The 239647-nt window shown below is 39.9% G+C and overlaps 5 protein-coding genes and 1 long non-coding RNA gene across 17 annotated transcripts; 4 read left to right on the top strand and 2 right to left on the bottom strand.

Moving 5' to 3' along the window:
* Positions 1 to 22048: 22048 nt before the first annotated feature.
* On the bottom strand, positions 22049 to 100310 carry GOSR1 (golgi SNAP receptor complex member 1). 2 transcript variants are annotated; one of them, XM_074189143.1, is made up of 9 exons: positions 100234 to 100310; positions 93913 to 94027; positions 86769 to 86856; positions 86278 to 86385; positions 82107 to 82198; positions 65318 to 65392; positions 39359 to 39388; positions 28759 to 28841; positions 22049 to 27470 (listed from the first exon to the last, which is right to left on the bottom strand). In XM_074189143.1, exons 1-9 carry the CDS (start codon positions 100262 to 100264, stop codon positions 27346 to 27348), a joined length of 747 nt encoding a protein of 248 aa, XP_074045244.1. In that variant the 5' UTR covers positions 100265 to 100310; the 3' UTR covers positions 22049 to 27345. The 2 variants fall into 2 exon arrangements, with proteins under 2 accessions (XP_074045244.1, XP_074045243.1); XM_074189142.1 differs by having other exon boundaries at positions 22051 to 27470; positions 93907 to 94027.
* A 4889-nt stretch (positions 100311 to 105199) lies between these two features.
* CPD (carboxypeptidase D) lies at positions 105200 to 169171 on the bottom strand. Of its 5 annotated transcripts, none has more exons than XR_012468782.1 (22): positions 168402 to 169171; positions 160564 to 160811; positions 139839 to 139981; positions 137234 to 137403; positions 135008 to 135345; positions 133495 to 133686; positions 130490 to 130657; positions 126298 to 126407; positions 125838 to 125940; positions 125460 to 125602; positions 123845 to 124014; positions 122226 to 122546; positions 121362 to 121557; positions 120307 to 120442; positions 118680 to 118811; positions 116269 to 116364; positions 114811 to 114875; positions 113225 to 113356; positions 111639 to 111824; positions 110288 to 110387; positions 106067 to 109270; positions 105200 to 105495 (listed from the first exon to the last, which is right to left on the bottom strand). XR_012468782.1 is itself a non-coding variant. In XM_074189140.1 (21 exons), exons 1-21 carry the CDS (start codon positions 169154 to 169156, stop codon positions 109044 to 109046), a joined length of 4131 nt encoding a protein of 1376 aa, XP_074045241.1. In that variant the 5' UTR covers positions 169157 to 169171; the 3' UTR covers positions 105200 to 109043. The 5 variants fall into 5 exon arrangements, 2 of the variants coding, with proteins under 2 accessions (XP_074045241.1, XP_074045242.1); XR_012468783.1 differs by having other exon boundaries at positions 105200 to 106171; positions 106298 to 109270; XR_012468784.1 differs by having other exon boundaries at positions 106298 to 109270.
* On the top strand, positions 161499 to 165454 carry LOC141488777 (uncharacterized). Its single transcript, XR_012468785.1, has 3 exons — positions 161499 to 161717; positions 163085 to 163138; positions 165340 to 165454. It is a non-coding gene; the product is annotated as an uncharacterized LOC141488777 (long non-coding RNA).
* A 3471-nt stretch (positions 169172 to 172642) lies between the features above and the next one.
* TMIGD1 (transmembrane and immunoglobulin domain containing 1) lies at positions 172643 to 228865 on the top strand. 7 transcript variants are annotated; one of them, XM_074189132.1, is made up of 8 exons: positions 172643 to 172772; positions 180573 to 180699; positions 217829 to 217924; positions 218837 to 219112; positions 221598 to 221882; positions 227433 to 227536; positions 227767 to 227807; positions 228740 to 228865. In XM_074189132.1, exons 2-8 carry the CDS (start codon positions 180684 to 180686, stop codon positions 228741 to 228743), a joined length of 822 nt encoding a protein of 273 aa, XP_074045233.1. In that variant the 5' UTR covers positions 172643 to 172772; positions 180573 to 180683; the 3' UTR covers positions 228744 to 228865. The 7 variants fall into 7 exon arrangements, with proteins under 7 accessions (XP_074045233.1, XP_074045237.1, XP_074045239.1 ...); XM_074189131.1 differs by lacking the exons at positions 172643 to 172772; positions 180573 to 180699 and adding exons at positions 214954 to 215157; positions 216550 to 216787; XM_074189136.1 differs by lacking the exons at positions 172643 to 172772; positions 180573 to 180699 and adding an exon at positions 201840 to 202069.
* Positions 192973 to 193623, top strand: LOC141490152 (calmodulin-1-like). The gene has a single exon (XM_074190402.1). It carries the CDS (start codon positions 193051 to 193053, stop codon positions 193498 to 193500), a length of 450 nt encoding a protein of 149 aa, XP_074046503.1. The 5' UTR covers positions 192973 to 193050; the 3' UTR covers positions 193501 to 193623.
* On the top strand, positions 202626 to 203289 carry LOC141488775 (calmodulin-1-like). Its single transcript, XM_074189139.1, has one exon. The coding sequence runs from the start codon at positions 202703 to 202705 to the stop codon at positions 203150 to 203152; it is 450 nt and encodes a 149-aa protein (XP_074045240.1). The 5' UTR covers positions 202626 to 202702; the 3' UTR covers positions 203153 to 203289.
* Positions 228866 to 239647: the final 10782 nt, after the last annotated feature.

Raw genomic sequence — 239647 nt, 5'->3', positions numbered from 1 at the left:
ATCTGAAGGATGGTGCTGCCTTTGACAGCATAGGGAAGTTCAGAAGGGAAAATGGATGGGCAGGGGAAAAGACTATGAGTTTCATTTTGGATATGTTTGAGTCCAAGATGCCTTTTGGAGATCTAGCTTCAAATGTTCAATAAGTAACTGATTCTCTAAGATTTATGTGTGTATATATATATATATATGTATATATATATATATACACATATATATAAATATGAAAAATATAGTTCCCCTTGAAGAAAGGTATAGTTTTATTTTGCCTCTGTAATTCTGTGTCTGGATACAGTAGGTACATAATAAGTGCATGTAGGTTGATTGATGCAGGATTGAAGCTCAGAGAAGAGACAAGGGTTGGTTATCAGATGTGGAAGACATCTTCTTGCAGATGATAATTAAACCCAAAGAAGCTGATGAGATCACTAAGATTCAGGGAAAAGAGAGAGAAGAGAAGAGAGCACAAGGTTTTCCTTGATCTGTGTTATTTGTCTGTTTCCCAGGAATTTGAACTTTTCTTTAAAATTGGATGCTCAGAATGTGGGAATTGAAAGAATCTTAGAGACCATGGAATCTCAGAGGTCTTCTAGAGTAGTCAGGGGCTCTTCATCCAGGTTCCACAGACCTTTAAAAGGTTGGTAGGTGACTGTGAATTTAGATTAAAAAAAAATCTAGGTTTTTCTTAACCTCTTATTGAAATGTAGCATTTCTTTTCATTATTAATTTAAATCACATTCCTGAGATGGGGCCAGTGGCTTCACTAAACTGCCAAATGGGTCCATTATACAAGAAAAAGGACTCCTATTCTTATACCTTCATTTACAGAGAGAGACTCAAACAGGTTTGCTTCAGTTGAATAGACATAGAATCCAGGACTCCTGGCCTACATCCAGTCCACTGCTCTTTGCAGGACAACATGCTACCGTCAGTGACTGGTCAATGAATAGCAAATGAGCATTTATTAATTACCCGTGTTCTGCATGATGTCACACTAAGCTCTGTAGATAGAAAAATAGAAGTGATATGATGCCTGTCCTCAAGGAGCTTACATTCTAAAAGGAGAGATAATAAGTAGGCATAAAAGTATGTATTAAATCAACATTAAGATAGTGCATACACACTGTGGATAGACTCATCTTCCTGAGTTCCAATCTGGCCTCTTACTCTTACTATGTGAACCTGAGCAAGTCATTTACCCTATTTGTCTTAGTTTTCTCATCTGTAAAATGAGCCAGAGAAGGAAATGGCAAAAAAAAAAAACCCTCCAGTATCTTTTCCAAGAAAAGCCCAAATGGGGTCATGAAGAGTCGTGCTGAACAACTGAACAACCAGGCGGTTGGGGAGGGAGGGGATCTAGCGATTGTGTGGATTTGGGAGCACAAAGGGATACTTGAGGTGCTTCTTGAAAGAAATGAAGCCTAGAAGCTCATGGGAAAGAATTCGAATCTCTTTAGCTCACTCCCTGCACTGAGGTCCTCTGCCTCCTAAAAATGGAAATGCTTTTCCAGTTCTTCAGGGCTGCTGAAGTTCAGAAAGGTGGGTACCTGCAGAGCCATAACTGTCTGTGTGTGTGTGTGTGTGTGTGGTCAGAGAACAAACTGGATCTAAAATAGCACTGACTCAATTATTCATGCTAATAGGGGACAGGGAGATCAGACATCTTATGTTAATGCTCTATGAGAGCTCTCTATGAGAGCTCTATGAGAGAAACTAAGGCAGATGACAACCTTTCTGAGGCTACAGAGAGGCCAAGTTGCTTCAGATGGCCTCCCCAAAATGAGTTCAACTACTCTTGAATGGCAGACACAAAGTTCATTGCTGAATCAATCCTCAAAGCTTTTCCAGTTTGGAAGACCCTGATATAACTTGTAAGCCTAGGGCTACCTTCATGTCATCAGGAGGCTTCTGGCAGGGAAGTCTGATAACAGTTACAGAAAAATCTCTAATCCTCTTTTTGACTGAAAAATTCAATAATCTACAAAAGAAGAAAGTCTAGAACCCTGTGGTGATTTTCTTCAAGAAGACAAAGCTAGTATCCCATAAACTAAAATGTTATAGGGAAAGTCAGTTGAGGGAAGAGAGAAGCTTAAGAACAGTCATAAAGGGAAACAATTCCAATTAGGAAAAAAAATTGGAGGATTTATCTGAAGGGATTAATGTGGTTGAACAGGGAATTCAACCATCAATTCCGATTTATAAAATAAGTGTACAAAAGATAGAAACAAGGCCAAGTAACAGAGAATGAATGTTAAGAATTTAGCATGGTTCTTTAAAAATTATCAGGAATACTGAAACTCAGAATGAGTTGAGACTAGGGAGGTTCGAGTTAATAAAATGTTTGCTGTTTTTAATGCTATAATGAAAGGAAAGGAGACTCAAGGGAAGGGAACTTTGTGTGAGGTGCATGGGATGATGATAAAAATAGAGAAGACAAGTGGCTAAACAGTTTTTCTGTTTATATTTTCTCTGAAAACAATAACCCTTACACCAGAAAAATCAGAAAGAAAATGACTAACAGGGAATTGATATCCAAGATTAACAAGGAGATGGGAAGAGAGTACTGAGATATTTTTGATGATCAAGTCATTTGTTTTAGATGGGTGTCATCCTCAGTCTCTAACAGAACTAGCAGATGTACTTGATAAGCCACTATCAGTGATATCAGAAAGATCATGGAATATAAGAGAGCTACCCCAGATTCCAGAAAGGCAAATGTCCCAATTTTCAAAAAAGGGCAGAGAACAGAGATTGGAAACTATAGATCAATAAATTTGACTCCAATTCCTGGTAAAAGTCAGGAGCAGATTAAAGAGATGTTAGGGAAAGAACTAGAAAAAGAAAGCAGTGATAAGAAATAACCAGCATGGATTTAAGAACAAGGCATGTTAGACTAACTTCATTTCCTTTTTTGATTTACTAAGCTAGAGAGAGGAAAGCTGTGTGTATAATTTTCCTAGATCTAAGCAGTTTTTGATAGCGTTATTTTCTGCTATTCTTACATAGAAGATGGAAAGAGGAGGACTAAATGGGAATATAATTAGATTCAGAATGGGTTCACTGACTGGACTCAAAGAATAATAGTTTAATCTTAATAGTTCAATCTCACAATGACAGTAAGTCTTTCATGGAGTACCCCTGTGCTATTTAACATTTTTATCTATGATTTGGATAAGAGATGGTATGCATGGTCATTAAATTTGTAGATGATATAAAGCTGAACTGGGTAAACACAATATAGAATCAGGTTCTAGAAAAGTACTGACAATCTAGAACACTGGGCTAAATCTAATATGGTGAAATTCATTAGGGATAAACATTAAGAATTAAACTTGGGAACAAAAAAATCAGCTCTACCAGTACAACAGTGGCAATCAAAATGCTAATTCAATCATAGGCTTCCATGAATTGGGAGGTGACTACTACTAAAGTCTGCTTTCTTATACCACATTTCACCATATATAAGATTTCACCTTAATTTGGGAGCCTGAAATCAGAAAAAAAAGTATTACCTAAATTTATTGAACTCAAGTTTTATTCATCATGAAGTTCAAGGACCTTCTGCTCATAGCTTTGGACAAGTCTGGTGTGTGGACACATGCTTAGTCCATTCTGGTTCATGAACCTGAAGCACCAACGGTGTCCTCCTTTGAAATCAGTCACTTCTTTTTCATCAGCAATTCTTCTGGCCCCCTGCTGAACCATCTTTGTGGACACAGGAATTCCCAATTGCCCTTTTGCTCTTCAATCCATCTCTTCAGTTCTCTCTAACTCAGGCCATTTGGGCTTGCCTCTCATGACCTTCTTCTGCCTGGTGTTTTCAGTAGGGTTTCTTCTTCCAGTAGCCAGTCTCAGATTGTTTTCTTAGTTGGAGGAGAACCAAACTGATGTTCCGCAGCAGGATTTCCATTTACTTTTGCAAACTGGATCACTTGGAACTTGAATTCAGCATGGGATGAAAATCTTTTCTGAGCCATTTCTGGGTAGAACGTGGCAAAATGGAACCTAATATACTGGTAACAAATGTGAACAATGAGCATAAGGACAACAAAGGCAAAAAAGCAAGAAATGTAAGTCAAAAAATCTCCAACCACTGTAGAAGATGCTCCTAGTTTTTAGACCCTATTTTTTTTTAAAAGAGTGTGTCTTATACATGAGTGGAATATAGTACCTCCTGAATATTATATTCAGTGCAGGTCACCATAGTTTTAAGGACAAGGATAAAGTGAATAGTCCAGAGGAAGGTAACCAAGACCCTTGAGACTATCAGTTGAAGGAGCTGGACATGTTTAGCATGAAAATTCAGAGAGGACAAGATAGTTTTCAGGTTTTTGAAGATTTGTTCTGTTTGTCCTCAGAGAGGAGATGAGGCTCAATTTCAGGAAATACTTCCTAACAATTAGAGCTGTCCCATAGAGAAGGGGCTTCCCTTCTCTGAAGCTTGACAAGCGAAAGTTGGATGACTCCTTGTCAGATATGATACTGCATGGATTCCTTTTGTGAAATATGATGGACTAGATAGTCACAGAAGACTCTTCCATCTCTCAAATTCTGTGATTCTGAAGAATTCCAAACTCTGTCCCAGAGGCTAAGCTCATGTCAGAGGAATACAAGAACAGCTGCCATGGAAAGTCCCCAGAACTGTTTTCTCTTCAATCTTCCCAATGTCACTTGGTGGGGCATCTCTTTGTTTTCTCCTCTTATGCCCAAATTCAGGATGGGTACTCAACAGATGTTTTTGTTTAATTCCTATCCACCAGCTTGTAGAAAGTTGGGTGAATGCTCAGAACAAATCCACCATCTCCCATAACCAAGTGATTGAGAATGATGACTATTTTTAGGATCCAACCTACCTTTCTGGTCTTATTTCACCAGATCAACTCCCATAAGTTCAATTAATAGTTCTCTGCAAATGATGCTCAGATCTACTTGTCCAGCTCTAATCTCTTTGATATCATCTCACATCTCCATTCCCTTATTGAACATATCAAACTGAACAGTGCACAGAACTTAAACTCAACATGCCCAAAGCTGAATTTATCATTTCCCTCAAACTCTCCCTTCTTCCTAACTTCCCCTTTACAAATGAAAGTACCACCATCTTATCAGTCTCTCAAGCTCAAAATCTGGGTGCCATCCTCGAATCCTTATTCTTTTTATCCAATCGATTGTGAAGATCTGACAATTCTGCTTTCATGACATCCATGACATCCATCTGCCCCTTTCTCTCTTGACATTGTCACAATCCTGGTGCAGGGTTTCATCCCTTAACACAAGGATCATTGCAACTATTTGCTGATTGGTCTTCCTACCCTAAGTCTCTTACTACTCCAATTCATCCTATACTCAGCTAGCTACCCAAATAATGTTCCTAAAATCAGATCTGACCATGTCACTCCCTTATTTAAAAAATTCCATTAGTTTCCAATTGCCTCCAATGCAAATATAAAATCAGTAAAGCTTTTTAAAACTTTTCCTAACCCAGGCCCCTCAAACCTCAGTGTTCTTACATCTTACTCCTGACTGTGGCTTACTTGCTGTACCTCATACAAGATATGCCTCCTAACTCTGGACTCTTCTCCATGCCTGAAGTGTTCTGCCTTCTTGCTTCCTCCAAGTCTCAGCTATAAGTCTACTTTCTGCAATAGTTTCCTTAGTAATAGTGTCTTCCCTCTGACATTACCCTAAATTATCTTGAATATCTTTTTTGTGGTTTTTTTGCAAGGCAATGGGGTTGTGACTTAGCCAAGGTCACACAACTAGGTAATTATTAAGTGTCTGAGGCTAGGGTTTGAACTGAGGTCCTCCTGACTCCAGGGTCGGTGCTCTATCCACCAACTAGCTGCCTCAGTTATCCTAAATATCTTATTTCTACACAGTTGTTTGCATGTTGTCTCTTCCATTTGATGGTGATCCTGAGAGCAAGGTCAGTTTTGCCTTTCTTTAGATCCCTCACACTTAGCAAGTGACTGACTAAATGATAAGGAACTGGTTTTCTTGATAGATTTATCAAAGATACTTATCTCCTTTTACATTGCTTTCCTTCAATCACTCTTCATTTGTCTTTTATCAAACACCTGGTGTTTGTCCTTCACTCCTTGAAGAATACCATGACCTCAGGGAAGTGATGTCATGACAAGCACATGAATTGGATTTGAGTGAGGGGGGTTATGCTAAGTCACCAGCCTCATTTTGTCCTCTGGAATCATCTGGGTCTGGTGCCCAGATATGTATCAGGACTGCAGATGACCCTGGATGTGAGCTAATCAGAGTTAAGTGACTTGCCCATTTGGGGCATCGAGGTGGTATAGTGGATAGAACACCAGCCCTGGAGTCGGGAAGAGCTGAGTTCAAATCTAACCTCGGACACTCAATACTTACTGGGTCTGTGACCTTGAGCAAATCATTTAATCAAACACCTATTGTGTATAAGGTATGGTGCTGGAGAGAACCAGACCCCTTCTCTTAATGTTCTTATCAAAGGGATTTGACATATATAGTATTCAGTATAAGGAAAGATTTTGAACATGTGGTTTCACTGACATAAGGATTAAATGAAATCCTTCCACCTGAATAAGTGCAAGTCAGCACCTTTGCTATGACAGATAGTTTTAGAGAGTTTAAGTGACTTGGCTAAGGTCACAGAGCCAGAGTCAACAGATGACCTTGAGCCAGGATTGTTCTGATTTGACTTCAGCTCTTCAATCAATGACTGATGTTAATCCTACATAAAATCTATAAATACCAAGGGATTTTACAGGTTTGGTTGGAGAGCAACTGAAGGAAAATGAAGATTACCTGAACTATGCCTTGAAGGGAGCTAGAGAATTCAAATGAACAGGTAAAGAAAGGGAGCATTCTGAGCATCCCCTGCGCAAAGGTGTTTAGCAGAGAAAATAACGCGTACATAGGTCAGCAAAAACAAATGAAGTTAAACTGAGAAGGTGGACTGGCACTAGATCACGATGAGCCAAGCTACCCTGCCAGCTGTTTCCTGCATTTGGCTGTAGACTGTATTAATTGGGGGATCTCATAAGCACTCTGTCCTTTCTTCTTCAAAATTCTTTTTCATCAAGGCGGTCATATCCCCTCAGAGGCCTTTCCTGATCCTTTAGTGAGTTTCCCCCTTCTTTTCTTGGTGAACGTGATTTGTCTGAATCCTTTTGCGCCCATCATATTTTACCTTTTTCTACTCAGACTTATCTGGGGATATTGGATTCCTCTCAAGATACCGGAAGTTCCCTGGGCCAGGGGCTGTAATTTTCAGTCATTGTATCCCTGGCACCTAGCACTGAGTGCTGATCATTTATATTGGCAAGGACAGAGGGTCTGGATGTGCGGTTCCCTTCAGTAAGGCCAATGCCCAGTGTCGAAACTTCTGCCACTGATGTAGCCCGGGGTGGCACGACTCGCGCGGCCCGGAGATGGGATGGAACCTCAGGTCTGTTGCCTAGCCACTGGGCCAGTCTGCCTTTAACCTTGCCCTTCACAGATGGGAGGAGCTGTCATAGCGGCAGCAAGCCTGGAACCAAAGCTCCTTCCAACATCTTTTATTTAATTTCTTAATTTACTTTAAAGCAAGTTTTTTTTTTTTAAGAATAAATACAAATCCGAAGAGATATTTCTTGCCACTTTTCCTTTCCACTACTTAGGAATGTTTAGACTAAAGTTGGAAATTGGGGGGCGGCTAGGTGGCGCAGTGGATAGAGCACCGGCCCCGGAGTCCCTGGGTTCAAGTCCGGCCTCGGACACTTCATAATGACCCGGCTGTGTGGCCTTGGGCAAGTCACTGAACCCCACTGCCTGGCAAAAACTAAAAAAAAGAAAGTAGGAAACGTCGGAAGCAGCCCGCTGCCCCGGCCCGGCCTGCCCATCCCCCATCCAGCTTCCGGCAGCGCAGGCGCAGAGGCGCCCCACAGCCCCGCTACGAGGCCGGGTCCCGCGCCGGCTGACTGTCACGTGGCCAGGAGCCCGGGGCCCGGCCGGGGCCCTTCTTCCGCCCGACTCCGGCAGTTGCAAAGCCACCACGAGCGCCGTCTTGGAAGGACCGGAAGGGGGGAACTGCTTCCGTGAACAGAGGGCACGCGGGACGAGCGGATCCCGGAAGGGCTGCCGTGTGGGCCCCGCCCCCTCTGTGGGCGCGGCTTCGGGAGCCAACGTTCTTGTCAGGCAGTTCTGCCCCTGGGCCGCTGGGTGGCGCGGCTGCGCGCTGAGCCTGAGGCAGGAAGGTCTGAGTGCAAAAGCCGCGCAGAGCTGTGCCCCCCCTCCCGTCCTGTCACTCGACCCCCCGCCTTAAATGCCGGAGAAGTGGCACTCAGGAGGACCAGAGTTCAAATCCGACCTCAGACATTTAACAATGACCTAGCTGTGTGGCCTTGGGCAAGTCACTTAACCCCATTGCCTGGCAAAAAAAAAAACTAAATTAAAAAGCTAAAAAACTAAAAAAATAAAAACTGTGTTGTTGCCCTTGGCGTATTAAAGAAAGTGAGAGGGAAATTAGAGCTTAAGGAAAGGGCCTCGTGGATGGCTCATTGAACTTGGCAGAACCACTGCCAAGGCTCTCCTGGGTCTGGAGGGATCACAAGAGCCAGCCCCCCCAGCCATGGGGGGGCCCAAGTCCTGCACTGGAGATTTTGCGTTTTGGGGAGGGGTCTCCTAGGGGTGGTCTTAGACATGTTTCTAGCGCCCTGGCTGCCATGACCAAAAGAGAATGCCACCCAGATCAGACTGAAGGTCAGGCCCTCCCCGTGGCCTCAATTAGACGATGGTGGAAGAAGGAAGATTCCCTGAACAATGCAAACAAAAGATTTACAGAATTTGTCTCCAGCCACGGTTCTCTGCATCATATTCCCCCGCCAAATGATTAGGGACCCAGATTCTTCTGGGCCTTTCAGAGTCCGTTTGGAGATGAAGGGCATTGCAGCGAGAACTTCACTGAGTGACTGGCTGGCAAGCTGGCTGGCATCCTGCGGAGACTGGTCTTGGAGATAGACGGCTAGAGAAATGAAACTCAAGGGGGGGAAATCGAGCAAGCAAAAACAAAGAGATATTTTAACAGAAAAGGCTATTTAGCAGAGGTCCGATAATTAGGGAAAAAACTAGAAGATCTATAAAGAGTAAGAATTATACTTTATGATCCTAAGCCAGGGTCAGAATACCTTGGATTCCAATATAACACAGATGCGTTGATGGATGCCAAATTAAGTTGTAAACAAAAGCTCAAAAACAATTTAAACAAATGCACTGACTAAACTCAACACTTCCTCTGCCCATGTATCAGTGTGACAAGTCACTTAACTTCTTGCCTTAATATACTGGAGAAGGAAATGGCAAAGCCACTCAAAAGTGTGATCCTGGACAAGCCACTTAACCCCTCTGCCTTAATCCCCTGGAGAAGAAAATGGCAAAGTCACTCAAAACTGTGTGACCCTGGACAAGTCACTTTTATGCTTTTATGCACTGGAGAAAAAATGGCTAAGTACTTCATGCCAAGAAAACTCTGTGGCCAGTACTGGCACACTGTGGTCCATGGGGTCACCAAGAGTCGGACAGGACTGAACAAGGACTGGTGTTTAATAAGTGGGCATGTGCTTATTGCCTTCACAAAGCACTTTCTTCCAACAACCCTTCCTTGTAAGGATTTAAGTACAGGAGTACAAGTTTCAGCCCTATTTTTCAGATCAGGAGACTGGGGTTCGGAGAATTGAGGCAACTTCCATGGTCACGCAGCTAAGTAGGAGCTGAAGCTAGAAGGGAATCTGTGCTTTCCCTGAGTCATGAAGCTCCCACTCCCAAAGAGCTCATGCAGAAAAGTCACTGGTCGCAGACATCCAAGAACATTACCAGGATAAGTGAGGCTACCTATAGGAAAGTGCTGTGGCCTCTTCGAGGCAAATTGCTATACATATCCAAGACTGCATTATTATTAAATGAAGGGCAAAATAAATATGGAGTGCAGCTCTAAGCAACCTCTAGTACAAATCTTCTGGAGGAGAAAAAGAGGGAAATTTAGTTTCTTACAAAGGAACCTATTAGAGGCTAAAGCAGAAGAGCAGGAGAGTAGTCTTTGTTTAAAGTATTTAAAAGTCACCTGCATGGATGGAAGAGAAAGGAGAATGTGCTACTCTTCTCTCCAGGCAGGGGGATCAGGTTAACTAATGTCATGAGAAATGGAAAATACCCCATGAAATACTCTCAGACAGCACATTTACTAAGATCTGCTGTGTACTAGGCGGTGGAGACACAAAGAATGAACCAGTCTCTTTGCCTTCAAAGATCTTACTATCAAGAGATCCAAGAGGACTGTTGTGTGTATGTGTATGTGTGATTTTGATTGGGGAGATAAAATTTATGACACTTTACACAAATTTGATTCTCACAATCATCCTGTGAAGTAGGTGCTGTTATTATTCCCATTTTACAGATAAGGAAACTAAGGCAGAGAAAGATAAAAGTGATTTGCCCAGGGTCACATAGCCTGTGTGTGACGGAAATGGGATTTGAAGCCAAGTCTTCCTAACTCAGAGGCAAGTTCTCTATCCATTCTATGACACTGGCTCTTATGCAGAGAATTAAGACATTTGAAAGCATTTCTTTCCCTTTCACCTATGAAATTTTTCACTTGGGCAATTTTCAGCTATTTGGCTTTTAAACTCTATTGAGTAAATATGTCATATCTTTTCAATATCTCTATCTTGGGAGGAAAAAAAATCTAGATTCTGTAATTACACTCACAAACCACTTTAAAAATTACATTTTTGGGAAAAATCATGTTTTGAAAATTATGCCTTTAACCTACTCTACAAATGGTTGCCAAACACGTTTTCTTTATCAAGGCTTTCATTCTGTCATTCCCCCATTCGAAGACCTACAATGGCTCCCTGGTTCCTAATGCATCAAACCTAAATGGACCTGAATGTCTGTTTTGGCTCACTCCACTTTCTATATTCAACAATCAATCCATTCAGTAATGGTGAAAAGTAAGAAGTCTGAATGATGGACATTCATCCTTTGGGCCTTTTACCCTGGTCAGACCAGCCTCCCGCCAGGACAATGACTGCATTGTGCTCAATATGCCCACCGTGCCACTATTTTTCCTGTTTAAAATGTTCCCCTTCCCCCAACCCTACTCTCCTTCACAATCTGCTTATCTTCATTAAAGTCACAGCCCTGAATGGGCTTCATTAGGCTGCATATGCTATTGCAATGGTTAATTGGCTGTCTGGGGACTGTAGATCCAGCTGAGGTGAAATGTTGCTCTTTCAGCAGAATCTCTTGAAGAAAGCAGAGATACTGTCCCCCTCCCTCTATTGCTTTCATCCATTCATCAGCATTTTTAAAACTTGCAGGCCCAGGGTAAAGCCTGAGATTGGGTACAATCCAGGGGAGTCAGGTGAAAATTAGATTGCTGAGAGTATTCAGCACCATGGATAGAAACCCAATGCTCATGAGGAACATGAGGGTGGGGGTGCGGGGAGGAATGTCAGAGTTCAGCCAGCATAGCCTACTCCTGGTTTTTGGTATTGTTTTTTTCTGAAGACCTCCAGAAAGAGGAATCCCTAGGATATACCAAGGCAGCCATCCCATTTTAGGATAGCTCTAATTAGTCTCAAGTTTTTCTTTATATTAAATATAATTTCTGTACATCAAGCCTATTTGGCTAAGGGTAGAGGTTGAGTCAAAGAAATCACAAATTTATCTTCTTGGATTTTTTGTCCTTCTTAGGATTTTAATTTATTTTTCAATCTGAAACTCTGTCTGCCATCTCAGTAAAGGTAATTAGAAAGAAAGATGGTTCTGACAAAGGTATCTCTCTCCCTTGATGCAATAAAATTCCCAAGACCAAAAGAAACCCCAAGAGGTCTTTTCATCCAATCTGTTGTTTCCAGAAAACACTACATCCAAATCATCCTAAATTGCTTGAGGCAGCATGAGACAGTGTCAAAGATGCTGGTCAAGGAATCAGGAGGCCCGATTTCAAATCACATCGATTTTTGATTTATCCATATACCCATTCTCAAGTTTTCCTAGGTAGATCAGTGTGATAAGAAAGGAAAGTTGTGTAATACCTTGAATACTTTACTTTCCCCTTATCTCTCTATTGAGTAAATATGTCATATCTTTGGATTCCAGATAATTTTTTCCTTCTAAATCTTTGTCATGGGTTTTTGGGGACAGGGGAGGCAGGAATAATTTTTCCAACAAAGGTAGAGAAAGTGATATGTCTGAAAAATGAGTTATCTGCAGAGTTCTGACTGTGGGTTCAGTTTCCTAGGCTAGTTATAATCTATCATTCTGATGTGGAATAACATGATAGGGAAGTGGCTCATCAGGAATAAATGTTGTATTGGGCAAGGGGAATGGGGAGGGGGGGGAAGAATTGTACTGTTTGTTAAATGGGTTGTTTATATGGGGAGGAGTGGAAAAATATGGGGGACTACTGTAGGTAAAGTCTAAGAGTCCAATTATTTACCAAACAGGCCATTAAATGGAGAACCAAGAAGTATTATTGAAGGCAAAAGTTTCTTTTCCTAGTCTCCCATTCCTACTAGGTAAAGGATGTCTCAATAAAGGGCATCTGCATGCAAAGGTGGGTATTGAGATGAGAGGTTCACAAATACCAGCCCAAGGACTTGTAATAAAGGTCAAGCATTTTGAGCCTGAGTCTACCCAGTTCGATATTAAACAATCACTGCCTCTTGATCCCAAAACTATAGTTCTTAAGGCAGGGAAATGGATTAGACATCAGGAACAGGCTCCTTAAATAATAAAGCAGAGTCCCCAAGTTTTTGGCACTGTCCCTATCAGCTGATTATGAACTACTATTTATGGGGCCAAGATGACAATTGCCATGGAACATATTCTACAGGTCTGGACCAGGATACAACTTTCACCTGGAAGTTCCTGAGAGTACTTGAGAACCAGTTACTTGTAATTTTATCCTTAGATAAACCTCACATGGATATGAGTTTTGCAATGGTTTTTGCTTTTGCTTCCCCAGGATGGAAGCATACTTGCCATATAGCAATCTGAAAAATGGGAAATGGAGATGAGACTGATTATCTTTCTGGTTCCAAGTTATTAAACCCTGACAGCCACATCAGAGAACCTATAGAGCAATGCCCTCAGATAAATGTTCATAATGGCATATTAAGAATGATTAAAGGGGTGGCTAGGTGGTGCAGTGGATAAAGTACCGGCCCTGGAGTCAGGAGTACCTGGGTTCAAATCCAGACTCAGACACTTAATAATTACCTAGCTCTGTGGCCTTGGGCAAGCCACTTAACTCCGTTTGCCTTGCAAAAACCTTAAAAAAAAGAATGATTAAAAGAAGTGGGGATACTTTAGTCTGGGAAAGCCCAGACTAAGAGAAGATCCAATCATTGCATTCAAAGATGTGAAGGGCTAGTGTGTAGAAAGATTAGACTAATTCCATGTAGCTTAAGAATTAGGACCAAGAGGCAGAAATTAGAGGGAGGCATATTTTTAATCAACATAAAAAGGTTTAACATCTTGAGCTGTCTGATAATGGAATGGACTACCTCATTTGGTAGTGAGTGCTCTGTCAGAGAAGATATCTAAGTATAGGGTAGGTAACCATCTATCCAGGGTGCTAATGGACTGGGAGGAAAGTTGGTCTAGGTCATAGGTTCTTCATTTGGGATCCACAGATCTATAAGCAGTCCAAAAATAGATTACAGGGATCCTACAAACTGAAATGGGAAAAAAAGTACATCTTTATTTTCACTACCTCCAGTTGAAATTTAGCATTTTTCTCAATTATAAATGTAAGTAGGAGTTTGAGTTAGCTTAAATAAACCATGGTTATTAAAATTTTGGTGTATTTCTATCTCAGAATTTGGCAAATGCCAAATCAGACTTGGATTGTTTTATTGACTGTCCAGCCTTAAGAAAAGTTTGGAGAAAATATTAACAGTGCAGATTAAACTTTAAAATATGCTGTGGCTACATTTTTTTTTTCTGAGAGCAAGTCGTTAAACATTTACCAGTATATTCCTGAATGTAGACAACAAATATGATTTTGAGCAGTACATAGGCTTCACCAGACTGCCAACAGAATCCATGATATAGAGAGGGTTAAGAACCCCTAATCTGGATGGTCTCTAAAACCTACTTCAATTCTGGAATTCTATGTTTGCTCCTTTTCTGAGCAGAAGAATCATACCAGCTGTTTGAGTTCCTCAGGGATTTTCATGACCTTTACTAAGCATATGGGGAGTTTAAATGGAGAATTCCTTTGCCTTGGAAATATTGCTTCACTCATTCCTTTCCAGTAAATCTGCAACTTTGTGTAAGAATTCTGGATGGGGGGGGAAGCTAGGTGATGCAGTGGTTAGAGCACTGGCCCTGGAGTCAGGAAGACCTGAGTTCAAATGCAGCCTCAGACACTTAATAACTACCTAGCTGTGTGACCTGGGTGAGTCACTCAACCCCATTGCCTTGCAAAAACCAACCAACCAACCAACCAACCAACCAAATAAACAAACAAACAAACAAACAAACAAATAAATAAACCAAAAGAATTCGGTATGGAGGGAAAAGAACTGGGAAGAGTACGTGGTAGCCAGCATGGGGAGAATGGTGCCACTGATAGGAAACTTAAGTATATTTTGCCTCGAAAAAAAATTTCTGTAGAAAAGTACAGTGAAAAATAATGGAAAGGTAAAATGAATAAGTTGATGTACTAGAAAGAAAATTTGAATTTGGAGGCTTAGATTTGGCTTCTGGGTCTTCCCTGATTAGCTGGTGATGCTGGAAAATTCATTTACTCTCTGTGGACCTTCATTTCCTCATCTACAAAATGAAGATCTAAAACACTTGCTCCTCAGTGAGCAGAGCCAAGAGAACATTGTTCACATGGACAACAACATTGTTAGATGATCTACTACCATGGATGAAGTTCTTCTCAGCAGTTCAGTGATCAAGGATAATCCTGAGAGACCTGTTATGGAAAATGCCCTCCACATCCAGAGGAAAAACCATGGAGTTTGAATACGGAGCTAAGTATATTAGACTCACTTTTTAAAACTTTTATTTTTCTTTCTTACTCATGATTTTCCCCCTTAATTCGAATTTGTCTTTCATAACATGACCAGTATGGAAATATGTTCAACAGGGATTGTACATATACAGCTTTTACCAGATTGTTCCTAAGTGAGGGTGGAAAAATTTGGAACTCAAAAACTTGCAAATAGATGAATGGTACAAACTATCTTTGCTTGTAATTGAGAAATTAAAATTAAAAAAAAATAAATATATACTTCATTCTCTCTCTCTCTCTCTCTCTCTCTCTCTCTCTCTCTCTCTCTCTCTCTCTCTCACCTGGCTGATAGGAAAAAAGTCCTCTGTAAACCTCTGTATGCTAGGGAAATGTCTATTTCCCTTATGATTATTTTATGCAGTTCCTTTTCTGTTTCCCACTCTCTCTCTTGAGTCATATGTCTCTGTTCCCCACTCTCTCGAGTCATATGAAATATGGAAGTGGGAAGAATTATTAAGCAAGATAAATACCTAAATACAGTCACAAAGCTTTGATTGTCACGAAATGCTGTCCAGAGAAATTTGGAACTATGCCCAAAGGGCAACAAAAATGAGCATACCCTTTGATCCAGCAATACCACTACTGGGTCTATACCCTGAAGAGATGATGAAAAAAGGGTAAAAACATCACTTGTTCAAAAATATTCATAGTAGCCCTGTTTGTGGTGGCAAAGAATTGGAAATCAAGTAAATATCCTTCAATTGGGGAATGGCTTAGCAAACTGTGGTATATGTATGTCATGGAACACTATTGTTCTATTAGAAACCAGGAGGGATGGGAATTCAGGGAAGCCTGGAGGGATTTGCATGAACTGATGCTGAGTGAGATGAGCAGAACCAGAAAAACACTGTACACCCTAACAGTAACATGGGGGTGATGATCAACCTTGATGGACTTGTTCCTTCCATCAGTGCAACAATCAGTGACAATTTGGGGCTGTCTGCAATGGAGAATACCATCTATATTCTTTGAACAAAGTTCAAGGACTATTACTTTTAGAAAAAAAAAACCAGGTATCATGTCTGATCTTGCTATCTCTTATACATTTTGTTTCTTCCTTAAGGATATGATTTCTCTCTTATCACACTCAATTTGGATCAATGTACAACATGGAAACAGAGTAAAGACTGACAAATTGCTTTCTGTGGGGGATGGGGGAGAGAAGTAAGATTGGGAGAAAAATTGTAAAACTCAAAATAAATAAAATCTTTAAGAAAAAAAAAGAAAAAAAAGAAATGCTCTCCAGGGTAAGTATAAGAAGTCAAGATCTTGTCTGCTGCTAAGTTGCTAGTAATATTCCTTAACAAGGGCAGTGAAGGAACAAAGAGCTTCAGCCTCTTTCCTGTGGTCCCAACTTTCAGGTAGGACAATACATAAAAAAAAATTGTGATGAATTGTGGTTAAAAATCTCAAAGAGGTGCAGCTAGGTGGCACAGTGGATAGGGCACCAGCCTGAAGTCAGGAGAACCTAAGATCAAATCTGACACTTAATAATAGCCTAGCTGTGTGACCTTGGGCAAGTCACTTAAACCTCCCCTGACCATTGCCTTACAAAAACGAAAAAAAACCAAACTAAAACAAAACAAAACCAAAAAACCCAATCTCAAAGACAGTGGAGAGGAAGAAATCCTGAGATTATCAATCGATAGCCAGAAGGGACCTCAGCAGGAGGCTTCCAGACCAATGGCCTCATCGCACAGGTAAGGAAACTGAATCCCAGAGAATTTAGTTAACTTCCAACAAGTTAAGCCAGGAAATGCTCTTTCTAGTTCAGCAAAGCAGGAAAGTGAGAAGTCACAAGGAAAAGTATAGGAAAAGCTTCCAGATGATAACCGGCAAACACATCATTGTGCTATACACTTGAGAAGAATAGCTCCTAGAGCTTCCCATGGAAAGTCTGAGAGTTCAATGATCCACTTGGTATTGCACACATCCATCCCTTTCTCTCTGTTCACAGGGCATCCTCCCAGTTCAGACACTCACTACTTCTTTCTTTCTCCTGAATTACTGTAATAAATCCCCAAGTGGTCTTTCTTCTACCCACTTTCAATATAATCAATCAATCAACATTTCCTCAGTTCTAGCCCTGTGCTAACACAGCTTCCAACATAATCTTTCTAAGGCACAGCTCTCAGTCTAGCATTCCCTGCTCAAAAATCTCTTGGTCTCTACCTATTCATTACTTTTATGATAAAATCCATCCTTCTTAGCTTGGAGCTATCTGGCTCCAGTTGACCTTCACATTCTTATATCCTATTTCTTTCTTCATACACTGTATCCCAGCCAAGCTGGCTCACCCTCATTTAATCTGCTATTTCTCTTCCATTCCCAAATCTTTGTTTGCTCTTTCCTAAAACGCACTTTCTTCTCAACTTCACTTAGAATCCTTATCTCCCTTCAAGACTTGGGGGAATCCTTAGATAGCTCAGGTTCCTCCTTTGAGTAAAGGTGTCTGTCTCTCTAATCCTTCTGACAAACCCAGTGTCAGGTCCTCAAGTTACCTTAGATGAATTTGCTGGTGGAAATCCCCTTCCCACTCCACCCTGTAAGCTGTCCTTGAAAACAGGACAATTTCCTTTTTGTCTTTCTATGTCCAGGATCAAACAAATAGAGTCTTATACGAGCATTTAATAAGTGTTGGATGATCTCAATCAAATATAAGTGATCATAAAAATCAATTCCTAATTCAAAAAGTATAAAATAAACAAAGTTATTGGGGAGGGGAGTGGGAGGCACTATGAGCTGGGGATGGCCAATCAGAAAAGGTTTCCTGTAGAAGATGTCTTTGATGGAAAATGGAAACCTGTTATGGGGGAGAAGACAGATAAAGCATATGTACCCTCACTTGCAAGGATCCTTTCTTTTAAATTCAGTGCCAAGGTAGAAACTGAGGAGAAGTTGGCATTTGAAACAAATGAGAACAAATAGAAGATTTAACAGTTGAAACAAACAATAGATGCTCTCATTAGGACCACAATGAAATTCAAATCTGGATGAACAGATTCTCTCTTGTTGCAAAGATCTTCAATGGGAGATGTTATGGCTTCCCTGACATTCAATATTAATTGGGCAGGACCAAGAAATAGATTAAATTCAGTTTACATGAAACTTTCTAGAAGTAATTACCACATGGGGCCAAGGGGCAAATCCAGAATCAAGTCATCATTAGGTCCAGGGATGAAGTCTTCTTTTCAATTCTCCATCATTTTTTGAAAAAAGAAAAAACCCAGGTTGGATTTCTATTTCAATATCTCAGTCGATTTCTCATTTGTTCAAAGTGGGGATTCCCTTCCAGAGTATAGACAGCAGCCCAATCATAGATTCCCGTCCTATGCAATTAAAAGGATGTGGCTATCTAGTCCCAAACCTACCTATCTCAGAATACACCCTGAAACGTCCCGAACAAGTGCTCATCCAGGCTCTTGTCCATGCACTCCTGTAAATGTTTCAGAAAGGGTCTACTCAACATTCTCACCCCCAAGCAAAGTTTCTTAGGTCCATGGAGATGAATTTCAAGGAGTTCATGAACTTGTAGGAGGGAAATTACATCTTTTATTTCAATATTATTGGTTTCCTTTAGTAATCATCTGTATTTCATTTTATGCATTTAAAACTATTTTTTCCCCCTGAGGAGTCCAGAGTTTCACTGGCAATCCTTAGATTGCCAAAGGGATCCATGACACAGAAGAGGTTCAGAATTTTTGCCCTAGATGTCTCAACATTACGTGGGTATCAGGGGAGCACATGAGCTGTCCATCTCTTGTTCTCACTAAAGGAGCAGGCAGTTTCCTTTTTTTGGACACACATTTCAATGATGACCTCTTTTATGATGCTTCTCCTACACAATCCTTTATTGGGAACATGTTAATGCTTACTAATACCCCATGTGGCTCTGTTGCCCTTTGGATAACTAATTTGAATTATCCAGAAATGCTAGAATTTAAAGTGGTTTCATTATAGTCTCAAGGTTTTTTTTTTCCTGGACATCTACCTCCATTAAGGAATTGCTTATTTTTACATCACTTCCATTTCTGAATTTATCCCTTTCCACACTGGATTGTTCACCCGAACAATTTTTTACCCAATGTCTCCGATTATTAAAGAGTCTTCTTCTAACACCTTCCCCAACCCCTAATCTCAGATACTCTCTTATCTGTGAGCTGTCCCTTGCAACGAAGATGAAAGAACTGATTTCATAAAAAACAGTGATAACCATGCCTGATGGCATCTTAGAGGAAAATAATTCTAAAGCTGAGCTTACATCATTAGTCATATGCTGCCATAAATGATTGAACAGAACATGAGATGGAAAGTGAATTCAGTTTTATCAATAATTAACTCTCAATATTTTACCAGCATGGAGTTTCCCCACTGCCTATTATCAAGTAAGATTCCAAGTCATTTTCCTTGTATGGACTGGTTTCATCTTCTTTAGAATGGGAGTGAGGCGTAGGGAGGGCTGGGAGTTTTGCGAAATTGTCTCTAAGTTTTACCGACTAACTGTGGATATGCAGTTGGGAAGAGCTTAGGATGTGGACTTGGGATCTGGGTTCAAAATTTAACTCTGTGACCCTTCATCACTTAGCCTGCTTCCTCATCTATAAAATGAGAGGCTTGGACTACATCATAGGTGTCAAACTCAAATCAAAATAGGGGCCATTAATCATACATAAAGAACTCAATAGGTCATATATTGACTTAGAATACCACCTATCAATATTATCTTAGTATTATTTTAGTTTTGTTAAATATTCCCTAATTCCATTTTCATCTGGTTTGCCACACTTGGTTTTATTGTGGGCTACTTGCAGCCCCATAAGTCTATTTGTGACACCTTGAATAAATAAAACTTAAGGACCCTTCCAGCTCTAAGTCTGTGAAAACTACATAATAAAGAGATTACTAAAATTATTTTTTTCATTCGATCAGCTTCAAAATTTCCAAGTGTGAAGTGATTTTCATCTTAATGGGAAGGGGAGGCTCAAAACGATCCTCTCAGAAAAGATGGGGCGAAGGGAACTCCACGGCTATGGATCTAAAAGGGTCGATAGGTCCAGAGGGCCACGATGCTTGCACTGAGGTGGGCCCACTTTATAGCTGCACCTATAATGCAGAATGATGGCCCAAAGACACCGATCTTTCCTCTTCAGTACAAACTGGCTTGTCTCCACTAGACTGGGAGGGCAGCTGACATCAGATGGCAGGACAGAAGCTGGGGAGAAGTGGAGGCAGAGATAGCACCATAGAATACTAAATGTCTTAGAGTGGGAGTGGGGCCATCCACTTTGGTAGTTTCCAGGCCAGCTTTATATAAATGTCAACATGAACCTTAATGAAGTTTTCACAAATGATATGAATGATCAGAGTTCCACCTGAGCCCCTAAATGCTCTGGCACTAACTGGGTGGGTTCATTATATGGTGCTGGTGAGGCATACCCAAGATGTGAAGATCTGTGGATGACCAATGGCAGCAGGCGTGAGGAATTCCCCAGTCACGTGACATGCTCCTCTGTGTGGCTAAAACAGCTTATTTAGGTCAGAAGCTTAACCAAGTTGGCCAGTGGTACCGTTTTGCTAAAATCCACACACAAGACTAACTCAAGTTTTTTCCCTGACTGGAAGAAAAGGAAGGTCTATGGTGTTTGGGTGTGGAAGGCAGACCCTCCACTAACCCTACCATCCTCAAATCAAAGCCAGGGATATCACAGGTCTTTGATAGCAATTCATTCTGGCTTTTAAGAAACAAAATAACCTGTTTCAGTGTCACTTAGAACATTTAAAATTGGTTGGGTTATTCAAGGCCCTGGAGAGAGAAAAGTCAACCTCAAAAGCTTCAACTCCTTTAGACTGATATTATTCCACCTATTATTTCCTTGGATCTACAAATCAACAATTGCTTATTGTGCCAGTAGATGAAGACCAAAGTCCCTGCCCTCAAGTTCATATTTAATGGGGGGAGAAAGTATGGGCAAATTCTGGGTGTCCCAAAATTCTTTTAATAAATTAACAAACTTCGGGGCGGCTAGGTGGCATAGTGGATAAAGCACTGGCCTTGGAGTCAGGAGTACCTGGGTTCAAATCTGGTCTCAGACAGTTAATAATTACCTAGCTGTGTGGCCTTGGGCAAGCCACTCAACCCCATTTGCCTTGCAAAAAAAAAAAAACCTAAAAAAGAAAAAAAAATAAATTAACAAACTTTAACAGCTTAGAACTGTATAAGACTTTTGGGGTACATTGTTTTAAGTATTTATATCTTTATATATACATGCTTTTCTCAATATACACAGCCAGACTTCTAGAAAATAAATACATGGTAATTTGGGGCATCAGAAGGGAGAAGGAACAAGGGAGGTGAATCTGGAGAAGTCTGCACACGAAAATGTTAAGCAAGACTTTTGGGAGGAATAGAGCACCACTTATAAAATCTTTCAGGAAATCACTCATTTGTGTGGTATTTATCCAATCCTACCCATCTTTGAAGTTCCAATTCCTGTCTCAAGTTCCCAAGGGTTCAGAAACACCAGGAGGTTTGTTTCTAAGAGAGAATGTAGTTACCACAGTTAACAGATCTGTGGCACAGGATGCCTCCCTCTCTCCCTCCTCCTTTAAAGATGATCCAGCAGAATGGCAGAAAGAGGATGTGAAATCAAAAAATGTTAATCAACAGAAGAAAATGGCCTAGATCTAGGGCTCCAGATCTAGGCCTTGGTACTCTAACCTTCTCAAAAGGCTTAAAGCATATGAAAATGTATTGTCCAGGAATGATTTCAGTATCTACCTGTAGGGAGATAGTCTTACATTTCCTCCCAAGGTTCCTTTCATTCACAGAATTTAATGATTACTTGTGATGTCTCTTGGATTATGTTAATGTAGTTAACAAAGAGTTAACTTGCTAGTTCGCATGTGTGATTGAGGTCCTAAAAGCTTTTTTGTTTGTTTGTTTTGGGTTTGGGCCAGTGCTCTATCCACTGCACCGCTTAGCTGCCCCGTTACACAACTATTTCAAGGACATCTTCAGTATCAGCATTAGTTTGATTAAAAAAAATCTATGATATACATAGATATTTCCTGCCTTCTAGAAGCTTCAAATTGGGACATTACAAAGAAGCTAGAAACAGATATGTTTAAAAATAACTAGGACACTAAAGTCAAGTGTGCTTAGCAAGATGGGATGGGAGAGTGAGTCCTGGCCGTTGAAGGCCAAGAGGAACACTACTCTACAACTAATTCGGGGATATTCCTTAAGGAGATGAACAAAGCACAGGAGGAGGGAGTCAGTTAACTGGGATAGCAAGATGAACAAATGAAGTTCTAAGAAGTAGAGGGAATGGGCAGGGAATGTCAGTTGGGAACACAAGAAATTTGATGCTTTCAAAAAGGGAAGCGGGATCTTAGTTCTGACCCATATGAGAACCTGGAAGACGACCTTATTCTTCCCAAATTCTAACATTCAAGTTCCCCAACACTGAGTTTTCAAGTTGATGTGAAGTTTTCCTTCACCTCTAGTAGCAAAACATGAATAGAAGGCTAATGAAGAATCTGAATTACTTTTCTAGGGGCAGAATGGGGTAGTGGATAGGAGGTTGGTCTTAAGAATCCAGAAATCCTGGACCAGATGGGAGATCCAAATTTGAATTCTGATTTAGTCACCTAAAAGTTGTATAACCTCTGGCAAGTTGCTTAATCTGTCTGGGTCTCCTTTCCTCCTCTGCAGAAGGGGTTTATAGAATACTTTTGGGACTAGTCTGAGGGTCCTTGTGAGGTGCAGGTGAAGTAATGTTTATAAATCTTCAACTGTTATGCAAATGTCAGCCATACTGCTGCTGGTAATCTTTCATTCAGTAATTTTGGGATCTTTTGAGAAAGGTTTATCATCAATTATGTAGTGGTCGTTCCCAAATTTCTTCAATAATTGATGTTCCAGGACCCTAAAATTAAAAACTCATAGTACAACCAGTTAGAATTCTAGTTTATTATTAAATTACATAACAAAGCTTTTTCTATACAGACAGAAAATGCACATTAGATGAGAATAAAAATTAATTACAAATACAATAATATAGGTTCCAATAAGCTATTTTAAAAGAAAAATAGAAAGTGCAACTGGAAAAGAATAGACAAGAGTTTTGTATTGGCATTTTTCATGAGGAAACATCTTTCATCCTGGTGATGTATGATGGTAACTGATTCTCTTCCCTTTTAAGAGCTGAAAGAATGGAAGCAAATGCAAAGGCCTCCGTACCTGGATGAGATAGATCTAGGGTACAGAGAAAGTCACCAAAGACTCAAAATATGGCTCAGCTTTGTCTTAATTTCTGATTCCACAAACAGTCTTGGTACACTTTTGGCCCGTGGTACAAGTTTCACCTTCAGAAAGATTCAAATTTGGTGGTCCATTCAATAGAACTGGTCTACAAAGTTGGGTATCTTTCTATTACGAGTTTAAAGAGACAAAGTGACTCCTAGCACAGAGGATGGTACACAGTTCCTGGAGTTTTTGGCGAAGTTACATCTGCCATAGAAGTCAATGTTGCTTTGGTTGGGTACACAAGAGGCAATGTCCTTAGGGACAAGTCACGTAAGAATCCTTGGTGGTCATCAATTATTTGGTGAACTGTAATTACTTGTTAATAATCTAACAATAAATAAGGCCAATCTAGGCTGAATGTTCTATTCCTTTCCATTGCTGGCTGACATAAAAAATAAATCTAGCTAAAGAAAACTAGTTCGCATGTGTGATTGAGGTCCTTCAATTTTTAAAATGCTGCAGTTTGAAAATATAACAAGATTAAGCCTCTTTCTTGACAGAAATAGGTACTCAATTCCTACTGCCTTAAGTCCAATTGTTTAATAGGATATATTTAGTAGTGTCCAATACTAAAGAGAAGTTATGATTATGTCTGATCTCCCACATAAAAAAAGCTAGTGACCCCACAGGGTTTTTCTTGCCATATTCTGTCTCCCTTCTCAGAGTTTCTCTTCCACAAACACAGCAATAATTGCCATGAACCTACTTTCCTTACTGGGAAAGCCTTCCTTACACTTGAACCTAAAAGTCAACAGGCAGAAAGGAGGAAAGAACAGGGGCAGAAAAGCCCTTTTCTGACAATGCAAAGACATGGCAGCTAAGTAGTGGAGTGGAGAGCATGGGCATGGGTGGCAGCTGGTTTGGTTTCAAGTCCTATACTCCTGTCAGTGTTATCCTGGGCAATCACTGCACTTCTCTGGCCCCCAGCATCTTCTCTCTATCTGTAAAATGAAAAAGGACTCTTTCCACTCTAAATCTCTAACTCATCCTATGAAAAATAAAATAATGTATTTTACACTTTACCTCATTCACATATGAATGGAAAATTATCAGGACAAAATGCCAAAAGCCCCTGGAGCTGATGACTTGAATTACAAAAGAACCAAGCAGTTTTTAATTAAACATTTTACTAAGATAGCAATAAACCAAAAGAAAAAAAAACTTATCTTTTGGAATTTCCTGGCCTTCTGCACCATTTCTGTTGCCTTGCTTTCTCATCTTGACAGTGAATTAGGGGCAGTTCTGAATGTCTGATTGCTAGTAAAACAGAATAGAGAAAGATTCATGGCACTGGATGCTTCTTCCCCAAAGCATCAAGTGACAAAATCTTTTTGGCAGAGAAGTAGGATTTCATAATTGGCCCTTTTCTTCTCAACAAGAATACAACACCAGGCAAAAGACACAAATTTAAAGACAAGGGCACAGACTGCAGGGCTCAGTGTGCAAAAATTGCTTCCCTTTTTATCTCTACTAAAAGACGGCAGAAAGCACGCAGCACTAGTAGTCGTTGAGGAGCTGGGGTTCTGCCATTGCCTTGCTGGATGACCTCTTAGCTTCTCTGATTTGGATGAGAGTCAGGGTCCCTTTTCAAACCTCTCTTCTATGAAACTGTTGGTGTTGGTAGCGGTTTTTTTGGGGGGAGGTCTTTCTGGAGAATGTAGGACTATGTTAAATAAAGACACCACAGAAACCCTGATGATAATGAGGCATGTCCAGTCTTAGCAAAACAAACAACAGTCTTAATGGATCACAGGGGTTTTGGGGTGGCAAGGAGTTGGGAAGGGAAAGTTACAAAATAAAATTCAATAGAAATAATCACTAAAGAAACAATGGGCACCTGTCAGAAATTCTATTCCTTCATATATGCATCACCCTGATTTTAAAGGTTAAATAGTTAACAAAATCTATTCTTTATTTAACTATAGTAAGCAAGATTATTTTTTATAATAGTTTGATTCTCATACAATTAGATTTAATGAATGCACCAAATAATCAGACCAGTAAAAAGACTGGTTATATAATTAAATAAATAACTTTATTTTATGATACTGCAGATTTTATAAATGCCAACTGTAGAGTAACCCAAAATTCTATAAACTCTAGTTGGGACACAATCACCAACTGAGGCCCTTTGAAAAAAAATCAAAGATATTATGTGTCAGGGGAGCTCTGATCTCCCAACAGAGAGAATTTAATTAAAGAATTAACTTCCCTGATCCTTCAGACTTCATGGAGGGAAAACTAATTTTCTTTCAAATCAAGGGCATCCCCAATCAATGAAGTGATCAACCCATACATAGAAAAATAAACCCCATAATTTAAAAATATTCTCATTACATTCCCTTCCAATCCAGAAGGCAATAGAACTTCGACATAGAAAAAAAAAACCACTGCAGTCTTTGTATCATATCACACCAGTGTGTCATTCAAGACATAAGACTCTACTCAGGTCACAGGAACAATATAATCTACACACCATGAGGTGGTTGTATCACTACATCCAAAGTTCTTTTAGTCCTTCCAGAGGAACCCAGAGAATGAATTTGAAACTCCATTGGTTTAAAGCAGCCTTTTTTCCAGGAAAGGAACACAGATGTTGGGCAAGTATCCACATTGCATATGATCACAATCATTACCAAGATGGGGAATTAATTCTCAGGAGGACTGATCTGATCAAATGATTGAACTCTTAAAAGAATACTCATGGAAAGTTTATGATTTTGTCAGTGACGGGCAGAAGACAGGAGCAGGCAAAAGTAGATTTTGCAATATGTATGTTGAACAAAGAACATCCTGAAGGTTCAGAACCCTTTAACAGATGGGATCTTCTACATTAAGATGGTCACAGGGTGACCTCACACAGCAGGAGCAAGAAGTTGGGTCAGATGCATAGAGGATGGTGTGGAGCTCTTTGATTGATTTTGTTCCCATATGACAAGAGTTCAAGATGGAGCATGGCTGACTGCAAACTGGATCATACCCTTCCTCAGTGACACACATATGCCAATTCTGACTCAGGGGGGCCTGGGATATGTAATAGTTTGGGGGACTTTTGAAAGCTGGCTGAGGTAATCTAATTTTCTCATTTCATAGTGGAGTTTTGATTTCTTTCTACTTTCAAAGCAGAAAACATTAATTCAATTAAAAAAAAAGACCAAAGTCAAAACAATAAACAATTTTTAAAAAACTGTCTTTTTTTCAAAGATTTTTAGATGACTACCAGTGCATCAAAGCATATATACCAAGAACTCTTCTATCACTGCAGCATGCTCATAATTGGAACAAATATTCTGCTGCATTTCAATCAGGGCAACAATCTGAGTCTTCCTTATGCCTAAATGAGACTAGCTCCCAAAAGTCCCCTAAACTAGATATATGCTCAACAAAATAGTCAGATTAGTTTCTGTGCAAATTGAGTTATCTTTGAATGTTTTAAAAAAAGAATCTGAAGACATAAGAGTAGAAATCTACAGCACAGATGACATAGAATGATCTGTGACCGTTCACTACAAATTAAAAAAAAAAGCTGCATCCATTCACCAACCATTCCTGATGGCTTAAAGCTGCAATACCTTGATCACAGGTCAAAAAAGTCTGAGATCAGGACTTCAGGGGAACATTCTACTGATGACACTCAAGGTTTAGATGTACTTTTCTTTTAGTGAAGAATCACCAGTTTCCATCATAAAACACACTTTTTTTCCTTAAGATGTTTACTTACCTCATAGAGAGACACAAAGGATTGAAAACATTTCTTGGTTTGGTTTTGAAACAAAAAGGAGATAAATTTTGGTGAAGAGGACACAAACATTGCAGCTTCAGCCCCAACCTGGACCAGCACCACAGCCTCTCATAGGCCCTAAATAACGTGATGATGGTCAACAACTCCCCAGGTCTGTCCAAATCTCCTTCCTACTGTTCTGTAACCGGAATCAACTCAAGGAAGTGGTGGTTGTCAAGAGTCTCTAGAGAATGTCCATTAGTGGAAAGCATACAGCAACAAGAGGATGGTGCAGACGCCAACGACACCACCCAGGATGAGGGAATCTCGGCGTTTGCGCAGGTTGATCCGCTGGATTAAGCTGTTCACCGCAGGAAAACGATCTGGGGAAAACTCCTGTTAAGGTCATATGACAAAGGAGGCCCCTGGGAAAAGCCAAGAAAGGTTACCCTGACCAGCATAGAATATCAGCAGATGGTCCCAAGCACAGGTAGAGCAAAGAAAAGCACAAAGAGCAGAGACTGGTCCAACCCTGTTGAACAAGCACAGTGGAAATCTGTGTTTTCTGTGACCTGGCAAGGAGAGCAGGAAGCAGCCAGGCAAGTCCCTCTCTCTGATCATCCTCCACCCACTGTTCTCTTCCTAGACTAAAAAATGATGTGGGGGTAGAAGAAGAGGGTCTTATTCATCCTTGCATCTCCTCAAATACTAACAGTGTCCTATATACTATAATGCCAGGCAAAGAAGGCACTTAATAAATATAATTTAACAAATTAATATTTCTGAAATAGAATGCTTCAGAACAATATTTTGCTTTTGGAAATAAAAGGAACAGCAATATTCTGAATTTTAAACAATAAATTAAACATGATGTTAAATTTAAATAGCATGAATTAGTGAGATGATGGAATCCACTGCTCTAGAAAATGGTGTGCTTTTCCCTCAAGGATGTACTGAAGAGTCCCTTAGTGGTCAGCAAGAGTTAATGATTTTCTCTGCTTTCTAAGTTATTCAAGAGACTAACTTAGACATTAGGGAGAAAAAGGTTTATTAATCTGCCCTCATTTAATGTCTTATTTTTCAATCTCTTGATGTACTTCACTCTAATTAAGACTAGGAAATGCGGAATAAAAAAAGTGAAAAGTCACCACTAATCTGCAGTGGAATCGAACACCACTCACTGAGGTGGCTTTATCAAACAGGCAGAAGAGGTTTCCTTGTTAGAGTGCGTGCACGCGCACGCTCGCGCGTGCACACACACACGCACACACACACACCTGTGTGTACAGCTGTCTTTCTCTTAATTCTCTGCCAGTGATTTGTTTTGTAAGAGACAAAGAAGCAAGCAACATGCAATTTAGATGATCATGTCTGACATTAATGGTTTTACTATTCTGAAACTTTAAATGCAAAATTAATGTAAGCTAGTGAATAATTTTCAAATTTATCCTGCTTTCTTTCCCCTAAGCCCATTTATCCACAGCACAATGTTCAATCACTCATGCAATTTCTCTTAGGGAGATGAGACAGATTCGCATAATCTTTCACAAAGTAGGAGTGCAGTTAGTATTTACACAATGTGACTACTGAATGTCTTCCCATGCTACTGATGAATGTGGCCATGCCAGAAAGCATAAATAAACATGGTTGTCAAACTCTCCCAAAGGATACTGGCCAATGTGTTCATCCTGCTCTGTATAGACTTCAACATTCCTCTCTGGGATGTCATATTTTCTTTCGTTGCCATTGCAATGCTGAAAAGGGCATGGGAGAGAGAAGAAAATTAAATCACTAGTGAGGACATTCAATTCTATTAGCTATAAAAGGAACACCAACTAATTATCACAGTATGTACTGCCTTGGAAAGAGATGGCTGAAAGGAAGGCAAACACTACCTTCCCAAACTACCTTCTTCCTGCTGTTCTTTTCTCTGATAATCTTTAATGATCATTCGGTTCTTACTGATCTCCTTTCACATCTTGCTATGTACAAAGAACATTTAATGTGAAAAATAGAGTCACGATAACAGGTAACTCAGACATTGACAGCAAAGCTTCAAAATGTTGGGAAAAGTCACATGGAATGATAGAGGAGTAGGAGAGTTGGGAAGGCCTGGGTTCCAATCCTGATTCAGATTCCCTGGGCAAGTCACTTAACCACCCTATAAAAACAAGAGGGTTAAGATTTCATGGCCTACAAGGTTCTTTCCAGTTCTAGATTCAACTTACAAAGCACTGGTTCAGCTCACTGTGTAAGGCTTTCCCTCAGAGGGAATTATTTATGCCAACAAAACCCACAGGTCTACTTCAAAAAAAGGGATATTTAGTTTTTTTTCAAAATGCATGAGAGAATTTTGGGAAGCAGAGAAGAATTATGTACTTTCTAGTTAAAGCCTAAAAGTGAATTTATTATTCATGATATTCTACATCTTATATAAGGATTGTATTCTAAATTCTAAAGTGGGTTACTTGAAAATTTGGATCATATTTAGATGACTAAATAATGGTCAGATTCCAAGGGAAGTTCACAACTGTCTATTTAACCTATGTTGTGGCTTGGATTTTCGAGCCCTCAATCTCTTGGCAGCCTTGGGATCAGGAACTGAATAAAGGTGCCTGGGTCTGGCAGATCCCAAAGGGATCCTGAGGGAGAGATAGAAAAGGCAGTGAGGATGGGGAAAAAGGAGTCAAATAGGGCTGTGGGTTGGCAAAGAGCCATTCATTTGAACAACTTATTCCTTAGCCTGGCATTTATTATTTCACAAATTGCCTAGATAAGAGACAGATATTGAAGGTGAGGTTCCTTTACTTACTGAGCAGCCCAGTACTTTTTATTCCCCTACAATAATATGGGGAACTCCACTTGAGCATGAATGCTAGATGATAATAAGGCAAACCCTGAAACCCTGACATGATACTAGAGCACATCTTTCTCTGATACACAGGAAGCCACTGTTGCTTTCTCCCTAGGAGGTAGCTGGGGCTAGGGAGTTGGGAGAACTTTCTCCTTTTTGTAGGTTTTCCACAACCATTAAGTTTTGTTTCCACAAACCATCACACTTTACTTACCTGACCCTCTCAGGGCAACCCTCAATCTTTGGACAACTATCTGTGCCATACTTGTGTCACTCTCTGGCTCCCTTGGAGAATCTTCTCTTCTTCACTTCTATTCCAATTTGGGCCTTTCTCTACTTGTCTTACAAGTAGGATGATCATGACAGTAAGATACTGAATTTATTGCATCCTTTTAAAAAGTAAAGGGGGTGGTGGTGGTGGCTAGATGGTGCAGTGGATAAAGCACCAGCCCTGGAGTCAGGAGGACCTGAGTTCAAATCCGACCTCAGACACTTAATAATGACCTAGCTGTATGGCCTTGGGCAAGCCACTTAACCCCATAGCCTTGCAAAAAAAAAAAAGTAAAGGGGTAAGAATCTGTGATTTCATGTATGTTCAGAAAAGTGTTTGTGGAAGTCTGTTAAATTCAAAATAAAAACATCTAAATCCTGGCTCATAATATAAACAAATGTTAACCTGATCTAAGAGCTCCGGGTTTGGAGTTGCCATTACTAGGCCAAGTCCTGATAATACTTCCCTTATGGAAATATATAATGATCCTAAGTAAGTTACACAAGAGTACTGATCACAAGGTACTGAAATATTTAGGAGAAGGGAGACTGGAGGCCTGGCCTCACTTAGGAATGCTTGGAAATCCTGAAACCCTCCTTGCCCCAGGTGATGGATAATAAGGGACCAGGACTCACTGCAAGGCTCTACAGGCACAGAATTCCCCAGTATGGTCTCAGGAGCTTCCATTCCCACTGAGTGCTGTGTTTAGAGTTTCCTTTTGTTCCCCTTTCCTCCTCAGTCCCCTACCACTTGAGGATTGCAGTCCTGGTCCCTCTGCCTGGGGGGGGGGGGGCCTGACCAAGGCCAGGTCTGAGACCATAGCACTGTTGGTGGGAAAGGAAGAGGGACAAGAGAGGGGAGGAAATGTGCTGGGCAGTATATCATACTGAAGAATGACTGCATTGAGTGCACAAACCACTCACTGACTGTGGCCCAGGGTTAGCAGTAGTCTAAGAACCATAAGGTACAGGAGATCTGGAATTAGAAGGAAATTCAGAAGTTCCTGGCACAGTTATCTTATTTTACAAATGAGGAAATGGAGATGCAGGAAGATGACAGTGAGCCAGAGGACCTAGACTCAGATTCAGAGCTCTTTTAATGAGCGCACCATGTAACCCTGAGGAGTGGAAGGGCAAATAAGCATGCCACAACCCACGAGGGATCAAGGACGGAAAGAAAGGAGGGGACTGGAAGTTTATGTAAATATGGTCGTCCCCCACCAGTCAGATATAAGAGGTTTTACCCAGGATTGAGAGACAGGAGTTCCAGTGTCTGATAATTCCTTATCCTCGACTCCCAGAAACCCATTCTGTGGAGACCAGGGGGCTCTCCCCAGTCTATCTACCCACAGGAGGAGGAATTCATGTTCCTGGCAGCCCAAACTAGAACTCCAAAACCATTCTCCCTTAGAAATACTGACACTGGTGGTGAAATTAAAGATTATTAGACCCAGACTACATTTCAGTCATATTCCCAAACATACAGGCTTATATATGAACTTCTCTGTTCAGAAGTCGGGGACTGCCTATGTGTCCTGAGCACTTAATATAACAAAGACACTGGACATCTTCTAGTTTAGAAGATGCAGCTGTGCTCCCCCCTCTTCTGAAGCCTCATCACCTTGGGTTCAGGAAAGTCAGGTCAAGACAATCCAAGTTCTTCTCTACCCTACAGCAAACTAGAAAGGCTTCAAGTCTACACCCAATGATGAGCTAAGCCCAGGAAGGCTAACCACTAGAGAGCTGGCCACCAAGCAATGGGATTTTTGGGTGCAGAAGACACAAATCTGCACTGGTAAAGAGAGGATCACAAAGGCTGCACACCAAGCTGCCTGGAAAGCACTGGGCTGGCTTCAAATCCTAGAGCTCCTGACTTCCTAACAAAAAATATGAGTCAAAGCAACTGCATGTTCTTATCTGACTCCCAAAGGACCCCTGACTGACCCAATCTGATGAAGGGCAGAAAGATGGAACAGTTCTCTTGACTTTGAGAGAACTGGAGTTCACACTCTTTGTAGCCAGCTTCAAAACAGTTTGTTCTCCAGATACTATTTTCTCTAGATCTAGGTATTCAATTCAACCTGCTGGGTTACATTTTAAAATTAGGTTTTACTGGATTTAAACATGTAAAAGTCTTGGTTGGCTGATTGGCAGGCTGACTGAACTTGGCCCTTGGGCTACATAGATCACGCATCTCCTGGTATGTGGTTACCAGGCCCCATGTAAGCAGGCAACAACCTTCACTCACCGTACACACCCCACAATGAATCTCAGTGGCACCAGATGACAGAATTTGCAAATTATATTCTCTATAAATAAAGCAGTGAGGAGGTGCTAGAGTGTGCAGAGCCCCAGGTCTGGAGTCAAGGATGACTCCTTTTCCTGAGTTCAAATTTGGCCTCAGACAATTACTGGCTGTGTGCCCTTGTGGGCAAGTCACTTGATCTCCTGCCTCAGTTTGCTCATCTCTAAAATGAGTTGTAGAAGGAAATGGCAAATGGCTCCAGTAGATTTGCTAAGAAAACCCCAAATGGCATCTTCAAGAGTTGGGCACGAATGAAAAACTATTAAACAACAAAAAAAATTCTCTATAAATACACTGGTTTAGGTGCAACATTCTCTTTACTAATAGAGAAAAACAAAGAAAAAACTATGAATTATAAATGTAGTTTCCTTTGTTAGTAAAAGTTCAATAGAATACATACAATATTTGTCTAATTAGGTATGGCCATGTCACAATTTGATACAATTAAAATGTGCTTTTAAATTGAATACTTCTTATGAAGTCTTTCAAATAGGCAAAATGATTTCTCATAAAACAATATCTGGCTGACAAATTTTATGTCAAGTCTGAAGTCAAAGTTCCTATCTGTAAAATGGGGACATTCCCACCTGCACACCTTCACTGTCTCCCAAGTGGATATGGTAAAGAGTTAGTTTTGTTTTTTATTCCAGAAAAGCACTCTGCATTCCTTGGAGAATAGATACTCTCATCCTATATTATATAGTCCTGTTGAATATGCATGACTTCCAATATACTGGAAGTATACTCCAATGCCTTTTTCCTTCTCATTCCATCATCTGGAATCAAGCTGAGTCAAATCTACACTAGTTTTGCTATTTCAAGGTCAGAGAATCAGACACAAAATACCCACTCCAAAGACTGCAAGATGCTTTTAAAAACAATCAATCGTTAATGTGGTTACGAGAACTTCTACTTTCTTACTTGCTACCCTGTCATCTGATTTTAATTTTCAACTTGAGCTAAATAATGATAGTTATCATTTATGGTTTTTGTCCTGGGAGGATTCTATAGTCAGAACTGATAAAAAAAAAAGTTCGTTGATAAGTGATAGCAGTTCTAAGTTACTGATACTGGAATTCAGCTTTAGTTCAACATATACTTTTTTTCTTTCTTTCAGTATTTGCAAGGCAATGGGGTTCAGTGGCTTGCCCAAGGCCACACAGCTAGGTCATTATTAAGTGTCTGAGGCTGGATTTGAACTCAGGTTCTCCTGACTCCAGGGCTGGTGCTCTATCCACTACACCACCTAGCTGCCCCAACATATACTTTTAAAATAAACAGAGGTAACTATTAGGATAAAGAAATAACCAAAAGAAAAAGTGAAATTTGGTTCTATTTTTTAGGAATTACTATCATGTGGTAGTTGGTTAAATTCTACTTATATATCTTGCTGTCCCATAAAGAAGACCCTCCATCTCTTGGCTCCAGGCATTTTTCTGGCTGTCCTCCCCAAACCTGCAATGCTTTCTCCTCAGATTTCTTTATTCTACATATTATATTTTGTACATATTGCTGATAGTAGAAATTTTTTTAAAGTATGCTAAATAAAATTTTTAATTAGGAAAAAATAACTTCAAAGGTTTCCACATTTTCATTGGATCACAGTCCCAAGAGCTGGAAGGCCTTAGAGGTCATTAAACAAACACAATCTGTTTTACAGATGAGGAACCTGAGACCCAGAAAGATTAAAGAATTTGCCCAATAGCCTAGGATAACCTCAGGTCTTTTGACTATCAATCCAGTGTTCTCACTTAGTGCTTAATTCATCAGTCAACCAGGGTTTACTAAAATGGGGAGCTCAAATAGGGGAGAGTGTTGTCACAAAACCCCAGAGAACAGAGTATCCAGGGAAGTGGCTGGCAGTGTCAAATCAAATCAGTACAAGTCAGATAAAATGTGGACCAAAGAAAAATACCATCAACTGGGACAACTGAGTGATGAAGTTGGAAGCCAGCCGCAAAGGGTTTAGGAACGAGTGAAGATGGACAGGCAAGAGGTGCAGACAGCTTTTTAAGTTTAGCTGAGTATAATGAATAATAATCAGTAGAGAAGATAGGATCCACTTAAAGTTTTCTAATTGTGGGGGAGGATTTTGGTATGTTTTGGGGAAGCATGAAGGAAATAGTAGATAGGAAGAAGTTAAATAATGAAGAGAAGATAACTGAGGAGCAATCTGCTGGAGAAGCTGGGAAAGCAGAGAAGGGGCTGGTAAGAAGGGCCCATTTCATTAGAGACTATGGCAAAGGAGGAGAAACTGAAAGACAATGTTTTTTTTTTATTTTTTTTTCAAGGCAATGGGGTTAAGTGGCTTGCCCAAGGCCACACAGCTAGGTAATTATTAAGTGTCTGAGGTCAAATTTGAATCCAGGTGCTCCTGACTCCAAGGCCAGTGCTCTATCCACTGCTGCTCCACCTAGCCACCCCCTGAAAGACAATGTTAATGGATTTTGAGAATAGGGAACCAATCAGTGAAGAATAAAAGAATGCTCTTCTGAAGGGAGGGAGGGCCTTAAGTAGAATAGCAAGAATGTATACTGTATATAAGCATAGTCATGTGGTTTATTTCAGTTCCATCCAACAACATGAGAGCAGCTGAGAAGGGGTTTGAGGAATACAGGGCTCTCATGTAATAAGACAAAGGTAGAATGGAGAGCTGATGGTAGTGTAGAGCCAAACTAAAAGGAAGGAAACTGAAGTCCCAAGGCTTTCTCTTTCAGCTTTTACTTCTCATACTGCCTACTTCCATCTAGAAAGGTCTGGATCAAGAGGCTTAACATCAAAAATCAGGTGGAGAGGAAATGAGAAGGGGACACAGAGTAAAAGCTTAGGTGCCTCAAGCCCTCAATGTTCTGAAAAAGTTGGGGGGAAGAGTATGAACATTATCACCATTTTATAAATGAGGAAACTGAGGTAGAGAGCAAAGGAAGTAGTAGCCAGAAATTGAATTCATGTCTTTCCATTATATGAGGGTTGGTAGACAACCAGCATCTCTACTGACTGAACTTTAAAGACTACTCTGCTAAATTTTTATGAGAGAGAGAGGGAGAGAGACAGAGAGAGAGAGAGAGAGAGAGAGAGAGAGAGAGAGAGAGAGTGAGTGTGTCTGGGCTAAAATTACTGAAGAGAACGGTAAGATGTTCATGCAGAGTACTGGAGTCTATGTGAAGAAACACACATAAGGAACTTCTGAGTAACTAAATTCTCTCCTTAAACCATTTCTAAAGTGGTTGCACTATTGTGTTCATCACTGTCTCCAGTTGTACCCAATACTCGGTAAAGACTGAGGTCTTCATTCTTCTTGCCTCTCTGCAGTCTTGTACACAATCACCTTGATCCTCTCCTCTCTCTAGGTTTTCAGGAAACTCCTTCCTCTCTTTTTCTCTCCCTTCCTCTCTCCTGGTTTTTCCTCCTCCCAATCCGACCACTCCTCAGTCTCCTTTCCTGAATCCTCATCCAGGTCAAATTCTCCAAACTAAGGTGTCCATGACACTCTATTTTCTCTTCTCACTCTACACCACTTCACTTGAAGATTTCCTCCAATCCTGCATCTTCAAATGCCTTTCAGACATCTAGAACTGGATGCCTAGTAGACATCATCAATTCATTATACACAACAGCTAGGGGGTGCAGTGGATAGAGTACTGGCCTTGGAGTCAGGAAGGAGTTCAAATGCAGCCTCAGATACTTAACACTTACTAGCTGTGTGAACTTGGGCAAGTCACTTAACCCTGCTTGCCTCTCATTCAGGGCCATCTCCAGTCGTCCTGACTCATATTAGGCCACTGGACCCAGATGGTTCTAGAGGAGAAATGAGGCTGATGATTTAGCTCAGTCCCCCCCCCCCCCCAAATTCATGTGTTTGTCATGGCATCACCTTCCTGATGTCATGGTCTTCTTAGAGGACAATGTACAAACATCAATCATCATAAACTCATCATGCTCAAAACAGGACTCATTATCTTTCACCGTTCTACTTTCCTATTACTACAGAGAGCAACATCATCCTTCCAGTGACTCAGGCTCACAACCTAGGAGTCATCCTGGGCTCCTCACTAACTTTCACACCCCCTTTTGCCAAGGCCTGTGGATGTCATCACTACAAATGCATCTCTCAACTATACCCCTTTCTCTCCAGTGCCCCTCTCCCAGCACAGGTCCCCATCACCTTACTCCTGGTTTATTTGCAACAGCCTGTTTGGTAGTCTAGTCTGCCTGCCTCAGCTTCTCCCCACTCCAGTCCATCCTCTATTCAACCACTAAAGTGATTTCACAGGTCTGATCTTGCAACTCGTCTACTCTATAAACTCCAAGGAAGTCATACTGCCCCAAGATTCAATACCAAAATCCTATCAGACACTCAAAGTCTTTTATAACCTAGCTCACGCCTACCTTTTCAGTTTTACACTTTATTCACCACCACACATTCACTGATTTCAGTGACCCTGGATTCCTTGCTGTCCCATAGAGAAGACCCTTCATCTCTTGGCTCCAGGAATTTTTCTGGCTGTCCTCTTCAAACCTGCAATGATCTTTCTGCTCCTTAGATTTCTTTAAGCCTATCCCATCTCCTACAGGAACAGGAAGCCTTCTCTCAACCCTTCTCAGTTCAAGCACCTTCCTATTTGTCCCATACAGAGCTCATTTGTTTGTTGTTGCTCCCATCAGACTGTGTGTTCTGGAAGGACAGGGACTGTGTTGTGTTTTGCCCCTTCTGTGTGGTTAATTCAATAACTGGCTCAAAATAGTACTTAATTTTTATTGACCAATTTTAATTCTAGAGAACTGTAGTCAAATGATTTAATTATATGGCAGTCACTCAAAGAATAACTTCTGTGCAAAATTTATTCAGGTTTTTATGTGTTCTAATTAGATGAAAATGTTTAAGATTCTAAATAACGACTGGATTAAGTTCTACCAGGTAAAGTTGCTTCTGATGAAGAATTACTCCTAACCAATTATACAACCTCCAATGCTTGTCATCACATCTACTCAGTGCAAGGTGGTACCATTGTGGTCTCTACCAGTGAGGGCTCTCAGATTATCAAGAGGCATAGGCTGCCCCATTTTGCCTGAGGAGGAATGTCAAGGAGCTCTAGCCTCCTGGGGCTACCCATTAGCTGTCTAAGGGTCTAAATTCTGTCCTTTAACTTAATCTTGATAGTACCTGTCACACATAAAACACAGACAGGCCCTTAGAATGTGATGACTAAACACACTCAATCTGAAGTGAAACCCTAAAGACCTAAGAAAACTATCTAAGTATATTCCCTTGGATTCTCAGGGATGATCTTCTGACACAGTACATGGGGCTGTGTAGGCAGCAGAAATGGTGAAGCACCCAAAAGATATTCAGATCTCACTCTAACAAGGATGTGCTGACATTGCAACGTGAATGGGAAAGACTGAGATGGTTTAAAAAACAGGTTTACCTATTTTATTTTTATTATTGACAACACTGCTTCATTTCTGAATATATTTACTCCTCTCCTACAAGTGAACCATATCTTGTTCTAAATACTAAAAAGGAGGGAAAAAAGAAGTCCACATGAACTTCAACATTCTACATTCAATCTCCATCTTTGCACAAACTGTTTTCCAGGATCGAATCTGGTTATTATAATTATCGATCAGTTCAGGTTGAGTGTGCTGTCCCTTCTGTTTACACTGCTCTCTGCATGTTATCCCAGTTCAGCTCACTTTACTTTGTATCAGATCACAGAAGGCTGATGATGCAGTAAACTTTCCTCAGCCCTCCCTAGATATTAGGAGTAGAAAGAATTAAAGTCCAACAGCCAACAGCCAGTGAAAAATTAAATGGGAAGAATCACTAATGACAAGAAAAAGAGTAACCTGGGGAAACTGATTGAAAGAATTATTTCTTCAGTGGTCCCCACTTGGATCCTTGAATTACTCCATTCTAAAATATTTATAATGCTGACCTGTAATCATCAAAAAAATACTACACATGTTCACTATATGTAAAGTGCAATCTATTTAAAAATATTTTAGTCAAAATAATAAAAAAAAGTTATTAGGCAAGTTGATGATGATGATGTTTGTTCTCGAAGACCATGACATTAGGGAGGTGATACTATGACAAGCCCATGAATTGGATTTGAGTGAGGGGGGGCTGTGCTAAGTCAATAGTCTCACTTTTTCCTCCAGAGTCATCTGGGTCCAATAGCCAAATTTGTATCAGGATTACTGGAAATGGCCCCAGATGCGAGGCAAACAAGATTAAGTGACTTGTCCAAAATCATACAGGGAATAAGTATCAAGTATCTGAAGTTGGATTCAAACTCCCTTCCTACTGACTCCAAGGCCAGGTGCTCTATCCACTGCACCACCCACCTGCCCTATTAAGCAAGTTACAGAAATGAACAAAGTTTAGTTATGCAAAAATCTCATTTGATGACCCAAGATAAATAAAGTTTTAATAGATATATACTCGCCAAAGTCTGAAATTTGAAAAGCTCTCTCCTTTTCATAGTAAGGAAAAACACTACTAAGTCATAAGCACCATTGCTTTGGTCAGTGACATTCTCCTCTCTCTAAAAAGTTGAAAACAAATTATTTCAAGTTCTTGGAAATCTAATTACAAAGTTTATATACATATTTCATTTTTATTTTTTTAAATATAGCTAGCTAGCTGCTAGCTAGTTAACGATTTATTTTTGGCAAGGCAATGAATTTGCCATGGTCACACAGCTAGGTATGAGGCTGAATTTGAACTGAGGTCCTCCTAATTCCAGAGCCGGTGTTCTATTCACTGCACCATCTAGCTAGCCCCACCCGTTACATTTTGATCCACATATGAACACTGTAAAAAAACATCTTCCTACCTTATTGTTTCTTCAATCAGTCGATCTGAGCTGCAAATAAAAGGAAAACTGGAATTAATTTAAATTATCAAAATATTTAAAAATGCAAAAATGAATTGAAAATTAGTACTACCATTGAAAAACAGCAAGTTCTTTTCACTAAGACCTTCAGGAAAGCATTCAGAAAAGATTCTGGAACCAGTTTACTTTATTCCTACTTCCCTCAGCACCTGTGGCCTTCTGGTCCTGGAACATCCAGTCAGCCCTAAGATCCTCTCACCTTGGAATAGCTTCCCCCACCCCGAAGAGGACCCTGTTCTCCCGTTCTGTGGATAGGCCTTGACTGGTCTGGCTTAATTGCCTTCTTGGCTCATTCTTGACATTCAGGACTTCAAACCCACATGAGCGCATACGTATCTGTGTGTGCACGTCTTTCTCTCTTTGTTCTCATGTAGAAATTAAAATCACTCAAATAGTAGAAATAGATAGAGTACTCTACTCATAGAAATGGACAGGAAAAAAGGATACTTCAGTGGAGCTCTATTTTATACATTCATATTGACCTAACATGGAAAACAACATAATTATTAATTACTCTATTTTTACTCAATAATTCTTCTGGGTGTGGCAACTCCATGAACCTCTACTGTTATTACAGATGTATACAACAGTTTTCTTCCATACTCTGTATTTCAGAAGAAAAACATATTTTCCAAGGTTCAAGATATTATTAAAGATAGTCACCATCTTATATGTCTTGGCTCTACTAGATAGATGTATGAGGCCCAGCTTCTGGGGATGAGTTTCTCTAAGTCAATTACCCACAGGGTCCCCTAACCTCAATAACAGCTGATACCTAGATCTGGTCCTTCCAAGGTTAGACTGGTGCTTCACATACATCACTCCATTTGACTTCCCCAACAACCTGGGAAGTAGGTATTATGGACACGACAATGCCCATTTGACAGATGAGAAAATTTTGAGGTGCCCACGGTCCAGCCCTCCGATTCCAATTCCAAGACTTTTTGCACTACACACATCACAGCATCTTTTGAAGTCTTTCCAGATTCACAGGAAGGACCTTCCCTACTGGCATAGCCATTAAGAGTCCAAAATTGCCTCAAGACATAAGAGGGCATAATTATCAGTGCACTTTTCACAACCATACAAAGGATTTCAGTGACACTGTGGGTTAGCTTTTTTTTTTTGGTTGACTAATCTGGGAACCACAACATTGCCTCCACAGGAAACCCTGTTTCAAGTTTCAAACAGCTGCTTTCATACAATAATGCACTCTGGTGAGGTAAATCTCTAAGTCATATTTACAAGAGAACTACCACTATAATGTGATCTCAAGGTCTTTGATTCAATTAGTATTATGAAATCATTCTAACAAACCCCATAATTGTCTAGTTCCATTTTCAAATTTTTTTTTAGTATCTCTGCTAAGGACTATCACCTTAAGATTTGGGGGAGCTAATTTACCCATATTTAATTTTAGATAAAATTGTTAAGTTATTCATTATCTTTATGTAAAAAAGTGAAACAACTCAAATTTAATCCAGATATGCCTTTCAGTACTTTAATTAACATATTACCTTTAAAGGAAAATTGGTGCTATCAATTTGGTTGATAAATTGCGAACTGTTTTTCTCCTTTAAAACCATCAGAAAATATTTTGGTAATACATCCAGATTTCTTTTGCACTGGAGAACAATTTCAACAGAAAATTGATTTTATGGTTTCAGTATAATAATTTAGGAGGTCACTACTGCACATAAACATTTAAAATACATGTTTTTAAGTTTGTTTTGATAATTTTAAGGAATTATTTGAATACTGTATAAGAAAAGTAACTATATGACTATCTAGAGTGTCAGATTAGGGGAAAGGAAACAATAAGGCAGGTCAAGATAACTACTATAAAACTTGATTTGTGTATCTTGGGGCCTTCAGTAACCCAATCACTGAAAAAGGAGATAATACAGGATTTCAGAATTGTAGATTTAGGGGTGGGAAAGATCATTTAGTCTAATCCCTTCATTTTCTAGAAGAGGAAAACGAAATTCCTGGTGCTCAGGCCTTGAAATCAGAACAGGATCAAAAGCTCCAGTTGCTGTGCTGCTACTGTGAGGTGCCTATGAGTTAAGTATTATACAATGTTTATTACACAACATAGGCCTTGTTTGTGCCTATATATTTCTCACAACAACCTGGAAGGTAAGTGCTGTTATTTCCCATTTTATAGATGAGAAAACTTAGGCAACAAAGGCTTGGTGACTTGTTCAGAGACACACGGTCTGTCAGTGTTAGAGGTGAATTTGAACTCAGGTCTCCCTGATGGCAGGCTCTGCATTCTATTCACTGTGCCTCCTGGATGATATAACATCCTGAAGTCAGTTTTCAATCCCATCCAGGGGCCCAGTCAAGCCTATTCCTCCATGGGAGAAATACTGCATTATATTTCATTTAATGGCCAGTCAGTCCAGGGTAAAGTCACTACTAGATTTCTTTCTCACATTTGTCATACTTAATAAGTTCTTCATGTTTATCCATATATTTGATACTCTATCTTCCTGCCAAACACTAAATACATGTCATGTCTATTATCTAAATTTTGGGAAAAAATGAGGTTTGTCAGGGGTGCTTAAATCACAACTAACATTTATATGGCACTTTAAGATTTGCAAAATATTTTACAAACTTTGTTATATCATTTGATGCCATTAATACTTAAATATTCTTAATGTTATATCTCCATGAATTAATCCATCTTTTTTCCCCCCCTGAGGTGAAACACAAGATAAAATTTGTCTACCAGGGGACTGCATAAAGTGCACTTTTCTTCCTTAACTTCAAACCTCATTTTCAGCAATATCTCTCTAGTACAAAGCATATTGTGTTTATATTTCTGCTGCAAATGAACAGTTATCTGGCATGAGGTATGGAAAAAAACTCTATAAAATAGAGATAATCACAATTTATATTTGCTCTTTTTAGGTTAAACGGTTTGAAATAATTGTTCTGAAAAGGGGGCTAATTCACAGCAAAGAATCACCATATAAAATTTTAAGAAAACACTCTATAAGTTTGTTTCAAATCTTTAATCAAATAACTTCAGCCTTCTGTTTGAGACAACTTTGTTCTATTTGGAAAACTATAAAGTTAGAACTTCATATCCCATCCCTGCATAATTTGCATCTTTAATGAACAAAAACCAGAAAAGGTTATTTATTTATTTATTTATTCATTCATTCATCTATTTATTTATTTTTAGGATTTTTGCAAGGCAAATGGGCAGAAAAGGTTATTTAAAAAAATTAAAAGTTATTGTTGGAAAAATACTTTGAAGACCTGAGTTTGCTCTTTTTAATTGGGGACAGCATGGAGAGAACAAGTTCACCAAATGCTTATTAACAAGAGCACCAGACTATGCTAGATCACCCCAAGAACAATGAACAATGAAACTGGGAGGAAAAAAATGGAAAAGATCAGCTGCCAACTTTAAGACTCAGGTCTCTCCCATCATAGATAGTTATTTGATTAAAGGTTTGAGCTTAAATTCACCACCTATTCAGAACAATCCTTTCCATCATCACGATTCCCTTTATTATTATTATTTGTCCTTCATTCTCCCTGAAGACCATGACATCAGGGAGGTGATGCCATGACAAGCATGTGAACTGGATTTGAATGAGGGGAGCTGGGCTAAGTCACCAGCCTCACTTTCTCCTCCAGAGCTATTTGGGTCTAGTATCCAGATATGGATTAAGATGAGTGGATGTGGGGGCGGCTAGGTGGCGCAGTGGATAGCGCACCAGCCCTGGAGTCAGGAGGACCTGAGTTCAAATCCGGTCTCAGACCATTAATAATTACCTAGCTGTGTGGCCTTGGGCAAGCCACTTAACCCCATTGCCCTGCAAAAAAAAAAAAAGAGAGAGAGAGATGACTGGATGTGAGGCAACAGGGTTAAGTATCTTGCCCAAGATCACATAGCTAGAAAATGTCAAGTGTCTGAGGCCAAATTTGAACTCAGGTCCTCCTGACTCCAGGGCTGGTGCTCTACCCAATGCACCCCCATAGCTCCTACTATAGGAGGAACAACAAGAAGCCCTCAAGAAAACAAGGGCAAGAAAGACAGTTGGATGGAACCATGTGTAAAGGAGGAGCATGTAATGAAGTCAACCCAATTCTGAAATTATTAGGGGATATTCCCAAAAGAGTTAAAAGAAGGCCTACTTTCCATATGTTTGGAAAAATAATAAAGGCTATTCCTGAGAGGTAGCACAAAGCAGCAGACAGCACCAGATTTGAGTAAAGAAATCCAAGTTCAAATACTATCTCTCACCTCGACTGATATATCTTACAAGGTTGCTAGGAGGTTCAAATGAATTAAGATGTGTAAAATGCTTTGTGAATTTTAAAGAATGACATAAAATATTATTTTATTATAATCCCCATACATCACTGATAAAACACTGACAATCATGACTTCATGTATCTACTTTCCTCTAACTCCAAAATCTTTATATAAATCTTAAGGGCAACTTTGATGGACAATTGGTAGGGAAAGGAGCAAACTTATGCAAACTACAATGAGATCATCTCCAGTCCATTGGATTCCACTGTCTTAATTCTTTGGTGATTAAGCATGGCTTAATCAAGAACAGGTCATACCCAATTATCTTCATTTCCCTTTCTGACAGAATTACTGTAAATAACAGAGGGATATGCTGCAAATATTATTTACCATATTTTTAATCAAGTTTTTCATACTATTCTTGTCAAGATGGAGAGACAGAGGCTAGATGACAGTACACTGAGATGGATTCTGAGTTGACCAGAATGAGGTCAAATTCAAAGATGGTGACAAAGAGGAAGAAGGGAAAGCACAAGGAAGCTGTCTCCAAATATCTGAAGGGCTGTCATGTGGAAATGGGGTTAGGCTTGTTCTGTTTGGTCAAAAAAGAGAAGAACCAAGAACAATGAACTGGCAGAAAAGGGGTCAGATCAAAGAGATGTTTTAAAGATAGAAATGATTAGAATTGCCAACAGACTACATATGTGGTAAGGAGATCTGTGATGCAACTCAAACAGCTGCTTGCCTAGGGGAAATAGAGTTCTTCCTCACTTAGTGTCTAGCTAGATAGCTGCCCTCAGCGGGCAGGTAATGTAGCCAGGAAAAAGGGCTGGAGGGAAGATTTCCATAATGGCACCTGAAAAGCTGGGTACACAAAAGTAGGAGTTGGGTTCTAATTGTCCTGTAAAGGCCAGTCACAGATCAGAAGGGGGTCAGTGGGGAGTTTTCCCAGGGATAGGAAGGATAGAGAAGGAATAGTGCTTGGTATGGTACAAAGCCCCCACCCTCTGATTACATACTCCTTGGGGCTGGATATTATATGCAGTAGGCTGGACAGCCTATAGAACTGGTCCATTATAGTGTATATGTGTGTGAGCCCAGCCACTCTGAAGCATGGGTATTCAAGTCTACACAACATTTATTTACATATACATATATATGTGTGTGAATGTGTGTCTATATATGGTCTATTGTCTATATATACAGATATATAGTATTTTAAAATTATATATAATCATTACACATATACATACACATGTACAGTGCCAGGTCCTGGGAAAAAAAGAGAAAACAAAGGACAATTCCCACCTTAAAGAATTTATTTCCCACTGAGAGAATCAAATGTTTACACAGACAAGTAAATGCAAAACAATCTGAAGAGGGAGTCCTAACAACCAAGGAGGAGACTCGGCATCTTTTAGAGTCACGGAGGCCTGTGAAAGTCTGGTGAAGCTTGAAACCCCTTCCCAGAACAATGTTTTCAATGCCAAAAGTCACAGAAGCACAAAGGAATTCAATTGTGCTGAAGTACAAATTTAAAAAAAAGACTGTTCCAAGGTGGAAGAGCTCCAGAACTAAAAGATCGGAAAGGCTTCCCAGAAGAGTCACATGAGCTAACAGGGTGTGTGTGTGTGTGTGTGTGTGTGTGTGTGTGTGTGTGCACGCGCTCGCGCGCTAGGAAGTCTAAGAGGCACCTGTGAAAAGGGGGTGGAGAGTAAGTCGCCCCTCCAAGAAAGAGAGGTGAGGTGCTGAGGCCACAACTGAAGAGGAGATCTCCAGGCACCACTTTTCAAGACCTCTGGTTTCTCCCTGAAGCAAAGGCTAATCTATTGCCTATTGTCAAAGGCTATTGTCCTGGTGATGATGCTGTATGACTCCAAAGCAAGGAGAAACACAGTTTATGAAAGTATCACAGCAGAACCATTATGACTACAATAATGTACACCAGGGCCATCCAAAATGCGGCCCCCTGTGAGTTTACTAAATGCTTTAGTAACTGATGCCGAGCTCTCACTAAAATGGCAAATCAAAATATGTTGCCTGTTGTTTCAATAAAAGCTTTTAAGGTTAGACAGCCCTGATGTATACAGAAAAGGATCAACTCTACCCACCAAAATGAATGCTGAGAAGTTATAATGACCAAGTTCCATCCTAAAAACACACGAGAATGTATATTCCTCTCTTCTTCACAGGGGGGGGGTTAGAGAAAACTGCAGGTATCAGACTTAAGTTTTACTGAACTCTTTTTTCCCCCCTCCTTTTATTTTTTCATTAAAAGATTTGGATTTCTGGAAGACAAAGGATAGATATATAGGTAGATATAAGGTGATAAAAAACAAGAAATCAATAAATTTAAAGAATGATCAAGTTGCATTCAAAAGGTATTGTTGTCCATTCTTTGGTTTTGAAGAGAATCAATGACATCGTGGGTGACATCATGACCCATGTGTGAAATAGATTTAAGTGAGGCAGAGTTGCCCAAAGTTGTCAGTCTTCTGACTCTTCTCAAGTCATTGAAGTCCAGTGGCAGGCCAAAAGTCAAGATGACTGGTGATGGTCTGGGAAAAGGTGGAAGATGCCAAACTAAGCTCTAAGTCTCCACAGTGTCTGCCTCAGCTGCCTTCATGGCCATTGAAATAAATTGTTATTGTCTGCTAAAACTACAGGGAAGGGAAAGAGTCTTCAAATGCTTGGGGTAGACACCCCCACTCACTAACAGGTTTGACCCATCTACTGAAGACAGGTTACCAGTGAAGACTGACACAAAAGGTGGATGAACAGCCCTGAAAAGGGCTCAGCAACTCCCATACCTACCAGAGGTGCTATTCCTCCTGAAAACCATGAATGGTAAGCATAAGGAGGCTATTACATGATACTAAATGGGTTGAATAAAGATGACACAATATGATAAAAGTCAGTGCTGGAGGGGTTATAGAATGATAGACATACACTAGTGGAGCTATGAAATGGTCTAGATATTCAGGAAAGCAAATGGGAATGGGAATGACACAAAGAAAGTTATCAAAATGCTCATATCCTTTGATCCAGATATCCCATTGCTAGTCATATACCTTAAGGAGTTAATAATAATAGTAACAAAATAAATCTAGAAAAGCATGGGAAAACCTTTGCAAAAGGTATGGATGGAATAGTGTCTGTATAACAGTGTATATGTCAGATTTTTTTCTATGTGTTGGTTAGCTTTGCTGAATTAGTTTCCCCACTCCTCTTTATATTTTATTATAAGGGACAGATCTCTGTATAGGGAAAGAGGATCAATTGGAAAAATGAAGTTAAAAAAAAGTGGTCAGAGTAACAGATAACCTTAATAAGCACGATGTATTCTGATAGTATCCACACCACAGCAAGAAATCAGAAGGAAGGTTCCTAGCATGTTTTTTGGTTTTGTTTTTGTAAGGCAATGGGGGTAAAGTGACTTGTCCAAGGTCACACAGCTAGGTAATTATTAAGTGACTGAGGCCGCATTTGAACTCTGGTCCTCCTGAGTCCAGTGCTCTATCCATTGCACTACCTAGCTGCCCCTGTTCTTAGCATGTTAAGGAAATATCCTGTGGATGACTTATAAGAGGAAAAAAAGACAAGAGTACCACAGGATGAGAAAATGTGGGCAAGTTACAATCTGAACTGTTGGAAAGAATGCCTCCATCAATATAATAACTGGTCCTTGGAAGTGTTTCAGGAGATGATTACCATTCTATAGAATAAGAAAAAAATTACTCAATTATCTGAAATCAATATTTTGAAAAGGAAGTAATTCACCTCTTAATAATTTCAGTTCTAAATGCCTGCAGAAAAGTTTGATTCAGCTAGTTCTGTGAAATAAGCAAAATTATAATTCAGTGTTCTGCTACAGTTACAAAAAGAAACTGCTCTAATATATAGGGAATGATTGAAAAAGAAAATCAGTATTAGTCAAGAAGATTATCAATAAATAAAGCAAAGACAATATATAGAAACAGTTGACTTCTTCCTCCCCATTTTAAGAATTTTTTTAAGGAGTAGAAATACCCAACATATTCTTTGCTGAAACAGAAAATTTTCGCCTAATCAGTGTTTCTCAAACTACCATGGAGAGTCATTACAGTTAAAGGAATAAATAATGGTAGAACCATGTTCCTATCTTCCTTTGAGAGGTACCATGGCATGGAAAAGAGCAGAACACCTAAAAAGTCAGAAGGCCTGGATCTGAAGTCTTATTCTAGTAATTATGTCATGATGTTAGACATGCCACTGCCTTTCTCTGGGCCCTCATTCTGTCCTCTGTAAACTCAGAACCTTGGACTACAATCATTAAGAACCCTGCATCTTTAAATTTCAAGGTCCTATGAAGAGGGTTTTCTCTTCATTTACCTTACTCCATTCCCCTTACATAAAGTTCAACTGCCCCTCAGAGCTAAGGAAGCTTGGGATCATCTAGAGAACCCCCACTTTTTTAGAACTGAAAAACATGAGGCTCAAAGAGAGGAAGTTCAGGCAAAAGTTTTAAGTTGCAGAATATAGGTCACTAAACAATAGTTATATTGTACTGGAAGTTAGTGGCTGTAATGAGGAATAGAAATGAGCAAATTTCCTCCAAACTATTAAAAAAAAAAAACCAGTATTTTTTCACCATTAAGAATTGTCGGTGACATAGTTATGTAATGTATCAGACTGCTATCTGTCAAGGAAAGGGAAGAAAGTAGGTAGAAAAACACAGAACTCAAAATCTTGTCAAAAAAACAAGTGCTAAAAACTATCTTGACATGTAGTTGAAATAAATAAATGTATTTAAAAAAAAAGACTCGTCATTGAGAGGTGATATCTAAAGTGTGGCAAGGCAGGCACAAATATATTTAGAGAATTTAATCGAGGAAAGTCAATTAGTATTTGTTGCATCCACTCTGCCAGGCAGTGTACTAAGCATGGGGACCCCAAAAATGCAAATGTAGTCCCTGTTCTCAAGGAATTCCTCCTCTAATGGGAAGAGAAAACAAACAGGAGAGGGAAAAGATAGCTTTCAGAGGGAAGGCGCTCTCTGAACAAGGCCTCTGGCAGAAGGTGGCATTTTAAACAGTCTTGGGGGAAGCAGAGGCAGCAGGGGCTGAATAGAGGGAGCTCAGTGGGCATGGGAGAGCATGAAGCAAGGATCACCTCCCTTGAAGAATAGCCAAGAGACCAGTGTCCCAGGACCTTAACACAGACTGGAGAGGTGGGGTGGCATTGGTTTGTTAAAGGCTTGGAGGTTTTATTGGACCAAAGAGTTTACTGACATAATCTAATCTGATGTAGGAAGATTGCTGTCATAGCTGAATGGAAGATGAACTGAAGTAAAGAGAGACTTGAAGCAGGAATACCACCTGCAGGCTATCGCAGTAGTCCAGGGATGATGTGAGGGGGTTCTGCACTGGGATAGTGGCAGTGGCAGAGGATCAAAGGGAGCATGTTAAAATAGAAGAGTGGCTAAGTCTTGACAACAGATTGGATATAGAGGGAGAGAGCCTGAGGAGTTGAGGAAGACATAAAGGTTGCAAGTCCAGGTGACTGGAAGGACGGTGGTATCCTTAATGGTAACAGAAGTGTTAGGAAGAGGGTAGAGTTTTTTTTGGGGGGGGGGGATAATGAGTTCAGCTTTGAACATGCTGCATTTTAATTTGTCTATGGGACATTCAATTACTGACAAGAACTAATGACTAACAAAGGCACAAGAGTTTCAATCAGTCCAATGTTTACAGCTGACATTCATCTGGGTTCACGCAGGAAATCATTTAATGACCCTACTAGTCCCAGGTTCATCTCAATCCTGCCAGAGATACTAAGTCAATATATCTTCCACCCAGATTCATCAACACTTCTCATAGGGAGCTTTTGCAGCCTGTTCACGCAGAAATCTGGTTTTGGCCGAGTGCTGGGGAGAGGTCATGTCTCATGAGGCAGAGGATTCATGGTTTAATAAAGTTATTCTAACAGAATAAAGGAAATGGGCATGCGAGGTCACTATTTAACTGACAAGTTCCAAACAAAGAATGAGCACTGAAATTAAACCTCCTGAGTTTTCTGATGACTAGTTGGACAAGAACATGTGAACAAGTAAGCAAAGTATTGTTTGAAGCAATCCTCATCTGTTTTGCCATCTGTCTCAGTATGGCATACATTTTCATCAGGTGAGACAGATGGAGAGACAGATTATTTGACAAAATAATCTAAAAATATCCCATGGAGAAAAAAATGGCAAAAACATGCTGAAACCAACAAATGCTATTTTAAAAAGGGCACAAATCCAGTGAAATCTAGCATTAAGCTAAAAATACAGGTGGTTATATGATCTCTGTAACAATGCACTCTCAAATATCATAATGCTTCTTTTCAAAGTATAAAAGGGTAGACAGAGAGAAACAGAAAACATATACTATTCTGTTCTTCACTTTGTGAAGACTTTATCTTAATCACTGACTAATAATGACTTAATGCTGAAGAAGGGGCAAGTAGGTGGTGCAATGGCTAGAGTGCCTGGTCTGGAGTCAGGAAGACTGAGTTCAAATCCTGATACAGACAATGACAAGCTCTGTGATCCTGGGCAAGTCATTTAGCCCTTTGGACTCATTTTCCTCATCTGTCAAATGAGCTGGAGAAGGAAATGGAAGACCTCTTCAGTATCTTTGCCAAGAAAACCCCAAATGGGATCACAAAGAGTCAGACACGACAGAAAATGAAACATCTATATCTGAACACACTTCAGGTGTAGTACAATGGATGGAGTCTTTTTTATTTGTTTTTAACTGAAAGATTCTTGGTTTGAGACACTGGTGGTTGCAATGGAGTACCTAGATCCAGTTCTTCCTTACTTCTAAGACAATGGCATTGGGCACCTGGTGCCTACCAGCACTTAATTCCAGGGTACTTAAAGTTCCTCTAGTCTTTACCATTGATCTATGGGGCAATGATACAAATGATCTACTTCAACAGATTTCTTATGCTTCCATTTTTCCATGGAGCTGAGAACTACAAATTATAGTATTTCTATGTTGTTATTACTGTTGTTTAAATTTCTGCAACTAAGATGACCTCAATCCAAAATCCATTTCCATCCAAATGTTCAGCTTCGTTACATAATCTAGTCACAGAAGGACACTTCAATCTTCTGCCAAGTATTATATAAAAATACTATGTTTACACTTTAATAGTACATTGAAGATGAATCACAGCTATAGATTCAAAGGATTGGAAAATGTTAACAAAAGTTATTTTCATCTAAAAATTTCTAAGATACTTAGCACTTCCTTGCACAAAGCTCTGCTAAAATTGTTCAAAGTTTCCAATCCATCCTTCTGCCTCTAGAGAGAATTCTACTTAAACAAATGACTCTTACCTTGTTTTTCCCCAGCCTTGCAAGATTTCCAGTTTCACTTTAAAACAATATTCACAATCCAAAAAGCCCCCAAATCAAAATCATTTCTCTTGCTATCATGATGCAACTGAAATCAGCTTCTTTTCAAGTCTTTGAAAAGTGTCTTTTTAATACCTGATAATCATGAAGTTAACGCTCAGCCTTGAGCATTTCTATTCTTCACCAACTATTAATAATCTACACTGTTCTTTTCCTACACCTCCCTGAAAAGAACTGCAATTGTGTGAAATCAGAACTAAGTCCCATAGACTTGAATGAGCACAAGGAAGAGAACTAGAAACTTCTAAATAATTAAGCACCCATATTTGGGATATTAAAATACAATAGATTTGAAGCAAGTACACATCAACATCCGAAGAAGCTTAAATGTTATTTCAAAATATAAATAATTTTATTTTGAAAATGCAATCTAATAACATTTGTAAAACTTGATAGAAAAATCTAATTGTGCCCTACTTCCTTTGTACTCACAATCTGTTTTATGTCATGAATCATGGAATCATGGTGTGGGGCTTCCTGTTAGGATTTGACAGAACATTAATAAGGAAACCATCTGCCTGGTTATTCTGTTTCAAAAGCAAAACCTATATCACAGCACTCCATATCTGGTCTAGGTACTATGGATAGAATGAATAAGTGATTATAAAAAATAAAACTCCAACACAAAGTTCTCAAACCAAAAGAGTCCTAAAATGATTTTACCAAGACCAAGTTCTTTTAAAATTCTCTATTGTCTTGAGCTGATTTTTTTTTTCCAATTTCTTAGTTATCTGTAACTGAAAAGTTACTTCCAAAAGTGAAAACAAACTTATGGAAATGTTTTGCATAACTTCACATTTATAATTGATATCATAAGCCTGCCTTCTTTAGGAATGGAGGAAAGATTGGAGGAAGAGAGAATTCAGAACTAAATTTTTTTTTAAAAAAATGAATGTTAAAAACATATAATAAGTTTATTTTTAAATAAAGATATTTAACTGTACAAACAACCAATTTGTAAAAGAGTCCCCGATAAGATGTCTGAATTATCTTAGTAAAGCTTTAAACTCTGTTAAAAAGAGCTAGACTTGGCTAGTGCTGAGACTTGAATTCACATCTGGTCTCAAATCTGTGTGTCCCAGGACAGGTCACTTCACTTCTATTTGCCTCAATGTAAAATGATGTTAATAACAGTACCTGGTTCCAGGATTTGTTATTAAGGATCAAATGAAATAATTTTTATACCGTGTTTAGCAAAGGTTCTGAGGACAAAATAAGCACCATATTAATGTTTATTCCTTTCTCTCTTCCTCTTAAAGATAAGATGTTTCAGACACTCTGCTTTTGCTGCCCGCTCTTTACCTCTTCACAGAGGGAGGGGGTTCTGAAGCTTTTAGAGAAATCTGTGGATCCATTAACACACAATATTTCATCTGTCAAGTCATTGCCTCTGCAGCCTGAAGACTCTCTCCTGATGAGAAACTTGGGACTCCCTTCTTCAAGTCTTTTCTGACCCCTCCTCTCACTCACTTCCTAATTCCATGGTCTACAGTTTGTATTTATTGATCACTTATCAGGTTCCCCTCCTTAAGGGCAGAGACAGGATTATTTTGTCTTCAGCATAAGGCCTGTACCCAGCAGAAACTCAATAAATACTTATCAGACTGAATGAAGAAAGGAAGGAAAAGGTAGTGTAGCAATGGTTTAGAAAACCTCATCCCAGGGGGTGGCTAGGTGGCGTAGTGGATAAAGCACTGGCCTTGGGAGTCAGGAGTATCTGGGTTCAAATCTGATCTCAGACACTAAATAATTACCTAGCTGTGTCGCCTTGGGCAAGCCACTTAACCCTGTTTGCCTTACAAAAAAAAAACCTAAAAAAAAAAAAAAACAAACCTAAGAAAACCTCATCCCTGGGGCAGATTCCAAGGTAGGGATGACTGACTCCTCATATTATCTGATAAGCATCTTAGTTTAAAAAAAAAAACCCAACATGTTTTTGATGATTATGAGACTATCACATAGAATAATCACATATGAAGTGCTAAGGAATCTCAGAGGATATTAAATCCCAACATATTAGGGACAGCTTCTTCCCCCTTCTTCCCATAAGAAGAGAACAGAAGGAATCACAGAAGGCGGAGATGAAAGTTATATCTTGAATTTCTTATATACTTTGAAAAGCAAGTTCTTCATAATAAGTTTTTTTTTTTAAATTCAAAGATTTTTGCAGTAAAATAAATATCAATGCCAAATAGCAATTGTTGTTGCTTCGGTGAATCACCATTTAAAAATCACTAGTTCTACTGAAAATATACATTTCAAGTTCCAAATAAAAAATTTGCAATAAAAAAATCTTTAATAAAACAATCCGGGGGAGGATCTATACTAGTTCTCGTAAACAGCTCTGTTCATCATTACAGCTTATTTCTACAGTTTGAGGCTAGGAACTTTAGGCAATTAACTGAAGTTTACATGCCCAAAAAATTAAAGAGAAGATGACAGTTCTATCTGATAGTAACCATTCTCTGTTGAGTGAGTCAGTGAGAAATCTCAGAATTCCCAAGTGGATTACTTATGCTGGGAGTACTTCTGAAAGACTTACAATAATGAAAGGAATATTAATCATTATAATGAGCATTAAGCATTCATGAAATGAATAAGCTCCTTCAAGCTTCTATCTTCTTCACCTACCCTTTCCCTCCTCCCTTTGCCCTATGGCAGAGGAAAAGGTATCCATATATACTCTCAAGCTAAACTCACTCCTGTGATAGAACTGTTTTGGGAGTCAGGAGATGGGTTCAACTCACTTGTGTTTCTTATTATTTGTATGAGTTCACCTCCTTCCAACTCCTCTCGTCCTTGTAGCACCTCTCTCTCTCTCACACACCCTGTGGTGTCTCAGCCTGGACACAGTAATTTACACAGTTACAGAGTTGGAAGCTACTGTCCCATGAGATTCTTCAGGATAGGGACCATCTTCTGCCTCTTTTTGTATCATCAGGGCCTGGCATGTCATAGGTGGTTAATGTTTATTGATCAACAGACCGAAACTTCTCAAGCAAATGTCAGGAATCTCAATGCATTACAGCAAGCATTAAGTGAGTAGTCAGGAGTGAGGCCAAGAGGCAAAGCAGTCCCCAACATTCCATCATGAGAGCTTGGGCTAGTCTGGGAAGGCAGGCAGGCAGGCTGCTCCCGCAATGCACAATGAGCCCAACTGCATGGTTTAAAAAAAAAAAACAACTCAGTCAAATATATTCTTTTTTCAGAAGGCAGGAAACAGACTCCTGGCCTCCCTCCCCTCTGACCCTTAGGATATTTCAGTCTCCTTTATCCTTAATAGTGCTTTGGTATGGCTAATTACCTCCTGGAATGACCATCTAATCTCTCTTTTCCTTCACTCTAAACTTTGTAAAAATCAGATTAAACCTGATAAATAGCTATGGTCATAATAAATGGTTAATCAAAGAAATAATACAGAACTGGACATCTGGCAAAGTATCTGATGATATAGTGAAAAAGAAGGACAGCCATCTATCTGGAAGTACCTCTGGATCAGGGTGAACAGTGAAGAGGGGCATCTACATTAACTTGAAGGCAGTTTTTAGTGCAGGGTAGAAGATCTCTGTCTTTGGTCCTGTCCTGTTCAACATTCCTATCATTGCCTTAGATACAAGACACAGATGACATGCCCATCAAAAGGACAACTTCCATGAAACTAGGGAAAGGGGGGAAGGATTTACTTAATACAGGGGATGATAGCACTGAGGTGGTTTCAAGAGTGTGGAATAATAGGCAGAATCTAATATAATGAAATTTAGTAAATAAATATAAAGTCTTAAACTTATTAAAAAATTTAATTAGGGAGGCTAGGTGGCACAGTGGATAGAGCACAAGACCCTGGAATCAGGAGTACCTGAGTTCAAATCCAGCCTTAGACACTTAATAATTACCTAGCTGTGTGGCCTTGGCCAAGCCACTCAACCCCATTGCCTTGCAAAAAAAAAAGAAAAACTAAAAAAAAAAAATTTAATTAGAGAAAAACCAGATGAGGCATCTATAGCAAGATACAATGAGTCAACACTAGGACAAGGTCATTAAAAGGCTAATGTGATCTTAGGTGACATTAATAAAAGTCTATCTAGAAAGAAGTGAAGCATTCCTATGGCATTCCCACCCTGATCAGTTCATATACAGAACATTATGTATGTGTGTGTGTGTTCAGTTTCAATTAGGCGACACATTTTACTCAGGAGAATGACAAACTGGAATAAATCCAGGACAACAATCAGCTCCATATCATTTGCTCACTTGTCAAGCTTGCTATCTCTATTTCCATTTAAATTCTTGAAACAACTTAAGTTCTCAAAAACAATGTATCTCAGGTCACTCCACTGGAGATTTGCTTCCAAGTGACAATCCATGGGTCAAATCACTCCACGATCTCCAGATCAATTTATGTGGATTTAGTCAGTCCACTGCTCTCATCTTCATCACCAGCCTTTGTCAATGCTTTTCTGAAACCTAAGTACACCAGTCTGAGGCCCTGTACTTATTACCTGCTACTCTAGTTACCTTGCCCAAATGAATGCTAGTCTTGTCTTGAAGTCATGCTAGCTAGTATTTAGTGCTTCCCTTTTAAATCAAGGCATTACAAATGTATTGGCTGCACTGATGACGAAGAGAGAACAGGAGTGTCAACACATGTCCAGATGGCTGAATTCTTCTGCCGCTACCATCCTGGATGTATCCATGCTAGGTTTGTGATTGGTCTTCCAAAATCCTCATCCCATTCCTTCTTCTGTTCAGGTGGTACAACAATATGAATAGTAGTTCTACTTTCACTTATCCTTACTATATTTCTTGTCTCAGGTTTCTGGATTTCATTATATGAATAAATCTTTTTTAATATGTAATGCTACTCCATAAAGATCATATCATAAACAAATGAGAGAAAGAGAAGTAACAGTGATGCCAAAAGGTTGGAAAAGAATGTCAATGAAATAACACAGAAAATGAAGTTTAGAAAGAGTTTCTTCATAGTTACTTTTACTCAAATATTTAAAATTGCATCAATCTCTGTCTCCAGATTACATAGTGATTAGGCAGTATGATTCAAATTATTTATCCAAGCAGCACAGGTTTAAGTCTAGTGGCAAAGTGAGAACATGTTAGGTTCTTTTTAATCTTTTGTAAAAATTATAGTTTTTTTTAATAATTAAGTTTTTATTTTCTCTTTCTCCTATCTTCCATCATTACTGGGAAAAAGACCCAATTAAACTCTTGTTACAAAAATTCATAATCACGTCAAAATTCCTACAGTCTTGTATACCCTTGAATGTGCTCTTCCAAGCCCATTTCCCTGCTGTGAGTAGGCATGGGCAGGTTCTTCACAACTAGTGCTCTCTAACTGCATCTAAGTCTTCCTCCTCATCCCAGAAATGCAATCTTTAAAAGTTGTTTCTTTAAAAATGTTATAAGTGTACAGATTGCAGTGTTCTCCCACTGCACCATAAAGATAAGCATTTTTTCAACTACAACAGAACTGTGCCCTAAACCTTGTTTATCATGAAAGCTTCAATTGTCTATTCTCCAGAAAGTTAAATTAACACATGGTCCTCTGTTACCAGAACAGAGTCGACATGACCACGAGAAGCTGAACCCCCCTGGACCCTGTTCAACCTAAATCATAGCAAATGAAGCAGAGGAGCTAGCCCAGTCAGAATCATGTGGTATTCTGCTGCAAAATCCCTCAACTCTGGGGCTCCATGCAATTCTTCTGTCCATACAATTGCGACAGAGTCCTTTTCAGTTTTTTACTGGAGATTGTTCAGTTTTAACTTAGAATACAAATTCGGTTCTCATGTTCTCAAAAGTAAATGCTGAGTTGACACACTTTTTCTCTTATGGCAGCAATTTGCCTAACATTCTATAATACAAAATGGTATTTTCACTGATTGGCCTACTTTTCTTGGATAGAAAAAATTAAAATAAATGAAAGATAAATTCCTTATTAGGAGAACCAATACTAATACAAACACTGGGACAAAGGTTACTTCAAGGTATATTAAAAAAAAACCTCCAAAAAACTTGCCTCTTAATTACTAGGAAATTCTTTTATTTAATTGTCACTCTTTGGTAAGGTGCAAATTAAAAATGTCCTGATAAAGTCCTCAAAATCAATAGTTATCATATATAACATAAAATTGCAACTAGCTCACTCACTTTATTGTCATGTTGTGTTCTTCCTTGGTGAGACCACATATGTTCATGGTGTTCATCCCAGAACACTTGTTTTTCAAATTCTAGTCAAAATCGCTAAACAACATAAAGCTGAATCAAGGCCACTACCCACCCAACGACCCCTTTTAGCTGCAACTGAAGAATTTCCAAATAAAGGAAGCAGCAGTGCTTGGTACATCATTTGATAGACTTTCAGGAAGGATCATTATCAACACCATTTTGTATCATTGGCTCTCCAGAGGAGATGGGCCCAGTCAGAGTTCCAAAAAGGAGCTAGGTGGGGTGAGGGGCCTGGAGTCAGGAAGACAGACCTAGGTGAAAATCTGCCTCAGACACTTGCTTGCTATGTAGCCTGGAGCAAGTCACTTAAATGATCTGCCTCAGTTTCCTCCACACAATAGCAGCTACTTCCCAGGGTTGACACAAAGGTTTAGCATCCAGCAATAATGTTTGCTCCCTTTACCCTCTGCCCAAAGGAAAACCGACTTTGCTCTTAGTAGATACAATGCAAATGCATTTGTTCTTATTAAACTGCCCTAAAAAACAAGGAAGATGTCAAAGTTCAAACCACTCAAGTCAAGAATAAGTGGGATTTTACATCCTAGGAAGCTCTGCAAATGTGAACAGGACTTCAGGTTAAGAGTCAAAAACAGTAATAAAAAAAGATTGGTTGTTGGTCTGTGATGAGGAAATATTTCTGAACTTCCTTATTTGTGATTCATTTTTAATGCACAGGATCAAACAAATTAAGTCAAGACTGATTAGAATTCATTATCATTCTGTATTAGTATCCAGGCCAAAAATGGCTTACTCAAATGCTTTAATGCAACAAGTTAAAATTAATATACACTAAAACTGAGCAAAAGCTTCAGCTTTTAAAACAAATTCTAATAAAGAACAAGAGACATTTCCTCACTAGATACTAATACTTAACCCTAAAAAACGTGTCTCTATTGATGTAATCTGAATTAAGTTAAATCACCGCAACGTGTTCCAGCCTCCGCATTTCTTCATTCCCTTTGATTATTTTGTTCAAGCCCTTACACCTGAGCTTCTGGGTCCCTGAGCACCTGGGAAGTGATGGGAGAAGAAGGCTGGATCATCAATAGACCCAGAACTAAGGGGTCACCTTAAATCCCTCATTTTACAAAGGAGAAAACTGAGGTCTGGGAAGGTGTCCAAATGACCTGAGTGGATGGAGGGATTCATGGAGGAGGAGCAGGGATCTAGAAAGACCTTGAAAGACAGTTGGGATTTAGCTCAGCAGAGACTGTTATCGATACAAAAGAGAATACAAGTAAAAACAATGAGCTGGGAGTGAACAAGGCTCATGGGAAGAAAACAGGCTAGTGCAGCATCTTAAGTACATGAAAGCATTAATGTCAATCCACACCTGGTCAAGCAGGGGCAGGTAACTAGCAGAAAAAAAGGCAACAAAGTCCATTAGCTTTACAGTTTCATTCCCAAGCCCCCCATTCCTCTTTCTTGCAGCACTGTCAATTCTCTTTGCCCCCATGCCAGCCGAAAATACTCTTGGCTTACAGCTCTGTAAAGCACACCCTCTTCACCTTTGTCTCTCTGAATCTGTTTTTTTTCCTAAGTTCAGTTCCACTAGTCATAGCACTATCACAAAATTTCCCTCATATTTCCTAGATTCCAGCTCAGTTCTTCTAAAAAACAATTTGGTCAAACTCCTCTCACCATTCAAGCGCTACAACTCCCTCCGCCCCACTCTGGACTGTCTTCTCCTTAGAGAGGCATCTCTTTATAATCTAAACATAACTGCTCTTGCCAAGGGATTCACCCTTGCCCTTGGAAGTACAGGATTGCAATGTAGATGAGAAGTTCAGGTATAAGATTTTTATTTGGTTTTTGGTGACATAAGACTGAAATAATGCAAATGGACAAGCTCTCCATGGCAAAAGAAATATGGGGAAAAATAAAAGGTCGAAGAGCAAAGACTTTTAGAGATGAAAGGGGGGGGGAGAGATAGGGTAATATCCTGAGTGATAAGGAAGGAAAAACAAGAAAAGCTACCAGCTTATGAAAGCCGAGTGAGAAGAGAATGTCCATGAGGATGAGAAGGTTTTTATTTGGGGGGGGGGAGAATATAGATCAGCTCAGATCTGTCAGTTCATCAAATAAAAAGCACTCACAACTTGGGCAGGGGGCTCCTGTGTGCTAATACCCAGAAAGATGAAAAAGACTTTTCCAAAATGATAGATTACCCTCATATTCATGGCTGACTCCCACACCAGAGCACTGGACATGTTTCTCCCCTCTCCCCCTGGCTTTCTACAACAGTAGCCCTCCTGCTGGCCAGTACCATAAGAAGAGCACTGCAAAGCAGAGGCCAGGGACTTCCAGTGAGAGGGAAAGAGAATCATCTTTCAACTAATGTGAACTGCTGTATCTGGCCTTCACAGTTTCACTAATTGCTTTGTCTAAGATAAACATGCTGAAAACCCTTTATTTTTTTTTTCAGTGGGATCCATTCAGTGATGGCATGTCAGTTTTTCTTTAGGTGCTTTTAATGTTTTCTTCTATTAATTCTACCACTATTATGCTCTTCTCCCAGATGTTTCCCATTTAAGTTTTTTCCTATTTCTGAGACTGAAAAATTAAAAAGTTAACCACATTCCAACAAAATTTGAAAGATATTTTTATAGAAAAAAATGCTACCTTCAAAGAAAGGAGAGGCAGAATGTTTGAAAAAAAGAATACAAGACAAGAAATCAATACCAATCCCACCACTAATAGCAGGATTTTTTAAAAAATAAACTTCTCCCTCCCATCCCCCCAATTTGCCCATTTATAAAATGGCAACACATACCCTTATCTGTTTTCCTAAAAGTCAAACGGGAGTTCAAGGGCATAAAAATTGTGAAAATGTTACTAAATTCTCTAGCCTCTTCCTTCAAAATGTATATTCTTAGGTTTTTTTGGTAAAAAGATTTTAATTGAAAAGGAAGAGAATTAATGTTTTAATTTTACACAACAAATAAAAAAACTCTAAAAGTGTGTAGCTCCTGTTCATGGGGAAACCACCATCTGATGTTTATTCATATCACTAACCTCCTTTAACTAATTATTCCAAGTCAAGCAAGCAAGTCACCTGAATTTCACCATCAATCAAACTGGGAAAAAGAACTATATCCATAAGAATAGTTAGAAGATCCTAAAAATCATTTAACCAAAAACTATTAAGGATATAGGAAATAATCACTATACGTTAGGGCTTTTTTAAAAAAAGAACTCAGCATCAATTTAATAAATTATCTTTGTGGGGCAGCTAGGTGACAGTGGATAGAGTGCTGGCCTTGGAGTCAGGAGGACCTGAGTTCAAAACTGACATTGACACTTAATAATTACCTAGCTGTGTAACCTTGGGCAAATCACTTAAGCCCATTGCCTTGCAAAAACAAACAAACAAATAAATAAATAAAAAGCCTTTGAAAATTTAACAGCAAAATATGAAGAAAAATATGATGCTAAAAATCTCTCTATATGAATGAAAATATAAAATCATCCTATTCTAATACAAACAACTCTTTAGTTACCCAAACTTGTCATCATAGTAAAGTTTTTCCTCTTGTAAGATGAGATTGTTAAGTTATCTTGGCAGGAAATTTATCCAATTAATTACAAATGATCTTGCTGAAACATCCAAGTTCTAGCTGCTGCCCTTGCTTTTCGATTTTATAATAATCTAAAATCTTAGCATTTTACAGGAAATACAAAGGCAACAATTACAGAATAAAGAAAAATGTTTCTACTCTTTGATTTTACCATTATTTTGTATATTTTGGTTACTAACACATTTCCTCAAATCTGATCGATTTTGAGAAACTTGGCTGCAACACTGAGCCCTTGGTTTTTAGTTCTCCTTCCACAGAAGTTCTTGTGCCTCAGATGTTTTCGTTTTCTCTCCCATAAAACTTTTCTCTCCTTTCGCTGGGCCACCATGCATGGTGTCTGATATTATATGTGAGTGGTATATGTCTGATACTATTTCACAGGTGGTGTGATTCAATAAGCTACTCTAGTTACAAAATCTTGAGCTCAGAAGTTTTCATCCTTGCACTTTTTTAAAAATGCATGTTTGTTAATAAATAATGTGTCTTGAAGTCATCAAATGAAAGCTATTAAGTATACACCGTCTCTCAAGAGAGGATTCTTTCACCCACACACTATGTTCACCATCAAATGTTCTATTTTTCCTTGAATGTTTTAAATCATTGCATCTCTCCTTTAACAGTTTCCTTATTCCTGGCAATAATAGCAGCACAATCTCTATAATTTATGTAAGCACCACTACATACATTATCTCATTTGATCTTCATATGCAATGGAAAAAGCTGTTTAGGAAATCTATATTCTCTGCCCAGTTGAGCTACCCATTCACTAACCAGACTTGAACAAAGTAGTCAGGGTTCCTAGGGAAGAACTTCCCCTCCCCATTTAGATAGCCAACGTCAAGAGTTGAAGGCCCTTTCTTTGCCCAGCAACAAAGAGCCAGGAGGGTCAGAGGGCCTTGGAGCCTGGCTGCTTTTATTCAGTGGTCAGAACCTTATTACTGCCACATGTGAGGACACATGCCCTGATAACACCTCCCTTGTCACTATTTCATTTTCTGTAAATACAGGATTGTGGAACCCTAGTCACCACACGATATTCTCTTTAGTGTGGAGTACCCCTCAAATTAGAACACCACCGGGAGCCCACATATGCTAGGAAACACTGCCCCCTTGTGTCGACAAACAAAAATCAACATTCCCACGAGGGAGCCTCCACAAAAGTGGGGGGGACTTGTGTTCCCAAAGAGCAAACTATGGCAAAGCCCATTAAGTTGAGAAGGTCTCAAAATGGCAGTAAAATTTGTGTGTTCTGTCTAAGAACCAGCCTGTGTGAATTCAGAAAAGTTTGTCATAAAAAGGCTGGCATAGCAACTTGTGAAACCACTTACTATGTGAGAAGGACTGTGTTCATACTGATGAAATTAAGGCTCTTTTAGAATTCTAACTGGGAAAGAATGCTAAGAACTCTCTCCCTATTCCCGTAACACTCAAGTGCCTCAAAAAGCATTGTTTCTGTTTTAATTTCGACAGCTCTTACATCTAAAGTAATGACACTGTACCTACCTAGACGCTGGCTCTAATTTAAGACAAAAACAAATATCAGCACAGTTTATGATGCTTGACTACTACTGATACTATATCTTAAAATGTCCAGGGACCAGGCAATCTATTAAGCCATAATCTTTTCCACAAAGTACACCTATTAATATCACTTTACCAGCTCTGAGATGAAATGATTTGCTCACAGTCACAGTTAACACCTAAGGCAAAAATCAAAATCAAGTCTCCTGATTCCAAATACAGACCTGCCTAGCAGAAAACACTCAGAAAGATGGATAAAAGAACAGAAACAAGTTAAATTGCTAAGAACTCCCTCCATAGTAATTCCTTTCTGTGTTTTTAAGAAAAAATTTTACTAGTTTCAGCATATTCTTCTATATTCTAAAAGAGGAAACTAATCATGACAAAGCAGAAAATGCTTTTTGTTCCATATATATATATATATATATATATCTCAAATTCAGGAATTTTTCTTTTTAATGCAGATACTATCATTAAAAAACTTTTATTTTATTTTAGGTTTTTGAAAGGCAAATGGGGTTAAGTGGCTTGCCCAAGGCCACACAGCTAGGTAATTATTAAGTGTCTGAGACCAGATTTGAACCCAGGTACTCCTGACTCCAGGGCCAGTGCTTTATCCCACTGCACCACCTAGCAGCCTCAAAACAACTTTTATTTAGCATACAAATACCGTCTCTCTAATTTCAAGATCTGGAACACAAATAGCTTAACGTGGATTTCTAGCTGCTGTAGGTTCCTGGGGAAACCTTAACCCCAAATAAAGTAGCTATTATTCTTTAATGTGATTCAACTCTTAAGATTCAAATACAGTACAAGAAGAAATAATTTTTAAAACTAAACTGCCACTGGCTCCAAAGTCTTCTTTAATTTAATTGTAATTTCTTACCCCAATGCTCATTACAGGACTTGTTTTAAGGATTATAATTAAGTACAATAAGTTGGTTTAAGCATAACACTAGAAAAAGCTATTTGCTTATGTCTCAAGTTATTTTCAAAGGGATTAAGTTTGAAGAATTTACCTCTATCTTTGCCAAGAGATTTTCACTGTACATACAGTTCTTCTAGTTCTCTTTTCTATGAAGTGAAACCATTCAATTTCATCATAAAAATTTGATTGCTTAAAAAAGAATCATCCTTAACATCTGCAACGAAAAGTTGCTGATTAAAGAGACCATCCACCCACAGAAATTGTGGCAAAATTTGCCTCACTGCTTCAGACTTTCCTTTTTCAGAATGGTTTCCTAGAATGGCAAGGAAATGGTCTCTTTTCTTCCCCCAATTTTATGACACTTCATGGAGAGGGACCAGTATGCAGCAGAAAGCCTCTCCATCTGCAGTCAGGGAGTCTAAATCTCAATCCCAGTTTGGCTGCCACCATTTAATCCCTGTGTGGCTTGGAGCCAAGATCCTTAAACTTCTCTGGGGCTCAGTTTTCCTCACCTCTAAATTAAGGGGATTGGACCAGATAACCTACAGGGTCCTTCCTAATTTAGACCTCAAATCTAAAAATATGCTTGTCTCATGTCCCCAGGTGCTTCAGAACATCAATTATTTTTGTTCTTCCTATAAGAAGACCCTTTAAGGAAGTCTCACTTGAGAGTCTGGACTATATTAAGTCTGCTGTTTTAAGTTGTAAATATTATCATTTAACCCTGGAAAAATTTAAAGTATGGGTACAGTGTAGATGTGTGTGTGTATATATATTTCTAAAAATGACTCAAGTACACTCCACGGTAAAACTGAGATTTCGAGGGGAAGCCAGTAACTTCCTTCCTTTCTCCTCCATAAAATTATTCCCATTTTAATAATTAAAATTTGAATCATTCTAGTAATGTCATCAATTTAGTTAATTTGGCCTTTCTTCTAGCAATATTCAGTAATAGAATATCCAAAATGCAACAGTTCCCAGGACAGACTCTGGAACTGCACATATTCACAAGTTTTCTTCTGAACATTCTATAAAATCTTAATAGTGAGTTTTCAAATTTAATCCAACTGCTTTTAGAAGTTAAGCACTTAGGGACATGTAAGGTTCCTTATCTCCAATGCACATGTGATGAGAACCTTTAGTGAAGGGTTTTCATAAACAAAGTACTAGTTCCTCTTGAGGCTCAACAACACAACTGAACCCATATTTGCCGGGGGGTGGGGTGGGGTGTTTAACACTTCAATTCAGTAAAAGAGGAAGGATATCTACTAAGTATCAAGCAACACACAGAGGAGGGGGATCAGATTTGGAGAGTTCCAAGAAACTTCCCCACTGCAGACCTGTCCCTGGACAGTGTCCCAGTAAGGGCACTGGTTTACACACCTCTGGTGACAGGAGGCTCATAACCCAACATAAGATAGCTCATCCCCACACTACTAACTCTAATTGTTAGAATTGAAAGTTATATGTGAAACTAAGTGCCCACAGTCCTTATCACTAAGGAAGCTACATTATTTACTCTACTCACCCCTCTTCTTCCACATAAGCAAAGTCCTTATTAGTGATAGGGAGGAATGTAATAAAGTAGTAAAAGAGGATTTTAGATACTCTTCTATATAGCATCCTTTCTTATGTTCTAAACAAGTAGGGTTTTTACAAACGGAAAGAAAGCTTTGCAGTGTTCACCTACAGTTATAGGCATCAGGAGCTAGAGCTAAGGGGACTTCTAAGTCATCTAGCCCAAATATGCCACTTTACAGAGTAGGCAACTGAAACTCGAGACTAAGTGACTGGTTCAGGGTCATATAGGTAATCATTGTCAGATGCAGGATTTGAACTTGGGTCTTCTGACTTCAATTCTGTACTCAATGAACTAAATTATGTTGGCTCATTTAAAAATACATACTTTCGTAGGTGGTCATGTTCTTTCAGAAATAATTCAGTTCTTCTATTGTTCACCCCAGAACCACTTTTATACGACCTGGGAGAGAAAGAAAAAAAAAGTATAAATACATTTTGGTAGGCATATCGAAAAGCAGCTGAGTGAAATTATTGGTCAGAATATAGACTACATTTTTTCCCTAAATATTTGCCTAAAATCTGAGTGCAACCTATAAAATACTATTTTTGGTGGGCTACACTTGGAAGCAGCAAAATCAATATGGTAATTCACATGTTATTGCCTAGTCAACTGAATAAACATATTGTTAAATAAACACTTAATATTTTAAACTTTATAATTCCTTCCTCAAAACAGCAATGAATTTTTACATAAGTATGAATGTTTGCCTCTAACACTCTGAGGGAAGTGAAAAATATCTCCTTTTGCCTTGCTTTCCTGTCCCAAAACATTATTTTTTTGTTTCATGCTATTAGCCAAACTCCTTGAAAAAAACTGACTACACTGAATTCCTTCCTATTACATCTCCCCAGTCCCTTGCAATTTGACTTCTGATCCCATCATTCTACCAAAACTGCTCTCAAAAATAATCAATAACCTCCAAGTCATCCAAACCAATAGCCTCTTTTCATTACTTAACCTTTTTGGCTTCCTGGCAAGCAGGCTGCCCTGCTGACCACCTTCCTTACCTGCTCAGCTTCCAGGTTCTCCTCACTCTCCTCCATCTCCTCCTATTTCTCTCTTCCTTCTTCCTGATTCTTTATGTTCTGCCCCTCCAGGTGAGCTCTCATCACACTTCTCTGGCAATAGCATTCATCGCCCCCCCCCCCCCACTACTGTTTCCTGTCTCCAGCGCCAGATCCATATACCCCACAGTACTCACTTCAGACTCAACAGGTCCAACATCTAAGCCATGTCCCCCCGAATCTGCTCCTCTCTGATGTCCTCATGCCTGTCTTCTCTCTTTCTCTCTTATCCTTCACAGCCAGTAAGTGTCTAAGTCTTATTGGCATCTTCATACTCCTTATTTTTCTTCTCTCTTTATCCTCACTGTCATTCCTGCACCACAAGTCTTCATTAGCACCTGCCTGAACTATTGCAAACATCTTCTAATAGACCATCTCCCCTAGCTCTTCAGGCCAGGCTCTTGTTTCTCACAGATCTATCTACTCCTGTTATTTCTCTGCTCAAAACCTCTCAAGGGCTCAGTGTGAACTACTGAGGTTAAGTCAATCTCATGTGAATTTTCCAGATAAGTTTTATACTATTTACTATATCTCTATGCTGCTATCCCAAAGGACTATTTCCCATTTTCCACCTGCCCCTGACCCCGTTCTGCCTTTTCCTGTGCTGTTTCTAGGTCATCTTCCATATTAGGTCATCTTCCATATTCTAAAGCTCAATTCCAAAATCACTTCCTCTAGGAAGTTTCCTTATCCCCTGACCCATGGGTCTTGTCTTGTACCTCTCAATCATCTGACATGCATTGTTTTATGTTATGGTGATATTATATTCCACTACTAGACTGCAAGTGCTCTAAGGGCAAAGTTTAAGCCCTTTATAAACTTTGGGTCTAACTCTTCATGTAGGAAGTGATTTATAAATGTTATAAGGTTCTGTACCTTTATTTCTGCCAAGTGGAGGTAATAATTTATATTTAATTTATATTACCAAAGCATATTGCAAAGAAAGGAGAGAAAAATAAACAGAGTAAAAGCATTTTCTGAAATTTAGCCAGAGTAGTATAATACAGGAAATACAAAGTTATATCTATTCATAGGACTTCTGGCAATGACAGCCAAGCTATCTGGAAAATGTCTTGCAAATTTAGGAAGGGGTATGGGGGAGAAAGGCCTCTAACCAGGAGGAATTTAATTGTTGTAAAGACTTAAGCTTTTTTCTTTTTAAAAGAAATTTTATTTTTTTTCCACTTATATGTAAAAATAGCTTTCAACACTGATTTTTTGTAAGATTTTGAGTTTTCTGCCTTCTCTTTCCCTTCCCTATATCTCCCCATGACAGGGGTAATCTGATATATGTTATGTATATATAATCATGTTTAACAATTTTTCATATTAGTCATGTTGTGAAAGAATAATTAGAACAAAAGTGGGGAAAAAAGAAAGAAAAAATAAAACAAGTTTTAAAAAAGTGAAAATAGTGACCTTTGGTCTGCATTCAGACTTCAGTTTTTCCTCTGGACGTGGATGGCATTTTCTATCACAAGTCTCATAGAACTGTCTGTGCTCAATGAACGGCTGAGAGGATCTACATCTATCACAGTTGATCATCACACAGTGTTGCTGTTAATGTGTATAATGTTCTCCTAGTTCTGTTCACTTCACTCAGCAATAGTTCATGTAAGTCTTTCCAGGCTTTTCTGAAGTCTGCCTTACAGAACAATAGTATCCATCACATTCATATAACACAATTTGTTCAGCCATTCCCCAATTGATGGGCATTCCCTCAATTGCCACTACAAAAAGAACGGCTATAAATATCTTTGTATATGTGGGTCTCCCCCCCCCCCTTTTAAAGATTTCTTTGAGATACAGGGCTAGGTAGTGGTATTACTAGATCAAAAGTACGCACATTTTATTGCCCTTTAAGCATAATTCCAAACTGCTCTTCAGAAAGGTTGGATCAGGTCACAATTCTACCAACAATGCATTAGTGTCCCAGTTTTCCCACATACTTCTAATACTGCTCATTTTCTTTTTTGTCATTTTAGCCAATCTGATAGGTGTGAGGTGGTATTTCAGAGTTCTTTTAATTTGTATTTCTCTAATTAATAATAATATGGAACCTTTTTTTCATATGACTATAGATAACTTTAATTTCTTCATTTGAAAGTTGTCTATGTACTTTGATCATTTAACAATTAGGGAATGACCTGTATTCTTCTAAATTTGACTCAGTCTTTTAGAAATGAGTTTTTTTATTAGAAATGCTAACTCTGAGAATTGTTTCCCAGATTTCTGCATTCCTTCTAATCCTGAATCCATTTGTGTAAAAACCTTTTAATTTAATGCAATCAAAATTATTGATTTTGCATTTTATAATGTTCTCTCTCTCGTTTGGTCATAAACACTTCCTCCTTCCTCCATAAATTTGACAGCCAGTCATCAAATTTTAGAAGAACTAAAACCTAAAAATGACTGTTTAAGTTAAAAAAAATTTAAAAAAAATTAAGATAAGTAAATAGTTCTTAAATCCTTCACATTTGAAAAGTCTGAGCTTCATTTTAAACAAGTATCATTTTAGGGGCAAGACAGGAGCAAGGGACAGGTATGACTAGACTTACTATTCCTTTGCAGTCAGTTCCTGATGCTGAGCTACCTGAGAGGCCAAGACCCCAGGTGCAGAAGCACTTTCTTCACTAGGTCAGGGTCAGGCTCCATGACCACAGGCTAGGCTTTTATGGTTCTTCTTAAAGGCTCCTGGGTTTCTGGTCCCTCGGCTATCCCCATCCAGGTTGGGGGAAGGGAGGTCTGACATGCCTGACTCCTGCTCCAGTCTCTCCCTGGAGCCCTAGCTGCTTCAGCTTAGCCAGCCACCCCACCCCAGGATTGATAGCCAGATGGGCAGCAGGCTCTTCTCTGCAGCAGCTACCTCCCTGGGCTTCTTCCTCCCCAAAGCTCCTCCAAATATGCTCTACAGTCTCTTCTCTTTTAGACCATAAATTTCTGTCTCCTAGATGGTGGCTATTTCCCTGTGACCTTTTGGGGTGTGGGGGGAAGGGAACCAATTAGACCTGAATTCCTGAATTAAGAGCTTCTCTGATGGGAGAACTGCAATGATCAGTACACTTAGGGAGCAGACCCAGAGCCATCGTGGCCTGAAGATAACATGCACGAGGCTCCCAAGCACTGTCCTTGGTCCTTGGTTCTTGCCAGCCCTGGCCACCATGGAGGGAGGGGCTCAGCCCCGTGGAAGGAGGAAGGGTGGAGAAGGTCAGCTGGCTGCCCCAGGGTCTGACCTCAGCTCCTCTAAGTGTCCCATGACAAGTCACGCAGCCCTTAGACTACCCACACAAAGGGGCTGCTGACTACTCTGAGAAGCCAGCAGCAGGCCCTGCCAGACACTGAGGAGAGGCTGAAGACAAAGAACATGAGAGCAGCCCCTGACTGCCAGCTTTCCTTCTCTTAGGGGGAAACAACAAATGTGCCCAAGTCCTTGCAAACAATTTCAGACAGGGGTGAGGAGAAGCACCAATAACTGGAAGGATCAGGAACACCTTGAGTGGCTTTGGAGCCTTGAAAGAAGTCAGAGATTTCCAAGGATGAATTTGAGAAAGGAAAACATTCCAAGTGGGAGTACAAGGGAACAATGCCACACAAAGAGAATGAGAAGCAGGCCAGTAAACACAGAGTAGATGAGGGGTGGGCTGGGAAATCAGTCTGGAGAGATGGGTCTGAGCCCTACAGGGTAGGTCTTTACAGGTCAAACAGGGACAACAACTGCAATGGGAATTCAAAGAAGCAAGAAACCATTTGAGACCAGGAAAGTCCTTCAAAAAACTCTGTGAAAGAATCAAGGCTGTGTTCAGTCTGGTCACCACATTTCTGAGAGATATGTCTTTTTTTCTTTATCAGACCTCTGATTTAATTGGTGTCTGAGGAGCTCCCTAAGGAAGGTCCTCTATCAATGTAGATTAATATAGATCACTGGAAATGCTATTTTAAAAGAGGTCTTGCCATCTGTTTTCTGGCTGTACTGTGAGGCTCTGCAACCTATAGACCCAGATCATAATGCTGGTACCTGTCTGGAGTGAGGCACTCCCAACCTGAGGTAGAAAGAAGGGCAAAAACAAAGACAGAAAGGAAGGAGTATGTTCAGGGAAGTGCAAATCAGAATGGGGCAGAGTGTAGTCATACCACAAAGGTAACTTGGCATAAAAGAAAGAATGCTGGACAAAGACAGGATAGTCAAAGGATATGATCAATTTTCCTGAGAAAGAATACACATTTTTAAAAATAACTTGAAGAGTCTAAATCTGTAACAGATGCAAATTAAAACAACTCTCAAGAACTCCCATATCAAACTTCCAAAAATAATTCAAACCAACAAAACTGAAGTCTGGAAAAAGAGTAACAGGTTGATGGACACATGAACTCAAAGCCTCTTTTGGAGGAGAGTCTGCTTGTACACAAGGAAAGTTACAATGAAAAAGAATAATACCTTTTGACCCAATAATTACACTATTTGGAATATAGCCTACAAATTATAGCAAAAATAATTCCCTTCTACCAGCACCACCACCCTTCTCCTAAAACCCCTCTATATTCTTATCTTAATTGCATCTAGAATAAGAGGAGTGATCAAAAAAAAGGAAAAAAATTTGTATCGACTCTATCTAATAAGGACTTTTAATATTCAATATATACAGCTAAAAAAATGTGTATTTGTTAAACCAAAGGCCATTCTTTAAGAAACAAGTGGTCAGATTCATGTGGGGGTGGAGCCAAGATGGTGGCAGGAGAATTAGCCTTTCCTAGGAGCTCTCTCCAAAAACCTTTAAAATTATGACTAACTAAATTTTTGACAATCAGAATTCACAGAAAGATCCAGTGAGGCAATTCTCTAGCCAAAGGTAATCTGGAAGATTGTCTGAAGGCTGTTTCACATGGCTGGAGGGGGCGGCAGCACTCTGGGGCAAAGGAGCTCCAGCCTTCCAGTAACAGTCCACGGGACGCCTAGATCTCTGGAAGCGCCAGCAGAAGCAGTTTCCTGAACTGCTGACCCAGGGAGCATCAAGCATAACTTGGAAGATCAGCAGGGAAACTTCTGCCAGAGCAAATGCAGAGTGCAGAGCCCCCAGTGTGAATCTCAGCATAGCCTAGATCCCAGGAAATGGAAACAGGCCCACAGAGCTACCCATCAGGGGCTGTCTGGCAGCTGCTTCCAGAGTGCTCAGCCCACAGAAGGTAAAGGGGTGGAGGAAGACTATCGAGGTTTCTCCTCTGTCCCTGGGACAGGATTCTTGTGCTTTATTCATATTTAGACCTGGTCATGTCTGGGCCCCCATACTGTAATAGAGCAGGGACCCTCCTCACAGCCCTGGGGCAGAGGGGTGTGCTTGTGGTTATCCACAGACCAAAGCACAGAACAGGAGAGCAGTCAGAGTCTCCCATTAGACCTTGAAGGAACTGAGGTCCTTGTGGGGGTATTCCAATAATACTCAAAAACTCAGGAACCATCCCCAAACCAAGGCACAGCCAGGGAAATTAGTAAACAGAAAAAAAGGAACCTGACAACAGACAATTACTTTGGTCCTACGAAGGATCAAATGAAGGATCAAAACACACACTCAGAAGATGAGAAAGTCCAAACTTTTGCATCTAAAGCCTCCAAGAAAAACAGAAGTTGGGCTCAGGCTATAACAGAACTCAAAAAAGATTTTGAAAAACAAATAGGGGAGGTAGAGGAAAAACTGGGAAGAGAAATGAGAAACATGCAGGAAAAACATGAAAACCAAGTCAGTAGCTTGGTCGAGGAGATCCAAAAAAATGCTGAGGAAAACAACATGTTGAAAAAACAGCTTAGGTCAAGTGGATAAAACAATCCAAAAAAAGTTAATGACAAGAAGAATGCCTTAAAAAGCAGAATTGGCCAGATGGAAAAGGAGATAAAAAAGCTCTCTGAGAAAAACAAATCCTTCAAATGTAGAATGGAGCTAGAGGAAGCTGATGACTTTGTGAGGAATCAAGACACAATAATTCAATACCAAAAGAATGAGAAACTAGAAGAAAATGTGAAATATCTCATTGAAAAACAACTGATCTGGAAAACAGATCTAGATGAGACAATTTAAAAATTATTGGGCGACCTGAAAGTCATGATCAGGAAAAGAGCCTTGACTTCATTTTTAATGAATTTCCAAAGGAAAACTGCCCTGACATCCAAGAAGCAGAGAGCAAATAGAAATTGAGAGAATTCACCCATCTTCTCCAGAAAGAGATCCAAAAAAACAACCCCCAGGAATATTACAGCCAAGCTCCAGAATTCCTAAGTCAAAGAGAAAATATTACAGGTAGCCAGAAAAAAACAATTCAATGGAGCTACAGCCAGGATCACACAGGATTTAGCAGCAAGTATATTAAGGGCTCGGAGAGCTTGGAATATAATATTCCAGAAGGCAAAAGAGCTTGGAATGAAACAAGAATCAACTACCCAACAAAACTGAACATCTTCTGCAAGGGGAAAAGACGGATTTTCAATGAAACAGGGGAATTTCAAATATTCCTGTTGAAATGACCAGAGCTGAACAGAAAGTTTGATCTTCAAGTACAGGACTCAGGTGAAGTATAGAGAGGATGGACAAGAAGCGTAAATTATGAGGGATTTAATAATGATGAACTGGGTGTATTCCTGCATGGGAAGAAGATACTGATGATATTCATATGAACCTTCATTATTAGAGCAGTTAGAAGGAGCATATTTAGACAAGGCACAAGAGGGAGCTGAATTTGAAGGTATAATATCTTGCAAAAATAGAGTCAATGGGTGAAAGGGAAAGGAGAGGTAGAATAGGCTAAGATATTTCAAGTAAAATTGAAGAAATAGCTTTTGCAATTGTATGGAAGGGGGGGAAGGTGAGGGGGAATAAGGGAGCCTTCATTCTCATCAGAATTGGCCCAGAGAGAAAACAGCATACACACTCAATAGGATATAGACATCTAGAAGAAAAAGGAGAGAAAGGGGACAGAGGGAGGGGAGGGGGGATGTGGGTGGTAGAGGAGAGAGTAGATCATAGGAGAAGATAATCAGATATAACATTTTCTTTTTTACTTTTTGAAGATGGTGGTATTGGGTGGTCCGTTCAGGACCAAGGGGCTGGGTGGTTGCGGGATCTCTGGGGTGGGACGTAGGCTTGGGGCCCCCTAGCCCCAGGGCTGGTGCTCTGTCCACTGTACTACTCGGCTCCTCACAGAACATTTTTGATGAGGGACAGAGTGAAAGGAGAGAGAAAATATAATAAAAGGTAGTGGGGAGGAATTACAATCAGTAACAGCAACTGTGGAAAAATATGGAAGTAACTTCTCTGATGGACTTATGATAAAGAAAGTGATCCACCCAGAGACAGAGTTGATGGAATTGGAACACAGACTGAAACACATTTTTTTCTCTTTCTTTCATTTATTTCTCGTGAGGTTTTTTGTTTTTTGTGGGGAGAAGAGGGGATTATTGTTTACTCTTAAAACAAAAATATTTTAGTAATGCGTAAATAAATAAATAAAAATAAAAAAGGAAAGAAACACAAGAACTACAAGCTACTATAAAATTATGACTTAGCAATTCTCAGCAATACAGTGATCTAACTGAATTGCAAAGAACTGATGATGAAAAACATTATTCATATCCAGAGAAAGAACTGATGGAACCTGAAGCATACAACTTTTCACTTTCTTTATATTTTTTAAACATGATGAATATGAAAATATTTGCATATTACATATATATAACCTTTAACTAATTGCTTACCATCTCAGGGAGGGAGGAAGAAATGAATGTTAACAACTGTTTTTACTTGTAACTGGGAAAGAACTATAAACTATTAATGACTATGTTAAAGAATCCTCCATATCATTAACAACAGGTTTTATCTCATTCCTTGCAAATTGGTAAAGACAACAAAAGACAAGAATAGTTCACATTGAAGGAGTTTTAAGAAGACAAGCATACTAATGCACTAACACTAAAACTATGAATGAGTACATTTATTACGGAAAGCAATTTGGAATGATGCTAATAAAGTGGTTGACAGGTCCTTACATCTTGACTGAGATCCTACCCTGAGGCATAATAAACTCTAAAGGAGTCATTAATAAAAAGAAAGCCTCTCTATATACTAAAATGCTGATAGTTGTACTTTTTTGTGGTAATAAAAAACTGAAAACTAAATGGATGCCTATCACCAGGGAAATAACTAAACAAACTGCATATAATGAAATATGACTGTGATGTAGGAAACAAGGAACAGGATGAATCCAAAAGAGCACAGACCACATGAACTGATGAAGGGTAAAGTAAACAGGACCAAGAAAATATGCACAAAGTCTAGAACAGTGTCCACAAAATCATCAAAACTGAACAAGGAGGGGCAGCTAGGTGGTGCAGTGGACAGAAAGCGCTGCCCCTGGAGTCAGGAGGACCTGTGTTCAAAGTCAGTCTCAGACACTTAATTACCTAGCTGTGTGACCTTGAGCAAGTCACTTAACCCCATTGCCTTAAATAAATAAAATTGTAAAAAAATAGAACTGAACAAGGAAAAATTATAAGGTTGGCCTCAGAAAAATATATGAGGACATCTTCCTTTATTCTTTTGCAGAGACGGTAGGTAGAATGGGGAAAAGTTATCCCCAACATTTATGGAACAGTACATATAAAATCAAATTTTTAAAAACTCTTTTTATTTAACTCTTTTTATTTAAAAAATTATTTGTCAGAAGGGACAGCTCTTAGAGAGAGGAGTGGGAAGAACATGGGGAAAATGCTAGATAACATAAGAAAAGATATCAATAAAAACTTACTTTTTAAAAAAAGTTATTCAAAGATTTCCAGTGCAGAATTATATGTAATTAAAGAACAAAGCAAAAAAATTCCTATAAACAACCTAAATCTTGTTGGTTATTTCTACCCCTTAATATTGATCCCCATATTTGCATGAACTGATGCTGAATAAGATGAGCAGAACCAGAAAAACACTGTACACCCTACCCTAATAGCAACATGGGGGCAATGAGCAACCTTGATGGACTTGCTCATTCCATCAGTGCAACAATCAGGGACAATTTGGGGCTGTCTGAAATGGAGAATACCATCTGTATCCAAAGAAACAACTGTGGAGTTTGAACAAAGACCAAGGACTATTACCTTTAATTTAGAAAAAAAAAAACTGATATCTTGTTGTCTAATCTTGCTATCTCTCACACTTTATGTTTCTTCCTTAAGGATATGATTTCTCTCTCATCACACTCAATTTGGATCAATGTATACCATGGAAACAATGTAAAGACTGACAAATTGCCTTCTGTGGGGGGGAAGGAAGTAAGATTAGGGGAAAAATTGTAAAACTCAAAAATAAATAAAATCTATAAGAAAAAAAATATTGTTCCCCAGGGAACATCTCTCCTTACATTCTATATTCTCCATCTGAGTGATACAATTCCCACCCACAGATACAATCACCACTGCCATACAGACAGCTCCCCAAGCTATATGTCATGGGCTCCATCCTCACATTTCCTTAAAGCCTCAGCATATTGGGAGGTCATGAACAAGTTGCCCAGAAGAGGCAAGCACGGGTGGGCTGGGATTATCATCATTAAAGGGGAAGCCATGCATATCACTGGCATCACATGTGCACCTAGGTATTATTTCCTGCAGGACTCAGTTCCGTTCTCTGTTCCTGAGCATTCTTTTTTTTTTTTTAAAGTTTTTGCAAGGCAATGGGGTTAAGTGCCTTGCCCAAGGTCACAGCTAAGTAATTACTGAGTAGCTGAGGCTGGATTTGAACTCAGGTCCTCCGGACTCCAGGGCTGGTGCTCTATCCACTGCACCACCTAGCTGCCCCACCCTTTAAGGTTTTTTTCTCAAGGCAATGGGGTTAACTAGCTTGCCCAAGGTCACAAGTGTCCCAAGTGTCTGAGGTCAGATTTGAACTCAGGTACTCCTGACTCCAGGGCCGGTGCTCTATCCATTGCGCCACCTAGCCGCCCCCTGGCATTATTTTTCTTTCTTTTTTTTAATTTTATTTTTTATTCTCATTTTGTACAATTTTTTTTTACATTAAAAAAATATTCTTGTTTACAAGTAAACAAAATACCCCTCCTCCCCCATGAATATAGACAGACTTGCTTGGGCGAAAAAAGTAAAGGGGAGAGAAAAAAATTAAAATTAAAAAAAAAATAATAGTAATAATTGTAGGTATGGCTAGGTGGTGCAATGGACAAAGTACCAGCCCTGGAGCCACGAGCACCAGAGCCCACATCCAGCCTCATAAACCCAACCATCACCCAGCCGTGTGACATGCAAGCCACCCGATCCCCACTGCCCTGCAAAAACCAAAAAGAAGAAAAAAAAAAGACCCAAAATAAAATAAAATAGTAATGATAGTGGGGGTAGCTGGGTGGCAGACAGAGCATTGGCCCTTGAGCCAGGAGCACCTGGGTCCAAATCCCGCCCCAGACACCCAAAGATCACCCTGCTATGTGGCCCCAGGCGGGCCATCCAGCCCCATTTGCCCTGCACCCTCCCCCCAAAATAATAATAATAACAAAAAATGTGCTTGAGGCTTTGTTCCAACCCCAACAACTCTGTCATGGGTGGATCTCATTCTTTATGATAAGTCCATCACAGAAGTTACTTCCATATTTTTCCACCATTGCCATTGCTGATCGCAACTCCCTCCTTTCTTATTTCTCCCCTACCATGTACTATATTTTCTCCCTCCTTTCACTCTGACTCTGCTGTAGGGTCGTTGACTGGCTCAGCAGACAGATCCCTGGTCCTGGGGCCAAGAAGCCCAGAATCCACCTGGCCCCATGGTCCTGGGCAGGCCATCCAATCCTAGCCCCTTGCATGAAGAAAGAAAATGTGTTATATCTGACCACTCTCCCCCCATGGTCCATCCTCTCCTCCATCACTCACATCCCCCCTTCCCCCTGTCCCCCCCTCCTTCTTACTCCAGATGTCTATACCCCATATATATGCTGTTTCCTCTCCTAGCCACCTCTGATGAGAGTGAAGATTCCCTCATTCCCCCTTGCCTCCCCCCTTCCATATCATTGCAATAGCTCATTGTAATAAAAAAAGCTTATGTGAAGTATCTTGGACTATTCCCCCTCTCCTTTTTCTTTCTCCCATTCCATTTCCCTTTTTTTCTATTGACTCCATTTTTACACCATATTTTATCTTCGAATTCAGCTTTCTCCTGTGCTTCAACTATAAAAGCTCCCTCTACCTGCTCTATTAACTGAGGAGGTTCATATGAGTATTATCAGTCTCATTTTTCTATGCAGGAATACATGCAGTTCATCATCATGAAGTCCCTCATATTTCCCCCCCTCTCCTCCAATCTCCATGCTTCACCTGAGTCCTGTATCTGAAGATCAAACCTTCTGTTCAGCTCTGGCCATTCCAAAAGGAACATTTGAAATTCCCCTGGTTCACTGAAAGTCCATCTTTTTCCCTGGAAGAGGACATTCAGCCTTGCTGGGTAGTTCATTCTTGGCTGCATTCTAAGCTCTTTTGCCTTCCGGTATATTGTATTCCAAGCCCTACGAGCTTCCAATGTAGTTGCTGCTAAGTCCTGTGTGATCCTGACCGCAGCTCCACGATATTTGAACTGTGTCCTTCTGGCTGCTTGTAATATTTTCTCTTTGACTTGGGAGTTCTGGAAATTGGCTATAATATTCCTAGGGGTTGGTTTTTTGGGATCTCTTTCTCTGGGGGATCGGTGGATTCTCTCCATTTCTATTTTGCCCTCTGCTTCTAGAATATCAGGGCAATTTTCCTGTAGTAATTCTTTGAAAATGATGTCAAGGCTCTTTTCCTGATCATGTCTTTCAGGTATTCCAATAATTTTTAAATTATCTTTCCTAAGTCTGTTTTCCATATCAGTTGTTTTTTCAATGAGATATTTCACATTTTCTTCTAATTTTTCATTTTTTTGGTTTTGAAGTATTGATTCCTGACTTCTGGTAAATTCATCAATCTCCCTGAATTCTATTCTTTGTCTGAAGGATTTGTTCTCCTCAGAGTTTTCTTAGCTCTTTTTCCATCTGGCCAATTTTGCTTTTTAAAGCATTCTTCTGCTCAATAACTTTTTGAACTGTTTTATCCATTTGACCTAAGCTGGTTTTTAGCATATTTTCTTCAGCATTTTTTTGGATTTCCTTGACTAAGCTGCTGACTTCATTTTCATGTTTTTCCTGCATCTCTCTTTCTTTTCCCAGTTTTTCTTCCAACTCCCTCATTTGATTTTCAAAGTCTTTTTTGAGCTCTGTCATAGCCTGAGCCTAATTTCTGTTTTTCTTGGAGTCTTTAGATGTAGGAGCTTGTGCTTCCTCACCTTCAGACTGAGTGTTTTGATCCTTCTTGGGCTCATTTGCAAAATATTTCTCAATAGTCTTCCTTTTGTTTCTCTGCTTGCTCATTTTCCCAGCCTGGGTTTGGTTTGGGGTGCTTCCTGAGCTTTTGGGACACTTCCACAAGGGTCTCAGTGTGTGAGGCTCTGTCCTCCCTCCCGGTCTGTGAATGACCATAAGCACCCCCCTCTGCCATGGGGCTGAGGTGGGGGGGGCCCTGCTGTTCTATGGGGGGGCCTAGACTGGGATCAGGATCTGAATGTGGTCAGAGCCCCAGAGTCCTGTTCCAGGGGCAGAGGACCAAGCTTGCAGTTTCTCTTCACTCCCCTCCCTCAGCTCAATGGGCTCATGCCCTGGGGACTCCTGCTTACCAGCTCTCAGTCTGCTTCTGTTTCCTGGATCAGGGCTGGGGAAAGACGATGCTGCTTGCTGTGTGCCCTGAGGGCTGGGCTCCACATGCTCACTCTGGCAGAGGTCCCCCGCTGTTCCCCCACTTTGTGCCCGGTGCTCCTCGGGGTGCAGCTCAGGAAACTCCCCCGCTGCTGTGAGCTGAGACTCCCAGCACCCTGGGGCTGCCTCCGGGAGGCTGAAGTTCTTTCGCTCTGCTGGGCTACCCCTCTGACCCGGGGGAGCAGAGCCTTTCTGCTCTTTTCCAGGTTACCTTGAGTAGGAGAACTGCCTCACTGGATCCCTTTGTGGGTTCTGTCTCTTGAAAGTTTAGTTAGAGTCCTTAGCTTATGAGTTTTATCAGAGAGCTCCTAAGACTCGATCCCTTCTTGTCGCCATCTTGGTTCTGCCCCAGACTTATCCCCCCTGAGCATTCTTAATAAACACTTATTGAAGTTGATGTTTCTGAAATATTACAGGGCGGTTTAAGGCAGTGCAGTAACCTTGGGGTCAGAAAGACAGGAATTGGAATTCAACCTCAGACACAGCTCTCATTAGCTATGTGAAGTGATGGGGGTGGGGCACAAGTCACTTAACCTTGATTGCCTTGCATCCAGAGCCATCTCCAGTCATCCTGATTCATATCTGGCCACTGAACCCAAAATGGCTCTGGAGGAGAAAGTGAGGTTGGGGACTTGGCATAGCACCCCAGTCACCATGGCATCACCTCCCTGATGTCATGGTCTTCTTCAAGAACAAAAGACAAATATCATAAGATCAGCAAGGTGAACAAAGACCTGACCTGAACTAGTTTGGGGAGAGGGACTGGGAGTGGTAGTGAGAACAAAAGAAGACACCGTGCAAGAAAGAGTTTAGAGAGCAAATCAATTAGATGTGACAACTCAAAGGGGTAAGGAAGCAGGGGAAGTCAAGGACAACAATCAGATTTTGAGTTAGAATAAGCAGGAAAACAATGGTAGAATTATACCAGAAACTGAATATAGGAAGAAGAAATAAGCATTATGCTCAAGTCTGGCTTCAATCTATTGCATTGGAGGGGCAAGTTGGTCAGTCAAGGGGAGATGTCCCATTTCAAAGAGGGGAATGTTACTTTAGATACTGGAAGTAAGATGTGGAAATAACCTAAATACAGAAGCAACAATTATAAAAATAATAACTGGAGCCATGGGAGTGGTCAAGGTCATTAAGAAAAGGAATGTGGCAAGGCAGAGAAGCATGGAATTCTTTTACAAAGATTCTCATGTAAAGGTTTTATTTATTTATTTATTTTTGTGAGTTATCCTTATTATAGGGTTAGCTTCAATTACCAGGAAAATTTACTCAGGGAAAACAAATTCCTCTTAAAACTGCCTCCAAATGTAATTCATTTTATTCCCTTATGTAAACTCTCTACTTTAGCATAAGTGGTCTAGTCTGCATTCCCCTAATTCCTAAATTCCTCCTGCTGAGCTCCTTTCTTCTTTCATCTAAAGTCTTGCCTCAGTGACATCTAGAATACTTACTCTTTCAAATACTCACCTACATTTAAATACTTGTTTAAGTATAGACCTACTCATATATAGGTCTACACACACACACACACACACACACTCTCTCTCTCTCTCTCTCTCTCATTGTCTGTCTTTCTCAGTCTCTCTATGTGTCTCTCTCTCCCTCTCTCCCCCTCTCTCTCTTCCATAGTGTCTTTCTAAATGAGACTGTAAGCCCCTCAAGGATCTAGCACGCCTTTCTATTCCCCAACAACTAGTACAACAGAAGCTACTTTTAGTCAAAGATCACAAATGAGGAGTTATTAAGGCCTGAAAGCTGCTGAATCAGAGCAGCTCCTAGAAATACCAGCCAGGGTAGAAGACATGGCTTTCCAGAATGATAAATATCCACCAATAATTAGCCTTTTATCCATTCTGCATTTCCTTGCTTTTGACGGTCCCATGAAAGTTACTAAAGAAACATTCTACTTGGGTATAATTCTGCCTATAAGCCATTTCTCATCCGTCTGTTTTTTCTACTTTTGGCACATTATTAGAAAAAAACAAAATAAAATTAATATTCTTTGAGACTCCAAGCTGGAATCCTGGTTAACGAATTACTCCCAAATGAATAAGTCACAAGCAGAGAATGGGACTTTGGCATGGGTTATGCAGAAGCAGATCCTCAGCTATGGAACAGTATGACAATTTCTTCACCAAAGATCCTATTCTGATCTACTGTAGAGCAATAACACATTGATTATATGAGAAGAGTTTCCTATAAAACATTATTTTAACTAAAACAGTCATATCTGCAGCTTACTTGAAATGTTAGCAAACATTTGTCAATGCTAGTTAGAGATTTTTCAGAGATCTCCTCTGTTCTCAACAGGGACAGTTGCTGAAAATAGCTATCTTTATTATACCAAGAATGTATAAAAATAAAAGGCAATAGGCAGTAATTTCTCTTAAAAAGACCTACTATTCAACTGAAGCATGCTTTTTTTAGCTTTATTTTTCTTGAGATTTCTTTTTTTTGGAGGGGGAGTGTCTATGTTTTCTTTTTTTGGCACAGTAGACAGAGTACTGGCCTTGGAATCAGGGGGATGGGAGTTTGAATCCAGCCTCTGACACTAACTAGCTAGGTGACCTTGAGTAAGTCACTTAACCCTGACTGCCTCCCATCCAGGGTTATCTCCAGTTATCCTGATCCATATCTGATCATTGGACCCAGATGACTCTGGAGTAGAAAGTGTGTTTGTCATGGCTTCACCTCCCTAATGTTGTGGTCTTCTTCGAGAATGAAGGACAACATTATTATAATGTAACCATTATGGTAATGTTTTGCATAACTACACACTTATATCCTATATCCAATTGCTTGCTTTCTCAATGAGGAGGGTGGGAAGATGGGAGAGAATTTGAAACTCAAAGTTTTAAAAACTAATGTTAAAGACTGTTCTTACATGTAACTGGTGAAAAATAAAATACTAAATAAATAATTTTTTTTAAAAAAAGATTTACTGTTTGAAATTCTCTGACAAAGCTAATGAAGATTCCAGTCTCCTACCTGGCCATCTACCTAAACTCTGTCTAAGCTCCTTGCCAAAAAGCATCTTTCCTAATGGAATTGTTTCCCCAATTTATATGCCCATAGACATACTGCTATATTATTATAATGAATACTCTACTAACATATTGACTATAAAATTCATCTGAAAGTTCTCTTTTTAAATTTCCAAACTGGATTAAAGGTTGCTTGAATTTTCATTATATAACTTCGTAAACTTGATAAATAATCATATAAAAATATGCATAATGACTTACTCAATGTCCTTTCGTACTGATCCCAGAAGGTTTTCTCTTTCTCGTATTGCCAAAAAGTTTGCTTTGGTTTTATGAAATTCATGTGTGTAATCCTGTAATAGAGCAACATAATATTCCCACATAAAACAATTTCTGTGCTTCAATCAAATTTGAGTTTCTGACTGAAAATATGCCAAAGAGCGAGAATCATTCAGTTAAGTAACACTTGCAAAATGATTTCACTAAATGTATAAGCTCCTTTCAGAGTTCTCCAAACCAGGGGACTACACAAGAGATGGTACAAATGGTTCAGAAGAGCATAATACTATACAAAATGACTGTAATCATCACCTAAATTCAAGAATCACACACCAGTAGTTTCAGAGTTGGAAGGGACCTCTCCAGACATCTAGGCCAATCATATGGAAAGGAATACCCTTTCCAACTCATTAACAAGCAGTCAAAGGACTTCTGCCTGAAGACCTGCAAGGAGGGGGAGGGATCATTAACTGTTAAATCAGCCCATTCTACTTTGGGGGCAGCTCTGTTAGGGGTTATTGGAAAGAATACATTTAGATTCTTTAAACATTACCTATTTTGAGAGAACACAACAGATATCCTTTAACAACAGGTGATTGGAAGACTAAAACCTCAAAATGCATATTTGCTTATGTTAATAAAACAAGATTAAAAAAAAATAAAATAGGTAAATAGTTTCTAATGATGCTTAAACAAGCATCATTTTAGAAAGTAAGATTTTGGGGTTAAAAAGTATGACTAGATTTGCTATTCCTTTGCAACCATACCTAATGAAGTTAAGTTTTAGCTTTTCTTATAACAGACCCAGTTATGAAGGAAAACAACGGGAAACATTTATCAATGGTTAAAGTATTAAATAACAAGCAATAAAGTTGGGGGTGGGGGAGCAGAGATTATCCAAAGTTCACTAAAACTGCTAATTTTATGTGATAACAAAGACATAAGGTATTTGAGGAAAAAGTAATCAACATATTTGGAATTATTCAATTTTTTCCCAAGATAAAAAAACTTTTCTCCTCTGTTCTGGCACAACTCTTGGGAACTGAGCCACATTCATCTATGTGCTCCTTAGTTTAGTTGTTAGGGCTTACTTTCAAATTCATATCTTCATGAGGGTATTTCATTTCATAAGGGAAATGACCCAAAGAAATTTAGTTCACATGAAATGCTTACACAACTCAAGGAGAACACAACCTACAACAAAACTTTAGGGAAAACAAAGTCATCTACATTAAAGCATTCCTCTTTATTTGAGTGCTTCTTTAGGTTTCATTTTACCTAGAAAATTTAAATTCTTAGACATCTTATCAGAAAAATGCCATTTAGTTTTTTCTATTTTTAACGAACCTTTAATAGTTTTCAAAAAAAAATTTGCCAACAACAAATGAATCATCTTCCCATGTTGCTACCATCATCTTCAAAAAGAGCTGCTACGAATATTTTGGAACATATGGGATTTACCCCTAGGATTTCTTCCTAGTATTGGAATTGGTGGGTCAAATGGTATGATCAGCTTTATTGCTCTTTGAGCATAGCTCCATATTGCTCTCCAGAACGGATGGATCAGTTCAAAACTCCACCAACAATGCATTAATGTCCCAATCCTCCCAACTTCTCCAACACTGTTTGTTTTCCCTTTTTTGTCATCTTAACCCATCTGATAGGTATGAGGTGATACCTCATATTTGTTTTAATTTGTATTTCTCTAGTAATGATTTGGAGCATTTTTTCCATATGATTATATACAGCTTTAATTTCTTTATTTGAAAACTGTCTGTTCATTTCCTTTGACTATTTATCAATTGGGGAATGGCTGAACAAGTTAAGGTACATGAAAGTTATGAAATACTACTATTCTATAAGAAACCATGAATGGTCAGACTGTAGAGAAGCATGGAATGAATTACAGGATCTGATGCTGAGTGAAGGGAACAGAACCAAGAGAACACTGTATACATAAACAATAACATTGTGAGTTGATCAATTTTTTTAGGTGATTTTTTTTGGTTGGTAAGGGTTAAGTGAATTGTCCAAGGTCACACAGCTAGGTAATTATTAAGTGTCTGGGGCCGAATTTGAACTTAGGTACTCCTGACTCCAAGGCTGTTGCTCTATTCACTGGCCTGGCCTCCTAGCTGCCCTGAGTTGATCAATCTTGATGGAAGCAGCTCCTCTCAGCAATACAGAGAGCTAGGATAACTGTATTAGACTGGCTTTGGACAATTCTATCCCCATCCAGAGGAAGAAAAACAAAACAAAACAAAAAACCCTTCAGAATCTGAATGAACACTACATTCATTTTTAAAAAAAATTTCTCCTATGTATTTCTTTCCTGTCTCATGGTCTTCTTTCTTTTCCCTCAATCCTAATTCCTCATACCAAAAAAGACTAATTTGTAAACATGCTGAACACATGTGAATGTACAATATTCACCTATTTGTCACTGAGGGGAGGGGGTAGGAAGGGAAGATAGAAGGAAATTATGTAACTTAAAAATATGCATATGCATGTGGATGAATGTTGAAAAACTTTCATAACATGTAATTGGAAAATAAAATAAAATTAAAATATCAATTGGGAAAAAAGTAGGAACATTGATGGTGCTATACAAAGAAAATTATCTCTCTGGTCAAACAAAGTATATACAAAGTGTTAAATGACTGTAGCAATCAAACTGTATAATTACAATCATCTCCCTCAGTGGGTGCTTCATTTTGTTAAGTGGAAGGAATACCTGATAAGTTGTGTGCAAATTGAATTTTTGAAAAGTGAATCATCTGAAAAATCCATAATCAATTATAAGGAAGTCCAAGACTGATAATCTTTTATATAAATCCTGAAAGAACCTTGAAGACCATCTAAATCCAAACAACTCACTTTAGATGAGGCTACTGAAGTTAAAAGACTTCAATCGAGTAAACATTGCTTAGACTACCGCAAAGAAAGTGGTGTACAAGGGTGGCTGCTAACAAGCAGCTGTGTATGGTGAAATAAGTAGGCAAATCTGAGAAATGATGTAGAGAAAGAAATGGATGGTGTGAGAGGGAGGCATTAAAGAAAACACTAAGCTTGTGAACCTAGATGACCAGGTACATCTTACCAAGATCTATAATTGCTAAATAAATCATTATTCACCGAGTTTAAAATACCACAGCTTCCTTTCTTGCCAGCTCCCCAGACTCCCTTATGTCTCACTGCATCTTGCCAAACCCCATTCCAGTATTATTCCTTCCATCCACACCCTCTGCTCCTAAAGTCCCATAAAGAGAGTGGGCTATATTTGTCTATGTTACCTAATTTCAACCTGCCAGCAAAACTACCTTTTTAGTCCTTTTTTAATCCCACTCTCCAAAGAGACGACTCCAAATCTTCTCTTCTCTTCAGACTCCTCTACCTCCATTTCCCTATAACCCACAAAGGTAGGAAGCAAAATCTCCTACTCTACCAGAAAATCCATCTCGGGCTGGCTCTTCTCCTTTTTCCTACATTTCACAACCCTATGACTTTATTCCCTAGTCTTGCCTCCTTTAATCTAGTTTCTAGGGGTGGCTAGGTGGTGTAGTGGATAAAGCACCAGCTTTGGAGTCAGAAGTACCTGGGTTCAAATCCGGTCTCAGACACTTAATAATTACCTAGCTGTGTGGCCTTAACCTCATTTGCCTTGCAAAAACCTAAAAAAAAAAAAAAAATCTAATTTCTGATGAGAGGACTCCTCCTTGCCAAGGCTAACTTCTCTACATGCTGCCTTAATCCCATATCCTTCTGTCCCCTCTAGTGATCACTCAATCAACATTTCCCTCAATATTCAATCTCTATAAACATGCTCAAGTCTCTTCTGCCTCAGGAACATCCTTTTTTCCATTAGTCAATACTCCTAGATCCCCATTGGTAAGTGAATGAAAAGACAAGGTAGTTAGTTAACTCCCTCACCCTAGATCCAGGCTATGCTGATCCTCGGTCTCATTAGTCAATTATAATAGTCAAGAGTTACTGTCAGGATGTGCTTTGAAAAAAAAGACATGATGAGAAACTGTCCTACAACATGGAGAAAAACTGCTTAGAAAGTTTTTCTTTTAAAATAAGAATCATTTAGCAGCCCACTGCCCTGAATTCTGTTTTAAACTCTTGTGAAGAATATTTAAAGGAAAATTACCTGCAAGATGTCTCTGTGTCGCTGCAGCGTGTGCATGAGGGCTGCATTGAGAGAGGGGACGCCAGCACTGTTGGTGTATTCTGCCATTTTGTCATTTACTCCTGTAAGCTACATAAAATAATAGGACATTAAAGAGACATTTGAGAATCTGTGAACAGATCCATTCCACCTAAGTCAAACTGCTTACCTATTGGCCCTCTCTACCACATGCCATAGCACAGAAAGCAGGGAAATCACACAGAAAGATGGAGGCAAATGGAGTTCAGTCACTGTCAGAAATGTTCACATGCCCTCAAGACTAACATGTTAATGAGAAATCTGGCAACAATTGTCACCTGTCTTGGATTGAAGCAGAGTGTGAAGGGGAAGAATAGGACCAATCATCTTTAGGTGATGGGGAGAATTCAATCAGCATGTCAAAGTCATAGAATAAATTTTATTCCAAATGGCTAACTTGCTATCAGAAAAAAAAGATTGTAGAAAGCACTCACCCTTGCTAAAAGCTGTTCAATCTCCACAGCCATTGTTTCAAACATTCTGTCTTGGCTTGATCCATTTAAAAGAGGTGTTGTGTCAGAACTAAAACATCAAATTAAAGGGAATCTATTACTTTGAGTATCAGTCAGGTTGCATAATAATAGTTTTCAAAGAACTCAAGTATAATTCCTATAATATGCCCTTTCTTTCTTCAGTTAAAATTTCAAAACTTTTTTCCTTAAGACTCATACCTAACTTACACCACAAAAATGAATAAATCAATAATATAAATCTATGGAAATTTCAGTCATACGCAGAGAGATTCTCATCCGTGTCAAGAGTTGATATATATTATAAAACCACTCAAAAGAAAAACTTAAAAATGCTTACCATTTTCAAAATCAAGAAATAATGAAGCTATTGTAATATCTAGTTCAACTCTAGCTTCAAAGAAACAAAAATTTCTACATAATTATGGAAATAAGAAGTAAATCACATTAAGTACCCAGAAAGGTAACGTTTTTATGGGTTTCTAAAGAAACAAATTGTTTCTACCCCACAACAAATAGCAATAATGATTCCTTTAATGCATTTAATCTAACACATATTCTATCACAATAAAGAAACAAGTGGAAATTACAATAAATCTGAACATAATAAATAGGAAATCACTTCTTGATTCCTAAAATAATTTGAAAAATACAGATTTCTACAAATTCAGGATGAATTTAGATTGACAGAAAGAGCATAATACCAACTATCTCTGCTGACTCCAGTTTGATACTGAGCTTCTACATTGACTAGTTGTGTGACCTCGAGTCAATCACTTGGGTCTCAGTTTCCTCTTTCAGTGTTAATTTTTAGGAAGGAGGGAGGGATGGAAAAGAAGGGAAGGACCAAAACTGTTATCTCATCAGTGTAGGGAATTCACAGTGTTGGCAAAGACAACCTCTGGCAACTTAGTATTCTTATACTGATGCCAAGGTATCAAGAGTTTAAGTTTGCCCTGAGTTTCCCAGGTTAAAGGCAGGACTTTTAAAAACTTATTATAACTGTTCTTCCTCCTTCAGGCTTTCTCCCAGAAGCTATAATTAATTCTCAATTTTTCTGTCAGGAGGTCAATAATAAAAATAAAGGTCTCAAATATATCAAAATCTTTATAAAAGCACTTTCTGTAGTAGCAAGAAGTGGCAACAAAGTAGGTACCCACTGACTGAGGAATGGTATGTGAATTTACCCTTATGGTACATGAATCTAAAGGAATGTTCATGGTAAGAAACCATGAATATGATGAAAACAAAGAAGCATGAGAATATTTTTGTAAACTGATGAAAAGTGAAGCAAGCAGAACTAGGAAAACAATATAAACATCATAAATATCCTTACAACAAAGAAAATGGAAATAACAACAAAACAATCAAAACTGAATGCTTCAACATTATGACTAAAGTTGACTCCAAAAGAGTTATGAAAATGAGCCTCCCCCATGCTTCTGCAGACTGGGGGTGGTGTTGGTAGGGTGGCATCACAGGTATGGAAAACCAGGTATATCAGATATTTACAATATGTTGGCATAATTTGGCAGAACTTTTTATTATAAGAAAAGGATGGCTCTCTAAAGAGATAATAACTAAGATTGGTCCCCAAAAAGGGATATGAGAATGTAACATCCTCCATCTGTTTGAAGAAGTGGAGACTATTAGACTAGAACACTACATATAATGTAAGATGTGACTACTGTGAAATTAGTTTCACTCAATCCATATTTTGTTCATTTTTTCAAAACTGTTTTAAAAGAAATGACTCTGGGAAAGGAAGAGGGAGGCTCATATTGGAAAATGTGGGCAATGTACAGACTGAGCAGTGGGCAGTGAAAATGCACAGAAGAAAATAATAAAGTGCAAAAGAAGACTCAAGCAGAGCAAATAACATGTAGCTTAAGAAAAAGTGAACATAAGTATATAGCTTCTTAAACAATTTACTTTTCTGTTATTTGTATATTGAGATGATTAAGTTCATAATAAAAGATGATTAAAAAGTAGATGTAAAACCAGAAGTTGGTTTATTTTCCCCCAAATTGATATTTTACTTTTCCAATTATATGTAATGAAAGTTTTTCAACATTCATCCACATGTATACACATATTTATAAGTTATTTAATTTTCTTCCACCCTCCCTTCAACAGTCTTGTGAATATCATACATATACATCTGTGTTTAACATATAAAACCAGAAGTTTTAATAAACTTTCTCAACAGTTAATTCTCAAGTCTGCTTCCTTTCCACGACCTGCGGGACATCTGACAAGTTACCAACAAGATGTGAAATAAAGTTGATGTTAAGAGAGATGAGGAGCAGCAAGAGGCTCGGAAGATGTGCAAGGAACAAGAGAGAATTGTTGTTAAGCAATAAATGCACAAGAGGCCAATGGAGGCAGGATGACAAAGATTCAAGCCCTGCCTCCAATAAACATTAGCAGTGTGATCCACTAGGCACTTGAACTCTTAATTCTACAAAGCAACCTTTTTTGCATTGGCAGAATTAGTTTCTACACTAGTTCTCTGTCCCAAAGAATTCATGGGTCTAGACAAAATAACTGGTCTTCCTGACTCAACTTTCTCATCATATCAATCCTTCCCAAAGCTGCCAAACACCCCACCCCACCACTAGTCAATAAAGTCCAGAACCACTTTATTCTCTTTAGAATCAAACCCGAACTTCTTGGCTTGCTATTTAAGGACCTTTCCTTTCTTTCCAGTCTTCTCACATTTGACTCCCCTACACACTCTCCAATCCAGAGACGCAGGCTTCCTGGCTGCTCCTTGTCCCCATGTACTGCCCTGCCCCATATCCTGTCTTCTCCACAGGTCCCCAGGCTTTCTTCAAGTTTTAGCAAAAATCCCACTACTGCAGGAAACCCTTCCCCCAAATCCTGCCCTCCACTCCTCTCCTCCTGAGCACACTTCCTGCCTAAAGTCTTCTTTACATTCTGCCTCCCAATATCGCATAATCTCCCTGCTGGCAGGAGCTGTGTTTATCTCTCTGTCTCCCTAGAATTCAACACAGTGCTCTGCAGCCCTAAAATGAAGGAAAAAAAGCAACATCCTATGAGGATGAAAGAACCACCCAGTAGCCACAGACAGATCCCATGACCTCTCCAACCATGATCAGCAGGGCCCACAGACCTCAAGAATCAACATATTTGCCATGCCCATGCCCAGAGCCCTACACCTTGAGGTGTCAGTCAATGTGAAAAAATATTCCTGGAGAAAAATAAATGGACATTCCAAATTTTGTCATAGTAGCAGTATTCAGGGATAATCATCAAATATGAGGAGCCAACAAATGTTTCAGACTGTTCTTCCAATCTGGACCAAAAACCTTGGCTTTAAAACACACACAAACAGACACACACACACACACACGCACCCCCCCCCAACATTTTCTGCTAACTTGACAAAGTAATTTGCAGTCTGTTGTAAATCTTTATTCAAGTATGCTTTTGAGGTAATTTCTCTTGAATAGCAAACGCTGAAAATTTACTGTATGTCCCAAATGTCTGAAGACAATCAATCATTTGAATTATTTCCTGGCATAACCATAGCTTCCTATTAGAAAGTATGTGGGATAGGAATATTCCACTCAAAAGGACCAAATCACGTCTTTTCATCATGTCCACTTTGATTAAATGCCCATGAGGACACAGCAATGAGCCTCAGTGAGGCCTATTGTGTATAAGTTACTTTAGGGTCTCTCCAGGGATTACTTTCATCCTGCTACCTATATCAGAATAGTTCAAATAACACTTTTTACTGGATCCATGAAAAAGGCAGGATTAGCTCAAGGTGTCTCTGAGGGTATGTTAATTGTGAGAAAAGATTAATTGATCAAATGATGTGACAGTAGGAGTTTCTTCACATTACTAAATCTTTTTTTTTTAGGTTTTTGCAAGGCAAATGGGGTTAAGTGGCTTGCCCAAGGCCACACAGCTAGGTAATTATTAAGTGTCTGAGACCGGATTTGAACCCAGGTACTCCTGACTCCAGGGCGGGTGCTTTATCCACTGCGCCACCCAGCTGCCCCCACATTACTAAATCTTAAACATTACTTTAACATTCTCTAACACAATAAAGAAACTACTTAAAAGACAACTTAGAGCATTAATTGGAATTTTCTTTACAAAAGTATATGATTTGATTGTCATCTTTCTAGTAATTGTGCAAGAAACAAATTTGTGGGTTTGGTTATGTTTTAACCACAATGCATAAGAAATCTGGTCGCAGTACTCCTGAAAATGAACATGTGGCCTGTATAGGCAAAATGGAGCACTGGCTAAAATCTCCCACAAACACATCAAACAAGTATTTACTACCCAAACCAAACAAGTGTCCAAAGCCAAAAAGGCAAAGGGCAAGGATCCTCTTCCAACAGTTCAGTCACAGAAAAGGTCTAGTATTCCAACAAAGAGGAAAACAGAATATTGGGCCAACTCTATCACAGTACAAAGAGCACCCTGGGAGAAGGAGGAGATGGTTCCAAGAAGGGAGAGGTCTCAGCTCAGGGTGGGCAGGAGGAGGATGGCAGTCAATAGTGAGAGCAGAGCTGTCCGATTTCTTTTCTTTCAAATTTTTTTTCCAAAAAAAAAGTGACAACAAAAATGACTCAGCTAGAGTTGATATTATAGTAAGGAGCTTGTGAGAAAACACTCAGCCACCTCTAATGAATCCAAGTCACTGGACCTGTCCTTTCAGTACCCACATGTGAGTAAGTAATGTCTGAAAGATCATGGAAAACAAGAGAGGTCCCACAAAATTTGAGAAGGGCAAATGTACCAATTCTCAAAAGAAGGATGAACATACAACCTGAAAACTTTATTTAGGTCAGTAAGCCTGAATCCCAATTCCTGATAAAATTCCAAATCATATCATTAAAGAGATGGTTGGTGAACAGCTACAAAAGCAAGCTACATAGATGACAAAGAACTAAAATGGCACCATTAAGGGCAGGTCATGTCAGACTAAGCCCATTTCCTTTTCTGACAGGTCTACTGAACTCTAAGGAGGGAAAGCTATGCTTATCATTTACCTAGATTTTTAGTCAAGTTTTTCATAAGGCATCTCATATTATTCTTGTTGAGAAGATTGGGAGACATGAACTAGATTATAATATGTTTAGATGGATTCACAACTGGTTAGTTGATAAGACTCAAAGAATAAGTTAGAAATGATTAGGAAAGCTCCAGTGTAAATCTTTACACTACTGATCATTTTTATTGGACAGAGGCATTTTATGCCTTTTGTCATGGCACTGGATGGAGAGAGGCTGATCAAATTTGCAGATGTTGCAGAATTGGGAGGGAGAGCTAACCTAATGGATGCAAAAGGGGCAAGGTCCAAAAAGAACTTGAGAAACTCTAGAATAAATATGAAAAGTTGAAATTCAACATAAATGGAAAATCTTGCTCTTTTTACTACTCATATGTAAAATGGAGAACCTGTGGAAAGAGCATTGTTCTGAAAAAGATCTGGGAGCTTTAGTGGACTAAAAGTTTGGTAAGAGTCAGCAGTATGATGGAGCAGCCCCCAAAACTACTGAGACCATGGCTGCATGAAGAAGAGGATGGCTTCCAGGAACAGGGAGATGAGAATCCTGCTGGACAGATGTGTTTCATTCTGGAAGCCCCAGTTTAAGGAGCCCATTGATAAACTAGGCAGTCTCCAGAGGAGGGCAGCAAGGGTTGTGAAAAGCTTTGTGAGTGCATCATCTGAAGGCCAGTTGAAGGAACTGGGCATGTTTAGCCTAAACCATGGAAGTCCCGAGTGGATGGAACAGTCGTCTTCAGTATTTGAAGGGCTGTTGTATAGGGAGAAGAGACCTGTGGAGTTTGATCCCAGAAGGCAGAACCAGATGAAGTCATAAAGAAGAAAACTGAGGTTTCATGCCAGAGAAAACCTCTTAAAAAGTAGAGCTGTCCCAGCAGAAACAAGAGAACACTGTACACATTAACAACATTTTAAGTTGATCAACTGTGATGGACACAGCTCCTCTCAAAAGTTCAGAGATCTGGGACAACTCTGGAAGACATGTCATGGACAATGCCATTCATATTTAGAGAGAAAAAAACAAACAGAACCAAAAAAAAAACCAAAACACAGAATCTGAACGGATACCGTGTTCACTTTTTTAAAACTTCTCTTGATTTTTCTTCCTATCCCATGGTTTTCTTTCTTCCCCCTTAGTCCTAATTCCTCAGATTAATATGTAAACATGTTAAACAAAATGTATACTTACAGCTTTTACCAGATTATTCACTGTTGAGGGGAGGATGTGAGAAGGAAGGTGGTAGAAAACTGTATAACTAATAAATATGCAAGTGAATAAATGTTGAAAAATTTTCAGAACATGTAATTGGAAAAATAAAATAAAGTATCAATTAAAAAAGCAGGGCAGTCCCAAAGTAGATGGGCCACACAAGCAGGCAGTGGGCTCCCTCAAAAGAAGGCATGTTCTACTGGGGATCCTACCAGATGGCCATAGAGGCCCCATATCAGTTGCCTGAAAACTGTGAGTCCAAGTCAAGGGAAATCACATCACTCTGAATAAGGACAGATTCTTAATAATTGATGGAAAATTCAAAAATTTGCAGCTGATACTCATCCCCCACCTCTTGGCAAGGAATAATGGACCTAAGAGTGTGGAAAAAGGCATACATTTTCAAATATGGCCAATGAATCAATTTGGTTTCCTTAATTATATTTATTTGTTACAAAAGTGGGATCTATCAAGGCAGAGGACAGAAGGGTCATCTATGGGAAATGACAATGATATTAGAAAAAGCATCAGTAAAATATTTTTAGGGGAACAAAAAAAAAATCTAAATAGACTGACACATAGCCTTTCAGTCAAATCCCACACTCTTAAGCACTGCATTTTTCTACCCACACTGTCACATGTAGATCTTTCAACACAAAACCTCTGAGAATTCAAAGAAATAATTTTAATGAATTAAGAAGAAAATAAATGAAAGAAGGATGAACTGAATGTGGACTAATACAATATGAAATACAAAGAAGCAAATATTTTGCTTTGTTTGAATTAAAAACTTAAAATATATTATACAATATAAAGCAAAAGAGAGATTTTGGTAGTACCTATACCTGTCGCGTCTTCCATCTCGGCCACTACTGTGACTATAACTTGTACACAGTTTACTGAAGGAAACCAGTTTCAGATCAAGTTCATTTTCAAGCTGTCGGGCCTGTTTCCGGAGATCTTTAACAGAATTTGAAAAGCAAATAATTAATAATGGAGGGTTATTAGTAAAAGCACAAAATGATATGGCTAAAATTGTTTTCTTGGAGAACTGAAACCCTCAATATATGTTCAAACTATGAAAACACATGACTGGAATTGTCATACTTTCTTTTCTTTTTTTATTAAAGATATTATTTGAGTTTTACAATTTCCCCCCCAATCTTACTCCCCACCCCCACGGAAAGCAATCTGTCAGTCTTTACTTTGTTTCCATGTTATACATTGATCCAAATTGAGTGTGATGAGAGAGAAATCATATCCTTAAGGAAGAGACAAAAAGTCTAAGAGATACAAGATCAGATAATAAGATATCTGGTTTTTTTCCCCTAAATCAAAGGGAATAGTCTTTGAACTTTGTTCAAACTCCAGGGCTCTTTATCTGGGTACAGACGGTATTCTCCTTTGCAGACAGCCCAAAATTGTTCCTGATTGTTGCACTGATGGAATGAGCAAGCCCTTCAAGGTTGAACATCACCCCCATGTTGCTGTTAGGGTGTACAGTGTTTTTCTGGTTCTGCTCATCTCCCTCAGCATCAGTTCATGCAAATCCCTCCAGGCTTCCCTGAAATCCCATCCCTCCTGATTTCTAAAAGAACAATAGTGTTCCATGACATACATATATAAATTGTCATACTTTTCCCCAGTTAGATGGTACAGTGGATACAGCACTTGGTCTGAAGTCATAAAGACTTGAATTCAAATCTGGTCTCAACACACTAGCTATGTGACTCTGGGCTAATCATATAACTTTTGTTTGCCTCAATTTCCTTGAGTGTAAAATGGGAATTCTAAGAACACCTACCTTCCCAGGGTAATTATGAGCATCAAATGTAAAGTGTTAAGCACAATTCCTAATACCTAGGACATGCTTCAAAAATGTTTATATCTTTACTTTCTTTCCAGAAAAAAAAAAATCAAAAAAGGAAACTAATAAAATCAATCATCTTCTTTCATTTAAAATGTAATTAAGGGGAAAAAATGGCTTAATTGGTTTAGATTTTAGGCAACTGTCAAATGAGTCCTCTTCTTTGATCACTTTATTCTGTATAGGCTAGTTCAAGTAGCCCCCTGTTTTATATGATTAGGCTCTGTAATTAATCTCAAAAGGACTTAAGAGTCTAAACCATACAATTTATAACATACTGCCCATATAGTATTCACTTTTTAATAAGTTTTAGATTTTTCTCCTTGAGGAAAGGAAACATGTATCCCATAACGGGAATGCAATAAATCCTTGTAGATCAATATATCCAGCAAATCCCTATTAAGAAATAGTCTAAACATCTCTAATTATATTGAATAGAGTTTATAACCAATTAATCAAATATTTTTAAACACTTGTTATGTGGCAGGTAAATTTAAAATTAAATGTACAAAAAAAAACCCCACAGTAAAATACACACCCTTGGCAAATACCCCATAATTTATTTATAAAAATTTATTCTGTCCTTTAAAAATGTAAGTGACTTTGCAAATACATCTAAAAACCATAAGAGAACAAGGCTTCTATTCTGAAAAGTTACTCAGTCAATAAATATTTACTATGGATGAAAAACTGTGTTGCCAGTGCTGGGGATACAAAGATAGGCGGAAGACAACCCCTGCTCTCAAGAAGCTCCCAGTCTAAGGGGAGAGACAAGCCACAAACAATGATGTACATACAAGAGAGATACAGGATAACTTGAAAATCATTTCAGAAGAAAGGCACTTCAGAGGGAAAATATGAAAGAGCGAAAGGCAGAGATGGAAACTGAAAGATCTTGTTCAAGGATCAACAGAAGAGGTCAGAAGCACTGTGAAGAGCTAGCATGAGGTCAGGTTATAAAGGAATTTGAATATGAAATGAGGATTTTATATTTGATCCTGGAAATGATAGAGAACCACTGGAGTTTACCGAATAGCACAGACCTACCACTTAGGAAGATCATTTTGCTAGCTAGGTAATGGATTGAACAAGTAGTAAGCTAAGAGTCCAGGAGTGAAGTGATGAGAGCCTGCACCAGAGTGATGACAGTGTCAGCAGAGAGATGTTCCAAAGATTAAGTCAAAAGGTCTTCTAATTTAAACAAACTGGATGAGGAGTGCGGGAGAAAAATGGTGGGGAAGAGTGAATAGAGGATGACATCTAGGAGGGTGATGAGCCTGGATGGCTGGTGGAAGGGGTAGGGGGGGAAAGGAGGGGGTGCATGTGGATGGTATCCTTGATAGCATCAGAGAAGTTAGGAAGAGAGAAGAGTTTGATGGAAAGACAGTGAGTTCAGTTTTGAAGATATTGAATATAAGGTACCTAAAAGACATCTAATTCATACTAGAGATGTAAGACTGAAGGTCAGCAAAAAGAGAAGGTCAGGAGTGAGATAACTGAATGCATGAAAACCAATGAGATCAGCAAGTGAAATATGTATAGAGAGAGAAGAGAAGAAGGACTAGGACAGACTCATACCAACAGGTATGAGCTGAATTCAGCAAGAAGAGAGGTCAGATAGGTAGGAGGACCAGGAGAGAAAAGGAGACAAACTGTTTCAAGTTGTTAGTATTTGGTTAGTTCAAAAACTTGGAATCTCTACTATCTGAAAGCAGTTCTGACATACAACTATAATATAAAAATTGGCTTTTCAGAATAAAGTCATTCCTACAATTCCCTTTGACAGAACTGGGCACTCTTACTATTGTTCTTACCAGAATCAGCAGACACTTCAGCACTGGACTCAGACCTAACAAATTTTAACAAGAAACTCAACTACTTTTTAATAATCAACCCAAAGCTAACCCTACTTAAATATTAGGTTCCTTCATGGAGGAGGAGGATTTTGATGAAGTTTGCCTATGTTCTCAAAAATCATGACATCAGGGAAGTGATATGACAAGCAGATTTGAAAGAAGAGGTTGTGCTAAGTCACCAGACTTATTTTCTCCTCCAGAGCCATCTGGTCCATTGGCCAGATCAAGAAGACGGGAGATGGCCCTGGATGAGAGACAATCAGGCTTAAGTGACTTGTCCAAGGTTAGTAAGTTAGTAAGTGTCAGGTGTCTGAGTCTGGATACAAACTCCCATCCTCCTGACTCCAAGGCCAATGGCTCTATCCACTGTGCCACGTGGTAGGAAACACCCTCTTTCTTTTTTCTTTTTTTAAGGTTTTTGCAAGGCAATGGGGTTAAGTGGCTTGCCCAAGGTCACACAGATAATTATTAAGTGTCTGAGGCCAGATATGAACTTAGGTACTTCTGACTCCAGGGCCAGTGCTCTATCCACTGTGCCACCTAGCCGCCCTGAAACACCTTCTTTCAATGCAGGTCAACACTGCAGCTGCAGCTGCAGCTGCAGCTGAAGAGAATTCCCTCAGGTACTGAAAGACTGTGACTTATCACCAACCTAGGACTTCCTGCTTCTCATAGTCCTTTATAAGATCTTACTTTAGTGCCAAAGAGAAAGAATGAAGGAAGAACAAGTCCTATATTGATTGTGCCATCACAAGTCATACTAGACTGAGCTCAGTTGATTCTTAGGTGTCCAGACAAACCTAGTCAAAGAATGATGTCTAGGGGACGAGAAGTAAAAGAAACAAGATTTCTGGTAATGGCTCAGTTTCCCCTCAGAATCCCACAACAGCCAATGCTTTGCTTCTGAGAACACTCCAACAGGAACAGTCTGACATTGTTTTCAGCAAAAGATTAAGAAATAGTCTCTGATCTGAGAAGGGATGTGTCATAACCTTTCCTCAAGTCCCAAAGCAATCCAAGAGTACGTTATTTACTTAATCAGTGACTTGTTGATGGAGATGTCTTTGCTTTTTAAAAAATGACATTGTAAACTGCAGAGAAAGAAATCATACTAAAGGGTACATTTAGTGAAAGCAACTTTTGGAGGCTGAACCTTTTTTTCCCCATAAATGCTTTGATGAATTTTGGGTATAAATATATACATTACATTAAAAAATGTGAAATATGCAGAGGGATACATATGCTCAAGGAAAGAAGAAAACAAACAGCAAAATAAGAGAAATCTTTAGGTTTTTTTTGAATGAATGAATGAGTAAAACAAGCCCCTGGAAGTTTTCTACTTGGGCCTTCTGATTCTCATTATTGTTCATTAAGTGATCACATAGAAAAGACAAAATAAAAAGAGAATTTACTGAAATAATTTAGTAAATTCTAACATGTATTAATAATGCATGAATCATCCTCACTAGCCAAAGCAATAGCACAATGCACCAATTTTTTTTTAAATATTGCCTCATATCTGACATGTCATTTAAAAGGATTTCTTGACTAGCAGGTTTCAATGTTTTAAAGTAGCTTTGTACAAACACTTCATTAAAGCTGAAGAAGTTTCTTCTTCTTAATAGAAAGCATTGAGTACAGGACTCTGTAAACCCTTCTTGAATCCAATTTCACAAAGATGGCCAGAAAAAGTATTGTATTATCCAAAATAATGACGATAAAAATGAAAGGCAGTAGGACCCAATGGGAAGAGCTCCAGGCTTAGAGGAAGGCAGCCCTGTGCTCAAGCCCTCCTTTAGTCACACATTAGCTGGCTGACTGGGAGTCAGAACAATGAATCCTCACTCCTCAGGGCCACAGGGAACTCTCCTAGGTTCTAGGTCACAAATGGTTATTAATCTGCTTTAGTAGAAGGGGTTTCTACACTGGAAGTTTCTGAACGGTTTGTAGATTTATTTAAACAAGTCATCTCACCATATTCTCAGAACTGCTCCTTCAGGTAGGTATTTACTTTTCAATCTGTTTGAGAGCTCAATGAAACTGGCACTCAACTGCCAGAAATAAAGGTCCATATTTTTAATATCAATATTCTATCAAGATTTTGAGACATGAGGAGACATCCAAGCCTTCAAAGAATTGCCAATGTGTTGCTCAGACATTCAAGGTGGGAAGCTGAAAGCAATCTAAAACAACTAAGGAACTAAGGAGTGAAGAACATTACCAGGAAAATGATCTGATGGGAAAAGATAGGCAATAGAGGGGGCAAGAGACAACAGGCTGACAGTCTAAAAACAACTGTGCTGAGTACCTGGGGGAAAGAATGGAACCCTGATTGCCTCTCATCCAGGGCCATCTCCAGTCTTTCTGATCTGGCCGCTGGACCCAGGGGGCTCTGGAGGAGAAAATAGGCTGGTGACTTAGAACAACCCCCTTCTTTCAAAGTAAGATCTTATGAAAGACTATGAGAAGCAAGAATCCAGACTCCTATGTTGGGCAGGACCCACCCATGGTGAACTAAGGGAAAGATATGGACCAGCATCACTGACTGACAAGGACTTGAAGCCAGGGTTCTATGACTTCCAGACCATGCCTCCCTGCTTCTCGGGGAAGAAGCACTGAAGCTGGAGTCAGAGGCTCTCCAGTCCCATCTGGCTCTGCCATTTACTCCCTGTGTAACTTTGGGAAGCCCCACCATAGGTAATAGGCTTCAAAAATCACAGATCTAGAGCAGAATCGTTTAAAAAAAAATTCAAGGATTATAAAGGAAGTCAATTATACCGAAATACCATCGCTGAAATATTTCAAAAGAAACAAGTTTCCTGAACCCAGATTAAGAGACCCTGATCATGAGGGTAGGGGGCCTAAAAGGCCTCCTTGTCTAGCTCCCTCGCTTTACAGTTGGGAAACTGAAGAGGGAAGGAGGAAGGGAAGGGAAGGAGGAAGGAAGGGGAAGGGAAAGGGAAGGGAAGGGAGGAATCGGAGACAGAGAGAAGTAAGGAGGAAGGGAAGTAGGACAAGAGGAAAGGAGAAAGTATGGTAGAAGGAAGATAGGAAGAAAGGGAAAAGGGAGGATGGAAGGGAAGAAAGAAGGAAACAACGAAGAGAGGAAGGAAAGGAGAGAAGGAAGGAAAGGGAGATGAGAGGGAAGAAGAGAAAGAGGGAGGGAGGAAGGGAAGCAGGACAGAAAGGCGGGGGGGGGGGGGGAGGCGGCGGCGGCCGCGGCCCCGGCCCCGGCCCCGGCCCCGGCCCCGGCCCCGGCCCCGGCCCCGGCCCCGGCCCCGGCCCCGGCCCCGGCCGCCCCGCCCCCCAGCTTCCCGGTCCCCCCAGTCCCGCCCCCCGTTCCGGACCGAGGCCTCTCCTCCGCCGCCCCTCCCCGGGCCCGGCCGCCCGGGCCTCCCTCCTCTCCCCTCGGAGGCGCCCCGGGCCGGGCCTCCCGCGCTCACCTTCCCAGTAGTTGCTAGTTCCTGCCGCCATCTCTGTTGACCGACGTCAGCCGGGCCGGGGAGCACTAGAGAGGAGGCGGCCAGAGCGTCGCTTCCGCCGCGCCGCCGCCGCGCCGGGGCCGATGGGACAGGCGAGCCTCCGCGGGCAGCGCCACCCGGCGGCGGGGCGGGGACCTGCAGCCTGCCAGCGAGGCCCGCCCTTTGGACTCTGGCTTGCTCTTCAGAGCGTCCTAGACACCCCTCCCCCACACCACTCCTCACACAGAGCCCCGCATTATTTATTTTTTATTTTTAGATTTCTTTTTTTGAAAAGCAATGGGATTGAGTGGCTTGCCCAAGGCCACACAGCTAGGTCATTATTAAGTGTCTGAGGTCGGATTTGAACTCAGGTCCTCCTGACTCCAAGGCCAGTGCTCTATCCACTGTGCCACCTAGCTGCCTCAGAGCTCCTCATTATTAAAAGGGAGTTAGGAATTGGAGTCAGAAAGCCCTGATTTCTGACTCCTAATCAACTGTGTGTGACCCTGGACAAGTCCCCTGCCAGTGCCTCAGTTTCCTCATCTGTAAAAGGAAGGGGCTGAACTCGATGGCCATTCATTTCTAAATCTATGACCTCCTGACCCTAGGCAGGCCCCTCTCTTGGCAGCACTCTTATGTGATTAGGACCATAAATCACAGAAAAGAGGCCACCTGCACTAGGAGCAGCCTTGTTCCCCAGGAGCCTCCCGCTCCATGAAGTCACAGGTTCCTTCCCTATCCTTGTCCTCATGTGAATTTGTGGGGCTGTTGGGAATCTGAACGAAAGAACTGTGACCTCTGTTGCAAAATCTGGGCATTGGGTGAAGAACCTGGTCATTGACTCCCCAAAGTTGAATAGCTGGTAAATGATTGACCCCTATGGTCCCTTCCAGCTTTTAGTCCACAATCCTAGCATCTGAAGAGTCCAAGGCAGGGACGCGAGTGAACCCCAAAACATTCCTCTTTCTACTTCAACTGCCCTGAGTAATGGGTATAATCAGGGAATTCCTGCCTACCCCCATAACCACATGTTGGCATCCTTGAACATTCTGGCCTCCAAGTTCATCAATCACCTGAATTCCCAAGAACTCCATCTTCCCTCGATCTCCTCATATGCAAAGATGGCCAATCCATTGCTCTATCTCTCTTAACTGTTGATATATAGTAGTTTTTTTATAAAAGTTTGTGAATGTCCTAGAATTTGGAAATTCCCTTGACCTGAATCTCTCTCCTTCTGCCTTGTTTTTTATAAATTTTTTCTTTATCTTTATGGCCAGTCTCCTGTCCTATTACCTATTACCTATTACCTTCTCCCTGTTCTCCCAGTGTTAACCCAAAGACTGACCAGTCCAACCACACCCAACAGTTACTCTTTGAATTCTTGATCCCCTTGCCCTACCATTACTCCCCTCATCTGTCTTCATCATTTCTACTCCTGTATTTTTTGGCCATTCTGGAGAATGGGATGGTCATGTTAACTAGTTCACTACAGATCTAATTTTAATTGAGCCCTCACTGTTGTGTGAGCATCATTTGATTCTTCCCTGATTTTCACTCTTCTTACTACTGCAAACCTTTTCTTCTCACCTCCTTCCCCATCTCTATCAGTAAAGGATCTTGACTCCTACTGTGTTTGAAGGGGAGGGCATCCCATAGAGTTAGCTAGGTGAAGCAAACTCCTTTGGGGAATTTCCCTTGAGTAAATCCCATGAGCTAAAGCGGTGCTGAATGACTTAGTATGACTTTAGTATGATTCACTGATCCCTTGGGCCATATGACCATGGCAAAAGGTTACTAAGCCATGAAGAGCCACCCACTTAAATTCTAAAGGGAGATGACTTCTAGTTCTCTTCTGTTATTAGAATATATGGTGTGGAACACTCTCTGTTCACCTTCCTTTCTCTCTCTCTCACTTCTACTGGAAGTGGAAGAAATCAGGGGAGGAATAGAAGCACCTTTCTGCCAATAACACCAACACTGGCAGATGAATGTGTCATCTAGAGCCTGGGTCACCTAGACAAGGCTAAATCTGAGGTACCTGGCTCTCTCTTGTTTTGTGTTTCTCTCTGAGCTTAGGTGACCAAACAGCAATCCAAACTTGTGAGATATTTGTTCCCACTCTGGGAGGCAGTCTCATGAGTTTAAGAAATTGGGAGCTCCTGGGTCCTTTGGTTGGTGACTGCCATGCTGCAGGAGATACTCCCTCCCTCCATTAGAGCATATCTTAAAGGAGTTAACCGACAAACATAATCCTGCCAGGAGACATGGGCCTTGAAGTCATTTAAACAGGACAAAGCCAAGTTGAAGATCAAGTGTCCATGTTTTAAAGCTTTTTCCTGTGAGAATGTTATAGGCAATTATATGTGATTCTTTGTGAATGTGCATCATTATAACAAAATATAAAAATATAACAAACATCTCAGTAAAACTAATGAATATATTGTCCAAATCCTCCACCATATGGAATGTCTATATCCGTACCCTCTCAAATCGTTAGAGAGGACACATTCTCAGATCTTTTTTGGTGACTGATAGATCATTCCACAGCATTAGTGTCCATATTGGTTGGTTGGTTGAGGCGCAGGGTGTGTTCAAGGAGGACTAGAACCTTGATGTGAGGGCTGCCTTCCACCTTTGATGTCCACCTGAGCCACCTAACTCTCACTAGGTAGCTCCAAGAAACTGTATCATGCACAGCGACCCTGGTAAACCATTTTGGTAGGTGGGCTAAACCAGGTTAAGGAGTGGTCTAAGGCCCCGTGTTCAGGTTGCAGTCTCCCTTGGAGCCATAGGTTTGAATCCCACTTCTGACATTTCACCCTTAGCTTACAATGCTCACGAATATTTTCCACCCTCTCATGGTCAGTAGCTTATATGACCTCAGTCTCAGTAGTACCATCTTGGTTTGCCTCCAACTTTGATCATTTGATGGTTTCAGGTGCCCATTGCTTTGAGTTGTCCACCTCTGAGCTTCTGGCTTCCAGGTCCCTAACTCTGCTTTTACTTCTTTTGCCAACAGCTTCCATCATGTGATTTGTCTAAGTTCTCCCATTAACAGAGAATCATCTTCTGAATCCCTTTCCCATAAAACTTTAGTTCTTTTTTTACTAGCTTAGTCCATGCTGGTTGGTTCCAATTCATATATGCCAACCTACCCACTTCCCAGAAGCTTGCCACATCTATATTGCCTTCCTTAAGTGAATTCATGGAGATTCAGACATACGACGATTGGAATGCTCCCAAAGAAGCATCCTTAGCTCTTTAAACAAGGTTGCACAGTATCAACTATGACTATACAAGAAATGAGGCTACATCTACATTGTTATTTCAAAAAGTTGCACTCTCAAGCAAATGGTCACTGAGACTTCACCACAGGCACAGAAGTGAGCTCAAGACCTCAGGGGTCAAGGTCTAAGTACAGGTTCAGAGATGGACTCTGTGTCATTCAAGAACCAGTTAAAGATATGAAGAAGGGACTAAGATCAACATGTGGGAAGGCCACATAGATGAGCTGGGATTGCTTTTGGCATTAAAATAAGCTGCTATTGGTTTATTTGAAATGTGCTAGATGTGATCATTGGTTATTCAGTCTGGTTTTTTTTTCAGTTATGTTCAACTCTTCATGACCCCAATTGGGGTTTTCTTGGCAAAGATACTGGAGTGGTTTGTCATTTCCTTCTCCAACTCATTTTACAGATGAGGATATTGGGGCAAACAGGTAAAGTGACTTGTCCAGGGTCACACAGCTTGTTAGTATCTGAGACTGGATTTCAACTCAGGAAAATGAGTTTTCCTGATTCCAGGCCCCACACAATAGTTACTGCATCACAAAACATGATCATAATAGCAGGTATATAAATACCACATATATTTATACAGTATTTAAAGTGCACCATTCTCCCAACCCTCCCTTCTGCTCCCAAGCTAGCCTGGTCCTCAACTGAAAAGGGGATAAATGACGCAATTTACAGCATGCCTGGTAAGGTCCTGACAAAAGCAGGTTACACACACACACACACACACACATACACAAAATACACACAAAATATTCCTTAAGCAACAAAGACCTGGACTTGGGGAGCCAGAGCTGGAATGGACCTTGGGGACGACCTATTCCAAACCTTTCATTTTTCAGGTGAGGAAACTGAGGGCACGGCAGGTGAAATGACTTGTCCCAAGTCACACAGACAATACCCATCAGAAGTCTAATTTGAACCCAGGTCTTATATCTTCAGAGCCACTAAGTCTCTGGCTCTTTTGCTCCAGTGTGATGAGGCAAGTGACTTCACTTTTCTGGGTCTCATTTTGCTCATCTGTGAGATGGGAAGGTTGGAGCAGACACACTCTAAGATCTCATGAAGCAAGAAAACCTATTGGTAAAGACAAGTCCTCAAGGATGTGACCAGCAGACTTAAAAGAATGAAAAAAAAATCAGGACAAATTGAACATGAACATTGTGTGTGACAGAGGGAAAGATGGGAGAGAAGGAAAAAGGGAAGGGAGAAACAGGATCCATCCCTCACCCTGGATGCAAACCCCACTAACTCAGGCTGTTGGATTCACAGGCAAACAGACCTGCTGCTTCATTAAAATTAGTCTAATGTATTTCAGAAAAGAGCCTTGCCAGGACTTTACATTATGATTACTCTTTTGTAGTTATGGTTGTGGTTGATTTGGGGGTGGGGTGAATGAGACCTGTTATTTCATTGACAACCCACCAAGAGGAGACTCCTCCTTTCAATTCATGACTCCATCTGCTCTGCAGTTTATGGTCTTAGTGAGTTGCCCATGGTCAAGGACCTCCTTGCCTATCAGAAAAAAGGATTTGATCTGAAGACCCCAAGTCTACCCCCCCCTTTCCAGTCATACCACCTCTCTTTCCTAATTATTGAGCTTTGGTTTTTCTTGTTGAAAGGATGATGAGACAAAACACAGAAAAAGACAGACATCATAAAATAACCTTTATGCAGGATTATTAGATCTGTTTACATGTTTAAAAAAAAAAAGAAAGGACCTCGTTAACATTTAGATTTGACATAAATTACAGATCGGCTCTTTAAAAAAAATACTATCATTCAGTTCCACGTCAAGTTCTTTTGAAATTTTTTTTTCTTTTTGAAGGCACAGTGCATGTTATACGTCCAAGCCTGGAGTGGTTGAGATGAGTATGGATCTGCTAGGCACCTTTGTAGAAAACAGCTACAATAACGAGTTTGTTCCGCAGAAACCAGGTAAAGCATCATTCTGGGAAAATGGGATTGGAGAGATTTAAATTTGAAGGCAAGAAGAAAAAAAAATACATTCATGCCAATGACCTAGGACTCTTTAAGATGACCAAGCGGGTGGATATGATGGTGCACTTGCCTCATGCTGCTGTCAATCACACATATTTACATAATAATTGGGACCCAATTGCCTCTAAAAATCTAGCAAACTTCAAACTAGATTTCTGCCAAGGTGGGAAACAGCCAAACCGGCATTCTGAAATTCGGGCAGTGGGCTAGTTATTGTTGGAGATGGGAAATGAGTGTTGAGGAAGGGGGTCCCTGGGAATGAGAGGGCCCCACCCATCCTCAGGCTGGCATCAATCAATTAAGGACCCTAACCACCAAATCAAAGAAACACTTTAACTACAAGAAATCAGAGGCCCAAATTAAAAAGGAGAGGTTAATAAAAAGGAAATCACTAAGTATAAACAAAAGCAGAATTTGGGATAATGAACAAAATAGCAAAAAAGTTTCAGTTGCCTGGCTGCTACTGGTAGAAGAGATAATGGGATTTCAAGAGAGCCTTTTAACTCGCAGCAGGGTCCAACCTGGTGGTAGAGTGCATTTCCCAGGAAACCTTTAAAGGTGAGGTTAGGCTATCAGGACCAGCTCCTAATAGAATTCTCTGTTCCTCTGATGACAGCCTAGGAACACTGAAGTTCAGACAAGATCTTTTTATTCATTTTTGTCAAGTCACAATCAACATCATTAAGTGCACCCTCTTTTGGTTGAGCACCCCCACTGATCCAATCCCCCACTCCATTCCCAGGCCAACTCACCCAATGGGCCACCTGTTTCCCATATGGACAGATGAGGAGGTACCAGACATCCCACTTTCCTTGGCAACTTCACCACCCACTGCCAATATTCTCCAGGGCAGCATCTGTCCTCTCCCTGAAAGTAATCAGCCAGTCTACCTCACTTGACCAAAGGGTCCAAGAAAAGCATTTTTACACAAAAGTGGACAATCTCACTTGTTATCTAATAGGTCAAATTGCCTTTTATTAAGGAACAGGGATACAAAACCGACTCGCCAGGCCTTGGGAGTCAAGGCACGAGTTGAATCTGGGCAATGTTTCTCAATACTGGATGCTTGTGGGTTTCCATGGCTCCTCAGGAGGTGCAAGGCTCCTGGGATAAATCACAGAAAGGAGTTAATAACCCCTACTCTCTCTGTCCCCAGGAAACAGGCAGCTGGCCCTAATATGGCTAGTTTGGTTCCACAAATAGAGACATGAAAGAAGGAAGAGAACCCTTAGGGTTAGTAGTCACATGTCCAGGACACAAACTGGGGATGCCGGGGCTCGAGAACACGTCGGCATTTTAGAAACTCCTCCTTTTAAGACAGGTTCTTTCTGGGTTTCCTACCTAACTCAAAATGTAGAGCAGAATTTGGTTTCCCTTTCAAAAATAAAAAAATGACCAAAAGAAGTCAATGACTCCTTCCCACTCCCCTGTCCATGCTCAACATTTCCCCCAAAGGCTGGAAGATTAAAGGAGAAGGTAAGCTTCTGGAGGGCAGGTCTGGGCTGTCTCATTTTTGTCTTTCTATCCCCAGCACCAGCAGATGCTCCATACATTCTTGGTGAATTCAACTGAAAAACAAAAATGTTTGCATTCAAGAAAGAAGAGATTCTGAAGTCACCTTCTGACAGAAAGCATTACTCTGGGACAGTGAAGACCTGATCCATCTCTCATTTCAGGCCAACAGTATGTCTTTCCCACCCATACTGTCCTAAGTGGAACCCGCCACTCAAGTTTAAAAGTTGAGTTCAAAAGGTTTTTTTTTTTTGTTACTCAATAAAGCACTTTGAAAATGTGGATGAAATGGGTCTGATACCCAAAGAAATGTTGTATTATTAATAAAGGGGAAGGGGTCAAGACCAGTAAAATTATAATAACCATGACTTTGGCACCCCATGAAATCCTCTTCAAGCCCAAGCCTGCCAGGATAATTTAATTCTGAGCCAATCCAACTTAAAATTGACTCTCACCAGCTTTAGTGTACAATGGTGAATCCAGCTTTACCAAGTATCTTTTTCTAAGCTACTCTGGATGTACTCCATACCCAAGCCATGAGAAATGATACTGGTTGGCACTGAGTAACTCAGAGGAAGCACTCTGGGATGGAGAACCAAGGGACCATCAATGGATGATCAATACATTCAGAAGAGATGAGTTCCAAAATCTTGATCTGCACCTAGTCCATTAGGACACTGAAAGTTATCTGATTTTCTCTGGCATTACCAAATTCATGACCAAGATATTCGACGTGATTAAGTTCAAGCTTCTGAATGGCTGACTCAATACTATGTGCTTGATGGGTAATGGCAATATTTAAAGCCCCTGCTGCCCAACTGGATCCACATGAGTCAAGTAAGAGAGAAGCTAGCAAAGGAGTGACCGGAATGATCAGTGCCTATATTCGCAAAGGCCCAAGTCTGAGATCACCAATGCTCCTTGGGCTGAAGAGTAAGGACAAGTTGGGTAGGGGCTGTGGCTTTCAACAGGGCTTATAATGTGCAAAAGAGGAGGGCCCTCCTTGACAGGTCCAGATAACATCAGTGGAATGCCAACCAGTAATCAGACTGGACGGACCACGTGAAGCAACAAGGTCGCAGTTTAGGGAAAGGCTAATGAGCCATGCATCTTCCTGGTGGCGAGTCCAAGCTCCACAGACGACTGCAGCAGAGCATCGGTGGGTTTGAGATTAGCTAGGCTCAAGGCAGGCAAAATGAGTAATCCATTGTTAAACCTCCTCTTCCTCTCTCTTCTGAAAGCCTCATTAAGACCTTCCACTATGAGGCCCACTGGTTTCTCCCTGAAAACCGGAATATTAAGCTTTGTGAAATCTAATGAGAGAGGTAGTAAAATCCCATTTTGGAGTTTAGCATGACAGTTCCCAATTAGTTTTTAGAATAGAGAGAAGCCCTAGAAAGCCTTTTTTTTCTCTCAACACTCAATTTAGCCTCCATTCTAAGTAAATAATAGGAAACTCCAGTTACTTTATAAACTAGAAGAAAAAATACTCAGAAAATTGAAAGAAACCTAGAACTTTAAAGCTTCAAACCACTGATACTGACAGCTATTCCTGCAGTCCTATTTTTGAGGGGGGGGCAGTAGGGACCAGATTAATAAGGGGCAGAAGCCACTAGCAGATACCCGGAATGCAAAGACAATGTCTACCAGTCAGCTGGATGCTGCCATTAAATGAGCCAGAAGGCTGGGTTTTGTTGGAAAAAAAAAAATAGTGGGGAACGTGTCTTGTCCCACCTCTGATGCATAAATAGAAGGAGATAAAAAAAAAAGTAAAAGAAAAAGAAAATAAAGGTGAGAATTCTTTGAAGGACCACCAGATCTTCCGTATTCATGGAGGTTACACATTTTTTTAGCACGTTAACTTCTTTAACAGCTTTCTGAAAATGCAGGAGAGACGGTCACGCAGCTGCCTGCATGAACATGGCATCTCCTAGAAGTGAGGAGCCCTCCTCCTGCTGAGGACATAGATGGGGAGAGGCTCAAAGCTCAGTGTTTGCTGGAGTACAGCGTCTCCTCTTCTGTGTCTGTCTCATCTTGAAATTCATGGCTTAAGAGGGACTTCTTGGAGCCCGTGGACATCAATCGGATCTCGTCCTCATAGTCATCATGGTGCTGCCGGAGTCGATGGAAACCATCCTTGTGTCTGTTGGACTTGATGGAGCAGACACACCAGATGATACAGGCTGTCAACACCAGGGCTGACATAATGGCACCTATGGGAGAGAAACCAACACTGAAATGTCTTCCATCTAAGTACAACCTAGGAGAGGGGAGTTGGAGGGCTTCAATCCAAAGGTTGACGCTACCATGTAACAACCTGGGTGACCTGAGGCAAACCATGGAATGGCACACAAGGGCACTACTGAAAACAAGACCAAGTGGAAGGACTTTGCCTTAAATCAAGGTTCTTAATCTTTTTTGTGTCCTTGACTGCTTCCCCTGACAGTCTAGGAAAGCCCAGAGATCCCTTCTGAAAAGCATATTTTTAAATCCATATGAAAAACAAGAGGTCAATTATATTAAAATATAATTGTCAAAAATATATTTTAAAATATGGTTAGAGACTCCAGGGCAAATACCTTCCTCCCCCTCCAAATATACTCTTCAAATACCTCTTAGGAGTTGCTGAAATCTATGAACCCAATACTACAGTAGCAGGTCCTGGCCTGAGAATACTGATTTGATGAGAGCAAGGGGGAATCTTTCACAGGCTCACATGAGCATCTAGAGCTAGAAGGCACCTGAGGGGCCAAGGAGTGCAACCCCATCATTTTACAGAGGAGGAAACCAAGGTGTGAAATGACTTGAATAACTGTTTTGAGACAGGATTTGAACTCAGGGCTTCTTGGAAGCATTCTATTCACTGAGCCACTCTGCTGCATGCTTTAGAGGAAGAAGACCCAAGTTCAAATCTAGCCTCAGACACTTATGGACTGTGTGACCCTCGGCAAAATTCTGCTTGCCTCAGTTTCTTCAACTGTCAGATGAGGATAAAAACGGCACCTATGTCTCAGGAATGTTGCAAGGATCAAATGAGATGTCTGTAAAGAGTTTGGCAAGGTGCCTAGTATGTAGTAAGAGTGGTATAAATGCTCATTCCCACCCTCAGAAGGGAAAGAGCAAGGGGTATCTGTTCTAGGTAAAAGGTACTCACTCTTCCCATTGGCCAACAGCATAGAAGGAAATATGGGGAGGGAGGCCCTGCCCACTTCTATGAGAAGTCTCTTTACCTGCTACAGTCACCACAAGCTCCCTGGGCAGGCCAAAGATCCGGTTGTCTGTGTCAAAGACGATGACCACTGAACTGGCTGCATCATGGTGCACGAAGACCTGGGAAAGCAGAGCTCATGGGGTCAGAAAGAAGTCTGCTGGTGACCATAGAGACAGTAAGATAGAAGGAGATTGTGGGTTTGACGATGGCAATAAAGGTTGGATGAATCAGCAACTGAAAGGGTGGAAAAGTCTTGGATTCTGTTGGGGTCTTCCCCTCTAAGGCTGTCTTCCTGTAGCTTGTGGATACCTATTTACTTGCATGTTGGCTTCCCTATCAATGTGTAAATTCAATGAGGGCAGGGGCTGGTTGTGTATAGGCTTTACAGAGGCCTGGATGAATGACAATAGGTAGATCTCTTGGTGGCAAACTCATGAGAAGACACAGAAGTGCCAGACGGGAATAAGTGGGCAGGGAGGATGATAGCTAATAAGGTCTCTGACATGAAAACTAGATTAGTTTGGGGTTTTTTTTTTCCCCTAAAAGGTAATGAAACAATCACCAAGATTTAATTAGTCTAGGGAATTAAGACTTATATCATTAATGTAGGTTCCTGGTTGCCTGTGGAAAAAAGCCCAGAGCATGAGGGCTCATCAGGTTTGTCAGATGCTTCTGAAAAAATACCCTAGTATGGTAGACAGGAAGGCACCCAGCTAAACCAATGGTCTATTATGGGTCAATATCCTTTCCATGTGCTAGTTCAGCAAATTCTCCTTTAATTAAATGCTAGGTGGATCATGCATCATCTCACTTCATTCTAATCTCAAGCCTGAACTCCTAGTCCCACTCAGGTCAGAACATAATGGATTAGGTGGATCATTGGGGGGTTCTCCCAAATTGATGAGCTTACCCATTCATATCAATTTAGCATTTGAGAATATTAATAGAATAGAATATGTTCTTTCACCATAAAAATGATGAATGTGAATATTTTTTAAAAAAAAAGAATGGGAAGATTTTTGTAATGGATTTGAAGTTAAGACTTGGATTTAAATCCCATTTTCTTCCTTTTTGACCTTGGGCAAGTCATTTTCCTTCTTTTTTTTTTGTTATTCTTTTTAGGTTTTTGCAAGGCAAATGGGGTTAAGTGGCTTGCCCAAGGTCACACAGCTAGATAATTATTAAGAACCCAGGTGCTCCTGACTCCAGAGCCGGTGCTTTATCCACTGTGCCACCTAGCCGCCCCCATTTTCCTTCTTTTGAGTCTCTTTCCTCAGGTCTAAAATGAAGGGAGTAGGACTAGATGGCTTCTGAGGTTCCTTCTACCTCTAAATCTAAGATCCTATGATTGTGTTGCTCAAGTCTCTTACCTGGGAATGTTGCTGCTGGTACCCTTCAGCAATGGCGTTGATGTTATGGAAGCCAGGGGCTAAGAGAACATGGAAATAGCCCCCCTCCTTCGTGTGGACCTTAATGCCTTCATTGAGAACAATGACAGCTTTAGAGACTGGTTTTCCACTCTTGTCCTGGACAATTCCACGAACTCCCTTGTGAACCTGGTCAGAGAAAGCTGAGTCAGTGGTCTGCTATTTTGGTTTGTTAAAGGAATATTATCATGTAACCAGAAAGATTAAAGTTTGAAGAATTCATAACAACATGGGAAGATTGACATGAACTGATATGGAGCAAAGCGAGTGGAGTCAAAGAGGGAGAACACCAAGGCTACGAGAGTGTCAATGAAGAGATCACTAAAAGGAGACAGACTGTTGAATGGGGTGGGAAACCAATCTTGGCTCCAGATTATAGATAACTGCACATACCCCTCCTCCTCTCAGAAGAGAAGTTGGACAACCAGGACACATGGGCATATGATCACACTAGGGGCTATGCTAGTTTAACCATATTTTCTTTGTGATGGGAGAGATGACACTGACATTAAAAACAAAACCATCATTAAAACCTAATTTTGAAAACATGAGGTATAATGGAAGACTGTTTCAAGAATGAGAGGGTTTAGACCTCAATTCCATCTCAGATACTTTGGAGCTTTGTGACCTTGGATGAAGGTGCACCCTGTGCCCATTTCATCATATATAAAATGAGGAGGGGGAAAGGTGAAAAGATGACTTCAGAAGTCCCTTTCAACTATAGATTTATAAGCTTAAAAAAAACCCCATGTTGCAGTCTCAATTTCTCGTCCATACAATGAAGAAACTTGAACTCTGAGGTACTTCCCAAACTTTAGAACTATGATCCTATAACTCATTGGATTTCCTTAGGTCTCAGTTCTCTCATCTGCAAAATGAAGGGCTTACCTAAAGGGCTTCTGAGAGCCCAATCCTAGATCTATGATTTAGAGCAGGTATGTCCAACCTGCAGCCTTCCACATAGCTTGTTGTACTGGTTGGTGGGTATGGATTTCTGTATGCAGCCCTTGAGGAGTTTTTGTTTGCAATGTAGCCCAGAAAAGCTAAAAGGCTGGACACTCCCTGGTTTTCATTTCCTCACAGATCACCTCTCTTTTAATTCTAGAGATATTATTCATTCCCAGGTCTCAGTTTCCTTATCTGTAACGAGGGATTCGAATAAGTTTGTCTACAAAAGAAACCTTCCAACTCAAGATCCATGAACCTATAAAATAAGGACCTTTGAAATTTTCATACATTTCAGGGGTAAGAGTTTGAGATAAATAATATATTCCCTTTGGAATCTGGCCTTGTTTCCAGTGCTTTGTGGTTCTAGGAATGAAGCAGAACTAAAAACAAGAAAAGTTTTCCTAACAATGACAGTAGTCTCCAAGGTGAATGGTCTCTCTCTGGAGAGGGTGGGAGATTTAGACCCCTCACTCACATCTCTAAGGAAAGGCTGGACAACCAATGGAAAGCTGGTCCTGTCCAGGTTGGCCAATGAGCCACCTGAGCTGCCATTGGCATCTATTACAAGAGGAAACTCTCACCTCCACCAGCATGCTGAGAAGGGATTTCTTGTTCTCTGCCCACAGAGTTGGGAGTTGTCCAGCATTGGGGAAGTAACAACAGCTGGTGTACACGGTGATCTCTGGACAGTGACCATAGGTGACACTGTAATCCTGGAAAAGAAAGTCAAAAAGCAAGCAACAAAAAATAAGTCACTAAAAAGAAATCTATTTTGAAGTTACAAGATGGCACTGTATAAGGAAAAACAAGATATGGCAGATCTTTCTGGATATAGAAAGGATCCTTCATAAACTAGAAGCCTTCTCTGGCAAAGGATAAGAAAAGAAGTCATTTTCCAATTGATAAATGATCAAAGCATATGAGCAAGCAGTTTTCTTTTTTCTTTTTTGGCAAGGATTAAGTGACTTGCCCAAGGCCACTCGATTAGGTAATGATTAAGTATCTGAGGTGGGATTTGAACTCAGGTCCTCCTGACTTCAGGGCTGGTACTCTATCCATCATGCCACTGAGCTGCCCCAAGCAGGCAGTTTTCTATGGAAGAATTACAAGCTATCAACAACCATACAAAAAAATGCTATAAGTCATTACTAGAGAAATGCAAATTAAGGCACATCTAAGGCTCTAACTCATACCCATCAGATGAGCACATTCAAAAAAAGCCTATTTTGGCTTTTGTTAGGTATCCCTTTAAAGAAGGAGATACCCATCAAATAGGGAAAGGCTGAACAAATCATGATGTGTGAATGTAGTGGAATATGTTTTCACCATAAGAAATGACGAAAGTGATGGTTTCAGATAAACCTAGAAAAACTTGTATGAACTGATTCAGTAAAGTGAGCAAAACTAAGAGAACAATTACATACTAATAATCATTCTGCAAAGACAACTTTGCATTGAGAACTGATTAATTCAATAACCAAGCATAATTTCAGAGAACTGATAAAACCTGCTATCCACCTACTGACAAGTAATGGACTTGAAGGACAGAATGGAACATACAATTTTAACATATCCAATAGGGGAATTTGCTTTGATGATGATGTGTATTTGATACAAACATTCTAATTTTCTTATTTTTTAATGGCGGGGGAGAAGAGGGAGAGAAAATTTTTAAAAAATAAAACAATAGCAGTAACATAAGTCGGAGGCTACAATGGATCCTACCTGCATGGGGATGTCAGAACAAAAGGATAAAGATGCAAAATAACCACAGTGACATTATTTGTAATTGGAATGTGAGGAATAAATCATGTGTTCAGTAATAGTATTGGTCTGTCATTGTGCCAAATCAGTGCCACCATTCTCAGAGGCAGGAAAATCTGCCTCTTGACCTAGTCTGGCTGGGTGACATGGGCAAAGCTCTTAAGACAGCTCCTAAAACTCTGTGGGGCAGGGTGACTGCTAATCTGAATCGGAAGAGGGAGGCCCTCACCATGCATTTGGTACAAATGAAGTTCCCTGACCCACCCAGACTGTTTAAACTGTCCAGGCAGGGTGGGAGGGGGTGGGTTGTCTATTGAGAAATCAGCATTTTGAAATGAAATGCATTGGTTAGACATAATCAGAGACAGACAGAAAGGGAAAGAGGGAGGGATGGAGGGAGTACCTTCATGCTACCCATGTGACCATGCCATTCTGCCCCACGAATCACTCCACCTGGAATGTTCTCATCTGTAAAAAGCATCCAGAAATATGAGACCGGAGATATACTGGGCATGCCATGCTGCTGATGCCCCTGATATCACAGACCACCTCAGCTACTGATCAGCAACAATGCCACAACCAGAACTACTTCCTTGGACTGATGCTAATGGCCATCCTAATGTAGGGGGAAAGGGGACAAACGTGGAGGCAGAGAACCTGGCTCTGCCATTTCCTACATAGTAGCTTCGGTTCTTCACCTCCCTCTTTGCTCATCTGGAAAATGAAGGAATTCAGATGAGATGGTGACTGAGGTCCTCTCCAGGTCTAGATGCAGGAGTCTATGACCTGTGATCCTAGGACTTTTTTTTGTAAAATAACTTCTAAGATCCCCTCCAGACCCAATAAGTCTATAAATTCTAGAACCAGAGTGACAAGTGGTCATTTTAACCTTTAATCAAGTCTTAAATCAATAAATTCAGGTGAGATCAGGAATTAAAAGGGTTCTTAGTTGGGTACATGCACCTTATGAATATTTCATAGATTATAATTTAATTTTACTTATTATTATTTATATTTTATTATATCATACATGAAATAAATTTTAAATGTAATGCATAATATAAATATGTATTTGTGTATTATATAAATATATTTAAACACATACTTGTGAACACATATGAGTATTATAAATCTCCTATTTTTATGTGCCCATATTTAAACTAACTAATGTTCGGCTATTTCTACCTACTAAAGAAAGCCACAGATCTGGAGAAGGGTGAACCTTTCCCAGGATGAGCTGCTAATTGTGTATTCCTGAGGCAATGCTACAGCTGTCCTACCCTCATAGTTCTGCCTTGAACAGCTCAACCATCCAGGGGCCGAAGATACAGACTGATGAGCAACTTTCTATAATTCAGATAGGTATGAGGGAGATCTGGAGCTGAATCTTCTTTTGGCCACTTCTTGGTTATGTGACCCTGATGTAGTCACCTAAATTAATTTTTCTCATCTGTAAAATCAGGGGCTTGAATTCTAAAGCCCCTTCTAGCTTTAGACCTATGACCTTTAATGCAGGAAGGTTGGAAGAGATGGTGTCCCCGTCCCCACTCTGTGCCTTCCTCCCAAAGGTAGGACAACAAAGGGTACCTGACACTGCCCACCATGATGAGTTAGCATGGCAGTGGGTGCAACCAACAGAGCAATGGAACCAGATGCTCTGCAAAGCTCATGTCTGTACTTGTATGAAGACTGCACCCTGGTCAGTACCTTTGTGGGCAGGTAGGTCCAGAAGGGTCCTTTTAACCAAGGCCCAAACATCCCAGGGAGTATCTATCCCTGTGGTTAAGTTTTATAACACTATAAGGACAACCTCCCTTCCCCCAAATAAGAGGGAGGGAATATAAAAGCAACCAATACATACCTGACTTATTTGGGCAACTAGGCTGCCCCATGTGCATGGATGGGTGGTTGTTGGCATAAAGAGAGGCCAAATGTCTCAGAGTCTCTTTGTTTTCCACTATAAAAATAAAAGTTCCCAAGTCAGTGGAGGGGTCTATGGGAAGAGGGCTTTAATTCCCAACTTTCATTGCAGATAACAAAGTAACCTCCTTTTCAACTGAAATCAGAGGCTGTCTCATTACTTCTTTTTTTTGTTTGTTTTTTTAGGGTTTTTTTTTTTTGCAAGGCAAATGGGGTTAAGTGGCTTGCCCAAGGCCACACAGCTAGGTAATTATTAAGTGTCTGAGACTAGATTTGAACCCAGGTACTCCTGACTCCAGGGCCAGTGCTTTATCCACTGTGCCACCCAGCCGCCTCTTCATTACTTCTTTAGATAAAGATGGATCAAGCAGCACCCATGTGCCAAACATAAAGCTAGGGTGGAGCTTGAGTTCACAAATCTGGAGAAGGGTGAACCTTTACCAGGATGAGCTGCTAATTCCGACTAGGCTCACAGTTGGGCTGACAGGTGAACTGGGAAAGCTATTTTCCTTGGACAGCATCCTAGAGGAGGGATTCTATCTAGAGAGACCAGCCCCTGACACACCTGCCCCACCCTGGAGAAGGGCCTCTGAAGGCTCTCTTAACTTCTATAAATCTCTGAACTAGTTGGCCCCCAGGCTCCTCCTCTGAGGAACGACAGGCCTGGCCCCTGAGTTGTGTCCTGGCTCTAAGTTTGGCTTGTCTTCTCAAAAGAACACCTTCCTCCCCAAAAAGCATTCCCTGTACCAGACTGAAGAAGAAAGGAAGTCAGCCAGACTGACCAAGGTGCCATCAAGACCGAAGGTGGAAGCAGTTAACAGAGAGCACCAGCTGTGTGACCCCAGGCAAGCCACATGACCTCTGGTTGCCTCAGTTTCCTCATCTGTAAAACGGAGCCCAGAAGAGCAACCACCGCCCAGTGCTAACAAGAATCAAATGCCTCTGCCTCATTGCTGTTGCTATTTTATCATCATTATTAACAATGTTCCATAGCCATATTATGATTGATATTGCACACCCATCATTTCCGGCTTCTGCAAGGTAGGTCTGGGGAGCTAACATCATTCATTACCACACTATCGGGTAACCAGTCAGCAAAGCTAGACTGCACTGGGCAGGGTCACCAGCCTCCCAATCTGCTGGTGCTCAGGGGTCCGGGGGGGGGAGCCCAGGATGGTGTCTGGTCCCTGGCGCAGCCTGGCTGGGTGATCCTGGGGTACCCTCCATGTTGCGGAGAAGGTACAAACCAGCTCTAGTAAAGAGCATTCCCTCATCTGGGAGGTCCCTTATAAAATGAAATCACAGCTTCGGATTTCAGATAGTAGAACTCGCAGAGCCTGATTATCAGGAAGTGGAGGGTCTTCTATTGGATTTCAGTCACTCCCTTCCCCACCTCCCACCTCCCACCTCCCATCACCCACTACCCTCTTCAGAAGCTGACCCCAACTGCTTTTCTGGGAGGAGGTCCCAACTCCACAGACTCCCTCCCGAACCTCTGTCCAGTTTGTTCCTAGCGTCGTGGACTTCCTCTCCCACTGGTTTCAGACCTGAACAGAGGCTTTGGTTTCGGGGAGATGCACCAGAAAAGGAGAGGGCTGCATAAGCAGCATGACTGACCCCTCCTTGGGCCACTAAGGAAACTGCTCAGGTACCACTTGGGCTGCCGAGTTTGTTTCCCAAGCAGAAAAACTGTCAGCTCACTGCTTGCCTGAGTGCCCTCAAAAATGAAGGATGACTTTACCAACAAAACACTACTTCACACAAGCACAGGACAGTTGAGGCACCTAGAAAGTAATCTGGGTACCTTAGTGGACTACAAGCCCACAAATGGACTACACTGAGAGAAGCAGAGAGGGAGTCCAAGAGCATAGTGATAGAAAGTAGTTCCTCTGTCCCCTACTGGGGTCAGGTGAGGTGGACGACCAGGAAGGGAAGATCCATTAAAGGAAAGGTGATGTTTTAGTGTGGAGATGAGAACAAAGTGGGGTGGGGGAGGTCATGAGAGCCATCCTGAGCATGGGAAAGGCAGTCCCACAGAAGAATGGACTCATCCAGTTTAGCCTCAGAGGATAAATGGGGGAAGGTTTGATGTAAGTACTTTCTGCCCCTTAAAGCTGGTTCAAACGGGTTGCCCTGGTAGGGAAGGAAGGGGTTCCCTCTCGTGAAGGCCCTCGAGCAGGGGCTGGATAAACCACTTATAGAATTCTCGACAAGGTTAGTCTTATCCAGGGCTGTTGAGATCAGATGGTTTCCAAAGCCTCTGACCTTTGGCTTTGGACTTAAACCTGATTGATCCAAAGCACTGATGAAGGCTGCTGGCTGCCCACCCCCATCCTAGTGGGATCAAGATACCTGTCTGCACAGGTTTGTCATAGGGATAGGTGACTAGCACAGAGCCACCATCCAGAGCCACAGAGAGAGTGAAGTCCTGTTTCTGCATCAAGTTTTCAATGATGGCTTTGGTCTCGGGCTGGGAGGCATTGCCTGGAAAAGGAAAGGGGTACATGAGAGCTGCCCCAATCTCTGATGAACAGACATTTATTCATTCATTCAACACACACTTATTAAACCCCTGCTGTCTGCCAGACCTCATGCAAGGCATTGCAGTACACATACATTCTACTGGGGAAAACAACCTATACACAAATAAGTAAAAACAGAAGATAAATGAAGTAACTGTATAATGATGGCACTAGAGGTGGTAGTGAGGAGAGAGGGGAGAGTTGCTGCAAAGATATGGAGGAGGGAGATGTTCCAGAGAACTTGAAAGGCTAAGTAGGGCCATTTGGATAAAACACAAAAGAGTAATGGGGGCAAAAATGTGTGATCAGCCTAGAAACCGAATGTGGTGGCTCAGGCCTGTGATTCCTGCTAACAGGGAAGCTGAGGAGACAAGAATGATCAAGTCATAGAGGTCTGAGCTGCAGAGGCCAGCACAAAAGGGAACAGGTGGCCAGTCCGGGTGGTACATGGGGCAAGTCAAAACATGCTGATCAGCAAAGGGAAGAGAAAAAGTGGGAAGGAAGGAGGTTAGAGAGAAAGGAAGGAAAGGAGAGAGAGGGAGAGGAAGGACAGAAGGGAGGGAGGGAAGGAGAAAGGAAGGAAAGGACAGAGGTAGAGAAAGGAAAGAAGGGAGAGAGGAAAGGAGGGAAGGAAGGTAAGTAAGGGAAAAGGAAGGAAAGGAGGGAGACAGGAAGGAAGGGAGAAAAGAAGGGAGGGAGGGAGGAGAGAGGGAAGGAATGAGGAGGAAGGAGGAAATTAAGGCAGGAGGAGAGGAAGTGGAAAAGGACAAAAGGATAAAGAAAGGAAAAAAAACAGAATGATATAGGGAGGGAGGGAGGGAGGAAAAGAGGAAGGGAAAAAGGAAAGGTGGGAAAAAAAGGAAAGGTGGGAAGAGAGAGGGAGGGAGGTAAGAAATTAAGATAGGAAGGAAGAAGAATGAGTTGTTTTTTGGACATGACCAAACTGGGCAATGAATTTGCTTGTTCACATATGGGGGATTTTGGTTGCTTCCTCAATGGAGGATGAGGGGAGGCAGAAGGGAGAGAAGGTGGGTCTTTATTAAAAAAAAATTTAGAAAAAAATGTGTATCAGAAGATCCGGGTTCAAATCCTAGCTCTGACTTTGTATCTTCTGACAATTCACTCCATCTCTTTGGTTTTCAACTTCGTAGAATGTTAAAATGAAACAGTTGGACCAGAAATGACCTCAAAAGTCCCTTCCATCTCTAGATGACATCTGTAAAGTGAGATTGATACTGCTGGCAGAACTCATCCAGAAGGCTGCAGTGAAGATCCAATGAGGTAACATGTTCACATAAATTCATAACCTTTAAGTGCTCTATGAGCAATGGCTTACATCATAACTGTCTTCCCAAGATGACAAGAATTTTTGACAACACTGGCTGAACATCAGTTCCCAAGAAGCTCCCCCTCCTACCCCCCCCAGAAGATCTCCCCAGGGCTGGGCCGCTGCTCACTTGTGAAGTCTGTGTCCAGGTCCTTCCCGTGAGCATTGGTGCGGCCTATCTGGGAGGTGCAGGCCTTCTCCTGCGCTTTCTCCCGTCCATCTGGATTTAGAGAAGGCACAATCACAATTCTAGTCCTGTCAATCAACTAAAACACAAACAAACACCAGGGAGTAGATTAGTTCTCCTTTTGGCTGGCACACACGTCCCCCACCATGCCACCCACAGAAAAGGTGGCTCTAGGACCAATGGAAGATAGATCAGAGGTGATTCCTTTTAGCCTTAAATAGAATTTTGTGATTCTTTTTTGTCTGTTTAACTCATGGAGGATGGGTGGTACAGTGAGAATAGACAGAATGTCTGGGTTCAAAACCCACCACTGAAGTTTACTGTTCATGTGATCTGAATCTCTCTGGGCCTCAGTTTCCCCATCAGTAAGATAAGGTGGAGTCCAGGATGCCTTTCCTACACTCTTATGGCTATTCTGTGTGGACAGCCTCAGAACTAGCATAGAGAAGGCCCTCTAGAATTGATTTGAATACCCTTTACACACTTGCTTTTCTTTTCCCTCCTAAGCTATAGGATGAATCTGAAAACAATAGTTTACATCAGGGTGTCCCAAAATTCTTAGTGAGATTTCCAGACATCAAAGCTTGAGTAATTAAGGCTATTCAAGCTTAAAATCACACTAAGATTTGACAACTATACATATACATATAAAATTGATACATATATACACATATAAATTTATTAAAAATTTTTTCTGTAAACTGAAATTATATTTGTAAAATGTATTTAAAATACATTTTAATGTATTTTATATAAAAATTTTATATAAAATGTATTTAAAATACAAAGGGTGACATTTACTTGATGTGGCATCTTGTTGATTATTGGCATTGCTAGTTTAGACCTCAGAAGCCTTCTAGTCCAACCTCCTCATTTCTGAGGCCTAGAAGTGACTTTATAATCTAATTCCAGAATTGGAAGAAACCCCAGAGACTACCTGGTCCAAACCCTTCCTTTCACTCACCCAGTAGGGATATGGAAAAGAATCCATTTCTTACTTTGGTGACAGTTGGGTTCCTCTTGTAGTTCAGGCAGAGGAATTCAGCCAGCGCCAGAAGCAGTTCTGTCCCAACAGGGGCATTCCCATGGATTCCGGCCACAAATCGAATCTTGGGCTCCTCGGGCTCAGATATGTTAGGCTTATTGGAGATTTCAAGGGACCAGATCTGACGGAATTCAGCACTCTGGCCCAAACTTGCAAAAGTCAGAAGAAAAAATAAAGTCAATCATCACACATTACTCTGACAATTACTTTCAACACAAGGCAAGCCCTCAGACATTCATCCAGGATCATGATATTACATCAGGAGATGCCAAAAAAAGGGAACCTGTACCTCCATCCCTCCAGTAAAAGCACACCATCCTATGAAGAAGCTGCCTGGTGGTAGAAAACAGAGCCAAATCAAATGAAGCTCCTGGAGGGCAGGGATTATTTCATTCAGGTCTGAAGTCAGGATGCTCTCTACTATACTGGAGTTCTTCAACAGATTAATCTCAGTACCTCACTACATTCTCCCCTGCCCCCCTTCAATAAAGGACATCTATTATTGTTTGGAAACCAGTTTTGAGTTCATAGGGACTCCCTGGGTCTACACCAGGTTCCTTCTAACTACAGATTATCACTCTTCCTAACTTACAGAAAAGGAGACTAAGGTTCAGAGAGCAGGGAAAGATTTTCCCAGTTTATGTTAGAACCAAGGATCTATCCTTTCTCCTCCTACACAACAGGTGCTTAATAAGTGTTGGGGTGGCCATCAGAGAAAGAACCACCAAGCTCCCTTCTATTCAGCTTGAGGAAGATATCCCTGAGGTTGCAGGGAAACCCCAAGGGGTCTGAAAAGCCAACTGCAAGAGCCCCTCACTTGGTGAGATTGGTGATGTGGGGATAGTTCATGACGAGTCCCCGCAAGAACTCTGATAGGTCCTTGTAGGAATGGTAGCGATATAGGGCCAGATTAGGTGAAGAGCTGAGCATGAGGCGCTCCAGGCCGTTCTCCGCCGAGAGGTCTTTGATTAAGGCCTCAAATTCCTTGGTTGTTGGGTCGCTGGTGCTGCCATCCGCCAGGATCTCCTTCATCTTATTGGATTTATTCCTGGAATCTGACGAGGACCTCACAAGCGTGAAATTGACCTGCACTGCGCCTTCATCCCTCACGGTCACATTCTTTGTGATGGGATTGTATCTATGACCAATGACACACAGAGAGAGTTTTAAAGGGAGGGAGGAATGAAATAAACTGGCAGCCCTGACTTTTGTTTGGATATCATCCATGTTTCCTATCATATACCTCCTCTCCATCCGGAAGGGATTGCAAGAGCCTGAATCTGTGATTTTCCTGGATTTCCCAGAAAAGGTAACTTCTTCCATCAATGGACTTAGAGAACTGAGAGGGCATGCCATCATACAGACAGGATGTTGTGGGGCTAAAACTTGAACCCAGATCTTCCTGGCTTTGACATCAATTCTCTATCCACTACATTATTTTACTGGCTACAACATTAAATATTAATCCAAATAAGTGGACTTTTAGTCTACATTAATATTGACTAATATCAATAATACATCTTTCAAGTCATCTTTCCCCTACTCCATCTGGGTTCTTTGCCCATAAGAAGTAGAGATTGCTACAGCAAACACTATAAGATGGTCAAGAGGCAACATCTAAGGGAAATGGTGAGACTGAAGAGAGGAAAGCAAATAAAACAGAACACAGTATAATTCTAATATAATAATAAGCACAAAACAGAGAAAATGCACCTCTCTCCCTTCTTTGCAGAGATGGGGGACCAAGGGAGTGCCAACATTGAATACTCCAAGTCTTGGCTGAGGTGCTGGCTACTTTATTGAACCTTCTCTTTTTAAATAAAGTGATATAAAAACAAAAGATATCAAAAGATATCAATGGATATTAAAATATTGAAGGAAAAAAAGCAATACCAAAGGTAAGGCATGGTCATGAAAAAGGAAAGCAGTTACAGGGAAGAGTTCTTCCAGCACTTGTTAAAGTTACTGTACAATTTTTTTTTTAATGAATGCTAAAAATAAATAGGTATATTAAAAAATAACTTTTAAATTAAAAAAATAAAAGTAGTGTGCTGCCTTTGCCACTAGAGGGGAGTCAAGTCCACAGTGCTACTGCTTTCTTCCGAGGACTCTGCAGTCTCCCTGCAGGGCCTGGTAGACTCCAGTAAGGGAGGTTAGAGGCTAGTCCTAATCCCGACCCACCTCTGTGCCTTTGCCCAGGCTGTGCCTTATGCCTGGAAGCTCTTCCTCTTTTCCACCTCTTAGAATCCCCATGCACACACACAGACATGTAGACACACAGATATATCCGTGCTAGCTGCTTCATTAGGGAGAAGCCCCTGAGGGCAGAGACCAGAGACCAATACTATGGCTGGCACATATTATCATTTTGGAGTGGATGCTCTGATTCCTGCCCCTTCCCTAAAGCCACTTCCCCCTGTCTGGCCACTCACTCACCCTCGGGCTGAAGCTGTGATTTTGTAAGTTCCAGGAACCAAGAGACGCCAGTAATCCCCGCTCTTGTAAGAGGTGACCGGATGATTGATGTCAGCCACACTGATGGTAGCATTTAAAATGCCTCTCCCATCTGTGGCATCCAGGACAAACCCTCTGACGCCGCGATGGACCTGGACAAAGTCCACCAGTTAGAGTTAGACTCAGCAGAGTGTGTTTGAGCCAGTAATGATGGAGCTTCATGGACTCCAAAGGCTTCTTGTCACTTCTGATGTGACATTCTGCCATTCATTTCATTTGAAATAAAATGTGCACTTCGTTTCTTATGTAATCCTATATGTATTTTCATCATGTACTTTCTGCATACTTCCTTCTGCAATTTTTTGGGGGGAAGGGGGAGATTCTCAAGCCTCTCAAAGTTTTTGATTGAAGTTGAATGTTTTGTTCTTGATGCTCCTCTGACTTGCCTTAGTACCTGAAATTTTGGCTTCTGGTTTCAACATCAAAATTAAAGGAATCTAGAATTCGATAGGCTTTTGTTGTTTAGATTCTCTTTCACTTAATCCCCTAATGCTGCCACCACTGGGACAACAGGGTATATCAGTTTTCTTGCGAGGACCACGTCTGCCAGCTGGATGTTGCTGTTCTTTTCCAACAATGCCTTTCCTTAGACCCTCTCTCAAGTCCAGTCTGCCAGGGTAGTGCCAGACATTGGTTGTTAGGGGTGTCCCATGAGAACCCCATCTTTTCTCTGATGTTACAGTCATTGCATATACTGCTTGTTGTATGCAGAGTCTGAAATTTTTTTATTTTTTTTCAACTATTAGGGGGAGAGTGTGTTTGTTCATAATGATTATTGCAAACACCAGCTTTATTGTAATCATTACCATCATCATCATTCTGAACTTTTAAAACAGTCCCAGCCATCAGACAGTCAAATGTAATAATGCAAGTTGAATGTAATTTCCCCAAGGTCAGATATGTTTTGTTTTTGTCTTTGTACTCCTGTTGCAATTCCCTGAATCTAAAAGGAGCTTAATAGATAAGTTCTGAATTAAATTAAGTTAAATTGAAAGAAAACTATTCTGGCCAATGAGAGAGTTAGTCATATGTTAAGCTCATTTTCATAATAAGGAACGTTGTTAAAAAAACTAGTACATTCTAGCAATATAATAATCAAAGACAATTCTAAAAGACTTGTGATAGAAAAAAACCAGCCATATCCAGAGAAGAAACTGTGGAGTTGAAATGTAGACCAAAGCTTACTAGTTTCAATTTTTAAAAGTTATCTTATGTCTTTTTTCTCTGTTTTTTCTTTTCTATTTGGATTTGATTCTTCTTTCACAGTATGACTAATATGGATCTATGTTTAGTATGGTTATTCATATATACTTATATTAGATTGCTTTTGGGGGGAAGAGGAAGAGAAGAGGGGAGGGAGGGAAGAAGAAAAATGTAAAACTCAAAACCTTGAAAAAATGATTGTTGAAAACTATCATTGCATCTAGCTGGAAAAATAAATTAATAAAATATTAATAAAAAAACACAAAAAGTCCTCTGGAAAAGCACCCCAAAGTCACACTAGCAGGTGAATTTTAACCCTTCAGGCTCTACACACCTGCTTCATGAACTGAATCAGAGACCTGCGATTCTGCTCCCAATATTTGGGCAAATCCTTTTCATACGGGTATTTTATACAGCTTAATTCGATCGTCACTTCAAAGCAATTTGTGTTGAGATAGTTCCAATCTTGCATCCCACCTGGAGAGGAAAGTCAGAAACATTACAACCCACCAACCTGATGCAGGTGACCCTCCATCCCAGAAGCACCAAGGGAAAATGCCTACCATGAATCCAATTCTGTAAAGAGCACCAACTACAGGGTTATTGAGAGGGTCAAGTGAGAATGTATCTACAATGCTTTACAAACTCTTGCGAGTGTTAGTTATTATCATTAATTATTATTCATTATGATGATAATTAGAGAGGGCTATACCTGGGACACTGTACCAGTTTGCTCCATTGGTTATTCCATGGGAAAAATGTTCATCAGGATATATGTCCTTACAGGAGCTACCCTGATACATCTCAGAATTTTCCTAGAAGAAACCAAAAACATTTCATTAGCATTTTGTGATCTGCAGAAAAGAGGTCTTGACCTTACATTTCTTCTAATTTACCCAGAGTATGGGGGAAGGGAGTGAGGAGGGGAATGGAGGGGCACAGAAAGCATTGAATTTGGAGTCAAGATTTCAAGGGTTCAAATCCTGGTGCTGTCCCTTATTCCTCTAAGCCTCAGTTTCCTCATCTGTAAAATAAAGGGGCTGGTCCAGAAAGTCTCTGAGATCCCTTCCAACTCTAAATTTTTGTTCCTATGTCCTTTTAAAGAAAGGATATAATTTTTAACATTCAGGAATTAAAGTTTATAGTACCCTTCTTTTTCAATGAAAACCTACCTTGGAATAAGAAAGAGCCAGATGTTGGAAAATGGCATCATCGGGAGATCTGCTGTAGGAGGTAACTCCCTGCTCATCATCATCAAATGGGTAGTTCACGACCAAAGAACCTATAGGGAATATCAAAAGAAGAATGGACTTAATCTGAGGCCTGACCATTCATGCTCCACTAGAGACCACTGAACAACCATGTTAGAGGACCTGTCAAGACTAGGCCCTACCTGTCTTCAGGTGGGTCATTCCAGGAAGTCAGAGGACAACCAACAGCGGCCCTGCCAGACATACTTGATCTGGTACGGTCAAGGTAATGAACACATGCCATGACCCAAATCACATAGTAAAGACATCAGAGTATGAGGTTCATCTATGTAACAACAGACTTTGAGCTGGAAGGGATCCCCAACCCCTATTAAAAGGTACAGGGAGCGGCTAGGTGGTGTAGTGGATAAAGCACTGGCCTTGGAGTCAGGAGTACCTGGGTTCAAATCCAGTCTCAGACACTTAATAATTACCTAGCTGTGTGGCCTTGGGCAAGCCACTTAACCCCATTTGCCTTGCAAAAAAAAAAAAAAAGGTACAGAGTAGTGTTCTCAAGATCATGCTCCCCCCACCCCAAATACAGGGTCTGGCTAAGGAAGACACCACTGTGCCTCCTGCTTATGATTGCCTGCCACCCCTGGGGTCTCTGCTCTCAACTTGCCCCCTCTGCAGGACAGAACTTGCATGAATTTCATTCTCCTCAATAAGGGGTTTCCCCTCTAGAATCCAAGATCAAGACAGGGACTGTCTCTCCTTGAGAACAGAGGGACCGCACAGTGTCTGGCATCAGGAAGTGTCCAACTGATGGCTTTTCCATTCATTCATTCATCTGTTCACCCTAGAAACAGTATCTCCTCAGCAGGAGCGCTGGGAGGTCTCCCTCACTGGCTGGCTAAGACCTTCATGAGATGCAGCGATGCAGAGATTCTCAAGGCTCAGACTGCTTCAAGTACAGAAAAGGTGCTCAGGAGACATTCTGGCTCCTCCCTGAGGGAGGTTTCTACATCACCCGGATCTAACAGGGCAGATCTTCCCCAAACCTGAGTCCTCTCTGCTCTAGAAGTCTATGACCTGACTATAACTGACCAACTGATTTTGAAGGTCTTTCTCCTCCTCCACGTCCTCTTCTTCCTCCTCCTCCTCCTCCTCCTCCTCCTCTTCTCTCCATCAAACTATTTCCTAGCTGGAGGGCCTGGGAAGACCACTTAGATTTAAGAATAAGCTTAGATAAAGCTGATTAATAATAATAAACAATATATAACATATACTTGTATAACAATGATGGTGATATTGTTTAATATGCCTAAGAATATAGTTTAATGATAAAACATATTGATATAATTATATTGTTTAATAATATACACTAACATGGTCATAATAATAATAGTGTTAAATAAGATTAAGAATAATGCTTAATAATGATGTAACATAAGCTAATATAATAAAATTATTTTAATAATATATATACTAATATAAGGATAATCCTGATTAGGAATAAACAAAAATGCTTAAAATAATATAACTTTAAAACACTGCTTAATAATAAGATTAATTAATACCAATATTAATTAATATATTTTTATATCTTGATAAGATTATATGTTCACTTTCCTTTGCCACTATCCATATTAAAGAGAGAGAGAGAGATGCTTATATGCTACTTAGCAGAAAGGCTGGAATCCTACTAGACACTTCCTGGTTTTGTTCACTCTACCACTGGAAAAAGGTCCTTACATGAAATTGAATGCTTTCATGGTTTGCCTTTAAAATTCCATTTTAGTGCTGAAATTATGTCCTAAAGTACAGGCTAAGGAGTTGGAAAAACTTCACATGAAAATGTCTACAACTGCTATTGGCTGCAAGTTTGTTAACAAATCAATAATTTTTTATATCCACAAAAAGGAGAAAAATATTTTTGATACTAAAGATTTCATGCGTTAATGAAAAGTGAATCTTGAATAAAACAATACTGTTGGATTTTTTTTTTTACTGAGATGTTAACACAAAAGATCACAGAATTCTAGGAAATTACTAGAGAGAAAAAATGTTTTGTGTTACCAATTTTATTTTGTGCACCCTATGGGTTTCTTCATAGTTACTGTGTTAAGAAAAGTGCATATTATCAGAATTAATGTTTTCTTATAAAGAAAAATATGCAGAAAAGTTAAAGAGCAATAAAAATAGTAATAGTAATACTACAAAACACTAATGTGATAATGCTTCTTAATAATAAGACAAAGAATGTGTATAATGAAAAATCACTAATATATAATTTTACTCAATAATATTATAATACATATAACTACTAATAATGCTACTTAATAAGTTTAAGATGGCTTAATAATAAAACAAATAATATACTATATAATAATACTGCATAATAACATATTAATATAATGCTAATATAATTCTTTAATAAACTGAAGAATGCTACTTAATTATATAATACTATATAATAATAGTGCTTAATAATGCTATTATGATATCATATATGTATATACACTACTGCCGCTTAAAAAAAAGTTGAAGAATACTGTTTGGATTTAAATGAAGACTGCTGTGATAAAACTGGATCCCACATCCAGAATGAGAAGGAACCTTAGAGATCAACTATACCAATTCCTTCATTTTATAAAGAATTATATGCAGAAAATTATATTTTCAGCAATCTCAAGTGAAGGATTATAGTTTTTCAAAGTCACAAGAATTGGTTCTCATTTCCCACAGGTTTCATGTAGCAATATTCACATTTTAAACTTTTTCATCATTTTCTAGGAACATTACCCTCAAAAAAGTTGAGGATCAATAGAAATACTATTTAATATAACACTGCTTAATAGTAAGCTGAAGAATGCTACATAAAGTCCAGAAAGTGACTTGTCCAAGGTAACTACTGGGCAGCAAGTGACAGAGGTAGCATTTGAATTCAGGTCCCATAATATTAAGTCTAGGAATCTTTTTACCTTGTTCAATTGAACAGGAGAGGAGAGAGGCATGAAATCGAAGTAGGGAAACATTGCCATTGCCATGATTAAAGCAGAGACCTGGCTCCACTGGAATTTATAACTGAGCAGGGGAGAAGGTGGGGACTAACCTATAAAAATTTTGGAGGACAAGAGAGTTGCCATTGAATCCCATCTGTCTTTGGGCAAGGTGCTTCCACCTCTACAGGCCTCAAGTTTTCTATCTATCAGACATGGGAGTTGGACTGGATGGCTCCTGAGCTCGACATCTCTGCCTCTATGAGGACCCTAGTCCTCAGTTTCCTCATCTGTAGAATGTTAGCTGGGCTGGATGACCTCTGAGGTCCCCTCCAGGTTGGCTCTTTTCAACCATTTTGCTAGTAATCCCATCACCTGTACCCTAAGGTCACTTGATCTGGCTGGGCCAACCCCTTGGACATGCTATAAAGGCCTCCAGTCATGCCCACTTATTTCCAGATAGCTTCCTTTCTTTCCCTCCTGCCTGCTGCCCTCTCAGAACACCAATGCCTCGGGGCAAGCCTGGCTAGCTTCCTTGTATTCATGATTCCAGCACTTCAACAACAAAAGGCAATGTGCAATAAATGCTTTCTCTGTCTGGTGACTTCTTCAACAAACATTGCCTTGGCACCTCTTATGTCAGGTACTATGGCACATCCTGAGGTGAATAAGAAGGTCAGGTGCACACAGACTGATGATGTGGCAGCAGCAATGAGGCCTGAGGCATGGGACACCAGAGTGAGAGGATCAGATTCGAATTCCACCTCAGGTGTTTACTCTCTCTGACCTTTGCCAAATCGCGTCATCTCCCTGTCATATGATGGGGTTGGACTAGATGTTCAGTTTAAGGCCCTGCCAGCAACAAAGCTGCAAGCTTAACTAAGCAGTGGGACTGAACAATGATGGTTGCAGAGGGCAGAGACACAAATACATGACCCACCTTACAATATACATACAAGGATTCAGGCAAGAGAACATGCAAGAATACAGCCTCAAAAGAGGAAAGAAAGGAAAACACAGATATTTTCTGCTACACAATCATGGCAGCAATGTCTGCATTCTCTATATTTGAGAAAAATAAAAACCAAAATGCCCCCCCCCAAGATGAGGCCAAGCTAGAAGTTCCCAGGGAACTTTCCAGCATCATAAATCTTCCAGCCCAGAGACCGTACCTCCATGCAGGTTGGCAGACAGCACAAACGGGTAGGTCTTCAACCAGCTCATGACGGCCGTGGTCTCAGGCTGCACAGGGTCTGTGATCTGGAAGAACTGGTCTGGGAAATTCCGGTTCAGGTCAAAATTGTTGCTGTTGTTTCGGCCAACGACTCCCGTGGAGTCTCCTATAGGATGACAAAGCCAAGGTGAGACTGGTTGGGACTGTAGCTCATTAAGTTAAAACAACATAGTGCTCTCTCTGAAAAAGGGGAAGGGAAATTAGAACAGATTTGGGGGTTCCCCCAAAACACTGCACACTCAAAAAGTGAGAGTGGTGGTTTACCACCAGGCAAAGTCCTCTCTGCATCCAATCTGCGAGTCTCACCCACAGTTCCCTATAAATACTCCCTTAGAATCTACCCCCAGTGCAAAGTGTATGTGTGTTGGGGGTGGGGGGGATTCTTGAAGGAATCAAACATGAGGCAGGTTCAGGTGTGGCAGTGCACAATTTTCTCCCAATGCAAGCCTTGAGGGAGGTCAAGAGAGCCACTTTCAGTCTTCTCATGAGGACAATAATGGTAAACTCAAATGGTTACTGTGAGGACTGAATGGATAATATATTCACAATATGTTGCCAATCTTCCTATATTATGTTGCTATTAGTAGTATTTACCACTAGCTGTTCTTATTCTTCCTTCCTGACAAGCCCAGTTACCTCCTTTTCTGGCTGTCCCCCTTTGTCCTTGATAATATTTCTAATACACGAATTCTCATGCACAAGTCAACCCTCTCTTTCCTCTTCCTGGGATCAGCCACAGTCCACTCCATTGACTTGCCATTTATCCTTCAGTGATCATTCGGGGTTTCATTTTCATTCTGATATCAGTTGCCTCATGTTTGACAGTCAGGCCAGAAGGAGAATAATAATGTCAGAAACAGGCTACATGGAACCAGTCTTTTTTCCATTTAAAAAAAAAAAAGAAAACTTTGTTATAAAGAAATGGCTCTAGGTGGCGCAGTGGGTAGAGCACCGGCCCAGAAGTCAGGAAGACTTGAGTTCAAATGTGACCTTAGACACTTAATTGCCTGGCTGTATGACCTTGGGCAAGTCACTTAATCCCATTGCCTTAAATAAATAGAAAATTAAAGAAAAACCCACAGGAATGACTCTTGGGTGATGGCAAAGAGAAAGAAATGGGAAATTGAAATGTATATAGAAACAAAAGATATGTAATAAATTTCCCAAATGTAATCTAGTCAGACCCTGCTCATCTGCTATTCTTGATTCTTTCCTCCTACTCATTCTTGGCCCAGGTCATCATTCATCTGCAGCAACTGTCCAAGAAATACCTACTATTTAGGGACTAATTTCATGGACTTTTGTGTCGTAGTCAGAGCAATACATGTTTGTCATATATTTTGCTTTTCTAGAGTAGATAATAATCACAGCTGACATTTATTGACTGTTTTATGGATGACAAAAGCACTTTTATGTACATTGTTTCACCAATCCTTATCCAGATGAGGCAAATATTACAATTACCAAGTTCCCCATTTGAGAATTGAGGAACTCAAAGTCAGTTGGCTAAGGGTCTGAGGCAGGATTCCATCCCAATCTCTCCTGACTCCACAGATCATGGATTTAGAGCTGAAAGGGGATCTAAGTAATTTTATGAATGAGGAAACAGAGGGTATGAAAGGGAAATGGACACCCTACCCCTCGACGACATCTAGAGAAAGAGTCAGCTCTCACTGCAGTCCTTCATGGGTTTCTGGGGACCCCCTGGACCAATCACTTTGCACAGCTAGAGATCTGACTGTGGAGACTTTGCTATATATAAGTCAGTATCATCCACAGATGGGGGCATTTGGAGAAGGCCACAGGGACTCTTCCAAGACCAGGGAATGTATCTTTGATGATGATCGAGACCCTTGGGTTAACACCCTGTTTGACAGCAAGGGGTCTAGACAATGAGTATTTTGTTTGAATTCAACTAAGATTGATCCAAGACCCCCCCTAAGAGGGGAAGCAGAGCAGAGGGGACAGATGGCAAAATGATCTGAGTTCAAATGCCCCAGATACTACCCGGCTTGTATCTGTAGGCAAGTCAGCCACCAATCCAGCACTAAATCTATGATTTAATAATTCCAGCTTTTAGATAAACTTTATTTTTTCATCCTTTATTAAAGATTTTATTTATTTTGAGTTTTACAATTTTTCCCCCAATCTTACTTCCCACCCCCAACCCCCCCCCCAGAAAGTAATTTGTCAGTCTTTACTTTGTTTCCATGTAGATAAACACTTTAAAGGGCAAAGAAATACAGTTACACAAGTTACAGGAAGTTATTACTTCATTACAGATAATCCAAACAGACTGCCATAATCATATAATCTCTGGCTTGAGATGACATCTCATCGTTCTAATGACAAACTATTCTCAACTAAACAAGTCTGGTGAGAACCTCAGTTAGACCCATCTCCCATAGAGACCAAAGAAAAGGGGAAAGGACACCCAGGTGTACAAACACACTTAGAAGAGCTCCTTTATGTGGCAATAAGGAACTGGAAATGAAAGAGGCATCCATCAACTGGAGAATGGCTGAAGCAACTATGGAAATATATGTAACAGAATATTATTGTGCCATAGGAAATGATGAAATGGATGACCTCAGAGAAAGCTATAGTTAAAAGTAAAGGGATAAGAAAAATGTATGACTAATACATATATGTGTGTTCAGATATGTAAGTGTATATAATTACATGCATGCATACATAGTATGCTGTTATTTGTGAATGTCTATCTAGGTATGTGTGTTTATATGTCTATGTGTGGGTACAGCAAGAAAGTGAAATAGGTTCAAGAGACTTTGGCAGAGACACAGCCTCCAGAATGACTTAAAGTGGCAGAGTGGGAAATGCAACTGGGGCAATACTAGTATGTGTCTGGACACACACACACACACACACACACGTGTCTCCCCCTCCCCCGCTTCCTCTCTCCATTTCAGGTTTCCACTTTACCTTCCAAAGACTTCTCGTAGCCATCAGGGTTCATGGAGGGCATCAGGTGGATCCTGGTGTTACGGACCAGTTCAGTCACCTCTGGGTCTGTCCCAAAGTTCTTGCAGAGGAATTCTATGAGGTTCAGCAGCAACTCCCTGCCCACAACTTCATTTCCATGCATATTCCCAATGTATTTAAATTCTGGTTCACCTGGAGCCCAAAAATGTATTATTAGCACATGGATCTGTTTTCACTAGTTCTTGAGGACTAAAGATGGATTGAATGCTCTTAGTCATTCTAAATGTCTAAAACAAAAGTTGACACTATTATTCTTGAAAACCCTATTAACACCTTTTGGGGAGTAGAGATGGGGCTTGGGGGCATGGCAAAGTAATAATTTAACATGAAGTTATTCTATATTTTTATTCTTTATCAAGAAAAAGAAATACTCATCTCCCTGTAAAACATTCTTTCCATAAAAGTGAAAAGCAATCTCACCATAAATCCCCATGGAATCAAGATACCACTATTTAGTCATAAAAGTCAAATTTCACACCTAAAGATGTAGCATATTAAATTATTCTCCCAATGAGCATCAAGGGGCTTTTCTTCCATCTGGCCAAAGGAATGCCTGCACCGCCTCTCTCTGCTCCAGTCACATGTATGTATTTATGAATATATGCATATAAAAGAAGTATCAGTGGAGACACTCTGCGTAGACATGAATAGAACCCAAGTATCTCTAGATGGCAGCTATGTAACTGAAGCAAAGAGAAAGCAGCCTGTTTTCTGGCCCAGAGGGAAGCCACTCAACAACACATTTTAGTTTTGAATGTTCTCCATCTCCAGTGTGAAAGTTGGAAACATATGTCCCCAAAAATAAATGTTGGAGACATGCAGCAGATGCCATCACACATATATAACATGTGTGAGATCCACACATGTATACATCAACCACTATACCAACTGAGTGAAACAGAGAAACAGAGAGGAGGAAAGAGAGATATCAACAGAGGAGAGACAAATGAAAAACAGAGTCTGTGTCAGACACATGTACATGTGCACACATACACGTACATGTACATTTTTAGGGGGCAGACCTAGGCATCCCCCTTTGTGTGGCCTGCTTAGAAAGGACTCCCTCTAATGAAAGTGGTTGCTTCTAGTCTAAGAGGATTGCCTGGGGCACTGAAGAGCTGAAGTGACTTGTCCACAGTCACACACCTGGCTATGCCAGCCATGAGGCTTCGTAACTCTGAGGCTGGCACTCTTCACTCTGTCTCTCATGTGTTATTATAGAATACCAGGAGATATTTATGGAGCAATCAATGCAATGCATAGCCACTGGTTTGGAGGGCCTCTTTTCAAACACTAAATAGCATAGTGGAAATAGAAAAGCCTGGAGAAGTCAGAGAAGCTGGGTTCAAATCCTGCCTTGGGTATGTGTGATCTTGGGTATGAACATTAACCATAGTGAGCCTCAGTTTCATCAGCTTTTTAGGCCCTTAAGTTCTAAAACCAAGCCTCTTACCTGGTTCATGGACACCTGGATTATCTGATATCTCCATCACATACAGCTCCCTTAACTCAACAGATTTCCCCAGTGAATACAGACGGGTAATGTTCGGGTACTCATTGGCAAACCTCCTCAAGAAAATCTCCATGTCAGGGAAATGGTGGTGGTGAAAGTCTTGAGGCTGGATTGGCTGGTGGGAGGTGGGTGTCTTGGGGGCATCTGAAACAGGGGCCACACTGGGAGCTGCTGTCTGTGGCTCCTCAGAGAGGATCGCTGTGGGCCGGAGCAGGAAGTTCACCTCTGTGGCCGAACCTTCTTGCACCACTATGTTACTGACGGTCATGGGCATGTACCTGTGGAGACATGGGAGAATATGGATGATGGTACCTGAGTTAGATGGTGACATGCCCTTGCTTTCAGATATTTAAAATATCTTGAGATTCGCATTTCATCTAATTATCTTCCTTTGCAATCCTAAATATTTTACAAAGACAAATGTAAATTGTAAAAGCATTTTTCTAAAATGGAGTTTATGGGCTTCCCCAGGTTGTCTGGCAAAGCAGCCCAGACACAACAAAGGCTAAGAATCCCCAGTCTAGAGGCCAGATTCCCCTCCCCCCTTCCTAATACTTCTTCTGGAGCCTGGAAAAGAACAGCTGTCTCTCCCTTTCCAGCAACCAGAGAATCCATTAAAACATCGGCTATGGCCTTTAACATCTGGGCCTGAAGTGACCGCTGGGGTCCTTTCCAGTAGAAAAGATTGCAGAAACCAAGAGAATCTTGGAAATGGAAGCTCCTGGAAGGCAGGTACTATTCCCACTGTACTCCGAGTCCCCAACACTTTGCCTGCCTAGTACGGCACAGTAAAAAGAGGGCTGGCTCTGCCACTTGAGACCTGGGTTCAAATCTCATCTCTGATGCTTAACATAACCTTGGACAAATCTTTTCACTTCCACGGGCCTTGGGTTCCACATTGGAGCTTCCAGCTCTAGAGTGATGATCTTTTGATATTAAGAGTTTAATCAATGCTTATTGGCTCCTGGTGTTATTAAGCCCCTACTATAGGAATGGGGCTAAAACACAAAAAAGAAATACTTCCTGCTCTCCAGAAGCTTACATTCAAATTCTGTTGCTGCCGAGGGGCACAGGGGTGGCACAGGGGACAGTGCACTGGGTCTGGAGTCAGGATGACCTTCATTCAAATCCTGCCTCAGGCACTATCTGCCTCAGTTTCCTTAACTGTACAATAGGGACAATTCACAGTATTCACCTCCTGGATTTATGGTGAGGATCAAATGAGATAATACAGATAGAGTACTTTTTAGGCAGGCTCCTTCACTCCCTTCTGTTTTTCGCTTTTCTCCCCTCCCCCTTCTTTCTCCCCCCCCCCCCTTCCTCAGCCCTGTGTTCAGGATAACCAGATGAATGACACTAAGATGGGGACCTCAAAGAGAGGGCAAGTTTATGCTGATTCTTTGTAATCCCTTCCTCACACTATTAGCTCCAAGACCATTACCAAGGAGAAGGCTTGAACTGAAACGAAGGATTTTAAAGACCATCCTGACCAAAGGAAGCTTCTAGAAGCCTTTCCAGCAAAGTGGGAGATTTTTAATTTCACATAAGAGAAGGCAGATGGTAACTCTACCAGGCAGCCTGTCCGGCACCCCCCTTCCCATGCTGCCATCACTGAAAGTGATGACTCTGGATGGCTGTCACTATTTTCAAGTTGTCAAACTCGTCCTTCTTCCTAAGTCTGCCACTAAAATTCCATTCACTTCAACCAGCATTTCCAAAAGAGCCAACATTGGACCAAACCCTGTGCTAGGAGCAGGAGATAAAAGGACAAAAACCCAAACAGGGCCTGCCCTCAGGAAGCTTGCATTCCACCAGAAGGAAGCAGGTACCTTTGAAGTCAGCAGACGCAAAACAGATGCTGTCCAAAGCAAATACAAATTCATTTCAAGCGAGGAGAGAATACTTCCTCACCTGGGGGTGGGGAGTTAGGAAGGACTTCCCCTAGAAGGTGATATCTGAATTACATTCCCAAGAAAGCTAGATGACCTTCTATTCCAGCTGGCCCTCCTACTGAGAAAGATGTTGCCACGGATTCCTCACTCCCAAGGGGAACAGAAATGGCCTCTAAGGTGTGACAACGGAGGGGACACTTTTTCAGGCATCTGGAAGTCAAGGCACAGCCCTGGATGCCCAAAGATTTGTGGGCTCAAAGCTAGGCCACCTTACCCAACAGAGAACGCTGTGATGTTGTAAGAGCCGGGCACCAGGAGCCTGTAGAAATCACCACCTTGGCCGCTTGTGATATTATGGTTGATGCCAGCCACGGAGATGGTCGCATTTTCCAAGCCAGACCCAGATGTGGCATCTTTCACAAACCCCCTGACTCCAATGTGGACCTGAGAGAACAAAAGAGCAAGGAAGCTGAAGCTAACAAGAGAGGTTTGTTCTAACCTCCCTTCATCACTAGGCTGCTCCTAGTGTGTGAGGTCCAGGACGGAAAGAGTCCCAGATGCTGTAGCAGAGGACATAGGTTCAAATCCTGGCTCTACCACAGCCAAGCTTCAGTTTCCTCAACTGAAAAAAATGGAAGGGCTAGACTAGAAAACTTCCAAGGCCCTTTCTGGTTCAAAATCTACAGGGGTATGAATTTCTTTTCTTTTTGGGGGAGGGGGGAGGTAGAGGGGAATCAGGGTTAAATGACTTAACCAGGGTCATACAATAGTATCTGAAGGATATGAATTTTTAAAATGAGAGTCATGATCTCCTCAAAAATCTATTCATATATGCATTTAAAATAAAATGTAAATACATATCCATGTCTCAGATTCTTTAAATTTGAATTATTCTTCTGCTTTCAATCTTTTATGTCAGAAAGACTTCTGGCAGTCTCGTCCCAGAAGTCAGGAAGAGCAGGATTCAAATCTATCTTCTGACCAAGTCATGAACCAACTCTCTTCACCCCAGTTTTCTCTTCATCCTCCCCACCACAATAAAGTACCGTTAAGAGCCACCACTGTTTCATTTCCCTACCCAGTACAGTACCTGATACCTATTGAATCAAACTAGACAACAAGCCTACAGGTTTGTCTGCTTTTTTGAAATCCCTTTTCCCACTAATAATGTCTAAAATTCATGATTTTCTCTAAGATATAAGTTGAAAATGCTGTTAACAGCACTAACCCAAAAGCCCCAGGAGGGTGCCATAGTGCAGAATGCCTGGCCTGGAGTCAGGAAGACCTGAGTTCAAATTCAGCTTCAGACACTTTCTAGTTGTGTGACCCTGGGCAAGTCACTGGACTCTATTTGCCTCAGTTTCCTCATCTGTAAAATGAAGAAGTGGGAATGAGATGGCCTCTGAGGTTTCTTTCAGTTCTCAATGAGGGATTCAAGGTTTGCAATATTTTTACCTAATCCCCCCCCCCCCCCCCCCGCCTTTTCTCCTTTCTTTGTTATAGGTGATGACTCTCTGGGGAGGAGAAGGGAGGAAGAATATATTTGGAAATGAAAATGATAGTAATACAAAAGATAGTAATGAACAAATTCACTAAGTCACTGCCCTTTTCATCACTAATGACCAAACTCTTCAAATGAGGTAAGAAGGAAAAAGTTAAAACAGGACTAAATACAACACACCTACTATTTACAAGAAAGCCGCACCCTGGTCAGAAAAGGAGGAAGAAAAATGGGGCGAATTTGTTAATTTTTAAGTGCTCAGAAAGAGGCAGGGGCACCACTCTGGGAAATAAATAATGAAAAAAAAAGGAAAGCATGTTCATCTTACAGCTGTCATGACCTGATTATCTTCAAAGGGCAGTTCAGTGTTTGTTGAATAAACATTGCTGGGAGCTCAGGGCCAGGTATACTCTGTTTCTGGAGTAGCCCTCCAAGGCCAGCAAGCCAACACTCTGGACCTACGCCTCCCTCTCCTGACTGTGGGTGTCTTTGTCTCCACTGACGTCCCAAGGCCTGGGATGCTCCCCTCCTCACCTCTACTTCCCAGCTTCCCTGGCTTCCTCCAGGTCCCAAATCCTCTTCACCTTCCCTCAGTGGATTCCTTCCCACTTAATCAATTAGTAAAAGTTTATTTTACCTACCAAGGACCAATCACTGTGCTAAGCCCTGAAGAAACAAAAAGAGGCAAAAGACAGACCCTGCCCTCAAGGAGCTTACACTCTAGTGGGAAAACAACAAGCAAAGAAATACACAGAAAGCAAGTTGTCTACAGGATAAACAGGAAATGATTACCCGAGGAAAAGTACTAGAATTAAGAAGGGATGGATTAGGCTTCATGTAGGAGGTAGGGGTAGGGGTAGGACTTAAAGGAAACCAAGGAAGGAGTGGAGGAATGAGGGCAGCCAAAGAAAAGGCCCCTAGCATGGGGTCTTCCCTGTTTAGAGTGGGAGATTCTTGAGGGCCCATTCTGAACCAGAATTTCCACTGTCACATTTGCTGGCACACCTCTGGTGAAGGGGAATTCGCAGGCAGAGAACTGCAATTCTTTGGAGGGTGCTCTTGTGAGCTCAGCACCGCCCCCCATTCATGACTCCATTGGGGAGGCCTCACCTCTCTTCTGTTTCAATCGGTGATGACATCTCCGCCCCCCCCACACACACACACCCTCAGGCCCCAAGGCCTCCCTCAAGCTCCAGTCTTCCTCTATCTTCGTCTCTGGACACTGCCCAGCTCAGCCAGAGCCTCCCAGAATCTCTTCTTTTTACATCCACCAAGAGCTGCAAGTCTCAGAAGTACCTGCTCCAGGAGTCTACTGTGCTCATCCATGTCAGATAAATTTGTTTCCATACGGACACAAGAGGGTGAGGGGGCATTTTACCTTTTCAATAAATGTGATCAGAGATTCCCGATTGTTTTCCCACTCCTGACGAAGCTGAGAAGCAGGTGGATACTTGCAGCAGGACAGCTCCAAAGTGATCTCGAAACAATTGGACCACATATAGTTGTAATCTTGCATGCCGCCTGTGGAATCAGAGAGAGGACAGGCCCATGAGGTGCTGCAAGGTGGAACTTTCATAGCTTGCTACCCCCACCACCCATCTTTCTCTGCTCCTGTTCTGGAGCAAAGATTCAGAAGAAAGTTAGACAAGCCCAGACACCCAGACTCCTACAAACCCCAACTCAACCTGGCCCTCATTTGGTGGAACAAACCTTTATTCTTTCATGATGGCTATATATATACATATATATGTATATATATATGTATATATACACACATACACTGACATCTCTCTCCTTTTTCTTTTTCCTTTTGTTCTCTTCTTCTTTCCCCTCTCTTTTTGTCTTCTTCCTCTCTCCATCTCCTCCTCTTTCCTTTTTTTTCTTCTCTCCATCTCCTCCTCTCCTTCTCACTCTCTGTCTCTCTCCCTACTTTCTCAAAGCCCCAAACCTCCTAGTCTCCCAGCAGATGACTCCACCTCCAATTTCACTGAGACAACCGAAGGCCTAGGCTCCCTCTCTCTTCTTCCCTGTTTCTCATTCTCTACTTGTCCTTTTTGAAAATAGTCTTTATTTATATCTTCTGTTTATAGATAAACTAGATTTCCCCCAGGTGCCTTCTTCCCCCCCCCCCCAAGAGTTATTCATTAAATTTTTTTTATCAGTACATTGAAAAACACTGGCATTCTGTGCAGTGCTCCTTGCTCTTGATAATTCCTTTCCATTTGGCTTCTATTACGCTATGCCCTTACAGTTCATTTTTTAAATAAAATTGCTTCTGTATCAATTACATTTCCTCTCTCCCTCCTCTCCCAAAGAACCATCTCATAATAAAAATAGAGAGGGGAGAAAAAGTTCAGCAAAGCTAAGCAACATATTGAAAAGTCTGACATTATACACAGTATCTAATTCCTGTGAATCTTCCACCTCTGAGAAAACACACTTCTACTTTTTCCTTTGATCCCAAATACTTGTTTTACTTAATATTTTTATTAATAACATTTACATATAATGTTTAAGGTTACAAAGCACTTTACAGATATTATTCATCACAGCAAACTCAAGTTATTGTGACTCCCATTTTACAGGAAAAGAAATTGAGGCAATTAGAAGTGAAATGACTTGCCCAGGATCACACGGCTAATAAGTGCCTCAGTCAAACCCAGGGTATTGAGAAATGAGTGAATAAGGGTGTGAACAGTGTGTGGAGATGATTTTCTAGTTCAGCTATAAGAGATGAAACAGAGCAGTATCTTGAGGTAGCAGTAAAGCCAAGCAAATGGTTCATTAATTAAGGGGGAGAGGGAGAAGCTAAGGTAAAGTCTGAGAACACTTCCAAACATCGGAGGAGGAGGAGACAATAAAAGGGAGGAAAAAGAGCTAATTGGTACAGGCAGGGTATCTATAAGGATAATAATCACTAATAGCTGACATGTTTACAGAATATTTTACATCTATTCTTTCTCTTGATTAATAACTCCACAGTTAAAATGTGCTTCTTGAATTAAACTGGAGTTGCCAGAGATAATCTCAACCCCACTCCATCACCCCAACACAACACTCACACTCCTCTCTCTCTCTGTCTCTGTATCTTTGGCTTCCCCTCCAATTCCAAGTACTCTCTCCTAAGGCTCAACACCTTATTTATTCTCCTATCACTTTAGGAGGGTAACCTCCTGAAAGGTAGGATCATTAAAAAAAAAAATTTAAATTAAAAAGGAGCCTCAAAGGCATCTAATCTGATCTCATTTATTTATTTATTTATTCATTTATTTATGAATTTTACAGTTTTTCCCCTAATCTCACTGCCCTCCCCTCACCCCTCCACAGAATGTAGTCTGATTATCTTTACATTGTTTCCATGCTATACACTGATATAAATTGAATGTGTTGAGAGGGAAAAAATAAAATATAAAAGATAGAAAAATTACATAACGAGATTAACTTTTTTTTAAAATTAAAGGTAATAGTCTTTGTTCAAACTCCACAATTCTTTATCTGGATACAGATGGTATTCCGCATCGCAGACAGTCCAAAATTGTCCCTGGTTGTTGCACTGATGGAATGAGCATGTCTATCAAGATTGATCATCACCCCCATGTTGCTGTTAGGGTGTACAATGTTCTGGTTCTGCTCATCTCGCTTAGTATTAGTTCATGCAAATCCTTCCAGGCTTCCCTGAATTCCCAACCCTTCTGGTTTCTAATAGAACAGTAGTGTTATACCACATACGTATATCATAGTTTGTTAAGCCATTCCCCAAATGATGGACATTCACTCAATTTCCAATCCTTTGCCACCACAAACAGGACTGCTACAAATATTTTTGATGTTTTTACCCTTGCTGGATCAAAGGGTATGAACATTTTTATTGCCCCTTGGGCAAAATTCCAAATTGCTCTCCAGAAAGGGTGGATGAGTTCACAGCTCCACCAACAATGCATTAGTATCCCAGATTTACCACATCTGTTTCAACATTGATCATTGTCCTTTCTGGTCATATTGGCCAATCTGAGAGGTGTGAGGTGGTACCTCAGAGGTGCTTTAATTTGCATTTCTCTATTCAATAATAGTTTAGAGCAATTTTTGATATCACTGTGGATAGCATTACTTCATTTTATAGATGGAAAGTGACTTTTAGTATGAGGGAAAGAGTGCTCTTCCTGGGAGTCCTACTTCCTGGGGAAGTAGCTTTTCTTCTCTAAGCCCCAGATTGCCCCTCTGTATCTAGCTCTCATGAGTTCTCATGAGAATCAAATAACATACTATTTCATAATATAAATAAGAATTTGCAGAACTTCAAACCTTCTATGTTTGTTGTTACTCTTGTTACAGATAAGGAAACTGAGGTCCTGAGGGAAAATGTGGATAACAGTGGCACAGGAGGTGGAATCTGAACCCATGTCCCCCAACTCCAGAATCCATCCCTTGATTCTCTAGTTCTCTCCTACCCCGGGGCCTGGGCAGCGTTTTCCTTCCTTCTGTGACCATGGATGAGAACATGAGGCCTATTGGATTACAACAAAAGCACCATGTGCACATACTCTCTGATTTGGCCAGAGCCAGACCTATAAAGGTCTTATTTGTTTTCAAAAGGGATTGTTTTGAAACCACCTGTGTTATTCAAGTGAGATCAGGTTAAATAAATATATCTTTACTCCTTCTAAAAGGTCCACAGGAGAGCTCAGGAAGAGAGAAATGGAGGGTATGGGGAGAGGGTCCTAAAAAAAACTCAGATCAGCAACTGGGAGGTAATTCAGTACAGGTACAAGACCAAGCCAGCCAAGGGAGTTAGGAGGAGCAATTTTAGAGCTACAGGGTCTTAGTCTTTTCTGTGAATCCTGATCGAATAGCACAGTATAAACAGTAGAAGCTTAATAAATGGTTCTTGATCCACTGACTAGGGACATCAGGATGTCTGGAATCCTGTCATTGGATTGGCTATCTAGGTGTGTGTATGGGGGAGGGGGTGGTAGTTACCTTCCAAAAGAATGTAAACTTCTGAAGAGAAAGGATAATGAATTTCTGGCACACAGTAGGACCTTATAAATGCTTGCTGAGTGATCACATTGCTTCTTTTTTTCTTTAGGTTTTTGCAAGGCAAATGTGCCCAAGGCCACACAGCTAGGTAATTATTAAGTGTCTGAGGTCAGATTTGAACCCAGGTACTCCTGACTCCAAGGCCGGTGTACACACCCCAACATTTATATAGCACTTCCTTGGGCCAGGGATTGTATTAAAAGCTTGCCAATAGGCATCTCATTTGATTCTCAGCACAACCTTGGGAGGCAGGTACTGTTTTTCTCATCCCCATTTTACAGATGAAGAAACTGAAGCAAACAAGAGATTAAAGGAATTGGGATCAAATAAGGAAGAAATTCATTTAAAGGTATCAATAAATTCAGAGGGTACCTTTCTATATTCAGGGTTTTGCATTTTACTAAAAATTCTTTAATCTATTTTTAAGTCTACAAACCTACCTCTTCAAAATTTAAATCCCCAAATGAGCTAGGCTGAGTAGAAAATAGGTCATTTCTAAGAGAACTGTCCTAAGGATTTGGTGCCACACTTAGCAGCTTTAAGCCTAAGAAATCACTGAGTATTATTTACATCATCTTTGCCTTAATTAATTTTCCCCTCTCCAAAGCACATTTAAATTTAATATGCTCTATTAACTTTTTCTCCCTCACTTTCTCCAGCTTGGACAACCAACAAAACAGAAGTCAAGCTAGCTTCATGGTGTTTACCAATTTCTCAGGTGGAACTGCTCCTATTCAGATAACTAAACACAATGGATTTGTGTGGATCTTTTTATATACCTGTCTTCTGAGATAGAATTTAAGACCACTGAGGGCAGAGACTGGCTTTTGGTTTTCTTTGTGTCTCTGAGAGTCAGCTTAGAGTCTGGCACATGGCAAGGGCTTAATCAGTGACTAGACTAGGAGCTTCCCTGAAACCATGACTTGAGGCAGTGCTGAAAACCAAGCTTGATCATCAGATCAGAGGTCAGCTGGTCCAACCCCACCTCCCCTTTGGCAGATGTTCTGGGAAACTGAGGTCCAGGGAGGTTCAGGGACAGAGCTGGGATGGAAGTCACATTCCACCCATTCCCCATCATATCTCTTGGCCCTGTCCTGAAAGGCATCAGAATCCCAGCTCAGTCACTGCTTTCATTAGGGACCAGGGACAAGACAAGTCACTTTATCCCCCTAAGGCCCCTTCCTTATCTGGGGGAGGGGAGGGGAGGGAAAAAAACCAATACCAAGGATCTCACTCCTTGTCTCAAAGTTTTACTGTCAGGAGTAAATCAAATACTCTGCACTAAGAGCTCTGTTCCCCTTTAAGTACATTGTAAAGGTAAGCCATTATTATCCTCATATAAAACATCCCTCCCTTCCCTGGCCCCGACATGCACAGGGAGAATGGCTCAAACCAAACCAACTCCACTGTGCATAAGCTCCACTCTCACTGAGTCCAATCCCTCCAGTTTACAGAGGAGGAAAGAGAGGTCCAGGGACCTTGGTCAAGGCCACAGAGGCATAGGTTGGCCCAGTTGGATAAAAATCAGGAAGACCTGAATTGGAATCCAGCCTCAGACACTTCCTAGTTGTGAGACCTCAGACAAGACACTGTTAACCTTGTTTGCCTCAGTTTCCTCATCTGTAAAATGAGCTGCAGAAGGAAATGTTAAACCTCTCCAGTATCTTTGCTAAATGGAGTCCCAAAGAATCAGACACAACTAAAATGACCGAACAAGCCTCTACTTCCTCATCTATAAAATGGGGACAATATGATAGCCCTTACTTCCAGGAATTGATGGGGGATCAAAGGAGATAATATTTGCAAAGAACTGCGCAAACCAAAATGTGGTTGCATACATGCTCCCTATTATTAGGGAGCCTCCTAGAGAAGATTGGAATCTGGGTAATTCAATTCCCAAATCCAGGTAACTCTTCTATAGTACTATGCTGCCTCATTCTATCAGTACTGCAGAATGGAACCACTGCCTATTACAGAGATCAAACAAGTAATCAATAAGCATTTCTCAAGCATATGCTCCAGGGTCAGCATGGTGGGGCAAACACAAAAATGAAATAGCCCCCTACTGTTGGAAAACTTCCATTCTTTTGGGGGAACATACAAAAGACGGCAACATCAAGAGACAGTTTTTACCCTTCAAACATCCATCTGAGGCCCAATTACCAGCTGTCAAGGCTCTAACTGCAATCTCAGGGTGAGAAATGCAAATCACTGGAAGATAATTTTATCTCAGTCAATTAGCCATTCCAGGAGAGGCGAGAATTCGATTTGTTCCAGCAGGACATTTGTTAAGTATCAAAAACCATACAGCAGAACTTCTCTTTTCTGAGAAACAAATTAGAAGGATTTTTACAGATTGGAAATTTATTCCAGGGTGTAGAAATGGTCTAGTTAAATTTGGAATTCTTTTTCTTAAGAACTGCCATACTCCCTTTTCTGCAGAAGTCAGGACTCATGGGTGTGGGATATTGCCTGTACTGGGAGACCTGGTGAAACCACTGGTTCATTTAGCTGAATGAATCCCCCCCCCAACTTTTATCTTTTCTTTTTTTTTTTTTTAGGTTTTATGCAAGGCAATGGGGTTAAGTGACTTGCCCAAGGCCACACAACTTGGTATATAAATAAGTGAGGCCGGATTTGAACTCAGGTATTACTGGCCAGTGCTCTGTCCACTGTGCCACCTAGCCACCCTGCCTCAACTTTTAAAACCTCTGTTATAAGAGATAGTTCAATGAGGGCTCAGGGAAACGGGCTGGACCTGTGATGTGATTGGAATAGGAGGTCCCAGATGAGACAACTCCTTCTCCCTAGGCAGGTCAGCACCTCTTCTGCAAAAGACTCTTTTAGAGCAGCTTGTTCTCTCTTTTGTGTTCTGGATCCACTTGGCAGAAGCCTATGAATGGACCCCTTCTCATAATGTTTTCAAATGAACAAAAGAAAGAAAACCAATTATAAAAATACCCCCCTTCCATATATCTATATATCTATACATATATACACACATATATGTATTTCTATATATATGTATATATACACTCACACACATACAGACATGGATAGACAGACAGATAGAGATAAAGCATCTTGGTTGTAGAGAGTTGCCTGCGGTCCTGAAAGGTTTTATCACAGTCAGTGTTGCCAGAGCCAGACCCTGAACCCAGTTTTTCTGGCTTTATTTAAGCACAGCTCTTTCTCTGTTATTTAGAGCTGAGGGAAGGAATATAGTGAGAAATAATACAGACCTATCTTTACAGAGATTATCAATTAATGAAAATTTTGTAAAGAATTGCTGTTGGGCCTATGAAACAAGTTGAAAAGATGCTCAGTGGAGTATCTGTTGACAGATCCTGAATGAGAATTCTGACAGCCTAGGCCCAGGCAGAGAAGAGCCATCCAGATGAGTTCCAAACCCCTTAAAGCATCTATACCATTACATAGGGACAACAGCAGAAACCTGCCGGTATGGACTGGACAACTAGAGAAGCCCATGGGTGACTGAAGCTGAAAAGGCCTCCTGGAGGGTCAGCTCAGACAACACCGCAAAGCATAAAGCCTGTAGAGAATTAAAAAGACAGGTCTTTCTTGATCATGCTCCCTTCCCCATCTCTCTCTATCCTAAAACCTAACAAGAGACGTCTAAAAGTAGATGTGGCTGCTTCAGGGGGAGTGGCCAGTCCCTCATAGAAGAACCTGGGCCTGCGGCTGCCCAACCATTAGTCAGAGATGTTCTACCAAGGATTCCTTTGGAATGTGAGTGGGACTAGATGGCCATTGAGCTTCCTTCCAACACTCAAAACATGATTCTGTCTTTTCTCACTCATGTGTGTGGTTTTCCCCCCAGAAGAATTCCCTTGAGAGCAGGTAGGTTTGTGTTTTGTTTTGCTTTTTTCCGGAAACAGGTGTTGTTAAAGTCTAGCAGTCAGTCATGGTCTTGAGCCTAGAATGGATTGGCCTAGAAGTTTTAATCTACCTGGGCTGGCTGGCCCCTCTATAGGCAGCCTGGTGGTCCTCCACTCCATTCTGATGCCAGACTTAGTATGAAAACCTAATTGGCTTCCCTACTCAGAATTCAAGCCCATCTCAACTAGAAGTAGGCCTATTTTTTTTCCTCAATTACTTTTTATTTATTTATTTTCCAATTACATGTAAAGGTAGTTTTTGACATTTATCTATTTTTTTCTATTATTTAGTATTCTCTCCCTCCCTTTCAATTATCTTTACTGGGGAAAAAAAAGAAATTGTAACCAATAGGCAAGCATACCTATAGATTCGATATTATTTCCATTAGTGAGTAAATTTTCATCTCCTTCCTTATCCAGGGAGTTGTCCCTTGTAAAAGGGTAAACCGAGGGAGGAAAAAAACAAGCAGTTCAACACAAGTAACCAACATAACAAGCATTTGGATTATATGCAATATTACTACCCATAGTCCTCCATTTCTGCAAAGAAGGAAAGAAAGTACAAGGAAATATATATTGTTGGGGGGGGGGAATACTCTAACAGGAAAAAGAAGAGGGGGAAACTTTCAATCAGAGGCAAAAGAAATGAATTTAAGATCTGAATTCCACAAAAGAAAAAATTCAGGGCACCCCAAACAATCCTTAACAATTCTTATGTAAACATTGTCTCCTGAATTCTGCACCAAAAAAAACTTCAGGCGACCCATAAATAGTCCTTATTCTTACATAAATATTGTCTCTTCCCCACCCCCACTAGAATATAAATTGGGTTGGGGGAAAATGTCTGAAAAAAAAATTAAGAAAAAATAAAACAAACCAAAAACACGTTATCCACCCTAGGAGGTCTAGAGGCTATTTTCTGCTTTAGTACAAGCTAGAGATAGAAGTAAACCTTTCATAAAAACTTGTTGATTGATTTAAAACACATCACCAACCACACTCAAAATAACCCCACAGAGTTAAGTGGCCTGAGCAGGTGGCTGGTAGAATGTCAGCTCTAGGAGGGCAAGAGATTCCATCCTTTGTCTCTGCATGTCCATCAGATCCATTAGCCCTGTGTCTGGGTGGTTGGGTGAACTTCTCTTGACTGGACTGGTGGTTGCTGGTGGTGTAGAGAGTTGGGTTGAACCAGAGCACTTCACCTCAAACCAGCTCTCTAACCACCGCACCACACTTACTGCCCTGTCTTCAGGAGGGCATCACATGTTTGTGATTAAAGGGAAACTAGAGCCAGTTAGAAGATGGACAAGGGAAAATTAAGAGAGGTTTTAAAAAGTTAACTCCTCCCCCAAACAAATGGTGGCAGTTGTCTACCCACATCTAACTTTTACTTGGTACATTCTGTCGACTCACCCCTTAGTGAGCTTATCTCAGGGAAGCTTATTTCCTTTACCACTCCCATTAAATATATATTTGCTAATGAAATGATCACACAGATGGTACAGGAGACAAGGCCAAGGCAGTTGGCTTGAGAGGCCCTGGGTTCCAACCCCACCTCCATCACTTACCACCTGGGTGCCCCTGGACAAAACCAATGTGATGCCTAGGGTCTCATTTTCCTCATCTATAAAATCAAACTAGATGAGCCCTCTTACTCTAGTCTAAATCTAAACTTAAAAGATTCTATGAAGACTGGCAAAGGGGCAGTGGAAAAGAAGGCTTCTGGCTCTGCAGTTGGAAAAGCTTGGGTTCAAATCTCTCCCTTTAATGTTTACTACCTGGAGCAAGACATTTCTCCTTTATAGGATTCAATTTTCACATCTGTAAAATGGAGTACATAGCCTCCAAAGTTCCTTCGAGTGCTCGATCTATAACAAATTAAAAAAAAATCTTGTTGCCAGAGATCTTGGCTTCATCACTTAAGTGACTCAAGAGAGTTCTTGGAGAAGAGGAACCAGTTTTTCTTTCTTTGTTTTCCTCAGAACTTATCTGACACACAGTAGGTGCTTACTACTTGTTGACAGACTAGGAGACTTTTGAGAAGTCACTTTAGGGCCTCAGTTTTCTCATCTGTAAGTGGGGAAGCTGGACTAGTTGTTCTCTGAAGTCTCTTCTACAGCTAGACCATGCTGGGGACCCCTAAAAAAGTCTGGAGTAACCCACAGACTCCCTCACAGCATCATGTTTTCTTAAATGCACAAAATAAAATTCAAAAAAATTACAAAAGAAATGCACTATATGGAAATCAAGTTGTCTACAATGTGTCATTGGGGTTCTCAGGTTTAAGAACCTTGCTTTAGATTTCTGGTCTTAAGGTCTGATGGTTGACACTATTTAAGACGACAGACTCATATATTTTTCAGCCTTTTCCTGCTTCTAATGACTTTTCTCTCTATAGCCTATGACAATGCTGGTTCCCCCCCTCTCCATCTGGGCAGGCCTGTCTCCTCCTATCTCTCTGCTCCTTCTCCACCACCTCTACTGGATTTCCACCTGGTTCACTCTCAGTGACTGCAGATGCCCCACAGAGTGTCTTGGCCCTCTTCTCTCCTCCTTCTGTATTACTTCACTTTGTGATCTCATCAGTTCCCACAGATGTAGTGTTTGTCCTTCATTTACAAAGAAAGTCATGACATCAGGGAGGTGATACCATGATAAGTATGTGAATTGGATTTGAGTGAGGGGGGCTGTGCTAAGTCACTAATCTCACTTTCTTCTCCAGAGTCATCTGGGTCCCAGTGGCCAGATATGGATCAGGGTGACCAGAGATGGCCCTGGATGAGAGTCAATCAGGGTGAAATTACATGTCCAAGGTCACACAGCTAGTTAGTTTCAAATGTCTGAGGCTAGATTCAAACTCCCATCCTCCTGACTCCAAGGTCAGTGCTCTATCCATTGGGCCATCTAACTGCCTTCCCACAGATGTAAGGACCACCTCCATGCTGACCATACTCCAATCTAAGTGTCCTACCTTAATCTCTCTCTGCTGACTTCTCTCATATATCCAATTCCCTACTAGACAAGTAAAACTGGACATCCCATAGACATCATAAACTCAACACTTCCAAAACTGAACTCAATATCTTCCTCCTCCAAATGCTCCCTCTTCCTGACCTCCCTATTATTGTCTAAGATACCCACCATTCTCCCAGTCACCCAGGATGTTTACTTCAATTCCTTCCTATTTCTCACCTTCTGTATCAAAATAGTTGTCAAATTCAGTCATTCCTACCTTTGAAACATCTCTGCTACACTTCCCCCATTTCTCTTCTCTCAGTACCACCACTCTGGATCAGACCCTCATCACCTGGACAACTACAATAATCTGCTGGAGTCTCTCCACTCCAATCCATCCCCATCACTCTGCCTCCTAACTTGCTGGTCTGATCACATCACCCTCCTACTCAAGATACTCCAGTGAGTGGCTCCCTATTACCTCTAGGATCAAATTCAAAACCCTCTGTTTAGCATTCAAAGTCCTTTCCAGTCTTATGACTTTCATGTACTCTGAGATCCAGTGACACTGGCCTCCAGGCTGTTCCTCCATTGAGATCTCCACCCCCCAACAGGTCAAATCTGGGCATTTCTCCTGGCCATCCCCCATACCTAGAATGCTCTCATCTCTACCTCTTAAGTTTCTTCAAGTCTAAGTTAAAATTCCACCTGCTACAGGAAGTTTTCCCCCCATCCCTTTTCCATGCAGTCTTCTTTCTGTTGATTATCTTCCATTTATCCCATATACATCTTGCTTATATAAAACTGCCTACATGTTTTCTCCTCCACTAGACTGCAAGCTCTCCGAGGACAGGGATTGTCTTTTGCCTTTCTTATATCTTCAGAGCTTAGCCCAGGACTGGAGTATTTAATAAATGTGTTTAATAAATGGTTACTGACAGACTACTGGTTTTATTTCCAAGTGAAATAAAAAGTTCAACTAATTTGAGAGTCATCTGATCCCACCGAACTAGGCAGTGGGGAGGGGGGAAGTCCCATAGAAATGGCACTTCACCCACCACCTGAGTACCAATCCAGCTCTCCAGTTACAAAACAGGCCCCTGTGCTGAACTCAAAGGTCAACATTTATATTAAGTTACTTCAATTTACAAAAGGAAACTTGTGACCCAAGGCAGAAGCAAATATTCTTTCTGCAGATAAAAGCAAAGGAAAAATGATATCTCAGAGTTGGGCATGGTTCCAGTAAAAACAGACTCATCTACTCCTTCCTTGAGACCAAATGGCAAAGCCCACAGCCTAGCTAGCGCTGGCTCCCCAAGGAGCTGCGATTATTAAAAGCAATTTTTAGATGTGAGCAAAGTGTTAAGATTTGAGATTCAGATCCAACAGTTCCCCTCCCCCCAAAGCTAACATATCTCTGCACAAGAGAACTAGCCAACCAAAAGGATATTTAGCTTGGTGAGGTGGGGGAAAAAAAGGATACCCATCTGTTCAATTTTTTTTTTAAAAAATATAATTGACTTGAATTGTTCCTGGCTTGAAATCAGTCAGATTATGCCAAGAAACAGTCGCAAAATTAAATCTTCAAAAATACCTGCTGCCGTCTGCTTTTGTAGACAGACCTTCCCCAAACTGACCACTTTCATCAACCCTAAAAGGAGGAAGGCTCTCAGAGGTGGGCTCCTGCCCTGGCCTGTGGCCCCAGCTCCAGGTCTATCTATCCAAGTTGGTTGCAGGTTTCTCTGATTCTGAGAGGGCAGAGTTAGCAAGGTATCACCCTAAGCAATGTTACTTTGCAAGAACATGGAGATGGGGAGGAAAAGGATGCCAGATAGAGTCAGAGGCCACAGCTAACTTCCTTGCTGTGTTGTCCTTGGGCAAAACAGTTTGAAGCTCTGTCACTTCATGTATTACAATGAGGACACCAGACTAGAGGAAGGTCAGGTCCCTTGACTTCCCCAGGCCTCAAGGTTCCTTCTCTGTGAAATGAGGGTGATAAGACTAGATGGCCACTGAGGCATCATCCAGTTGGAGATACAAGGCTAAGAGGGATGACCAACACTCTAGATGACAGAGTCAGCCTCCAAAAGGCTATCAGTAGACTAGAGTGATAGACTGACTCTAGGAAGATGAAATTCAACAGGGATAAATGCAAAATTTTACACTAGGGAGAAAAAAATCAATTTCACAAGCAAGACAAAAAAAGAGCACAGATGATACAGATACATTCTGATACAGATCTTTATCTGATGGCTTGAATGGGACAATGGATTCCACATAATGAGGCTGCCACACAGGCTAATGAGATTTTGAATTGCATCAGAGTTTATGTTCAGTTTTAGATGCCACAGTTCAAGAAGGACATGGATAAGCTGGGAAATATACAAAGGAAAGCAATAAGCATGGTGAAGGGCCTTGAATCCATGCTGTATAATAAATCTCCAAAGAAACTGGAGATGTTTGAACTGGAGAAGAGAAGACCCTGGGGGGGAGAACAGATTCTGTGTTCCAGGATTTGAGGGTTTGTCACATGAAGAAGAAATTACTCTTGTTCTGCTTGGTCCCACAAGACAGAACCAGAAACAAGAGGTGAAAGGTAAAGAGAGACCAAGGAAAACCTGCTTAACAATTCACTATATTGCACCCGCCCTGGAGTCAGGAGTACCTGGGTTCAAATCCGATCTCAGACACTCAATAATTACCTAGCTGTGTGGCCTTGGGCAAGCCACTTAACCCCATCTGCCTTGCAAAAACCTAAAAAAAAACCAATTCACTATATTTAGTTTTGGTTATAACCCTATGTATCTGATACAATGAAAAGCAGGATTTTGAGGAGAAGCCCATAAGCTTCACACCAGGCCATCTTTCCAAGGGTCCATGACATATAAGAGATCCAGACCTTCTTTCCTAGATTCCACTGAAATATGAATCACTTCTGCCTGCAGGGTTTTCAGGAAACTTCCTTCCGGATGATACATTATCTAACTGGTCTCCCTGCCTTCAGCCTCTTCTGTGCCACTCAGGAATACTCCACACAAGGCCAGGTGTCAGTTTAGAATGAATTCCCCCCCCACACACACACACACCCTGGCTCAAGAACTCCCACAGACTGAAGAACAGAGTCTAGAGCTGTAATCACAGAATTGAAGGGTTTGAAGGGATCTTCAATAATAAAACTGTGCCAGGAATCTATCTATCTACATACACACTCAAAATACTTTCTTCTTTAAGTCTAGGACCCTATGAGTTCACCCATTTCTTCACTAAGCTATCCAGGAGTCTTCTATGATGGGACTCTGGCCCATTTTCCACTATATCACACACACATCTATGCCACAACTAGTTTATTCACCATTACCATGACTATTCACCAATAGAACTATTTGTATCTCCAAGAACACATCTTTTTCCAAAATAAACTCTTTCAGGAAAGTTTTCCAAATTTGCTTTGAATGAGACTGAGCACCCCCACACACACACACAACTTCCCTCACCCTTTGCATTCTGGCAACCCATATCCAAAATGCTGTGCTTAGGTCTTTTAAAAATAAAAAAATAATATTTATATCTTTGGTTTATACATCATCCTCATTTCCAATTATATCCTTTCCTCCTTATCTACCCAGTAAAAAGGACCCTTTGTGATCAAAAAACAAAAAAGAGGGTTGAGAAGTTTAGTAAAACTAATCAATTAAGTCGGAGGTATAGGCAATGATTTTCTCTTCCCCACCCACAATCTCTGCAAAGGAAGGAGGCTATTACATACTTAGATCTTCTGCCTCCCTAATTAGGCTATACATTTTCTAAGAGTGGAAATCACAAATTCTTTATCTTTGTAAATCCATCATGGCCCCTAACAAAATGACTTTGACGCAGGGGGAGCTCAATAAAATATTTGTTACACGAATGAATGAAGACTAGGACCTATTGTATCCATTGTAGAGAATTCCCAGGGACACAAGCTTCACAACTCTGGTCAGTGTCCAAATACAAATTTATATTCAACTCCAAGAAACAGGACTCCATCAATATTAACACTTCTCCATAAGATACACAGTGAAAATTCATCGTCTCGTTTTCCAGAGGATGAGAGAAGAGTTAACAAATAGGAATAAGGATTGTTTCACAATTTCTAATATTTCCTCATAAATAATTCCATTTAGCAATTCCAGCCCCCCAAAACAGTGGGAGCCAATAGTAAGAGTGGCTCAGGTTTATATCATGCCTTGCAAGTCTCTTCTGTAAGATGGGTGCTTTCTTCACCCCCCCATATCACACCTAGGAAAGTTGAGGCTCAGAGCCATGTTTGAGTTGGGATTTGACTTCTAAGGTCAATGCTCTTTCTACTACATAAAACTAATGTATAACCCTGATTCAAACTCACATTTGAGGGTACATATTTATTAGAAACTATTTTATTTCTTCTATAACTCAATTTATTTTTTTAAAAAACTGACACCAAATCTTTCAAATTCTATAATAACTCAGACTAAAGAAGGTAATTTTTTTCATTTCTGATTCTTAACTGCTTCAGTGTCAGAGGAATCATCTATATCCATTTCTGGGTTTAAATTAAAAGGGATCTTTTTCCTCTACCACCACCTGACCATTTTTTTTTTTTTTTTTTTTGCTGTGGTGGCCAAACCAATTGCATTTTCTTTTCTTTTCTTTTCTTTTTCTTTTTTTGGTTTTGCAAGGCAATGGGGTTAAGTGGCTTGCCCAAGGCCACACAGCTAGGTAATTATTAAGTGTCTGAGGCTGGATTTGAATCCAGGTACTCCTGACTCCAGGGCCAGTGCTCTATCCATTGCACCACCTAGCCCCTCCTGCATTTTCAATAAACAAGCCAATTTTACTTATCTTTCCCAAAAGTATTTCCTTTAATTATTAATTCATTGCAGACCACTACACATTAACTATCTGGCACACTACAGATAGTGTTTCTCCCCTAACATCCTCTCAAAGCATTAAATAGCTTCCTACCAGACCCCTTGACACTTCTTTTCATAGGTAAACTAACAATTATGTATATCCTGTCTAGCCCTGTTGCCATAGGAGATGTAACAGGTGAGAAAATGTGCAATTAATAGAATGTTTTGATTTTTTTCTATAGAAGAGCTGAAGTTGGAGCTACTCAGGGTGTTTTGTGAGTTTGATTTGGGAAAGGAGAGTTCTGATTACTTTTATCAAATTCAAGATTATGATTCAATCAAAAATCTTTACTTTGAACTTTATGTCCTCTGGCTGGCTAGTAAATATAAACACATTGGGTATGGGCTCATGAGCAGAAGAGTCTGATCCGAAAATTACTTAGAACTTAAGAATACTTCTCTGGGATCCCACAAACAAAAGAGGAGCCCAGGATGAAACAGAAGAATCCCAAAACAGAATATTTATTTTAAAAAAGGATAGACTAAAAGTCTATAGAAACCCATAAAGATTAAAAATTCTGGGAGGCCATGGTCTTGACTGACTACCTTCTCAGGAGCATATGAGCATACTGTATTCTCCAGATAACTATTTTCATTTTTTTTTCAGTGGTGACTCCATTTGGGGTTTTACTGGCAAAGATACTGAAGTTTGCCCTTTCCTTTTCCAACTCAATTTACAATGTACAGATGAGGAAACTGAGGCAAAAGGGTACAGTGACTTGCCTAGGGTCATACAGTTGGTTGTTGGTTAAGTGTCTGAGGTTGGATTAAAACTCAAGAGGATGATGAGTCTTCCTTATTTCAAGTTCAGGGCTGAATCCACCACACCACCTAGCTGCCCTTTTCCTCCATTGAGCCTTCAATTATCAGTATAAGAGGACTCAACTGGCTGGTCCCAGATGGCAATGCAGTTCCTCTTCCTTCCCTTTGCCATCTCTCCATCTCCTCTCTCCTAGGGTGTTATATCCTCACCTGAGTTGCTCTGCCCAAATGAATGTAAATTTTAATCCCTGAAACCTCAGCAAGATATCTAGGTTTCCAGGCCCTCCTCCTTTCTACCCTCCCAGCTTGGTCACTGTTTGTGCCCAGATCACCGCAGAGTGAATATAAATAGTAATTGTTTTTGTTTTACCCAGAAACCCTGAGGATTTTCACCCTCTCAGATTAAGTTTTTTGGTTTGGTTTTTGTTTGGTTTTTGAGTAGGCAAAAAAGGTCATTCTTTGCCCCATCTCTTATGTAGCCTTAATCACTGAATGGGCAGTGATTAATCACACCGAGACCTGGGAAAGACCTTAACTTAAAAAGGCCAAGGACTTCCCCTACATGCAGGGTCATATTCAGTTGTCTTGATCCATATCTGGCCACTAGACCCAGATGGCTCTGTAGAAGCAAGTGAGGCTGCTGGCAGCACAGCCCCCAATTTACTTGCAAGTCATAGCATCACCTTCCTGACGTCATTGGTCCTTTTCCAAAAAGGACAAACAACAAATAATCTTGTACCTTGTGAGTTGTTCTGGTATAATTGCCACAACAAAGTAAGCTATCTGAAACCAAATCTGGCTACGTTTGAATCATTTCCTGCCCAGTGAGGACCAAATCCTAATCTCACCAAGAAACACAGGTTGACTATAAAGATGCCAAATAAGAAGTTAATATATCTCATCTGGTAAGGTCACCAAATAGAGGCCAAGGCATTGATCTCATTATCATAGTTCTATCACATAGGACTGAAAAGCATGTTTTATCCTTTTAAAATCTTAAATAATCATCCTAATGAGAAATTACTGAAAGTTCTACTCCAACAGTTTTTCCTCCTGTCCTCCTCCCAATAAAAAGTTAAGTTTTATATTTGTTTTTCACAGGGTGAGGGACACATTTCTTCTTCCTGACCATAGCAAATTCCAAAATGGTCTTCCATTGTCTAAAAGTTAAAGGACACAGAAGTGTCCAACAAGTCAATATTGTCCAAACCAGAGTAAAACATGTTAAGGAAACATTTAAATACAACAAAATATAGATAATGTTAATTTGTGGTTTTCTTAGTCACTATGTTGTACAGGGATCCATTTGTTTGAGTATGATGCATATCTATGATGTTGTGATACAACAATTGAAACAGAATTGGCCTTGGTCTTGTAGTCAAGAGAAACCCAAGTTCAGATCCCATCTCCAACACTTTTGACCACCAGCAATTCTGAGTCTCATTTCCCTCATCCATAAAATGGGGAGAATAACCCCTAGAGAACTTCCCTCACAAGGTTGGGGTGAGGCTTAAACAAGCAGAAAGTACTCTGGAAACTTCAAGCCATCACTCAGGATATCAGCTAATAAAATTGGTGAGAATTAGATCTGCATAGTCCAGAAGTGTTGAAACGCCCACAGACCAAACAAGATTATAAAATGTAATTGGGAAAAATTCAATAATATAAATAAAAATACAATAAAGCACAGATGATGTTAACACGTGGTTTTTCTAAGTCAATATGCAGCTTTGCAGAGATCCTTAGGGACTGAAGTTTAGTGGGCTCGATTTCTATTTGAGTTTGATCACTGGTTTAGGGTCAGCTTTCAAGGACTGGGTTAGAGCTCTGCCTCCAGCATATACTGGTTATGTAATAACAGACAAGTTACATACAAGGTAATACCAAAACTAATAGCTTCCTCACCTGCCTAAGTCGATGAAATTAAATGCTCTTACTGGGGAGAATGGATGAACAGAGAAAATGCACAACAAAAATTTCAAAAGGAAAAGATAGAACATTACAAAGAAGATACCATTCTCTATGTAGCTCCTGGTGTATTTACAGGTGTGGTATCCTTTGCTAATTTCCAGGCTTTTTTGATATACTGGTCAGTTATGCAGATTATCTTTGTCTTTAAAAATACTATTATATGAGCTAGTTAATGGGGAGAAGGCAAATTATGATGATGTAAAAAAATGACATCATTAAAATTTTTCCAATAAATCATCCTCATGACCACTACTGTGGTTACTGCTCCATTTGAGGGAACACCAACCTGGGAAAATCCAAACATAACCTTGAGTAAAACCTTGTGATTTATCTAACCTGCTTTTTCTGCTTCTCAAGACACTGACCGCAGTGCCTGAAAATCGAGAGCTTTCTCAGAAACACTTAGCAAGCACTGATCCGTGATGTGAATCAGACAGGGACAAAGCCAGCCACATATCTGAATCACATCACTGGGGCCCGTCCCACCAGTTTCAGGATATCCTGGTTTGAATTGAAGCAGTATCACAAGCTCCAGCTCAGTCTGGGCCCCACAGAAGATAAACACAATGTGCTAAGCTGCCCATGAAGAAACCATTATGGCTTCCACCACTAGGGAAATCAGGTCAAGGTTTGCCGAGGTGGCTAACCAATAATAAGCTAGAAAAATGAGTCAACACAAATTCAGAGACACGTACAAACAGGGAGAAAACAGAAACATGTCCAAACGTTTTTACTTCTTCATAGGTAGCTAATGAAGAGGTAAATTAATCAACCAAAAGCAATTTCTCAAAAAGGTTAGCAATAATGTTTTTTAACAAAAGGGAAAAAAATAAGCATTTAACTATTAGGATCACAGATCTAGAACAGGAAGGGGCTTCAGGTCACCTGGTCTAACTGGGGGTCAGGGGGTGCCCCATTCTATAGATAAGGAAATCAAGGCCCAGAGGCTTGGGATTTGACCAAGGTCATAAACTAAATCTTTGAACCTAAAAACAAAATCATTTATGTAACTTATAAAGGTCAAATAATTATGAACTACGAGCTTCCCAAATAAAAACCATCTCCAAAGCTTTAGTAACTTTAAAATTTTTTTTTTATTATAATACTGGGAGATGGATCAATTCTCATCTGAATTACATAATTAATGCTTCATATGGACCCTCTCTTCTGACAAGTCTTATATTTTGTAAAACATGAGCCAAGGGCTAAAAGGAGAATTTTTAAAAATTCTATTCTGCTTTAAAAAAAAAGTAGCTAGAGAGTGAAGGGAACTGGAGTCCACAAGATCCCAAGTTTGAATCTGACCTCTGAATAGCTGTGCAACTGCTTAACTTCTGATTGCCTCAGTTTCCTCATCTGCAAAATGATTATAACAGCCCTACTTCCCTGCGTTATTGTGAGGTTAAAATGAAATAATAACTTGAAAGTGCTATATAGATGATATTATTTAAAAAGTCTAGTTTAGGGGCAGCTAGATGGTGCACCAATCCTGGAGTTAGGAGGACCTGAGTTCAAATCCGGCTTCAGCACTTGATAATTACCTAGCTGTGTGACCTTGGGTAAGTCACTTAACCCCATTGCTTTATATAAATAAAATTTTTTTAAAAAAGAATCTTATAAAAGTCTAGTTTACTTCCACAACAAGAAAAGGTCTACAATTTCATGACAAAGATATAAAGAAATCATCTCTAGATTACTATATGAAAGAGGCTAATTTGTAAATATTTTTAAACACTCAAAAAAGCACCTTCTCATACACAGAGAACATAAAAAAGATGATTTTCTATAAAACTGTGAAATCTCCTTTTCATCCCTTGCCCTTGGGAAAACAAATTCTGTTATTTTCAACAATGTCCTCTAAAGTCTTCTCTAGTTGTGAATCTATTTTCCTTAATATGAAGCAGTCCAAGATGATGTTTTGGGGGCCTAGCATTATAAAGAAATACAAAACTCCATCCTACTCTCCTCAAGAAAAGTAGCTGAGATAGCTGAAGACACCCCATGGGCCAAGTGGGAAAGTTACATAATGTCAGGAGACAGAGGTGGGAGATGTCAACAGAAGAGGTATCGAAAGTCAGACCACAACTAACTCACCAAGGGAAAAATTCAGGGAAAAATTCAGGGACTGAACCATAGATAAATTTAGGAAAAGGAGGGGATTAGAAAAAGTAATTTTTCAGTATAACGACTTGCTAAGGAAGTCATTAGCCATCTTTATTTGAAGGCTTTAATGTAACAATTGAGGGTTTCCCAGCTTTTGAAGAGGGTAGGTGAACTGCTGAACAATTCTTTTTTTTTTTTGGTTTTTGCAAGGCAATGGGGTTAAGTGGCTTGCCCAAGGCCACACAGCTAGGTAATTATTAAGTGTCTGAGACCAGATTTGAACCCAGGTACTCCTGACTCCAGGTGCTTTATCCACTACGCCACCTAGCCGCCCCATGCTGAACAATTCTTAAGCAACAGAGTTACCACAGGGCTTGAACCTCCTACTTCCCACTACCCTCCCAATAGCCACCAAAACCAAGGAGAGAAAGGAGCAGAGTCCTACCTTCCACATCATACCAATGGGCTCCGTTGGTGATCCCATCTTTGAAAGTCTCCTCTTCGTCCGAGGGGCAGTGGGGATCACCAGTTTTCATGATGGGGTGTTTTGAGGCATAGGATCTGGCCAAGTATTTGAAGACTTCATCATCATCAGTCCTACTATAGATGCCACTGGTCTTGTGTTGAGGAGAATCATCAAAAGGGTAGCTGGCTACCACAGAGCCACCATGGAGGTTTCCAGAAAGCACAAAGCTTTAAAAATAGAAAAGAAAAGAAACCATCATTCATCCACTGAAATGCAACAATGATAACCACAAACAGGATAAGCATTTTTAAATTCCATAACACCTTTTGTACCTAGGCTTTCAAGATCTGTATCTAACAGTTTGAACACTTAAGTACACATCCCTGTCCAAAATACATGAATGTAGTTTGATACATTATGAGAGAAAGAGAGAAAAATGGAGGAAGCATTAGCAGATTAAATACAAAGATAGTCATTCCTCTTGATAATGGAAAAATACCCAAAGACCTACTTCAATGCTCTAAAGGAGCTAGGATTTCAGTCAATAGGAATCTGCCCCACCCCACCTGCGAGATAGGAATCTGCCCTACTCCACCTACTCTATCTTAGGAGAGTTCCAATGAGTTTTTGTAACCAGAAAAATAAAATTGCCAAATAACAAGATCATCTATCAAAAGCTGGAAGGGACCCATGAGGTTATTTAGTCCAACCTCCTCATTTTAGGTGAGGAAACTGAGGAGGGACTGGAACCCAGGCTCCCTAGAAAGAGTTCTAGATTTGGAGGTTGGGAACCTCCCTACTACCTGAGTCACCTTTCCTCATCTGTAATAAGAGGGAACTGTGGGCCTTGATGACCTCTTCCAGCTCTAATTCTAAGGTAATGATGCTCCAGAGGCAGGAGGTGCCATCTTTGCTCTGTAACACACTGCCTCTCTAACCTTGCAAGGGTGGTCCATGGATGATGGACCTGCACCCCATACTCTTGCCTATTCAGCTGGCCAGAAGTGACCAGAGCTTGAACTTTACTAAACTGACTTCTCAGGACCCAGAGCTAAACTATAAACCTGAGATCTAATGCTGACTCTGAAGAAGTGTGGAGAATAGTCCTCCATCCTGCTTTCATTCCTGAGAAGGTACAGTGGTGAGGAGTCAGGAGGACCGAGTTCAAATGCGATCTCTGGTACTTGACTCTTACTAGCTGTGTGACCCTGGACAAGTCAATTTCACCTTAATTGCTTCCTATCCAGAGCCACCTCCAGTCATCCTGATTCCTATCTGATCACTGGACCCAGATGGCTCTGGAGGAAAAAGTGAGGCTGGTGACTTAGCACAGTCCTCCTTACTCACATCCAATTCATGTGCTTGTCATGGCATCACCTCCCTGATGTCGTGGTCTTTCATTTTCGAGAACAAAGGACAAAAAAACAACAGCAAGGAGACCTTTCATATTCTGTCAGATGGAGTTACTTTTTCAGTTGGTCTGATCTAAGGTTCTTTATTTATGGGAAAATTCCACAAAATGGAAGAATAGATCTAGAAGTGATAGGCATAAAAACAAAAAGACTTCAATAAATCTTTCCCCCCAAATAAACATACATAATCAAAACAAAAAATGAATGAATGAATGAAACAAAAAGGGTAATCCATGTGGTGATGAGGAAGATGGGCAGTAGCCCCATCCTTAAATCAAAAAGTAGCCACAATAAACTAAGGTTACAGAGGTTTTATATGGGGAAGAATTCCCCTTTGCACTCCTTCAATTCTGGACCATATCAGTTCAGAGAAAGCATTTGGCCAGGGGAAATTTAGAATTTTAATGACATTGGGGCCATTATTAAGGCAGGCTTATGCAAGGGAAACACATTTCAAAACAGGATGTGTTCTGACTCAATCCACCACTATGCTATAAACACACATGGGCCGATTTCACATTTCTAAAAAGGAAGCCAAAGTTGCGAAGATTCACAACAAAAATCAGAGACCCACTGGAGGCCCCACTTGCAAAGAGAGACAATGGTGGATATCAAAGGCTTTTTACTTTTACAAGGTCCCTCCCAGAGCTGCTCTCTTTTTAAACCCTATTTTTCTGCCTGGCTCCCTAGATAAAAGAGGTTATTTCCGGAGGCATCCACAGAGAGCAGTGGGAGATGAGTCGGCTGCCCATAGCTTGGATATTGCTGCTTTACTGAAGAACTTAAGCAAAACCATCCCATTCAAATGCAGCAATAGCAAAGGCAGCTTGGGGATTATGGAAAAGGCCAAAACCAAAGAGCAGGGTTAGGTCACCTTCCACTCTGTTTCCCATATCACAGGCCTGTCCATGTTACAAAACACCAAACACCAGTTCCCTATCCTCTGTTAGAATACATTTTCTGAGTTCTGTCTTCCAGTAATTATCACTAATGCTCTGGACCCCGTGTGAGCCACAGTCTCTCTCACTGGGGACACAGAAGAAAATTTGTTTTAACATAATTAAGTCTATGATGGTTCTATTTCACAGAATGACTGGTTGTGGAGGAGGAAGGGAAAGAGAAGCTAAGACTTCGATGTACAGGTAACTATCTAGCCCAACCCTTCATTTTATAGATGAGAAAACTGAGCCCCTACTACTCCATGCTCATCAGTCAAGCATTAAAGTGGTTCAAGTTAAAGGGTCCTGGACCTGAGTTCAAATGCAACCAGACACCAGGGATATGATCTTAGGTAAGTCTAGCTGCCTCACCTTCCTCACATCTAAAATGGGAATAACACACTTAATGAGATCTTTGTTAGCATAGTTACTGGAACACAGAAGTTGCTATTTTGTCATTCCTCTGCCATGTCCCATTCTCCATGACCCCATTTGAGGATTTCTTGGCTGATATTGATTTGCCATTTCCTTCTCTAGCTCATTTTACATGAGGAAACTGAGTCAAAAAGGATCAAGTGACTTGTATGGGGGGGAGGGTCACACTGCTAGTGTGAAGCTGATTTTAAACTCAAGAAGATGAGTCTTTCTGACTCCAGGTCTAGTCCTTTCTTCATTGTACATCTATCAGGATGGAGGAGACATCTATAAATGCTAACATGGTGGTGGTGGTGGTGGTGGTAGTAGTGGTAGTAGTAGTAGTAGTAGTAGTAGCTGAAATGGTAGCAGTAGTGTTGGTGGTAGTAGTAGTGATAGTGGTGGGGTAGTAATAGCAGTAGTAACAATGAATAAGCATTTATTACAGTTGTGTCCCTATATACTTAGTATCCTATAGTTTGATGTACCAGGAAAGCTAGATATATAAAGTTCCAAGGGATATAAAGACAAAAAGAAAACTGCTCCCAATCTCTTGGAGTTACTATTCTCTTAGGAAAGCTTAAGTATACAATAAATTAATATAAAGTAAGTTTGGTTTCCCCTGGGGATACCTGTAACATGGTTACTGGGTTCTGTCTGACTGCTCACTCCCACCACCACCATTTTTATTGTTCCCACGTTGGCCAAAAACAACCTAACTCTAAGACATTCCTGTGTTCTCTGTGGCAGGTCTTCGAAACTGAAATGGGCTATCACTTTATTTTCTAGTTTGCATACTTAAAAACATCTTTAGAGTATCATAGCTGTGTTTCTCACCTACTCCAGATCAGCTAAGAGAGATGAAGGCAGTTCTGGATTGGTCAAGGTCTAAAAAAAAAAAAGTGACTTGGGATCACCAGCACACAGATCTGGAGCTGGGACTGAAGAAGTCATTGGATACAACCTCCTCCTCATTTCATAGAAGAGGAAACGAGGAGTACAGGAAGTTATGACATGATCAAGGTCATTTATGCCACTGGGATTTCAGCTTTAGAACTGGAAGGGAGGGGCGGCTAGGTGGTGCAGTGGATAGAGAACCGGCCTTGGAGTCAGGAGTACCTGGGTTCAAATCCGACCTCAGACACTTAATAATTACCTAGCTGTGTGGCCTTGGGCAAGCCATTTAACCCTATTGCCTTGAAAAAAAAAATCTTAAAAAAAAAAGAACTGGAAGGGATCTTGGATTTATATGAGTCCTACCCCCTTAATTTACAAAGGAGGAAACTGAGGCACAGGGAATTAACTGAATTCCCCAAAGTTGCAGGGGGAACAAATAAGAGAGCCAGAATTTGAATCTACATCTAAATCTAGCACATTTTCTTCATCACTTCAAATAACAAGAAACTGAGTGAAATGAGTTATCTGTGATCATTTCAAAAGCACATAAAATGAATGAGGTCCTATAAGGAGAATCTCAAACTAATAATTCATATCTCCTTTTAGGAATTTTAAGAATTTTTATTGCAATCCTTTCTTTTTTAATATCCCCTTCATTTTTGAATATAGTCTTCCCTTCCAACTAAAATTATCCCATGTTACAAAGAAAAAAAAAAGAGCAAGAATGTTCAGTGACAGCTACGTGGTGCAGTGGATAAAGCACTAGTCCTGGAGTCAGGAGGACCTGAGTTCAAATCCAGCCTCAGACACATTAATAATTGCCTAGCTGTATGACCATGAGTGAGTCACTTAACTCTATTGGCTTAAATAAAAAAAAAATTTTAAAAGACTTCAAAAAAAGACCCTTTATATATTAGTCAAGCTGTGAAAGAGGAATCAGAACAAAAGGGGAGAAATATGAGAAAGAAAAAAAACATAAAATAAGAATAGTAGTTCAGCAAAGTAACAATTACCTAAACCTGATGCTACTGGATATATCAACCCATAGGCCCCCTCCTCTGAACAGAAGGTTCACTTCTCATCCCTCTTTTCAGGGACAAGTTTGGCCATTATGATTACCCAGCTCAGGGTTGAAAAAATTTGGCACCTGAATGTGAGAAGGGGATGGTTTCTGAGAAACTTGGGAAGATTCAAATGAGCTGATGCAGAGTGAGGTAAGTAGAATTGGGAGAACAATTTATACAAGATCAACAGTATCATAAAGGCAAACAAATGTGAAAGCCTTAAGAATTCTGATCCATGTGGTGATCAAACAGGATTCCAGGGGCCTACTGCCAAAGTTGGTTGACCTCTTGACCGAGAGGCAATGGACAAAAGGTGTGGAATAAGATGATTGTCCTTTGACAACTTGGTCAACATTTTATTCAAGTATCCAACCCCTGACACTTACTAGCTATGTGAGCCTAGATAAGTCATCTGTCCTCTCTATGTCTTCAGTATCCTTATCAATAAAGGAGACAATGACACAGTACCCAGGGATAGCATGAGGAAAGTACTTTAAATAAAACATCTTAGAAACATGGCAAGGACCATTGTTTATCTCTAATGATCCCCACGCTTAACACACTGTCTAACACATTAAGTATGTTTACTGATTAATAAATACTTTTTTTGAGTATGAATCACCTGACTATAATAATGTAAATGATATAAAAAATAAAAGGAAAAATCTTTATTAGGCACTCAATCTGTGAGATAACTAGAGATTAAAAACAGAAAGAGTGAGACATTGCTGTTCTCCGAGATCTCACCATTAAATTGGACATAACACATTATAAACCAAATACTAAATTATAATGACCAGGTTTTATATCAAAGAAGAGATAAGAAAAGATATCTCCCTTAATCCCTTGCAAAGGGAGGGAACCACGATGTGGAACATTGAATATACTGAATATAACCAGTTGGTTAGATTGTGGCTTTCCCTTTATCTTTCTTTTTTGTTCGTTGATGGAAAGCATGACTCTCTGGGCAAGGGAATAAAAGAAATGAAGGTGATATAAAAAGTAATTTTTAAAAATATGAATCATCCTAGTTTGAGGTGAACATTGTACTCTGTCCATGTCAATCAGCTTTCTGTTATATTCATTGTGATAAGAGTGGAAAGTGCGCTCTAAAAATCTAAAGATTAAAAGGTTCTGGGTTCATATTCCATCTCTGTCTCTTATGTATGACCAATGTATTTTTAAACAAATGACTTTGCCTCTTTGGAACTCAGTTACCTCATCTGTCACATTAGACTAGATAGGCTCTGGGATGCTTCCTAGGTCTGAACCTTTGATACTGTTATTCTCCACAGAATCCCCACAGGTGAAAAGGAATAAACAATTCAGAAAATCTGAATTTTCCACATTATTTTTAAGGTTGGCTTAATGAATCTTTCATTTCAAAGTATATTTATTATTAATATATACATATAACTCCATTTAAATAAACACAGATACTATTTTCCCAGAAACAACCTGATGCAATAAAACTGTCACTTGTACCCTAAAAAGACACAAGCCTAGCAAACTACAAGATAAGACTACTGATCCTAGGGGACATAGGTGCCCCCCATGAATCCTATTTCCTTCCCTAATAAAGGCAAATTCTTTTTGATTTCTGAGTGTCACTGAAACAGCACAAATGTCTAGTGGAAAAAAGAAAGACTGGGCCAACAAAGCTGCCTTAGGCAGAATCAAGTGCCAGTTTTGCAATGGGTGACCTTTGGCATGTCATTGCTAAGTGTCCGGGACTGTCCCCTCGCCCTGGCTCCCCACCGGGTTCAGATGATTCCTCTCTGCCTTCAAGGTAGTTCAAGTGCCACCTGATCACTAGGATCATTAGGCACCAGTCCAAGATCAAGGTTCTAGATCCAAAATGAAGCTTGTAGGGCAACCTCAAGATAAACTTGGGCTAAGAAATGTCATTTCAAGATTACTTATAATGGGGGGGAGGGGGAATTAAATACTTTAATATTCTTTTCTCTTTTTTGCTTAAATGCTATGCAAATTTTCTATTAATTTGATCACTTCCGGTATTTAGGAAAGGATTATCCCTTGTCAACCATAGAAACACATGCGTCATATTTCCTATTCAGTGGTCCAGCACCCACAGCCAGGTAAATCGAAAACAGAGCTCTGCATTAAGCACTAATGGGTAAACAAACTATCACAGAGGCAGGCAGGGATCTTCAAGGGGCCTGGAGGGGGTGGAGAGCAGTACCACAGAAAGGGCAAAGGATCTAGAGTCAGGAGAGGGCTTTACAATTGTTCTCACAACATCTGGGGATGTAGGGGGCTTATGACTGTCCCCATTTTGCAGCTGAGGAAACTGAGGCAAACACAAGTTAAGTGATTTGCCCGGGATCACGTGGCTAAGTATCTGAGGCTGCCTGACTCAATGCCCCCAAATTGTATCCCTAGGCCTGTTTCCTCCTCTGTAAAATGAGGCTCTGATGGTCTCTAAAGTTCCTTCCAGGTGTCTTATGATTTTATTAGTCAAGTAATAATGATTTATTGAGAGCCTATTTATGCTAAGCGTAATTATCTCCTTTCTCTTAAGGAAGAAACTGCTTCTGTCTCAGCCAGGCCCAGGAAGCCTGGGGAAGTTTCTGAGCCCACCAGCCACAGAGGCCCCCTGAATGGTTCACGTCCAGCGGCTGAAGAAGCAAGGCTGGGCCAGGAAGGGATGCTCCGTCCACCCTCCGAGATGGCCGGGGGGGGGGGGGGGTGTTCCATCTGGAAGGAGCCTCTGATGTGGGCATCAGACACTGATCCATAGGGGGGCCAGCCCGGGACTCTTGGTCCTGGGCCCCTTGGGGCACTCTGTCACACCGGGAGGTCTGCCACTTGGGCTCAAAGGCACATTCAGCCGTATATCTGGCTTGGGGGTCCCCTGTACATCCCCAACCTCCCGACAGAACGCATGCACGGCCCCAAGGAAGCCCCCCTCGGCAGGACAGCCCCCTCCCCGCACACCCCCGAGGTGCCTGCCCCCGGCCCGGCCCCGGAGCTGCCCAGCCCAGTCCCCGGCCCGGCCCCGGAGCTGCCCAGCCCAGTCCCCGGCCCGGCCCCGGAGCTGCCCAGCCCAGTCCCCGGCCCCGCCGCCTCACTTGTTGCTGCGGATCCAGTCCATGACGGCGCGCACCTCGGGCACGTCGTCCAGGGCCGGGGGCCGCCCGCTGCCGAACTGGTCGGGGAAGCTGCGGTTGAGGTCGCGGCCGCGGCTGTTGTAGCGGCCGGTGCGGCCGTCGGCGGCCGCGGGGTCGCAGCGGCCCTCGCGCGCGCGCTCGAAGCCGTCGGGGTTGAGGCTGGGCAGCAGGTGGAGGTCGGTGGCGTTGAGCAGCCGCACCAGGCGCGGGTCCCCGCGCGCGTAGCCCGCCGCCAGCTCGCGCGCCAGGTACACCAGCACCTGCCGCGACACCGTCTCGTCGCCGTGCATGTTGCCCACCAGCTTCACCTGCGGCCGGCCGGCCACGCGCGGCCCCGGGTCCGGCCCCACGGCCGCCGGGTCCGGGCCCTGCGCCGGGCCGCCCAGGCCGGCCGTCAGGCGCAGCACCCACAGCGGCCGGCCCTCCAGCGAGCGGCCCAGGCTGTAGAGGCGGCCCAGGCCGGGCCGCGCGGCCGCCAGCAGCTCGGCGCCCAGCTCGGCCTCGTGGTAGTAGCGCCCGAAGGGGCCGGCGCGGTCGGGCTCGGGCGCCGCGGGCGGGGCGGCGGCCGTGGCCGTGGCCGTGGCCCCCGCCTTCTTGATGTGCGCCGGCCGCGCGGGGCTGGGCAGCAGCAGCAGCAGCAGCAGCAGCAGCAGCGGCGGCGGCGGCCCGGACGCCCCGGCCTGGCCCGGGAGCGGCCGCCGCCCGCGGCTCCACATCCTCGGCGGCGGCGGCACAGGCGGCGGCGGCAGCGGCGGAGCCGATCCCCGGCCTCCCTCCTTGCCTCCGGCCCGGCCCGCCCGCTGCCCTCCGCGCCCGCCTCCCGGGCCGCGGCCAATTCCGGAGCCGCCTGGGCCGGGCGTCACGCGGGGGGCGGGCCTCCTCTTAAAGTCGCCCGGGGCCGCATCCCGGGGGAGGGGAGGCGAGGCGAGGGGAGGGGGCTCGGCCGCCGGGCCGCCCCGCCCCCGCCCCTCCTCTTCCCTCCTCCTCCTCCCCCACTCTCTCCTCTCCCTCATTCTCCTTGTCCTCCATCCTCCACCACCTTCCCCTCCCCCTTCTTTGCTTCTCCTCCCTCCCTCCTCCTCCACGCTCTGAAACCTGCGAAATTCCCAACTTTTCTGTGCCTCCTTCAATGACTCCCCCCCCCCCCATTCTGTCCCCTTTCCCTTTAGAAGTAAAGAACCAGAGAACAGAGAACTACTGGCCTGGAAGAGACCTTGGTCCCATCTCCTCTGTGCACAAATCTCAAGTCTGCCCTGGCTTGCAGATCTCCAGGCCTACTAACCCCGGCCGTGGGGAGCCTCCTAGTGAGGCTTCTGGCCTTGCCACAGTGGGCGGAGTGCTCAGGGACCACCCAGCCCTGTCCAGGCCTGAACTAAATCCACCCGACAATCCCCCGGGCTTCCAGAGGAGCAGCCCTAGTTTGGAGATCTCCAGTGATGGAGAACTCACTACCTGAAGGACGTTAGTCCGGTCTGTGCTTGACTACCCCCACCTTTTTAGTTTTTGCAAGGCAAATGGGGTTAAGTGGCTTGCCCAAGGCCACACAGCTAGGTCTTTACCAAGTGTCTGGGGTCACATTTGAACTCAGGTCCTCCTGCCTCCAGGGCCGGTGCTCTATCTACTTCACCACCTACCTGCCCCCACCTTTTAAGAAAGTCACTTCCTTTTGCGTGGAGGAAGGGGGATAATTCCACCACTTTTCCATAGCATTTCTCTTCATTCTTTGTCCTCTATCTCCTTTTCCTCTTAATAACATTTATACAGCTCTGAAGCAGCTTCCCAGGCTAATTCACTTAAACTTGTCAATGTGCGCATCTGTCTTGTGGTCTCAGCCTCATTAGGAAGATGCCATTATGCTCAGTTCACCTGCCTACCTTCCCCAGGAGCTCCCTATTTTTAGCTGGCCTTGGAATGATATTTGGTTAAGTAGCAGGTGTGATGTGGCTAGCTGCCTTTCACTGCAGGGTGGGGCTGTTTAAAGAGACTTCTAGAGGGACTGGAGAAGACATTGTCACAGGATCTAAGGAAGGGCTTTTTCATCTTGGGAGACGATGCCTTTACTTGGAGAAATGGCAAGTCTGTTATTGTTGTAGTTTGCCCTTGGTTCTCCAAGAAGACCGTGACATCAGGCGTGTGATGCCATACAAGGGAATTAGATTTAAGTGAGGGAGGGCTGTGCAAAGTCACTAGCCTCACTTTCTCCTTCCAGAAATGGAAAATCTAAAAGGTACCAAGTTGGGTGTGACCACTGCTCATTTATTTTCTATTTTTCTCCAGAGCCAGTTTTTTTTTTCAAACAGCTTTCCATTCCCTGAGCTATCATTAAACCCCATTAAATGACTGGTGATGAATTTTCACCCGACAAGGTTCCCCAACCTGTGTAGCCAAGAAAGTATAAAGCTGAAAGAGCCCATTCAGTTCAGTCCCCTCAATTTACACATGAGGAAACTGAGTGCCAGAGATTTCAAGGTGACTTGCCCAAGGTCACCCAGTAGTAACACTGACAGAGTTTGAACCTGCATCCTCTGACCCCACAGCTTTCCACAGCATCAACAGTATTGGAAATGACATCAGCCTACTTGGACTGGAATTCTGACATTTCCAAACTGTAGGAACATAGGATACTCTCTTGAATTTTCTCAACCTCAGTTTACTCATCTGTAAAATGAGAAGTGATAATAGTTTAATAAGATTAAAGATCTGGAACTAGAACCTAAAAGGCCATCTAGTCAAGTGAATGCAAATTTCCTGAAGGCAGAATCTTGTTTCTTGGTTGGCCTTCTATCCCGAGCACCCCAAGTATAGAATAAATGCTGTTGATTCATCTATTGATTGGTTGATTGATCTATTCATTGATTGGTTGCCTAAGGTCATATAGGTAGTAAGCCTCAGAGAAGGCAGACTTTCCAGGTATCAGGCCAGATAGTTGTGATAGAAGTTACTAAAAAAATGTTATTGAAACATAAGCTATAATTATTTCTCATCAACCTTGTGGTCTTGGGTGAGCCACTTCCTTCTCAAAGCCTCAACTTCCTCATTTATAAAATGAAGGCATTGGACTCCCTACTCTCTCAGTTTTCCATTCTAACATTCTGTGAGCTGGAATAGGTCATTTGGGCCACCCAAGATGAGGAATCCAGGCCTGGAAGAGAGGTGACTTCTGCTCACCTAGGAAGGAGGAAGTAAAGCCAGAATTTGAACTCAGATATACTTTGTCTTACTTGAAGGTTGTATGAGAGTCTTGCAATGATGGAGAGCTAGCAAGTGAGGAATTTCAATCTTTTCTTCCATTTTGTTTTATCTAAATTAGATTGCAAGTAGTCACTGAGTTTTTCAGCATGTCCATTGATCAGTGCATAGTCAGTTATCTTGAATGCTTAATCATTGAAAGACATGTTGCCTAATGTGCTTATTTGGCCTTCACTCTCAAAGAGGATCACATAAGAAAATTGGATTTGAGTAAGAAGGTGCTGTGCAAAATCACCAGTTCTTACTTTCTCCTCTGGAGCCCTCTGGGTCCAGTGACCAGATATGGATCAAGATGACTGAAGAGGGCCCTGCTCTATTGTTGTCATTGTCATAGTAAACATATATATATGCAAATATGCATGCATGTAAACATACATGCATATATAAATATCCAAATCAAGGGTTTATACAACTTATTAAAGTCATGGCTAGTGAATTGGCCTGGAGTCAGGAAATTCAAATTCAAAAGCCTCAGACTTATTAACAGTATGACCCTGAACAAATGACTTAATCTCTCCCTCAGTTTCCTTATTTGTAAAATGGAGATACTAATAGCACCTGGATCCTAGGATTATTGGAAGGATAAAATAATATTTGTAAAGTGTCTTGCAAACCTTAAAGTGTTAAATAAATACTAGCTATTATTATTATTATTATTATTAATTTTATTTTTATCCTGAAATGATTTATACTTATCTTTTGATTTTGATCACTATTCCTTCTCTTCTGGCACTGCATCTCCCACTTCCTGACTTTTGAGCAAGCTGGCCCCAAGGCCAGCCCCCCCAGGCCCTCTCTCCATTCATATTGCATTCACTTCTTCCCTGAAGTATCCCATCTCTACCTCTCTGCTTACATGTTATGCCCCTCCAGTAGAATGTAAGCTCATCAAGGGAAGGAGCTTCTTTAATTTTTTTCTTTGTATCTCCAGCCCCTGCTGCCTATGAATAAGAAAACAAAAACCCCAAATGCACCAGCTTCATGGAAGGAATCTCAGAGACCTTGTGATGCAATCAGTGCAATATACTGTTGAAGAAAATGGGTCCCAAGAAGTTAGATGACTTGTTCAAGACGACACAAAGAGTAAGCATCAAAAGCAAGATTTAGATTTTTAATTTTTTTTTAATTTTACAAAAGTCTTCATTCTATTTGGTTTTGGTTCTGGTTTCCAGAATCCAGAGGCAGCTCAGTGACGTGGTAGATAGAGTGTTGGACCTGGAGTCAGGAAAATCTAAATTAAATTTTTATTTCAGACACTTCCTATGCTTTATGACCCTGGGCAAGTCACTTTAATTTCTGTTTGCTTCAGTTTTCTCAACTGCAAAATGGAGATAATTATAGCCTACTTTTGGAGGTTGTCATGAGGATAAAATGAGATAATAATTATAAAGTATCTGACACATAGTAAGAACTATATAAATACTAATTATTATTATTTTCTCTCCCTACTTTGAAAGAGAAAGGAACAAATAACAAATATTCATAGTCAAAGAAAATTAATTTCCCCATGTAAATATAGACATAAACATATACATATATATATATATATATATTTATATATATTTGTGTTTGTGTCATTCCAAAATCTGAGTCCATCCCCTCTCTATCAGAATCTTGAGATCTTGCTTCATCACTGGACTTGTGACATCATGGCTGGTCATTGTGTTTATCAGAGTCCCTAGGTTTTTCAAAGATGTTTGTCTTTACAATGTAACTGCTATTATAGAAATTATTTTCTTGGTTCTGCTCACTTCACTTTGCCTCAGTTCATACAATTCTTCCAGGGTTACCCTGAGGCTATCTCTTCACTTCTAATAGCACAGTTATTAATATTCCATCACATTGATGTAACATAATTTGTTCAACTATTCTTCAATTGATGGGCAGTTCCCACAAAAAGAAGTGCTGGAGATATTGACATATGGTTCCTTTTCTTCTTCCCTGGACCTCTTTGGGGGGTGTTGTGATTATTTTAATCTTTAATCTTAGTGATTTTAATCCTAGTGATATTTTAAAAACAGGATTTGAACCAGTTATCTCACAACAGAGGCTCTTCTCTTATTACTGTTCAGTACTGCTTCTGTCACATTGGATTAGGTTGGGTTGGATCCAAACCTTATTCAAGCAAAATAATAGAGCAGAATAGATGTGAAATGTGAGCAAACAGGTATAAGAAAAAAACGTTGACATGATTTAACATGAACCTGAGCTGTGGGATAGTCACATTCCTGTCAACTGAGTACTTGGGAAAGGATTCACCATATTTGGCCCTTTTCATTCTACAGACCTTCATCTTTAGGAGTTAACACAGCATGAACTTCAATCAAGGGGACCCAGATCCCCACAGCCTGCATGACTGAGCATCAAAATGGAAACAGAGGGTTTGTCCCCTTAATCCTGTCTCTCTGCTTAGTATTTTTAAAGTCTGGTGATGGGCATCCCTTAGCTTGATCTGCTAAAGAGAACTATTGGCTCTGCATAAAAAGGAATTCTGAAAGCTCAGGAAAATTCAAAATAGCTTATGGAAAGAGACAGGAGTATTTGGTTATCACTATGCAACATCACCTGAGCTAAAGGGAAATGTCCCTGAAAAATCTGCATTAAACCATTTTCTTTAACAGGAATTCTTGTGAAATTGCTTTCTATAAAAAAGTCAATAACTATATTTTAATATAATTGATCTCTTTTGTAATACTGTGTATTTTATATATTTAAAGGCATTATTCTGAATGGACCCATCACACACACACACACACACACACACAAACACAATTGAGCAGTTCACAACATTACTAACAGTGCATTACTGGGTCAGTTTTCCCACATCCCCTCCAATATTTGTCATTTCTCTCTCTCATATTAACCAATATCAGAATTGCCTTAATTTGTCTTTCTCTAATCAACAATGATTTAGAGCACTTTTTCACGTCTATTGATAGTTATCTGAAAACTACTTTAATATCATTTGACCATTTGTCAACTGGGGAATGATTTAGCAGTCATTTTTTTAAAGGAAGCCAAAGGCATGCAAAGATAAAAATGAAACAGTCCCTGCCTTCAAGGAGTTTATAATCCAAACGAGGAGACAGTATCTAAGTAGGCAATTATATGTATCAAATGAATACAGAGTAGCTTGGGAGGGAAGGCACTCATAGTTGGTGAGAGCAGAAAGTTTCTTGACAGATTTCTAGGCTCTTTTTTTTAGCATGGCATAATAATTCTCATTTTTTCTATCTCTATTATTTGATTTTGAAAATTCTTTTTGAGCTCTTCTAGGAGTTCGTTTGGGATCTGAGACCAATTCATCTTTTATCTTTGAGGTTTCTCATATAGGCGTTTTGACAATGTTGTCCTCTTTTGAGTTTGTGTTTTGATCTTTCCTGTCATCATAGTAACTTTCTATGGTTAGGTTCCTGTGTTTGTTTGTTTCTTGCTTGTTTTTCTAGCCTATTCTGTGATATTGCTTTAGAGGTGGAGCTGGTCCTGCCCCAAACTTCTTGAGCTGGGGCTGGAGCCCTACACCTGAAACATGTCTTCTCACTTGGGTCAACAGGGTCCAGTTGCTTACCTGCCGCACCAGAGATATGGGGGACTGACTGCTTACATTGCAACTCTGGAACTATGGGGTCGTGATTATTGACTTAAGCTGGGATTTGGAGCTTCCATTTGGCTTGCTGAAGTGTATCATGCCACTGACCTGCCCAGACACAGTGAGGCAGACCTTTTCTGTCAATCTTCTAAGTTGTCTTGGGCTGGAAAATTGCTTCAACCAGGTCTTTTGTTGATTCTGCCACTTCATATTTCATTTTGAGGTTTTAATAGTTTTTTTGGAGGTGAATTTGGGAGAGTTCAAACATTCTTGACTTATTCTGCCATCTTGACTTGGAAAAGTTCCCTAAATACCAAATCTAATTATCTTTACTTTTTCTCTCTCTCTGCTTTATTTAACATTGTTGACCACTGTCTCCCCCTAGATCCTGTCCTCTTTTTTTTCTCCCTTGGTCTTGCTACATACTAGTTCACCTCCTCTTCTAGTCCTTAATGATTTCTTCCAAGCTACTCTTGGTACAGAATTCTTCGTTGGTAATAATAATAAAGCTAATCTAGACATATCCATCATTCATCTCTCCATTACCTTTGGGGTGCCAAGTGTCTGAGGCTGGATTTGAATTCAGGTCCTCCAGCTCCAAAAGGCAGGTGATCTATCTACTGTGCCACCTAGGACAAGTCAGTTAATTCTGATTACCTCCCATCCAGAGCCATCTCCAGTCATCCTAATATGTATATATATATATATATATATATATATATATATATATATATATATATATATACACTGGATTCAGATGATTCCCAAGGAGAAAGTGAGGTTGGTGACTTAGCACAGCCCCGCCCCACTCAAATCCAGTTCATGTGCAAGTCATGGCATCACCTCCCTGATGACATGGTCTTCTCTGAGAACAAAGGACAAACGATAACCTTTGGGATAAGCAACAATTTTAATTCTTCAAAGATTATGGTTTTCCTTGATTCACATCCATATAACCTTGCCAGAGTGTCAGCATTTATAATAGACACAGTCCTGGGTTTTAGGAAGAAGTTTGGGAGCATGAAAAGTACCTTGAAATTTCCCAGATGTTATCATGCCTCTTCTCTCCCTCTTATTCAGTTCTGGACTCAGGCCATTGACTGTCTGATCTGTCTATCCAAGTTGGGAGTACTGATAGACCAGTAAGATATGGGGGTTAGATCTGAGAGTCTTTCTGGTTCTAAGATCCATAAACCTGTGTTTGAGTACTTTCTATTAAAATTGTTATTGATATCTTTTCTTTCATCATCTTCCAAATATATTTCCAAATATTCCAAATTTCCAAATGTATTACTCCCCTCCCTAGAGAGCTAAACTTATAAGAAAGTAGAAAAAAAGAAATAAGAAAAAAATAGCAATTCAGCAGAATTGACCCACATCTCAACTATCTGAGAATACATCCTCACCCATAGGTTGCTCACTTTTTCAAAGAAGGATGAAAGGGTCAAGAAATCTCTTCTTTTTTGTGTGAAGATATCTCTTCTTGAAGCCAAGTTTGATCATTATATTTACACAGCATTTAATTTGGGGTTTTTGTCATTTTTCTTTCCATTGATGATATTGTAATATTGTATATTTTGCTTTTCTGAATTGGCTTTCTTTACTCTGGGCCATTAGATTTAGAGTTATGATTTAAGTATAATAGATTTAGAGCTTGAAGTTACCTTAAAAGTCATTTTTAGAGAGAGGGAAGAGAGAGGTTAAGATTTTCCCAGAGTCACACAGCTTGTAAACTCTGAGGCAGGGTTTGAACCACAATCTTCCAAATTCAGTTCTCTCTCTCTCTCTCTCTCTCTCTCTCTCTCTCTCTCTCTCTCTCTCGGTTTTTGCAAGGCAATGGGATTAAGTGAGTTGCCCAAGGTCACACGGCTAGGTAATGATTAAGTGTCTGAGGCTGGATTTGAACTCAGGTCCTCCTGATTCCAGGGCCAGTGCTCCATCCGCTGCACCACCTAGCTTCCCTCAGCACTTTATTGCTTCAAGCAATTAGCAGACAGTGGTTTTAATCCATAAACCCTAAGATTTTGGATGCAGCTCTTCTGCTGCTGGTTTCATCGCTGTCCTCCCATGCTTATTGGAGTTCTCTATATTTACCATTTCTTATAGCAGACATGCCAAAAGAGAGAAATGATTACTTCTCACTTTTATTTAATAATTAATTATTGAATCAGAATCAAGGTTTTTTTTTTACCCTTTTCTGTTTCCATAACTAGAAATCAACCCGTCTGAGAAATCTTGAACAAAACTTACCCAGCCAGAAAGGTTAAGATCTAATCAAAGACAGTAAAGAAATTCCAAGTTTAGGTGATTGGATAGATTCCTGTTCATTGTATTTGCTCAAATTTTAGAAAATGTGGATTCTCCCTTTTGTCCTATGAGTGATATGGATATTGATAAGTCTGTTTGACCAAGATGGGTCAAGACCTTTATTGGAATAAACCCAGCTCTCATTAAAATATTCGTTCTCTTGTTACCTGTTAAGCAGTCAGAGTTGATTTCCATCCTCAGGTGTATCCCACTTTTCAAAAGACTTTATACATATCCCAGGTTCTACAGGATGAATCTCTTTGCCTACTGAGGGGACAATGAAGTGGCCTTGTTAACTGCTTTCTAGAAGTAGTGAATAAAATTTATTACAGAATACCCAGAAATTCTGCCTTTTGGAAATTTTCAATTATATAAATATAAGGTCTTGGGGCTCATGAAATCCTCAGTACTCCAGAATGCAACCAGAAGCAGATTAAAATGTCTTTGGGAAATATTTAACAAAATAAATAAAAATGCAGTAAAACAAATAATAATAATTTGTGTTTCTTTTTCTAAGTCGGTATGCCACCACAGGGATCCTTATTTGTGATTTAGTGGCCCCGGTCTATTTGACTTTCACATCCCTGTCTTACAGCAAAGCAATAGGTCTATTACAAAACTAATTTGATTAGTAATTCCCAATTGCTGGGAACCCCTTTTGTTTCCAATTCTTTGCTACCACACAAAGTGTTGCTATAAATATTTTAATGTGTTCATATAACACTTTTCTTTCTCTTTTTGATGTCCTTGGGGTCTAATACATCATAGATAGAAAGCAACTTCAAAGCATGCATCAGTCATTCATTTGTGGCAGGAAGGAAAGATTAACCAAAAAAAGTCCATTCATCCACTGGTAAGTATGGATGTGTCCGGGTTCAGACCTGTACCACCAGTAAGTCAGCCAGGAAGATCAAACTTTACCAACACACAGACAGATACCAGTTCAGCCTCCCTTGCCTTCCCATGATCTCTCCAAAAATCTCCTGATTCCTATCTAGCTGCCTGCAAAACACCATTAGACATTTGGGGGGCTGCTGGGTGGCACAGTGGATAGAGAACCAGCTCTGGAGTCAGGAGGACCTGAGTTCAAATCCAACCTCAGACACTTGACATTTACTAGCAGTGTCACCGTGGGTAAGTCACTTTACCCTGATTGCCTCACTGTCCACTGAACCCAGATGGTTCTGGAGGAGAAAGTGAGATTGATAACTTAGTACAGCTCCCCTCATTCAAATCTAATTCATGTTCTTGTCATGGTGTCACCCCTCTGGTGTCATAGTTTTAATTGGAGAACAAAGGGCAGATATCATCAGCCTCTTTAAACATTCATTCTTTGATTCTTAAAATTTTCTCATTTTTTTCCAGAAGAATTTAACATTACAGAAACCATTATCCACTGGTAGGGTCAACTTAGAACAGACTCAGTTGAAAAGATTGAAGGGAGTCTGAAAGTTCTCTTGGAAATAGGATGTAGAATTGGGGCAAGCTCAAGAGGAGAGAGCAGGAGTGCCAATGATGAGCTTTGCTGACTTCATGATTTTGGAACCCAGGCAACAGAAACCTGGGCAGGCATAGACAATTTGGTCCTGCCTGAGAGTCAGGAAGCCTGGGTTCTTATCCCAGACCTTAAACCTACTATCTAATCTTTTAACCCTCACCTAACTCAGCCTCATTATCCTATAAGACTAGAGACATCTCCTCCAGTTCTGATCTCCATAGGAACATGCATTTAACTGGGCATACCCTTTGACTCAGCAACATCACGACTTGGTCTGCAGCTCAAAGAGATCATAAAAAATGGCAAAGGACCTACAAGCTGTAGTATTTGATTGTGATGGGATATTATGGAAAATAACAAGCAGGAAGATCTCAGAAAAACAGGGACTTACATGAACTGATGCTGAGTGAAATGAGAAGAACGTGTGTGTGTGTGTGTGTGTGTGTGTGTGTGTGTGTGTGTGTGTGTGTGTGTGATGATCAGCTATGATGGACTTAGTTCCTCCCAGCGGTTCAGTGATCAAGAACAATTCTAAAATTCTTAGGCACACAGAGCAAGAACTGATAAGTCTGCATACCGATTGAAGCACATTAATTTTCATTTTATTTTTCATAGCTTTTTCCCTTTTATGCTGTTTCTTCTTTCATACCTAATATGAAAATAGGCTTTACATGATTTCACATATATAACCTTTATCAAATTGCTTGCCATCTTAAGGGAGGAAGAACATGTGGAAATCAAATTTTATTTAAAAATGAGTATTAAAATTATCTTTTCATGTAATTAGAAAAAAATAAAATATTATTTTAAAGGAATATAAGTTTAAGAGCTGAATGGAACTAGAGTTTTCTTATCTAAGTTTATTTTACATATAAACAAACTTAAGCCTAGTGAGGTTGAGTGATTTGAGCAGGGTCATACAGATAGGAAGCGACAAAATCTGGATTTGAATCCAGGTCCCCTGACTTCAAATCTACCTTTATGTATATGATGATGATATGTATATGTGATGATAGTCACCTCTGAGCTGCTCATCTCAAGAAGATGATTGTAAGAAACAGTAAGATAATGAATGTAAAAGTACTGAATAATCCATAAAGGTTTTGAATAATAGCAATAGTTATAGTAATAAACTAACATTAAGGCTTACAAAGCATTATATATATAATGTATATGCATCATCTCTCTCTATATATATCAATTTATCTCTCAATGATTTGATCTTCAGAAAGACCTTGTGAAATAGGTGGTATTATTAGCATTTTCTAGAATTCCTTTGATGAAATGTCAGATACTGAAGATGAAATGTCAGATACTGCTTTTGGAAGGATCTTGGGTCCCAGTCTATAACCAAAAGTTTTCAGTGTCCTCAAGTGAGTTGGAAGCCAGAATTTTCAATCTGATCTTGATAATAAAAATAGATTCAGATGAAGTAAATCAAGAAAACCTGTTCACTGATGCCTGCCATTTCCCTTCATTTTTTTTCCAGGGTCCCTTAGTCCTCTACCAGTCCCTCCCGTTCACATAGAGGTGACTCTGGATTTTCAGAGATTATGCAAGGGGATCATCCTGTCACCTGATGCCAACTCAAGAGTGAGCAATGAAGATGGAGAAGGGTAAGAAAATGACTCGGGACTGGGTAGAGAAAGGAAGATGAGAGGGAGAGATCTATAGGAATATTAGTATGGGGGAAGTGTAGAATAATGTATGTTTACTCTGGGTTCTAATGATTTAGCCCTCATTGACCAACCTACTATAATATAACATTACCTCAACCACCACCTTACTGTAATATAATATCCTAGCACTGCAAAAGCTGCAGATAGAGACTCCAGAGCTTGGCACAATGCCTGATGAGTAGTAGGTAATTAATTAACTTCTGCTTGACTCTCTCTAAAGTGCAGAGCCAGAGGAATTGAGCCAAAAAATTAATTTGCAAAATGGACGTTTTAAGTATATAACTTGATTGCCAATTTGATTGTTATAATAGCTCATGCCTCTCCTAGTTCCTAAGGAAAAACAAGAAAATATGGAATGTTGTCTCCCAATTGGAATGTAAATTCCTTGAGGGCAGGGAACATGTTTTGTGCCATTCTTTGCATCCCACCCATCCTCCCCCCTTTTTATAGTTCCTGTCCCATAGAATGAATTTCATAACTACTTAGTGACAACCTTGCTGGGTGTCAATTTTTTCATCTCTAAAATGAGGGGTTCTATTGTATACTGTGGTCCCAGTTTAAAGTCAATGAGTCTTGGAATGGATAATTCATCTGTCTAAAATCAGAACAGGATATACTGACATTGCAAAAGCTAATGGTCAGATAACTAGAGGCACAAATAGCAGCTACTCTCCCAGGGTTTTCTTCTCTTCACATCTGGGTGATGATCCACACCCCCTTCCTGTTGCCCTAACTGGAGGGCACTGAAGCCAGTACTTAGCAGTATCTGAGAACTGATTATTAAATTTTTGGTTTGACTATTTATACTTTTGAAATTGGCAAATGCTACATATTAAGTATTGATTTATTGTTCAGTTGATTGCCCAGTTTTAAGAAAGTGATGAAGCAAACAATAATGCAGATTCAACTTGCAAGTGTCTTGGATAAAATTTTGGAGAGTTGGTTAAGGATTTACCACCATGCTCTTATCTTACCTTTCCTGAACAATTCCAGCTACCTAACCCTTTTTACTTATTCTCCCTAATTTTCAGGACAGAACAGGGCCACTGAGAAAGGGAGGATGTCCTGCAAAAGTGGAAGCAGTAAGGCTAGAATATTCTTTTCTTTTTTTCCCCCACTTACATGTTAAAGCAATTTTTAACATTCTTCTTAAAAATTTTGAACTCCAAATTGTCTCCCCTTTTTCTTCCCTTCCTCCTTGAGATGACAAGCAATTTAATTAATATAGGTTGTGCAGTCATGCAAAATATTAGTCATATTGTGAAAGAAAACACAGACCAAAAAAAATCACCAAGAAAAATAAAGGTTTTTTTTAAAAAAAAGTATGATTCAATCTGCATTCAGAGTCCATTAGTTCTTTCTATGGAGATGGATAGCATTTTTCATCCTGAATCCTTTGGAATTGTCTTGGATCATTGTTTTGTTGGAAAGAGCTAAGCCTGTCATATTTGATAACTGTACAATGTTGCTGTACAGTTGTATATAATGTTTTCCTGGTTCTGCTCATTTTACTTTGCATTAGTTCATGTAAACCCACATTTTTCTGAGGACATCCTGGCTGTTATTTCTGATAATAGTATTCTATCTCAATCATATCTGCAACTTGTTCAGTCATTCCCCAATGGATGAGCATCTCCCCAATTTCCTGTTCTTTGCCACCAATTGAAAAGCTGCTATAAATATTTTTTGTACGTGTAGGTTCTTTTCCTTTTAGTATTTTATCTATTTTAGGAGACAGGCCAACCAAGTGATGGCATTATTGGGTCAAAGTATGTATCTAGTTTCATTGTCCTTTGGGCATATTTCCAAATTGTTCTCCAGAATAATTGAATCAGTTCACAACTTCAACAATAATGTTTCTTTTTTCTTTTCCTTTCTTTTTCTTTCTTTTCCTTTCTTTTTCTTTCTTTTCCTTTCTTCTTTTCTTTTCTTTTCTTTTCTTTTCCTTTCCTTTCTTTTTTCTTTTCTTTTCTTTTCTTTTCTTTTCTTTTCTTTTCTTTTCTTTTCTTTTCTTTTCTTTTCTTTTCTTTTCTTTTCTTTTCTTTTTAGATTTTTCAAGGCAATGAGGTTAAGTGGCTTGCCCAAGGCCACACGGCTAGGTAATTATTAAGTGTCTGAGGTCGGATTTGAACTCAGGTACTCCTGACTCCAGGGCCAGTGCTCTATCCACTGTGCCGCCTAGCTGCCCCAACAACAATGTTTCAATATTTCCACATGCCTCTCAACATTTGTCATTTTTTTCTGTCATATTAGTCAATCTATTGAGCGTCGGATGATAGTTCAGAGTTTGAATTTGCGTTTCTCTAATCAATAGTGATTTACAGCATTTTTCATATAACTATAGATAGCTTTACTTTGTCTGAAAACTGTTTATATTCCTTGACCATTTATCAATTGGAGAATGACTTTTGTTTTTGTAAATTTGCCTCTGATCTCTATATATTTGAGAAATGGGGTCTTTATCAGAGAAATTTGATAGAGATTTTATTTCACAGTTCAGATTACTGTGTATTTCCCTATATCCTATTTATCCAATTCTCTTTCATTTCATCCCATCCATGCTCAAAAGTGTTTTTTCTACCACCATACCCAATCTTTCCTCCCTCCTTTCTATCATCAGCCCCTTGCCTTTTCTTGTTCCCTTCCCCACCTACTTCCCTGGACGGTTAGAATGCATATGCTATTCCCTCTTTGAACCAACTCCAATGAGAATAACGTTCAAGTGCTCCCCTCCACCTCCCCACCTTCCCTTTTACTGTAAAAACTATTGTCTCTTTTAAGTGACATAATTTACTGCCTTTCTATCACTCCCTTTCTATTTCTTCCCATTGCATTTCTTTTTCACCCTTTATTTTTTTAAGATGTGTGAATTGAGGGGCAGCTAGATGGTACAGTGGATAGAGCACTGGCCCTGGAGTCAGGAGGACTTGAGTTCAAATGCAGCCTCAGACACTTAATAATTACCTAGCCGTGTGGCCTTGGGCAAGCCATTTAACCCCATTGCCTTGCAAAAAAAATAAAAATAAAAAATAAAAAAAATGTCTGAATTGAATATGATGCATCTTAAAAACAAAAATCCTGCCTCAGACACTTATTAACTGTGTGATCCTGGGCAAGTCTTAACCCCGTTTGCTTCAGTTTCCTGATCTGTAAAATGAGCCAGAGAAGGAACTGGCAAACCATTCATTGCCAAGAAAACCCCCAAGTAGAAGTGCTAAGAGTTGGACACACGATTCAATAACACCACATTTGTAACTTGCCTTTGGCCATGCCTATGGGAGCAAAGAAAGTTGGAGCAGGGGATTGACCTGTTAGACAGATTCCCAAGGTTTAGAGTCTGGTTTAAGAATTTGTGAGAAGAGGCAGACAGAAGTCAAAGGAGAGAGGAAGAAGACAGGTCTCAGGAAGGCAACTAGGCCAAAGGCCCCCAATTGGCTCCAGTCAGTTCTTGGACAGGGTGGAACTCTGGTTCTTTTCCCTACTATCCCTTGCTTGCTAGAAGCCTGGCTTCTTTGCCTCTCAAGTCCTGGTTCTGGCTCGCTGGTGCCCTCTAATGGTTATTTCCCCTTGGTCTCGTTTTTTTTAAACTGGGGTTCCCTATTGCTCAATTTTAATTGATGAATTCAGAGGATTTGCTGAAGGAACCCAACTCCAAGTAGGTCTAGCACTGGTTTAAAGGTAATAGCATCTGCGTCTATTATTTTAAACAGTTCAGTCACTAAAAGTTTAGCCATTAAATGATACATGTTTGAGCTCCAGAAGCTTGTACAAGAAAGAGAAAATAAAACTTTAGGTCCAGCTCTTGCTGAGTAAGACATAGGTTTTATTCATCTTCCTCTCTACCTTTGATCTCTGTAAAAAGCATTTCTTCCTCTTCAATCAGGATTCCCAAACTCCCCATTAAATAGATAGTGCCCCAAAATTAAGGTGCATCTTATACATGGGGAGATTTGGTCAGATGCGGGATGATAACCCAAATCCTCTGCTTTCCAGACCCAATCTCTTTCCCTCCATGCTTTATTGGATATCATGCCTATCTTAGATTCTATAATGGTCTCTGGGAACTGGTAGATGGAAAGCTGACTTTAGTATCAGGAAACTTGGATTTGAAGCCTACATTTCTATAAATAGTGGCTATATGACCCTGGGCAAATGATTTCTTAAAAAACTCAGTTTTTTAGACTTTAAATTGCTGATCTGTACTATTTATTGGGAGCTGTTTCCTCATTTGGACATGCCTTATACTAATGAAATCAGACCTTGAACAAAATGTAATAAATCTTGTTTGAGTCAGTCCTTGAGCCTTCCTGGCAGGGGCTTAGATTCCACAAATTACATACTCACATAAGTGTTACAAAACCCGAATGGGACATGAAATAATATCATTATATGCTTGCCTCCCTTCCTACATTATGACTAATAATTGATCAAGGTCAATTGGCCACAAGATAGTTTTAGAACACAGATAAGGAAATGCTACATTTTGATAATGGTTAACCAACTTAAAAACTCAACATTTTTCATAGGATGAAAATCTTCCTAGAATCACATAGGGTTTATTTGTAGAGAATGGGTATATTGTTAATTGTTAAGAAAAATTCGGAGGGCTTAGCGGTAGCTCCTGAAGGGAGGAAGAATCAAGCTTGAATCTTGCTTCAGAGCACCCATTAGCTTATTTCTTCTCTATATTCCCCTTCAGTTCTCCATCTATGTTTCTTTGGTTGGCTGCCATCAATGGAGCAACCATCATGCCTAGCTGCCACAAAATGCCTATTGTCATCAGTGACAGGAAATTGGGTTATATGAACAATTGTTCTAACCTCATATGGTCTTCCTATGGTCTCAAAACTTGAGTCAGCTGTGAATGAGGGCTTCATAGAAGTCGAGATGGTTTTGTAGCTTATATAAGGCAAAGGAATCTTTCTCTGGAGAGAAATGAGTAGAAACTTATAACATCAAGCAGATAGAAGCCATAGCGAGCATAAGGCCATGGCCCCCTGCTTAGCACAGTTAAAATATTGGATATTTAACTGAGACAGAGAAAGAACAGTGATAGTTCAAATATAACAGAAGGCAAAACAAACCTTAAGCCATGACACAAGGGATAGATGCCATCATTCAGTGGCAGGAAAGAGAGAGGAGGGCAGTTTGTAGGCTAAGGACATTTTCCTCCACTAAAGATAATGAAAAAAAACTTGTAGAGAATGCTGACTCTTAAAGCTGAGTTTAAGTCCAGCCTCAGACACTTACTAACTGTGGTTACTTACTTTTCTCAGACTCAGTTTCCTCATCTATAAAAGGAATAAGTTGGACTTAAGACCCTTTTCAGCTCTAAATCATTGATCCTTTGTTGGGATGGAGCAGGGATCTCACTGGGGTCCTGTTCTGTCTCACCTGTTTGTGGATTAAAAGAGCAAATCATATTTTTAGGTCACCAAAGGAGCCCGTCTATCATGGAATTTTGCTCTAAACTTCTGGATATTTCAGTTTAGTTACAAGGGGCTAGGATGAGGTTTTCCCTGGTAGTCTTTTAATGGACAATACTGAGTCAAAAAGGCAGGTTAGGACACAAGCAGGATGCTCCAACCAACCAATAAAATCCTTAAGCATGAGATCAATCTTCTGACCATAAGAATTTATTTTCCTTAAATCTGTAGTGTCCATCTCAAATACAGAGTACCACTAAACTTTATATAAAGATTCTATAAATCCTATACAGATTTGGAAACTCAAATATTATGTTTTATTGTATTTTTAAGTATTTCCTAGTTACATTTAATCTGGCTCCTATCCAGTCTTTGGCAATGATGCTCTGTGTCTATGATGCCTCTACTGAAAGTTTTGAATTGATCACAAAGGGCCTCACTATGGTCTCAGAAATGTAGTGGGAAACCATGACTTTACATATTACACCCCAAAGCTCAAGGGAAATAAGAATGTTGCTATAACTTCCCTGTTGGGGATACCTATAAAAGGTCAAACTTTCTTGCTCAGGTCAAGCTCGTTTGATTGAGAATATGGCATGACAGCTAAAAAATCAAAATGACCTTAGGATTGTATAATGTCTGAAGCATGGGAAATGATAGTCCTACTCTTCCCCCACCATAATCAGACCATTTCTGGAATATTGGGTTCCTTTTCGATTTCCACCTTTTAGGAGCTTCTGGCACTTGGAACATGTCCAAAGAAGGTGACCAAATGCTTAGGCCATTTCATATGGGGGATCACTTGAAGGAAATAGGAGGTGTTTAGTCAGGGATGGGGGAGTAACTATTATCACTGTGTTCACTTAGACCCAGAGGGTAGGAGAAGGAATTATGAAAGTTGGAGAAAGTCAATTTAATCATAATGGAGAGAAATTGTCTAATACCCTAGAGAGCTTCCAGAAGTCTTTTCACTTTAGAAAAAGCACTTCAGCCCTAAAACTAATACCTTGGAGGTACCTTCTGTTCCTGGCTGTCTTTCCTCTGACTGGAAAGGTTCCTCCTGGAGCCTCCATTTAAGGAGGATACCAAGATCAACAATCTCTTCATTTCCATCAGGTTGCACTCCTCTGAACTTCTCCATCATGTCCTGGCTTAGGTACCTTCTCTCCCCACCCCCTCTTCAGTTTCCCTTTTTGTGTTGTCTTCCTCCATTAGAATATAAACTCATTGAGGGTAAATATGACCTCTCTTTTTGCTTATATTTCTTCCCCTTCTGCCTAATAGATGCTTGTTGATTGACTGGCTGACCTTCCTTGAAATGGAATAGAGGACTTTGGGAGATAGTAGTGAAGGAGATTCTTCCTCACAAATTACAATGTAATATATATGAAATTAATACTTAAATTGTAAATTAATACTTATCATCCATATTAATACTCATAGACAATATATGCAAATTCATCTATAAGCATACATAAATTTAATATCAGATAATTCAGAGTCATAAGTACTAGCAGCTGGGAGGAATCAGGAAGATTCTCATATAATGCTTGAGTTGATGGGAATGGTAAGGAAGGGGCATCAATCCTAATTTTTGAGATGAAAGTCAAGGAGAATTAGCCTCTCTTCCTACAACACAGCAACAGAATTCTGAGTTATTTGAAAATAAATCTCAAGCTAGCACAGTAGAAACTCTGTTCTTTCTTTGTTCTTTTGTCCTCAATGTACCCCTCCAGATCCTCAATAGAACAATGTGTGTTAGCCCCAACTATGAAATAACAGAAAGTGTTATAAGTTACCACAGCAATGATTTGCTAGACTTGTGTTCCCAGAACAAGAGGGAGGAGAAACAGTCTTTCTATTAGAATGCCACATCATGGCCTGTGAAACAATGAAGAATCTCAACAGAATAGAATATATTATCATCTGTACTTCACGGCATTCTCACAACTTGAGCAGCCTAAATCTGTTGGCTTTGAGAGCTCATGTTATCTGGAAAATATTTCAAAGAAAAAGACCAGTAATGTTTGCAAGAGAATACATTTATCTGCAAAAGTTTACATTTATTGCCTCCTTTTGCTTTGGAATGGGGGGCAGAGCAGCCTAGAGCAGTAGACCAGTGATTTCACCTGCATAGGTAGGAACCTTTCCATAGTAACGCATCTATAACTTAGAGTCTTAAAGACTTGTCTGGGAATCACACTACCAAAAGAATATTTTTACAGAGTTAGAAAAATTTATTTGGTGGAACAAAAGAACTAGACTTGCTAAGAAATCATCAAGAAAGGTAGGAATTAGAAGGAATACCTCTTCCAGATCTCAAACTATAGTATAAAGTGGCAGTCTGCACAACCATTTGGCCCTGGTTATAAAATACAAAAGTAAATCTATGCCTGGTTGATTGCTGTCCTTCATTCTTGAAGAGGGCCAAAATGGCTTCACTATTAGGTTAGCGCCAAGTTGCATCTTACTAATGGCAGATCGGACCAATAAAGATGCTCTTCCCTAGGGCAGGCACAAATAGTTTACATGAACACAGAGTGGAGATGTCTCTTAATCTGTGTATCTCACAGTCCATTTGATTTTCTTCAATTCTGCCTTGCCCATAAAGCACAACACCTTATTTGATGTGAGCACACCATGCTGGACAGTCCTTTGTCATGACATGTCCCCTGCCATGCAAATAGTTCCATACTTCTTCAGAGTAGACAAACAAGAATCGGGGGGGGGGGAACTTGAGTTCAATAAACCTGTATTTGATAAATGTTCAAAACATAAATTACATAGGAAAGAACTTCTTATTTGAACCCGTGAGAAAACTGGAAAGCTATCTTCCAGAAATCTGGCTTTGACCAGATGTTTACAACTATGTCTCACAATAAATTCAAAATGGATGTCACATGAATATTAAGGATCACAATAAAAAAATAGAGGAAAGGCGGATTATATGCTTCTTAAAACTATGAGGAGAAGATGAATTCCTCAACAAGATAGAGAGCAATTATAAAAGGTAAAAGACTATTATATGAAATTGAAAATTTCAGAAATAAAAGTTATGCATAAAGGATTAAAAAAAGGGAAACAGTCAATGTTTGTATCAGATATCTGATAAAGACTTGATAGCCAAGATACCTTGATAACAGCTATAAAACTGAAAGCAATTTCCCAAAGACAAAATAACCAAAGGAGACACACAGAATGTTCTCAAAAGAAGTGCAAACTATGAATTGCAAACCATGAGAAAGAATGCTCCAAATAAAAAATAAAAAGGGAAATGCATGTCAAAACAATCCTGAGATTTTAGCTCATATCCAGAAAATTGATAAAAATTACAAAAGGGGGCAACAGTCAATGTTGGACAAATTAAGAGAAAATGGACACATTAAGGCAGTTGTTTAATTGGTTAAATTCCTAGTGCTAAAGTTGGTTAAATTGCTAGTGACGTACACTCATAATCTTTTTTTTAGGTTGTTTTTTTTTTTTCAAGGCCACACAGCTAGGTAATTATTAAGTGTCTGAGGTCAGATTTGAACTCAGGTACTCCTGACTCCAGGATCGGTGCTCTATCCACTGTGCCACCTAGCTGCCCCTATGCTCATAATTTTTTATCTTTTTTGGCTATTCAGGCATATTTTATTGCACTTTGCAGATTTTAGGGTTTTTGTTTTTTTAATACATTGAAGGTTTGTGGCAACTCTGCTTCAGCAAGTCTATCAGTACCAGCATTTGATCACATATCTCTGTGTCATATTCTGATAGTTATCACAATATTTCATATTTTTTCATTATTATTATATTCATCATTATAGTGGTCTGTGATCTTTGCTGCTATTATTGTCATTGTTTTGAAGCACCAAAAACCAGATCCTCATAAGACTGTGAGCTTAAATGAGAAATACTGTGGGTGTTCTGACTACTCTACTAACCTGCATTCCCTTTCACTCTATCTCTGTCCCACCTTGTGGGCCTCTTTATTCTGAGACATAATAGTATTAAAAATTAGGCCAGTTAATGACTCTACAATGACCTTTAAATGTTCAAATCAAAGGAAGAGTCAATTGATGCAGCAAATTTCATTGTTATTTATTTTAAGAAATTACCACAGCCTCCCCAACCACCATCCTGCTCAATCAACAACTATCAACATGGAGGCAAGACCCTCCTCTAGCAAAAAGTTTTATGACTTGCCATAGGCTCAGATGCTGGTTAGCATTTTTTAGCAATAAAATATTTTATGTACACTTTAGACATACTATTATTGCATATTTAATAGATTATAGTATATTATAAATAAAATTTGTGTATGTATTGGTAAACCAAAATATTCATGTGTCTTGTTTTATTGCAATATTTGCTTTATTGCAGTGGTCTGGAAAAGAACCCTCAATATCTCTGAGAAATGCTTCTACTGTTCTATATTTATACATTTTTTCCGCCCTGATAGAAAATAAACAACTTGAGAGCAGGAACTCTCACTTCTTTTTTTGTATTTCCAGAATGTAGCAAAGTGTCAAATGCTTACTAAAAAGGTTTGTTGATTGATTGTTTCATCATTTTCATAAAGGTTTATATAAAGATGGAAAGGCAAAGCATCATTGCCTAAATGAGAAATGTTAGCTAATTCCTAGGTACTTAGCAAATTGGTAGGAGAATGGAACAAATTGGGTTTACAGATGGATTTAACTGAACTAGACACCGGAAGGTAAGAAGATGACAGGCCCAAGTCTGAGTGGTGACTTATTGACCACTGATCTGGAAGGCAAATCCCCAGAGAACCCTGCCTTAAAAGGAACAAATACTATAACTGATGGTTATTTGTGAAATGCCAACTAGAGACCCCTGGGAAACAAAGGCTAATTTTGTCTGACTTCCCAATGCTTTTCCCTTTCCCCTCAGTGTGGTTGTTGAGACCAAGAGAAAGAATGGGTAATGGTAGACACATGTACCACAAAGAGACATGTGCCATGATTATTATGTATTCCCAAACTGATTTTTTTTTTTTTGGCTAGGCAATGGGGTTAAGTGCTCAAGGCCACACAGCTAGGTATTTGTTAAGTGTCTGAGGCTGGATTTGAACTCAGGTCCTCCTGACTCCAGGGCCAGTGCTCTATCCACTGTGCCACCTAGCCTCCCCCAAACTGACTTTTCTTTTTAAAAAAAAAATCATGTTTTATGGATGGTTTTTATCACATCAATGTTACTTCACAGAGACTGTCTTACTCACTGGATCTTACCTTATAATGATATATATTTTTGCCCCAACTAAGATGAATGCTGCTTACCAATCACCATTGATTTAACAAATCATATATATATATATATATATATATATATATATATATTTATACATATATGTAATCTATATAATGCATGTATTCACACCTACACACATGTCTATACGTAAACAATACAATTCACATCTACACTCACAAACATTTATCTACACATCCACGTACATATATTTATACATATATACATGTACATACATATTTTGCACTCTTCCTATAATCCTTGGGCTAGCTATCCTCAGGTGGGACTGGAAAAGATGCTATTCTTCCTTGTTCAGAATGACAGTATAAGGTGGAATTAACATACACTAGAATTTCTAAATAAATGCTTGTAAACATATTTAAGCAAAATAAACAAACAGCTATGTGTGACAATGGGTGTTTCATTTCACACCAATGATCCATTACCTCTCTGCAGAGGGCGGGGGGAAGTATATGTAACTGAGACTTTTGGAATCCTCATGACTGGACATTTCACTGAGCAGAGCCAATCTGTATTTTTATAGCCTATCATCATTGGACCAGGGTAAAAAGGGGCAACAGAGGTACCCATTCAAAGACTCAACTCCCTCTTTAAAGATTTATTTTCTAATTGGGTGCAGAAGAGATTGTGATCACAATTTTCTAAAACCATAGTGATTACTAATATAGTAGGTATGGCAAAATATTAGGAATTCAGGGACTTTTCATAAAGATAACCAGTTACAAAAGATTGAACTGTAGGTATACTTTTGCCCATGTAAGATGAAGTCTTTTAAGCAATCACCCTTGATCAAACCCATCTTTCTCCCCATAATTCTTGAGCTGTTCTCAGTTGTGATTATAAAAGATGTTGATAATTCCTTGTTTAAGGTGGTATTTGTGTCAAATTGCTATTAGTAAGCTCCTTGAGCACAGGGAATCTTTTTTGATGCTTTGTGTTCCACAGTGTGCTAGGTAGTTAATGTTCAGATTGTTAGAAGGGAATCCCTAATACTATTTCCTAATGATTTAATCCTTATTAAATATATGTTGCCTGTGTTTGATTCCGAAGTTATTTTCTGGCAAAGCTTTGCCAGACTTTGAATTTTTTTTAAATTCAAAGATGTTTTCAAATTGAAAAATGGCATCCCAGAATCCCATAGGAGATGCTAGAATAGGGGCTAGATAGACTTTGGAGTCATGAAGACATGGGTTCAGATCTCATCTCTGATACTATGGGTAAGGCATTAATCTTTCTGAGCCTCAGTTTCCTTAACTGCAATTTGAGGTGGCTCAGAATTAAAAACTTTGATGGCCTTTAAGGTCCCTTTCAGTTCTAAATGTGAACTCCTATAGGTCACTTAACTTCTGAAGACTTCAAATTCCTTATCTGTAAAACTGATGTTTCAGTAGATGACAGTGAGGATTTTAGTTTTAGTTGTATGTTTTTAAAATCTCAGGTCTGACAAAGATTGGGAGACTAAAGTCATTGTCTAAGATGTCATAATCGGTATTCAGTTGCTAAGCTGCTAAAGATTATGGCTTAGTCCTACTGTAGCCAGTGAGTGTGGAGGTTGTCTGATGGGAACTTGGTCACTAGAATATCTAACAGCATGACTGAAGAACTAACCAAAGAACAGATTGCAGAATTCAAAGAAGCCTTTGCATTATTTGACAAAGATGGAGATGGTTATATAACAACAAAGGAATTGGGGACTGTAATGAGGTCACTTGGACAGAACCCCACAGAAGCTGAATTACGGGATATGATTAATGAAGTTGATACTGATGGTAATGGAACAATTGACTTCTCAGAGTTTCTTACTATGATGGCAAGAAAAATGAAGGACACAGACAGTGATGAAGAAATTCGAGAAGCCTTCCGAGTGTTTGACAAGGATGGTGATGGTTTTATTAGTGCAGCAGAACTTCGACACGTGATGATAAATCTTGGAGAAAAGTTAACAGATGAAGAGGTTGATGAAATGATCAGGGAAGCTGATATGGATGGTGATGGCCAAGTAAACTATGATGAATTTGTTCAAATGATGACAGCAAAGTGAAGACATTATATGGGATTCGTTAAATGTCTTCTGCAACTTTGTCTTTTCTTTGTAACATTTCTGTAAAAGATTCCCTCCAACTCCCCCCACTGCATGTGTAGGAATTAGAACTTCATTCCTCCATCTTTTTTTTTCTCCTTATCTTGCTGTCATTGTCCAGAAACTTTATTTTGTAAAATTGATCAAGTAACTTGTTGCATGTGACTTACTCTGGATTAATCAAAGTCCTTCTGCAATCTAACCTTAGCTATAGGTAGAGTAATTGCTATATGATGATGTCCTTGTATTTACTTCTCATTTAGTAAATGTTTCAGGATGGTAATGGTGTCATTGTTATTGATTTATGTAAAGGGGAAGGACATGAGTGGAAACATAAAAGCTACAGCTCTGAGTACAGAAATGTGGTTTATCCTTATGACCCTGAGATTGCTCCTGGGAGATAGATTAGGCTATCAATCCCAACTTTACTGAGTTTGTGTTCAGCAAAAGGCAGTTAGGTGGGTAGAAGGGGGCAGTCTTGGATTGAGGAAGATGAGTTTGAATCTTCTCTCAGACAGTACTTTAGCTGTGTAACCCTGGGCAAGACACTTTAAACTCCCCAACCTCAGTTTCCTTTTATATAGAAATGGGACAATATCACCTATTCCTCACAGGGTGATGTAAAAATCAAATGAGATAATTTATAATTTACAACTTTTAATGAAATATGTGAAAAAAATAATTGGTTTTTTGAAAGAGCTTAGAGTAGAGAATATTTGGTGTAGAGATTACATATTACTGGAAGTATTCAAGTAGAGGTGGAATCAATCAGCAAACATTTATGAAAATGAGCCATGGATAAAAAAAAAAAATAAAAGTGGAACAGACCCTGCCCTCAATGAGCTACAGTCTAAAGGAAGAAACCTCTCAATGTGCAATTATATGCAAGATTCATACCAAGTAAATATAAAGCAGTTTAGAAGGAAGAGTTGGTGGGAGCTGGAAAGGTTTCATGAAGGAGGAGGCATAGGAGTTAGTCTAAAAGGAAGCCAAAGATTCTAAGAAGCAAAGGGAGTGCATTCCAGATATGGAAATGCAAAAGCAGGTGTGTGTGTGTGTGTGTGTGTGTGTGTGTGTGTGTGTTTGTGTGTGTGTGTGTGTGTCTGGTGTGTGTGGTATGTATGTGTGTGTGGTATGTGTATGTAACAAGAAGTAGGCCAGTATGGCAGAGTTCAAGGAAGAGAGTGAAGTCTTTTTTTTTTTGGCAAGGCAAATGGGGTTAAGTGGCTTGCCCAAGGCCACACAGCTAGGTAATGATTAAGTGTCTGAGGCTAAATTTGAATTCAGGTTCTCCTGACTCCAGGGCCAGTGTTCTATCCCACTCCATCACCTAGCCGCCCCTGAGAGTGAAGTCTTAAGAAGACTAGAAAGTAGGATGGGACCAGATAGTGATGAAGAGCTTTTAGAGGAGTTTATATTTATTCCTTGATACAATAGGGAGCCATTGAGGTTTGTTGGGGAAGGGAGGGAGATGATGAGAGTATGAATTAGGTGGAGTAAATATGTGAAGAAAATGTCTTTGAGAGATGTTGTAGAATCAGAAATGATTGAATATGAGGTTTAAGAAGACAAAGGAGACAATGAGGTTGCCCCTCTGAGTGACTTGAAGGTGGTACCCCTGCAAGTGAAGCTGCCATGCAAGAGGACACCTCATTTCTCCCCTTTTCTCTGTGTTCTGGCTCACTCACCCCAAGTTATACTAAAAACAGCAGGTCTGGAGGGTTTTAGGGAGGAAGAGAATAGCCTTGGTCAATCTCATTGCTACAATTCACTCTCAAGGTCTTGGAGGGAGGTAACCCTGGTTATCTGTAATATACATTTTTCAAAGTCTGTACTAGTTTACTTTCCATTTAAACAGTTCAGTAACAATGACATTAATTCTTCATCACAAAACATTAAATGAGAAGGTAAACTCAAGACTAGAGTAACAATATTTATTCAAAAGAAGGCAAGAGAAAAATAAACTAAACATACCAGTTCACCCACAGACATGGAGACTTCTGGGGCCTTCCTGTGGCCAATGGGAAATCGTGTGTCGGGAGCAGGTTACACCTCTGGACTGTAGGCTTCAAATGTCTGTGACATCTTTAGGGAACTGGATCTCACATTTCCCTTTCTGATCCTCTGTGCTCAAGACAACTGAAGCAGGGTGAAACTCTTTTAGTAAATAGTAATCTTAAACCTGAATTTTAGGGGCAGCTAGGTGGCACAGTGGATAAAGCACTGGCCCTGGAGTCAGGAGTACCTGGGTTCAAATCCGGACTCAGACACTTAATAATTACCTAGCTGTGTGGCCTTGGGCAAGCCACTTAACCCCATTTGCCTTGCAAAATCCTAAAAAAAACCCCTGAATTTTGTAGATCTTCCTAATCTACTCCTAAAGAAGTAGCAAATGCATCTGGATGCTTTATTTTTTTTAAATACTGTACATATAGAGATAGTTTTCGACATTTATTTTCTCCCCCTTCCCAAGATAGCAGGCATCAGAAATAGATTATATATACATGATCATATTAAACATATTTCCACATTAGTTAGAAAAACACTCTTTAAATAAAAAGCTTATGGGCAGCTAGGTGGCACAGTGGATAGAGCACTGGCCCTGGAGTCAGCAGTACCTGAGTTCAAATCCAGCCTCAGACACTTAATAATTACCTAGCTGTGTGGCCTTGGGCAAGCCACTTAACCCCTTTGTCTTGCAAAAACTAAAAAAGAATAAAATAAAATAAAAAGCTTACCTCTGAGTTGCCCACCTCAAAAGAATGGTTATGAGGAAGTAAATGAAATAGTGACTAACAGTTGAATAATCCATAAATGCTTTGAATAATAGTAATTATAAGTTTACATTTACACCATGTTTTTAGATTTAGAAAGATAGATATATCTTTCATGATGGAAGTAAAGAGTAAGATAGGGTTACTATGGATTCTCAGGGTGTCACTATCATTGGCCAATCTCCTCTGGCCCCCAATTCCCACCTTACTGCAACATTCCTTGTACGTATAGAAGTTGCAGATGGAAACTCCAGAGTAGCCCAATGTCTGGCAAGAAGGAGGTAGTTAATTAGCTTCTGATTGACTATAAGTGCAAAGAGAAAGGAATAGACCCCAAAAATTAATTTGTAAAATGAACATTTCAAGAATATAACTGGTTGCCAATTTGATCGTTATTGAAGAACATGTCTCTCCTAGTTCCTGTGGAAAAGTAAAAAAAAAAATAGAATGCTGTTTTCCAATTGGAATGTAAATTCCTTGAGGGCAGGGATCACTTTTTGTCATTCTTGGGTTCCCCCCATCTCTACCCCACTCCATCTGTCACATAGAATGGGCTTCACAAATACTTGTGGACTGACTCACTTACTGACAACCTCCCTGGGTGGCAATTTCTTCATCTCTAAAATGAGGTTTTGCTATATTCTGTAGTCCCTTCCAGTTTTAAGTCAAGTCTGAAAATGATAATTTGTCTAAAATCAGAAAAGGATACACTGACATTGCAAAAGCTAATGGCCAGATGGCTGGAGGCATAATAGCAGCTACTTTTCCATATTGCAGATTTTTTTCTTTCTCTCTACCAGATAATAAAAAAGCTCCAGAAGCTTGTCAGGAAATAGAAAATTAAAACCTTGGGGGACCAGATCTATTTCTGAGTAAGAACAAGGGTTTTATTCATCTTCTCTGCATTTAATCTCTGTAGAAAAACATTTCCTCTCAGATCAGGAATTTCCAAGTTCCCCATTAGATGGTGAACTCCTTGAGGGCAGGGACTCTTTTGCCTCTTTTTGTATCCCTAACACTTAGCATAATGTCTCACACATTCTAAGTGCTTAAGAAATGTTTACTGATAGATTGATATTTTAGTTGAAAAATTAGGAGTGGGAGATTCACAAAATATCCATTGGTGTCTAGGTGATATGAATGGTCTTATGTTCTTTGACTTTGAGTTGGGGAACTCATAGAAGTTTAGAGCTTGAAGAAATCTCAGAGAAATAAAGGAATGAGAGCTGATTTGGGAAAGCAAAGTTTCTTGTGGACTAATCCCGATCACATGCAATAACTACAGGGAGGTAATCTTTGCTCTTAGCTCCCTCCTGACCCACGTCCTTCTAAGCCAGGGAAGCTTCCCATCTTCCCTGCAGCTGCCTTTTCTTATGTGAGTTTTCTATTTTTTTTTTTTTTGCAAGGCAACAGGGCTAAGTGACTTGCCCAAGATCACACAGTTAATCGTCTGAGGTCAGACCTTTCCCAGGTCCTCCTGACTCCAGGACAGGTGCTTTATCCAAAGTGCCATCTAGCTGTCCTGTGAGTTTTCTACATCAATTTGAGTGTGAGCTTCTTGAAAGCAGAGAAGTATCTGGATTTTAATTGTGTGTAAACTTCAATGTTTAATTTAACTGGTATACTTCATATTAACATATGTCTAACAAAGATAATTGGAAAAATAATCTCAGTTCCCTTGAAAATGTTATTATAAATAAAACTATTTTGTGTGTGTGTTCAAAGATATGATTGCAATTTTTACACCCCTACAGTAAAACATGGGTTTCATTCTTTTTAAAACATGAATTTCATGTTATTGTTCGTGTATTTAATGTATTAGTAACTTACAAAGTCTCTGCCTTCCATATGAAGCAGATAAATTGGTTTTGAATATTAAACTAATTTCTCTAGGAAACTTGCTTTCAGAAACTGCTTGATACAGGAGATTATAGTTATTTAAATGACTCACTAAACATTGAATGATTGAGTCCTTTTACTGATAGTTACTTCTGAAAGTTGCAATCTATGTAATGGGGAAATTGGAAAGAAATTTAATTGGGAGGTAGGATGAAGTGAATATAGTGAGGATTTTTGCAAATGAAAAACATATGATACAAATAAATGTTAGAATGAAGCCAGAGTTAAAGAAAAATTATTTAAATGATGCACAATGCTAAGAATGATGCTTTATGTTTTGATTTAGAAGATTTTCTCAGGAAAGCAGTATTTTTCTTCCAAGTATGCACATATTGCACTTAGATCATAAATAGAAATACCTGAATGCTTTAAATATTTTTCTGTACACTAATGCTATAAATCTCTTAGAAAAATATGCTTTATACAAATGCAAAATGTCCTAATCATAGAATCACGTTAGCATATTTTTTGTTTTTCCCCAGTTACATGTAAAAACAATTTTTAATATTCATTTTTAAAACTTTTGAGTTCCAAATTCTCTTCCTGCTTCCTTCCTCACTTTTCCTCACTGATTACATGTGTAGTTAAGCAAAACATTGCTATACTAGTTATTTTGTGACTAGTCCCTAGGTCCCTAGGCTAAAGTTAGGGTACATGTAGAGAAGAATTGGCAGAATCATCTGACCCTGGAGTGCAAGGGTTAAAAAAAAAGAAAATTTATTAAAAGTTACAGCAAAAAAAAATCAATAGAAAAAACCAGCCAATTAAGCATCTATGGAGAAAAATTCACAGTAGTAAGCAGGGCAACATGCTACCTGGTCATGTGGCATAGGAGAAAAGGGCAAGCTCAGGGCCATATCCTCATTAAATGCACTTCTATGGTGGTAAGGTCGGCCTGGCATTTAAGGGTTAATACTGGTATAGGAAGGGTTAACATATGGTGTATAGTAATTATCTACTGCGCATGAGTAGCTGGCCTGCCTGGTGGACAAGTGCATGGGACCAAGGTCAAGAATATGACTGCTGTCAAGTCCAGATTGATTTAGGATTCACAAGGCTATAGGGATACATTGGGGTTAGCTATTGTCAGAAATGGGAGTTTACAAAAGCCAATACAGAAGAGAAAAACACTAACAGTACAGAAAAAAACTGTAAAATTTATTTCCAATGCAAAAGAAAAGTACAATATTTGTGCCCAGAATTTCCCTGCTTCAGTACTGCGAAAGAAAACAGATTTTTAAAACATCTCAAGAAAAATAAAGTAAAAAAAATGTATGCTTCAATTTGTATTTAGACCATCAGTTCTTTCTCTGGGGATACCTAGCATTTTTCATCATTAAGCCCTTCAGGGTTGTCTTGTATCATTGTATTGCTGAGAAGAGCTGCATCATTCACAACCAATCAAAACTTATAATGTTGGTGTTACTTTGTACACAGTACATTTCATTTCGTATCAGCTCATGTAAATTTTTCCACATTTTTCTGAAAGACAGTATTCCATCATAATCACATATGGCCATTTGTTCAGCCATTCCACATTTATGGGCATCCCCTCAATTTTCACATTGCCACAAGAACAGTTGCTAAAATATTACTTAAATATGAATCCTTTTTTATTATGTATTTTGGGATACAGACCTAGTAGTGACATTAGGTCAAAGAGTATGCATAGTTCCAAATTGCTCCAAAGAATGCTCAAATCAGATAACTCCAAAAACAATGCATTAATGTTTCAGTTTTCCAATATCCTAACATTTATTTTCCTTTTCTGACCTATTAACCAATTGAATAGGTATGAGGTAATACTGAAGAATTGTTTTAATTTGCATTTTTCCAATGAATAGTTTAGTGTCTTTTTTAATATGACTATAGATAACCTTGATTAATTCATCTGAAAACCAGCCAGATCTTTTAATCACTTCTCAATTGGGGAATAGCTCTTAATTTTTATAAATTTAATTTAGTCCTCTATGTTGGAAAAATAAAACCTTTATCTGAGAAATCAAAAAATTTTTTCAGTTACTATTGCTATTTCTCTACATCCTATTTCCTCCCCCTTTTATTCTTTTCTTTCATCTCTTCCATCCTGCCCTTCCTGAAAAGTGTTTTGCTTCTGATTACCCCCTCACCCAATCTTAGAAGGTTGGCAGAAAAGGGCTGTCCTACCTGGGTGAGAGTACAGCTGTCTAGTGCATCCCCAGCCTCAGCAAATTCTATTCTATCTCTCTTTTTCTCTTTCTCTCAGTACTTTCCTCTTGTAATTCTTAATTTTTTTAAAGATATCATCCCTTCAAATTCAACCCACACCTGTGCCCTATATATATATGTGTGTGTGTGTGTGTGTGTGTGTGTGTGTGTGTGTATTTATACGCATACACATTTATATGTACATATATTCCTTCTGAACTGTCCTAATTAAGTTCTTAGGAGTTACAAGTATCATATTCCTATGTAGGAAGGGAAACAGTCTAACTTTAAGTCCCTTATGATTTCCCTTTCCTGTTTATCTTTTTATGTTCCTTGAGTCCTGTATTTGAAGGTTAAATTTTCTATTCAGCTCTGGTCTTTACATCTGAAATGTTTGAAAATTCTTTCATTGAATATTCATTTTTTTCCCCTGAAAGATTATGCTCAGTTTTACTGGATAGGTGATTCTTGGTTGTAATCCAAGTTTTTTGCTTTCTATAATATCATATTCCAAGATTTCTGATCCTTTATTAAGAAGCTGCCAAACCTTGTTTTATCTTGATTGTAGGTTCATGATACTTGAAACAAGTTTTTGGCTGCTTGCAATATTTTTTCCTTGACCTGGGAGCTCACTCTGGAATTTGGCTATCATATTCCTGGGAGTTTTCATTTTGGTATCTCTTTCAGGAGGTGACAGTGGATTCTTTCAATTACTAATTCTAACCTGGGGTTCTAGAATGTCAGGGTGTAGTTTTCCTTGATGACTTCTTAAGAAATGATATCTAGACTTTTGATCATGGATTTCAGGTAGTCCAATAATCTTTAAATTATCTCTCATATATTTATTTTCCAGGTCAGCTGTTTTTTCCAAAGAGATATCTCACATTGTCTTCTATTCTTTCATTCTTTTAGTTTAGTTTTATTTTTTCTTGATTTTTGAAAAACATTATTAGCCTTCAGTTGCTCAGTTGTAATTTTTAAGGAATTTTCTTCAGTGAACTTTTATACCTCCTTTTCCATATAGCCAATTCTACTTTTTTAAAGCATTCTTTTCATTTCTTTTAGTATTTAGTCTAGTCTGTTTTTAAAGTGTTATTTTCTTCATTATTTTTGCCTTTCACCAAACTCTTTACTCATTATTTTATGATTTTTCTTGCATCTCTCATTTCTCTTCCCAATTTTTCCTCTACCTCTCTTACTTGATTTTCAAAATCGTTTTTCAGCTCTTCTATGACCCAATACCAAATCATATTTTTTTTTTCTTGGAGGCTTTGGATGTAGTAGTTTTGACTTTGTTATCTTCTTCTGAGTGTGCATTTTGATCTTCCTTGTCACCATAGTAACTTTCTATGATCAGAACTTTTTTTTTGTTTCCTCATTTCCCCAGCCTATTACTTGACTTTGAAGTGTTAAAAGTGGTCTCTGCTTCCAGGGTGGAAAGTACACCGTGCCAAACTTCAAGAGTTTTGTGCAGCTGTTTTAGAGATACTTCTAGGGACCTGCAAATTTTCAGTTCTTCCAAGAAGGAGATCTAAAGAGACATATTTATATCTCTCCTGTCCTGTGGTGTGATCCAGTGCCTTGGAACTGTGAAGAGGGTCCCCACTCCTCTGCAGCAGTGAATTCTGTGCTAGTACTCCTTGTCTTGGACTATGAAGATCTGAGTACAGGTAAAGCAACAGAATCCTACCTTAGTGTTAGCAAAGAGATCCCTGTGGTTGTTCAACCCCCTTTACTGTCTGTGGACTGTCTAGAAGCAATGCTGGCACTGAAGATTCAGTAATTCCCAAGACCTGCTTCTGATTTGCTGAGACTGAGGCTATACTAGACTGTGCTCCACTCTCACCCAGGTGTGACAAAACCTTTCTTGCCAATCTTTTAGAATATTTTGGACTGGGAAAATTGTTTCACTGTCTTTTTGTGGGTTCTGCCATTCTGGAATTTGTTTAGAGTCATTATTTAAAGATATTTGGAGCAGTTTGGAGGAGAACTCAGGTGAGACTTTACTCCACCATCTTAGCTCTGTCATCCCATGTTTTTAAAATGGTGGCTTTAAATTTTTTCACTTAAAATTTTGTAAGTTCCGGATGTCTTGAGCGCAAAACATAATTAAAATTTCTCTTTTATTGTCCAGTCTAAAAAAAATCCCAAGTCTGACTGGATTGGCAGACTAAAATCATTGACTAAGATGTCATAATCAGCATTCAGTTGCTAAGTTGCTAAAGGTTATGTTTTAGTCTCAGTGCAGTCAGTGAGTGTGGGGGTTGATTGATGGGAACTTGACCACTAGAACATCTAATATCATGGCGGAACAACTGACTGAGGAACAGATTGCAGAATTCAAAGAAGCCTTTGCATTATTTGACAAGGATGGAGATGGTAGTATAACAACAAAGGAACTGGGAACTATAATGAGATCACTTGGACAGAACCCCACAGAAGCTGAATTACAGGACATGATTAACGAAGTTGATGCTGATGGTAATGGCACAATTGACTTTTCAGAATTTCTGACTATGATGGCAAGAAAAATGAAGGACACAGACAGTGATGAAGAAATTCGAGAAGCCTTCCGTGTGTTTGACAAGGATGGTGATGGTTTTATTAGTGCAGCAGAACTTCGTCATGTGATGACAAATCTTGGAGAGAAGTTAACAGATGAAGAAGTTGATGAAATGATCAGGGAAGCCGATATGGATGGTGATGGCCAAGTAAACTATGAAGAATTTGTTCAAATGATGACAGCAAAATGAAGATATAACTGAGGCTGCGTTAAATGTCTTCTGCAACTTTATTTGTCTTTTCTGTTTGTAACATCTGTAAAAGATTCCTCCCCATTCCCCACCTGCATGTATAGGAATTAGAACTTCATTCCATGCTTTTCTTCTTATCTTGCTGTCATTGTTCAGAAACTCTATTTTGGAAAATTGTTCAAATAACATGTTATGTGTGGCTTACTCTAGATAGATCTAAACCCTTTTGCAATCTAAACTTAGATGGAGTTGCTTAAATGAGGGAATATCTGAATTATGCCTTTTTTTAAAAAGAAGTTTCTTTAGGAACTGATAGAATGTTGAAGTGTGCTATTGTAACTCTGCATGAGCTATGAACAGCCAACATGATGAACTTAAAGTTGCACTGTTGTAAAGGGGGGTGTGTGGATTATACAAGCTGTTGTTGTTCAGTCATTTCAATCATGCCTGTTTCTTTGTGACCCCATTTGGAATTTTCTTGGCAAAAATACTAAAGGGGCTTGCCATTTCCTTCTCCAACTCATTTTATGGATGAGGAAACTGAGGCAAACAATTTTAAGTGATGTGCCTAGGTTCCCTTAGGAAGGAAATATCTGAGAACAGGTGTCCTCCTGACTTCAGGCCCCCCAAGTATATCTTATCCACTGCCCCACCTAGCTGTTTCGTCATTGATACACTATTTTTTTCTGCTAGTACTGTATCAGAAAACCTTTTCTCTATTGTTGCTTACTTTTTTAAATGTTAGTTTTTTCAATTTCATGCAAAGATAGTTTTCAATATTCATCTTTTTGTAAACTTGAAAGTTTCCCATTTTTCTACCAACCATCCTTCCCCCATGACAGCCAGTAATCTTAGAGAAGTTATACATGTGAAATCATGTTTAACATAATTCCATAGTAGTTATGTTGTGAAAGAAGAATCAGAACTAAAAAAAAAGCTATGAGAAAAAGACAAAACATAAAATAAGTTTTAAAAAGTGAACATAGTGTGCTTTGATCTGTATTCAGACCTCCTAGTTTTTTTTCTCTGAATGTGGATAGTATTTTCCATCACAAGTCTTTTAGAATTGTCCTTGATCATTGACCCGCTGAGAGAAGCGAAGTTTATGACAATTGCATCATACAATGCATCTGTTAATGTATACATTGTTCTGGTTCTGTTCGCTTCACTCAGAATCAGTTCATGCAAGTTTTTCCAGGCTTTTCTGAAGAAGTCCTGCTTATGAGTTCCTACCAAACAATGGTACTCCATCACATTTATTTACCATAATTTGTTCAGCCATTCCCCAATTGATGGATATCCCTTCATTTTTCAATTCTTTGCCACCTCAATAAAAGCTGCTATAAGAGCTGCTTTTTTATGATCTCTTTGGGACATGAACTTAGCAGTGTATTACTAGATCAAAGTTTTATAACTCTGGACATAATTTCAAATTGTTCTCCAGAATGGTTGGTTTCAGTTCACAACTCTATCAACAATACATTAGTGTCTCAGTTTTCCCACATCCTCTCTCAACATTATTTTCCTTTTTTGTCATTTTAGCCAATCTGATGATACTTCAGGGTTGTTATAATTTGCATTTCTCTAATCAATGATTTTTAGAGCATTAGAAACTTTTTAAAATCATTTTTAAATGACATTTTTGGCACAATTTGTCTCAAATCCATTTCAGCTTGTATATTTTTTTTCCAATAAAAAATTAACATGTGCATCACAATTATTATGATCTAATTTAAACTTCTCCCATATACTGTGTGTATTTGTGGGAAGGAGTTGATCAGGTTTTTAGGAAAACATTTTGTTAACTGTTTTTACCATATTATCTTTAAAGAGTAGCAGCAGTTGCTCTTTAGGGTCCCAATCTGATTCTTTAGGGTCTCAATCTGGCGATTGTGTCTTTTCTTCTTCCTTCTTCCTTCCTTCTTCCTCTTCTTTTTTTCTCCTTTTCCTTTTCAAAGTATTTTGAGGTCTGGGAGCTAGATTTTTTCCACATTCAAGTATTTTTCAAAAAGCTGGGGCAAATTTACTTTTTATTCTGTGCAGTTCTCATTTATGATTTCTTGAAAAAATAAGACTTTTAAAAAGTCAGTTGTGTTTCCAATTGAGGCCCTTGACTAAAACCACCATAATTTGTTATGTTTTGATAGGACTTATAAGGAGTTTAAATAACAATAGTTTTCTACTCTGATCAGAAACTGGGGGTCTTTCCCTACCAGTCGATATTTTTGTGATGATAAATTGGGCCAATGTTTTATCTCATCTTAATGAACATTGCCACAGACAACCTGAGTCCTAGGAAAGCCCTTAATTTAGAAAAGCCAAGGTCACTCAACTGACTCTTGGGTCATTGCCTATCATCTGAACTTTTGTCTTGGTAGATGACTCTGAAGGAGAGTGATGCTGATGATTTTGCCTCCCTCAAATCTAGTTCACACAAGAATCAAGGCATGACCCCCATGATGTCACTGTCCTTTTCAAGAAGGAAAGATGAACAACAATAATCACAATTACAATTTTTAAGAAAAGGTTATATGTGGAATGAAACAAAACTGTTAGTTTTAAACATCTTACAATGCTTATTATCTGCAATGTGCTATATGCTGGGGATACAAACCCTATGCTCAAAGAGCCTGTATTCTTTTTTAACTTTTAGATTTTATTTATTTTGAGTTTTACAATTTTCCCCCATCTTGCTTCCCTCACCCCCTCAGAAGGCAATCTGTTAGTCTTTACATTGTTTCCATGTTATACATTGATCTAAGTTGAATGTGATGAGAGAGAAATCATATTCTTAAGGAAAGTATAAGAGGAACAAAATAACATAATAAGATAATGGGTTTTTTTAATTAAAGGTAATAGTCTTTGGTCTTTGTTCAACCTCCACTGTTCTTTCTCTGGATACAGATGGCATTCTTCCATCGCAGATAGCCCAAAACTGTCCCTGATTGTTGCACTGGTAAAATAAGCAAGTCCTTCAAGGTTGATCACAACCCCCAGGTTTGCCGTTAGGGTGTGCAGTGTTTTTCTGGTTCTGCTCATCTCTAAAGAGCTTACATCCTACTGGAAAACTAGGGCATGTATGTAGATTAATATGCAAAATATACTTTTTAAAATATGTAGGAAGCAATTTCTAGAAGAAGAGACTGTTACACCTGGAAAAATCCCAAGGGAAGTAACTTCTAAACTAAACTTGGAAGGTATGGATTGGGAGAGGCAGAAGTGAGTTGAGTGGCATTCTAAGTATGGGGTACTTCTTAAATAAAGGCCCAGAAGGGGGAAATGGAATAATGGAGAGAGGAGATGGAATAATATAATATATAAATACTAATATCATATATAATATTAAGTAAAATGATATATAATGTCTATAGATCCATAATATATGAATCATAATAATAGCTATAGTGCCAGATACTATGCTAAATACTTTTAAAATGCTAACTCATTTGTTCCTGGCAACAACCTGTTAAAATCAAAATTAAGGGAAACTGAAGCACAATATCAATTTTGATTTTTCTCAAACCCTGGAAGGTAAAATTATTCCAATTTTAAAGTTGAGAAAACTAAGGCAGATACAGGTTAAGCAACTTGCTCAAGACAAACATAGCTACTAAATATTGAGGCTAGATCTGAATTCAGGTTTTTCTGACTCTGGGCCCAAACTACCCACTGCACTACCTAGGTGCCAATGTCTTTTCTAAGGTTTCTTCCAACTCTAAATTGATGATTCTATTACTTTGGGATCCTATGAGAGAAAAGAGAATAGAGATGGACACTCTAATTTAGAGGTTGTTGCAAGTTCAAACAGTGATGAGTTTGTGGGCATAGAAAGGTGTCAATCACAGACATGTGAAGGTAGAATAAAGACTTGGCAACTGTGAGGTCATAGTGCAGGGTGTGCTAACCACACACCTCTATTTTATGCATTTAAGTTCAATCTACATTGTCAATAGACTAATCAATAGTTAGTCTATTACTTTTTTTAGTCTAGATGATGAACAAAATAGTAGATGGAGCCCTGCTTTGTAGTGACTGCTGATCTGAGTTGTAAATGATCACACTGAAAACTTAACAATGGGCTTTAAAAAGAAAGATAAATTGGCACACAGAGACAAGAGACAAGAGATTTAAATTGTGGAAGGAAGAGAGAGAGAGAAAGAGACAAAATATACAGAGACAGAAGAATCAAGGATGACTCCCACATTACAAACTTATATAGTTGGAGGAATGGTAGAGACCTTGCAAAAATGAGGCTGTTTGGGAGATACATGGGTTGAGGGAAAAGACAATGCGCTCCCATTTTGAATATTTTGTTGAATTTGAGAATTCAAGCAGTATCTCCCCCCGCCATTTTATGGGTGAGAAAACTGAGGCTCAGACTGTGACTTGTTTAGGGTCCCATAGCTTATAAATGTCAGAAGTGGCATTTGAATCCAGGTTTTATGATTTCAAGTCTCACTTGAAATTGCCACTACATCATGCTGACTAAATAATAAGAATTAACATTTATATCACAGTTAAGGTTTGCAAAGATGTTTATGCACACAAGCCTTACACGGCAGCCAAGTAGGTAGGTACTACAGGTCTTAGTATCTTTATTTTTGCACTTATACTACCTCTTGTCCCTGGTCTCACAGCTAGCAGATGTCAAAGGAGTCTTCTTGCCTCCATCTCCAACCCCCTTAACCAACCTCATAATAGCTGTTGCAATCTGCTGACATTTAAGGAGAGCTATAAGTTTCTCCATGGTTCCAGAAAAACTAGGGTGCAATTGGAAAGATATCCCACTGGCTTATATCAACCCAAAGGAAATGGGATCTCATTAATTGCCCATAGGGACTTATTTGGCCTTTACATTTTCTTTCCTCTTTAATTCTACTTCCTGGAGTCAGGCTATTCTCATAGGAGGATTTGAACACTTGCCCAGGGACTTAGGGAAAAATATTTTTTTTTCACTTTTTGGGGACCAGAGAAAGCAACCATACCCACTCACTCACAGAAAAAGTCTGTTTACTCTGGTTTAGCCTGGCATCTGGGGATTTTTCCAGCTTACCTTGTGGTAATTTTACCCTGATTTATTACACTGGAACCACTCATTCATGGCCTCCCTTTGTTATTTGATATATAATGGATCCATTATACTTTCCATGTGCGGGGCTAGATACTAGAGTGTCCCTTGTCTTGTCACTGGTATCAGAGTCCAACTTCCAAATCACTGAGTCTTGATGAGCCCTCTAGTGACCAATCTTGAGGATAACATGCTTGATCATAAATCGTCTTTTAAAAGCCAAGTTTTACCTGGCCATACCTACAATTATTACTATTTTTTTATTTTAATTTTTTCTCTCCCCTTTACTTTATCACTCAAGCAAGTCTATATTTTGTGGGGGGAGGGGGTATTCTGTTTACTCTAAAACAAACATTATTTGTACAAAAAGAGAATAAATAAATATTAAAATAAAAAAGCCAAGTTCTCTCTGGTCTACCTGTAGCCCTACATAGCACTGAATAAAAGCAGACTTGAGTTGGAAGGAGCTCAGAGGTTGCCCATGAGAAATGAGGTTGTGTGCGGTGGATAGAACACTGACTAGGAGTCAAGAAAGTATCTGCCTTTGTGACCTCAAGGAAGTCCCTTTACCTATCTTTGCCTCAATTTTCTTAAAATGGGACTAGGTGGTCCTAGAATCAGGAATAAAATCCAGCCTCAAAATCTTACTAGTTGTGTGATTCTGGGAGGTTTCTGAGTTACAACTAAGGTAGGGTAACCAGGACTTGACCCCAGGGTACTACACATTTAGACTAGAGGGTCCTAGCAGAATTTTTAGAACTTCAGCAGCCCAGGGGGCCTTTAGAATTAGAGGAATTAAACTCAAATCCTTACCTACCTGTATGATATTAGGTGAGTCCAATACTCTTTCTGGACCTCTTGTTTTATCATCTGTAAAATCAAGAGGTTGACTTAGATGTCTTCTCAAGTTCCTTCCACCCCTAAATCTGTGGTCCAGACCTAATGGTCTATGATCCAGAAAAACTGAGTATAAACATGTAAATGAGGAAAATAATTGGTTAAACTAGGAAACTGCCAGATGGCATGCTTTATCCCCCAGTGACCCTGTCACAGGTAAACAACCCCTCTATCTTCCAAAGTGATTTAAGGGCCTGCTTAGATCCTTAATTAAGAATGCTGCTTCCCATAGCAGTCAAACTTGCTAGCTACAGCTTATGGAGATGAATGTTGAGAACATTCGAATTATGAGAGATGTGGGAGAAACAGAATTGTTTTCAGATTAAGGAAATGAGGACCAGCAAGGAATTCTAGAGAGGGACTTCATTCTAAAATGTGGGGAAAACCAAGGAAGAGAAAGATTGGGCAGAAAGATTTACAAAGTTCCAAAAAAAGAATTTGATCTGCCCATTCATTCACACAGAAAAGATCAAACAGATGACAATGTCTGTTGCCCAGATTTCAACATACATCTGGATGGAAATCCTAAAAAAGATTGGTCATTTGGATTGTTAGTATGGATGGACAGTAAACGAGACTTAGTGTTCAACAGAGAGGATGGAGGAAACTGCAGAGCTCAGTATTGCACCCCAACTTTCTGTGAAAACAAAAGCACATCTTTTTAGTATTTACATGCTACCAATATTGCCAAGAGACCCACTGGATAGAATGTTGGACCTGGAATCCGGAAGACGCATCTTCTGAGTTCAAATCTAGCCTCAGTGTGACTCTGAGCAAGCCTCTCAATCCTGTGTGTCTCAGTTTCTCATCTGTCAAATGAACTGGAGAAGGAAATGGCAAACTTCTCCAGTATCTTTGCCAAGAAAACTCCAAATGAAGTCACAAAGAGTCAGACCTGACTAAGAAGGACTGAACAACAGCAGCAAGAGGATGGCTAAATCAATCAATAAGCAAATAATAAGCATCTGCTATTTGACAGACACTGGCAAACATGGCAGTGAGATAACTGCCTCTAAAGAACTAAAGATGAGCATTGGACAGAGGGAAAGGAAGAGATGCCTCCTATGGTATGGGCTAGTGATAACATATCACCCATAAAGAATTCTAGAGAAAAGGAGTAAAATACATCATCAAAGAATTATATGATGGGAAGAAAAGAGGGGATTGGCCATGTATCAAGAGTGAGAGACAGATGACAGATGGTTGGCTAGAATGCTCCACTTGGATACTGTCAATGGAAGAAGAAAAGACCTACAGAGTTCAGTGGAGTTTCTCATGGATCCATTAGACTAGAGCCTATCACAGTGAACATACTAGTATTGCTTTAATTCTGAATTCAGGCATTCTTTGGTTTTTGACTATGTAACCCTATGGGGCAGCCAGATGGCACAGTGGATAGAGGACAGGCCTTGGAATCAGGAGGATGAGAGTTTGAATACAGCCTCTGACACTTGCTAACTGTGTGACCTTGGGCAAATCACTTAACCATGATTACTATGCATCCAGGGCCATCTCCAGTCATCCTGATTCCTATCTGGCCACTGGACCCAGATGGCTCTGGAGGAGAAAGTGAGCCTGGTGACAGTACAGCCCCCCTCACTCAAATTCATGTACCAGTTCATGGCATCACCTCTCTGATGTCATGGTCTTTGAGAATGAAGGACAAACATTATTATTATGTAACCCTAACTCTCTGGCACATAGTAGGTGCTTAATGCAGGTTGAGATCAATGAGTTTACAGCCGTCTCCTGATAGAGGAAGAACTAATTAAGTGCCTTCTATTTGCCAGGTGAATATAATCCTCACAATAATCCTGAAGTAGTTGCTATAAAAATCCTCATTTTTTTTTTTTACAGTTTGGGGAACCAGAGGCAGAGAGCAGTGAAGTGAGTTGTACAGGGTCACTCTGTTAGAAAGTATCTGAGGCTGGATTTGAACTTAGTCTTTCTGATTCCAGTCATACTGATGTCACCCAAATGCTGCTAATCAGGTCAAGCTTTGAATCAGTTCTGAATTTAGGCATTCAGTTTTTAGCTCTAAAGGTTTATTGAGTTGATTGCCTCCCCCCCATTTCAGTTTTAATAGAAGAGTCTATGGTTCTTTTATCATGGAGTGATTGAGGGGCGGCTAGGTGGCACAGTGGATAGGGCTAGGTGATGCAGTGGATAGAGTACAGGCCCTGGAGTCAGGAGTACCTGAATTCAAATCCGGCCTCAGACACTTAATAATACCTAGCTGTGTGGCCTTGGGCAAGCCGCTTAATCCCATTGCCTTGCAAAAACTAAAAAAAAAAAAAAATCATGGAGTGATTGAGAGTAGAAAGCTCACAAATATTGATCCATAACATCACAGCATAGAGGTCACTCTCAAAGACTGATCTTAAGAGTATTTGAGTTCATGAACCCTTGCTCTGCACACTCTGGTGCCACCTAGCTGCCCTATCTTGTCACATAGTTATTGCCCAATAAGAAGGATCCAGGTCATAGTTTCCCTCTTCATCCCCACTGCACATTATCCCTCTTCACTAAATGTTTTCTGATCCTTGGAAGAGATTAGGATAAGTATAGGGGTCCAGTCCCATGATTTTATAGATTTGGGGAACTCCCAGAGAAGGAAACTTGCTTTGCCATTGCAGGCTACCACCACCTCTGAAACTTAGATTCTTAAAGTTTCCTGGAGCTAAGAGATTAAAGTAAGTTGCACCGCCTTGGATACCTAAGGGGCACAGTATGATTATCATTGGAGCTGAAGTGAGGAAGATCTGGTTCAGATTGTGCCTAAGACACTTACTGGTTGTGTGGCCCTGGGCATCATTTCATCCTGTATGCTTCAGTTTCCTCATGTGTAAAATGAACTAGAGAGGAAAATGACAAACTACTCCAGGATCTTTGACAAGAAAGCCCCAAAAGGGGTCACAAAGAGTCAGTACAATTGAAAAGGACTGAACAATCTTTTACAACAAGACTAATATGGAAATATGTTAAACATGATTGTATATGTATCATTTATACCAGATTGTTCACCACCAGGGGGAGATGGAAAAGAAGGGAGAATGGTAGAAAAATATGGAACTCAAATTTGCAAATGCATGTAATTGAAAAAATAAAGTACCAAAAAAAACCCCAAACTGAACAACAGACTTGCCCAAGATAACACATTCCAAAATGTGATTCCATCATGTCTGTCAAATCCATCATGGAAAACAAACTCAATTCAGGAATCACCATTCTTGGTTGTGATTTTTATTTAATACTTTTAAGATTTGCAAAACACTTTCCTTGGGTCACCTTTTACCCTCATCCTCTGAAGTAAATGATATAGATATTATTATTTCACATTTTATTGATAAAAGCAAGTCTTCCTTTCTTTATCCATTCATTCCCTTCTAGTTAGCATCTCATATCTCCTACCTCTCATGGCTAAGCTTCTTGAGAAGGCCATCTGCAATAGAAAATTCTACTTCCTTCACTCTCCCTTGCCTCTTAATTCTCTATAGTCTAGTTGATGATTTCATTCTTCAAAGCTATGGTTCCCCAAAGTTACTAACAATCTCTTATTAGTGACTTTTTCTCAATTATGATCCTTCTTGACCTCTCTAACAGAGACATCTCCATCACAAATGTTCCAACAGACTGCTTGTGCCCAACTTGCAGGAGTGTCTTCCAAATTCATATTAGACTGATCATCCTCAATCAAACACATTGGACTCTGCCCCCAATGTCATGATGTAATTGGACTGTTTAGAAAAATGAAGGATGAACAGACTCCTCATGTTGCTCCTCCATTTCCCCCCACCCCAGTCTTCTTTACTAGATTTTCATTCAGGTCATACCCATGATTAATGGGTCCTCAGGCCCTTCTCCCTCTATGCTATTTCACTTTTTGATCTCATTGGCTCCCATGGATTCAATTGTCATCTCTGTACTGATGATTTTCAAATCAGCTTCTCCAGTCCTAGCCTCTCTGCTGACTTCCAAACTCTTGGACAACTCAAACTGGATGCTCTGTAGACATCAACACATTCAAAACAGAACTCATTAGCTTTCCTCCATTCTTTCTGACTTCTCTATTGTTAAAGGTATAACATCCTCCTAATCACCCAGGCTCAAAATCTAGGAGTCATCCTAAACTCCTCACTATCTCTCACCCCTCTTTGTCCAAAGACTTAGTGATTTCACCTTTGCCTCACTGTCTCTCACATACACCCTTTCCTCTCCCCTGACACTGTCACCCCTTAGGGGCAATGATCTTATGTCAGAAATATTGCAAACTTCCCATTCTAGTCCACCCTCCTCAAAGCTATCAAAGTGATCTTTCTAAAATATAAATTTAACCATGTTACCTCCTCCATTTTTACCTCTACTCAATAAATTCCACTGACTTTCAATTCCAGGATCAAATATTTTTATCTTCTCTATGCCCTTCAAAGCCATTGACAACCTGCCCTCCCACTTTCTGTGTTCTTACATCTTACACACTTCACCATTGTACAGAGATGCCAGGCTCCTGGTTGTTCCTCTAACCAAACATTTCATCTTCTGACTCTGCTATTTCACTAACTGTCCCTCATATCTAGAATGTTCTCCCCCCTCACCTGTACCTCCTGGTCTCCCTGGCCTCCTTCAAGTCCCAGCTAAAAATCCCACCTTACAGGAAGCCTTGCCTGATTCCTCCTTTGTGCTAGTTTCTGTTGATTATTTCCAGTTTATCCTGTTTGTATATACCTTGTTTGTACATAATTGTTTGCTCATTGTCTCCTGGGAGACAAAAGACTGGGAGATCCTTGAGAGCAGAGACTTGTCTTTTGCCCTCTTTTGTGCCCAGGATTTAGTACTGTGTCTGATACTCCATAGGCATTTAATAAATGTTCATTGACTAGTTTATACTAGTCATTGACTAGCCATTGATCAGGCAGTAGTTTTCACTGGACTTTGGACAGAACTGACCCAGTTTGCTTGAGTTTTTCCATTTTTTTCCTCACTGGTGATGTCATATTTTTCTAGGATTTCTCAAAATTCGGGGAATCTGAATTTGACTGAGCATAAGGTCATCTTGCCTAACCCTCTCTGCAGAATTTTTCAGATGAGCTCAATTATAATGGAAGGAACACAGCTCAAGTCAGAGGACTTGAGTTCAAATTTCAGCCCTACTCCTTACTTCCTCTGTGACCTTGAATTAAGTCCCTTTATCCTCTGGGCTTCAAGCTTCATTGTCACAGGATCCTAGAATGAGATGGTCCTTAGAGATCATCAAGTCCAAATCTCTCAATTTAAGATGAGGAAACTGAGGCACAGTGACATTAGTTGATTTACTAAGCTCTTACCCAGCTAATAAGTGCCCTTGTCTCAAAAAACAGTCCTCTAGGGGTGGCTAGGTGGCACAGTGAATAGAGTGACAGGCCCTGGAGTCAGGGGTCCCTGAGTTCAAATCCGGCCTCAGACACTTAATAATTACCTAGTTGTGTGGCCTTGGGCAAGCCACTTAACCCCATTGCCTTGCAAAAACTAAACAAAAACAAAAACAAAAACAAAAACTAGCCCTCTATTTACTCCTCTAAACTGCCTCTGTAAAATGAAGGAATTCAACCTCTACTTACAATGGGCAAGTCATTTCTCTTCTATAAGACTTAGTTTCCACATCTAAGAGGAGTGTTTTGGGACCCTCCTGGCTCTAAATCAATGCTCCTGTGATTTCTGCTGACTACAGTCTGACTGTGGAGTTGAAGGTTTTGTGGGATGGGCAGCATGTTTTTGCCAAAGGTCGGCCTCTCTAAATATGGTTAATATTCCCACCTAGTTACACATAAAAAAAGGACAGCTTTAATTATCCCTTCCTGAAGATGTCTTTCTGGAATCTTGTCTTTTCTTGGACATCCATAAAAAGAAACAGACTTTGACCCCAATTTCCCTTATTCACTTGACACTGCTACCATAAAAATATTAAGAAGCAGACTATATAAATCGGAGCAGTAAAAAGGTTCGTGTTATTTCATAGAAGAAGCTGTTTTGGAAGGGAGTCAGCTTCCAGAAGGTTATTCAGGTAAGATGAGAAATTTTAAATGATACAGATAGAAAAAGAATGGGAATAGAGGGAGGAATGAAGGAAGAGACTGAAGGAGTGAGTTCTTTACTGGAAAGTGAAGATGGATTAAGCAGATGGACAATTCTAATTGAGACTATAGAGACTCCTCCCACTGATATAAATCTCCCTTTATTTTTGAGAGAATTGTGTTGGGTCCAAATAGTTAAAAGTCTTGCCCAAGTTCTCACAGAACTAGTATGAGCCAAGGGTAGGTGGTCATCAATCTAAGATGGGTCTTCTGTCCTCTACCCTGGACTGCCTCCTGGTGAGTAGATCTACCTTGATTCTTCCACCCGTGTCACCTTGGGCAAGTCTCTTAAATCTCTCTGGGCCTCAGTTTCCCTATATGTAAGAGGAGAATGTTGGGCTACACAGTCTGTGAGGTGTCTTCAAGCTCCAAAGCTATGGTTGTATGACTAAAGTGAGGGCTCGCCAAAGTCTCTTAGTTACTTATTTAGTTAGTACAACTACTGTAGCACAGCATACTATTTATTAGGTCCTGGAAGAAAAAAGAAGTGGTACCAAAGAAGTCATAATTCTGGTATCTTCTCTAAAAGAGGACAATTCTGTTGATTTTAATGTACCTGGATATGTGGAATAATTATAGTCCAATTGCCTAGGAATGAATAAGCCTGTACAAATATGTGGCAGAACAATGAAGTCTGTCTGTCCTTACATAAACACATATAGACATACATATGTGTTTCTGAGGATGCGTTTGTGTTTCTCTGGATGTATGTAAGCATACACATAAATATTCAAACTGGATCTTTGATTTCAAGCTTCCTGAGAGGGAACTCCCTCTTCTGAGGTGAATTGGGTTCCTGAGAACCTTCACCTAAGAGAGCTGCCTGGGACATTGAGAAGGAACATGACTTGGCCAGGGTCAAGCCAAGAATATAGCAGAGGGGCAGCTTGAACACAGGTCTCCCTGGCTCTGAGGCTCAACTCTCTTCTTTCTCCACTAGGGTGTGCTGCCTTTCCTGTTTTTACATGAGAGGCAATGTTGTGCAGTGGTTAGAGAGCTGGTTAGACTGGCTGTCAAGCCCCACCTCTGATACCTACTGGCTAAATGACCCTGGGCAAGTCACTGTAACAATCCCTGCTGTATAAATTCATATAGATTATAAATTGGAGAGGTACTGACCTACATTGGTAGAGGGAGTTTCCTTCTCTGGGAGTTTGCTCTACCGATGGAAATCATAGTCCAATCCCTTTTTCCTTTATGGGTATGTGTGTGTGTGTGTGTGTGTGTGTGTGTGTGTGTGTGTGTTTACAGACATCTGCATATATGTTTATCTACTCTTGATGTCTTATTGGAGTATGGAGGTGAGCTTGGTTTCTTCACAGCTCTTCCAACAGTGCATGGGATTATTCAGGAACTACCAAGCAATAAATACTTCATCCAGAGGATCCATGACAGACTGTGACAAGTTCATTCACAGAATAGGCACAAAGGAATCAGTTTTTCAGCCATGAAAAAAATCTATTGTGTCATAGATGAGTTTTAACCTGCATTGGTGGAGAGAGGACCCACTACTGAGTAGTACTTACAGTACTCAAGATTTAATGTATATGCATCTCATAGGTGAGTGAGAAAAGGGAACAGAAGAAGGAAAAAGGGCTTGATCAGGAAGAAGTTATATCTGGTATCCTCCTCCTTAAATTGTTTTTACCTGTTCCTTTATTACTCTGCCAAAACGCTCTTAGCACCCTCTAGATTTGAAATACTATTTAGGGCAGATTTCCAGTTACATCTGTGTGACCCTGGGTAAGTCACTAACCTCTCTGAATACCATCTATAAAGGGAATTGGACTAAGGTTCTTCTAAATCTTTGATCCTATTATCTCCACTTCCCACTTGAGAATGAAAAAAAGATGCCATAAGACATTATTTCTTTATAGCTAAAAATTATGTTCTGATTTTTTTCTGCAATGAAGAATGTATTTATTTCTATTTCCCATCACTTGTCCTATAGCTCACGCCTACTTTCTCCAGTGATTTAATCTAATTAAATTTTTTGTTACAATTTCTCAGTGTTGAAAGTACTTTTGATTTAACCTGAAACGAGACTGTTATATTTGTAGCTATAGTTGTATACTTGTGGGCCTGAGTGACTCAACTGGAACTTTTTTTTATGCTGAATAAAAATGCATTTACAGGTAGCCTAGCATGATGAACAGAAAACCTTCTTCTGATACATAAGGTCCATGGTGACCTTGGTTTCTTCAAGGCTCTTCCAACAGTCGGTCAGGTGAAGTTAGAGAATCTGAATTTGAATCCTGACTTTGCTACTTATTACTGTCTATGTGATCTTGGACATCATTGTGCCTCAATGGACCTTTGGTCTCTTTATCTGTTAAATCAGACTAGATGATTTTTAAGGTACTTTTCAGATTTAGATCTCTGAACCTATGAGCCCATATTTTAACATATTGTGAGATCCTTGGCAAATCATTTACCTTCACTGCACTGGGCAGCTTTCTTAGGACTACAAATTTTAGAATTGTTGCTGATCTGCCCTGGAAGAGGAAAGACTTCCCTGTCCAATCTGTCTAAAAAAATCAAAGCAACCCCAAAACACAAGCCTTCTGGTACATCTGAAATTTAGAATCTATTTTTTTTCAGATCTGACATTACTAAAGATGACCTCGAGAAACAGACTAATGAAGAGTAATGGTTCACTCCTCTTAGTGATTATGTTTCTGCCATGTGGATTAATGAGTAAGTTAGTCAATTTTTATATGGTATATCCCACAGGACCCTCCTTTGTCAGAAAAAAATGGTTTATGCCAACTGACACAGAAACCATTTAATAGCATATACTATCCACTAACAGAAGAGAATCTGTTCTCTGGAATAATACTGGTCATTGTTTTTATTGTAATTAGGTTGCCTTATTAATAGTATTTGCATTATTGTAGACATTCCTAACTGGGGACTCTTAACTAGTATGATTGCATCACTAACTTCTCATCTGATGTAAACTTGCATCAACAACGTGGGAGGGAACTATTGTCATGATATTGCCCCAGCCTAAAAAGGGGACTAATTGTTCTATGATAAAGGCTAACTAAATCTCCAGAGAGAAGAAAAGGGATAGATTTGGAAAGAGCAGTGACCAGTGAAAAGATCAAACCTTATACTATCCCACAGGGAGGAGATAAGAAAGGCCTGGACAGGATTCAACTCTACCCCTATCCAGAAGGAAAGAAAAAACGGAAAGCACTGACTAGGTGCTTGTCAATTCTTTTTATAAGATTTCAAGATTTATAAGATTCAAGTTTATCTTTGTACTAATGATATTGTTGAATCAGAGTAAGATCTGCCTCAGTTTCCTTACTTATAAAATGTGAGGGTTGAACTAAGCTCTAAAGGGGTATCAAATTCAAATAGAAAAGGAGTCACTAAACTATATATAAGAATTTCCAAAAGCCACATATGGATTAGAAAACCTCATGTCAACATTCCATGTGTTCTATTTTATTTTTATTCATTTAAAATATACCAATTACATTTTAATTTGAAAGTTTGACATCTTTAAATTAGAGAATGTTTAAGATCCCTTTCAGTATCATAACTGTCTTTCTGATGATGTCTGTGTGTGTGTGTGTGTATGTGTGTGTGTTGTTCCAGATCTGCTCCTAACTGTGAATAACAACCCTCATAACCAAGTCCTGACAGTCAAGTCTGGAGATCAGTTATCTCTGAAATGTGCAGTTCAGAATTACATCCAAGGAGAAGAGCTACTCTGGTTTCGGGAAGATGGGAGGGTGGACCTGAAAGCTGAAAACAAAATCAATTCTAGTGAGCTCTGTATAAATGTCAACGAAGATGACAATGAAGTCACCTTTACCTGCAAGTTGCAACGGAATCAATCCATGAGCATATCCGTGATTCTGAATGTCACTTGTGAGTTGAGGAGCAAGCAGCCCTAAATTTATTCAAAATCAGTTAAGACACTTTTATTAAGCACCTACTATGAGTGAGGCTCTGGTAATACAAAGACAAAAGTGAATCAGTTCCTGTCCTCTAAGAGCTTAGATTCTATGGGATGGAGAGATGGCAATACATACATTTGAAATAGAAACACAATATATGTATACCAGGGCACTAGTAGCCCAAGGAGGGTGAAATCAGGGAAGTCTTCCTAGACAAGGTAGCATTTGATCTGAATTGTGAAGGAAGCCATTGATTCCAAGAGGCAGAGTGGAGGAGGGAGTACATTCTAGGAACAGGAGCTATCCGGGGCAAAGACGTGGATGGGAATTGGAGTGTTACGTATGCACGACACTGGGTGGCAAAGTATGTGGAGAGGAACAAACTGGAAGAAGCGTGAGCAGATGGGAGGGAGCCAGGCTGTGATCAGATTTTAAATGCACAATTTACGAGAGAGGTTTCTATTAGATCCTAGAGTCAAGAGTGGGGGGTCACTGAAGACAACTGAGGAACAGGGGGTTATGGTCAGCCCTATTCTTTAGGAAAAAGTCACTTTGACTGAGATGGGGAAACTAATAGGAAATTATTTCAATTGTCCAGGCCAGAGGCGGATTCCATCCTTGTGTGTTAGCTGAAAATTTCAGTTTGCCTGAGAAAGGAAGGAAAGAAAAGGAGGAAGGAAAGAAGAAAGGAAAGGAAGGAACTAAGCATATCTAGTAGTAGGCTCTTCCCCCAATAATCTTTTGAAACCCAAAACTGGGCAGTTAGAAGCTATCTGCCTTTTCTTAGCACCATCCCACACATTAGGCTGAGCAGAATTGAAACACATTAAGAATTCTGAAAAGGCAAGCCTTCAAAGCAACTACTCATAGCCCCTTCCATTCTCCATCATCTCAGGGTAATTATTCTTCCTGTGAATTTTACTCTTTTCCCTTCCTTTTCTTCAAACCTGCTGCCCTTCTTTTGGCTTCTCTGTCATTAGTTTGCATCTCTCTCAGACAATGGAAGTGACATAGAAATGAAGAGGAAATCCAACCCAGCCAGTTTCTTCTGCTTGTTGAGGTCCTGGTGCATTAGAGCTGTAGAGCAGGAAGGGAGCCCCCTGCCCTCACAATGAATCCAACTTCCAAGTGAGGAAACAGCACCAAGGGAGGTCAAATGACTTGCCTAAGGACTCAGAGTTAGAAATAATCAGAGGCAAGATTTGAACCCAGTTCCTCTGCCTTTCAAGTCTTTCATTATACCCTATGAGATTTTAGACACATTAACTAGGAAAAGGTTTAAGGATAATATATTTGTTTCAATTAGTCCTAAAACTGGAATGAACTGTAATGACTTTACATAATATACAGGTATACTAGATTTAGAGTTATAAGAGTTTAGAGACAATTTAGTCCAATTCCCTCATTTTACAGATTAGAAAACTGAGGCCCAAAGATTTGAACAGAGTAGAATGAATAAATTGCAGGAGAATATAAGCTCCTTCAAGGTAATTCTTGTTTCATTTTTCAGTCAGTGCATTTTCTGGGGCCTATCTCTTAGAGGGTGTATGATAAATACTTGTGGCATTGAATTAATTTACCAGGGTAGCAAGGAGAATCATCAATTTAGTTATTGGAGGTCTCTTAAAGATCATTTAACCCCAAAGCTCTCTTTCTCCAGATGAGGAAATAGAGAGAGATCAGTGCAGGAATTGGAACCCAGAAGTTCAGACTTCTGAATTCAATATTCTTTATGTAGCACCAGTCTAGCAGTATGAAATTTAAAATAGTATGGTTGAAATACAGTTCATCTGAAAAACAGATGTTTTATTGTTAATTGTAGACTACAAGATTAATATGAGTCAGAAATGGGATATAGTAGTCAATAAAATGGATAAAATCTTAGATTATATTGAGAGGCCTAATATCTAGAACAAGGACTAGATAACCTCTGAAGTCCCTTCCCATTCCTTCCATAAGTTTCCAGGAACAAATGAAATAGTTCCTTGGGAAAAGGGGCAATTTGGGTTCATTTCATTCATCCTTGGAAGTTATCAATAGAGGCTACTTTATAACCGTATGTTCTTATGAACCCTCTAGCTTCAAATTCAGCACTCTCCATTTTGCAAGGAGGCAAATTCAAGTTTGTACCTAAGGAAAAACATTCAAATAATTAGGGATATTGAGCAATTAAATGGGCTGCTTTGGAGGGTAGTGGGCTTCTCCTTGACATAATATCTTCAATCAAAGCTAAGTGGTTTCTTTTTTGGGTATTTGAATATAGATAGAATTCTCATTCATAAAAGGGTTGTTCTGAATGGCCTCTTGAGACCTCTTCCAAAGCTTTGTGGACAAACCCATAGATCCTTGGGATAAGGATCTTTGCAGCATCAACAACACACTGTGTCACAATATAGAGAATTTTAAGGATGATCTTGCTAATCCACTAACTAAACCCAATTGATTGTACTGTGCAGATGGACCTTTTCTGGATGGGAGAGACCTGCAAACAGTCCAGGAAGGAAGCAGCGTAAATTTAGACTGTAAAGTGAAGTCCAATCCCCTGCCTCAGATGATGTGGTACAGAAACAACAGTGTCCTGACTCTAAAGAAAAACCATCACCAAATATACCAGACAAGTGAACTGTTACAGTTGTCTATCTCCAAGGTCCTGAAATCTGACAATGGGACCTACAGTTGTCGTGCAAATTTGCCTTCGACATCAACATCAGAGAACCAGGATTTCCACCTCATCGTTGAAGGTAACTAATATACCAAAGAAAGATATGAGAGACTTCCTAAGTAAAAGGTAGAATGGTGTCCTATGATAGGTACTTGTATGTTAGTTAATGATGATCAAGATTTATCTCTCTCCCCCCCTCCACCCCTCTTCCACCCTATTTCATACTCTGAAGTTCAGAGAAAAGAATATTGAAACTGGAGGCAAAGAAACTGAGTTCAAATCAGAGCTCTGCCACTTAGTAGCTGACATAATGGAGAGAGTACTAACCAGGAATTCAGAGGACTTGAGTTTAAATTCTGGCTCTGTCATGCATACCTGTTAAAGTAGAAAGAACACTGATTTTGAAAGGGCTCCATTCGCTTTTGATACTTATGTGACCCTCCCCATCTTTCAAAAAGAGGGGATTGGATTAGAGGGAACTGGAGATTTCCATTACCTCCTATGAACCTGCATGACCTTGAGCTAGTCTCTTGGGTCTCAGTTTCCTCATCTATGAAATGAAGTGGTTGAACCAGTGTCAAGATCCCTTCCAGGTTCAACTCAATATTACATGAGCTAAAAACATAGACCCAACCAAGGGTGTCTGGCACTAAATATTCTGGCCATTTTTTCTTAGGAAAATTTAGTCTTTGTTTCTAGTTCTGTTTTGACCTAAAGCTCTCTTCAAGTCAAAGTTGTGCAGGGAGATAAAGTTGTGTCTGAAATGCTAAGAAGAATATTCCTTGAATTACTTAGACAATGAAGGAAGTAGTCACTGGAATTTTCAGGTCCAAGGTCATTGAAATATGAGCAAGGAAAGAAACAGAAAGTAAAGTAGGAAATTATGATGCTGGAGAAAGAACACTAGATTTGTAATAAAAAGACCTTGACTCTATCACTACTCCTTGGATGGCCTTGGGTAAGATATTTCACTTTTCTGAGATTGAATTTCATCCTCTATAAAATGAAGGCATTGGATGGGCTGATCTCTGAAGTCTTCTCCAGCTCAGAATCTATGATCCCAGGAAAAGACAAAAATAAAAAATGAAGGAATTAGAGCAGTCAATCTTTCCGGTCCCTTCCAGATCTGATCTTAGAATATTCTTTGATTCTGAACCATAGGGTATCCAGAGTATACTGGAGTGGAAGAGACAGCTGTGAAAAACAAAATGAAAAACATTCCCCAATAAGCTTGGCTTGCTCAGGTTTATGGCCCAAGCAAGGAGTCTACCTGTAGTACTGGATGGGGTTTTTTTCCTTCTCATAGGTCTTCTACGAACAAAGGGAAAGGTGAGATACCCATTGTTGCAAAAACTGAGAATGATGACTCAGATTTTTCCTGGTTTGGGAATATTGAATTACCTACAACCAAACAAGTTTAACACTCCCCTTTTCAACATAAAAGCAGATCATTAACTTCAAACTATTTGAGTACATGGATATCTTTTCAGGGTCCTCTCACCTCAGCACTTTTGTCAGTCTCTCTCCCCTCCAAAACCAGAAGCATTCACAAAAAGTGGCTGGCTCAACCAAAGGGCTTGGGATCGTTTGTCTTTCTTGATGGCCACGTGGTTCTGACCAACTCGGAGATGGGGAGCAGTGGCTTATTGTTCCCCTACTTCAGTGATGACCCATCTTCTTAGTTGATTCATTGGGAAAGGGACTGATTTCCTCTGGGACTTACAAACCTTCCAGATCCAAGACACAAAGAAACAAAACAATACCCATGGGGAGGAGGGGGGCAGAAGTGGGGTAGGAAATGCCACATTCCAACTACTATCTTCACCCATGGTTTGTGGGGTTACAAAAGCCCTAGGATGTAATATCCTATCAAATAATAAACTCAACAAGCATTCAGAGATGAGAAATTAGACATTGACACAATTCTTTCTGTGTTAAAAAGCAACGGTGTAGGCGTTGTTTCCTGCCATGCAAGAAACATTAGGCTGATGTGGCAGGAAGGTTGCCAGGTTGACTTTCAGGTGTGTAGAATCCTGTTCTGGCTGGAGAGTTTCCAAATCTGCTTGTTTTGCTTATTTCTGTGTAGCCCAGTAACCAACCTTCCCCCTCTTCACCTGCTGTATAAACTATCACTGTTACAACTTCTACTGTTCATGTTGAGTTAGAATGCCAAATCAAGTCCACCATATTAATCTTTCAATTGCTCTCTAACACTGCACTACTCAGATTTAAGTAAAGGTAGACTGACTGACTATCTTAAAGAGACACATGGCATCTTTTATGAAGCCCAAATATAGGGAAATGATTTTCTAAGAACTGAGGTAAAAGGGACAAGATTCCACAAAACTCCAAGTCTATGTAGGCAGCCTTAATGTTCAGGATTTTGGGGGATGCTGTTTTATTTTATTTTTCAATTACATGTAAAGATAGTTTTCAGTATTTATCTTTTTTTGCAAACTTTTGAGTTTTTAATGTGAGTTTAAAATCAGGTACCAGGAAGCAAGGTGACCTCATTGATGGAAAGAAGACTTGATAGGCTTGGTTCAAAGAGATTCTTGGCAGAGGCTTGAGATCCAAATTTCCAGCAGCTAAAATAACTGGAATTTGGGGGGGGGTGTTAGAAATCCCAGATGTTTTTTCATTTTTCTGGATGGACACTTTTCCCAAAGCACCCACTTTTCTTTCTTCACTGAGTTGTCCCTTCTAGGATATCTGGCTTGGAAGGGAATCATACACCCACCAGCAAAGTCTAAGAATTCTGTCTCCTCCCAAGATTCAGAGTCACCAGGGCAGGTTCCAGGGGCCCACCCAACCTGCCTTCCTCTGAGATGTCATTTCAGACAAGGGACAGCCAAAGAATTTTGATTATTTACTCCTGAAAATTGTCCATAATGGAGGGAGGGAAGTAGATGAAGAGCTGAAAGGGACCTCGGAGGTCTTAGGGTCATAGGTCCAAAGGAGATGTCACCAGACAAGAATATCAACTCACTGAGGATAAAAGAAAGCTGTTTGCTTTTATTGCTATATCCTTATAGTCTAGCACTGTCAATGAAACATAGTTAAATGCTGAAATAAATGCTTGCTGATCTAACCTTATCTGAGACCCAGAAAAGACTTGTTTAAGGTCCTACAGTTAAGTAACTTTCAGAGGCAGGATTTGAACTTAGAGTTATCATTCTTTCTGCCATATCATATAACCTCATGGAAAATGATTGGGAAAGAGGATGAATAACCATCATCAGTTAGCGTGTTCTCCAGTTTCCAGTTGTGAATCTACACATATCATGGTATTTCAAGGGTCTATGATTCTTGTTGTCACTGATGCTAGCTGCAACCTATCTTCAATTAATAATTCAGTGCTTTCTTCTCCCTACCATTTGACTGAAACTTCTCTCTCCAAGTTCTCCATCGATCTCTTTGTTGCTAAATTCCATGACGTTTTTCCCATTTCTTGCTGCCATGCCTCAGACCACTAACCACTTCTTTCTTTCTGGCATTCTTTCTCTATGATTTTTTGCAGCCCAGACCTCTCTTGGTTCTCCTCTTACTTGACCAATCATTTCTTCCTTGTGCCCTTTGTGGAATTATGGCCTTTGTTCCTACTTGTGGGATTTTCCCCTCCCGCCATGCCCAGATCTTTTGTTCCTTTCTCTGTTGTCTCCAAAAGATCTTATCTCATCTCTCCAAGATTTGGCCAATCAACTTTATTCAAATTACCTCCAGATTTACATATTCAGCTGCCATATTCATCTTTCTCCTGGCATCTCCAGCTGCCTACTGGACATCTCCATTTCTTTGTCCCATAAACATTTCAACCAAAACATATCCCAAACAGAACTCATTATCTTTCCCACCTGGAATCCTAACTTCCTGATTTCTTTCAGGCTTCCATAATTTCAATTTAGGAGCCATCTTTAATTCCTTACTTTCTATTACCTCTCATAACCAATTAACTGCCAAATCTTATCCATTTTATCTTCTGAGTAATTTTCTTACCTGTTTCCTTATTCCTTCTTGCCAGGACTGTTCCATATGCATCCAGTCCCTTCCTTCTTCCATCCATCCTTCTCACAGCTGCCAAATGGATGTTCTCAAGGCAGAGTCTAACCATGTCACTTTCTTATCAAGAAGTTCCAGAGTCTCCCCATTGCCTTGGGATGAAATTCAAATCCTCTATTTAGAATTAGAAATTCTTCACAATCTGACTCCCATCTATCCTTAGAGGCTATCTACCCTTAGAACCTCCTTCCTGTATGCTATATTCTAGTTGGACCAAGTTCCTTGGCTTCCCTTTTGTGTGACATTTCTCCAGTCTCTCTCTCTCTCTCTCTTTGCATCGATAATCTGCAGACCTAGAATGTTCCCTATAAGACTTTCTATCTATGTATCTATCCATCCTTCTATCTTGCCATCTATCTAATTATCCATCCATCCATCCATCTATCCATCCATCATACATACATTTACCTAGCTAGTCATTTGGCTAGTTATCTATGGGCAGTCATGGTGGAGTGGATAGTGAATAGAGAGCTAGCCTCAAAGTTAGGAAGACTTGAGCTCCTGATATATCCTGTCTGTGTGACCCTGGGCAAATAACATCAATTCTTAGGAATTTTCTTAATGGGTATTTCTTTACACTGATGAAATCACAAATTTCAACAGAATAAATGTAGACACATGCACATATATAAATTCTTTTTGGTCTCTGATTTCATAAGAATAAGAAACTCCCAATGAGGCCCATCCTCCTCTTATGAAGATAGGCATCTTTGCCACAACTTCCAAGTCTTTGAAAGCTGCCCAGGACAACAGGTGGTGGGGTAATGGATACAGAGTCATGAAACAAGGAAGTGAGGCAGCCTGACCCCAAGGACTAAGCTACCATATGCTTCTCATCAACATGACTAGAGCATTCTTCTGAACCATCTTCTCCCAGTGCTTCCAAGAGGAATTCTGAATTTAGGGAACATATCTTCATTCAAATTCCAGCTCCTGGGGGGCCACAGCAAGCTGCTTTATCACCTTGAACCTCACTATCTCTACTTTTAAAGCACAGCAGTTGGGCTGAATGACCTTTAAGGTCCTTTCTACATTAAGCTAACCAGTCAATCAATAAATTTTTTATTAAGGGCCTTCTATATACAGGCATGGTACTAAGCTAATAGACAAAAGATAGTCCTTGCCCTCAAGGGGCTCAAAGTTTAATAGAGGATAGGATGTCAGATGCTATAGTCAGAGCAGGGAGGTGACCCTCTGCTCTTATAGAAGACTCCATAGAAGACATAAATTCTGTTAGGTCTTGCCAGACTGGAAGAGGTTTTAGGCAACTGACCCAGAAATGGACAGTGAGTCTGTCCTCTGAAAATCTGTCTAAATTTGGAAAGACTTATCACTAGGCTAAACCCAAGATGCTTTTTTGATGCAAAAATTCCTAAAGTCCAGTCAACCAGGCCATCAAGTAGTCCAATGTGATGATTGCCAGAAATGCCCACTTCAATGACCTCACAGGTCCTTCAAGTAATAAAACATTAAAGTGCATATATGTTGTTGGGTATGGTCATATGATTAGAGACATTCTATAATCTCTTCTTCCATTCCTTCTTATGATCTATATCTTAATTTTTGACAGATAGAAAAATCACTGTTCCCAACGAACCCATCATTGCTGCATCTGTGGTGGTCTTCTTCACCATATTGTTTGGAGTGATTGCAAGAAGAGAAAAGATAATGAAGGTAGCTGAGAATTCTAGGATGCAGGGGTGATGGGGGTAGGGTATCAAAATCATCTCAAAGGAAACCAGAGAGCTATTTGCACAGAGCTAGGAGTAAAGGGCAGAGCCCCTTCTCCCTAGTTCTGTGAATCTATGAACTTCATTTCCCTAAAACCCTAAATAAGATAGCTAAAATGAAGGTTACCTTTCTCTCATACATGTAAAATCATTCCTGCTGTGGTTTCTTTTTAGCTCTGCCAGAGAAATCAGAAACTTCCAATGGATACATCTCTGTAAGTATTTGGGGATCAATTATTTTCCATAATCAGACCTACTTAGGGTAGTTGGTAACCAAAGCTATAACTAAGGTGGGACAATGGATCTTTGTAGTAGAAGAAACCAGCCCTCTCTGTGGCAGCTTGTATTCCTTACATTCATAGTCCTCTTTTGTTTCTTGCCCTCACTGCTTCCCCAAGGTGCTGTGGTCATGTTATCCCTGTCCCAGACCCATCTACCCTTTTGTTTTGCCTCTCTGCCTCCTACCAGTTGGTAGTTGGGGAGAATAGAGATTTTTCATTCAATGATTCTGGGGTGGGGTAAGTATTTCAGCCACTCTTCTGAAGGACTTCATTTGGACAGACTGTTCTCATAACTGTCCTTATCACATCCTCATCACAGGAGAGATATAACTCTCCTGATAACCCAAATGGAAAACCATCCATTTTCCTTGGACAATCCTTTTGTTTGAGGGATTAGGAGGAGGAAGGGAGGAAATTGAGAGTGTGCCTACTTAATAGGGATAGAAGTGAAGTAAGACTACCAAGGACAAGCTAGGTTGGCAGGCTGTTCAGACCTCAGCACCACCCTCAGCCTTGGGCCTTCACCTCCCTTTGAGCAATTTCTGGCTTATGAAACTGCTTTTTTATTGCCATGTGGTGTCAATGACTGAGAGGGCCTGCCCCAAGGGAAGACACCCAGGTCGAACTCCTTACACTAGGGCTGGGAGCAAGGTTGAGGTTGTAAATTGCATCCTCAGTGCTGAATGTCTTTTGTCTTTGGGAACTATGTCAGTACTACTAGCTACTATCAAAGTTGAGAAGTCAGTGAACAGAGCAGATGAATATGGTACCCTTTGAAGACCTGGAATTCTCCTCTATGTTCTATGTGCAACACTTCCCCATTTGTGGAATTGCTGATTTTTATTTGTGCTTCTTTCTGATTTTAGGTGAGGAATCAAGCAACCTGTATAATATGAGAAGAGGGCAACAACAGGGCTTCTCCGGTGTGGAGTTTCTTGTGGATTCCTTGCTTTTATTAAAATGTTCTCCCTTGGATGGTTGGTGATGATGAAGGAGGTTTTGGGTTAATCATTTAATTCCAGTTTATTTCATTTGGCTAAGTCAAGATACTAGAAGGAGGAGGATTGATTGGAAACAGAAGAAATATTAGAATTTGGACAAGGCTTCTCCTCAGGGGTTAAGGCAGTAATGATCCTTCTCCTTGTACAACATCCAATTTTCCACCTCCATATCTTTGCATAATTATCTGGAATTCCCTTTTCCTAGAATCTCTGATTCCTTTCAAAGTAGAGCTCAGATAATACCTCTTTGCAGGGGTCTTTCTTAATCTCCCCAGTTATTCCTATCCAATTACTTTTGTATATGCTTTTTATTTACTTATCTAGGGACAGATTGTGGCCTTCCTTGTTGCCCACTCCTGCCTCTGCAATATAAACTCCTTGAAGGCAGGGAATATTTTGTGGTTACTGTTTTTTTGCGTGTTTTTTTTAAACTTTGTATAAAGGGTTGGGAACTTAATAAACACTAGTTCCATAAATGGAAATTCAATTCAATTGAACTAATGTTTATTCAATTCAATAGAACTAACATTTATTAAGTTCCCAGCATATGCTTAGTCTTGGCATTGTGTGACATTTACTTATGAGCATATAGGATTAGCATAAGATATGGGGCCAAAGAAAATATCTGTTTATAAGCATTCCCTCCCCTCTTTTTTGCACAACAATTTGTAGAGCTATTCATGCATTATAAGAAAAAGAGCCATTCCCCAATTAATAAATGATCAAAAGATATGGTCAGTTTTCAGATGAGGAAATCAAAGCTATCTATTGCCACATAAAATTGCTCTAAATTACTATTAATTAGAGAAATGCAAATTAAAACCATTCTGAGATACTACTTCATTGTATTAGATTGGCTAATAGGACAGAAATGAAAATGACAAGTGTTGACGGGGATGTGGAAAAATTGAGATACTAATAAACTTTTAATATATGATGATGATAATCTTTATCTTTCATTCTCAAAGAAGACCATGACACCAGGGGAAGTGATGCCATGATAACCACATGAATAGGATTTTAGTGAAAGGGGACTGTGCTAAGTCACCAGGAACTGTTGGTGGAACTGGGAATTGAACAACCATTTTGTAAGGCAATTTGGAATTAGACCCAAAGGACTATAAAACCATGTATATCCTTTGACCCAGTAATACCACTGCTAGGTCTACATCCAAATGGAGATAAAAAACAAAAAGGGAAAGTACCTATATGTACAAAAATATTTATAGCAGTGATTTTCTGGTGGCAAAGAACTGTAAATTGAGATGCCCATCAATTGGGGAACGATTGAACAATATCTATTGTTATATATGATTGTGAGGGAATAGTACTGTAATACAAGAAATGAAGAACAGATGTTTTAGAAAAACCTGGAAAGATTTACATGAACTGATACAAAGTGAAATGAGTAAAATCACGCTAAGAGCAACACTGTAAGACAAGCAACTGGAAATGACTTAATTCTCAGCAATATGATGATCCAAGACAACTATGAACTTATAATGAAAAGTTCTATTGGTCCCCAGATAAAGAATTGATGGAGGAGCAGCTAGGTGGTGCAGTGGATAGAGTACCGGCTCTGGAGTCAGGAGTACCTGAGTTCAAATCCGGCCTCAGACACTTAATAATTACCTAGCTGTGTGACCCTGGGCAAGCTACTTAACCCCACTGCCTTGCAAAAAACCTAAAACACAACTAAAAAAAAAAATTGATGGAGACTGAATACAGACTGAAGCATACTTTTTTCCTTCCTTTAATTTTCTTGGTTGTTTTTTTTTGGGGGGGGGAGGTCTATGTTTTCTTTTACAATATGACTAACATTTTGTATGACTACACATATATAACCTATATAAAATCATTAGCCTTCTCAATGAGGAGAGCAGGGAAGGAGGGAGAAAATGTGGAACTCAACATTTTTAAAAACAAATGTTAAAAAATGTTTTTACATGTAATTGGAAAAAACAAATTACAAAACAAAATGAAAAATGAAAAAAAATTAGCTGTATTTTCCCCCTACAGTTCCTTAGCTGCTTAACAAATGGTTGTCTAGGAGCGGCTAGGTGGCATAGTGGATAAAACATCAGCCCTGGAGTCAGGAGTACCTGGGTTCAAATCCGGTCTCAGACAAAAATTACCTAGCTGTGTGGCCTTGAGCAAGCCACTTAACCCCATTTGCCTTGAAAAAACCTAAAAAAAAATGGTTGTCTAGTCCTGACCTGCTTTTGGTCCACTTGTGAATTTTGTTTTTGAATCCTCACCATGTAGCATAGGGTCTCATAGTAGCAACATAGTAAGTATTTAATAAATCCCTGTTGATGACTTGATTGGTGAAATGGTCTCTTTCCTCTAGAAATTGCTTCTACTGTTTCAATTTTAGGACTATTTTCACTTTTCTCTATAGAAATGACTGGCTGTCAGCAAATAGGAAAAAGGTCCCTACTGATGAAAAAAATAAGAGAAAGGGACAGAATGTGTAAAATCTTTTTTTTAGGTTGGTTTTTTTTTTTGCAAGGCAAATGGGGTTAAGTGGCTTGCCCAAGGCCACACAGCTAGGTGATTATTAAGTGTCTGAGACCGGATTTGAACCCAGGTACTCCTGACTCCAGGGCCTAGAATGTATAAAATCTTAGCAGAAGTGTTGCTAAATAGTCAAGGCCAAATCTTCTTTCCTTATGGTTTCTTTAGGAACTTCAGTCAGGAAAGGAGATAGATTATAATGCAGTCTGGTCTAGGCTTGTGATTGGGAGGTTTTCCAGATTGGGTGGCAACAGTCAGGGTTACCAGGGAGGCCTCCAGATTAGTGGACTTTGGAACTGAAAGAGATTTTAGAAATTATTATCTAGCCTAATTCCTTAATTTCACAGAAGAAAAAATGAGACCAAGAGAAAACGGTGACTTGTCTGAGGTCACCTAAGTGACTGAACCCCAATTCCAACTAAAATGGCTGTTCACCAAACTTGGCATTTTTGATTATCTAACCCAGGTGAACAGTTCAATTCCATAAGGTGGAAGTTCTCAAAGTGAGACTTTGGAAATCTAAAGCCTCTTGAGGTCCAGAAAAAGTTCCTAAGGATGATTTAATATTAAAGAGAAGTTGGTTTGGAGATATTTAGCTTCTCATTACTGAAGATCTTCATGCAAAGCCCAGGTGACCCCTTGTCAGTTATGTGCCATGTATGTGTGTGTGTCTGTACATATAAAAATAGTTAAATCAAATTAAATATTAAAATAATTTAATGATAAACAGTAATGTTACACATGATCAAATGAATTCAATACATTTAATTAAATAGAATATAGTTAGTCTGATCATATATAATAAAATTAATAAGATATATTTAATTTAATGAATCTATGTATTTATCTAGTTACATCAATCTTATATGACATGATTTCCCTCTATATATTAGATATAATATATATATTCACAATATACATGTATATATATACATATTGATATAAATAATACTTATACATTATAGAACTAGTTATGTTGATGTATAAATTGATCCAGATGACCAGTGAGGTTGTGTCCAAGCCTGAAATTCTTTGATTCTATGCTTCTGGGAGGTGAGCATGATGTAGAGAAGTGGACTAGAATTCAGAAGAGACTTCTGTTCCAGACTGACTTCTGATAGTCAATGTATAAATCTGGGCAATTTCTTTGACCTCTTGGCTCCTCTGTAAAATAGAAATAATAATACTACCTCTCAGGTTTGTTGTGTGATGCAAATGAATGAATGAATGAATGGATTGATAGCTAAATTGAATTAATTAAGTAGCTAGGTTTCCTGAATGTTTTAGTGAATTGCTGGGAGGTGGCAAGGAAGGTTAGACATTTAATATCTTGGCCCCACCTTTGGAATTAGGAATTAACTTTGTTCTAGGACATGGAATTCTAGTAATGAACTCACAAGCAAAGTTATTCATCAGTAAAGGGTTTATTCACCCTTGTAAAATCCAGTAGCCTTGACTTATGATACCAAAGTATCATAGACAATTAACAGGAGTTATAATATTACTATTTGCTGAACCCATTTTGATTTTCTCTTTAAGCTAAGGAAAGTCTGGTCTTGTCTGGTTTAGTGTTATTATTGTTGTTACTAATAATAATAATTTTTTACTATAAATATATGGAGTGAACTCATTCTGAATAAATCTAAGGAAAGCAACTGGAACTTTGGAGCATTCCCACCACCATGATAATTCTCTCGCTATTTTTTTTTTTTTTAGTTTTTTGCAAGGCAATGGGGTTATGTGGCTTGCTCAAGGCCACACAGCTGGGTAATTATTAAGTATCTGAGGTCGGATTTGAACTCAGGTCCTCCTGACTCCAGGGCCGGTGCTCTATTCACTGAACCACCTAGCTACCTCCACCATGATAATTCTCCACTAGTTATTTGAACAGATAAATGATTAGTAAAATATTGGGGTTGTGAAAGCATGAAATTGTTTCTTGGAATTCCCCATAGTCACATCCAGCTCCACTTTGGCTTAAGGAGTAGGTATGTAGATAGAGTAGTTGGAACCTGATGGTAAGATTTCTTTAAAAAATTTTTTTAAAATTCTGAATTTAACAAGTACTGAATAAAATGAAAATTGCATATACAATGTAGAGCAAATAATGAGTATTCTCAGGAAACCATGTATCTCTATTGCATATGACTTTTTCCCCTTTTTAAATATATAATAAATTCAATATTTCACTTTCAAAACTGTCCTCCTGATTATCTATATTTCCTCCTGAACTTCCTTGTTAACCCTTCCTTCTTTTTTATTTTTTTTTGACAATACTATTTTTATTCCTTAACTCCTCACTCCTTGTCCTCTGGGAGGTGGGGGTTGGTGGGAAGGACAGAAAAACAAAACCCATATAATATAGCAAATAAGCGCTGTCAGGCAAAACTAATTTACCCACTGGCAATGCCTGACAATGTATGTTTAGGGACAGTTAGACGGCAGCGGACAGAGCACTGGCCCTGGAATCAGGAGGACCTGAGTTCAAATTTGACCTTCCACACTTACCTCGCTGTGTGACCTTGCAAAAACAAAAGCAAAAACAAAGAAAATGTACGGGCCTATCGCCCCTCTAACAGGAACTAGTTAACATTGAGGTCATTCATAATTTCAATGATCAGTTTCTTAAATCTTTAAAAGTTTTTCTTTACTCATTATATTGTGATTGTATAAATGTTATTATATAAATGATTGTTCCAGTTCTGTTCATTTCCCTCTGTAATAGTACATATAACTTTTCTTAGATTTTTCTGAAATTATTCCTTCATTTCTAAAGGCACATTATGTTCACTTACTATAATTTGGTCAACCATTTCCCTCTTGATGAACACCACCTTAGTTATTTGCTGTAACAAAAAAATAGCTGCTATGGATATTTTTGTACATATAGGTCCTTTTATTCTTTTATTTCTTTGAGGTATAGGACTAGCAGCGATATCGCTGGGTTAAAGGAAGAACAGTTTAATAACTTTGGGGGTACTTTGCCATCAGTGTATTGATATGTTTGTTTTCCTAAAAATTCTCCCATACTTGCATTTTTCATGTTTATCATTTTTGATAATTAGATGAGTATGAGGTATAATCTCAGAGTTGCATTAATTTACACTTCTCTATAAGTGGTTTGGAGCATTTTATAGCTAATTATAATTGGATTTCTTCTTCTGAAAACTACCTATTCATATCCTATGACCAGGGCTGTCCAAAATGCAGCCTGCCTGTGGATTTACTAAATGCTTTAGCAAACGAAACTGAGCTACCACAGAGCTCTCACTAAAATGGCAAATCAAAATATATTGTCTATTATTTCAATAAAAATTTTTAAAAGTAAGATTGAACAGCCCTGTCCTGTGGCCTTTTATCTACTGAGCAATGGCTCTTTTTTGAATACATATTGAATGATTTCCTTGAAAATCTTAGATCTGATGGTGAAATTTTAAGAGACCCTGAAGAGACCCCTTCATTTCTTTTCTTCTCCAAAACCCCTTCCTCCAGCATTTGCTAAAACCTAAAATTTCTCTCTCTGTGTTTCAGTCCTTTGGATTTTTATCTTATAAAATGAAAATACCCTTGAAAGAGGCAACCAGAGAAGGTTTGCCAATTAATGATATTTTAGTGTGAATGAATTTATTGGAATCTTTTAGAAGTGGTAGGTTTTGATTGGGAAAGAGTAGGAAGTAGAGGGGACTGAGCAGCGAAAAGATGGTGAAATTTTAAGAGACCCTGAAGAGACCCCTTCATTTCTTTTCTTCTCTAAAACCCCTTCCTCCAGCATTTGCTAAAACCTAAAATTTCTCTGTGTTTCAGTCCTTTGGATTTTTATCTTATAAAATGAAAATACTCTTGAAAGAGGCAACCAGAGAAGGTTTTCCAATTAATGATATTTTAGTGTGAATGAATTTATTGGAATATTTTAGAAGTGGTAGGTTTTGATTGGGAAAGAGTAGGAAGTAGAGGGGACTGAGCAGCGAAAAGGGTTGGAAAGGACCTTGCAAAGGAAAAGGAAAAGAAGTCTAAATGAAATTCTGAAGTTGCTACTCATGCCTCGGCAAACTCTGATGTTGGCTATCTTCACCATCCAGAGTGTCTTCCTGTTCATGAGTTCCCTACTAAACTCTATTGCACCTTTCCCAGGGGAAGGAAACTCACTCCAGCAATGTTGATCACTAGTAGCAACAAAAAATTTATAGCATTCAGTGACTTGCCACTTGGGTCACATATGAAAAATATATCAGAGAAGACTTGAACAAAAAGTTTTTGGACTCTGAAGCCACTTGACTACCTACCAAGTAAAGAATTCTTACCCTGAGATGAATGGGCTAAAATTTTTTGGATAACTATGTTTTAATCTAATTGATTTCTTTTACAATCTTATGTATTTTGTTTATGCAATTTGCGTAACCAAAGGTGCCATGAGACACAAAAAATCATGAAGAGCCCCTACTGTAGACTGACTGTGTCTCCTACTTTGGGACTTTTTAAAGGAGGCAGGGTAGCCTAGGCATTAGCGAGTTTTGACTTTTAATTGAAGGGACTTGTGTTCAAAATATGCTTTGCTGGCTGTACTCTGTGATCTTAAGCAAGTCATTTCCTCTACTAAACTCTATTGCACCTTTACTAGGGTAAGGAAACTCACTTCACCAATGTTGATCATTATTAGCTACAACTTAGAGCGTTAAATGGCTTGCCACCTGGGTCATTTGGGCCAGCCTCAGTTTTCTTTTTAGGAAAATGACAGGGTTGGAGTAGATGATTAACAATCAAATTAGGAGGGGGCAGTTAAGTGGTAGCTTAAAAAAATAATCAAGTTAGGATTCAGGGGAGCTGTTTCAAGAGGCTTATGTTTCTTTCAGGTTCCCTCCTCTCACTCCCAAGCGCACACACACACACACACACACACACACACACACACACACACACACACACACGAGAAAAATAGGGGAAAAGAAAGGAATAGGAGACATAGAGATAGGGAGACAAAGATTATGAGAGAGATTGAGACACAGAGATACAGAGAGAAATAGTATCTCTGGAGGAGTATGTGTCCAAAGGACATAAAGAAATATTCAGAAGGGTTGATGGATGCTTCTGAAAAATAAATGTATCTCCTTTACGTGAGAAATACTGTTGACCAGTCATTTCATCAGGAACTATGTAATTAAAATGAAGTCTGGACTGTGGTTCATGAGTCAGATAAGCTGCTAAGGTCATATTTTCTCCTCCCCACTTCTATCACCATAAATTCATAGAATTTTAGAATTGAAGGGACCCTAGACCATCTAGTCAAACTCTGACTTGCACAAGAGTTTCCTTTCCCAGCACACTGAACTGGTTGTCCTCTAGTCTTTGCTTGAAGGATGGCAATGAAGGGGGAGGCCTTATTCCCTGCCGAGGAGGTAGTGAGCCCATTCCTCCTTTGCAGAGATCTAATTGCTCTAAGACTTGCAACATGATTTACACACATTGTCTTCTCTAACCTTCCCTAATCTTCCTAGCTGCTAGTTTCCTCTCCCCTCTTCATCTTCTTTTATGTATTTTGTGTATCTCTCCTATATACTTATGTTGGTTATATATGTGTGATTTGGGGAGAGAGAGAGAGAGAGAGAGAGAGAGAGAGAGAGAGAGAGAGAGAGAGAGAGAGAGGAGAAGGGAGGGGAGGGAGAAAAGGAGAAATAATAGGAAAGAGGAGAGTAAAGGAGAGTGAGAAGTAGAGAGAAAAGGAAAGAAGAAGAGAAAGGAAAGGGAGAAAAAGAGACTGAGATAGAGACGAGAAAAGGAAAGAAAGAGGAAGGAAAGGAGAAGGGGAGAAAAGGAGAGAGAATAGGAAAGAGGAGAGAGAAAGAGAGAGAAAGGAAAGAAAAGGGGAAAAAGGAGAGAGGAGAGAAAAAGAGGGGGGGAGAGTGGGGAGGGGGGAGAGAGAGAGAGAGAGAGAGAGAGAGAGAGAGAGAGAGAGAGAGAGAGGAGAAGAGAGGGGAGGGAGATGAGACTAGCTAAGACAAATTGAGACAGAATTCTCTATTAGAATGCAGGATTCTGAGTGGCTAGGTGGCAGTGGATAAAGCACCGGCCTTGGAGTCAGGAGTACCTAGGTTCAAATCAGGTCTCAGACACTTAATAATTACCTAGCCGTGTGGCCTTTGGTCAAGCCACTTAACCCTGTTTGCCTTGAAAAACCTAAAAAAAAAAAAAGAATGCAGGATTCATGAAGGCAGGAGCTATTTCACTTCTGTCTTTGTATCCCCAGTACAGTTCTTGGGCTCATAGGTAAAGGAACAGTATCTATGATTTCATTGGTACAGAAAAGACCCTCTTACCAATTCAGGTGACCATTTTCTTTTGTGGTGAAGCCTAGGGACTCCTTAGGATAATGTTTTGAAATACATAAAATAAAATATGGAGGAAACTAATTACAGTGAAATATAGCTATTGAGATATTAAAAACAGATAAAAATCAATTCAGAGGCAGTTAGGTGATGCAGTCGATAGGGTACTATCCACTGGGAGATAGGAGGACCTGAATTCAGTTTTATTTTTCTGACACTAACTAGTTGTGACTCCAAGGAAATCATTTAACCCTAATTGCCTCCAAAGATAAAATAAATAAAAAATACACAGTCACAGACTAGTAATAAACTAGCATTTAGTCATGCCTAAAGGTTTACAAAACACTTTATAAATATTTTCTCTTTTAATCCTCAAAACAACCCTAAGAGATAGATACTCTTATTATACCCATTTTATAGATGAGAAAAAGTGAGAGAGGCCAAAAGGATTGAGGATTGAGGATTGAGGACTAAGGATTGGGTTACTTGGCCAGGATCACACAGCAAGGATGTGTCAGAGGTAGGTCATATTAGATAGTTAATAAATTCTTGATTTGATGACGATTAGGCAATGAAGAAATACTTGTTGATTAAGTTTTACAACAACCCTGTGTGATAGGTACTATAGGCATGATTATACTCACTTTACAAATGAGTAAACTTACTCATCAGTCCTTAATGTACCTGAAGACAGTCATCTTCTCTCCTGCATAAACACCCCCTGCAATTATTCCTTTTAGTGCCTACTCAATAGTACAGAAATATTTCTACTGTACCAGGCAACTTGGCATAAGGAAAAGTGCTGGCATCTTCGGAACAATCTCAGTTCAAGTCTCCCCTCTGCTTAGTACTGCCTGGGCAAAGCTATTAGCCTTTCAGAGACACAGTCAACCTCCAACAGCAAACCAGATACTGTATCCATAGAGAAACTTTTCTCATCAATAAAATCACATGTCTAATTTTCACCCCTCCCCTGTTCTAAAAAAAAATGTGCCATGATCTGAGGATTCTAAGACAAAAATTAAAGCCCTTGTCCTCAAGGAGTTTAAATCTAAACTTTAGAATCTAAAGAAATAGAGTTATACATGATTAATATGGAAATACGTTAAACATGATTATACATGTATATAACCTATATCAGATTACTCATCACTGAAAGGAGGGAGGGAAGGGAAAGAGGTAGGAAAATTTGGAATCCCAAAACTTACAAAAAGATGTTGAAAACTTATCTTTGCATGTAAATAAAAAATAAAATAACATTAAAAAGTGAAATAGGAAAAAAATCACTTGATTTTTTTTAGTTTTTTGTTTTCAAAAATATTTACTCCTAATCCTTTAGTAAACCAAGAAAAAGAAAAAGAAAAAAGGACAAAAAGAAAATGAACAGTCATTTCTTTAATGCTCTAGTTATCTTTTCCCTTATCAGAGGAGCATCAAGGTGGTTTTTTTTAATATATTAGTTATAAACAGATTATCTTCAGCGCCTATCATGTAAGACTTTTGCTTAGAATTACATTGTATGACCAATGGGAATTTTAAAAGAATCTATGGTCAACTGGAAGAAAGCAGTACTCATAGAGAATTGTCCCAGGGTGATACATTAGAAAGAACTCTGGATCTAAAATCAGAGGACATCTGGGGCAAATTGCATTCCTGCCATTCTGGATTAGTTGTTTTCTGGCTGGAACTGGCCTAGATAGATTTAGAAAGTTCTGAGTTCAGATCTTGCCTGTGACACAATGTCACTATGGCTCTGAACCTCGGTTGTCTCATTTGGTTTCCTCTTCTGTAAAAAGCAGAGAGAACTGAAGTAGATGGCCTTGGAGGCAGCTTAGATCCTTGATCCTTCCACAGGTTCTGAAACATTTTGCCCATCCTTCAACAGTATAGGGGAGTTTCAGTCACCATGTTCCCCTCCCTTAGGAAAGTCTTCCTT

Source organism: Macrotis lagotis, chromosome 5, assembly GCF_037893015.1.
Source record: "Macrotis lagotis isolate mMagLag1 chromosome 5, bilby.v1.9.chrom.fasta, whole genome shotgun sequence".
Classification (NCBI taxonomy): Eukaryota; Metazoa; Chordata; class Mammalia; order Peramelemorphia; family Peramelidae; genus Macrotis; species Macrotis lagotis.
This window is presented reverse-complemented; position numbering and strand designations above follow the sequence as displayed.

Coding starts and splice junctions, on each gene's coding strand:
- LOC141490152 (XM_074190402.1), top strand. CDS start 193,051: ATGACTGAAGAACTAACCAAAGAACAGATTGCAGAATTCAAAGAAGCC.
- LOC141488775 (XM_074189139.1), top strand. CDS start 202,703: ATGGCGGAACAACTGACTGAGGAACAGATTGCAGAATTCAAAGAAGCC.
- TMIGD1 (XM_074189131.1), top strand. CDS start 216,700: ATGAGTTTTAACCTGCATTGGTGGAGAGAGGACCCACTACTGAGTAGT. Junction 216,788..217,828: donor AATGTATATGCATCTCATAG/GTGAGTGAGAAA, acceptor ATTTTTTTTCAG/ATCTGACATTACTAAAGATG. Junction 227,537..227,766: donor GAAGAGAAAAGATAATGAAG/GTAGCTGAGAAT, acceptor GTTTCTTTTTAG/CTCTGCCAGAGAAATCAGAA.
- GOSR1 (XM_074189142.1), bottom strand. CDS start 100,264: ATGGCGGCAGGAACTAGCAACTACTGGGAAG. Junction 94,028..100,233: donor AACTAGCAACTACTGGGAAG/GTGAGCGCGGGA, acceptor ATTCTGTTAAAG/ATCTCCGGAAACAGGCCCGA. Junction 65,393..82,106: donor TCAGTACGAAAGGACATTGA/GTAAGTCATTAT, acceptor TTTCTCTCCCAG/GTCGTATAAAAGTGGTTCTG.
- CPD (XM_074189140.1), bottom strand. CDS start 169,156: ATGTGGAGCCGCGGGCGGCGGCCGCTCCCGGGCCAGGCCGGGGCGTCC. Junction 125,603..125,837: donor AAACTGGTACAGTGTCCCAG/GTATAGCCCTCT, acceptor TTTCCTCTCCAG/GTGGGATGCAAGATTGGAAC. Junction 121,558..122,225: donor CACATCACCAATCTCACCAA/GTGAGGGGCTCT, acceptor GACTTTTGCAAG/TTTGGGCCAGAGTGCTGAAT.